Below are 288,358 nucleotides of genomic sequence, written 5' to 3'. Positions count from 1 at the left end.
CCATACCAAACAAAAAAGAATGGTAATTTCGTGAGGTGAGGTGATAGATATGGTAATTAGCTTGATGATGGTAATCATTTCACTATGTATACATATACCAAAACATACCTTAAACATACAATTTTTATTTGTCAATTATACCTCAGTAAAGGTGGAAAAAATGTATCATGCATTTCCACTTACCATTTGGCACCTCTGCCATTGCCATAAATAAAACATGGCTCAACTGGTAAAAGGAGGGTGCAAGATGTGGAAGAGAATCATTCTAGCTGACCCAGAGAACTGCAGTGTGAAGTATGATGAGCCCAGCATCTGCAGGGGGAAGCAGAGCCACCAGTACCCTCAACAGCAAGCCTACCCTCAATTAACCAAAACAGCCAACCTGCCGATTCATAAGAATAATCAATTTCATTTCAATCCTCTTAGGTTTGTATTGGTTTATTTTGCAGTATTTTAAGACAATAGCTAACAGAAACAAAAGATAACTTTATTTCTTTGTGAATGACTCAAAGCAACAGTTATACACAAATCACAGAGAACGTAACTATGTATGACACCCAAAACCAATGCAAGCAATTTTAATGTGATTGCTAATACCTAGTACTTAATTTATCTAGGTGTATTTGCATCATTTTTCTTAACATAATTTGTGTATATGCATTTATGTTCTAATTCACAACATGTTAGCAAAGGTATTATAATTCCTTTTACATGAATACAAATACATACAAATTGGAATAAGTGACATCCATCGTATGTCTTCTTTCTGTTCTTTTTGTTTTTCTGTACTTCTGAAATATCTCTTATCTTTTCATTAGGCTTTCTATAACCACTGTGGCAATTATATCTGTTTTGTTCTTTATACCATATGTAAATAAATTATCATCTTGGTGAATTGCTATAAAAATAGGAATTCCTAGGGAAGATGCTTTCATAGAATTGACTTAATTATTCAGAGGCCAATTATTGAGTTCTAGACGATTCATATTGTTTTTATTTCCTCTCTTCTTCTTCCTGCATTTGAATATTTCTCAGTCCATTAACAATTCATTTTGTTTCTCATTAACATCTCTGGTAAAAGGTATGGTGAAAGAGCTAATTGAGACTTTTAGAAATGATGAAACTTTTGAATTAACTAAACTCTGGATACTTTATCTTACTCCCTATCTTATTAAGACAAATAGTTGAGTTTATTGCATTTTATAGGTAAACTTAGACTGAGAAAACTTTAATTATTATGGTGTTCTTTTAGTTGCAGAGATATATAGGGAGGGCATTAAATATGTTGGAATTATAGCATTATTAGCCTCTAATAAATCCTTTTGATTTACCATGGCCCTCAGATTCAGGGTTATAGTTTGCAGTGACATTTGTTATTTTTTCTTATTAGTTTTAATTGACTCCCCCTCACCTCAGCCCCTGGTAACTACCATTCTATTCTTTGTTTTTATGAGTTCAAGATTTTTAGATTTCACATATAAGTGAGATCATGTATTATCTGCCTTTCTATGTCTGGCTTATCTCACTTAACATAATGTCTTCCAAGTTCATACATATTATTATAAATGAGTAGAATTTCCTTCTTTTTTAAGGATGAATAGTATTCTATTTTGTGTATACTGTAGTCCTCCCCTTATCGTTAGTCTTGCTTTTCTTGGTTTCAGTTACCTGTGATCAACCATGGTCCAAAAATATTAAATGGAAAATTCCAGAAATAAATGATTCATGAGTTAGTTGCATGCTGTTCTGAGCAGCCAGCCCAAGACATAAATCATCCCTTTGTCTAGTGTATCCATATTGTGTATGTTATCTTCCCATTAGCCACTTAGTAGCTACCAGTTTATCATATTAAAAAAACAGTATATATAAAGTTCAGTACTATTTGAGCTTTCAGGCATCCACTGGGAGCCTTGAATTGTATCCCTCTTGGATAAGAGGGGACTACTATATGCCACATTTTCTTTATCCATTCATCTGTTGTGGAAACTTAGAAGTTAGTTCTGTATCTTGGCTATTCTGAATAATGCTGCAATGAACATAGGGAGTGCATATATCTCTTTGAGATACTGATTCACTTCTTTTGTATATATTCACCCAGAAATTGGATTATTGATCATATAATAGTTCTATTTTTTATTTTTTGAGGAACCTCCATAATGTTTTCTATAATGGCTGTACTAATTTACATTCCCTGTGGTGACAATTATTAACTATACTGTATTGCAGTTTTGTGATGCTGGGAGCTCTGCAAACTCTGTTTCTCCTTTGCCAGCCATTTCCCTATTAGTTCTGCCAATAGAGGCCACTAGAGGAGGATAAAAGGTAGTTGGAGAGAGAAAGCACTTGCTTCTTCCAGGTGTCTACTGCTCCTGCCAGCCTAGTCGCAGCAAAGGCTCTTAACTCCTGAAGTAGCTGTTGGTTCTGGTTTCTTGCTTCCTTCCACATTTTTAGAACCAGCCTCATTACATTTTCTTTGGAGAAACCAGTAACAGTCTGGTAGCACCCTTTCCTCTAGTTTAGCAGAGTACCTCCTCTGAGCTCTTGAGATACCAGCGGTAATCAGGGTCTCTCACTCCTAAGAGAACTGAATCACAGCTTTTTAAGGCCTCTCCTCTAGTGTTCTGAAAACTTCAACCTCTGCCTTTGTTCCTTGCATTCTAAGGTTGCTGTCTCTGTATTAGTCCAGTGTTCCCTTTTTCATTGTTGTGTTGTTCAACACAATGCAATTCTTTAAGCAATTCTTTCATTAGATTCTCTCTGTTGAACTAACTAATGTAGTTTCCATTTGTTGGCTGTATGCTGTGATATGGTGAAAAGTTTAGGTGTCTGTCAGTCACCTTAAAGACAAAGCCTCTGGCTTGTTTATTTGCCTTTTCTCCCTAGCTCATAGCTTGCTGTAGACATGCTTGTTCTCTATATAGTCACAGGAGATTTCCTGGGTCCCATGCTCTGACTACGAGGCATCTATTTTACATCATTTGTACATTTGGGTGTGTATTGACTTAGCCATGTTAAGTGGTTCATTTGCCCTATTCCCCTCATCAGACACTGAGATCTAATTGTCATGCTTTCTGAATCCTTTTAATTGTCTCCCTCCCACATGTTGTCATTATTAGGTTCATTTCTGTCCTCAGGGAACAATGTAGCTTCCTCATCCTCATCAACTACTTGATGAGACTGAACAGTGTCAATGTCAGCCTGACTCTCACTTGGGTTTTTATTATCTGTCTCTGAGTTGGCAAAATTTCCTCCCACTAGAGTTGATGTGTAGCTTTTACACTAGGCCTATTAGTTTTAAGTAAGGAGTGGCCTTGGCCAGTTCCAGTCTAGTTCCTTAGTGCCTCCTTTCTTCACAGTATTCCAATAGTCATTATTAACTTATGACACAGTATTCTGTAATAAAGTCTGCAATTAGTGCTGAGAAAATGGCTCAGAAGCAGTATCTGTGTCTTAATTCGGCATTCTCTATGTTGCTTTACAAAATCTGATTACTTTCCTGGGTCAAGCCAGCCCTGAGGCTGACTGGCTTTTCTGTTGTATTGTTTCTTTATACCTCTATTATTGGTTCTGCCTTCAGTATTATCACTGAAGGAGTCCCTCACACATAATACTGGAGTTTGGCATTCGCTGCGATATTTGGAGATGAAGCGAGTTGCTCTTTCTGTTTTTTTTTTCCCCTCCAAATTAGCTACATGAATGATAATGTTTTGTATATGTTAAGAAATTTTCCACCAAAGCATCAGCTTCAGATTGCTATATACATCAAACGTCTATGCACTTTTACCATTTACATTCCATGTATAAAGCACATAGTAGCAGCCCCAGAAGAGGCTATTTTGTCATTGCCTACTATTTTCCATTTTGAGACATGATCTCCCTCCATCACCTGGGCTAGAGTGCAGTGGCCTCATCATAGCTCACTGCAACCTCGAACTCCTAGGCTGGAGTGATCCTCCTGCCTCAGTCTCCCAAATATCTGGGACTATAGGTACTGGATAATTTTTTTTAAATATTTTGTAGACACAGGATCTTGCTCTTGCTCAGACTGGTCTTGAACTCCTGGTCTTAAGTGATCCTCCTGCCTCCGCCTCCCAAAGTGCTAGGATTACAGGCCTGAGCCACCGTGCCCAGCCTGCCTACTATTTTTAAATGCTTACCCACCATCTCTTTGGAAGTACCAGGAAAACAAATCACCAAACTGAATCATGATCAAACTGAGTACAGCACTCAGGTAATTTTCAGAAGATTTCTAAACATGTATACCTTTACCCACAGTTATCTTTCTTCCCTCTCTCTCTTTTCTTTTATCACCCACACTTACTAGGGTCTGACTTTCACACTTGCTTCATGTATGATTGAACGTTAGCTGCCTGAGAAATAGCGTTGAAGAGGGGGAGGGGAGAGGAGAATGATCTTATTTTATAACAGAAAGTGTAAATTAAGAATTTTGAATTATTTATTTTAGTCATCTATAGCAGCTCTCCTTCCTTCTGCTTTCTCCAAAGTTGATCAGGGTGGTGACTAGACATAATTTATGAAATTTTTGATAGTATTTTAGGGAAAAGTCTACAAGAGTAGTGAGTAAGGGAAGAAGACAACTAAAAAGTGAAACTAAGAAGTTTCATCCCAGGGAATGTTGTAATGAAGAAGACTGGTTTAAAAAAAAAGAACTATTTGCGATGCTTTTTTTTCAGACTACTGGGAAGATACACTATCACAATTATCCCCTGGTATATCTTTGTTTTTCTTGCTCACAAGAAGGATCTTAACACGTGCAGTATCAAAGTAATAATGATGGCTAATGTATAGTATTTTTTATGGACTCCAAGAGTGGCAATATTACTGGAAGGAAATTGGGTCAGATAGCCAGGGCATGAATTCCAGGTGACCCACAAAGGGCAGTGCTGCACTCCTTTTTGTATCTGGAGGCTTTCTCTGGGTCAGAAGAATGCATTTTGCTTTTGCCTCATACAACTTGAAGATAATCCAGAAAGCGGGGACAAAGTCTACAGACTGTAATTCTTTTTGAATTGTGCCTGGTATAGAGTTACAAAATGTGTCCTTTGAAAGATAAAATAATAAGACTGTATTTATGGCAATTTTTATATTTTCATGTTTGTTTAGGAGAAGCACTCTGGAGATATTTTAATAAATGAACAAATTAGGGATTATCTCAATACCTTTACTACTCTTATGGACAAGCTTTGAATATTGCTATTGAGCAAAGCAAGGATGATAAGATGGGAATTATTTGCCCTGAGCCAGTTGTTGTCGATGAGCTTTGGGCTAAGAATCAGCAGTCCTATTGTTTAGTCTCTACTATGTCACAGATTCACTGTGTAGCTCTGGGCTTTATTTGAATCATCACTACTAAAAGTTTTGTGGGGACAGATGTCCCCCAAGGTCCTGTTCATTCTTACACTTTCATCTGTTCTCCAGAGCATACCATGCATCCCTTAACTCAGGGGTCTTATCAACCCTGAACTATATGGTCTTTCCTGCTTGGTGCTCTGTGCTGTAGACAAGCTTTGTGCTTTCCTCTGTGGGCACGGGCAGGTGTCCTCAGCCCTCTCCTATTGTGACTGGCTGGGAGCCTGGAACCAGAAACTGGCCCACACCTCTGTTCCTACAAAGCTGCTGGGCTGTTTCCGCTTTGCAGCTGCTTGACTTGAATGCCAAATTGTACCAGTGAGTGGTGACTGACCACCCGGCCAGGGCCATGCAGCCAGCTGCCACTTAAAGCTTGAGGCTCAAATATAAGCATTCTGATACCTCACCTCAGCCCCGTCTGAACTTGCTTCCTCTCCCAGTGATTTTTCTTTGTGAGAATTAATTCTGGGTTGATTCTTCCTCCCTTTCCTTGTTCATCATTTGCTTCCTTCTTCCTTTTCCTTCTGTATAACACAAATATTCATAAATTGCCTATGAAATGCTATGCCCTGTGTAAGGACAGGGACTATTATTTATGTCTATGCAGGTACATGAGAATCGAGGTTTTGCATGCAAGGGAAAGAATAAAGTCTCTCAAACATCAAAAAAGAGAGAGAGATAAAATTCCATTCTTTTTCTATTCCCATAGCTCACAGAATTCCATTTTCCCCATCTTTCTTGGAAGTCACCTGTTCCCAAATGCTGCTCTGTGGATTTAAATGCTGTTCAAAAATCCCAGCTGACGGTTGTTAGCGGATGCTGTTTCTGACATAGCTCAGATCTCTCCCAGGATGTTTTTGTTTTGGTATACAGGCAGTACCATGTATCCAACAGTTAACCTAATATATTTCTGTTATTCTCTTGGGTGCTTTTTTGCAGCTAAAAACTATTCCATGTTGTTTCCTAATGAGAATTTTGGTTGAACACTGAATGGCAATAGCAGGTCAATCCTTAGGTTTACTCTCCCCCCGTATTTCCTCTTTGCTTTTAAGAGCTCACAGGGCTAAAGCCAAGGTAACGGTTAGAATCCAGAGGAACCCAGGGGGAGAGGTTTATAAATGCATGGTGAGCTCATTTTATCAGTTCCTATTTTGGTGTTTCAAAATCTCCCCTGGTGTTTGAAAGCATCTTGATAATTAAAGGAAATATTGCCTCCTAAAAATTGAATCTTTATTACAAAGTAAAGAATGAAACAAAAAAATTTTAATTTTATGAAACTTGGATGAACTATGCTTACCCTCCCTCCTTCCCTTTCTTCTTTCTTTCCGTTTCTTTCCTTTTAAATTTCTCTTTTTCTGCACATAATAAAGATGCTTGGTAGAAAAAGAAATGATTAGATCACAAATGATTAGGAAATTGATTATTCCATCTGACCTATTTTTTCCATCATTAGGCAATAGACCTTTCATCTTAGCATCAAATGCTCTGCCCCAGACTGATCTTGGCTTTGTTATCACAGGTCACAGACTCACCTAAGCCTCCAAAGTGTTCATTGGGACTGAGGCCAGGAGCTTTGGCACATGTGAAATAAACACAATATTTTAACAGCTAAAAGTGCACCCTCAAATATTTATCACTAAAAATCTCTGATAAAAAGAAACAAATTTTCTAATACATGTGTTTGGTGCTTGTAACAATGACATTCATGTGCTTTAATGAGAAAATATATTCAAATGGTCTTTTTCAGAGTTTAAATCTTCATAGTGACATTGGCCCCACTGGGGAAGAGCAAAGGTCTTACCCAGTGTATGACAACATTGTTCCTTTCTAAAGGGAAGGATGCAAACATATATATTTAGACCCTGCGGTCTCATTTCTCTTAATAAAAGAGCATTACCAAAGCCAAATACACTGCGTGGTGACATAATGGGTATGGGCCTGACATGCCCACACAAACAGGGGCATCAGGGACTACTTCAGATTTTTGATTTCTTGCCAAATAGTGAATAATCTTATAATCAAATGTGCAGCAATAATAGGCCCAGCTGGGAGGATTAAGGAATAAGCATCTATTGGGCTGCCTGATCTCTTTGTTCTTTAGGTTTAGAGTAGGATAAATGAAAAGGGGGAGGCCCAGAGGGAGTGGTTTAATATAGAATAAATTGTCTAAAAGGGATCAGTGAATGCAGGATTATTGATGAGTTGGGGAGTGAGCTAGCTGACTTTTTATTTTAAAACTAAGACAGGATAGGAGTATGGGGATAAAGTAGGAAATCAGATAAGAAAAACAAAGGATGCAGGCATATTGGCCTTAAGTAGTCTTTTTCTGTTTCTGAGATTTCTTATGTTCTTGTGCTCTGAGCCAAGATCAATTGAGATTAATCAGTTGTATAGAAAGCATTGTGATCGCATTGCAGGCTTTTAAAGTTTAAATTTGTTTATTGAGCACAATTTGGTTAGCATCAGGTGCTGAAGTTGTAGACACCAACACTAGCATAGAAATTACTTTATTTAGCTCCCAGTTGTAAGTTTCTATAGCAACTGGGTCCTATACCAGAAAACTGAGATTCTCAGGCTCAAATGAATCAGTCAGAGATGGCAATATCATATTTTGGGGGCACTTGCTTCCTTTCTTCCATTTTTTTCCCTTCTGTCTTGTGAGAAGCGTCTTCAATGTGATGCTGTCTGCTTAGTCATACTTTTAATTACACCTTCTGCTTTGAACCTTTTCCTCTTGGCAGCAGTATAAAGTATCTATTTCGGTTATGTTTCGATTTCCATTGACTAGTTAGTATGTTGATGTGGAGGAGGTGGATGTGATCTGTTTTAAATATAGTTGAAAATTCTGAATAGTGAGGAAAATGTCCATAGTGACAAATTTAGTTAGCCATTCCAAGCATAAATAAGGATGCTAATTCAAAAAGGAAGCCTAATTTAATTTCTACGTTATGCTTTCATTCTGATCATAAATGCAGTGTCATGATCCTTTTACATATGTGAGATGTTCCTTATGAAGTTTTCTTTTTAAATTTTTAAGTAAATATACTTGGAAGAAGATTGATTTTATTTTTGTTTTATGAATGAATGTTTTTGTTGTAACAAATATGAATTTTCTGGAGAGCCTTGTTATGGTCAAAGAAATATTTTATGATGATAGTTTAGTCAATACTACAGAAAGGTTTAGGAAAAAATGATTACATCTGGGTTCTAGTTGTAAGAATAATCACTACATTAAAAAAAACCTAGTAGCTTTCCTACTGCCATGCTTTTGAATGGTTCTGATCCAAACATATGTACACATATATATGTTTATATGGTTCTGATCCAAACATACATATATATATGTGTGTTTTATATATATATATAAATATATATAAAAGTGTGTGTGTATATATATATATATATATATATATATATACAACTTGAAGAAAAATGAGCCTTAGATAAAATAAACAAATACTGGAAATACATGTTTTCAATAAACATGAAACTCCATGTTTTATAAGAACTGGTTTTTGAAATTTGAAATAATCACTAACAGAGAGGCTTAAAGACTTGTTAGCAGAAGAATGCTTATGGCATAATCTTGGAGAATGTTTGGAGAATGACAAGAATATACCATAAAAGCAAGGATTCTATGTATGCTTTGATAAAACAAAACAAAACAAAAGATTTCTATTTAATGTTCACATTATTGCTAACTTGAGGCCTGTTAACATTTGGAAAACACAAATTCTAAAGGCAACTGCTAGAGATTGGCCAATTATCATTTCATGAGTGAAAGAAAAAAATCTCATTTGACTCTAAAATTCTGTACTTATTTTCTCTTTTCATGACTTATCCCACAGCCAAAGCTTATTGTGTGTGAGAAGAAGAGAAAAATAGAGCCGCTTCCTGGTTGTCTGCAAAATGTATCACCTCAGATGACCTTGATTCTCTTTGTAATCAATAGGGAATTTTCTTTTTCTAATTTAACAACAGATTTAATTATAATAAAATTAATTCAGATTGTGATTATCTGTCTCCATTTGTCCTCAGTTTCTATGAGGAATTTTAAAATGTCATCAGTCCTGTAGTTCAGAGTCTGTCATTATACCAGTATGTCTATTATATCATGATATATCCAAAGTCATAGGAGACCAATTTTTGCTCTCTCTGGAAAGCAGTTTCCAGAGCTCTGTTAAAACTGAATAGATAATTGCTCCTTTAACAAAACATGCACAGACAAAACAGCTGATGAATAAAGAGCAGTTACTAACCTATACTTAACATTTGTGAATATCAGGGTTTAGAACTATTACAAAATTGATTCTGTCACGAATCATAGATTTTTTTTTCTTTCCAAATCTATCCATGATGAATTTTTTTCTTCAGCTAATTTATAATGATATTATTTAATTTAAAATGTCCTGGGTCACCAAATGTAACTTGACAAAGAGTTAAATGTTTACTCAAAATCACAGTTACATAGAATATATAACTTGGAAATAGCAAGTTGAATTTATCAGTATTTCGTTGTAGACATGAAAATAGCGATTATTGGAATAGATAAATGAATCATACAATTTGGTTTTGTTAGCTAAATCAAGGAATGCTTATTTAAATATATTTTAATAAATAATAGTTTTTATGATTAGAAATCAATTATAATTGATTCTTATTAATTCTTATTTGTAACATTAAGCAATCATTAAACAATCAATAGAGTGTCAAAAGCGTTTTTTGGTGGGGGGTGAGTTATGTGCAAAACATTAACATAGTAGACCGGAGGCTGCTCTCTTTAGAAGGCTTGTTTATAAGATTGGCTATTAGCTGGTGTCTGGGACTTTGGCTTCTGAAACATTCCCTAAGTGGTAAGGTAATTTTGCTGAGCCTAGACATTTGTACAGTGTAATTGATAGTAATATCTGCTTTCCTTCTGTAAGTCTGGAATTCTGGTAGTTGTTAGCCAAAAATGCCTATGTGTCCAGCCTTAAATAAAACTCCTAAACTCTGAGTTTTAAATGGGCTTCCCATGCCAGAAACGTTACACACATGTTGTTGCATTTTCTTTCTCTAGAGGGACTGTATGCTCTGTGTGACCTGTCAGATGAGGGAGACGGGACAGGAAGCCTTCTGTGGATTCTTTCTACCTTTACTTGATGGCATTTTCTCTTTCTGATCCAGCTGTAAATCTTTACTGTGTATTTATAACAAATATCAGATGTTGTAGAACTCTATGCCTGAGTCTCCTGAATTCTTTAGTGAATCCCCAAATATGTAGGTGGTCTTAGGGACCTCTGAGACAGATTACATCTATTCTGGCTGATTTCGTCAATGTAGGAGTTTAAAAGAAAACCAGAACTGAGCCATGGCATGGATTGAATATATAAGAAAAAACACCTGCAGAATAGATCAGCATTTCAGCAGATATGCCCTGAGGAATATACTGTTTACCAAATTTCCATTAAAGTACTCCCAAAGACTTATATTAATACAAAGCTGATGTTGGCTGTGAAAACAAAATGAAAAAGGAGATACTATGGCAAAGTTTGTCATACTTTCTTTCAACTGAATTATTGCCAGTTTTTGCTCTAAGTATATTTATCAAATCCTAGTGGAATGTAAGCTTCTATTGTGATGGCAGCTTATCCAAAGTAGGAAGCCATATAGGAGCCCCTAAAATAAGAGTGAGCTAGTAGTAAACTGATGTCCAAGATTGGTACTGGGTGAATGTAAGTCTAAAATCACCTTTGACAGTTTATAAACACAAGCCTACACATACTTTTGTGAAGACGGAATTCACACTACTGGCATGGTCTGAAATGCCTCATCAAGGAATTTAATTTAAAATGATTCTGGATTGGTAGAGGCCATGGTGATTGGCAGAAACAAACATGATTCCTTGTGGAGAACTGTGTTTCCAAACTAAGCCTCTAAAAAGTCCCATTTGTTACTTGAGTTCTAGAGTACATGAGATCATAGTCAAACTCACAAAACACATAAAAAGCAAGAAACCCTGAGCAAGGTCCAGCAGAACAAACAAACAAACAGTCAAACACACAACAAAAGCAATGAAAACCAGATGAATGAAACAGACCTGTAAAAATTACCTGTAAAATATTTCTGGACACCAGTTTTAAGACGCAAACTCTTTCAAATGATTAAAGGAATAGATAATTCTCAAACTACATGATCTGACCTAGATTTGAGAGAAACAAAAAGAACTTTTCCATTTTATCTTATGAAGCTAGCATAATCCTCGTACCAAAATTTGACAAAATACAAAAATAGAAATTGTAGACAAATACAAACTTAAATTCTGGATATAAACATCTTCAACCAAATTCTAAGAAAATGAATTAAAAGCTAGATTTATAAATCATATGGCATAGTAAAGTTAAAAATACAGACAATTTTTCATTTATATATTAGAAAATCTATTAATGCCAGTTTCCATTATGTATGTACTTCCAATAAGAAAACCCACATAGTCATCTAGTGGGCCTTGTAAAGGAATTTAATAAAGTCCAACTACAAGCCAGCCAAAATCTCTTACTAAATAGGAAGATAAGCATATTTCCTTGTCATTTTTCAGAATGGAGTTTCTCTTCAAACAACAAACAAACATTAAATTCCTGTTAGACCACATTAGTCAACAATATTTTAAAATGAGTAGTAATATTATCCCCATTATATCAAGAAAGAAACTAAGGCTCAAGAAGTTTGAGTCCCTTGCCAATTTCATGTGTCTTTTGAAAGCTGGAGTCACTATTTGAATAAGACAATGAGGTTCCAGAGTCTATCCTCATAATCTTATCTTACATCCTGTGGGAGATAAGTTTTAAAATTTTCAGTTTGAGTTGTCTATTAAGTGATGGTTCTACGAAGTTGAATATATGAGTCCAGAGAATTTGAGCTAGAGATATAATTTGGGAATCATTTGAGTATAGACAGAATTTAAAGGCATGCTCTACAATGAGACAACTAATAAAGTAAAAAAGAATCTAGGAAATTCATTGCTAAAAGATTAGGGAGATCAGAAAGAACCAGTAAGTAAGACTGAGAAGAAAGAACCTGGAAGGTTGAAAGAGAATGAGAGTCATAGAAACCAACTGAATAAAGTATTTCAAGAAAAAGTAAGTAACCTATTCTGTTCAATAATTTGAATGGGTTAAGTAAATGTGACCTGAGAATTAACTCATTAGCAACCTGAACTTCTTTGAGTTCTTGACAAAAACAGATTCAGTGTAGTACTGGGGCAGAATCTTAAATGCACTGGGTTTAAGAGATGGTCGGGTGAGAATTAAAGATAAAAAATTTTATTGAGATGTTTTACTGTAAAGGGAAGAAGAGAAATGAAGAAGTAGCAGGAGGGAAACTGATTAGAATAATTATTTTTTTAAAAGATGAGATAAAAACAATATGCATATTAGCTGGTGGGATAATCTGATGGAGAGGGATAAACTTAAGATGCAGGAGAAGGAGCATCTTGGGAGCAATGTGCTTGGGTGGACAAGTGGATGCAGTCTAGTGCACAAGTGAAATATTGGCCTGAAACAGCAACATTTAATTATTATAACATGAGAGAAGGCAGATAGATTTGGTGTCTTGTAGACATTATCTTCTTCTCACTTAAGTTTTCTCAGTGGTAAACAGTGCAGTGCTGAGAATGAAGATGGAGAAAAAGATGCTTAGAAGAGTCAAGAGTATCTAGTTGAATCAAGAATGTATGAGCTACGGAAATATGTTATGATTGCCAAGAAGCAATAGGAGATCTCTTGATGTTGGTAGTCATGAATTTAAAATGAGATCAGCCGGGATGTTTGTCCATTTTTCATGATACACAGTTAGTTGAACAAGTGTGGGTGTAGAACAGGCAAAGTATCTGGGTTTCAACAAATAAATATCACACATTGGGAGAGATCCAAGAGACCTGAGAGTGTAAACAGAGAATTGTTTATTATCCCCATTGTTTATTAGGATTTATTGGTGAAAATATCTGGGTAAAGTGGGAATTAACAGCTTGAGGTAAGTGAGAAACAGAGAAAATGAGGCAGGACTAGTGGATTGTAGGTCCTGGTGGGATTAAAGTATTGGGATACTAGAGATAATTAGTTGGAAATTTAGGAAGTAATGCTCAAAGAGTGGCATTCTTGAAATTGAGATTATAGAAGGATCTTAGTGATCAGAAATGGCAAAGGCAAAGGTATGACTGGGGGAATGCGTAGTTAAAAGAGTCAGAAGGCTAAGGAGGCATCACCTACATGGATATTGAAATCACCACAAATGAAGACAGTGATATAGGTAGAGAAAGTTAAAATTGTCCATGAGTGAGGGGATCAGTAGATAACTCCAACAAGGAGGTGAAGGTTACATAGCCTAATGGCATGAGATTCAAAGCTAGGAATTTTTAAGGACAGAAGAAGAATATGAACATGGCAATGAAGGGTAAGGATGAAACCTACCCTATCTTCAGGCCCTATGCTAGGAAGGCTATGGGCTTCAAAACAGCTACCCAGAGGAGACTTGTTGAGAAAGCAGTATGTTCAATGGAGATTTTGGTTCTTGTTGTAGAAGAAGGGGTAGAAAATGTGCAGAGAATATGTTGAGATTGTAGAAGATTTTGCTGTGGCTGAATGGTGAGTTTGAGAAGGTACAGTGGAGAAGTTTTAGAAATGGAAGAGGGGTGGTGGGAGTTGGGAAGAGAATAGGAGTTGTATAGAGCTACATGGAGAATAGAGGGTAGGAGATTGGGGTGACCTGGGAGTCTTCTTTGGTGGCATATAGAAACAAGAAAAAAATAGCATGATGAGATTAGTGCTGGTAGTCTCAAGGTAAACAGTGATGGCAAGGCCATGAAGGAGAAAGGAAGAGTAGAGGAGGATGACCCTGAATCCTTTTTTACTTCTGCAGAGGGTAGCATGGAAGCCAGGCTGGAGGTTGTCTTATTCTGAAGACCCAGAACTCTCTGTTGACCTGGGAGGTGGCAGCTGGTAGGTCTGATGAGTGTGGTAGGTCTTTGAGTGTTTTAATGTTAACAGTTTATTTATTTATTCATTTATTTTTGAGACAGAGTCTGACTCTGTCACCCAGGCTAGAGTGCAGTGGCTTCATCAGAGCTCACAGCAACCTCAAACTCCTGGGCTCAAGCAATCTTCCTGCCTCAGCTTCCTGAGTAGCTGGGACTACAGGTGTGCACCAGCCACCCAGCTAATTTTTTAATTTTTTTTGTAGAGACAGGGTCTTGCTCTTGTTCAGGCTGGTCTTGAACTCCTGACCTCAAACTATTCTCCCACCTTGGCCTCCCAGACTGCTAGTAAAGATTCATTCTTGGCATCCCCTGGTGGTTGGTAGTGATCTTACTCTAAGCATCCGAGGTTTGCTGTTGATTTCTCTACAATTTTAGGATGTGATATTAAGTGACAACAAAGCAGAATGTAAGACTATCATTTAAACCTAACTCCAATTTTACTTGTAAGATTGAATAGATATGCATTTGTGGAATGGGAACATAGGAAGCAAAATAGTAAAAATGATATTGCTGGCTTGACTTTATAGGTGTTGTGTACATTCTTGTCAAGTTCCTTAAATTTCCTAAGATAAGCACCTATAATCAGAAGAAAGCCTTTTATATCAGAAAAAAACATTATTTAAAAAGGAATATATTTTCTGTTTATAGGCCCCTGCATTTAATAAGTGTTTGTTGAACTGATAGTGATATTTGAATATTTATTATGGATGTTGCTTAATTCTGAGAAGCCAGACTTTATATTTCTTACTAGTAACAACAACTTCTAAACAATTTCTGAAAAATAAAGTGTTACATTTGTTTTTATTAGGAAAACAAAGGATGGGTAGAGTTCTCACAGCTGGTTTTCAGTTAAAATTTTAGAATATGTAATTTAACTAGAAGAGAGTAATTTTAAATTTACTTGAGTGGTTTAAATAATTACATGGAGACAAGGCAGGTATTTCTCTCTTAGATAAACACATACTATTAGAAAACAGTGAGGATGATTTAAGGTAAATTCACAAGTCCATGTTAGAGAATTTAAATCAGCATTTCAATAATTGAGGAGGATTTAATGCAAAACAGAGAGCCTTTCTGAAATAAGCAATCAAAATAATTCATAAAAGCAGTAATCACTAGTAAGCTTGGCTGTTGCTCCACTTGATATGTAAACAAAATTGGTAAATATTGTTGAAATAACACCTCAGGTACTTCAACTTTCTTTATTACTGAGGGAAAAAAGCAGTTCATTATCACTCTGAATTTTAATTTTTTTCCATTGAAATGCAAAAGGAAAGATTCAGCCAAATAAATAGTTGATAAGATCATAAATGTGAACTAAATAATTTTTCAGCCTATGATATAAGCTGCACCAACTAAACTTACTAAACAGGACCAACTTTTGAAAGTATGAAAGATTAGAAAGTATGAAATTCATAGTTGCTATAAGTTTACATGGTGTATCAGTGCATTTAAGAACACAATTTTTATGGAATACAGAGAATGAACACAGGATGTCATATTTCCTTCTCTATCCTTTCACTTCTGTGACTACCTCCCTCCCTCTCATGCCCCACATTGCCAGTTAGTATTCTCGTTGCAAAAATAAAATCTATATTTTAAGAAAGAAAACATTTGCCAGCTATGTATATTTTTGACCCTCCTTCCCTCGCTTCTTTGTGAACACTTGGATCCCTTTTGCCTGCATTGTTTTTTTTAAGATTCACTTTCTTCCTTTGTGAGGCTATACTTATCTAAGATGGATATTACTCTGAACTTTTTATGTACACTTACGTATGAATTCACATACTTTATAAACTTTTAAAGTATGTGTTGTGTATGTATATATCACCATCATCCAGTAGTTTGTTTTTTACCTTATGAGAATCTCAAATGCAAGAAGAGTCACTAACATGTATGATGTCTAGATATAGTGGGAGACTAGAAACAGGTTTGGAATAGCATTAGAAGCCTGTGAGAATCATCACTTTGATAATCTACTACTATTACTATCTAATAAGGAGATGAAATGAGAGCTAATTTTTGGATATCTGACTGTAGAAGTTCAGGTGTCTTAGAATCTAAGCGAACCCTTTGTTAGAAAAGGGAAACCCACTAAAATGGTATAGATGTATGATATGACACTTATTCCCATATCCATCCATTTATTTGTGCCCACTAGTTGGCAGTCTGACTGAATTATAGCTTGATATTCTGCTACCACGTAAGTGCCCCAGATATTAATTAATATTCACCATGTTTGGAAGTTCAGATATTATCCGTTTAGAATTTGAGTGAGATGCTATTAGGATGTCTCTTTTTGGTCTGAGACTGGTGATTGAAAACTTTCAGGTAAAATATATAACTGATTCTCAGTCATGCTTTCTAAAGTAATATCAGACTTATAAAGTGATAGGATGTGTTTGGCTGCATAGTACTTTGATTTAGGATTTAAGCAGGAAGCTGAAGGTCTAAGCAAGTATCTAAGTTGGGGGTTTCTTATCTAAGAACAGAAAGATGAATTATGTGAGCTTGAGACTTGGGGCAGAGGCAGAGAAATAGTTTTTAGTGGACAGAACAGATAGGAAAAGATTGGAAATAAGAGTGTAGATATTCAGAATCATGTAAGCCAAGCAACTCGCTTAGGATCAAGGACCAAGAATCAGGAATGGGTACATAAACTCAGGGATCTGGAGAAAGTGGGGATATATATCAGGTTTTTAATGGCAAAACACAACAACTGGGAAATCCTTAAGTTAAAAATAATAGATATTAAAGTGGGCACAACCCCCAGCTATGAAGTGACTGGATCCAAAGTTCAGGGATGAGTAGAGGATAGGGAAAATACCAAGAAGGGTTGGGAATTGTAGTATTAAGGGAATTGTGCCAACTAGTTTAATCTACTAGAAACAAAAGAAATAAGAATAATTTTGAACAAAGATCTGTATCAGCATAAGAATCACAACACAACAATTTATTTTTAATTTCAGATTTATGATCAGATGACGCCTGGGGCATTGCTTCCTCTAGCTATGATTTACATGGAAGATCTGTCAGTAATCACTATTTTCCCTTCCATAACCTGAATAGATTATTGAAAGATTCTCTAAATAGGCAGGCACCTTCAACTAAAAGATTTGATGCTGCAAGATCTTTCTTCCTTTCTGAGATGTTGGTGTTAATAGCATTATAAAAATCACATAGTGCCTTCCTTTAAATCCATTATTCCAGGACTTATACAAAAAAGTAGATTGGGAATAACAACAAAAACTATCACTTTGCCTCATATATCAATATGCGCTATGAGCTCTCTGGTTAACGCTATTCCTCCATCTCATTAAAACTGAATTTAAGTATTTTAATAATTCTTTCCTCTATCTCAGAGGAATGAGAAACACTTTATTTGCACTGATGATGTCATCAATTTATTTATTCATTTAACGAATAGTCATTGAGTTACTCTTGTAGGCATGGAGCGGGGTGCTGAGGATACAAGCACTGATAACACATGTTCCTTTTCTCAGGTTGCTTACAGGTTAGTGAGAGAACCACACATACAGAAGTAATTACAATCCAGGAGGCTAAGTATAGATGAAAAAAGTCATTCAGGTTCTATTAATATTGGTGCCCCAACAAAGGGCACAATTCCATTTCAAATGGAACTGGCAGGCTGGGCATGAAGAGAGTTTCTGAGATGAGTTTTAAATAATGAGGGGTTGATAATTAAATGAGAGAATGATGGCAGCATGAACAAAGGCAGTGAGGTAAGCCAGGCGGGTGTGTGCAGGGTAGTGCAAGCAGCTTGGTGTTGATGGAGCATCAAATTCAAGGCATTTGATGTGGAAAATGAGGCCATGAGAAGCCGGAGCACTAAGAGCAGCCAATCAATGTCCCAGCTCATGCAGTCAAGCAGGGAGTGAATTCAACCTTCCTCCACTCCCTTTTAGTTCTGTTCAGGCCTTCGATGGATTGAATGACTCTACTCACAAAGTGGAGGGCCGTCTGTTTACTCAATCCAACAATTCAAATGCTGATATCTTCTAGAAACACCCTCAGAGACACACCCAGAAGTAACGTATAAACAGCTATTTGGGCCTCCCTCAGCCCAGTCAAGTTGACACATAAAATTAACCATTGCACTAGTAATATGCATGGGTGTTTCCTCCAAGTCTGTTTCTGGCTTGATAACTTCTTTCTTTTTAGTGCTGAATAATATTCCATTGTCTGGATGTACCATATTTTATTTGTTGATTCATTTAGTTAAGGACATCTTCTTTGCTTCCAAGTTTTGGCAATTATGAATAAAGCTGCTATAAGCATCCACGTGCAGGTTTTTGTATAGACATAAGTTTTCATGAAATTCATTCAATTAGTTTTCAAGAAGTGCAATTGTTACATTACCTAGTAAGAGTATATTTAGTTTTGAAAGAAACTGCCAAAATGGATGTGGCATTTTGCATTCCCACTAGGAATGAAAGAGGGTTCCTGTTGCTCCACATCCTCACCAGTATTTGGTGTTGTCAGTCTTTTGGATTTTGGCACTCTAATAGGTGTGTAGTGATATCTTATTGTTTTAATGTGGAATTTTCTAATGACATATGATATTAAACATCTTTTCATGTCCTTGCTTGTCATCTATATATCGTCTTTGGTGAGAGATGTCTGTCTGTTCAGTTCTTTTGACCACTTTTTTTTTTCCAGCTCACCACATATTACTAATAACGTTTTATTGAAACACAGCCATGCCCATTGTTTACACATTGTCTATGGCTAAATTTGAGTTACAACTGCAGAGTGAGTAATTGTGACAGACTACGTGGTCCACAAAGCCTAAACATTTGTACTATCTGGCCCTTTGCAGAAAAGGTCTGCCCACCCCTGAACAAGTATATATATATTACATACAAGTGTAAAACACCAGCACAAACTAACCATAGATGCATCAAAGAATTGACGGAAACAATACAAATATATAAACTTAAGCTTTCACCTATTTATTCAACAAGTGTCTTTAGGAGTTTAAAAACAAACTAGACACCATTATTCTTTATAAATAATGCACATAACAATTTTTTTTAAAAAACCAACTTCAATGTATTGAAACACTTTAACAGCAACCTCCCATCAGTATTTATAACTGTAAACAATGGGGAGCTGAGATGTCAAAGGAAACACATTAGGGATCATATTTAATAGACAAAAACCTACATTTCCTTATTGCCTTTATACAATCAACACACAGTATTTAAGCAAAACTGAATCCTTATTATTAAGCAAGCATTTTTGCATATACTGCCTTCTCTTTATCTTTCTGTGCCTTTATCTTCTGTTTGAATTTCAGCAACTCTGCCTGGATAGCTTTATCTTCTGGTGCTATCTCCTGAGCTTTCTTAAGATTGTCCAGTGCTTGATCATATTCTTTTAATCCTTACCATCCTTGAGCTCTGTGATACAGAGCTTTGGTATTTGATGGGTCTATTTCAAGGGCCTCCAAACAACTGTCAATTGCTCCCTGCCAATTTGACATCTTCAGTTTACAAGCACCAATATTCAGTACACAGCTTAAAGCTACAGGTTGCAGCTTAGATCTATCTGCTTTCTCAATAACAGCCTTTGAACCATCCACATACCTTAAAACTTTTGTATATTTTTTAATGGCCATCTCCAACTTCTGGGACTTGAAAAAATTATTTCCAATGTTTTTTAAGTCTTCTGTTATTAATAAAATTTTATCTACATCTTTTAAATCAATATCCGCATCCTCAGGGAAATCTGGATGACTGTTGCCAGAACCATCTTTTGGGACTATTCCCCAATCATCCCCTTCCTTCAATTCTCCACATTCTGCAATAATGCACAATTTAGTAGGGTTTTCACCTTTCACTTCTACATTTTCCAGTATCCTTGCCACACCTATTCCTTTAATTACTTGGTCAAACACCACGTTTCCCATCCAAATGAGGAGTTGGAACTGTTGTGATAAAGAACTGAGAACCATTTGTATTTCGGCCTGTATTTGCCATGCTCAATAAACCCTCTCAATCATGCTTGTAATAGAAATTTTCATCTTCAAATTTTTTGCCATAAATACTTTCTCCACCTATTCCATTCTGATTTGAGAGTCTCCACCTTGAATCATAAATTTCTTAATAATTCGATGGAAAGGGCATCCTTTGAAATGGAGAGGTTTCCCAGTTGTGGGTCCAGTGACTTTTTCTCCTGTACATAGTACATGAAAATTTTCTGCAGTTTTGGGTACAATATCTGCAAACAATTCTAAGACAATTCGACCAACTCGCTTCCCTCCGATGTCCACGTCAAAGAACATTCGGGGGTTACTGCGGTTGGAAAGTTTAGCTTGGGGTGAAGGGTGTGACATTTTGACTTGCAGATGTGTTTGGAAGCAGGATCCGGACCTTGACCACTTTTTAATTAGGTTTTAATTTTCTTATTGTTGAATTTTAAGAATTTTTTGTATATTTGGGGTAACTGTCCTTTATCAGATGTATCTTTTGCAAATATTTCCTCCCAATCTATGGCTTGTCTTCTCTTTCTTAAATAATACATTTTTAAAAGAAATGAAGTACACTCTAAAGAGCACCTTCTTCTTATCCTCTTCTCTCTTCTATCCTTTTCCTTTTCCTTTTTCTTTTCTTCTTTCTCTTGTACCATGTATACCATTACTTGTATAGTTCTTCTAAAAAATAATGCAGTTAAATTCTATATACTATCATTGTTAATTAATAAATACATAAGATAATAAAAAAAGAATGTTGTGGAGGTACTTTTATATATTACTAATAGAAATTTAAATGACCAAATAGCTATAATAAAATGCAGTGTTGCCATCTTGTTTGCTAACATTATTTTTCGACCAGACAACAAGAATGACACATAACATAACTGAATGCTGAAAGGAATAGCATAATGTTGCAGCCTCAAAAGCTGTATCGTTAGGATGTAGTAAATTGAAGAAATCAAACAGAGATGTTTTGTGGGACTTCCTAAAAAGGTGAGAAAGTATTCCAGGAAAAGAAAACAGTTACAGAAATTTAGGTAAAGTGCTGTTATCTTCTTCAACCTATGTAAATACTCTGCTCAGTTATAAGTGAACAAAAAAGAAATTCTAGCCTGGAATGGGCTGCTCACATTGGTTGAAGGCATATGAAAATTGTGCTTATTTGATCTCTGTACTTATTTGATCCCCATTGGAAGAAACTAAATTATCATGAATCATGGAGAAGATTTGAAGCAAAGTACTCCAGAGAGTAGAATACAACTGCTGTAAATACTTGTATAACTTTGGTATTGGATGTGTTTGGGATTTGTAGTGAAAAACCATGGAAAACATAGCAAGAAATATTAATTTAAACAGTTGTTTGTAAACTGTATTCCACAGGGCAGCTTCACAGGAATGGAAGACTTCAATAGGTAGTCCTATGCTTCTCATTATTTCTTATTAATCAGAACTTAATTTAATTACATTAGTTTTAAAAATTGTGTTTTGATCTATAATTTTAATTTTTTTTGCAAAAAATGTTCTGTAACTAAAAGAACATTGGAAAAATTATTTAAAGAATTCTGAAGTTCCCAGGACTCTTTCACGTGATAAACCAGATATTTTGCCTATAATCATTATTAATTATTCTAAAATCAAATCCAACATTACTGAAGAGAATAAATTGGAACTACTATTTCATCACAATTTACCTCTATTTTTTCAGCTGCTTAAAAATATATTACATGTAATGAACATGTATAGTTAGAAAGTAATTGTTTTTTCAAAAGCAATTTAATAACATTTCAAGTAGGTATGGTATAATTTTTAGTCAGTCATGTTTAATCCCTTAGAGATTTCCTTACAACACATCCTTGGTGTCTTATTTGTATGAGTTTCCTTTTTACAAGAATTTTCACTTAGATATCATGACAATAAATATTAGACTCAGCCACCTGTTGAAATGTGATATCTTAAGCTATTAAACCATTTTTTGAGGGTTTGTTATTACAAGAGAATAATTTTTACAATTACAGTAAATGTTAAGTTATTGTGATCTGTGTGGATTAACTAGATTAGAGGCATTCCTTTGATCTTGAGTCTGCATTTTCCTTTTTCTGTGATTGAACATGTATTTTTACATGAAAAAAAGCAATGTTTTAAGAATTGGTTCACTCAAAAGTGATCAGTTTTAGCACACTGGTTCATGATAACTGAACCATGTATTACTCATTTGTAAATAAGATGGGGGTTTGCTTAAAGTGAGGATTATACTTCGCTAGTAAAAAGAGACCTAGTGTCTACTATCCAAGTCATTGTTTTCCTTATATAAGCTACCAGGAAAATTAAACTAGTAAGTGAAGTGATATGACTGTAGGGTATTCATGAAAATAGAGTAAAGATAGCTAGGTGATCTTGAGAAATATTTGGGTGGGTTATGTCCAGGAGGATCATCCACATAATATTGCAGAACATACCTCTTTAGTTACTTGAATATTTATGACAGCCATTCTCTCTTAGGTGATGCTGTTTAGCATTGACACATTTTTAATGTAGGGACTATCCTTCTTTTATGCTCCATTCAAGACCACAACTTTTCTGATTTGAAATAAGGATATCACCCCAGAGAGAAAACAAGAAAGCTGAGATTTATAGTTTTCCAGGAAACCTAAGTATGTTTGATTTCCTTTATTGGATTAGGTAGAATGCCTTGGTTCTTTGGATAGGTTACTACTATAGTTGGCCACATGCATTAATATCTTTCAAATTTATTAAATAATGATATGGCTGCTATTTACCAGAAGTAATTCATGGTAGCCACATGATGCCATATAATATTGCCTCCCAGGCGTTGGTGATTGGGTTGGATTAGACACCTGGCACATTTGACTCCACCTGAATTCTCTTTTTGTTGTGATTTTGAAATTGGAAATGAGATGGAAGTGACTCTTTGCTTGTGGGCAACATTTATCACGTAAAATCATAAGCTGTGATATGGCCATAATATCCTATATGGATAAAGCACCAGACAGAAGAATAATGAAGCTATACAAAGAGAAGCAGCAATGATATAAAAGAAAACTCTTAACAGTTTACATTTTTTCTGTTCTAGGAAATTTCTGAGCTCCATCTGCAACTCTGTTTAGGGTAAGACCTCCCTCCCTGCTATTTCTTTATTTCTTTTATTTTTGTTTAAGCAAGCTTGAATTGTTTCTGTCACTTGTATCTAACCTATTTCACTAAACAATAATATAATCAATTAATTAGAGAATCAATATGAGCATACATGTAAGTAGTATAGTGTGTACTCCATACATTTAATTAAATTTGATGTTGAAATATCATGATCTTTATATTTTTCAGATTCAAAGGATAACCTTTACCTGACTTTGTCCTAAACTCTGAGAATCCTTTTACTCTAGACACTTAAGTACTTTCTACAATGATATTTAAGGTTAACTTCAAATCTAAGATTACATGAAGTCATTCTTCTTATTTTATAAGACAAAATATTCAGGCTTTATTTTCTAAAAAACAAAGTAATAAGTCACAGTTGCATCTAATGAGTTGCTATTGGATTTGTACAAGCAAATCAAAGACCTTCTCTTATGCAGCTAGAAATGCTGATCTTAACTGTTATGCTAGCTTGCCATTGATATCTTAATCTTATTGACAAAAATGTAAAAGTTCAAAGCATTTTGTTAGTTCTGTGCTGAATCTACCAAATGTGTAAAATCTAAAAGGAGTAGACATTGTTTACTAGGAGTAATGTTTAATTCCTTTATACCTGTAAGTGGCTACTTAAACATTTTTAATTTGTATAAAACTTTGTTTATTTTTCAATTTTATCTTTATGGCCAATTTCTCTTAGGAAGTGTCATTTTTTGTGTCTGCAATATATTTACTTTGTTATTGTTTTGAATATATACTACATGGAGGACATAGGTTTGGATTTGTTTGATCAATTCCTTCAGGTGCTAGTTCCCTTTAATTGCAGTATTGATTGTAGCAGGTAGAGTGGGACCTGTGACTCCATGTGACACACAATGTCAGCCTTCAGAGGAAACAGAAGCTTTGGAAGCGAGTGGTTCAGGTTGCTATTTATCTCATGACCCTATGAAAGTTGACATGTGTCATCAATAGTGACAGGCCAAAGATTCGGATTTCTTTGGCATAGCTTCTGAAAGTTAAGACAATTCTCTGAATCTTTATAGCCTTGAAATCTCTCCATGAACTTTTCCCTTGAGAATGTCAATATTTCTCAAGTTCAGCAAGGTCAGATGAAAAGTATTTTTTTTTCTCTTCTCTGGTTCCTGGTTGGCCTTTTTGTTTTAGAAAACACCAGTAGAGGAATAATTTTGAAATTCTAGGATCTCATAATTTAGTAAGAGAAATAAGCCACAAATACAAGCAGTGGCAACCCAAGATGGTTACAGTAGCATATCTGAGACTGAGGTAACAGGGAAGAATGATTTTGGAAAATGAATAGGAGGTTTTTGGACCCTACTTGGCATATTTTAACTGTTCCCTTGCTGGTGACCTTGGGCAATAAATACAATCTGTATAACCTTCAGTGTCTTCACCTGAAAAATTTGAATAAAAATAATATTTATTTTGTTAGGCTGTTTGTTAGGAACAAGTGAGACAGTGCATGTCTGTAGAAAATTTTAAGTGCTTAAACATGTAAATTAAATATAATGCCTGCCCTAGAGGAAGAAACTACTTTTACTTAGTATAATCAGCGAAGATACCAAGAAAGATAGAGAACATAACTGAAGGATATGTAGGGTTTCAAAGACCAAGATAGTAGGACATGCTTCTTAAGTGGTGGATATCAGAGGTATGAAATTCTAACTTATGACCACAGGGAAGTGCGTAAACTAGTTTGAGAAATGAATGATATTTATGTGTGCCAGTGGTTCTTAAAGTTTTTGCCAAAAGCCCTGTAAGGGTAGAGAGAAATGTCTGACCCTAGGGAAGGGGACACCACCACTGTCACTTGTATCATTGCCACAATAATAATAAACATTTACCAAAGGCTTAGATAAAGGATATGGCAGTTTAGTTGCAGACAATTGTATTAATTTGTTTAATGAGTAGTTACTACTCACAAATTATCTCCTGTTTATACTTTAACAATGCCCAAAGAACCAGGCTCTGGTCTTTATATCTTTTGTCTCAGCTGAGCGCAACATACCTCGTGAAGATACTTCACTGCATGAGATAAAGAAAGTGAGTCTCACAGTGAATGAGTTAGTATGAGGTGGAGCTGGGAGTCTTAGGATTGTGACTGCAGAGCGCTCTCTTCAGGACTTTGTATACTGCTTCTGGGGATTTGGTCCTGGGTGTCATATTTTTTGGAGGTCTATTATTTTATTATTATTATTTTTTTAAGTCATAAAAATGTTGAATCCAACTCCATAGTATATGCATTTATTTTGATATATATTTTAAGATTTTTTGTGTGCAAATGCTTTCATTTACCTATTCAGTAGGTTAATAGCATAACACAGACTATCAATTCCAGAAGGTTTTATACTTTTCAAGTGTCTCCTTTCAAGGATATTAGGATATAACCTTGAAAAATCTTCATGCAATTTTTAATTTTCTTGTTTGATGATGCTTTTCACTATATACTTCCTAGCCAAGCCTTTGTCACTTTATTTGTGAAAAGAAATAGAAAATCTGATGCTCTTCAAAAATAAAAATCATTTGCATGATTTTAAAATTTGCTATAATAGTAACAGTTTATGCAGTTATTAATTAAGGTTTTGTGACAACAGAATATGTTTGTATATGGCTTTCTTCAAGTGTTATAGTTTTCCAATTTATGAATTATAGTTAATTACTTATTATGAGGATATATGATTTCTCCTAAAGAAAACTTATAAAAAGACTTCTGAATTTTAAGTTTAGAGTCACTTGAACTACATCTTCTAGGGTGATAACAAAGGACAATTTTCAAAGTAGTTATATCTATATCCTTCCCTAAAATCACACAGGATTAAACTCTAATGAGTATTATTGGCTGTTTTAAAGAAGAAGATTGCATTTTAGGCTCTAAAAATTGTATTGATTTACTTAATGTGTACATACTAGTCACAAATTATCTTGTTTACACTTTAATACCATGCTCAAATGCTAGCTTGAATTAGTTGTGTTTAATACTTTGATTAACAGCATTTCTCTGGGAAAGAATTAACAAAGTTTGCAAGATTTATGAAATTCCGACATACTTTAAAACTGCAAAAATCTTTCATTTACTGATAGCCAACAGTGGATAGAAATTAAGCACAATTTAGGAACATTAAAACAAAACACAACAAAACAAATTTCCCTCAAAGCAGATACATGAATAGCACTAATTTCTGGTTCTAGTCTTAAATAAGAACTTGAATAAATAGAACTTTAAAATCCTAATTTTTATGGTCCCTAGGGAAGTGAATTAAGATTACATTTACATGTAACATTTTATAGTATCAGTATAACCAACTGCCAGAAAAAAAGATACAAAAAATTTAAGAAACCATCATGTGTGGTACTGATTTCTTCTCTCTTGTGTGGCCAAACATTTGCCTTTGTTTGTTCAAGAGAAAATAACATTGCTATTTTGGGTAAGATTACTGTGAAAAGAGTAAACAACCTGATGGAGCAATAATTACTAGTTAGGTAGTTCCAGTTCCATGAAACCTGAAGTGATTTTTTTTAAGTGATCTCTACCTGTGATGAGGTTAAGTTTAGCAATATATGGAAGATAGGTAAATAATTAAAGTATGTCATTTCATTTATTACATTCTCTCTCTCTCTCTCTCTCTCTCTCTATATAGTACAGATGTAGTGAAGTTGATTTGAGATCAGGAAGGGATCACACACAAGGAGTTGATCTATGATTAGATGAATTATGAGGTGATATTCATCTACTCAGTACAAGTACAAAACATCAGGTGCAAAAACATGCAGAAATTAAAACAATATGATGTGTTCAGAGGAATGTGAATTTGGCATTTCTGGAAATTGAGTGAAGGGGACCTGGTGGGTGGATATTAGACTGCAGGGCAATCATTATCAAGAGAACAGTAATACATTTTGTTAAGATACTTAGAGTTTAATAAAACTCTTAGATGAGAGAGTACCTTAAAATAGTTTCTGGGTCAGCTTTTCAAAATAAGATAGCTCACACTAGTGTGGAAGACAAATTCACTAGTAGTGAGCATGGTGAAAGCCAGTTTCCCCACTGAGCAAACCTACCAGAGGAGGGCAGAGTATAGGGGAGCTCATTGATATATTCTCTATTAGTCAGCCTCTCAGGGCCCAGAGTAAGAAGTGGGGAGGGTCAGGAGTGGATCTGGAAGAGCAAGTGACAGATACCCATTATAGAAGCCTCAAGGGATGGCTGACTCAGGCAGAGCATGCCAACCAAGACAAGAGGCAGTCCCCGAGAGAAGAAAAATGGCAACATCAGCAATGACAAGAACATGGGAAGGAGTTACTACAGTGATTGTTGTGAAGAGCTTGATGCTGGTTAAAAGGTTATTTTCCAGTTTAAATAAGAAATGCAAAGTACTGAACCTGAGAGGTGGTAAAGTTAGAGAAGTAGGACAGATTGAGAGTCATTTCAGTAAGATTTAGTGATTAAATGAATATAACTAGTAAGAATGAAAGAGTCAAATTAATTTTTAGGAGTGTGGCTTTAGGGAGGAAAAAGGATAATATATTCAATTTGGGATGTATTCAGTTTCAAGTTCCTGTGAAGTAGACATGTTATATAAGTTTAGTTACATGTATATGTGTGTGCATATGTACATGTATGTAATATGTATGTACACACACACACACATATATACACACACACATTAGGCCAATCAAGGAAAGTCAAAATGGTTATCATATAAAATATCATGGAGAGGTCGAGAAACAAGAGGATAAGGCCAGTAGAGAATGGTTGAATTCTCTAGAATTCAGAGTTGGTTGAATACTGTAGATGGTGATCTTAATAAGAGCTGTCTTAGTGAGGTGGTATACTATGAAAGGGCCATATATGCAAAGCAGCCCCCAAATGCTGAAGGCACTGAGAAGCTAAAGAATGAGACAGAAAAATCCAGTTTGTCACACAGAGTGATGTATTAGGGAACTTACGGACAGAAGCATGATCTTGGGTGGCTGCAAGACAGGTAGAGCTCTGCCCCATCACCCCCCAGACCTAGGGCTTATGTACCTCGGGAAAGGGGCATACACATGCTCTATAGAGACAAAGGCAACCCTCCAGAACTCGCAAGAATGCTGTGCGCATAATAGCTAAAAATTTGTGTGATAACATTAAGGTTGCTTTGATCTAGAGGTAGGATTTATAGAGAGTACATGTTCTTACACTAAGAACAATAAATAAAATAGGAGTCAAGGGACATTCATGAAATCGGGGTTAATCTGAAGTCAACATAGTGGATTAGCATCCAAGATAGAGTTACTTTGGTCTCCACAGGTGATGTGAAAATAAATTATATTGCAAAGGGTCAAGTGGTAAAAGGAAGTGAGGAAGGGAAAGCAGTGAGTCTAAACTTTTCTTAGAAAAAGTTTGGTGAGATAATTTATAAAAGAGAGTGAGGGCTAGAGGGTCAGTTAGGATAAGAGTTCCCTGAGGGAATGCTCATAGGCTATGAGATTTATCTAATATTTTAATGCCATAAAATTTTAGCCTTGGAAATATAAGGAGCCTATTTACAGAGGCAATAATGTCAAGATTTAAAAGGATATTATAATCCTCAATAGGGAATAAACAACTAAAATGTGCATCTTTTTCTCTTGGGTCCCAAAGCATGTGTGCTAGCACCTGGGCAAAATAGCATGTGAAATGTTAATTGAAGGTGCTCTTAACCTTGTTTTCTGGACCACACGTTGTTCCTTACTGATCTTGAAGTTAAATGGAAGTGTATTTCTGTAGCGACAGTCCACTGCTGAGAAAAGAGAATTTCTGGATCTTTTTAAGTACTAGGTTTTAAATGACACCACGTCTGAGTGATGAGACAGTTCAGATGTGTAGACATTTTAATAGACAGAGAAGGGTCCCATCTTCCTTCCTCAACCCATTCCCCCCCTTCTTCTCTTTTTCTCTCTTTCTTTCTGTCTCTGTCTCTCTCTATATATATACACCCATAAGACCCCTTTATACTACCTTTATACTAGTGGAAGTCAGTGTTGAGCAGTGGTTCTCAATGGAAGGTGATTTTGACTTCTCCAGGGGACATGTGGTAATATCTAGAAACATGTTTGGTTTCCACAACTGGGGATGTGTGACTGTTATCTAGTGGGAAGAAGCCAAGAATTCTGCTAGGTGTCTTACAACACCCACACCTACAACAAAGAATCATCCAACCCACAATGTTAACAGTGGGGCTGCTGCGAAATTCTGCTGTAGAGTTCTGAGGAAGAAGACAAAAGTACAAGAGACATTTATCTTGCCCCCACTCATTGATTCATCAAAGTAAGGGGATAAATGTGCTTTGGCATCTGCCATTCCCAACATTCTTCATGAGATTATGGAGTTTCAGAACTAGAAGAAATCAAGGCTCCGTTTTACAGCTGAGTTTGAGAGTAGCAACCCATAAGGATGTCCTACGATGGTGAAGGATGGAACAAGAAAAATGGCAACATCATGTGGGGGTATGCACATAAGTGAGGTCTCAGATCATCCTCTGAGTTTCCTACTTCACTAGAGTGGTATGGAAGCTATCCAGACTTTCCTATAGACTCAGGTAGCCTGAGAGAGAAGAGCATGTGCTTGCCGGTAACTAAATGCAGCATGGATAGAGAATCTCATTGAAGGCTCCATCTGGTAGGTGGTACAAAGCCAACAGCTAAGCACATGGGAAATAGAGGGGCCTGTGTTCCTCTGCCCTAAATGGTCCCACCAGAGACTCTTTTGCCAGAAGCAGCTCAAGATAGAGAGGGGGAGTCAGGCCCAGGTCTAATTGAAGTTCCCCAGGCAGCTAAGTGAGCTCCTAGGAGTGTGTGGTCAGAGCCGAAGTGAGGCAATGAGGAGGTTGGGATGGAATTTAAACATGATGCTGTCTGTTTTAAACGACCCAGATCCAGAGAGAGAGAAAACCTCAGATGGACTCAGTAAAGATGTCTGTATGTAGTGGGGAGCGTTGGGGAAGTCAGGAGCTTGGATCGAGTTGAAAAAGTTCAGTTTCTGAACGTCTCAATTTTATTAGCTGATATTACTGATGTTTCAAATCTGCTACATGTTTAAAAATTAATATTGATTATTCAATTGCTATATTCACTTATTGAAGGACTGAATTTGGCCTCCCTTATTTTTTTTACAGGATTCAAAAATTATGTATGAAAGCTTTTACATTTAAATCGTGCCCATGCCAATTTTAGAGATATTTTTCTTATATATATCATAATAGTCTATCACAATAAATTTGATGACTAAACTATTCTATGATTATTTCTTGACATTCAGCTACCATAGAATTTTTTCACAATTTTTGTAATGCTCTAAAAGCGGTGCTCAATTTAAAAGAAAAAGTATCAGAAAACGAGGAACCCATAAAAGATAGTATCATGGGCCACCTAAATTTAAAAAGAATATCATGAGGAGCACAGCTCTATTAAATAACAAAATATAACTCTGTTTTATGGAGAATTGGTAAATAAAAGATTTTTGTTTTCTAAAATCTCTATAAATAAATCTTTTTGTTGACAGTAGTCATCTTAAAAGCTTTTAAGAAGAGTATGGTATTATTTAGATAAATTCAGAGAGAAAATTTACTGGTGAGAAAAAGTTTACCTTCTTCGGCTCCAGTTTTTTTTTTATTCCTTTTCAGGAAATCCCTCACTCCTGCATAATAATTTCCTGAATAAATATAAGTGGCCCTCTCAGCTATCTCCTGCTTTTCCTTGAAAATGGAGGTTTCAACCTTTCTTTTTGGTTCTGGTGCTGGTTGCTACATATGGCTCAGCTTCCAGAGACTTCCTCCCTGTGTTTCCCATTCTGCACGCTAATGCTTCTCCCCATTGCTGTTTTTCAATGATACACCTCATTTTCAGACTTCCCCTGTAGAGAGGGTAAGGGCTGGGAAGAAAGAAGGTAGAGTTTAGCAAGTGTGGGAAAGAGACCAATGACTATGATTTCAAATTGACACCATAGCTGCAATCTTAAATGTGCATTTGTCCCCCCAATGCTATCTCAGCTCTGCCACTAAAAAAGATGAATGATTCTTTAGCTTAATTGTAGAAATTTTCTGGGTTTCAGTTTGTTACTGGAGCCAAGAATTTAGAGATTTGGGCTGCTGCTCTTTTGCTTTTTTTAAAAAACTACCCAGTGCCATGAGAAGCATCTGCTCACCCTGCAGTCCTTGCACGCCTCATCCCTGGCATGCTGTTCTACAGCAGTCACTCAGTTTCTCCATGCCTTCAATGGGCTCTTTGTTCCAGATTACTGTAGGTGAAATATGAATCGTGGATGTGCTGCTTCACGCTAGTGATTGAGTTTTTCCTCCCAGAATACTAGATGTATTTGTGGTTTGTTTGTTTTCTGCCCTAATTAAGCAAGATGAGCAATTCCAGGTTCTTTCTTATTAACTAAGTTTGGTTAGGGTTAAACCACTCAGGGTACAACCTTGGACCCCTTGAGCATCATGGTAGCCCCTCAAATGTCACCTCTGCAACCCATTCACGATATCACTTTTTTCCCCATTAATCAGAATTCTTTACTCTAAAACTCACAATGGTCTCTGGTGAATTTAAGCAGCCAGGCAATTTATTTGAAACACACATGCACACATACAGACATCCCTGATATGACAGGAAGACTGGAAAACTAGGCTCAGAAAAACCCACAAAAACTAACTGGCTAGAAGCAGATGCAAGGTCATCTAAAAAGAAGACCCCCAGACAGAGGGTCAAAGCTGCCACCACTGGACACTGGATTCTGCCACTGGCTCTGCTGGTCCATGGAGGCTGCTGCTGGCACCACTGTGACTTCTTCCCCTAGACAGCCAGAATTAATTTAAAATCGCTCTATTTCCCTGGCATGAGGAAAATGATTGACGAAGCAGAGCTTCCAGGAATCAGAGAGAGAGAGCAAATGTCTAATTTTTTTTAGCTTCTTTATTGGAAGATGGTCCCTAAATTTCATCAAATTAGTACTATGGTAGATTCTCCCAAATACAAATGAGGGGTGGAAATATGCCAGTGCTTTTTCAGATCCACACCTCCATCCTTTTGCACCCTGCTCCGTGATCTGAGTTTCAGACTTGTGCAGAATCCAGCTACCCATCCCCTTATTGTCTGGCCCCAGCTGGGGTCAGCCAACAGAAAGCCCAGGTGGAAGATCAGTGGGGGAGGAGAGAGAGATCAGGGTATTAATTCTCCTGTCTCCTTTGCTGCAGGGCCTCCATGGGCTGGCTGTATCCCTTGACTGAAGTGTTCTGCAGGGGGTCCTTTCCATTTGGCTTTCTGGGTCACTGGGATCCCATAACTGCTCCTGCCCTTCACTCCTTCAAGCCTATGGGTGGTAATGGCATAAGATACAGCAACATCCCTTGTGGGTTTTTTTATACACTACCCTCATTTTTGTAAATTGCCCCTTAATTAAATTCTTCTCAAATTATTTTAATTTAAGTGTGCCATCTGTTTCTGTCTGGGACCCTAAATGATGCAGGCAGCCTCAAAAATGGCAAATGTCCTCTACAGAGACTTTTCTCCCCATGGTCTAGAGCAGAGCTTGCTATGCTGAGCACTGCATGCCTCCTTTCCCTCTTCCCTACTGTGGTCTTTTAGGCTTTCTGAAAGCAGACATCCTTCAAGAAAAAAAAAAAAAAAGTGGTAGTCTCAGGACTATTTTACTGTAATAGCTGCAAGAAAAGACTTAAGACAAAGAGATTCCCAAAGCAAAATGATGAAGCGCAGAAGAAACTGAAATGAAAAATCCAAAAAAAAAAAAAAACAAAACAAACAAAAAAAACCCCCACAATATATCACGTGACAGAAAATATTTTCACTCTTTAACTTCTCAAGAAAGATACAAATTGAACCTACTGAAGTCCAAATTATGTTCTTTACTAATACCACAGGACCTTACACTTGGCCATAGATTTGGACATTGGAAGGTAGGACGAGAGAAAAGCCCCTTAGAGAAGACAATATTAGTCATCACCTACTGCTGAGTATTAAATGAAATAGTGCATTATAAACTGCTTTATATGCGCTGTGGGCTATTATGTTGGAATGAGTCACAAAACCAATTAGTTAGCTTAACAGACTGATTAGCATCTATGTCTAAAATCAATGTATTTTTTCACTAAGGACTATTTTAAGAATTTCTCCAGATGTTTGGGTTTTAAAGAGATACTGTGATTTTTGTGTTGCAATCCCAAATTCTATTAATACCTTCAGTTTAGTAGTTACATCGGTACCATCGTTTTTCTATTTTATGCATTATATTTTATTGTTATGATGCATGATGCTTTCCAGGTATAATTTACCTTTTAACAAAGTCTATGAACAGTTTAGGCCAAAGGAATAAAAAAGAAAAAAACAGGGGCATTTCAAACACCAGAACAAGGAGAGAGTTGCATATGATATATTTAGAGAATATAATTCTAGGGCACTTTCCATCACACTGTGTATACAGTTCCATATTTTGCCTAGGCGCATGGCCAGAGGTATATTTCTCTATCTGGCATAACCATACCCTTCCCAGCCTTGTGAGAAAGGAAAGATGTTCCTTGTTGGAGCAGATGTAACCAGTGTCCCTCCATGTCCTTTCTCTATACACATCTGTACGCTGAAGACTGCTTACTGTGAACATAGTCACAACTGTGACTCTCTGCTTGAGAGCTTCAGCCCAGCTGTTGGAACAGGTTTGCCCTATGCACAAGGCAGGCTGAAAGGGCCAGAGAGTTAATGCTCCAACCAGTGACAGGGGGAGGCAGTGGGTAAGTAGCTCAGCTTTCTCACCCCTTGAATGGGATAATATCATCTCCCTCAAGTGCCCTAACAGGATTGAGCCCACTTGCCCAAAATGGTAACTGGCATGGCTTTTATTGGCTTCCTTCCCTTTTCTGTCATTTTGTCCTACTATGGTGGTGCTGGGATCATCTCTCAAATAAAGTACCTACACTTGAATCCTTGTCTCAGCGGCTGCTTCTGGTGGAATTCAAACAAAGAGAATTGGAGCCACAAATAGTCATAGGAGCAAGCCCTCAAACAAGATTCTGGAACTGGATTAGTCACCAGCCAGATAGCAACAAGGACCCTATTACTAGTGGTAAGCCATGTGTTTATAACTTCTCTTATGTTAAGACTCTCACCTGTGGTTCACTGGGAGAGGTTAGTGGGAGAAAAGGATGCCTGAGTTCAGGCCAAACCTCTAGCACTTGGGAAATAAGGGGTGATGGTAATTATGAGGCTATAGCATTGATTGATAGATGATGATTGTAATAAAAACCCTATAGTATAAAAGTGGCAGGCCCGAGGCAGGCTTTCAACTCAGATCTGGTTGTGATAGACAGAAAAACACATGACCACACTTACAAAGACCTTGTTCTCCATGGTAGGAGGGCAAACTGCTAACAGAAGGACAAAATAAGCTGAATTCACAGCCCTGGCAAGGCTCTGACACTAATGTCAGGGCCATATTAGAGAAGGAATGGGCACTGAAACTTGGAATGAAGATTTTCTGGTGGATATATTAGGAGGAAGGGGGTTATTTACCAAATGAGTTGTAGAATCTTTGTACAGTAGAAACTGGGAGAACATGTTTGAAACTTAATGTTAAAAGTGCTAGCAGGGAGGAGTGGAATATAAGGCACGGTAAGGGAGAGCTTATTGGTATAGGGCACTCTTCTGAGATTCAGGATTAAGGTGCTAGCAGAGACCTTGAAAAACGGTCCTAATATTCTTTTGGAATGGCTCTTGAGCATTTGGAAAAAAAAATGATCACCCACGGCAAATGAAGTAGATTTGCCAGAACTTCCTTGGAAAATATTAAAGAAGGGATTGGTTGTCTTGGCAATGTGAATACGTTAGAATGGCTTTACTATGTATGTAACACTTGAGAGTCACCAAGTTGATTATGTTCTCCGGTGGGACTTTCTCTCAAGAGAAAGGGAATGTGATAGCAAAGGAAACATCAATGTCGCTAAGAAGTAGGGGCTATTTAATTTTAGGGAATGTTGTAATAAGACTGCGCTACCTGGCATCAATGAGAATGAGGGTAATAGATAATTTTAGAAGCCATGTAGCAGCACTTCACTATCAGAAATATAGATGTAATTATCATAATAAGCAATAAAGTCAGATCGACAACCAGGAGTTCCTGATCTTCAGGGAAACCAGGAAATCCAATCCATCAGAGCCTAAAGTTACAGGGGTGGAAAGCATGAATTCCCAAGGATAAAACTGAAAGTGATAGAAAGCCCTCAATCGAACACCATCCATTAGTGATCAATCAGTCATTTGATGGCAAGGTGATTGCATTGGACTCTGTATATACTGAGTGAAGAGACAATTCATTCTTATTGGCTTTGTAAAGTACCCCCAGTATGGGCTCACTTTTCTGCCTGAAATACTTCGACCACCACCAATGTCCAGAGATTCACAGAATATTGGATTTACCTTGAGATGGTATATGGTGTTGCCTTTACTTTATGGTGGAGGAGTTACAACAACAGGCATTTGACTATCCATGAGATTTACTGATCCCACCTAAACTGTGCCCTGCAAAAGCTGCCAGTTAGTTAGAATTTTGTAATGCTTAACAGAGACAGAGTTAAGGTTCTGACTTGAGGATAAGTGCTCTGAGGATCTGGGACACTGTGCTTTAAAATAGGTAGAAGGCACAGAGCCAGGAACCCAGGGGTGGAAGTTGGAGTGATCTGTCTCTGTATCACTTCCAGTTACCCTTTTGGAAATCGCTGCTTCCCATGTCTGCAATTTCAGGCTCTGCTGAACAAGATGTTCCGTTTTGGAAATGGGGTATGTAGGCTTCTATCAAGCAGCATAGTAAAATTTCCACTAATCATAAATCTGTTACTGTCACCTGGTAATTTTAGTCTCCTCATGCTAGTAGATTAACAGGCAAGGAAGAAAGTTACTAGGTTGTCTTAGTAATTGTCCCTTATTAGCATTAGGAGTTAGGGTTACTCTTATGTAATAGGTATAGGAAAAAGTATGGCAGGAACTCTGAAAATTAGTGAGAACACTTCTTTGTGTGCTCATGCCCAGTCATAACTGGTAGATGGTCAATTTTAGGAACTAGATAGCTTCAAAAATGAAAAAATCTGAGTTGCTCCATGGACAAAAAACAGCAAGGATGAGTGGAATCTAGAGTAAATGGTAGAAGGATTTCATGAATGTCAACTACAGTCAGTGCCAACAGCAGCAGTGAAACCATAGCTTTTCTTTTAAGTTTTCCACTGTATACTTTTTTATTGGAAATTGGGATATGCTACGATCTTAAAAAATCAGAGTTAGGAATAAAGAGTATTTAGCTTAGGGCATGAGTCATTTGAGTAGTGTAAATGGTGGACTCCATCGCATGCTGTCAGTGCCTTGCCCATAGGTACTTGGTTAATATGCTCACTCTGAAGGCTGCTTACCATAACCAGCTACAGCCCTCTGCCGAAAATCTTTTTTTTTTTCCTGGCCATGGGAACATGCTAATTCAATGTATAAAGGAAGCAATTAGTGCTAGAGAGTAAATGTCCTGAAAATAGTGCTTAAAATAAAATTGATGGTGAGATGGTGAACAAATTCCCAGCTTCTGTGCCTCTCCATGTGGCTCACTTTGAGGCATATTCTATACTGTCTGTCAGAGTTCTTCAGTGGGTTTCAGCTCCAGATGTATACTGCCACTTTTTGGCTAATGGCCCTTGATGAACTTTCTTCTCTTCTCTGTCTCACTTCTTCACTCTCCATTGATGTTTATTGGCATCACATCAGAAATAAAATAGCTGCACTTAAATCCTCATTTCAGAGTCTGACTCTGTGGAACCCCAAACCAAGAAACATATCTGACTTAAAAAAATAGATAAAATGGGGCCAGATGTGGTGGCTCATGCCTGTAATCCTAGCACTCTGGGAGGTCTTTTAGCTCAGGAGTTCTAGACCAGCCTGAGCAAATGCGAGACCCCATCTCTACTAAAAAAATAAATAAATAAATAAATAAATAAATTAGCTGGACAACTAAAAATATATAAAAAAAAAAAAAAAATTAGCCAGGCATGGTGGCGCATGCCTGTAGTCCCAGCTACTCGGGAGGCTGAGGCAGAAGGATTGCTTGAGCCCAGGAGTTTGAGGTTGCTGTGAGCTAGGCTGACATCACGGCACTCTAGCCCAGGCAACGAACGTGAGACTCTGTCTCAAAAAAAAAAAAAAAGATAAAATGATATATAACCTAATCCCTATCATTTAGGTATGGGTTCAATTGCAAGTAAGAGAAGCCATCCAAATGTCAGCTTAAGTACACAATAATTCGTCTAATATAAGAACAGATTTGACAGTCTTCAACAGAAGGCTGGCACAGTCTCTCAATTATGCCAACAGGGACCCAGGATCTTTCTCAGGGCTACATATACACATCCTATTGCCTCATGTCACAAGAAGACCGCTATACTTTTAGGCCTCACATCATTTTCCAGGAAAGAGAAAGTAGAAAACACCAAAGAGAAAAGATGGACTCGGCAGACTTCTACTTCCATTTCTCCGTGAGAACAGGGAGAAAATGGGTACTCCTAGCAGCAAGGAAGTTTGGAAAGCTGGATTTTGGATGGTTGAATTTATAGCTTTATAGACTTTCTAGTAAAGACATGGAAGAGAACGGATGAAAATAGGGGTTCATTCAATCAACTCACAGTGTTATCATATAAATAGGCAAACTCAGAGTTTGCGTTTTTAAATCTGACTTTAGTTTTAATCTAAATATTTTTTCTGTTTTCCAAACAAAGAACAAATAAATAGAATGACTTTAATGTTAGACTATAATAACACCTTGAGGTGCTTTTAGAAGGAAAACATTTAAAATAATTCACTGCATTTAGTGGTAAGGTTTCACATGCCCTAAGTGTTAACTAAAAAAAAATATTAAGTACCTATTATGTACCTTTTATGAGCATGACAGACAAGACTTCTGTTTTCCTTGAGCATCCATTCTATATACTTATTCACTCAAACTGTCTGATCTGAAACACAAAACCTGATATCAATTTTATCTTCCTTTGGACCATAAAAATAAAATTGCATGATAAAATTTGCAATAATTTTTTTATTCTTATTGTAAGAATATTTTTCTCACTTAATAACTAGAAAAACATCAAAATTTATTTTTCTGATTCTTAACCCTTGTCAAGAAATTTCAAATAATTTCTTAAAATTATGTCTTTTCAAGTACAAAGACATCTAGAATCTTTAGCCTCAAAAATTATAAATTAACAAAATTTTTAAAAGCCCTAAATATGAACAAAATGTGAACCAGGATATACCTTTTTCTATTCATAGCCTCGAGTTATTGGCCATATCGCTCATATGCAATTGTTTACTGTCACTTACATCCTTGCTTGGAGACTCATGGTTTCAATTATATAGCCCCATATGAATGCTGACAACTAAAATCTGAAGGATTCAATTATTTTCTTTTGTGGCAGCAAATTATTTTTTCTGTGCCAGTTTTGTCTGTTAGGCTAACAGTCTTACATATTTTTTAATTGATATTTTTATTTGCTCTCATATATTTTCAAATTGCCTAGAAGTAATGTAACAGCAAGATTTTTATCGCCACAACTGGTGGACACCTGGGTCACTCCACTGCACATTTAGAACATTTAGGGAAATATTCCCAAGCTGTAACAAAGCTATTTATTTCTATGTGCTCACTGCAATTGATTCAATTTGCAGCTTCTCCGAAGACCTTATTTCTGTATTAAAAAGGAAAAAAACTCCCTGGGAGAGTTTTCATTTTGAAATACATAAAATTCTAAAACCAAAACAAGTATAAAATTATGAATAATATAAAATTTTACAATGACTTTTATTTTAGCAAGAACAGTCTTTTTTCTAATTGTATCAATAGACTAGTTTATTTAAATATATATTAAAATCACTTAACAATATTACTTCTGGCAGTTTAACTTCTTAATTATTTCTAGTACTTAAAATTGGAAGTGACTGCATTCTTGATTTTTTTTTTTAAGTTACTATTGTAGACGTTGGGAGGAAAACACATGGATTAGACAAAGATGGCATAACCTGGTAGATTCATCTGGGTTGGAATCTGGTTCTTATCTTCCTTTTCATATATGGGAACATAAATTTGTATATTCCCAGAATTCGCTCAGATTAGAAAAGAAACAATTTCATGGGCTAAACTGAGAGATCAGAATATATAAACCAAAAACTGGAATATATATCCTGGAATATATAAACCAATTAAATTTAAAATATGTGAACTGGTCTCTCATGTGGCCTAACCAGAACTTTGTACCCCTAGAGGAAGGCAACATAAAAAACAAGGCTATCTAAATCTTCTCGGAGGGCACAGAATCTGAATAGGGAATTTAATTATAACAGTGTTCTTCAAAAAATTCATGGAAAATGCATATTATGGAAACAACTATGCATGGATTTCAATATTTTTTTGCACCAAAAAAAACTGGTACTAACTTGTGATAACATGTCTGAACAAGATCTAATTTGAGGCACTAAGGAAGATAAGACACCAGTTTAAAAAGAGCCCCTATCAGACCAATATGAATTCTGCTACAATTGAAGCTAAAACAAATGTCAAATTTATGGTGATACTTGAATGGAAGAATGATGAAATCATTACTGCTTTATGAAAACTTTATGGGGAAAATTCCTCCCTCCCCAAATCAGCAGTTTACAAATGGATAACTTGTTTTAAGAAGAGGGGAGATGATGTTGAAGATGAAGCCTGCAGTGGCAGACCATCTACATCAATTTGCAAGAAGAATTCATCTTATTTGTGCTCTAATTGAAGAGAACCAACGATTAACAACAGAAATAATAGACAACACTATAGACATCTCAATTGGTTCAGCTTACACAATTGTGACTAAAAAATTGAAGTTGAGCAAACTTTCCACTTGATGGATGGCAAAACCAGTGCACTCAGATCAGCTGCAGACAGGAGCAGAGCTTTCAACAGAAATTTTAAACAAGTGGGATCAAGATCCTTAAGCATTCCTTCAAAGATTTGTAATAAGAGATGAAACTTAGCTTTACTAGTACAATTATGAAGACAAATCACAATCAAAGCAATGGCCACCAAGAGGCAGAAGTCTTCTAACCCAAGCACAAATGGATCAGTCCAGAGCAAAAGTCATAACAATAGTTTTTTAGAATGCTCAAGGCATTTTGTTGACTTTCTCAAAAATCAAGCAACAATAACGTACGCTTATTATGAGAGAGTTTTGAGAAAGATAGTCAAAACTTTAGCAGAAGAATACCCAGGATATCTTCTCTAGCAAGTCCTTCTTCACCACGACAATGCTTTTGCTCAGCCCTCTAGTAAACAACAACAAATTTTGAGAGTTTCAATGGGAAATCATTAAGCACCCCCCTTAGAGTCCCGATTTGGCTCCTCAGACTTCTTTTTGTTTTCTAATCTTAAAAAATCTGATAAGGGTTCCCATTTTTCTTCAGTTAACAATCCAAAAAGACTGCATTGACATGGTTAAATTCCAAGGACCCTTAGTTCTTTTAGGGATGGACTAAGTTATGACTTAGGTCTTTGTTTACAAAAGTTTCTTGAAATTGATGGAGCTTATGCTGAGAAATAAGTTTAAATTTTTAATTTGTATCTCTTAACTTTATTTTCCACAAACTTTTTGAAGTTCCCTCATAATCATGGAAAGATTTTACTTTGCTAAATTCATAACCTTACCAAACATTATTTAATATTTTAGAAAAACATGTTATTTATTATTGGCTATACTATGAGTCACCAACCTAAGTTACATATATTATGGAAAATGTAGCTGTCCCTTGAAAATATATTTAACATACAATATTTGAAACTCTTTTTAACAGCTGTGGAGCCATATTATATGCACAGAGTAGTTCTACTAGCTAAAAATTTCACTTCCAATTATCCTATAGGACAAAATTTAGCAACAAAAATCAATTTCTGGGTTGGCTAAAGATGAGAGCCACTGGCCTAAAGCACCTTGCTTCTCAACTAGTAAGTACTAACCTAGCACACTACACTTAGGGATCAATTCATTCAGATACCTTCTCTAATGAATACTGGAAATAGGCCACTGACAACATTTAAATTAAAAAAAAAATTTTTGATCTATAGAAACCAACCAGAAGAGAACAAAAATGAATATGTTTCTTCTTCTTTAGATACTTAAACTTTACTCATCTGTTTACAGTCATGTTTTAGAACCCTTAGCCTTTAAGAATCTAAGCTGATACTACCTATCTCTGATTTGCTAAGTAAAGCTATTTGTGTGCAACTTATTTATATTATTTCTGTGTTTAAAGCTGTATCATCTTCATTCACAAACAATAAATAAATTACATTTATTTCTCATGTATTTTGCTTAAACTTCATTTTAAATCTACTGTCCTCCCTCTCTCCCCAATGGAAAAAAAAAGGATTATTTCTTTCATAATTAAAAAAAATAACTATTAATTTGAAAAAAATTCTAACATTTTCATTTAAGAATATTTTGATATGCTCCTATGTTTTGTCTGAAAGTATAAGGATGAGGGTTGGTAGGCAAGCAAGGGATGATGATATAAATGGAAAAAGTTATATAATGAGAAATATATTATTACATTTGCATTTAAGGGCAACTGTATTTAAATTTAATTCTATATTTCATATGATCATCTGAATATCTAACTTCTTCTGTTTGATATATTCAAATCCTCTCATGTCACAAATTTTTATTGAGCATATATTGCAATTTTGAAAATAATTCTTAGGATCTTTTTGAGGTAAACAATTTTATAATTCCATGATATGGTGAATTATCTGCACTTTATAGTACACAAATTGACTTCTAGTAGGCTATAACAGTTTCACACAAATCATCCAAAGTCCAGCTACCATAACATATCTGGACTGAATTTTAAGGATTCTTCCTCTTAATAGTGTATACAGCATATATGTAAATAACATTAATGATGTAAGTAGCCATCCAATTGTACAGTAAAAAATACACGAAATTTGTATATAGGAAAATACAATTACAAAAATATGTTTTGGTCAAAATGGTGAGTGAAACAGCCTCCTTAATATGAATTAAATAATTTCAGAAATCACAACAGTTTTTTTAAGAAAAAAGATACTTTTTCAATTGTTTCAAAATGTGTTTTGAGGCTATGATGTACTTTCAGATGTGAAGCACACACAAAACACACAAATCAGTCAATTTTATTCATCAACGAACTTCCTAATGCCTGAGCTGCCCTAAAAATTAACCTATTGTCAATGTATACACATCAGCACAATCTAACTGAAATTTCCACCTGAGCTTGTTGATTAGTGCTTATTAAATTAGTGCATGCATTTCATTTGTGTTGGCAGGCACATTTTCCTATATGCTATGTGATTGACAGATTTGGTTGATGCATCTCTTTAGCCTGAGACATCCTCATTTCCCATCTCCATCCTCAAGCTGTTTTGTTGTTCTTGTTATTTATTTTTTTTATATTTTGGTCATTTACCCTGCTTCCCAAAATGCTCATGCTCTTCACTATACTGCGAGAAGCTCAGAGGCCTGCATGTACATTTTCTTCTCTTACAGGATGATTTGCATACCCTGTGCCTGGAAGGATTGGATGAGAGAGAGAATGGAGAATGTTTCAATCACCGTCAATAAGGTGATTTCCATTTTATAGTCCCTGCAACAGGCAGAATTTGAGAAAGGAGAAAGCTTAGTTGTAGTACAGCTCCTGAAGAAAAACAGGCACTCAACAAATATGTTGATAAATCGCAGATCTATTAGGTCAATTTCTAAAATATTGGTGTTCTTTTGGGAAAGACCATTAAACACGAAGAGTGTTTAAGTACTATGTTACATTAGATGACTCTAACAAAACGTCCAAAGCCCACAGTAAATATTCCTTCTGTATTAGTAAGGAGGGAAGCTGTAACAAGCAGCAGGCATCCAATCTCAATTAAGCTTCTGTGCTTGACTTGCCTTGTGATTGAGAGTTTGAAAACCTCAGTAGAGAAAGAAAAATGGTTTATGTAATTTCCATTGGCCTTCACCACAGCCACATAGGTTGCTGTCTAAATCAACTTGCAGCTGGCAGCCGCTGAGACCAGTAGTGGATTGGCTGAGTTCAGACTCATGTGTCACTATGACAATGAAATTAAGGAACAATACTCTGGTAATCATAATAGGCTGTTGCCTTAAAGTCAAGAACACACAATCCTCCATTACATCTTTGAAAGTATTTACAAATGACTGGAGTTGGAACAGATTATTCTTTCTACAAAACGCAGTGAATGCCATTTCATCATGTCTTGTAAGATTTTACAACCTTCAAAAGAGCTAATGTCCGATGGTTGATTGGTTTTATGCTTTTGCTGGCCATTTTTTAAGTCTAATAATTTTCAAGGGAAGTTGCTGAGATTTCAGAGCATAAAGTATTTTGAAATAGGAAAAGAAAGATAAAAATCAGAAAGGAACTTTGCCAAGGAATATATATTGTCTATTTGACCAGAGACTTCTAGCCAGTTTGACACAAAAGAAAAATGCCCCATATTAGTGTTTTGTTTCAAGACATATATAATCATAATGTCACATCTAACTCCTCTTTACCCAATCTTGACATGTTAGCAACGTTCCAGTCAATAAGTTATTGAAAGGACATTTCATTACCTGGCATTAGACCCAGAGATAGTGGATGATGCTATTCCTTTATTTTGAGAGAAACATGAGATAGATCCGAGCACATTAATTTGATGGAGAAACACTTACCCAAGTTCTTCCAACAAAATGGGCATTTTGTTGCCTGAAAAAGAGATAAAAAGTTCCAAAATGACCCTTCTTCCATTTCAACAAGCTAACTCCCAACAAATTATACTGCTATAAAAAGAATGACTAATTATGCTTCCACTAGGTGCTGTAAAGTGTCCAATTATGGGTCTAATTAGAAGGGAAGGGCATAAAGTAATGGGCCTTTATTTAGAAATGTTGTTATTCTCAGGACACCCTTTAAAGTGGTTTCTGTGTTTTGTTTAATGTATTACATTTATTCCACCTTTCTGCAACTTGCTCAGATTTATCTCAATAGGACAAACATCTGTCACATCTTGCATATTGCTTTAATTTGATTGTCCCTGACCCCTTAGGCAAATACAGACAGGTGGAAAACATACTGGCTATTTCACACAACATCTGTAGTCACTTTAGCCAGTCTTTTTTTATGGCTTGTCACAGCATGGGAGGGCTGCAGAAACTAAACTGCTTCTCTCTCATTGTAGCAGGGAGAGAGAACCAGGTGGAATTCCACCCTGTGTTTGCTTGAACAGCTCTGTACTGCTTAGCATTTACAAATGCAGGCTGGGGAGAACAGCTGCCTGGATGCTGGACCAGTCTCTTAGAGTTGGGGGAAAAAAAGAGAAATAGTCACAACGGACAGGGTTCAATTAAGTCATTGTCTTTATTCTGGAATTCCAAAGGAGTTTAGTAAATGACTGTACACAAACATACACACTTATGCAGACACTCTTACACACATACATTCATATACACAATGTCTTTAGCAGCAATTTGATGTGATTAATGAGGCTGCTCTGGCACATCTTGAGAATAGCTTATTAGTCACAGTTAATGACTCTTGCATATAGCCTCCTCAAAGAGCAATATATCCTTATTAAATGTTGCTATCATGGAGTTGGAAGAGACTTCAAAATATCCCATGGTCAATGACCCTATTTCCAATATTGGTGAACGGACACACCCCAAAACAGCCAGCATTGATAGATTTTTTAAAAGTTATTATTATTAAGCAAGACAAAACAAAAGAAGAATGTAGATTCTCCAAATGCCCTTCATGACAGTTCTAGAATATAATCATTATTTAAGTCAAGAAATCTTTCCTTGTAAATGAGTTTTTACTTTAATTCTAGTCAATTTCCTCTTGTGTAGACAACAATATAAATGGAGAAAAATTGCTCAGCTATCCTCCTTTATATATACACTTAATACACTTGGAGAGGCTTATTAAATCATCCTCTTGCCTTCTTTGCTATAAAGTTAACTTGTAATCTTTCTCATTGAAATTAGTTTCCATCTTTTAAAGTGAGTCTTTTATTATTGTTTTTAAATTTTTCTCTGAACTTTCTAGTTTACTTATTTCCAAAGTGTGAGAAGGAGACTGCCTCTATCACCTAGGGAATAATTACATAGGGTCCCCTTAAAAATGAAGATTCTTGTGCACCCTCATCTACTCAATCAGAATATCTGTGGTTGTGGCCCATAATCTGCATTTTAGTGAAAATCCTGAGAGATTCTTAAGTATATTGATGTTTGAGTACCAGTACACTAGTTTCTCTTTAGTCAACCCATCCAGAGACCTTTCTGCAAGTCACAGAAGATGCATGATCTCTAGTAAGATTTTCTATCTCATCATATCACCATTTCAAACACATCTCAGTTTAATCAAAGGTCAAACATGGTCCCTTCCAATCTCTTTATAACCTCTCCAGCTTTTCTTCAGTTGTTCATAATCCTTCCTTCTCAATCTTCTACATTTGCTTTTCTTCTTCCTTTCATTAGACTTTAACTGATGGTTTACTCAAAGTTTAATCAAGTCTTCCATTTTGTATGCTTTTCCCTCACTCCCTTGGAGAACAGGATACATTTCTCAAAGTACTTTATCTCTTTCTAGTATGTCCTCCTAATCTGATTGTAAGATGATTCCTGTTAGTCTTTTATTTCCACTAACAAGTATAACATCCCCCACCATTCCCCGTATTTTCTGTATTTCTTATTTTTTTGCCTTTACTCATAACTTTTGGGGATGACTTTTTTTTCCTCTCTCCTTTCCACATCTTAGCTACCTGGCCTGTCCAAGGTGAGATTCATTTTATACCATGAGGCCTTTTTAAACTGCACTAGCCAATTATGTTTGAGCAGTTACTGAGCTTGTCATCACATCTCTATTGGATTGTCACTATGCTATAACTGAAAAACCATTTCCTGCATTTTGGTTGTGTTTATATTTAATTGATTTAGAAATAAATTTACTTATGTTTTAATTAGCAAATAATTGTGTATATGTGTATATATATATATATATATATATATATATGGGGTACAATGTGGTATTTTGATCATATATTTATCTCATTCTTAAATGTATGCCTTCATACCATTATTTGATTGTCTAAGTGCTTTGCAAGTATTTGGGACCAGTATCCTATACAACTTTCTTTTCTTCAAAGATCCTGGCATAATTATTTGCACACATTTCCCATCCAGTATGTTTTCCCTTTCTCTATATAGACCTTCTAGGGTATATACAAGGACACCTATTGAGGAAACATCAACTAAATCAGTCCTACTTATTTATAGGTTAAGATACCATTTTTATGCTGACATTCCAAAGCTTGTTGTCTACAGCCATTCCTTCCAGTTTCTCCCTAGTCATTTCCTGCTCAACTACTGCTTGGTGGTTTTAGACTCCCCATTATCTCAAAACTAGTTTCCCCCCAAAACACCAATGTTATGTTAAATCTCAGACCTGATTCTTTGTTTTTATTTGTTCCTGATGGTTTTTTAATATTTTCTGTTGGTGATCATTTCCTCTTTAAATTTCTTTTTATTTAGCTTATGTTTTACTTCTCTATCTTCTACATTTGCTTTTCTTCTTCCTTTCATTAAACTTTAACTGATGGTTTACTCAGTTTAATCAAGTCTTCCATTTTGTATGCTTTTGCCTCACTCCCTTGGAGAACAGGATACATTTCTATGAAGCATGTGAACATTTGTAACCAAAAAACTCCAGGTGTTTTTCTTTGGTTGTAGACTTTCTCTAGCATTTCAATCTTGCAAGATATCTACATCTATAATTCTATTTTCCCTAAATTCTATTATTTCTTTATTTTCTGATGGACATGAATGTACTCGGAACCAAAATGGCTAAAAGCATAACTCGTAAACTCTGCTGCAAGTCAGTTCTCTTTCTGTTTTCTTTATGCTATAAAATCAACTCTCAATCACTATGTCTCAGGTTCTAAATTTGAAGTTATGATGGCTTTCCCTCATCACTTCAAGGATTATCAGACACTATTGCTTTCTTCTGTCGAAGTTTGAGTGGGTCATATGCACTCCCTGAGTTGGCTGGGAATTTGGCCATCTGCCCAAGAAGTACTCTTTAAGTATATGATCAACATTTATGCAGTGGGATTGGGGAGCATCTCATTTGAAATTATTAAAAAAAAGTGTATCCAGAAAGAGATTCTGTATACTAATTCCCTTTCATTACCTTTCATTGCCCAAAGCAGCATGAATATTGTGTAAAAAGAAATGGGCAGTATGTTACATGAATTTTCTCCTGTGACTTTGTAAAATGGACATTTTCTTGGAAATCTTTCTAAAGGATTTAAAATATAGAAAATGAAGTGAATTCTTTATTCCTGGCACATTTCACATTATTTGTTTGCAGAAATTTAGCCAATGGTGATCACCAAATTTAAGCAGCTATTAATATATCACAAAATTTCAATACATGTATGTCAAAGCACTACATCCCGTCCTTGTGCATTCCCAAATAAGTTTTTTTTTTTTGAATTTCCACAGAGTGCTATATATTTGATGGGCTGAATCAATTTACTTTCTGTGAATTCAATGGTGTTTTCATTGATTGACATCTTTGGAGGAGAAAATGTCCAAATTCTTTGCTTCTGCCTATTATAACTTTCTAGTAACCACTTTCTACTTAATCAGAGAGTCTCAGTGATCTTCTAATTTGTTTCTTTATCTGGCCTCTATGTACAACAAATCTCCTTTTTCATTTTATCACTAAAATTTAAATCTCTGTCTCATTTTTCCTCAAACACAGTTGTGTTAATTTCAGCACCTGGCCTTTATTTGTGTTTCTCTCTCTGTTGGAATATCTACAAATATTTATTAAGCAAATCATTAAGAAATGGCCTTTTGAATTCAGAAGCAACTAGTATGAGATCTCATTCTATCACTTCAGAACAGTTTGACCTTGCATTAATAATTCAATCACTCTAAAATTCACTTTTCTCAGCTATAGCTTAGAAATAATGGTGATTCTTATCTGATCATTACTACATAAGAGAATTAAATGATGTAATGGATTTTTTGAATTATTTGCAAAGTTCCAGGTACAAATAAATGCTAAATAATTGTTAGTTCTTTATAATTGTTAGTAATGGTTGGATAGTGGTAATAGAGTAATCATAGTAACGTGCAAGGTCTTATGCTATATACAGGAAACACAGTGGAAAAGATAGGAAAGATGTTACCCTTCCTCCCAAGGAAATTAAAGTTTACAAAATAAAAAAAAGGAAATTAATCCTCTACTTAGAATAAAGTTTGTATTGTACCATAACAAAGCAGGGGAGCCTAAACTAGTCTAGACATCTTAATAGGCCTTCTCTGTGAGATAAGAAAATATTAAAGGTAGTCATAATAATGTGGTGAGAGGGAGAAAGGATGGTGGCAGAGAGAGCAGCATGGATGAGGCCTGGAATCCAAGGCAAATTGGAGGAAAGTACACAGTCCTGTATCTCTAAAATGTGGCAGACTGGGAATGTGAAATTGTCAAGGGGTTAATCCAGAGTTGGGTAGAAGTCAGATCACATGGGGAATTTTTAGGCTTTATAAAAGAATTTTTACTCCATACTAAAATTGTTAAAGGAAGATGTTAAGCAACAGAGTACCTTGATTGATTTTTTGCTTTTGCATATTGTATTACTTTCCTAGGGCTGCCCTAACAGATAACTACAAACTGGGGGACTTAAGGCAACTGAACTGTCTTCTCACAATTCTGGAGATTAGAAGGCCAAAATCAAGATGTTGGCAGGCAGGGCCCTGCTCTCTCTGAAGGCTCTAGGTGAGGATCGTTCCTTGCCTCTTCTAGCTTCTGATGATTGCCAGCAACCCTTAGTGGTCCCTTGGCTCATCTGTGCAGCCAATTTCTGCCTCCATCATCACCTGGCATTTTCGCTGTTGATCTCTATGTCTTAAATTTCCCACTTATAATAACATCAGTCATTGAGTTAGGGCCTATTCTAATCTAGTATAGCCTCATGTTAACTTGGTTATTTTCAAATAAGATCACACTCACAGGTATTGGGAGTCAGGACTTAAACGTATCTTTTTGAGGGACATAATTTGACACACAACAATTATTAATGATTCGAATTTGGAGAGTTGAATCTATGAGAATAGTTAAAAGCAGAGGGAATAGTTAGAAGGATTTAGCAGAAGTGCAGATGAACAAGAATGTGTTACTGAGGAAAAGAGTACATAGATTCACAAAATTGAATTCTAGTAGCATCAGCAAGAGTCGTTTATTGATAAGTGTGTTTGGAGAGTGGATGAGGGAGAGTAAGTCAATGATAATTCATAGTTCTTGTCTGGCTAAGTGGATGAATGGGAAAATTCATCCACCAAAAAGTGAAATAGTGAAGAGATGGTATGGGATGTAAGTGAATGATTAATCATTTCTATTAATATTATTTCAGCTCGTTTTCTGTATGTGAGGTGCTAGACTGCAGATACAGTCAGTTGAAGGCCTGCCCTCATGGAGCTTATGGGCCTGGCTAGTCATACAAGAGTTGATTTCTGCTTCAATAGGAGTGCTATAAAATTTTAGAATATAAATCAAATATCTACTGTAATCATTCACATATTATAAAATTGCTGCTGCATCTGCTTTTATATTTGTTCGTTCCCTTGTCCTTAAAAGGATCCCTATCTCCTGAATACTTTCCTGAGCCAAGATTTGTGTAATATTTTGATGTGGTAGTTTTTTACTTCAAACTTAGTTATGTATAAAATCACCTTTTGCATCAACAGACCTTTACTATCTGTATTTTCCTTCTTTCTTACTGTCTACATAGGTTATAACTCTATTATGATCCATTCTTCTTAGCTGATTTTCTTAGCTTTCTTCCCAGTTGGTCTATTTGGATAAAAATCTACTTTGACCTGTGCAATATAGCCAGTCCTTTGTTTCCAGCCATGTAATCTTTTTACTGCTTTTGGGTTCCTGAACACACTTCAGTTTGTATCATTATTGGTTCCAGAGTTTCAGCACCACAGCAGTGGTTTTAGGGCTTTTTCACAGGTATGACATTTTTCTCTGCTTGTTTCTCATCATGTACTCCCAGGTTTTTCTACATTTCAGCATTTGTCAATTCATTCACTCATCCAATCATTCATGCACTCATTCATTCATCAAACACACATTAAGCTGCTGCTACATTTTGGTCATTGTGTTCACTCTGGGGAGTCAAAGACTAAAGTGATACAGTTCCTGTTCTCAAAGTTTTAGAATGGAGACACAGGCAAGTCAACTGACCATTACAAACAGGTGGGAAATGCTAAGGTTGGAGAAGAGCACACAGGTGGGGCATATAATCCAGGCTGTCCGGGTGAGTAGAAGACAAATCAGCAAAGGCTTATCAGGGCAAGAGGTAAGTAAGCTGAATTATTGACTTCTAGTAGAATTATCCATGAAAATGGTGTTAGTGTAGGGGGTAGAGGTGGAAAAGGAGGATTATATTAGAAAGAAAAAGGGCACAAAAGGGGAAAACAGAAATACAAATGGCAGGAGGTGAGAGGAAATGCCGTCATTCTAAAATTGCAGAAGTGTGTGTTGTGAGTGCTGTGAAAAAGTGAGAGGAGGAAGAGATTAAGATACCAGACAAATAAGTAGGGTCCAGGTCAAGATTTGTATGCGTGTCTGTCTTATCCTGACTTCATTGTCAGCTGTGTTTCCTGCACTGAAAATAAGTCCTGACATTTCTATAGTCCCTTATTGTTCTCTAACTTCACTCATGCAATTTCCTTTCTTTTAACGTCTATATACATATATAACTGGAAATGTGCCTTCAAATACGGGTTTATGCCAGGTTGTGGGGCCCTATGAATGGCATGTGCTATGCTGAACAGCCTGGAAGTCATGCTGTAGACAATGATAAAATAGTTGAGTTTTGAGTGAAGTTTGAATGAAGTTACCACAGCTGTGTTCTAGAAGGTTGACACAATGAGAGATTAATTGGCAAAGGGTAAAGTCAAAGGGGATAGACAGGTTGAAGACCACCTCCTGTAGTGATTGAGAATGTGAAATCTGGCTAGGCTTTGTGGATTTGAATTGATTCCCCCACTTACTAGGGGTATGATTTGGGAAAGTAGCCTTATTTCTCTGTGCCTCAAAGTAGGGATAATAATCGTCATAGTCACTATTTCAAAGCACAGTTGGGTGGATCAAGTTAATTAAGACAAGTAAAGCACTTATAATATCGGACACTAATATATTATTTTTATTGGACACACAGATATCCCCAATAAAGGTTTCCTTTATTATATTATCAAAATACACCATGATGATAAAGATTCATGGTGGTAAAGCAATGGTTCATTTAAAAAATAAATCCCTCAAAGCTGTACTTATGTAGTCAGAGTCCTTGCAATGTATATCTGGTGAATTATAATAGTTGCTAACCTTTCATTAGTCCTAGGGCTGCCATAATGAACGACCAAAAACTAAGTGCTTTAGAACAACAAAAATGTATTCTCATAGTTATTGAGGCTGTAAGTCCAAAATCAACATGTCAGCAGGGCCAGGCATGCTCTGCAACCTGTGAGGAAAGCGATTCTTCTTTGCCTCTTCCAGCTTTTGGTAGCCCCAGGTGGTCCTTGGTTTGTGGCAGTGTAACTCCAATATTCACATGGCATTCTCCCTGTATCTCTTTGCATAGATTCCCCTCTGCATAAGTTTATGTCCAAATTTTTCTTTCTTTTTATTTTAATAAAAACATGTCATATTGGATTAGAGCCCAATCTTATCTTCACTTGATTACATCTTCAAAGACCCTATTTCCAAATAAGGTCGCATTCTGTGTTATTGTGGGTTAGGACTTCAACATATCTTTTTCTGGGGGAGCACAATTCAACCCATAGCAAACATCACTATTTCTGAAATTTTACCAGTGAGGTTGAGTTTCAGTAAATAAATAGCATTGCCATTAAGATTAGTAACATGGACTTTATTTTCAATATTAGGTCAAGGACCTAGAATTAGTAAACAGTGAAAGACATTTTAAGAAAGAAAGGATAGTAAAGAATATTAATGAACTTATTTTATTTTCTCTTATTAAGAAAAAAAATTTGATTTGTAATCCATTATTCAAACATCAGTGAAACCAGAATATTGCTACTGGATTTTCAAGTGTCATTTGGTAGACACTTTAAAAAAAAACTCACTATAATAGAGAAAAATATTAGACTTGAAATGGATCTTAGAATTTTCAATAACAACTTATGCTTTCAGAGAATTAACATTCTGAGTCGTTTTTCCATGAGAAAAAAATTTATCTCTAATGTAACACATTAGAAAAGAATGAGTAGGTCATACATTCATCACATCTCACACACATAAAAATAATGTAGTGGTACTTGTATGTTAATATACACATTATTCACACTAAAACTCCATTGAAGAAAACAGTAATGAGAAATTGGAAAAAGAAATTTATAATAATATTTAACACTTGTGTGCCTAATAATAGATTAGGAAAAAATTCTCACTTTTGAATTTGGAAGGTTTATACAACAAGAACGGAAGTAATTGAGTTGTAGATATTTATTACGACATGCAAATAATGAATAATAGAGTCATTGGAAAATAATTTCAGAAATGGGAATGGAAAGTGCTAAGAGATTAAAGAACCTACATAAATAAGATACTTGTTCTTTTTGTACTGCTTTATATGTATACTACATTGATATTCTTTTTATATATGGTAAAAGGGTAGAGAAATTAAAAATGGAAATATTAGTGACAGTTTTGTCAGATAGGAATCCAGTGTTACTTCATATAAAATAAACAACTCCAAGGGATGGTCAATAAATAATTGGTCAAACAAAAAATGTTTGACAAGTTACTAAAACATATTGAGAATTATCTGAAGAAAGATGATAAAAAATAAAAAAATTATTTCATGAAAAGAATTAGACATAAGATGAAAGAGGAAGTATATAATACTACTAACTTTGCTCCTTCAAATGAAAAAAGATTATGAGCAAAATACACAATCCTCAGAGTATAGACTTTAGGAAAAATTTTCACCAAAGAATTAAATATTGACTGTCAGTAAATTGATTTGGTATTATCAGAGAATAGCATTACATATTAGGAACAAATACATATACACACCGGAGTATTATTCATCCATGAAAAGTGAAATACTATCATGTTAACTGAAAGAAACCAGGCACAGAAAGAGAAATCTTGCATGTTCTCACTCATAGGTGGGAGCTAAATATTAGAGCAATTGATCTGGTGGAGACAGAGAGTAGAATGATTGTTACCAGAGGCTGGGAAGAGTAGCAGGGAGGGGAAGATAAAGTGGGATGGTTAATGGGTACAAAAATATAGTTTGATAATTAGATAGACTGAACAATATTTGATAACAGAACAAAGTGACTGTAATCAACAATAAGTTAAGATATACTTTAAAATAACTAAAAGAGTGGAATTGGAATGTTCCTAACACAAAGAAAAGATCAATGCTTGAGGTGATGGATACCCACATTACCCTGATTTAATTATTACACATTGTATACCTGTATCAAAACATCACGTGTACCCCATAAATATACACAACTAATATGTGCCCATAATAATTAAAAATAAAAAGAGAGAGAAAGGAACAAAAATTTAATAGATATCTACTATATGAGGCACTTTATAACTGTTATTACATTGAATCTTTATAAAAAAGAATTCTGTGAAATAAGTATTATTCTCATTTGGTATATGAGGCAGTAAAGACAAAGAAAGCATAAGTAGCCAGCCCATGGTTATATAACTAGTGGGTAGGATATCACCATTCAAATATTTTCTCAGAGTCCAACCCAAAGGAATTTTTCCCTCAGACTGATAGATAATAATGTCACATTTTTCATCCAATTAAATTTCTGAAGTCCTAGTGGCTTTTGACAACAATTTCCCAAGACAGCACTTACTTGTTTTAGAAAATACTGGTCCATGTCTTTGGAAAAAAGTAAAGCAAATTAGCATTACAAATGACATAATATAATACACTTTATTTAATGGTACCCATGAAAAAGTATAACTGGCAATATGAGCATCTTCATTTCAACATGCTGTTGAAATGGCAAGTCCACAAATATGACCATAACTCTCAGAGACTGGTCTCAAAGCAGCACTGCGTTTGTGCCTGCTGAGCTGAACTGAAGGATGGGTCAGAAACTTTTCAGGGAAGCTGTCCAGCATTGAAGTGCTCAAACTACACCAGTTCCTCCCATGCATTCCAGCTTTCCTTCTTCTGCTCTTTCATTAAGCTCAGACCCTGAGAATTTAGAACTTTCCTCCAAGTCTCATTTCTGTGTTCTTTTTCTCTCCCCTGTGTTGCATTTGCTTTTTCTTTCTATGAAATAAAGTCCCTGAGCTTAGGATGCTCCTGCTCCATTCAAAAGGTTAAGTGGAAACAATTTGGGCAAAGCACTTTAAAGGGAAATGACCTTATTTATACTCAAATGATTCCAATAAGAATTTCTATGGTTTTATTATTTTGTATATGTCAAAAGCAGATTTATTAGAACCAAATCAATGAAAGAAATGAAAACAAAGAAACTGCAACTAACACATTAACTATGATTAAATTGTTATTCTAACACTACAGAATTAAAAGTTCACAAGAAACCTTTTAAGACTAACTGAAAACCCAAAATGTCAAGGTATGAGGGAATGCATACGAAAAAGCTTTCACTAGAATTAACGGTAAATGCTTTTTGGCATAGTTCAAACAATTTAAACACTTACATGATTTTGTGTTATATTTTTACATGTAAAATTGGTATACTGGCCAGTCTCCAAGTTGTCCCCTAAACATCTTTTTCTGTGAATAACCATAATGCAGCTTTTCATACCCATTGAATCAAGGGCTGACTTGAGTGATCAATGGACTACTGCAAAGTAATGGCGTATCACTTTCAAGACTAGGTTATAAGAGGTATTGTAGCTTCTTCCTTGGTTTCTTGCTTTGCTCACTCTGGGGAGAGCCATGAAACACATGTAGCCCATGTGCAGAGGAACAAACTTGGCAGTCTTGAGATTAAAACATCTTTGAAGTGGATCTGCCAGCCCTAGACAAGCCTTCAGATGACTGCAGCCGCAGCTAACATCAGAGTGCAGCCCCAGACACCCTGATATGTTTCTCAATTTCTGACTGGCAGAAATTTTGAGAGGCAATAAATAATTATTGTATTTCTAAGTCACTAAGTCTGTGGTGATTTGTTATGTAGCAATAGATAACTAATACAACTGGATAAAGTGATATACCAACCAAACAAAAAGAGAAAAACACTGAATTTGCTGCCTTTCCCAAAAGCAATGTTTTAAATAATCTACAATGATTTTCTCTGAGAAAAATATTTGAGAATAATTACTATATAGAGTGGCTAACAATTATCAGTGAAAAATTAGGAATGAAAAAGAAACATAGTGATATTCTAAAAACTCCTTTTTGGACTTTGATAGTTGGAATAGTATTTTAGGTTATTTTATAGAAATGTCATAAAACAATAAAATAAAGCTCATTTATTTGTTTATCTAATCAACAAATATTAATTGAATGCATACTAAGTGCTAGCCACTGTGTTTGGTATTGGAGATGAAGTAGCATATAATACAGCTTCCTCCATGAAGTTCACAGTCCATATACCAAAACATTTTAATGTTGAATTAAAATTAAATAAGGTCATTCATTTAAATTTTTAACTTCTTATGCATGACAGAAAAAACTATATTTTCTTTAGTTTTATATTAGTCAGTGAAAAGTTTCTTCTCAATTCTGTGGTTCTGTTGAGGGACCAACTGGTTTCTCAGTCGTACTGAAAGAAGAAAAAAAGAGAGTAACAATTGCAAAATTCCTTTGTTTGTCAGAGAAATTATGAAGTTATAATCAGGCCGGTTTTCTCATTCATTTCTTTATTCGTTCATTCCAGAAGCATTTATCAAATATCATCATGTATCTCCATGTCTTCTTAAGTATATCTTCATATTATAATATACAAAAATGGCACAATGCTGACGGCTTCTTAACAAAAAAGTTTAAACTTTGTTTATTATACTTTATTATATAAATCTGTGACAGGGAAAATAATTAAATATTTAAATTGAAAGAATATGAAACAATTTTAAAATTTCATCATTTAATGAGATCACAGAAAAAATAAGATGCTATTATTTCCTATATTTTAAAATGTATGTTTATTTGAGAGGGAATAAGGTGGATTAGAAGTATTTTGGGGGTCAGTATTTTATTTTTTGTAACAGGATAATTGAATGAAGGATACTAAGAAGCCTGGAATATGGTGATCAGTCAATAATGAATTTTATAATAACTGATTTTTGGCTTTACAGTTAGGTAGCCAATATTTATTAATTAAAAACCAATATATAAATTATATAAATTACTATTATAGATTTCTGGTTGTTGTTTAGAAAGTTTTATATATATATATTTATATTCCTTGTGAATTGTGTTCTGTGTTTGAATATAGATACATTTCAAACATGAATTATATTATCTGAAAAGAGTCTTGGTTAGAAGTAAAATTATTTCTAAAAGGTTTTTTTTTCCTCCCTTTAGTACTCATTCAACTTAATTTAAAACAATTCAAACCCAAACAAAAGAATTATTCAGAGTTCACTTTCAGGCTTATAATTAATTAACAATTTCAATAAAGAAGTGGTTTATTAGGTGTCTCACTCAAGTGCTTTAGGCTAATACCAGAAACAGAAAAGTTGAATCACAAAGTAAAACAAAATTTCAAGAAATTCTGTTAAAGGCATCTCTTTGCTTTCCCAAGAACTCTGAAATTGTTACTTTTCAGCAAAGTGAACCTAATGACATGCTTTTTCTTTCCCTGGTGACTTCTTATAGTTTAATTAGCTGATTCAGGTCAACTACCTGGTTCATCAGTTTTTGAACATCTGAGACTCAGTCTTAAATTCCCTTTTGAGAGATGAATTCCCAACACAGGGGCCTCGTGGGTGTGTATGTGTGGGAAAATAACTTTGAGCAGTTAGGAATTAATGATGACCTTGCAGGGACTAAAAGAGGACATAATCATAAAAGTTGAACATGCATCACTGGGAATGAGCAATGCACCACCGGTAGCCTAATTGACTAGCACTAAAATAGAGGTATCTACTATCATTAAGGTTTAGAAGCTTCTTGAGGAAATCAGGAGGTACTGGAAGGTGCAACCTGAGACATTACTCTTGAAATATCACCAGTGAGGATTTGGAATCATATATAAATAGAATTGTTAGAGTTGAAACCTGGCAAAAGATTCTTATGGAACAAAAAGAGCAAAAAAAAATACACTACAAATGGAAAAATGAGGTAATATTGCTGTATATTAGAGGCTTATTGTAAAGAATAGGAATCTAGGGCTATGTGTTTAGATAACACCTGAGTTTGACTCATTGTTCTCCCACCTCTTAACTGTGCTTTTAGAAAAATTGTTTCTAGAGATGAGTATAATATATAATATCATACTTCATAGGCTTATTAAAAGAATGCCTGAGTTAATGATAGTACCTACCTGTCTTCATTATCTATTGCTGGGTAAAAAGCCATGCCAAACTTAATGGCTTAAAACAACATTTTATTGTTTCTCATGGCTCTGGGCATTGACTGGTCTTGGCTGGGCAGTTCTCATTTGGACTCTCTCCCATAGTTGTAGTCAGATGTTTACTGGGACTGCTGTCATATCAATGCTCAACCTGGCTGAATGTCCAAGGTGGCTCACTGACATGGTTGGCAGGTAATGCTGGCTGTCATTTGGGCGTTCAGACTGTGGCTCAGGCAAAATCAGCTACATAATTTAAATGACTTACCCAGTGAGAAATGAAAGTATGGAGATCTTGTTAAAAATTACTAAGGAGTTCAAGTGGGTGACAGCACAGTTTGCATGCTTACGAATCTGGCTCTGGGCTTGGACTTCTCACAGTATATTAACTGGTTTCTGAGAAGAGGCATTGTAACACTAAACATTCTAAAAGGCCTAGATAGAAGTCCTAAGGCTTCTCATGACCTATTAGGTCATAATTCTTTTTGTCAAAAGGACACAAAGCCATCCCAAGTTCAAGGAGAGGGGAATTAGACTCTATCTCTTGATGGAGGAATAGCATGCTTGTACAGGGAGAGAAAGCATTGATGGCAGCCATAGTGAGAGATTATTTATGACTTGAGGTTTTAATATAATTATTATATGAGATAACCCATTGTAGTCAATAAAGCACCTGTCCTGTAAAAATGCTTATATAATAACTGTTATTATCCCACATTATAAACTTGGAAAAGAAACCAAGGTTCTATGACTTTTTAAAATCTGCTACCTATCTGACTAAGTTAAAAATGTGTGTGTTATCAGATTTTATCTTCACTTTGTATGAAATATCTTACAAAAATATTAAAAACTAACAGTTATTGCTGTTAGAATCTGTAATGACCAAAGCACATTCCTGAGAAAATTATTAATGAATTTAATGTTATTCTCAATAATAGTCCTCTTTTACCTAAAGGTATTTTGCAGAAGTGGATAGTTTAACTTTGACTTTTCTGCCTATTAAATAACCATCTGCCACCTGTAGTCTATTGTCTTGCTGCATTTTTCACAGATGACTGCAAAACAACACAAAAAGAAAATAAATTGCTTTAATATAATACCTTTTCTCACACTTTGCCATAAAGTGCCACATTCTTTGAATGCATCTTAGCTAGTGTGTAACTTGGGATTCCACGTTATAAAAGCTTTTTATAATCTTTAGTCATTTAACGCTACCTACATCTTATCTGATGGCTTTTCTTTTCAGTTTGTGCCAAAAGCAATATAATTTTTCAATTAGGAAGTAAACATGCTTTTTAAAATGAGATGCTGTTTCTGACATCCAAATTTTGTTTATAGGCACCGATGATATTCTGGAAAACTTTGTGAATAAAGATAATTTTAAATGAAAAGAACTGCTAAATGATCATCTAGCATACGACAGAACAGTTTATTCTGTTGTGATAAAGACAAAGGAATATGGTCTATTACACAACTCTGTTTATTGTATTGTGCAAGGCCCTCGGAATGCACTGAGTTTTTTTAAGTCAGTAGCACATAAATAATGTCAACCTGCCTGGGATGAAGGAGGCCATAGAGCTGAATCTAAGTAAATCTCTGAGTCAGTTTTGAATACTTTATTTTTTATGAGTTCCTACGCATGTGGAACTTCATATTTAATTAATAAGAGTTCATTGTTTCTGAACTTTGGCTCTTTCCTTATTTGCCCTGGACTTCTATTCAGTTATGTATTTATTTCTTCTAACATCTCATTTCAAAGATGCTTTATATACCATAGATATCAAATAAATTAACTTTTTTTGACTAAAGCATAATATACATATATATATATGTATACACACATATATATTGCATATCCTGTAAGTATACACACTGGTGATTTTTTGCACACATCTTTGTATCCAGCACCCCAGAGGTCATTCACCTGACTTTCAGTGATTAACCCAGCCTCCTCCCACCAAGGATAACCACTGTCCTGACTTCTACCAACATATATTAGATTTCTCTGTTTGTCTATTTTATATAAATGAAATTAAACAACATGGGCTCTTTCGTATGTGGCTTCTTTTGCTTAAATTTGTATCTTTGAGATTGATTCACATTGTTGCATTTTGTACTGTTATTTATTCTCATTGATCTATATTATTCCATTGTGTGGATAGTTTCAACTTATTTATCTATTCTGTTGGAAATCTAGATTGTTTCCAACTTAGGGCTTCTGTACATACTTCAGCTATAAACATTTTCATACATGTCTTTTAGTGAACATCAGGACATAATTTTCTAGCAGTTGAATTGCTGGGTCATGGAATATATGTTTACCTTTAATGGATACTAATAGTTTTTTAAGTAGCTGTGCCAATTAACACCCCCACTAGTAGCTCTACATCCTTGAAATCTTGATATGTTTCTCTCTTTAAACTCAGTCACTCCAGTCGTGTGTAGCCCTGAAGACTAATGAGTTTAAGCATCATTCCATATGTTTATTGGTCATTTGACTAACCTCTTTTGTGAAGTGTGTCCACATGTTCAAGTCGTTTGCCCATATCAATATAAAAAAATAATCACTAAGGAAGGTTATCTGTATATCTTCTCTCAATCTTTGGGTTGTCCTTTTATGCTCTTAATATTGTCTTTTCAATGAATAGACACTCTTCAATTTAATATAGTGCAATTAAACCTTTTTTGTCTTACAATTAGCTTTTTTGTGTTTCTTATTTAAGAAAATTTTGAAAATGTTCTATTTTCCTTTCAACACTTTTATCTTTTACTTAACAAATTTAGGTCTATAAAACATCTAGAATTAATTTTTGTACTTCATGTGTGGGAGGTCCAGTTGACTATGCATTACTTATTAAAGAGAGAATTCTTTCTCTGCTGTAACACAATGTTAACTTTATCATAAATCTGGTGACTATTACTTTAGGTCTATTTCTGTACCCTCTATTCTGTTTATCGATTCTTGCACCAAACACACTTTGTCTTTGATAACTAAATACAGTTTTCACTAAAATAACTTGAGGAACTTAGATTATTTAACAAGGAGCAAAAGAATAATGTTTTTTTCTTAGTAAAAATAATATGTTCTAGAGTAGTCACTATGAATTTAAACTTAACATATTGAATAATAATTTCCAATGCTTTTCATTTAAATACAAAACGTATATTCCCCTGCATAATAGAAGAATAATGTCACGATAAGATATCTATTTAACTCTACAGTTAACAACTACAGTATGCTAAACACCAGTAATAAAAACGATGACTAATACATCCTTTTGGTTCTCAGCATGTCTAGAGAGGAGAGAAATATATAAACAGACCAATCACAGTATGGAGTGATATGGAGTGTTATTTCTGTAAAATAAACATCTAAAATTCTTGAGTATTGTGGGGATAGGGACTTGTGAACAGGACTGACATTTGGAGAAAAGCCCAATGGTAGCTCTTAGAAGACTGGGTGGAGGCCTTGAAAAGATTGAGATGGATTTATCCAGTTTCCAGTTTTCTAGAGCAATAAAATTACAGAACTACCAGGGAAAAATTTGAGGATATTGAGGAAAGTTTAATTTTAATGGAATTTAAGCTACCTAGTCAAGGAAGTAAACAGAAGAAACCACTGGTAGAAATAAAATAGAGGGGGCAAGGAAATGGAAATCTCTGTGAGAACAACAACAACAAAAAGATACAATGAGATATAAGGAGTGAGAGAGTAGGAAAGATAGGAAGATGTGGTTGGAAAGATGGGTTGTTTGAATGCAAATTGTGTGTAATGACTTGTCTAAGATATACCCATAGGAGTGGGGGATCTCAGAGGAATGAAAGTCAAGTTACCAGAAATAAGGAAAAATAATTGAAATATTAGGGTACCACCTGGGTCTTTCCCATGGATGTGGACTTAATTCAGGACTGTGACAGAATGTGGAGTAGGTGGAAAATTAGTGATCCTGGTATTAAGGTTTTCAGTGAAAGAAAAGGAGAACAGGGAGTGTTCGCTGAGGAGATAAGGAGGGTGTTGTTCCCGGGCATAATCAAGCTCAATGTCTCAGGGATTGAGTGATAGTCTGGAAGTGCTGTTGAAAAGCAAGAATGGTGCTGTTCCCGCCTAACAGCCCTGGAATGAAGAAAGCACTCTGTGGTGATGAGAATGTGCTATATGGGCAATAGTATCCTCAGGGACAGGCAAATTCCTGTTGGGCAGAAATGTAATGGGAAGATATTGGGAGTGACTAGGTATTCCTGTGGGTATAGCTAAAAAGTTTGGAGGAAAAAGGGTAGGTAGGATCTGGAGTGACCTCAGGGATGGACCTGCAGTATAAAAGAGGGGGTTTAAAGGATAGGGGTGGATGGAAGAGGATAAAGATGTGTGTGAAGCACTGTGGAATTAGCAGATTTCAAGGATTTCAAAATAATTACACTCAGAAATCCCTTGGAAGATTGGTTGGAGTAGCTATCCTGGGGATTGGTTGTCTCTTCCGTAGATATTCCAAGCACAGTGAACAGAATCCTTGATAGAAGAATGCATGAGATACATTCAGATATTCAGATTTTATTTTGTATTTAAAAACCTATGATTTTAATCTGAGGATTAGACGGAACAGGAGAGGGAAATCCTTTGTAATAATCAGTAGCAATAATCTAAATAAAGAAAGACAAAGATAATAGTAATTGAGACAGAAAGAGGAGGCCAGATTTTATAGGCACTTCAGAGGTGGAAACAACAAGGTTTGTTCTTGGATGTGGATATGAGATTGGATATGGGAGTTAGAGAGAAGCAGTAGTTGAGGTTTACCTAGTTTCCAGATTAGCGGTCTGAGTGAATGAATGCCTAGCGAAATGACTAACTGAAGATCACACAGGGGGCAGTGCATATTCAGGCAGGATATTGTGGGCTATCTCTTTTCTATGCCTCCCCAACATTCATTATCTTTTATCTGAAAACAATTCCATATATTCCTTGGAGATGGATCCTGCCTCCTTTTTATAGTTCATGTTTTAAATGTGGCTGACTCCACTGCCAGTACCATAGATGGCCAACCGCAGTATGAGATATTCTTGGCATATATTGATACATTGGTAGGAGAGAATCTCTTTTTTGGTTTGTAGTGGCTGAGAAGAAATGATATAACTCTGAAGCTGCTGACCACACTAAATAATAGAGTCAGAATAGAAGACAGCTGAGATGGAAAAGCAGAAAATTATGATGACATTTTTTCTGAGCCCATAATGTAATCCTTCCTAAAATGATGACTTCCTTGGAATTTTCTGGACCATAGTTAAAACATTTTCTCTCTTCCCCTCTCCTTTCCTCTCCTCTTCTCTTAAAATTGTCATTGTTTTTTTTTTCTTTTTGCTATTTTAACAACATAAAAGTCTTGACTAATAGGATTGAGGAGGAAGTAGGGAGCAGATTTTTTTTTCAATAGAAATATTAAATTCTAGGTACCTGTACTAAAATCCAGTAAAGATGACTAGTGGGCAATTAAAAATAGAGTCTTAAGTTCAGAAAAGAAGTCAGGGTCAGAGATGAAAGAAAAATATACACAAAAGGTTTTTGAAATCATGGATACCAAACATTTATCTAGGATAAGAAGAGAGAGCAAAACTCAAGGATAGAGTCTCAGCTCAAGGACAAGGTCACAGCAAAGGCCAGCATTTAGAAGTCAGGCCATTGAGCAGGAAGAAGAGACAGACAAGGAATAGTTAGAGAGGCCAACAGTTCAGAAAGTTTTGATCATAACCGTAGGGGTGGGAAGCAAGTTTCCAAGGTCAAAGCACCTCTGGAATTTAGAAGAGTGCAATCAAAGTGCCCTAAAGAAACTGTTAGTTCTGGATAGTGGCAACATAAGGAGTTGTCCTAGAATGTAGACCAACTTAGCACATTATTTAGTTCGGCTAACCTTTGTTTTTTATTTTTGTTTTGTAATAAGATTTTCTCCACGTGAGGAAAACAATGTGTTGATTTGCATTTTGGCATGAGTGAGTTTCTTATCTCAGACCTGGTTAGTTTCCTGATCATACTTTGAGAAGCATTAATCTGCTCAAACTCCTCTGTTGGTCATTATTCTGCAGTATAATCAATGAGATCAGTTCATGTCACATATCATAGGGAGTACAGATAAATTTCAATTTAAATTAATGTATAGAATGAAAACAGGGAATGAGCTAGGCATACCCAAACTGAACAATAGCCTGAAAATGTTGTTGCAAAGCAAGAATGGGGCTCTCCTCATCTAACAAGCCTGGAAGGAGCGCACTCTGTAGTGGTGAACAGCTTCCAGTTGGGAGGGCTACGTGGGGAATGAGTTCTTTATAATGAAGGCATTTCCTGAGTAATCTTTCAAAATTTTGTTAACAGTTAAATTATTTTGTTTTAAAAAAGTCTCATTGGCAACTCTGACGTCTAAAACCCATCACAAGAGCTGTCTGTGGAAGCAGGGGAAGGGGTGAGGGTGGGTGGGGCGGAGTGTGGTCTGCTCAGGTACCTCCTTACCTTCGTGCTACTCCTTAAGGCACCAAAAAACCCAACGTTTTCTACATTTCACAGTTTGAAAACCAGCGGGGCTGACAATAAAAAGCAATTAGCTTTGAATTCTGTGTTGACACTTGACTCTTGCACTTTCTGGCTCTGTGACCTGAAGAAAGCCACTTAAGCTCCTTGAGGCTCAGCTTTCTAATCTGTAAAACTGGGATAACAATAGCGATTTTAAAGAGTGGTTCTGATGATCTAATCAGTTGGTATAAGCGAATGTGCCCAGTGCAGTTTTAAGGACTTGACTAGTACTACAGAGCAGGTTAATCTTTCATTCACAAAGGGCCTCTCCAATTCTCCCCACAGGCCTGTGTGCCGCAGGGAACTCTGGCGGCAGAAACTGTGTTGCCTCAAGTTAGTGCTTGAATATCTCAAGTTTCACAGCTACCCCAGACCTGGTTGTTGCCAGGAATGTGAATGAGCAGAATGGAAAATGAGCACCATTTTTTAGTGGTGTCTGGTAAGCATGAGCAGGGACTTGCTACAGTATGCAAAGGGTCGGAGTCAGTGCCATGTAAATCGCACTATCGAAGGTACAACCTAAGCCTTCAGTCTGAAAGGTCTAACATAAAAAGGAGGGAAAGATTTTTTTTTCTTTTTAGACGTTTTGTTCAGAATTCTTGACACTCTTTTGGAGACTCTCTTATGTTTGTTCTTTTCTTGAATTTCTATCCTTTTTTTCTTTCTTTTCTCAGCCTCCCTTCTTTATTTCTTCTTTTCCTCATCAATTTCTCCCTCACTCCACTTATTGATCTTGTGTTTGAAGAGACTCAAATGTGTATAGCATTTTTTCCTTAAAATTCAGAAATTGTACACACATATTTCCTTACTTGTCATGGGTCCCTTTGATTAAAAATGACATTACCAGGTTCCCTTGTGTCCTTCATACCCTTTGTTCCAATGAACATTGAGTTTAAAAAAAAAAATCAGTTCAAACTTCAAAAATTGAAGATGCTATACCCTGAAGAAAATGCAAAAGAATGTGGCTCCTCTTTCAAAGGCAATCTTCAAAGAAAGTTTGCAGAAATACTTCAAGTAACGACAATAATACTAAGGCAATAATTCCAAGAGACATTATTATATACTTAAGTACTTATGTATTAAGCACTTATTCAGGTCCTGTATATCTATTAACTTTTATAAATAATTCTCATAATACTCATATGAAGGAGATAGCACTATTATCCTTGGTTTACCGATGAAGACATGAAGGCACAGAAAGGTAGAGTTAATTTCTCAGAGTCACACAGCTAGAAAATAAGGAAGTAGGATTGAAACCTTGGCTGTTTGACTGCAAAGACCAGCTTTTAGCAATACACTATCATGAAGTAAGTTCATAGTTTCCAAGGTGACTGATTTGTCAGATGATTCATGCCTATTGCTCTCTTTTCCAGGGTAAAAGACAAAAAGATACAGTAAGAAGAAGAAAGCTTTTGCACTGGTCTGAACCCTTGGTACTTTTGTGAAACAGTATATAAAATAGAGGATATAATTTTCATTGATTCATGTACTCTTGGATCCTCCACAGCAGAAGGCCTTAGAGGACTCAACAGATTGTTTCTTAATCATCCAAATCCAGGCAGTTTCTCATGAATAAAAGTTTGTAATATTTTCAAACTATTTAGAGATTGGCAGCTGGATACACTATTAATTCCTTTTGGAGCATGCCACTTAAGATGGGCTTTAATGCATGCAGCATTTTATTTTTAATTAAAATACTTAGTTCAGGGAGTATTTATTAATAATTCTAACAGCAACAGATGGTCTGCTTATGTGTTGTAACAATCTTTACCGAAAATCAGTCAAAATAATTAACAAAATGTAAATTATTAAGCACTTAAATATGTATTATGTATCATTACCATTCCCATAACATATTTTAATCTTTTATAAGAAAAAATATGACACTTAAACAATAATATATAGAATACTGCATACCAAATGTTCAGAAAACTAGATTTTCTTGTTTTATTACATTAAAAATGTCATTTGGAACTCTTATGTCTAAAATGCATCATTACGGCTTGGTAGCATTTTCTAACATTCCTGCCTCCTAGAAATGGAGTTTAAAGATAAAGCTGAACAGAATTGATTTTGGTAAGAACATTATATAAAGTAGTTTGCAAAAGAATTGCATGAAATATCATACAGGAACCTGAAAGGCCTTGGGTGTCATTGTATTTTTTGTTTGTTTGTTTTTGGGATCCTGGGAACAGTTCCTATTCGGTCCACTCATCTGCAATTTGATAGGGCTGCTCTGAACCTTAGGGCTTTTAAATTTCTTGAGCCTCTTTGCCAGAAACAACCATCAGTGTATGAAGGTTATCTCCCTGCCTCCCTTGTCCCTGCCTCACCGTTCTACACTCTTTGTGCTGCCTTTAACTCTACTTCTTTGACTCCTTAAATGAATAGTATTGTTTTGTCTTCCTGATGTTCTTGGATCATCAAAGCGAGATGCATTTTTGGAATTCCATATCTTGGTGAGCTTTGAGCCCGTTATAGTTAAGGCTAGGTTTAACTAGACAATGACGTTTAAAATTACATAGACTTGAGAACTAGCAGACTAAAAATCAGTTCGTATTTGGGAGTGAGCATAGCTCTGTTATGGACCAGTCTGGTGCAGCATTTGGTATGATATGAGTCTGTCTTGGAATTATGGAAATCATGAGTTTTATAGCACAAAATCTGAAAACCAAGCATTGTCGTGGAAACAATGTTTGTGTATGTAGGGATTAAACAATCCCATTTTAATTCAAGTTGAATTTAAATTCAAATTTTTTAATTAATTAATTAATTGAGACAGGGTCTCACTCTGTCGCCGGGGCTACAGTGTAGTGGCATCATCATAGCTCACTGCAACCTGAAACTCCTGGACTCAAAGTGATCCTCCTGCCTCTGCCTCCTGAGTAGCTGGTACTATAGGTTCGCACCACCAGGTCAGGCTAATTTTTCTATTTCTTGTAGAGACCAGGCCTCCCTCTTGCTCAGGCTAGTCTAGAATTCCAGGCCTCAAGCCATCTTTCTGGGTTGGCCTCCCAAAATGCTAAGATTGCAAGCATAAACCACTGCTCTGACCAACTCATGTATATAAATTCAATATTTCAATTCAAGTTGTATTTAAATTGTAATTTTCATTTATAATGGCAGCGGTAGAAGAAACCTTAAAGGTCATTCCAAATGTGTGACTTTGAATTTTGTCATCATTGTCAATTTGTTTAAATTATTAAGCCTTAGTTTCCTCACATGTACAATGAGGATAGGAATAGTACCTACCTGATAGGTATTTGTGACTACTAAATAAGGTAATTCATGGAAAGCCCTACTGCAGTGCCTGGATTATGGTAGAATACTTTATCTAATCTTTATCTAATCTAAACTTTATCTAATCCATCGTCTTTCTTAAAAAGCTGAAAGAGAAACAAAGTTCCAAAAGATTATTTGATTTTTTTTTCCTCAATCACCAAATAGCTAGAGATACCAGAAATAGAAATGACATATCACAGATTCCAGGTCAGGATTCATTTAATTAGACTCTCCTGATATAGATGAAAAAGAGCATTTGTCTCTTAATTTTCAGGTTATAATTCATTATGAATAATCACATTTTATCTATAGGAAGAACAGCATCAGTAGATTAGTTTTGGAGAGTGTTTAGTAGTTGGATATTTAAGCTGTTTCCTTCATTTGTATCAAAAATTATTTTTTAAATCTAATTTATAGTCTATTTTCTGCTTAGCTTTAATATTTGCAAATGTTTTATGATAAATTATGTTTTCATGAATTTCACCCTTTACCTATTTAAATATTTTTGTACTTAAAACTATCAAATGATGTCAGTAAACAATTACTGGGTGGGTTTTAACCTGTTAATAATTTTAATAACCAAATCAAATAGATTTTCTTGCAGGTTAACAAAACATGTGAATCCAAGTGCTATACTTTATTATAAATGAATACTTTTATTGATTTTTTTTGATCATTGAAAATTTTTATTTCACCTTGCAGCAGCTGTCTTCTACTGGAACAGCTGCTAATATTTTGTTGTAACATTTGTCAGGTTCTTTCATAAGCCATATAAGCCACATACGCTGCTGTAAGGGCGGTTAAAACTTAACATATATTTATATGTCAAATGGGTAAATTGGTTTAAAATTTTTTTGGAAAGATTGGTAAGATAATTTACTGAATCATTTTTAAATACTTGACTACTTGTTATAAATGCCTCTGTAAAATTTTCTTTTATTTGTGGGCCAAAATAATTTTTTCTATGACATGATTTAGCCTAAATTGAGTTATTGATTTATGTTAACTTGTTTAAAGATAAGGCATTAACAGTTAGGTTTATTTTCAGTCTTTTTGACACTGAAGACTATGTACTTACCATTAGAGATGGCAATTTAGCCATGACAATGTATTGCAATATGCAATGTGTGTTCCACTGTTTTGTTCCCTTCCTTTCCCCCAAGTTGAAACACCTGTGGTCCATTCAAGGTAGATCTGCTGCTCTGGATCATAATCAGTCACTACTGTTCTAATGTCATCCATGGAGGTCTTGATTCTGGCTGGTCCCTGCAGCGTTTGATGCCAGCTCTTCATTCTGCATTTCTTTCTTAAGCTGCCTAGGATGGTTGCTAAGCTTTGCAAAGTGCACGTGCAGTTGCCTTGGGGTACCCAGGGCAGCATGTGTCTAGAGGGTTACAGACATTAATTATCAACCTCTTCTTCTGCACATGGTGTCAGAGAGGACAACTGGGGATTAAGCATACTAGGTAGAACTGGAAGGAAAAAAATGTGCTGTGCTCTTTCTGCATATTTAGCATTCTGTCAGCCTCCTGGTCAACAGATCCTGCATCGAGCCTCCTTAAACCCCCAAGTAAGGCAAAGACGCAGATGCTTAGGGCTTGGCAATCAAAAGCTGGGAATATCTCTAGGGTAGGAGTTTGGCTCCATTAACTACTGTCAAATGTCTACCTTCTTAAAACCTTTATACTGCTTGAAGTTTTACAGAAATAAGGCCATGGCTCTTAGGATCAGAAAAAAGAAAGGGAGAAAGGAAAGAAACTAAGATTAATTTAAAGAGTTTAATCTTTTGATGTGAAGGTCCCTCCAACAAATTGATCAATTATTTAAAAAACAGTTTATGAAGTTTTCAGTATTTTCTGTAAGCTAGTTTTACCAATTTAAAAATGTTTTCTAATGTGCCAAGTGCATTTTACTTGGTTCAAATTTATTTTGGTATTCTTGTTATAATAATACCTAAATAATTTATTCTCTCTCCCTTATCCATAAATTATTTAAAAATGAGTCCATATATTCCACTAACTCTTAACATGTAGATGATGATCTTTTAATTTTCTTTTTTATTAAATCATTTTACTACCATTTTGACCTTTGATAATTTTATTAACATTTTTTGAAAATAATTTTGTATTCAATTTTTGTTTCAACACATAAAGAAACTTATCTGTCTTAATTAAAATACTTTGTCTTCCATCCATTAAATGGTCATTTACCTAAGGACCTTGATATTTCCTAGCTACCCATTCCTCACATAAGCATTTACTTAATATTCCCAAACTTTCTGCATTGACTATATGCCTTGATAATATTTCAATCTTTTTTTGTTTTGTTTTGTTTTTAACTGACTCTTCTCTCTCTCAAAGTGTTTTTTACATTCTTCAGATTGGAATTGATCATTACACTGTGAAGGGAGAGACCCTATCTGTCTCGCTGCTGAGTAACGTCTCTGGCACATAATAGTTAATGCTCAGCACATGCTTGTTGGGTAAAGATAACAGAGGACATGAGTGAACAAGGCAGTCCAAATCCTATCCACTATTTTAATTCAAGTCAAGAGAGGTAGGTAGAGATATCAGAGCTCCTAATTTAGTAACTCACTGAGAAGAGAGAATAACAATTATTTTCCAGGAAAACTAAAATAGTAGAGGGCTTAAAAACCCTAGTTAAACATTTAAACCAGTAGAAAAACCTTACATTCTCAACCAGCATTTAAAATTTAGTAAAAGGGTGAACCAAGAGATGACATTTAGGTACATTTATCAAAGTTATACTTTGAATTTACTGAATAAGTCATTCTTTGAAAGTAACACAGAACTTTTAGCTTCAAAATCCACCTTGGTTGTCCCATGGTAACTAACTCACAGATGTCAGAATTGGCATTAGATTGACATATGACTTTGTAATTAGGTATGTGACTGTGTTGGCCAGTGATAATTATGAACTATTGGGGCCTTTCTGGTAGGTTCTACACAAACCAGAGAACTTGGATCCCAATTTCATATTTTAGGACGACGGGATTTCTATGGACATGAAGGCCAAAGGTTTGCCAGTCTTGAGTACCATGAATATTGTACTTGTGAATTACCCCTGTTTTCTAGCTTGCCTCTCCCATGGGGGGAATTAAATCCTTCTCAGAAACTATATGTAAATAGATTATAGAAGTCTGTCAAATAACTTGCTTCTTCTACAGGAAGGTTGGCAACTTCTAGCTTAGTAAAATAAAGAGGCATCACTCTGAGACAGCACTAACATAGGCTAGACTAGATTGTTTAGGGACTTACATGGAAGACCATGGTCTTTATTGGAAACAGTGATAAAATAATGTCATTTTATAATATAGATATACCCAAAACTCATTTTTTAGTTTCTGTAAAAGCCATTCTTTCATTTTTTTTCTTGCCAACAAAATCTCATTTAAGATATTGTATCAAGCAGAAGCCTCTTAAATTGAGTAAAAACATGGTCTGACCCTGGTTTGGGGTGGGCACATGTCCTAGTTTTGGCCTGTGAAATATAAAGGGATATCTACTAGAGTCTTCTGGGAAGGGTTATTTTCACTGATAAAAAAAAAATCTTTTTTGCTCATTTATTTCCCTTTGACATGGGATGTAGAATAAGACAAAGATGCCTGGTACAGTGAAAGCCATCTGGTGATTATGAAATGAGAAAACTAAGGAAGGAAAACCAACGTGTTGAAAGGACAGAGTAATAAGTTAAAAGAATCCACTGTTGGTAATAGTATCATTGCTTCCACTCTGAAACTACCTATCTTCAAACCTCTTTTTGTGAGAAATAATTACATGTTTGTATGTAAACCACTGATATTTGGCCATTATATTATTTGCAGCTAAATGCATTTTAATTGATACAGCTTGGTTATGTTTGAACATGTTCCTGTGTAAGTGACACGAGCTTGATTTGGATGACTATGCAATATAAATATATGCCTATTTTCTACCAATTTTTAGAGGGAGGGATTATGGTTTGAGACATTTCATATTGTAGAATATGTATCATAGATGGCTTTCCTGCTAAATTATGTCAAAGTGAATTCAGGTTGTTATAACCTAGAATATTTCAATCACATACAGGTCACAAATAAAGTATTTGTATATGTAACTCTCAGAAGGTCATGACTAATCATTGGGGATCATTAACTGGTACTTTAAATGTAAACTATACCAGTGGAAAAAATGAGTTGTCTGTCATTGGTAGCTATGATGGATTAAAAGGCCACATTTTTTAAAAATTTCAAAATATTATGGGGGTACAAATGTTTTTGGTTACATGGATCACTTTTTTAATACTCAAGTCAGGGTTAAAAGTGTGCCCGTCATCCAGATAGTGTTCACTGTACCTGTTAGGTAGATTTTTCCCCATTCCCTCCCCCCTCCTCCCCCCCTGCTTGATATTCACTGAGTTTTATTTCCCTCTGTGTACATTTGTGCTCATTGGTTAGTTCCAATTTAATAGAAAGTACCTATGGTGTTTGTTTTTCTATTCTTTAGATACTTCACTTAAGATAATGATCTCCAGTTCCATCCAAATTGTTGCAAAAGGCCTTAACTCATCCTTCTTCATGACTGAGTAGTATTCCATAGTATACATATACCACATTCTGTTAATCCACTCATGAATTGATGGCTATTTGGGCTGATTCCACATCTTTGCAATTGTGAATTTTGCTGCAATAAACATTTGAGTGCATCTGTCTTTTTGATAAAATGACATCTTTTCCTTTGAGTAAATATGCAGTAAGGGGATTTTGACATTCCTTTTACCAAGATGTAGAGATCTCTCCGCTTGAATATGGACAGACTTTGTGACTATTTTTACCAAGATGACATTGCATTAGTAATACTGTTTCTTTTTGTAGAACCAGGCCTCAAGGATTGTCAGCTTCACCTAACTTTCTCTAAGAAGACTCTCTCTCTCTTAGGCACTAGGTAAGAAGTCCAACTACCTTGAACATTTCATGTTATGAAGAAGCCTAAGTTAGCCATAAGGATAGGCCCAATGGAGGGAGAAGAAGAGGGAGTGAGAGAGAGAGAACAAAGAGGGACCCCCACCAATCTTCAGTTGTTCATCCCTCCCAGCCTAGGTGGACATATGAATGAAGAAATCTTCAAATGACTTTAGTTTCAGCCATCATTTGACTGTAATCATACGAGAGACCCTGAGCAGCTCAGTCTATTAACTCTCAGAAACGTGAGAAATAATAAATTAAATCACTAAGTATTGGGATGGTTTGTTATGTACCAACCTATAACTAGCATAGTGACCAATAACTAATAAAAGAATGTTATATCTGTGGCAAAATAGCTCTACACTTTTGAAAAAACTTGAAAATAGAGAGCATTTAAATTAATTTAAATTATCCAAATTGGAAAAGTCAAATTGTGCCTATCTTCTTCTCTTTATGTATGAATTCATTAAAAAGAAAAATACAACATATGCCTACTGCTACATGGATAAAAGCCTGTTCAACATGTGTGATAATGTTGTGTGCATAGCCCTACCTTATCTTTTGTCTCTGTCCAGTGGATTTAGATGGGTTCACTTCCTGGTTTTAGAATATCTAGTCTTCTTTCTGTAGTCCTCAACAGTGACGCAACTAGAAACTTGAACACTGGTATAAAGATTTCCTTTCCCTCCTCCAAAAAAGTTCCTGCCCTTGAGCAGGATTCCGTAGAAGCCTGCAATGTTTGAAGCAGTCACCTAGCAGTTGTTTAACGTGGATGACTACACCCTGCAGGCTTATGCAGAAGGAGATGGAGCAGGTTGTCAATTATTTCTGCACTCAGGGCTATGGACTAACAATATGCTTGAGTGAGGCAGAGGTTACACATCAGCTGCAAACCCACAGGGAATCCATATCTGCCATTAATGGTGAGGAACTAAGAGTTTCAACAAGGTTGGATTTCCTTGGTTGTGAGTTCCCAGTGATGCAGACTTGGACCAGGATATAACAGTTCTTGTTAAGATAAGTCAGTGCATCAGCTAGAAGATGAACAGGTAAGGTATGGCAGCAACATGTTATCAAATTATAGTTCAAACTCCAAGTCCTATGTGTTGTCAGTCCTTTATGACTCTGAGACCTGCATCTTACTGACAGCACACGCAATCGGAGAGTTCCTGCAGATGATGCTCCCTCTGGAATAAGAATGTAACATGAATTTCCCTTATTGTGCTCCCATGATACGACCATTTTGCAATGTTTCAACTATGGAAAATACCAAATGAAGTGATTAGGGCATCTAATTGGAAGCTTCAGGATCCAACTTTGACATGATTTAGAGTAGTCAGTGGTGAACATATTTATGAAGTTATAAAATAAGGAGGTGAAGACATCAGCCATAAATATTTCCTGTGAACTGTTGGTGGCAGGGTCACCTATCTAACAAATTCTGTGGTTAAATTAGTTCCAGGGCCACAAATACCAAAGCAGTCCCCAAGGCAAAGGCCTGTATGTGTTCTCATCAACATCATTAATTTATCTAACCAAATGAAGGCTCCTCTTCATTGAGAATGCGATGTTCCCTTACAGCATGCTATGGGGACAGTCTTAGTCCAGATGCCATGGGGTGGTTGTAGACCTGTTATTCATATGTTTCTTTTGATTCTTCGCATGTTAGATGCAAAGAAAATATATAAATGTTTCCTTTTTCACACATATATCCAGATATGTGGCTGGGTCTGATGAAGTGGAAACACAGGTTCTTCTACTTTTAGAGCAAATAAATGATTTATCATTTCACCCCTTCTTGACTTAGAACTCAGTGGAGTTGGCTGGGGTGTTCACCGTGGTCCTGCCAAGGCCCTAACCCTCTTTTCCCCTCCTTTCTCTCTCTTTCTTCTGTTCTCTTCCTCAGAATCATCAGAGCACATTTTAATTTTGGAGTGTAGGAGGTGAGTGGGAGGAAACCGTGCCTGGCAGATGTTTTCTTCTTCCCAATTTCTCATTATGGCTTGGCTTCTGATATTCACAGAACTGGGACTTTGTAACCCTCTGTGAGTCAATGGATGTCTCTGGGTTTATCTGAATGAGGGAGGGGTAAGGAAATAAAAAGGAATTAAAGGAAATGAAAATCACAAGGAACAAAAACACACCAATATATTAAAATGTAATTTTACTCCTATATCATCTACAGTGAATCCACTTTAAGTTCTGAGTCTTCTTTTGGCTACATCCCCAATTATTTTTATTTCTATTTAATATTTCTAAATAGAGACCACACACACTGATACTACATGGGATGGGACTTCATCTTCTCTCCTGGATGTTAGCTTTGTTCTTTACTATTACTTCAGAAATCTAAAGGTGTGAACTTTTTCAAATTTTTGTTAGAAATTGTGGTGGTTAGTTTTATATGACAGCTTGGCTAGGTTACAATCCGGTCCATGATTGTTTAACCAAACAGTAATCAAGATATTACTGTTATGTTGCAGATGTGATTAAAGCCCATAATCAGTTGACTTTAAATAAGATAGTCTGGGTGGGACTGATTCAATCAGGTGAAAGCTCTTAAAGCACAACTGTGTCTTCTCTGAAGAAGGAGAAATTTCACCTGTAGCTTCAGCTCATGTCTGAGAGTTTCCAGTCTGCCCTTCCTGATGGCTTGCAGATTTGCTTAGCCAGTCCCCACAATCACATAAGCCAATTCCCTGCAGTAACTCTCTTAATATCTATTTCTTGCTAAGTTCTGTTTCTGTTTCTCTGGTTGAATCCTGACTGATACAAGGACAAAGAGTTGGTGGGTGATAACGGCTTAATATGTTGTCTTCCTGTGAAAACAAGTTTGCTTTTTAAATGCCTTCAAGAGGGCTTCGAACATTGGCCTTATAGGTTCTGCCCTGTACAATTCTCAGAGGCACCTTTCATGAATCTTATGCTGTAAATGCCGCCTCCTGAGGATTTTCAGTGTGATAGTTTTGGTTTCAATGCTTGGCCTTGAAGTAGTGAAAATGTGGCAATTTAAGCCACTTTCGATGTCAGCTCTCTTGGGCTTTAGACACTGAATGCTCTTTGATTGCTTCACCACCTATTCATAAAAGCAGCCCCAAAGTCACCAGACCCAAGAGAGTATTATTGAATCCACCTATTGGCCAAACTGCGGAGAATGAAGGAAGGGCCTTGCTCATAAAGAATTGCAGTCATCAAGGTTAAATAGTTATGTTCCTAAAAGCGTAACATCCTCCAGATGGAGATCTTAGTGTTTGGAAAAGGGTCAGGTAAGGGAAATTGGACTTCAGTTCTGGTATAGGAAAATAGAATAAGTTATACTCTTCCATAGGGTTGCTGGTCTAACTATCAATCGAACCATTGTCAAAAGAGTTGTACTTTCTGGAGCCTCTCAGGATTACTATTCCCTCAGAGTTGGTAGACCACATTTACTAAATAGAATATGTGACTATTTTTCCAGTATTTCCTTGTGTTTCTGACTTTCTCACTTCCTGTATTTTTTCCTCACTTCCTCATTTCTGTTAGATTCACTTAAATGATTCAACAAGGAGCTCACAATTCTGAGGAATTATTCTTATAAAAATGAGATGGATTGGCTTATTATAAAATGACTGTACGTTTGTCAGGTTTTCAAGGGAAGTTTTAGTTAAGATGTTTAAATAATATGTCAGAGCACCCTAGTAAATTATCTGGAAGCACTAAACTAGCCAAAATAATTTTACAAAGTCCTCCAGCTTTTAAATCCTGTCTAACAACCGTCAGTATTGCAGCTTGCTCACCCAGCAGCATACGTGTGACCCCATGGTATGCTGTGTTTTTAAAAAGCACACACTGTTTTGCTTCCCCAGTCATTTTCTCCATCTGCCTGCTGACCCATGTGGCTGTTTTAACATCCACCTCCGTGGAAGCCTCATACCTGCCTGGCCAGCAGAAAGTAACACAATGACAGCAGTTTCTGTGGGACTGAAAAGGAGGGGATGGTAAACCTTGGATGTCCTGTCTTTTTCTGGACAGCTAAAATTAAGATAGAAGATAGCTCTAGGAAAAGTCATGCCCTGGAATTTTCAATCAGACTGCATTGCTTTAGAGAGTGGGTGAATAAATGGGCAATCTATTTCAGGGCAGTTTCCCTTCTGGAAGAAGGGGCAATTTGTTTTAGGGTCACATGCTGGGTAACTATCTGCATAAGAAACCCAAACTGTTTCTGAGCACAAGCGATTCACCAGAGAATCTTGTGAGGACAACTTTCTCAGGAAGGTTAGTATGTAATGAATCAGAGTCTGTCAACAAACTGATCACGATTGTGTTCACCCCAGTAGTCACCGAAAGTGTGTTCAGAGTGGTAATTGCTTCCTTGGAGAGTATACAAGATTATTTACAGGCTAATTTTCATCTGAATTTCTTCCACACTTTTTAACATGACATTTAACTGGTGTAATTTCTTCAAATGCTCATGTAGACAGTTAAGAGAACCAAAATGCCTGTTTACTGAATTATCACTTGAAACAAAATAACAAAAGTTTTGTTAACAAAATAACAAGAAATGTAACAAAAAGCTTAATTTTACCCCCTCAAAAATGACCCTTTTTTTTTCACATTAAGTGGAAAAAGAGAAATTTTTTTTTTCTCATCAATAAAAGGAAATCATCTTTTGGTAATCAACTGGTTTCAGTACACTGAAATTATTGAGTATGTAAAACTATAAAAAATCATATGGGGGTAACACTCGTATAATTAAAATGTATTGATAGTTTTTGAAAATACTTAAATAGCCATATACATTATCTGATGTCTGTGTTCAAGGCTAAATTATATTAATGCCAGCGGACACTTCCCCAAACATACATGTGTTTGCCAAATTGTATTTTGAGGTTTTAAATTCACATTAAAGATCTCATGTGTGGCAAAAACAAAGTTTACCTTAAACGTCTGTGAGCTGAAATTGCCATGTCTCACATGGCTTTACAGTTTTACACAAGCTCGCTGTGGTAAGACGAAAGCCGTGCTCTGTGACAGCCTCTGTGGTCTCATTGTGTCTCCAGCTCTCTACCCCCAAACAATCCTGTTTGGTGACTTCTGTGTCTCTGGAGGTAACTCAGGAAATCTGTCTGATGGAACATATCGGAAGGCACAACTTCAGGCTAACTGATCAGAAAACGCTTACGGAGCTTGCCCAGGCTATCAGTTAGCTTTCAAAACATTCACTCTGTGAAGATGGAAATTGTCGTAGTGGAAAAGAAGACAATTCATCCATATCCCTGCCTCAGAAAGTATGTTTGTTCACTGATGATCTGAAGACCATTCCTAAAAAGTGGAGCTGGTCAAAGGCAATCGAGGTTACCTCATTATTTTGGAGAGAATTCAAACTTTGAGGCGGCTGCCTACTCTGTTCAATAATAGCAATCTCTTTAATCACAGTTAGGTCGATAGTGAAATATTTACTGTGGATGCCTCCAGAATGATTTGAAGCCGGCTCTTTGGAGAGCATTGATAATCTCAGGGTAATCTGAGCCATCCTTACGTGAGGTGTCAATGTGCTGAACTGAACAATGCCTCTGATACAGATCTGTAGATCATAAATAATAAAAAGCTATTTTAAGAGATTCCGTAACCCCAAAATAAAATTACCTCTGAATAAAAACATGACAGAACAGATCTCAGTGGGGGAGAAGAGAAATGTGAGATTTTAGGATATCAGCAGTGAGGATCAGAACATGGTAAAAGTCCAATTATATCAAATTTGAAGGACCTTAAAAACATTTAAAAAAAAAAGTAATGTGAATTTTTTTTAAAAAAAATTACTATGTGTGCTATAACTTTAGCTTTCTTTTGTTAGCTATCAATATTTTACCTCTCCCTGCCATTACTAAATGTGCTTCAGCACTTCGGGGACAGAGATTATGGGATTTTCTATACTTAGTTGAACTCATCCTGTGAGTTTACTCAATAATTAAATTTCTAGGAAGACGTATTGCTGAAAACAAGAGATGGGTCAGTTTTGACTGCAATGCTGTATAAATTATTGATGTATATCTCCAGAAAACAAGCTTAATGGCCTATTATGAAGCTTATTTGAATGAAAAGACAAAAACAGTCACTCACAGAAATTGTCTAGCAGCATTTCACAGACAATTGCACAAATTATCCAAAGGCAACCATGGCATAAGCTCCATTCCATTTATAATATGACATAGTTGATATGGCCCACTGCTTGCAGGGCCATATCTCAATTAGTTAAAGTAGAAAATTTTAACAAATGCACTCAATTAGAGCTCAGTTTTAATCAATTGCAACCTGGCCTAGGCAACGTCACTTTTTAAAGAAGCAAAACCTTCCTTCAAACAATTATAGGACTTAAAAAGATTTCATGTATATGATGAAGCCATAATTCTAAAACACTAAAGGTGCTTCTACAGAAATGTTTAGTGACAAATCTGCCTGTACGGCATATAATGGTGAAGAAAATAGCTTGGGCAGACTGTGATATGCTACTATTTGGCCATTTAGAAGGGACTCCTAGTACATTATAAATTTCATATTTAAAATTCTAGGCTGTGACAAGTTATTATATATAAATATTTTGTTTTATACGTTCCTGATTAGTAAGATTAATGGTTTATAATTGGTAGAGCATCAAGATATAAAATAAATATCTCATGGAATTTCAAGGAATGAATTATGGCTTTGAATTAATTTACAAAGCAAAATATGTATAGATGGTAATATTGGCACAGTCATATAAACCTAAAGTAATTCTTATATTTACAATAACATTTGATTAAAAATATCTGATAGGCATTTAAAAGATCCCCGTTTCATATTACTAACCATATCAATTTAATTAATCATTTCCACATATGTAAAATCTTTAGAATGATATAAAGAATCTTCCTTTATTTGTACACAACACGGTGTTTTACAAATAAAGGTTACCACACATCTTTAGAAGGATGTTAATGGATACTTTAATAATTTAATATTCTTCTTGATTGGATTCTCATTTGTAATGCACACATTACAAAAATATGAGGGTCAGAGTGACATGATCATGAAAGAAGCATTCTACAATTTATCAAGATGTATGTGAATGTGTGCATGTATGTACATATTATGTATGCATATATATGTATAAATGTATATAAAATTTAATATTCAACTTCAGACATATTTAGCTTCCGCACACCCTGGTACTGGAGCCTGACTGAACTGGTGTCTGCTCTGATATAACTATTCAAATGGATGTCAAATCTTTTTAAATATCATTTTGTATAAAACTAGATGATCAAGTGTTGATAAGCAATATTGCTTATTCTATGCCTCTGACATATATGAGTAAATTTTATTGTCCACCTGAGTTCTGATCAGATTCTTTTTTGTTTTTTTGAGACAGAGTCTCACTTTGTTGCCTGGGCTAGAGTGAGTGCCGTGGGGTCAGCCTAGCTCACAGCAACCTCAAATTCCTGGGCTCAAGTGTTCCTTCTGCCTCAGCCTCCCGAGTAGCTGGGACTACAGGCATGCGCCACCATGCTCGGCTAATTTTTTCTATATATACTTTTAGTTGTCCAGATAATTTATTTCTATTTTTAGTAGAGATGGGGTCTCGCTCAGGCTGGTCTCCAGCTTCTGACCTCGAGTGATCCACCCGCCTTGGCCTCCCAGAGGGCTAGGATTACAGGCGTGAGCCACCGCGCCCGGCCCTGATCAGATTCTTTATGTACTACAGTGTCAATAAAATTGACACAAATAATTAAAATTTTGGAAAATAGGTTTATAAAAGCAAGACAAGAAGATCATTTAGCTTAGAGTTGAAAGTACTTAATGTCCAAAGTATGATAACCAGAGCTGGATATATAAACAAACTACAGATCAAAAAGAAATTGGTTTAACTGCCAATAGTAGTGAGGAACTATGCATAATACATCCCTGCTTAACGTTGGAGAAGCTTTCATCCTGGACAAATTTTATGGCTAGTAAAAACCACAATTGGAAATGCTAAGAACTCTGAGAAAATAGTGTTAAGAATCAAATTTCAAGATCTCTCTTTCTCTGTCTTTTAAAAAAAATTTGAGTTGGACATTTATAGCTTGAAATTTAATTACTTTATTACTTGTATTTTCCTTTGTTTAGTTTTACAAGAAGTAAAAAGCTTGAATAATGCCTATTCAAAATAAAAAAATCCTAGCCTTTTTTTTCCAGAGCCTAGTCATTCATCTATCTATCTATCAGATAAAGAAAAATTAATCTCTTCTCTGGCACCCATTGTTGCCCATTCTTCAAATATAGATCATTGATTGCTGTCATGATTTTATATTTAAGAGGATTGTATTGAACTTAGATTATATTAAAAAAATCACATTTAAAATTTTTAGTATACAAGTATAAGACTGTGTTATTTGTCAGTTCTAATCCCCTCCCTATCCTCATTTTTCTTTCAGTTATTCAAACTACAAATTTATAAGAAGAAGTGATTTAATTCTTTGCCTCTGGTGTGTACCATACAAAATTCTGGGTAACAGTAGTTACTCTATAATTATTTGAATTTGGTATTGGCTGCTGATAAAATTAATCTTAGAGCTGAATAATAGAGAAATGTTCTTAGGTCCTACTTATTCCTTTTTCTTATATTCTTCTAAAGTTTGATGTTCTAACCCAATTATTCCCTGTGTTCTTCCTAAATTTACTGTCTGGTACCATCTTGAAAAATATGAGCAGAAAAAAATAAACAAACATACAGTTAAGAAATAATTCTCTTGTGGGTGGATGGCTAAATGATGACTCTGTATGTACTAGAGGATCTTAACTCTCTCTCTTAGCTTTTTGATTATAGACTGCTGTGTCATTATATATGATTTTTTGTGGGATTAAACTAGCTAATATAAGCTAATCATTGCTTGAATACAGATATTGAAAGGCTAATTTTATTAAAGTTTATAAAATTACATGAAAATAAAGATGTTCAGATCCTCACAATTAATTATTAAAATGTTTTATAAAATTATTTTGTTTATATACATGTGTGTGCATGTATATATAAAGTATTTTTTATCTCATGTTACAAACTTCTTGTTCCTTAAGAAATTTATTCCAATACTTTTCCCCTCTAAATATAACCTAGTGGAACTTTTTCTCTTTTGTAGTCAGGCAGCTCAACTAAACAACTTTCTAGATTGACACTGAGCATTAGAAAATCAAAAAGAAGATGGTGAAGTTTCACAGTCAGTATTTGATTTGATATTCCTTTAAATTTAAATCATGACCCAGCTGGATCCCTAAAAGAGGAATGATTTTTTTAAAATCCCAAGTTGCATTCTATTGAGCTTCTCTGTGAACTACTTCAGAAGTATCTGGGAACAGAGAGACAGGTGCAGGAATGTTTCAGAGACTGAAGTAGAGATTGGGATCAAGTTTTTCTAAGGCTTCTATATGAGCAATGAGAAATAGTGTTTCCACAGTGGTTCTACTCTTCCACGTGTGGAAAGGAATATAATGAGTTGTCATTTCTACTCACTTTGTGGAATTTCTCTAATCAGGTAATTTCTTAGTGAGGAAATCTTGCCTTTTGATTTTAAATAGAAGATAAGATGTCAGTTTCTGAGCCACGAATAGGTCTCCAAATCTGTATCTTCTTTAAAAAGCCAATTTAGATTGTGACTACTATGTAATACATTTGAGTACACTGAGAGTCAGAATAATTAAAAAAAAACTCAAGAAATTAACTATAAATGATTTTGGAAGCAGTTGTACACCTAAACAACCACCATCTTTCTCCCTTTTAGTAAATGAGTGTTGTATTTTCCAAGAACCCTTTCCTGTTCTGTTCTCTCCAAAGATCTCTATAAAATTATCTCTTCCTGTAAAGCTCACTCCTGTAAAGTATACTTCCATTTCCAAGAGCCATGCAGTGATTTTATGTATTTTCAATTGTGTAAAATTCTCTTCTGTAAAGCACTTTGGTGTTTAAAATTTGGAGCTCAGGGAAGTTAAAATAACACCCATCAGCATTCTTGGGAACATAGAGGCTCTGAGGGGGTTAAAGACAATCACTAGGACCACAACTACTGCCAATAATCCTACACCTGAACATACTTAAATTGAATTTTAGCCATCCTGTGTACATGCTCAGCTCTTGAAAGGAAGAATATTTTCCCCCCACATGGGGGATATAGGCAGAGACAGGGGCTGAAAAACAATCTATTGCATCAAATGGCTGGTGTGCTGATTGAATTTAAAATTGGACTTATTCTCTGATTTTTGCTTCAGAGATGTGTGAAGGGGGAGGCAGGTGTCTTGTAAATAAAAAATGTGACACAACTGTAAAACATGGAATGGAGGGAATAAAGAGCTTCATTGTTCATTTTTAAAAAGGAAGAAGACTAGGGGTCTGTGTAACATAAACAGTCTTGGCAGTTACCAAAAATCAGCTTTTGTACAGTGAACCCAAATATCATGATGTTTCTCTGGTTCTAGCTTTCACTAAATTTTAATGAGAGAGTTGGAATAACTTCATCTGAAAAATATCACTGGCATCTCTAGAGAACCTTTCCTTTTATTTACCAAGACCTCTATAACAATGAAATTTTTAAAGAAATAGAAATAAAACAAAATTAATATCTTCCAGAAAATTCTTTGGCAAATAACATCTATTTGTTATGTGACAGAGAGATAAATGTTTACACGATGTCCTAACTATTATGCTCCACTTAAAATTTTGTAGCACAAGGTCCATCCAATAGGTTGAAAACATTTTAGTTTACTTAAATGATTTTCTCAAACTACATTATTTTAGAGGGAAAAAGATAAGGCAGATAACTTCAGTAGGAACAGACATCATTCCATTGCAATGTAGCCGATTCAAACACGCTATTTTCGGTATGTATTAGAGTTTTCTTACTTTGGTTTTTCCATCAAAATCATATAATAAAAATTCAATATTCTCCTTTCAAATAAAGCAAATTCCCTGTTGTCTTGAAGAAAGTTGTTCTTAGCCACCTTGAATTTAAAGAGGAAAACTCCAACAGCAGTCAATAAATAAGAAACACATTGGTTACTTAAAAATTCTCTCTTGGGCATTGTCCAAGAGACTCTAGGGACCTGAAGAAATAGAGTATTTTAAGAGAAACAAAAACATACTTCAAAGATAGAGGTATTGAATTTCTTCCTGAATGTTTTTATGTCTAGGCTCTGTTGAACCAGGGAATAAGGATTTTAAGAGCCTATATTTTCTTTTCATCGTGGATATTGGTTGCATAGCCATCAAATGATAAGAATTACAGAAACATTAGGTGTTCTATTTGATTCTAAACAAATAAGACTATGAAAAAAGTAAAAGTAGAAGACTTATGGAATCTTCTCTGGGAACTAAGTTCCTGGTCAGATGGAATCCAGCTCCAAAGACAGCCAGGTACTATAGGTGCTGTAATTTATTTTTTCTTGATCCACAATATAGATTCAAGTGATTGGTTATAGGGTGAGAAATGACCTTAAAAAAACCCCAGGTATTCTGAGGTACTAAGAACGATAATATCAGAAAGCGTGAGAAAAGGTATCTCCAGAATGGCCACACAGATAAGTAATTTAAGCATCTTTGCTAATAATTTTATCAGATCATACAAAAGACATCATTATAGAAATTTCCTCATAGAAAACCTAGAAAGAAAAATGAAATATAGACACAGATAACCACTGTAAATATTTTTAGAATATTTTCTTTCATTCTCATTTTTGTTTGTTCGCAAGAATGAAATATTAAAAGATTGCTTACCCCACTCCTTTCTTATCACCTTATCCCCCATCACCATTGAGGCAGCAGAGTTAGCATTAAATATCCCCTGCCCTGAATATGAGGTTATATACAGCCTAAAAAATACTATGTTAACTAAAGTGCAATGGATTTTGAAAGGTATTATAATCCTGAGGACAAATATTTATTTGCAAATATTGGGCTTTGGTGACACAGAATAAGATTTCCAGGTTTTAAAAAGTCAGACCCTGGAAGACTTAAAGTGAGAGTTTATAGCATGAACTGAAGAGTAATTCTCTTAAGAGCCCCTTTCCCTCCTAAAATGATGTAAGTACAACCAATTGGAAGAGGATGGGATATTAGAAAGCATTGCAATAGAGCAAACAATGTAGTTACTACCCACTTCCAGCATTAAAACTCTGGATGTAAGGATGGTGGAGCTCTGACCAGAGACTTCCCAGGGTCGAATTGTGCAGACCACAAAAGTTTTCACATACAACCCAATATCTAAGCACAACATGAGCCGTGGCAAGAAAATTGTCTACGTAGAAAGTTTCGAACACTGCAGAATGGTACAGGGAAAACAGCGGAGGCTTCCCCAGCCTCAGGTTAGAAAGCAAGTGAAACATACTAAGAGGATCAGCCAATCAACAGAGGACAGAAATTGTGACTAGGAAGACTCAGAGAGGAAGGATTTTGAGGTCAGAAGCCATGACGGAACCATGGACATAAGTAGTAGATGCAATGGATACAGCAGATACCAGAACATACTGAAAACCAGGTCAGGCAAGTGATAGGACAGAGGACAGTGACTCAAACATACGCTTATATTCTGAATCAGAGACATTAAGAAAGCCCACTGGCAACTTAGGTCTTCTGGGAAGAGAAAAATAGAGAATGAGGAGAAAGAGAATCTTAATTTAACTTAGTTGAAATAATAAATTGAATGCATCAATAACAGAGTTATTGTCCATTTTAATTTTAATTTTTTTCTTTGCTCCTGAATTGAAATGGAAAATTATGAACTAAGTGCTTTCTGTTTTAGTCAAATGAAAATTATCTATATAGCATCCCAATATTATCATTTTCAAAATCTATAGAAAAATAGAATTAAAGGATAAAAATAAAAAATATAAATTTTATTTCTCAATATGAGCTTCAAATTTAAGATACTTTAGTAAGTGATGATACCAGTCATTTATTCCATTACCAAATAACTGAGAATCCGTGGAATTTAATTATATAAATGCAGTTTTTTTTACATAATTAACTGAAGAATAATGGGTGCCCTTTAAAGATCTTTTTAAGATTAGGAAGCAAAAAGAAGTCAGAAGGAGTCAAATTAGGACTGTAAGGTAGATGGATGCCTACTGATTTCCAATCCAAGTTACTCATTTGTAAACTGCCAATTTTCTTAGAGCATGGTCCCCACAAACCTTTCATAAACTATCAGTGATTTCACCATTCTTCCACCCAAGACTCATTATAACTTTTTTTAAAAAAAATTTATTTATTTATTTATTTTTATGTCAGAATATTATAGGACACAAATATTTGGGTTACATGAATTGCTTTTGTACAGTTCGAGTCAAAATTATAAGTGTGCCCATCACCTAGATAGTGGCATTGTACTCATTAGGTGTGATTTTTATCCATCCCCTCCTCCCCCTTCCCAAAGCCATTTTATCAAAAAGTCACTTGCACTTTAATGTTTATTGCAGCACAATTCACAATTCCAAAGATGTGGAACCAATCCAAGTGCCCAGCAATTCATGAGTGGATTAATAAAATGGGGTACATGTATACCATAGAATACTAAGCCATAAAAAGATGAATTAATACCTTTTGTAACAAACTGGATGGAACTGGAGACCATTCTCCTAAGTGAAGTATCACAAGAATGGAAAAACAAACACGTGTACTCACTATTACATTGGAACTAACGGATCAGCCCTCATGTGCACATAGGGAAGTAAAACTCACTATGACTTTGATGTTTGTTCTTGCTTCAATTTTAGCAGAATTTATATTGCTCCCATAGGAGCACTTGTCAAACTGATGTGTTATCCTTCATAGTGCCTCAAACTAGATCCCATTCAAATATATTATAACAAGTTACTATGAGTTTAATTTGGTCCAAAAAAATTTTGAAATCCATGCATAATTTTTTCATAATATACATTTTTCATGAACTTTTTAAAGATCCCCTTGTATTAATATTTACTGATTCCTATTGTTTAACCTTTAGATTTTTTTTTCTATTTTAACTAATAAACACTTTCTACATATATATTAATATGTCTCACTGATGTTTTTAAAATGATAAATTCCTAGTAGTATAATTAGTGGATCAAGAAATCTGATTATTATTACACATTTTAAGTTTCCTTTCAGAATTAACATATCAATTTATTCTCCAATTAACATTGCCTAAGAGTTTCTGTTTCTCTTGTTCTAACACAGGATAATAGCATTTAAAATTATTTAACAATTTGAAAGGCCAAGACATGACAGTTTTAATTTCATTTCTTTGATAGCTAGAATATGTCGAAACCTCTAAAGTCACTGAGAATATGTTACAGACTTTTTGAAGTTTTCTTCTGTTTCTTGAAGTAAAATAAAATATTCCACAGGGAAACATTTGTTTTGCTTCTCAGATTGGTTCTGTTCATGTGTCTGGGTTTGTCTGTTTGCTCATTCTTAATAGGGCAAGGGAGGCCTGTGTTCAGAAATGAAGTTCAAATAAGTTGGTTTTAAGATTATGTGACTCCCTGTTCAAATGTGTCCATGATGAAGGAGAAAGAGAAAGTTAAGATTTGCTATATTCTTAATTTGACACATTAAAGCTCTAGTTGCCTGAGGGAAGCAAGGAGGGAGTTGTAGCTTTATGTGCCTCTCTAGAAGGCATCTTCATTGCTGTTCTGAAGATTTCCTTTTCCATTTTTGTTGCAGGAGAATGAAGTTAGTTAGAGTACTCCCCCTTGCCCTTTTCTAATTGGAATTTTGAGATGGAGGAAAGAGTTTAACACACGAACTCAAACTCCCACTTGAGTCACAAGTCAGTACACAGGTATTAAGTCTTTTTTCTTCATAGGATTTTATGATTGTGTTCCCATTAGCAATGCATGAAAATGTCCATTTATCCACACCTTCACACATTCCAATGTACAAGATGATAGACAAAAATTCTATGTCATTAGTGTAAATTTGGATTTAATTGAATGAAGGTGATCTGTCTCTCAAAAAATAAAATAAAATAAAATAACAATTAAATAAAAATTTCAGGCCAGGCACCGTGACTGACGCCTGTAATCCTAGCACTCTGGGAGGCCGAGGAGGGAGGATCGCTTGAGGTCCAGAGTTCAAGACCAGCCTGAGCAAGAGTGAGATCCTGTCTCTACTGAAACAAATAGGAAGACATTATCTGGACAGCTAAAACAAAATATATATATAGAAAAAATTAGCCGGGCATGGTGGCGCATGCCTGTAGTCCCAGTTACTCGAGAGGCTGAGGCAGTAGGACAGCTTGAGCCCAGAAGTTTGGGGTTGCTGTGAGCTAGGCTGATGCCACAGCACTCTAGCCCAGGCAACAGAGTGAGACTTTGTCTCCAAAAAAAAAAAAAAAAATTGAAAAAAAATTTCATGTGTTTTTTATTTTTTTTCTATTCTCGTTAATCTATTTGGAAGATGTATAATAGATTACTTCAAAATTTAGCAGCTAAAAACAATAAAGATTTACTATCTCAGAGAGTTTCTATATGCAATATAGTTTATTTGGGTTTTCTGGATCAGGTTCTCTCAAGAGGTGTAGGCAAAATGTTGCATGGGGCTATGGTCTTCTGAGGGCTTGTCTGGAACTGGTGGATCCACTTCCAAGATGGCTCACTCACATGACTGATGGCAGGTATCATCAATTTCTTTGTGGCTGTTGGCAGGAAGCTTTAGTTCCTTTCAATGTGGACTATAGGTCTGTTAAAATGTCCTTACAATCTTGGCTTGCTCCAAAACAAGTAATCCAAGATGACAATGCTGAAGCCCTGATGTATTTTGTGATCTAGCTTCAGATATTATACTCCATCATTTTACAATACCCTCTCGGTGACATAAGTCAGCCTTATTTTTTGTGGGAGAGGATTCTAGAAACATTTCAAAAGTCTGCATCTTAATTGCCTCCCACCTGGATGCCATTCTCACTCCACTTGGATTATGATAACACACACCTGGCTGTTCTCCTACACAAACACCTTCTTCAGCTCTACATGAGTTTCAACACTGTGCAAGGTTCTACCCTTTTGTGAAGATGTTCTGCTCACCTCTGCTGGGCTTTGAAACCAAATGTCACGCTTCCCCACTGTGGACACCCCTACCTCTTGTGACTGAGCTCTAACAGTGCATTTTGGGCCACAACTCCCCTGACATCTTGAGGGGACACCTGCCTTTTTCAGTCCCAACAAGAAAAGAAAAGAAAGGATGGAAAATGAAGAGACATTTATTAATGGGGGAAATGCTAGTAGCATTCCCTGAAATATCAGGAAAAAGACAAGGTGCCAAACATTTACTTTTCTATCTAACACTATGCTGAAATTTATAGTAAGAAAAAATGAATAAATCAATAGCATAAGGATTGGAAAGAACAAATCAGACTGTTATTATTTGGAAATAATATGACTCTACTTAGAGAAACCAAAAGAATTTGTAAACAAATTATTAGATATAATAAGGGAATTTAGCCAAATGGTTGGATATAATATCAGTACATCAGTGCATACAAATACATTACTGCATTTCTACTCACCATCAACTACAAAAAAATAGGGAAAATAATTAAATTAAAAATATAATTCACAATAGCAATAGCAACAAAAATATAAAGTACCTTGAAATAAAAAGTAAAAAAGTATGGGCAAGACCAAATAAAAATTTAAAAATTATGTTAAAAAACATTAAAAGATACTTATGTGAAATGATTGTCATGTGCATGGAGAGAAGACTCAGTAACGTGAAATTTTTATATCTTCCCTTTTTTTGCGGGTTTAATAATGTGTTCTTTTTCTTATTTTTATTTTTCATTTTTTTATTTTAGCATATTATGGGGGTACAAATGTTTGGGTTACATATATTGCCTTTGCCTCACCCAAGCCAGAGCTTCAAGCATGGCCCGTAATTTTAATGTGGCCCAATTAAAATGTCAAAAGAGTTTCCATAGATATTAACAAGATGTTAATTCTAAGATGTATACTAAAGAGAAAAATGCTAACAATAGCCTAGTCGCTCTTGAAGAAGAAGAAAGGGGTTGGCTTATCTGATATCAAGGCTTCTCATGAGGATAATGCAGTGTAGCAGTAGGTCCAATGGATAGATATATTGATGAACAAAATAGATTATAGAGCCAGAAACATATCAATTTAATTAAAAATAAAGTACAAAACTTTAAATTTTTTAGAAAGAATTAGGAGACTGTCTTTTTAAAAAAATGCATTATAAAAAGCAATAACCATACACAATTGATAAATTTGATTTCATTGAAATTAAGAATATGTTTCTTTATTATATAAAGAAGTAAAAAGACAAGTCACATACTAGGAGAAAATATATGTAACATAAATAATTGATAAAATAACATACAAAATACATGAATTGTTAAGAAAAATTTCAAATAAAATAATAGGCAAAAGATATAAACAGGTATGGCAGATAGAAGCTAGGGTGGCCCCCACTATGATCCCTGCCTCCTGGTATTCATGCATTTGAGTAATCCCCTCCTGTTGAGTGTAGGCAGGACCAGTGACTTGGTTTGAGCTAATAGAATATGGCAACGATGATGGAATGTCAGTCTCAGGATTATGTTACATTACATAAGACTGTCTTGCTAGCACACTTGTGCTAGAGACATTTCCTGCATGTGTGATGAAGTAAATTACCATTTTGAGAAAGTTCTCATGGCAAAGAACTGTTGGCAGCCCCTAGGAGCTAGGGCTAACCTATAGAAACTGAGGGTGTCTTCCAGATGGCAGTCATCAAGAAGTTGCAGCCCTCAGTCCTATAGTCATAAAAAACGAAGTCTGATTATGATCTGCAGAAGCTTAGAAATGTGGTCTTCCCCAGTTGAGTGTCCAGGTGAGAACTCAGCCTGGCTGTCAACTCAATTGTAGCCTGTGAAAGCACAGGATCTAGTTAAATCACACCTAGACTCTTGACCCATGGAAACTCTGAGATAATTGTGTTTTTGTTTTAGCTACTGAGTTTGTGGTAAATTGTTACACAGAAATAGATAACTAATACAACATATAGCGCACAGAACTGAAATGACATATGGCCAAGACAAATATATGTAATCTTGTTAGTCATCAGGAAAATGCAAATCAATACCATAGTTAGATGCCTTTTTCCTACCCAATATGTTGGAAAAAAAATTAAAATATGAAAATAACAAGACCTGGTATAGCAGTGGATAAAGTGAAATTCATTTTATGTTTATTTTTTTTTGAAATGTAAATTGATTCAACCGATTTGTAAAACAGGTTGGAATTATCTTGAAAATTTGAACAATGGACTTGCCCTAGGGTGTGAAGTCCAAGAGGCTGGAACAGGGAAAGAATAAATAGGTAAATGAAAATGCATGATAATGTTCTCATTCTTGTGTTGGGTGCCAATTGGCAAGTGTTTGTTTTTTCTATCATACTTTATAAATTACTTACATGTAATAAGTAGTTTTTGAATGTTTTGTATGCTATGTGATGAAAAAGTGAAGACAAAATAATAAAAAGGCTTTAAAGCTTTTAAAAAATTTTAAAGGATAAATGAAGAGACAAGCCTTGTTCTTGAAAACATCAAAAGAAAACACTGACTCCTGCTGTCGGTGTGTGTGTGTGAGTGTGTGTGTATGTGTGAGCAAGAATGAGAAAGTAATCAGCAAATTTCTGATGATACATAAATAATACCATTAAATATTCTACTACCACTTTTGTAAGAGAAAAGATGAAAGATTTACACAATAAAAATTAATTATTGAGAGTATTTTCATCTCTTTTCAGACATTGTTCATTCTCCTGTATCTGAAACTTCATTTCTGTTTGAGCTATTTCCACCTCAGCATCATATGTTAATAGTCTTTATTCGGGAATAAATATCATGGCCTTTATCCAGGGCCTGAAAAAATATTATAGCCCCAAATTCCTTTATTGTGTCATATAGATGGTGGAAAATACTACGTTAATCTGTTTTCCTTTTGCAGAAGGATGTTTAATGCTGTTAAGACGTGGGTGATATAAACCTTAATGTTATCACTGTTGGGTAATTACTAGAATAATATACAGTATGATCAGAAATGATGTATTAAATCTGTATCAAATTAATCTCTTTCTTTTAGTTTTATTTTATGTATATAATACATGATAAGGAGACCCCTCAAAATTCTGAAAGCCAATGTCACACATAGTGTCTCAGATATTAAGCCACACTAAAAATTGAGTCTTTGTTCCATTAGGAATGTCTAAATCACGTTTTTGTTACTTGAAGTCAACTCCACTGATCTAGCTGCTCTATTCCTCACCAACTTTTTCCCAACAATTAAAATATGGTAATATTTCAATGAAATATTTCATAAATGAGACTTTTTAGTTTGTTTATATTTTCCATATGTCCCCAAATTTATACACATACACACAAACATAATTTTTAATGTTAAAAATTTGTTACAGTTGCCTATCTTAGTGGTCAGGTCTTATTTAAAATCACCTTATAGGAAATTTGTGTATATACTGTATTTGTACACTTAGTCTAGTTGTTCATTTTTTCCTATAAGATGATTTAAAATAAGACCTGACCACTAAAGTAGGCAAATGTAACAAATTTTTTAACCTTAAAAAAACAACAAAAAACTAGATGTGTCCTTGTATAACTTCAAGATCTATTTGACTTTCAGGTAATATCAAAGACTTTTCTATAGTTTATTCCCATTTTTACATTGAGCTTATTTTAGCCTCAGTAGATCTATGATATACTGTTCTCAGTGGAATAAGAAACAAGTAACATGGATGGCTTAATAGGGAATTTGACTTTGAATTCATTTCCTATTTAAGCTCCAAGAAATTTTCACAAAGACTGAAATGTTTTCGACTATTTTTAAAAGAACAAACAGAATTTTCCCTGCTCATACACTATCTACAGGCTAAAAAGCACTCTGACAGCTAAAAAAAAATTCCCTTTGAGATAACAAAATGGAACCCCAAGTACAGTACTTCCTCTAGCATAATGTCATTGAACAATTCTAAGTTCTTTGTTCTTTCTAAGCCTACTTTGAAAATAGAAAAGTTAAAGATGTGCATATAATATAATGGAATTCTTTGTGCCCTCCTTTATGAGAACAGGATATTTCATGACTGAAGGAATCCATGAAACTTTGCTATTGTAGGTCCTTCCTTTTCTTTGAGTTTGGACATGGAACTAGGTTACTCTTTGTTCATCCATCTATTTACAAATCCATTATCAATTCTCTTTATGATGATTATATTCCTCTTTCATTTAATGGCCCCATCAAGATAGATCCACTTCTGAACATCAGATATCCAAGGTAGCCTTCTTTATAACAAAAGGAAATAGATTAAATAGGAAATGATTTGTTCTAAAACATGTTTTTCATGGTTTGGCAAGTAACAACAGAATAACTTGTATAAATGGTCCTTAACTCTTGAAATATATGATAATATCATTATTAAAGTATTCATTAAATAAATGTTTGTTTATGATGTGATTATTTATTGTAAAGGAAGAGATTTTTCACGTGTAAAGTCATGAAATAATACATTTTTGAACATTATCATATAACATTTCATAGATATTATGCAGAATGCAACACAGGCACCTTTCAAAGATGTTTTAAATGGCAGTTTAACCATGGTTGTATTCAATGTGTAAAATCTGACTGCGAATATAATGAGAAAAATGTTCTCTCAAACAAACCCTTACATTTCTCCAATCCAGTATGAAAAAATTTCACTTCATAAATTACTCAAAATAGTACAGCTAATTACATTAATTTTCTTATTCTTCTTTTAGCAGATTTTACTCTATTATTTAATATTTTAATTGTCTTGATTTTCAACACCATAATATCAAGCAAAAGAACACCTTACAGCCATTTCTAAGTTTGATTTTACACTTAAATCCCTGGAAAATGTACTGCTACGCAAGGGAATAGTTCAACTGAGGCTTGGCATCTGTAACTAAAAAAGTAATTTTTATTTGAGATTTACATATTATGTTGTCATTTTTATAGAAAGTAATTATACAAAAAAGTATATTCTATTCCAACAGGTTTTACAAACAAACTCTGTTGTGTTTTGCTTACCTAGTAGTCTAATACATTTAACAGTGGCTACAAAAATAAAACTCATGTCTTAAAGGGTGTTAGATATGTGTCCTTGGCTGGCGTTGCTTGGAAGACTTATGGTATTAATTTGAGCTAAAACTAGATGGGAAGCAACATGATTTGTTGGTAATGATTCAATATCACATTTCGTTTACCATTCTATATAGCAAATATTCTAATACTAAGGGTAGAGATACAATGTCCTCACAGGCTGAAGTTGTTTTTTTTTTAATAGTGTTAGCCACAGTTTGACATGATGTGAATTTATTTCATAAGTACAAATATGTCACTATTTTAATTTTCAATGGAATATTAACTAGACCAAGGAATAGCCCAGTATAATTTAAAATTCTGTCCTGGCAGGCGATAAACATAACTAAACAGAGATGAAAGATAAAATGTCCCCTGGATCAAGAGTAATTTAGAATGACAAAAAATAGTGAGAATCTGGTTTAGTTTAGAATTTGATAGCCTGATACTAATTTGTTTGTTTGTTTTATTTTTTGGTTTGTTAATCCCATTCCTTATGGACTGTATTACCTTTCAACTATGAGTTGTAGTTATAATTCTGAAACCTCAGTATGTATTAGTTTTGTTTAAGGTTACCTTCAAATGCTCCTTAATCACATGACCTTTTTAAAGCTTTTCTGGATGTGATCAGTCTCATTTCCCAAAAGGTTGTTAATCAAATTATCTGGAGTTTAAATGATAGCTGAATTATTTTGCTTCCACATTGCATATTAAACAAACATATATTTCTAATAATTGATCTGGAAAAGAAGATTTTAATAAATTATAATTCACATGTACATTGTTGTTGGTAAAGTTCTATGTAGCATGAATCATTACTAAATAGAAACTTCCTAGGATTATATGTATACCTCGATTAATACATTGAAAATACTAGCATCTATAATTCAATCCCTGAATGATAACATTAAATTACTTCTAATGAGTGATTTAAAAGTTAATTGACTACTTTTATAATAGTAACAAATGGAAAAAGATATTGCATTCCCCAAGCATTTTTCAAAAACTTAATGAGGCAATAAGAACTAAGTAAAGCAGGTAATCACTTGTTAATTGATCTGTTATTAGGATTATATTAACCCTGGAGTAATATATTTGCTTCCAGATTTCTATAAAATGGACAATGTGGTCACACCCTTCCTAAAAAATCTTTAGTCTGTTGCTTAGGTAACCACTTAGCCATTTATTACAATAGGGAGAGTGGTTGACAGATCATTAGTGAAATAAATATATTATCCCTATGAACTCCTATCTGTCTACATGCACTAAACTGTCTTGTGATGTGAGAATACATCACAGACCTCAATAGGCATTCCTCCAAAGTGTTTGATGGTAAGAGTGTTATGCTGGGGAAAATAAATGCAAAGAAAAATTACCACCCTGTGAGAATTAATTTGCTTTGATTTCATTTGAAAACTTCTAGATATATTCAGCAATATTCCTTAGTGAAGCCCACTTATGAATTTGCTAGCAGGATAAATGGATAATTCACCTTTCAAAATCACTTTTTTGGCATCCTTCAAACAGTAAAAACTATTAGGATCCGTTTTACTGCTTTTACCCCCTTGTCACCTCACCTTCATATTTTAGCCCTAATTATCTCTTTGAACAGGAATAAGTTTTCAGATATTTCAATTATGATAGATTCATCCTCATCTACACACCAATATCATGTTCTTTCCTTTCATCATATAACTTGGTGGGGGGCAAGTATAACTTAAATTCTTTCTTCTCAGTCCTACACTTGAAATCTGAAGTGCTTTTTTTTTGTGATTTGTCTCCTTTCCTTTCATAAACTTTTCAAAAATATTTTCTCCATGATTTTCAAATAAAACAAAAAATATTTTTATTGGTTTGTTTTAAAGCTTGAAAGACTCTTAAGATCTGACCTGTCCAAATCAGGCATGTTTTTTTTTTAATCCACCCTAACAAACAAGAGCATATTAATCATGTAGTGAACCAATAAAGATGAATGCCTGATTAACTCCTTGGTCAGAATTAATTACAACAGAAGCAGTTGTTCTTACAATTTAAATTAGAGCTTGTAAATGATAGGGGTAGTCAATAAATCACTCGGTTACTGATACGGTATTCAAAAATTTGCATTAGATAAATCTTATTTACACCAATAACCGTTTTGTTTCCCAGTGATGATGAGATTCAAACTTTTAACTCACATATTAATCTATAACTTATGCTAGCCATTTTTTATTAAAATTAAAATAAGTCACTCAAAGTTATGGATTCTTATTTTACTTCCTGTGGGCAAGTTAGCTATATTGTTAATTCTTATGGGGTTTTGTCCCTAATTATTTCATTAAAGCCTAGGATTATTAGTGTGTCAGGCTGAATGTGCAATATAGAAGTGTTTCTTAACAGGTATCATAAAATAACAGGAACCAGTCATTTGGCATAATTATTTTTCTGTGTTCCCATGCTGCTTATTCTTATTTTCTCTTCCAGCAGATTCTCTACTATATCTTTTCTCTTAAAAATATTTCTTAGTTCAAAATGAAGGAGCCATTTTTTATTGCTTTTCTGGACATTTGTCACTGCAATCCCTTGTGGAAAAAGTAAAGAAAATTTCTCACTAGTTCCGTTATTTACAAACCTTTTTTTTTTTTTTTTGTTCAGTTTATTGTGATTGATTTTGTGCTGCTGTACGATGTTCACAGCTGTCCCCAAGGTTAACAACAACTACCTATTTCCCATCTAACCTACTTCTGACAACCTATTATCAAAGCCTTTCATTTTATTTTATTTTTACAGTTCTCTTTTTGTGTTTTTATATCATTTATTTTTCCTTATGCTGATTAATGTATGGGTCATGAGGTTATTGTAGTGTAATATGACCATTGTGGGTTTTGGTAGTACCTAGTTTATTATATGATTTTTTTTCTCTTTTAAACTTTTTAAAGTAAATTTAAGAGATATTTTCTAACATTCTGACAATGATTGAAATTCAAAAGGAAATCATGAAATGAGTACTTTGTATATATATTTTTGTATAATATGTACATTAAAAGTTTTTTATTTAATGATTTGGAGCATTTGAGGGTAGCAGTCACTAATGTTTAAGAATTTATAGAGATTAGTGCAATTTGTTATGAATTACAATGTTCTGTATCTAGTAATACTGATTTTAGTTTTTAATCTTAAAAAATCCACTCCACTCAAAGATATTTTAAAGTTGCAAACTTGCAATTTTAAAATATTGATGTTTTTCAGGGATTCCCTCTTCTGGTGACAGAGAACTAAGTAACTAGAACCAAAACTCCACCAAGAATAATTAGAAAATTGGAAAAATCATATATTAAAAAACAATTTCTTTGAAGACATATTTAGTTATATCTTGCTGTACAGAAAACTAAACCAATACTTACTGGCTTAAAATAGCAAAAATGTATTTAACTCTGAATTCTGTAGGTTTGAGGTGTCACTCTGGTATGAGCCAGGTTTGGCCCATCAAGGCTGAACTCACAGATCTGTCAGCTCATGTGTTGGCTGGAGCTTCTTCGTTTGTAGTTACCTTATGTGGAACATCCAGGATGACTGGAGTCTCTCTCCACAGGGTCTTTGATTCTCCAGCAGGATATCTGAGCTTGCTCTTAAGGCAATAGCTTCTTTTCCTCAATGCATAATAACCATTTAATCCCACTGTTTCAAACTCAAGCACATTACTGAAATCTTTCTCATGAAAGCCATCGGTGTTTCTTCAAATACAAGAATTAATAATCTTTCCTCATTTTGTGTCCTGTTCAGTGTCTCTGCTACATTATCACTGGTGACACTTAGTTTGTTTCCTATGCTCATGTCTACCTATAACCTATTCATTTGTTCCCCTTGTTTTTGTCTATTTAATGGGCATTGTCTGCAATTTCCCAAATTTTTTAAAATTTCCTTTTACATTCATCTGTTTCTGAATCCCATCCTTTCCCTATCAACTAATATCTAAATCTGCATTCAGCTTTTCCCCAAACTCCGTATATATGGACTTATATTCTAATTATCTGATGGACATTTTCAATTGGATCTCTAGTATCAAAAACTTATAATATCAAAATATGAATTTATCATGTATTTGTATGGATGTGTTCTTTCTCCTGAAATTCATATTTCAATGAATAGCACAAAACTAAACTAATTACCTAGGACTGAAACCCTGGGATTATGCTTGATTTCTTCTCTCTCTTTTTCCATGAATCCAACTGAATGTCCCTTTAAAATGCTATTCTAATAATTTCTCTTGCTCTTTATACCATGCAGTAAAGTTTGGTTGTTTGTTGTTTGCTGCCTACGTTTCACTTTTCTTTATAGAAGTATATTCCTAATTTGCTTTGAGAAACTAAATGGTTTATGTTTAATTATGACAACATTTCTCTATTCATGGATATTAACTATAGGTCTGGAATTTAATCCCTTTGGCCACAATAACCAATTTAGTTAGGGATATGTGAGAATTTAGGCCATAGATAATCAATCCCAAAATTACAGATATGTTGGAAGTACAATTCAAATGTGTTTTTTCCCTCTGAACCATTTGAGAGTAAATAGTCGACCTTAATGCTCCATCACTCTCTGAATTTACAGTGTGTGACTCTAAGAAACTACGACATTCTCTTACATAGCAACAATACGACTATCAAAATCACCAGATTAACATCAATATACTAATACAACTTGTATTAATTTCCTATTGTTGCTGTACAAATTACACATATTTATTATGTTACAGTTTTGGAAATCAGAAATCCAAATAGGTCTCACTGGGCTAAAATCAAGGTATTGACAGGATACATTCTTTCTAGAGGCTCTAGGGGAAAATTTGTCATGTTATTTTTTCCAGCTTCTAGAGTGTACCTACATTCCTTTGTTCATTTTCCCCTTCCTCCATCTTCAAAGCTAGTGTACGAGAGTTCCAGTTGCTCCACATCCTCTCCAGCACTTAGTAATGTTGGTCTTTTTAGTTTAGCCATTCTCATGGGTATGTAGTGCTACTGTATTGTGGATTTACTTTGTATTCCTTTGATGGCTAGTAATGTTAAGCATCTTTTCATGCATTTATTGGCCATTTGAGTATCTTGATTAGTAAAGCATTTTTTAAATATTTTGCCACTTGTAAATTGTTTGTTTTAGTATTATTGAGTAATAGGACTTCTTGATATATTCTAGATACACGTCCATTTTCAGGTATGCTTTGCAAACACTTTCTCTCAGTCTGTAGTTTGTGTTTTTTTTTTTTTAAACTGTGTCTGTAAAACAGTAAAGGTTTTTAATTTTGAAGAAATACAATTTATCATATTTTTCTTTTATGGTTTATTTTCCTTGCTTCTTTATTTTTTTCTTTGCCTATATGTACTTTATTTTTTTTTCTTTTTTTTTTTTTAAATTTCAGCTCATCATGGGGGTACATAAGTTCAGGTTATATACATTGTCCATGTCCCGCCCATCCCCCTGAGTCAGAGCCTCAAGCGTGTCCATTCTCCAGACAGTGCGCCTGGCACTCACCATGTAGTCATACCTCCATCCCCTCCCCCCACACCTCCCCGAGTCAGCACCTTCAAGCATGACCATTCCCCAGAGGGTGTGCAATGCACTCATCATGTAGGCATACACCCCTCCCCTCCCCCCCACCCCCCATCTCAGTCTGATATCCAATTGGTATCCTTCCCCGGTGTGTCCTTGCTTCTTATTTAAGAAATCTTTCCCTAATTCAATGGCACAAACATTTTTCTTCTTTTTCCAGATGTTTTATTGTATTAGCTTTTGCACTGAGATATAGGATATATTTTGAGGTAATTTGTGTATATAGTATGAGGCAACAAATGAGGTTTATTATATTTCCCAGATAGATATTTGGAAAGATATTAAAAGATATCTTGGATTTGGAAGATATTGAAAAGATGCTTTCCACCACTGAATTATTGTGGAAATTTGACTATATAAGTGAGAGTTCATAGACTTTAATTCTATTCCATTAGTCTGCTATAGTTTTATTATAACAGTATAAGTTATTCAATCTTTTTCTTATTTTAACAATTTTTATTTCTGCCAACTCCTTTTCTTTTCTGTATAAATTTTGGAATAGACTTGGTCAATTTCTTGAAAAAAGATTAAGAATTTTTTCAACCTCTTACAGGTCATAAATCTGGTATAATATATGCCTAGACCTATTACTGACATCTTGTAATTATACAAATGTTAAGAAGAAAGTGGTGATTGAAGAGTGTACAGATATGGAGATAAATTGGATCCAGGTGACATCTTTTGATCCCCTGAGTCAAGCAGCTTTTTTTATTTTCAGTTGAATCATACAATAAATTATATTTTTTGAATACACAAATCTAATTTTATTTTTCGTTCCTTACAAATAACAGTCCTAAATTTTACACAATCATTCTAGTTCAGACATTTCTTTTTTAATATCTTCCAGGACTGTGGTTCCACACAACACTATTTTCACAGCTATGAGATTAAATAATTTTAAGCTTCTCATTATCTATAAAAAATGTCAAACTTTTGATTATGAGATTTAATTATTGTTAATTATTGGGCCTTGTTATGATTTTTTAAACTCATCTTTTCTCATCTTCTAACTCATCATACAATATTTGGTCCAGTCATACTGAGTTTCTCACTTTATCTCCCATACACTCTAAAAAAGCCCTCCTCTGAAATTTTTTTTTTCTCTGCTGCTTCTACATTTAGGAGCTTATTCCATCTGTCTTTGATAGTTGAAATCTCAGATATACTACATGTTCATTATCCCCATGAGTTTTACAATATCTCACAATTAAAGTTATCCCTTCATTGTCCATCCTAAAGGGCTTTCTGCTTCTATGATAACAGTTATCATAGCTATATTTTGTTATGTTTTATGTATCTCTCTCTCTCTCTCTCTCTCTCTCTCTATCTATCTCTCTCTCGGATGTGAACTCCTAAAAAACAGAAACCACTTCTATGGCTTCCCAAGTACCAGAAAGAATATCTTAACGAAGTATTTGTTAAATCAATTCTAAAATGCAACTAATGGCAGTACGTTCTTAATTTTTTTTAAATATTATAAATTGACCATTTATAATTGTGTGTATTTATGAGGTACAAAATGATGCTATGACTTGTGAATACAATGTAGAATAATTCAATTAAGTTAATTAACATATCCATCATCTCAACAAAGTCAGCAACAACTATAATAAGCTTCAAAATGACTGATGCTTATAGCCGTTTCTTTGGAGTTTCCATGAAGTTAGAAATTTGGGGGTCTATTTTAAACATTGCAAGACTGTTAGTTTTGGAGGGAAACTTTATTGCTCTTTCTGGTCTTTTAATTCTAAGGTATATTTGCTGTATAGGGTTTCTTTCTTTTAGGATCATAGAGACTGATGAGTGTACATTCTAATAAAACAAAAGATTTAAATTTCAAGTTATTTATATTGTTTATATATAAGTTTAGACAAATTAATACATTTCTATACATTCATTAACAAAATATGATTGCTGAGCAATATTGTACAAATAGAAAACACTGTTTGAAAATTTAGTGTGTATTATACCCAGACCAGACATTTGTAATCAATCTTGAAAGGTGTCTACTTTCTTCACCTATTCATTTTTATATAAGAGGTTGAGTTGGATGGTAGTTACCAACATGGATCTACTGAGTCCATATATAATTGTGAGTCTATTCCTGTAACTATAGAACTTCTTCAATTCAGGACTTTATAATGATGGCAAAGAAAGTAAAACTGAATGAATATGTGCTATGTATTGAGACTAAAGAAGATATGCTACATAGAGTTTACTTAAGTACTAATTTATAAATGCAACCTGTGTAAAACTCTGTAGTATAGTTATTCTATTTTGCTTCTAATACTTCTGTGTTAAAGAAAAGGTGAACGTTCTTAGCCTGCTGTGGCCAAGATAAGTCTCTCTGTGTCTTGCATCTTTTATTGTCATTAAAGTTGTACTAGTGGCATGCCAGAACTGGCTTGTATAGCTCCCAGGAGCCCAAATGTTAAATATTCAGGAATTTTGCATGTCTGCTATTAAAACATTGGTAGCTTGAAATTGTAAGTATATAGTGTAAGTATTCATACAAAGGATGTTGGCAAATGCTACAAATTAGGGATCGTGCCTATCCTCCCACCCAGGAAACTGGTTTATCAATATACCACTGATTGTAATAGTTATGAGTACTCTTATTTACTGCCTGCTGTTCTTGTCCAGTGTAGTCTGTCTTAAGAACCTGCTTCTTTATATAACGAGGATACCACTAAGCACTAGTTTATCTTAAGGGTCTTTTTCAGTGTAATTATCCCTTGGGTGTAGAGAGCAGGGAATTAATTCTCTCCTCCAACTGGTGGGTGTTCAAGAAGCCCCCTTTGAGCTTATGCTTGACCTTTAGGAAGTTGTGAATTGCTTTTCAAATAGTATCAAACAAAGTTTGGCAGATCTGATGTACTTTGTTACTGTAACTTAGTCAACCAATAAAGTGTTGTTGCAGACAGCATCAGTTAAGTGTAGCTGACTCAGACTAAGTTTTCTGATGCTCTGGGTGAAAAAGCAATTCTTCCAAAAGTGGTCTTTATCAGGGCCCTTGTTACCAATTGATGATTGATAACATTTTCTATTTTATCTACTTTACTTCTATTCTCATCCAAACTTCTTGCTGCTTTAAAACAAAAGCTGAAATAGTGTTTTCCTATATTTACATAAATTCATAAGAAAATGTGGTATATATACACCATGCAGTATGACTCAGCCATAGAAAGGGATGAAATAATGTCTTTTGCAGCAACTTGGCTAGAACTGGAGAACATTATCCTAAATGAAGTATATATCAGGAATGGGAAAACATGTTCTCACAAATAATTAAGAGGTAAACAATGGGTACACACAGTCATAACATGGTATAAAGGAGAATGGAAACTAAAAACGGGGCAGGGGGATACCTATCAGGTACAATGTCCACTACAAAAAAAGAGCAAGGGGCACTACATACTTCCTTCAGATGGAAGTGAGCAATAGACTCTGTCCTTGCCTCAATAGGAAACTACTAAAGTTCCTAGGAAAGCAAAGTCGAATTTCCTAAGAACATAATATACGAAGAGGAGAAAACCTATGGTGACTGTAAAAGCCCTGATGTCATGTATGTCAAATTGATATCTTCTAATGGTCATGTATTTATTGTAAAAAGAGAACATGTCCTAAGATTAGGAACACTAAAAGCCATGTTGAGTGGCCCAGGTCAGTTTGCTGACCAACGAAACCAATGAGGTCAATTTTAGAGAGATCCCTTTACACACCAATGAGGTCAATTTTAGAGAGATCCCTTCACACGTGCTATCAAAAGTATGCATGCATTTTACCCACAAGGTTTGCTACACTAACAGTTCCATGAAAATTCCTGAATTCCCATTTGCAAGTCTCTGGTGTAGTGGTATCATGCAAGATTCTCAATTGCACCTGAAATTGCATTGGAACTGCTGATGGCTGCAAACTTCCTAGATTGTTAAATGAATTATAAAAAGCTGTTAACTTTTTTCAGTATTTAATAACTATCGTTTAGTCTGTTAGTAATTTTTTCATATATAGAATATTGCCTGTATGCAATTGAACTATATACTCCATTGGAAAGCAGATTATCTTCTGTTTTTGGCATAGCAATCAGAGTTGAAATTTGTTTGATACATCAACAAATTAAGGATATTTTCACAAACAGAAATAAACAAATATGCATGCCAAAAACAAAAACAAAACACATGGGTACACTAATAGCCCTGACCTCAGCATTATGCAATTCATCCATGTAACAAAAACACTTGTACTCCCTTAATATTTTGAAATAAAAAATGTCCTTGAGTTTTCTTTCTAATATTTATCTCTTTCCCAAATGCAGTGTGCACAGTGTTACTTAGTTGAGAATTCTCCCTCTAAATCTTCAACAAAGACTGCAAGAACCAATATCCCCAATATCTTACCCATCAATGTTTAGCACCATTGCACTAAAATTTACTGACAATGAGATGCAGCACATGGGGAAACTGAAACTGGGTTCTGAATATAGCTAAGCTCTCTGGCCTTTACCATGGGCCAGGGTCATCCTGTCACCCCAGCCTCTATAGGCAAAAAGAAAAGTTGGAGAGGACATTTGTTCTGAGGTCAGGGAAAGAGAGAAGTAGAACCTACCCCTCAAAAGCACTCTGAATCCTCAATCCCAGCCACACTGTAGTAGAAAGCTTAGCTCACTCTGCTGCCTGAGTTGGGATGAAATAGTCTATTCAGCTGATGTTTATGTGCTACTCCTGCTTCTAGGGAATTGGGTCACCTGTGCTTTCATTCCTGCTCAGCATGGGGTCCGGGACAGGGAGGTTTTATTATTTGGAGGGCATTGGTTATCTCCCTTAGCAATATTGAGCTTAGGTTAGTCTTGTTACCACTCTTAAGGGGAGGGAGCGTCTTCGTCTACCTGCTTTTCAGAAGAAGATATATGTATTTAAGTGTGTGTGTGTGTGTGTGTGTGTGTGTGTGTGTGTGTGTATGAGAGAAGATTTTATGCAGAAACTTACTGTGAGACCATAACCGAGGATGAGCTCTGCCTAGGTTTGCCCATTGTTTCTTAGGCATTCTTTCTCCTCCTCCTTCATTATCATTTTGCATTTATTGGTATATATGGGAGCTTTTGTTTTAGAACTGGAAGAGGAGGAAGTTTGGGTGGAGATGGGGAAAGTACATAGAATGGATGAAAATGGAGAGGATGATACTGTGTCTATTCTTGTCTGACCCTTTGTAATGGGTTTGAAATTCTCTAGTTAACATATGAGGGCTGGAAATGGATCTCTTTTTCCATAAGAGCCTTAGACTAAATCTTGCAAAGGCAATTGCTGACAAAGACAAACTTTTTCTTACAGCCTTAGAGAGACTCTGGACTCTTAAGAAGGTAGTAAAACATAAGGACATAATAGAGATAATTTATCCGACTACATGATATTAAGGGGGTCACGTGAGAATGGTTTAACATGGTGTGGAGGGTATAACATATAACAGTAGATATGCATTCTGAGCCCATATATACTCATATTTTTACCTTGTAATTCAGAAAACTAAAGTTTATGAATGAGAAATCTGTACTTTCCTTTTTCTCGCCTTCGTATTTAGCTTTTGCCAGCCCTCAGGGTCCTCTTAAAAGGTTTAACGGCTACAAGTGGCTAATCCTAGAAAATATTTTTCATAAAAATAAAGGTGTTTAGGGAAAAAATCTATTATGCTATTTAAAACTTTATTATGCCCTGTAAAAATATATTTTAAAATCCCAATAAAGAGTGGGATTTCCCATTTTAAAGTGCTTGTATGTTTGGAGTATGGGTGAAAATATATGGACTAATAAAAGAGAATCTGGGATTCACATCTGTTTCTTGCAGAATTCATACTGACTTCTTGGGTAGAACTTTGTGCCTTGGTTCTTTGCTGCTGGAAAACAGAAAGGCATTTTAAAGAACATTATTATTATAGGGCATAAGCTTTTTTGTCCTATAATTTAGAGAGGATATTGTAAATTAAAAGAGAATTCTTTTTAGTTAGATTTGCATGCTTTTTAAAAGCATTTAAAGATAGATATATTATCCTTTAAAAAAATCCAGCACCTGAAGACAGATGTTCAAATATAATAAATCAGGAGATTATTTATCATTTTCATAAAAAGTTTCCACCAAGTTATTTATAGTGGATGCTGTAGTGTAGCACCTAGAACCCCCTTGAGGGATTATTTCCCCAATTGTGGAAGGATTTGTCAGGGGCTGCTCATAATTAATTTCATCCCCAAGGAATGTTCTCAGCCAAAGGGATTTGCCTCATCCACACTTAGGCTCTCTTCCCTGGGGTAGCTCATGTACATTGACTGATTCATGTTGACAATCAAACCCTTGGCTCCCTTGTGTTGTTTGGGGAAAACTATGAACCACTGCAGTCTCAGTGCTCTCCATGGAATTGACTGAGTCTTTAGTTACAACAGCATTGCAGTTTTGTTTCTTCCTCTGAACATTCCTGATTACCTCACTCCTCCACAGGTGTTGATCTCAAGCAAATTAAACTTCTTTCATTCAAATTTCTGTCCCAGATGCTGCTCACAGGAAATGAAACCTGACCTAAGATAATCACTATTAATACAAGGAGTTGGGTGGTCCAAGGAAAGAGATCCTAAAAGAAATATTGGAGCTTAATTACCTGCCAGCCAACTGGCAATGTTTACCTCATTATGGATGGTGGATGAAGAGCTGACATTATCTGGCATACTGCAGCAGTACAATTGCTAAATATTTTACCAAAGGTGAACTAGCATAACATACTAATAGAAGGGAATGTTCTGATGGTTACAATAACTCAGATGTTTGAGAGGCTCAGAAAAATCAGTAAATGTAGGACAATGGAATTGAATGGCTGCTGCTGAATGCTATCAATTTACTAAGAAAGACAAAGAAAGGCTAATGTGATAAATCACCAGTTTAAAACAAAACATGAAGGCCAGAGCATCTCCTTAGCAGAATATGAAACGATTCACATTTCTTACAGCCAGATATAAAAGCTGGCAATCAGATGCAGGACTTAATATAAAAGGTAGAGAAGACTCTACAGAAGATTGAATTATTGGCCTCAGCAAATCTGCTATGCCAGGGTCAGGTCCTGATTGGAAAGGAGTGGGACCCTAAGTCTTAAGATAAAGAAAATTGGGTCAATGCACTTGGAAAACATTATATATTCTTCTGTATTGTTTAAGTCTTCAGACATAGACAACTCTTTAACCTTAAAGTCAGTATTTCTCTCTTGCTTGAAGACATTGCAGGCCTCTGTCTTTCCAGACATATGTAACCCACTTCCTCAGAAGTCACTCTGCCTCCCAACCTGACCAAAGACTAAAAACTATGTTATACTGTAACTAACAGTATAATCTAGCTGGCTATGTGCTGGGCCTGCTAAAAGAAAAGGAAGAATATACTTGAGGAACTACGCAACTTAGCTAACAAGTACTGGCAGGAACCATGTATGTATGGGACTATGCTGAGGGAGCTAGACCAATGGCAGACACTCTCCCATGATATAGGTGATGCACCTGGCAAGGATGACAGAGGATAGTGCTAACGTACTGCTAGGTGGGCTCTCGAAAGTTGAGAATAAGTGATAGCTTTCTCTAAGTGAGATATAAACACCAAAACTAAGATGGCAGATGGTGGAAGAAAGGATCAAAACACTCAAGCAAAGACTACATTTAATTCTACTGGCTACTGGAATGGAAAATGTCAAGTAGAAGCCTCTGGCACTGTTTCTAAAGCTGGTCAATATAGTAAACCAAGAATGTTCTGCAAAAAATTTGCTTAAAGTCATAAAGGATGCAGAAATTGTGGTCTCCATCATATCTCCTATTTAATTCACTGGACTTAAGTAATAATAAGTAATACCAATCATATCATTATTAACAATTTTGATATTCTTGTTCATCATGGATTTTTTTGGATTAACTTTAAAAAATATTTTATTGAAATATTAATCTTTTTTTATTTCAGCTTATTATGGGGGTATAAAAGTTCAGGTTATATATATTTCCCATGCCCCTCCATCCCTCCGAGTCTTGATTCCTGAATTTTTGGTGCCTCTTAATTTTTTCATCTGATGCAAGTGTCTTATTCACCTTACCCTAGTCCTGGCTGTGTATAACATGGCTTCAGAAACTTGGTAAATGGCCAATATTCTGACGAATGCATTATTTTCCATCCATAATGGGAAGGAGAACCAGAATAAGTAAACATTCACATGCGATAAAGAAAAATGTGTGTTTACATTATGATCCCAGGGCTATGTTAATTTTTCTGCCTAAGTCATACATATTGCCTGAAGGGAACTAAACAATTTGGACATATAGTCCACATTGGTTCACTATTTCAATAGCATTATATTAAGAGGACTAGATGAAGCAGATGTATATATGTTGATGAATTTGTTAAGATACATGTAGTCCAGAAGGTGGGAAATAAATCCTATGAAGATTCAGAGACTTGCTACATTAGTGAAGTTTATTGTCTTGTAGATGCCAGGTCATTTCCACAGCAAAGGACAATTTTTATTGTATTTTTCATCTCTTGCTGCTAAGAAGGAAACACAATTTCTGAAAAATAAGTAATGTGGAAATCCAGCAGCTTTGAGTTGAACACAGAATAGTCAAGGACTCTTCAGAAGGTTTTCTCTGTGGTAACATGTAGCCTTGTCACATAGAACCTTTGCTTGAAGACAGCACAGCAGACAGTATGATAATAGATGTGTCTGTGGTAGGCAAAAATTGCTAGAGGGATTTATGGCATGATACACATGGAGAACTATAATGTGGACTCTTTAGTGTTCTGGAGCAAGGCTATGCCATCTGAAATGGGAAATTATGTTCTATTATATAAACAGCCATGGCATTCTAGGGGTTTTGATAGAGACAGAACATCTAAATGGACATCAAGTAACCATGCAGAGCTGGGTTCTGCCAAACTAATCTAGTCATAGGTTGAACAGGTCCAGTGGCAATTAATCATGCCAGCATCAGGCATAAACAGGGCCAGAGGGCACAAGTAAGCAACACAAGCAGGTGGCTCAGACTCCATGTCATCTACCACTGTCATATTGGCACACCTCACTTAACACTTAGCGTGCACCTGCTGTGTATGGGGAATTCATTATGAATGGCTGATGGAGGAAGGAAAAGGCCGAGCTGAAGTCATAGATGAGCTGACTTGGTATGACAGCCAAAAATGGATGTACTGTGTTACAGACTAACACAGGAGTGGACCTGAAAGACAGAGGCAAGGAGAAATCCTCCCAATGGCTATAACTTTGAGCAGGGCATACGAGGATGAAAAGTGGCCTGAGGTGAGAATATATGTGGGCTCATGAACAGTGATGGATGAATCAGAGGATTGATTAGGAGTTTGAAAAGAGTATGATTTTAGGGTTGGGCAAAAATATTTTTCAGGACAAGGTGTATAGGTAGACCTATAGGAATGGGCATGAAGTGAAAAAACAAAACAAAACAAACAAATGTGTAATGCATGATAATTCCCAATTCTTACCATAAGTCATCCATCACAGGAGAAGCACGAAGCAATCAAATATACAGACCGGTTGGCATCATCCAGGTCCTGTCATCAGTCACCCAGTTTGGCAAAATGGGAACATAAGTGGAATAGCCATTGACAGCAGGGATGTTGATCATGAATGGGCTCAATAGCACAGATGCCCATTCAGCAACTGATCTAGGTACTGTTGCTGCCAAATGAACAACATGACAGCAACAGAGCACTATGCAGAGCCCTTAATGAGGTGCCTTCTTGCAAGGAGGCCAACAAGCTATTTGGTGGTAAAGTGATTCCAGCAGACCCTACTATACTAGAAAGGGCAGCAATTAATCTCTACTTTCACTGACACATACTTGAGATAGATAGGTTTGCCTTGTCTACAAGGCCTCATCCAGCTCCACTGTCCAAGGGTTTACAGATTATTTGTTTCACCAACATAGAATTCTCTTTAACATTGTTTTGGATTAAGGGACCCCCTCTATAGCACACAAAGCGTGACAGTTGGCATACAGCCACTTAGTCATTGGTCTTATCAAAACCTGTATCACTCAAATTTTTGCAGCCTGACTAAGCAATGGAACAGTCATTTGAAAGTTTATCTGTTTTTGTGAGGCACCAGATTAGAGATGATGTCCTATGATATTGAGACTCCATCCTCCAAAATGCAATGTATACTCTAAGTCAACAAACATTACATAGTACTTATCCAATAAGGATTCATGCATTTGAGAATCAAGGAATGGTACCATATAACCTTACATACCCAGTAACCTACTTGGAGAATTTGTGTTTCCTATCCATACAACTTTTCACTGTCTGAGTTTAGAGGTCCTGATTCCGAAAGAAGGAATGCTTCCACTAGGGCACACAGCAAATATCCCTTTAAACTTGAAGCTATGGCTGCTACCTGGTGGTTTTTGAGTTCTTTTACCAAGAGAACAGCAAGTATAGAAAGATTTACTATCCTGGTAGGAAAGCTGATGTACATCACCAGCTGGAGGCAGAGCTGGTGCTCTACAATGGGTGCAGTAGGGAAGGATGTGTTTCATATCCAGGTGATACAATAAGTCATCACTTGGTACTCCCTTTTCCAATTTTGAGAGTAAATGGACAACTACCTCAGCCACTGTCTGAACAGCCATAGGACTAGGGACTCTTTCACATCGGGGAGGAGGGTCTAGGTAACCATGTAAGCCACTCTTATCAGCAGAAATGAATCTAGAATGGGTAGGAGAGGAGGGAAATATTATCTGCTGTGGCCTCCTGACCAGCTACAGCAGTAGGAGCTATATAGCTCCTTTCATTAACTATCATAAGTTTTTATAGAAAAAGAAATAAGTTTGAATCCTGGTGTACCTGTTCTCAGGTAAAGTGAGTTTATTATCTGCAGTAGGCAGATCTGAGGGGCACAAGGAGTGGACAGTAGTGAATACTATGATATATTGCTCAGATTCTTCTTTAGGAATGAAACTTTTATTATCTCAGCTGCCAGAAATTTTGGCTGCTGAAGACTCACAGACAAATCCCACCCCAAGAATTGCCCTCAGCTTGAATCCCGTGATTGGTTTTTTGTGGGCGTACGGAGCCTAGCTTCCTTACCTTAATTGAGGACAACTCTGAACGAGCATCAAAGTTTCCTAGCACTCCACTGGATGGGCTGAGTCTGTTGTTGCAACTGTGCTACAGTTCAACTGCTCCTTTTGCCCAATCTAACTCCCCTCAAACACTGACAGATGTCCTGAGATCACTCCCCAACACACTTCCTGCACATAAATCTCAGATGCTCAATACCTATTCTCTGGAGAAGATGACCTAGACAAAATTCCTTCAGATTGCCAGCATTCACTTAAAGTAAAGAATTGTCTTACTGTTTTGCATGTAAATGTTAAAAACTAAATCTAAGGAGATAATTTCTCTCCTTATTTACTTTTTATTCTGATTTATTCTCCATTAATTTTAATTTGTTTGTTTTCCTTTTGCCAACTTTAGTTAATATCATGGAAAAATAAAGTTTAGGAGGTTTTTTTTTTTCTTTTTTCCCTTGGCCTCACCACTAACCAGTCCTCTGAACTTGGAGGAATTAAGTTTCTCTGGGTAAGAGTAGGTTCATTTGTTAATTGAGCAGATTATATTAGGTGATTAATCTTTAAAATATTTTTCAGCTGTGAAGTTAAATGTTTTCCTTTACATCAGCTTTTATATTTTAAATCATATTGCAATTTGAGTTATAGAGTTATTGGATGCAAAGGAAAAATACTAAAGAAATGTTTAAATCTTATGGCTTAGGGTTCTAGTCATTCTAAAATAGGTACAAGTTGTATGAACACTGTTTAATAATGCTAATGAAACAGAGAAACTTCCCAATGGCAGATGACTTGCAACAGATCGTGTAACAATAATGCAAATAATTCATTATATTCTTCAAGCATCTGCAGTATTTGTGATATGAGAATTTGTAGACATGATTGAATTCATGATTTCTTCATTCAGCAATTACTCACTGAGTGCCTATTTTGTGCCCAGACTTTACTAGGCTCTGGGGATATAGAGATTAATAAGATAAAATCCCAATTCTTGAACAGCTCAGAGTCTAGTGGGAGAGACAGGCATATACACAAATATTACAATGCATAAGATCTGCTACAATAGAGGATAAGCAGAATGCTGCTGACGGATTTTGTAATGATCTTATGCGGACAGGATACATTTCTTCTACAAGGATTGACTGTCAATCAGTTTGAGTATGCCTGCATTTTAATAAAGGCGATCTGATCACTCTATCATAAGTCAGCAAGGCATCTTCTTGAAACCAACAATTGTAGATATTTGCATCAGCTCTGATGTTTTACTGGGGCATTATAAGCCCTTTCTTTTTACAGCAGAGCTTATCCAGCTTCTATTTTAACTTAAATATTACACAAATAATTCTTACTGAAGAAAAGCAGGGGAAAGACCGGTGATTGAAAACAGCATTTCTTAGACTACAATTATGATTCCAGGCTGGGTAGCTCCCATGCAGCTCAATGTGCAGAGAGGAAAGTTTGCTGAAGTAAAGGGAAAGAGCAATCTATGGGAAAAGAAAGACTACCAAAAAAATGAGGAATTATTTTATGGCTAGAGATAAGTAACATACTATATAAAATGTTAGCTTGCACAATGCCCTGCATTTTCTCCTTCCTCTTATAAACCAATGCACAATGTTGTGCTCACTGATAATTAAAAAGCAGAAGCCACCTGAAGTCAACAATTTTTTCTACCATCTTCTCAATTCTAACCTTGCTGGTGAGCTAATGCTAGTGACCTGAAGGGGTGGTAGCTGATGAGTCTGGATCCTTGAGGAAGAGAGAAGAGATTCTGACAAATTGGGGAGTGCTTTGAGATTAGTGAAGGAGAGAAGGGAGATTATCCTGGACTAGAGAGTAATAGAGGTCCGTGTGTCCTTGAGTAGCAAAAAACCATGATAGATCAGCCAAACTGAGACAAGAGTGAAAGCTGGTGCAAAAGATTAAAATTAATTCATGTTTTGAAATGTTTATTTATAGATTAATCACTGGCTTTATAATATTGGTTGGCCCTTCAAATAGTGTTATTCAAAATTTCTTTTCATATATAAAAGTCTTTCTGAAAAATTAAGAATAATATATACCATGTATATTAAAGTCAACTTAAAAATACTTCTTTATATTGATTATCTGGACATTAAATGCTCAGAATAGTTATTCTTGTTATATACTCATATTTTAATCCATTTTTGTGTTTGAGTAATTGAAATTTTTCTGAAAATACTTTTTAAAATTGACTTATTATTAATTATTTAATAAAAATCTCCCATAGTCATCCCTTCAAGTGACGTCTCTATAAACTATGTTTAATTGAGGAAATACTTCTTCTACAGGTACTAAGGTACATGCAAGTTCAAAAAGCATTCTGCTAAATAAAGGCTATTCTCCATTCTAATTCTTTCATATTAAAATTTATAATTACTTTAGAACAAATATTTTCACAATCTGTCTTTTTGCCTCCAATCGAAATCCCTTTCTCCAAAACATATTTTTAAAGATAAGATAAGGGAAAAAAGATAAGATACGTTGAATTAAGTTTTCACTATAATTCACCTAAATATTTTGTCAAATTCACATTTGTGACAACTTAGGCAATATCAATTTTATTTTACTTTGGATTAGCATATAAATTTTCAAATTAAAAAATAGATGTTCTATCAAAAAATCATTTTCATGAATTGATATGTTCCAAATCACAAAACAGAATCTTCAAAATTAAATTGTATGCACTATTTGTGTTTTTTATGTGTTGTTCATTTCCTCTCTTGCTTTTATAATAAATTTTAATATCTTTCTGCTTGCAATCTTTTGTTCATTAATTTTAGCTTGCTAAAAGCTTCAAATTGGAGATTATTGGTGATCCACTTATTAAATAATTAGAAGAAGATTTGCCAATTGACCTTGAAGAAAATACAACTAAAATTTAGAAGTTTCACTTTTTTAAGCACATTTAATGCCATTATAGGAAAATTAAAGTGAATTACAAAGTGGTTATTCAAATGCTCATTCTAAAATCTGACTAATGCTGGACAGCAGAGAGGAAGCACATAACCCTTTCTGAATTCATTTCTACTCCACAGGTTTCTTTATTTAGTGAGAAGATTTTCCCCCAATAAACTAGGCTTACCCAAAATTTAAATTCACATAATAACCACAAAAACCAATAACTGAATCTTCAATTTTGAACTTTTAAAAAATTATAACATTAAAATAATACAATATTTTAATTTTTAACTGAAATGCACTTCGAAGATCTCCCCAACTATCCTCCCCCCAACCAGGATCATGGTAGAATCTATGAGTCATAGGTGGTGGCAAGAGAAAAAGGAAGAACCTCTAATTTCCGGACTATAACAATCATTGATGGTATCCTTAGAATCAAGTCACACATGGCTCTGTCTGCATGACTTGTGTGTGTAAGTCCCAGAACTCTGTCTGGAGATAAGTAGTGATGTGTTAGAGTCAGCCCCTACCAGCTTGTTAGCACTGATTGTGTGCATCTTTTCCCAATTCCACATTCAGTGACTTCAGTTTCATACCTGAAATTGTTCATGGTGTACATTTCTATGTACACACAGAAATTGACAAATGCTACAAGTCATATATCTCCCCCTATGCCCCTACCCTTAGAACTGGTTGTTAACCATTCACCAGCACTCCACTGTAACAAAGCATGCAGCCCTCCCTAGGCACAGCATGCATCTGTTCCTTTCTCAGGATTCTCCATTAGAAAAGGGGTTTGCAATAGAGTGGTTCATGGTCAGAGCAAACCACATATTGAGGTTTGGCTGGGACAAACCTAGTGATCACCTGCTGTGGCAGAGACCTGTCTTGTTTAACATTTGAACCTGAAATGTACACTTTTCTAAAAAGGTACGGGAAACAAATAAATGCAATTAATGGTTACATTAAAATGAGTCAGGATGGCTTTGGTAGAACTTCACTGTCCACTTCCAGCCTCTGCCATAATCTTGCCCAGTAGTATATAAAACACATATGCTGTGATCAAAGTTCTTTCTTAACATATGGTTAAATCAAAAGGTTGACCTTGCAATAACGCAATACTCTTTTCCTGACTCCTGCCACACAAAACATAACTTACGTTTCTCTTTCAAGGACAGTATGCTAAGTGCTTGCCGATAATAAAATGAAATCACGCGCGACCAGGCTTAGGTTCAACCAACTTCATTCGGTTTGGGTGGTGGGAAAAGTATTGCACACCACTGCCCCTGCTGGACACTTCGTGTAATAGCGTCTCATGTTACCGGATAGTAATTCAGGGGGGAAAGGAAGCAGAGTGCAGTCAGTGTCATTGTATCTTATTGTTTTAGAAATTATCCTAGCAGAGAAAATATTTTGCAGCTTCACAGAAATGAAGTTTTTCAAAAGGCTGAAACTCAGTTTGTAAGTGATTGGGTTTTTACAATCATAGTTAAATGTTATGTGCATAATTTATAAGTGTTCTATTTTATGGCCAAATATTTTTATAGCCTACTCAGTTTTGGGGCAATGAGCTCAAAATAATATTTTCATAGACTACATGCTAGTCACTGTGATGTTAGCTTCAACAAAATAGACGGTAAATAGTTGAAGTTTATGTAGAATACCTAAAGAATAATCAGGTATTTAAAATAAAGTATCAACAAAAGTCTGTTCATCTTCTATATATGTTATAACAAATTACCACAGACCTAGTAGCTTAGAATAATATAAATTTGCTCTTTTGCGGTTTTGTAAATCAGAAGGTCTGACATGAGTCTCAATGAGCTAAAATCAAGTTGTCAGCAGGGCTGTGTTACTTCCCCAGAGGCTTTAGGAGAAAATCATGTCTGTGCCTTTTCCAGCTTCTAGAGGCCACCTGCATTCCTTGGCTTGTGATCTCCTTCCTCCAGCTTCAGTGTCGGCAAAGTTGCATCTCTCTGGCCATTCTTCCATAGCCACATATCCCTCTCTCTGACCATACCTTAGAAAGAGACTCTGAGTTTTAAGGATACATTTTAAGGGCACACTTGAATAATCCAGGATAATCTCTTTACCTCAGGTCCTTACTAATCACATATGCTAAAGTAATGTATTCACAGGGTCCTGTGATGAGGACGTGAACATCTTTGAGATGGGCTAATATTCTGCCTGCCACACAAGTGACATTTTCTCAGCAAAGAATATGCTATGTCCCTGAAAAAGGCCGTAGAGCTCAATCTTCTATAAATGCTCTGAAAAGACAGAAAAAAAAAATATCTAAATTTGGAATCATTTTTAGAACAAAAAGTTACAAATATTGGTGCCAAAATATTTTTCTTTTCCTTGCAGGTATTAGCTACTTCTTTCCCATGTAATATCAAATGAGGTGATAGCCAGATACAAGATCCAATGCTAGATAATTTCTTCATTACTGTAATTGCTTGAAACTTTTGTTCATGTTGGCCAGCTGTCTATTGTTTGGTTAGGAATTAATTCTGTAATTGTTTAAAAAAAAGAGTTTGCTGTCCAAGGCCACACATGTGGCTCAGGTGCATTTCAACAGCTCTGCTGTTAGTTTCTCTAATTAGAACCAGGATTCTGGATGCACACATATCTTTTTTTTTTTTTTTTCCAAAGGCTGTATGCCCACTCAATTAAATGAAAGAAATAATCACTGAATGGAACTCCCTTAGATCCTGGCCAAATGTTGTGTACATTTTAATCCAAAGTTTACTTCAAAGATAAATATAAAGGGAGACATATGAGGCACAATTTTGTTTTACTTTTAATAATAGAACATTGGTCAAATTTAAAGTTAAATAGATATGATTGACCGTTTACATACGAAAGTATATTTCTGTTAAATATTTGTATATAAATAAACACAAACCTCCATAAAATAAGGTACATGCAATTTTAGAAAAAGGTTTCTCAAGAGTGAAATTTCTTAAACTTGTATTATGTAATTATTACAAAGTAAAAAATATTTTGAAATAGAAGTTAGGCAACATAAGTGAACACAGGGGAATAATTCCTGATATGAATGAGAGAAATGTTGAAAATAGATGAATTTATGAAGGGAAAAGAATATATAAAAGCCTGAGATAAGTTCAGTTGAACGTATTAATCATCTTTGTTCTCCAAAAATGTAATTCTACTATCACCATTTTGAAAAATGTAGAATAAATTGCTTTTGAAATTATAAACTTCCAATGGAAAAAGATGACATTGAAATAGTCATTTAAAATTAAACTTAAAAATATTTGTCACTTATAAATAGCTTATGCTTTATTTTCAAAATTCTTTTTATCCTCACATTAGTTTCCTAGGGTTACTGCAAAAAGTCCTACAAACTGGTATGCTTAAAACAATAGAAATTTATTCTTTCACGATTCTGAGGACTAAAAGTGAGAAATCAAGATTTTGGCAAGGCCATGCCCCCTTTGAAGCTTCTAAGAGGAGCTCCTTCCTTGCCTCAGCTATCTTCTGGTGGCCCCAGGCGTTCCTTGGTTTGTGGGCAGCATAACTCCAATCTCTGCCTCTGGATCACGTAACATCCTCTCTCTATGTGTCTCTATTTCCTCCTCTAATAAGGACACCTGTCATGTTCAGTTAAGAGTTCACCCTACTCCAATGTGATCTGGTCTTAACTAATGACATCTGCAAAAAACTTATTTTATAGTTATTTATTCAGAATTTGGATTTGAGAATAGAAGATAAAGTGTATAATTTAGTAAATAAGATCACACTCTAAGGTACTGGAAGTTACAAACATACCTTTTTTAGTGGGACACAATTCAACCCCATAACTATTTTGTTATATAAGATACCAGTTCTCTTACAAAGCTTAGGGAAATGACCAACTTAAAATGGATGTGGACGTTTCTAATTTTTTAATAGAACAAAAATTAGTCTAAAATGCTAAATCTATGTTCACACTAGCTCACCAATTCATTTTTTATTACAATAAAATAGTTTGGATATGATGTTGATGTACTGATAAAATTGAATACATTTTATAGTCTGTTATTCGGATATAGTATATGTTCAATAAAGGAATTAAGGTGCTGATAACATGGGCCAAATTCTAAACTTTATTTCCTGTTCTCAAATCCCAATTCTGAATAAATAACTGTCATTTCTCTTACATAAGGAATTGAAGTGATAGGCATGTTTTTAGTGGTGTCCACCTTGCTCCAAGAACCTGATGATATACTAAATTCTATAAAAATTACATATGTACATGTGGTTGTCTCAAATACTTTGTGGAACAAGACAGGATATGAATGAATAAGTAAATAAAATACATGTACATGTTGAAGGGTAAACTTTCTTAATTTAAACATTGCATGAGTTATGATAGATTTCTATTAGAGCAAACTAGACCAAGATGTGATTGTTAAAATTGGCTATAGATTCTACTGCTTCAGAAACTCACACATATAGCAATCCAACTGAATTAAGAATTTGCCTGTGCAGAAATGTTCTTAATAGTCAAGAACCAAACTTTTTATAGAGAGTTTTAGAAAAAGAAAAATCCATCCATTTTTCTTATCTCATCCAGGGCATTTTGTATTACATTGGGAATATAGACTCAATATTTAAGTTGTATAATTTTCTGCTAAGTTATAAAATACATTTTTCTTTAACCTGCCACAAATAATTTTTGGAGTGTGATAGTCATTAGATACAGAAATAGGCTTTCTGCCATGCCCAGCATAGTTCCCGTGATTATATGCATGATAAGAACCCTAGCACCTAGTTTTCCTAGACATATTATGCAACTGTTTCTTTCTGAGGTCTTGCCATTCGCCAAGTGTACTGTCCATAGAGTGGTACGTGGTCAGGATGAAACATATATTCTGGTTTACCTGATACAATCTGATGAACATCTGTCGTGTTCATTTGTGTAGCATTTGTCCTGAATTGTTTATTTTATAATGAGGTATGGGGTGTGGGGTCCAGATGTCAGGTTGGTGTTCCCTGGTCCTTGGTTCCCAGTACCGAAGCATGGTTACTGGTACTGATTAGGAGCAAATGAGCAGACCAAGCAGATGCAAGCAGGCAAAGTGCCAAAGTTTATTTAAGCAAGCACAGTACATTCCGTAGAAGGAATGGGTCTATCTCCGTGAGTGGAAGAGATGACCCTGGGTTTAACAAGATTTCTCCCCTTCATGCTGACTCTCTAATTTTATGTTAAGTTGGGGGAGGAATAGTCATGGTTTTTCTTGGAAAGGGGTGGAGAATTCCCTGAATGGCAAATCCTCTACTTTTCTGAACTTCTAAGGCAATTTCCCGGGGTTGCCAGGGCATTTGCAAGCTGTCATGGTGCAGGTCAGTGTGATTTTTCACTATGTTAATGAGGATAGTTCATTTAAGGACAAGGTTACCTCAACTGTGTGCATGCTCAAAAGATCCTCTTTTGTAGCCTAGTTCATATCTCCAATTTGTGGCCTCTCTACCTCTTTCTGGTTGGTCAGTCTTTGGAGACCCCGTATCGTAGACTAAACATCTGTTTAGTCTTTGGAAGCCCCTTTGACACATCATCCATTCCTTCTTGGAAGCCCCTTCTGGTCAATTTGTTCCTCCCATTGTAGACAAAGCATCTCTTAGTGCCATCTGCTCTTCTTCCCCGGTCCTTATCCCTACCTAACAGTATGAATTACAAATAAATGCATGAAAATAAACCAGAATGGGTTTGGTAGATTTTAATTTTATACTTCCAGCTTCTTCCAAAGTCTTGAAAACTTGTACGTGATGCTCATATACAGCAATATACAGCAATCAAGGTTCTCTTTTAACATGTGGCTAAATTAAAAAAAGATGATTGGTAATAACTCATTACTCTTTTCTGATTCATCCCAGACATAGCACACTGTCTCTTTCAAGAAGGATATGCCAGGATTTTGCCAATGCTAAAACAAAACACATTAGACATGGTGGTCTTTGGTCAGTTGATGTCTTTGACCACAGATAGTAGTAGGAAAAGAATTCCACATCACTGCAGTCTTGGTAAATAGTCTCAGAATTTTTTTTTTTCTCCTAAAAGTATCCGGATGCCACATAGAAACTCATGTACATACTAAATTAACTTTGCATTTCAGCAAGAACATATTTTGAAAGTGTGTTTTTCCCCCATTAACAGGAAAGGGACATTTTTTAAGGTAAAAACTCACAGCATGACTGTCTTGGTTATGCCTAATTTTGTCAGCGAGTTTCAATCATCTAACAAAAAATTGAGAAAGAAACAAAGGAACTATATAAAATGGCATACAATGACATATCAGCAGAATTTGAAACAATCAGACAGAATGAGGGACCCCCAAGAGAGAAGAAAGCTATTTGGCTGCTTGACTAATTATATACACTAATAGATTTCCATTGGGCCCTCTGGTTTTTAAGAGTTCATTTAATTGCTGGATCAAATTAGATGTATTTCCAGGCTCTTCTCATGGTCAGGGCATATATACAGAAATAGAGCAAAATCAGGAATTAGAAAACTTGAGTTCAGACTCTTCTACTTTCCAATTTTATTTGAATATTCTGAGTCTCACTTTCATTACCAATAAAATGGAAATAATAATAATTTAACCGAAAAAACTGTTCTGAGGGTAACCCAAATATGATTATTAATCTGCCTTGACTTGAGCTGTATCTTTACAGTGATATTGGCATTTAATTTACTCCCCTAACATGTAAATAAGTTTCTTTCCCTTATGGATCACATAAAACTATTTCTTTTCCTTTGAAAAATGCAAAGATCTTCTCTTACTGATTTTTTAACCTAATGCATCAAGAAAGTTCTGTTTCATAGATGATGCTTAATAAATACAATTCTACTAAAAATGAATAAAGTGCACTGTTTGGGGATTCTGAAGCAGTAAACATACTGTGTTTCACTTCTACAACCAAACATTTTCAAGAATCACCATTACATGAAAACTTTCCCACTAACCTCATTTGGGTCCCATTATCTAAATCACCCTAGCAATTTAGCAGTGATGTGAAAAAGTGGTGTTTGATTGTGATTTATATAAAGATGCTAACCTGAATTTATGTAAAGATGGTAACGTGAATTTATTTGTGTTTGTTTTGTCCACTAGGAGAGAAATTTATCCAGGGCAGGATCATGGCTTCTATTGTCATTTTTTGTGATGTGACTAACCCTTAAATCTCAATATATTTTGAAAGCTTGATAATCATAACGAATCTGTATGAGACATCTCTTTGCAAATAGCATGCAATGATTGAATAACTTGCCTCATATAGTGTATAAGGCCTCTGGATATCGCTGCATAAACTTGAATCGGAGTGGATGACAAGGTGATAAATATAAAAATATACAAATGAAGAAAGAACTAAATATAGGCTTATGCTTATTAATATATTGAATTCCTGATGATATTCCAGATCTACTTTTATGTACATATTTTCCAGACTGATGGAAATTCACGATCAAGTGACACAGAATATAAAACTAACTTCTGATAATTTTCTTGAAGTACTGATATGTTCAAAATTTCACTAGCAAAGCGAAATGGATTTCAGGGACATCAATCTAAAGAGCAAATAAGTGTTGTGTATTTACCTACATAAAAGCTTCATGGACACTTAATTTTTTCCTCCATTGTACCTATGGCCTCTATTAAAATGCTATTGTTCCAAATGGAAAAAAACATGAATTATGAATTCCTCATGCAAATTTGTAACCTAGTATGGCTAGTGAACTCATAATGAACTACATTATTGGAAGTAGCATTTTGTTATGGAAGATGGTTTTTGCTTGCATACTTATTCCTGTTCATTAAAACAATGAGCACATCATAATGAATAAAACATTTGTGTGCCATTTATTACATCCACTACTAAGGTGTCAATACTGACCATAAATTGAATTCATGGTCTCCCACATTTATGCCAAAATCTACTGAATAGACATCAAAAATTACTGAAAAAACAAAAGGTTAGGTTTCTAAGAGACTATCGACATCTGTATATCTTTCAGAAACCTAAACACTATTCATTTTCTAAGGTACAGAACATGAACAGATGGAATATGACCTTTTGTGGCATATGGATAAAATAAATCTAATTTACTTTGTGCTAAATATCATTCTGTAATTATAAAAATGCACTGTTTTAAAGAATGAGAATAACTAGAAAGGATTTTAAAGGTATAGGGAATTCTGTTGCCTTGAAGTCATAGATTTGTGTGGAATAATAAGCACAAATACTAATATGTATGGTAATATCTTACTGACCTAATGCCATCAGGGACTAAGTAATTATATATTAATAATTTTTCAAGTCCTGAATCTTATCACTTTAAACACCAACATTTCAAAATGTTAACTATATTTGGGAATTCCTTCTAACATGTGTTATATGCTTTTCAGCCTAAAAAAAAAGACTTTATTACATTTTACACTGCCCAAAATTAAAAACAAGAAAATGAGTAACTTAAAATTTTGGATTAATGGGAATTTTCAATTAATCCAAAAATATATAAAAATATAAATATTACATTAAGAATAAATGAAGAATATTACAAAAATTACCATTGTTAACATGGGAACTAAGTGGAATTAACATGATCAAGATTCATAGAATTCTCCTCACTAGGTTTAGTTAGAAAATATTAGCTAATTAGGAATACTCACCTATTTCTATTATAAATTCATTTTAATGTTAATTATCTCCACTGATTTTACTCACTTTCAGTATGTAATGGAAAGATGGAGGTTGAGGGAAAAATTGGTATGAATGGCAATGTTGGAAGAGGAAGAATGGCAAGTAGCAATAGCAGATGCTTTCAAGTCTCTCAAATAGATTTGAGAGACTGCCCTCATAAGTGATCAGTAATTACTTCACAAAAGTTAATCTATAGTTCAAATCATCATCATCACCATCATCATCATCATGAACACTTAAAAGAGGAGATAATTCATGTTAAGTGCCAATTAAATGCACTAGAGTGGTTCTAGAAAAGCTTTTTGAATTAGGTAAGATTTAATTTGGCCCATAAGAAAGAAAAGTCTTAGAGAAATGGAAAGGGAGGCAGGCAGTATTCTTTCCTTGAACACTGGTGCAGCAATAATGCTGAAAGAAAACATGTATTTCTCTATTTGGGGTAATGTATACAGCTTATACATATGAATGGATGAGAGTATTCTGACTTAGAACTGAGGTGAGTAAAAACATCATATCTATATAGCTATTAATTCAGTGTCTCAATTTGCATATCGCTTGTTCTTTGTTACTGTAGCTGTCAGTCAGTTCTAGACACCAGCCAGTCAAGTGGCAAAGACTTAGTCTTTTTTTTGTCTGTGTGACAGAGTCTCACTCTGTTGCCCGGGCTAGAGTGCCATGGTATCAGCCTAGCTCACAGCAACCTCAAACTTCTGGGCTCAAGCAATCCTCCTGCCTCAGCCTCTCAAGTAGCTGGGACTACAGGCATGTCCACCATGCCCGGCTAATTTTTTCTATATATTTTTAGTTGTCTGGTTAATTTCGTTCTTTTTTTTTTTTTTTAGTAGAGACGGAATCTTGCTCTTGCTCAGGCTGGTCTCAAACTCTTGAGCTCAAACGATCTGCCCACCTCAGCCTCCCAGAGAGCTAGGATTACAGGCATGAGCCACCACGCTGGGCCAAAGACTTAGTCTTAAATTACAGGAAGGAAAAAACAAACAAACAAAACTGTTGCTTTAAACCATTACTTGTTTTTAGTAGTAGATTATATAATTTGGTTATAATTATGAATGAATCCTTTTGTCATTTTATGAGCAATAGAGTTATCAATCATATTATTTAAAATAAAACAACATGTTTCAATCTAATTTTAGATTGCAATATAATCATATATGTTTAAAAGTATGGGTTTTAGTAAGGAAAAATATTGAAGTGTAGGTAAGAAGTATTAATTTTTTTCTCTTTTTAAGGTGTTTTTGTGGAGTAATTTTTAAGAGTAAAGTATTATAGAGCTAAAATATATGACTACTCATTTATGATTAATAGGAAATTATTCATAGCATAGTGATAAAGAACTTAGCTTTGAAGTGAGATATACCTGGATTTAAATCTCTGTTCTTCTGTTTATTCTTATTTGAACTTGTTGAAGTATGTTTCCTCCTTAATAAAATGAGAGTAATGGTCAATGTATGCCCTTTAAGTTTTGTTTTTTGGTTTTTTTGAGTGTGTGTGCATATGTGTGTATGTATGTAAATTAATGTGATAATGCTTTTAATATACTTAGCACTGTGTTTGACTCAAAGTAAAAACTCAGTGAATATTGGGCACAGATATCATACCTTTTTTGCATCTTAATAACGTGTTTTCTGTTATATAGGTTTGCTCTCGGTATAGTTGAAAGCCTATAGCGTAGGAGAAATGGGGTACAATCTCAGGTATACTAATTAATTGAGTTAGTCACTACCCTCCCTATACTGTAAGTTCTAGCTCCCTCAAAAATCCCTTTCCAATACTTATGAGGTTACTCCTAGTTCTTTTTCAGAACTCTTCTTACACTAGCACTGTTAGTTACAAAATTAGTTAATTCCTTTGAACTCCTTTGCATTTTTCTACAAGATATTTTAAAGCAGAGACTATACTAGTTACTTAGGTCAGCTGTTTTTCCTTATCTCTTTCAGTGAGGTTTTATCAGACATTTGCCATACAATTAGATACACTTGGTCATAGCTGCACCAAATTTTTTAAAGATTTTTGAAATATATTGCTAAATGATCCCAAGAAATATTGCATATTTCCGTCAGTGGAATGTAAAAGTGAAAAATATTTTAAGTCTAATGGTTTTAGAAGCTTTTGCTCTTGGGAAAGAGCCCTGCACTGAGACACAATAGGCATTACTTAGGTAGTAGCTGTAAGACACTAAGTACATTGTGAAATGCTCTGGACATCTACTTCCTCATCTTCACTATTAAGTAGTTAAGTTACATTAATGGGCATATCCACCAAATAAAAATTCAATGATATGTGCAAAAAGCGTATCTATATCTATCTATACCTTTCAATCTCCATATATGGATGTGTATGTGTATACTTGATCAATAATTAGTTATATAAAAAAGTCAAAATATAAGCCTTACATCTGTAAAACAGCATATTTGTTTGCAGTAAAGTAAAGAAGGAGGTTATTTATTATGCAGTGATGCAGCACTTGATCTATCAGGGTCTGAGCTCTAGGCAGGTCAAAGTCATTACAAGAATCCTTTTTTTTTTCCCCCCTAAGTCTTTTGCAGTCTTGACAGGAATCCTAAAAAGAAAATTATGAGAGAAAGTGCACACGCTTGTGCGTACACAGTATTCTGATTCTATCTAGCTCAAGTCTTCAGAAACCAGGAGTAATTTAATATCTTTGCATTTAGTCCAGGGAAGTAGGCTTTACTTTCCTGTAAATATAGCAAAATATCTAGAATGAATGAGAATAACCTGTCTTCAACAGGAAGCAGAGCCATAAAAAATCACTATACATTTCTGAGCAGAGTTCAATCATACATGTCTGTGACCATGGGTATTAAAAATTGCTTCCACTTGTCCGGGTATTCTCTTCTATTTCAGTCTTGTCAGTATGCTTGCTTGTTCGCTTGTTTTCCTCTAGGTTGGGTGTCCAGTCTTTTACCAGTACAACCACACTACTTTCCTGCCCTGGCTACCTGTCTAACATTCAGTTGTCCTGGTCTGAGTGTGACTTAACTGATCATACTTAGCTTGAGTCCCAGAAAACCTTGATCCATATACCCATAATCTGTCTTAGATTTTAGGTATATTTTCTGGGATTCTGGCTATATCTCATGCATTTTGACAGGATAAACATAACCATTTTAAAACTGGGACAGAAGTAGCTAGGAGAAAACCTAGAGGAAACTATTTGCCTTTCATCACAAATAATTCTTGTAAACTGAAAAAATAATTACCAGTTTGGTGAAGAAAATGTAATGTGGTGGTTTGGCTTTCAATCAGGCAGTTGAAAATTTTTCAGTTAATAAATAAAACTGTGAAATTAAAACAAAAAATACCTCAAACTTGAGAAGGATTGGAAAATCTTAATAGTAGCGTTCAGATTTGTAATCAGTAGGAGGGTAAAAATCAAAGGGCCATTCAATCATTATTAAGGAAATGGTTTATGAATTCATTATAGACTGATCTCATTTTCATTTCTGATTGGTAGTTTAAGGGAACTTATACATAATAAATGTAAATGTGAGCTATGCATTTAACATAGTCATTTATGAGCATTTGAAAGATTGTCATCTTACTGGGTGTACACATAGCTTTGAAAGGAACACGCAGAGGGAAGGGAGGGAACAGGGAATATCTGTGGTGTCTACTAGAGCAATGAACCAATTCTGGCAACAGATAGGATGGTTACAGCTCCATAGCCCTGTCATGATATCTTTGTGGATAAAATGCAGAAACACACTGGATGCTAGAAAAGACAGTGAAGTGAGGGACAGATGATTGCTGATTGACGGATGGTCATCTGCAATGTTAAGGTCTCAAACAATATGTTTCAGAGCTCAGTTCCTTTAAAAATATCCCATTCAACAGTTTTATTCACAGCTGTTCTGAACATGAAATCACGATCATTTTATTTGTAGGTGACACAAATCTAGATTGGTAGTTAATACATTGGATGCAAGATCTGGATTCTAAAGATCTTGCCAAGTTTGAAGAATGGCCTGAATCAAAAAAGAAGAAATTTAGTGGATAACAAAAACCTCTGCATTTCGCCTAAAAGTTTCAAAAAGCAATACAAACAAAACTTCACACAGAATGAAATTAAAATCAATGAATCAATGTCATTTTACGTAAAAAATTGATTTTGAGGACCTGTATAGCTCTAAGATTGACACAAAGTAATATGATATGGCTACCACCAATGAATTTAGGGTTCATTGATGGAGACATAGTGTAGAGAACAAGGCTAGATTATACTGTGATCATCACTAATGAATTTCCTAGAAATACAGTATACAGAACAAAAATAAATTCAGTCTCTTCTACTTTGGGTTTAGCTCTATGAATCAATTTTAAGGGAATAGCAGACTGATTGATTTTGGGTGTCAACTTGACTGAATTAAGGGATACCCAGATAGCTGGAAAAGTATTATTTATTATCAGTGCTTCAATAGGCACTGAACCCATCCCTCTTCTGTTGAAAGGGAAGCCCATGCAGTTTAATATTGGAGTAGAATGATTTGGCTGCCCCAGATGTGTCTGTGAAGGACTAATTGGAGAAGACCTACCCTTAGCATAGGCAGGAACATGCAATCAGCTGGGGGCTCTGGATGGGACAGAAATGTGGAGGAAGGGTGAATTTGGGCTCTCTCTTCCACAGCCTGAATGCTCATTCTTTTGCCCTTGGATGTCAGAACTTCAGGTTCTTTTGCCTTTGGATTCCAGGACTTGTACCAGCGGCCCCCTAAGCTGCTCAGGCCTTTAGCCTCAGACTGAGAGTTACTCCATAAGCTTCCTTAGGTCTAAGGCTTTCAGACTTAGACTGAGCCATGTTACTGGTTTCCCTGTTCTACAGCTTGCAGATTGCCTTAGCTTCTCAGCTTCCACAAATGAGTGAGCCAATTCCTCTTATAAATCCTTCTCATGTGTCTTGCTTTCTACATATAGCCTATTGGTCCTGTCTCCCCAGAGAATGCTGGCTAAAACACTAAAAGTGTTGCTGAGATGATGACGGAACACCCAATGAAATATGTATTAAAGTACATGTTAATGGTTAGGTATGGGAGAACATAGCAAATATCAAAGGCGAGGCCTGAGGGATTCATGAGTAGGACACAGCCAGTGACTCCCTTGGACCCAAGTATAAGACGATGCCAGCAGGAAACAATGTATATTGGAAATCTATGCCTATCAAATGACAACTTTGCTCAAGAAATGCCTTTTAGTCACAGATGTTATCAGTTGAGACTAGACTACTCAGAGGGAGCAACATAATTAAAGTGAAGATAGGTTAGTTGCTGCAAGGAAGCCAGGAATTATCACTAACATATCTTCAATGTCGGAAATGATTTTTTTGACAATGTCTAACTGTGGTAGATTACATATTATTGTGAAATATGAGAAAAATCATCTCTGACATTTAAGGTACATCTTTTACAGGAAGGCACTGCAATCACATGGCAATCGACAGAAATATTACATCTTTTTCCAGGGAAAGCCAGAAGATTGTTTTTTTTTTTTTAGACTTGGCCATGTGACTTGCTTCAGCCAATGGAATTTAAGGAGTCATGCCATGTGATACACTGGAAAGAAATTTAAAGGGCTATTGGGAATTTCTGCCACTACACCTTTCCTTCTACCAGGAGAACAAGATAGGAACTGCACATCAGCCTGGATTCCAAGTGTCAAGACATATGGAACATAGCTGAAGACTTGCTACAGATGCCCAGCTGAGGTACCGTGTGAAGAGTAAATAAGTCTTTGTTGTTGTAGGCCACTAAAATTTGGGATTTGTTATTGAAAGCTTACCTGGATAAATCTGAGTGATGAAACAAGCGTAGAACCCAGTGAAAATAGCTGTGATAAGGCACTGAGGTGAGTCCCTTGCATAGGCTACATCAAGTTGCCATGCTACTATTTAGCTGGTTAAACTTAAATAAGAGGCTTGCAACACTATAACCTTGTCAAGAGAAGGCCTAAAGGAAACAGAATAAATGTTGTTGGCAAAGAAATCCTGAGGTTTATAAATTTGGAGAGGAGAGCTTCAGTTTTTATAAAGGGTTGCTGCCTGTAGGCTGGCCGTCCTGACAGGCTGGGAAGTACAGCCTCTGGCAGAGACTGAAAGCAGGCACCTTGAAGGAGGAAAGGTAAGACAGAAATTTATGCTGAGGGGGTTAGCTAGGTATAAATGTTCAGCAGGTTATAGGAGGAGCTATGAATATTCACTAAGAGGGGGACACCCGCGTGCATAGTAAACACATACGCATGTCACATACATCCCACGTTCATTCTGGGATGAGGACTTAACATTTAAATGTATTGCAAGCAGAGGACACGAAGGCACTCAGTGCATAGCTTCTGTACACTTGCCAGAACCAGCCCATGGCCGGTGGTCTCTTATCAGGAGAAATTACAACTGTAGACAGTTATTATCATCATTGTCTTCTTTATCATCATCAGCAGCATCTGCTATAGATAATTATACTCTAAAAATGATTACATCCCAATAACAATGTTAAATAGAAAGAAATGATTACTCAATGTGAAAATATAAATGGGGATTTTTTTTTTTCAACAGAGTAAAGATCTTGATGAGGTTATGTCAAACTTTAGTACCTAAGTAGCATCATTTTCTTCCTATATGTAAGATTGTCTTTAGGGAAAAGGCAACTACCTAGTCACTGAAACTAGGTAACTGGATTTGTTCAAAATATTATCCTTAGTAATTTACTACAGAGTACACTAACGACATAAAAGACTTAATGCATGTTTGCTACCCAATCATATATACTTGGGATCGTCATTCTCATTAATGATTTGTGGGGAAAAAAAGAACCACAGTGAATTGATCAATAGCACAAAATTTTATTACAATATAGAAGAAAGAAAAAGTGCAAAGAAACTTGTGAAATTGGAATCAGGCTTCATAGAAATGCAAGTTGGTATTAATCAAAGATTTCAAAAAAACAATTCAAAGGCACACATATAGAGGAAGCTAATGCTGAACATAATGTATTTATTTGGCACTGTCCACTCTCATCTTTTGCTGCTTTCCAACTTGCTAGAATTGTCATCTTATAATATCTTAACCTGTTCAGGCTACTATAACAAAATACCATAAATTGTGTGGCTTATAAACAACCAGAAATTTGTTTCTCATAATCTGGAGGCCAGAAGGTCCAAAATTAAGCTGCCAGCAGATTTGGTTCCTGGTGAGGGTCTGCTTCCTGGTTCACAGAGGGCACCTTGTCTCTGTGTCCTCACGTCGTGGAAGAGGTGAACAAGCTCAGTTGCCCCTATTTTATATAGGTGATAATTCATGAGAATTTACCCTCATGAACTAATTAACTCCCAAAGGCCCTCACTTCCTAACACCATCACCTTGGGGTTTACATTTCAACATATGTTTCGGGTGGACACAAATATTCATACCATAGCACATAATCACAGGTAACATGTACACTCATTCTTCTACCCTGGTATGTGTTTGCATGCCTTGTTCAACTTTTTCCCAGCCTTCATCCTCATTCCCATCTTCATACACTCCCAAGCTACTAAATTGCCTTGTCCTCCCCTCCTCAAATTCCTCCCTCTCTCAATATAATACATAACTGATTACCAGGAGTTATGACATTGTGAAATAGGCTGTTTACAAATGAATTTATGTTAAAATTTTAGATAGTATGACAAAGTGAAATGAATTATTAACAATAGTAGAGATATGGTATCTGAGGCCAGGTAAGTCTTATTTAGAGTGTTATTTGAATATTTGACTACAGCAAGGCCAGAAAAAGGTATAAACTATCAGACCAACCCCAAGAAAGGGATAAATTAAGCATTACAATTAGAAAGGCTCTTTAAATTGTTTTCTTCTTTTTCATTTCAGTACTTACAATATGGGAAATAAAATTTCACTGTTATTGTTATTGCTCTATAATTTATGTAATTCTTTCTGACATTTTTTAAGTGCTATCTCTTTTCATGTAGAAAGTTAGCAGCAGTTGATGCATTGTTGGTATGGAACATATACTTTTCATGGGCAATATGCCTTTTGAGGACAAGAGAGTTTTATAAGCACATTTTAAGAAAGATCTTTTAAATGCATGCTGTATTCTCTTTATAATGTGTTTGAGATACTGAAAATTTACTCATGTTGTGATAGAAGGAAATGCAAGTTTAAAAACAGTTAATGGTTTTATTTATTTTCTCCTCTCTGTTTACCGTATATTGTCAAAATGGATGTGTGGTAGCGTAATAAATGTAACCAATTTCTTGCAGCTAATAACTAATCCTGAGTGAATCTGAACCAATGCTATAGTCCATTAAGTTTCGAACTATGGTTATAATTTTCTTTAACAGATCCAGATACAGGCTATATTTTATCATTATCATAAACCTGAAGAGGAAACTGAAAGTAGAAAGAGATAGAGGTTTACATAGTTCACACAAAGGCTCTTTCTTGTTAAAGGAAAGAAGTAGTGGATTAGAAAATCTAAACCTGCTTTACGGTTCTGGATCCTCCTTGACTATTAAATATGTAGGACTCTCAAGCACAAGGCACTTATGGAAATAAGTCAGGAAGGAACCAGGACTCAACAACAGTACAAGCAACAGAAAATAAATGGTCTTTAAAGTCTTAGTAAATGCATATGTCGCTGCTCCTAACTAGATTATGTGAAACAGAGCAGAAGGTACCCCTACTCAAGCAAAATATTTTGATTTAATACCAAAGCACAAAAAGGCACATCTCTAATGTTAGCAATACCTTGAGCTTTACTATTTAAAAAGAATTATTTGGATTGTAGCCACATTCAAAGGAGAAAACCAATATAAATCAAATGCCCTTTCTTTTTTGGTGCACAGCTTATAGAAATATGTTTATTTTGCATCCCTGTATTTGCATACATACCACTCTCCTTGTTTCTTTGATAAAAGTTTTATGGGCAATAAATTATAAATCATGCTTATGTATAATTTATCCCTTTAAATACATATTTTATTTTTTGGCTTTTTAAATGAAAACCGTCTTTAGCTTTGTATTTTTAAGAGATTCAAATTCAATACTTTAAGAAATTCATGAATAAAGCATGTTTCAACCTTAATTTGCATTTTTATAGTGTCTGCTGTAGAACAGTATAGATTTTGCTTTCTGAGTGTACTCTTTCAAGCAGACACGATTCCCTTAAGAATAAGCCTTGAGAAAATTCACTTGCCCTTCATAAAACATACATTTCATTATCTCCCTATAAATTGGACACTTCCCTAACACGGTTGTGCATTTGTGTCTACTCCCTGAATATTGTAATACCCCCTAGTTCACATACACACACTAATACAAACAGAAAATGACCATTTTATTGTGTTGAATTGAATGGCAAGTGACTTGACATGAATCCAAAATGCAATTCTACCTCCAAAAAGATAATCTTGAAATTATACAATCCTTTAAGTAAGAAAACCATGTGGAGATTAGTTTTCCTTAGCTATAATCACATTTTAGACTTGATTTAATATGTTTAATGTTATTAATAGCTATTATAATACTTTAAAGTATATTTAGAATACTGAACCAAAGAACTTTTGTTGGTAAGCTACAAGGAAGTAGAGTTCTGATACAGTTAAAAAATAAAGCTAAGGACCACAGTTCATCTAGATTGGCTCATCTAGACTCAGACACTAGCATGGCATAGATAACAGCCTCTTTTCTCTTCTCTTCCTTTCCCATAGGCCTATTTTTTAGCAATCAATGCTATTAAGGAGCTTTTGTTTTGTAATTAGGGTTGCATTTCCTCTGTGGGTAGGGCTTTGAATGAGAAGGAAAACATAGATAGCACCTGGGAGGCAACATCCTATTGTATAAGGACTAAGGTTAGTAACCTCTAACATCCTCTTTCATGCATTTTTTCTTTCTTTTAATGTCAGAATTCCCTATTGTCACAATGATCTTTTAATAATTATTTCTCTCATTCTTATGTAAATATCTTTAATTGTTTCTGTTTTGCATTGAATTGTGTCTCACCAAAAAGATATGTTGAAGTGCTAAGCCTTGGTATCTCATGATGTGACCAGATTGGTAAATAAATTCTTTACAGAGATAGTCAAGTTAAAATGAGGTCATTACAGTGGTTCTTAATCCAATATGACTGTTGTTCTTACAAAAAATGAGAAAGATAAACAAAGAGACTCATACACATAAACATACAATATGTATGTGAAAGACAATGTGAAGATACATGGGGAGAACTCCAGTGTGAAGAGAGGATTGGAGCAAGACATTACAAGCCAAGGGACACCTGCGGGTAGCAGAAGCTAGGAGAGATGCATGGAATAATTCCTTTCTTAGCACCTTGAGAGGGAGCTTTGCCACACCTTGTTTTCCAAATTCTGGCCTCCAAAACTGTGTCACCATAATTTCTTTTTAAAAGTCATCCAACTGTTTGTGGCACTTTTTTTATGGCAACCCTAAGAAACTAATACCATTTCCCATTGCTGTCAAGATAAATCTTGTGTTCTTTAGGGCAGGTGGCAAGGCCTTTCAGGATCTGGGCTCTGTGTACCTTTCAAGTTTCTGCATCACTGACACCTTCCTTCCCACTCTGTAGTGCGAAGCAAACACCTTTGAGTTCCTCAAAATGTCACATTTTCTCTCACCTACAGCCTTCTCCATTCTCCTCCCTGCAAATTTAGCACTACCCTTTTCCCTGACATACTGCCACCTCAAATCTTCATCTCACTACTTCTAATTTAGGCCTGAATGTGAATATCATTCATTCTTTCACAAGGACTTTCTTGTTTTTCTAGTCTCCCACAATACCCTACTTCTCTGTCATAATCTCATCTCATTTCACTAATTTAATGCCTACCTTCCTTGCAAGACTGAGCATTTCTAGAGGGAAAGGACTATATCCACCTTGTTCATGCTTTGGCTCTAGTACTTATTAGCTCCCTCAAAAATATTTATTTAATAAATAAACAACTGAATGGCAGCAGGTTGTCATCTGCTTCTTTCCCTGCTCCTTAGTCTAGCTCTGTGCTCTTTCAGTGTAAGGGGTGTGTATGAAATTCTAATCATGACCGCACAAAATTACCTCAAACTTGGTGGCTAAAAATAATACAAAGTTATCGTATTATGGTTCTGGAGGCCAGAGGGTCTAAAACCAGGCCTTGGCAGGGCAATGCTCCTTTTGGAGGCTCAGGGAAGAATCCTTTCTTGCCTTTCTCAGCTTTCTGGTGGCTCCTGGCATGTCTTAGTTTGAGGCAGCACAACTCCAGTCTTTGCCTTTGTCTTGACTTGGGTTTCTTTCTTGTGTGTCTGTGTCTCAAGTCTCCCTCTTCCTTTCTCTTAAAAGATCAATGGTCATTGCATTTAGGGTCCACCTTTAATCCGGAATGATCTCATTTTGAGATCCTTAGCTTGATTACATCTGCAAAGACCCTATTTCCCAAGAGGTTCACATTCACAGATGAGAGGTTAGGACTTGAACATATCTTTTGGGGGATTACTATTTAACCTACTATAGAGCAAGGCTGATTAAAGTAATTTTATGAGATTTGTGGGACTATAGGCATAAACTAAGCTGCTTTGGAGTCTAAATAAAGAGTGTTATGTGGAGTGGAGTGAGGATTATTTTTTTCTACTGTTGCATGGAATCTATAAGTCTTCTGGAGACTGGTGGCTTTGCTGACATGAGGACATAATGGCCTTTCATATGAACACTGGTGTTCTTTCAGCAGCAGAAGCTGAAAATTTCTGATGCTCCTTCCAGCAGCTTTGCAGGCAGAGAACATGGGCAAACAAAAGTTTGAGTAGAGGAAGAAGTTAGATAGCAGACACCTAATGAGACTGTAACTGAGAGGGGTTCGTGGGGACTCCCTGAAACGACAGGGTGACAGCTTGAAGGTGGAAATTGGTGAGCTCAGATCCACTGGGAATGGGGAATAAATGTCAAGGTGAGCCCATTTTTATCCACAGCTGTTAAGGCCAGGTGACATTTAGGTTATAGCTATAATTCACATAAAAATGAGATATTTCATGATTATATGAAATAAAATACAGGGAATTTTCAATTAATCACATTAATGTGAGAAGGATGAGATGAATAGTTGAAGATCACAGAATCTTCCATTTAATTTTAGCCTTAAATTCACCATTTTTTTCTCATTAACATTACTATAAAACAAAATCAATGAGTGATTTGGGTCTCTATTTTATTGCAATCTCCTGTTAGTGAGGCTAATTAGAAATAGCAATATTAAGAAGCATAATCAACCTTATATTTAGGTAGACTAACTCCTTTGACTTGACTAACAGCCCACTAGGTGTCCTAAATTACCCAAGGTTAACATAGAAAGCATCACAGGAAAGTATCATATTTCCACCCGCCATAAATGAATTCTTTTTCTGATATGAATATACACAAGAGCCAATGGTCTTGTGTGCAAAAAACTTTAGTATGGTAGGCAGGGGGGGAACCCCACAAAGAACAAAGAACATGGAATCAGAATTCCTGGTTCGATTACAAAATAGTCATATAAACTTGAATAAATCACTTAATCTTTCTGATAAATTCAAAGAGCTCTCCTAGCTCTACTACTTTGTGATTCTAAAGAGGAAATATATATCAAGATCTGTCAGACTTTTGCAGCGGACTCTTTAGAGGGAAGATCTTTATGTAGCGCACTGGATGAGGGTTTCTATGTACTAAAGGATCAGCTGAAAGGTTTGGCAAGGTTCCTGGAATGTGCAAGAGATGATTTCACAAGGAGTCCCAAAGTTAAATCAGCCCACTTTGCCTGGGGCAAACCATACTAGACAGTGAAGCAGAAAGAGAGAATAAAAGGAATATAGTTAGATCTCAGACACAGAAGGAAATAAGTCTATGGGGTAATTTTTTTAACCCAAAATTTACTAATTAAATATTGGAAACTAGTATTTAATATTACTCTTATGAAGAGTCTACCATTTGTCAGTCTTTTCATTATCTCTTGAAAGTCAAGTCCAGATTTCGAATGTGTATGCTACGTTAAGAGTTGGCAGTTGGTTCTCCCTCTCTCCCATCTGTCTTTCCTTCCTTTCTTTTTTACTTCCCTCCTTCATTCCCTCCTTGCCTCCTCCTTTCCTCTTTCCTTCCTTCCCTTTCTTTTATCTTTTTCTATCTTAAAGTTATTGCATAAGAAACAAGAACTTTCCCCAATATTAAAGGTGATTTAGTTGGGGCTTTTCTCTTCATCAGAGGTGAACATTTCTTATCACTCATTTAAAACATGTATTTCAAATTTACATTAATAACTTGGAATTCATCCTAGATGAAAAAGAAATGAAAATGGCAAATATTGGTAGCAACTTCTTTAAGAGAAATATGTAAAAACTGGAAAGATTACTACTGTCTTTTGTGACCAGACCAAGAGAGTTAGCAAAATACGGAAAGTTGTTATTAATATTTAAAACCAAAACAAGTTCTCTGATTTAATATATAATTTTGGATAAGTTACATTCTCTTTTATTTTTTTTTTGCTGAACCAGCAAATGATTACCTGGTCCATTTTGATAAGTCATTGCACAATTATTAGGTTATGAAATGTAAAAACATTTTTGAAATAGCCATTGAAATAAGAAAAGAGAAGTATTAAAGGTAATTAACAGAGGAAATTAGAAGAAGACATCTGCCTTACAAACACACATGGCATGGCAGCAATGATACTTGTATATTTGAATCATCAATCAAATACATGTAATTCAGCTTTTTGCAGGAAATAAATTTGAAATGAGTAATAACATTTTACCACAATAACCAGACTAAAAGACTATAATATATACTTAACAATTATAACTCTGGAATTTTATTCTACAATAATTAGAGATATTCAATACAGAGATAATAAATAACAAAATTATTTAATAATTTCTCACATTTCCTAAGAATGACATGTTGCCAGATGTTGGCTAGCCACTTTGTCTAAATCATTTCCTTCAATCTTTACAATCTTTACAACCTCCACACTCTCTTCTGGTTTCCAGTTTGGCAGTCGTCTGTCACTCTATCCTAATAGGGTGTAAGAATCTGAACAAACTGAAAATCAGCAACTCTTTTTAGATCTGTCAGAGAATTGGGATTACACAGCAAATGGTTGCCCACAAAATGAAAGAGGCACACAAGCAGATACAGAATATCACAACTTTCCAGAGTGAAAACCCACAAGCAGAAACCCCTGTGGGAACCAGTGCCAGGGTAGAAAACCTGAACTGTAATTGACCCATTGCTGGAGGCTCGGTGTGTACAAGTAGCCATTCTGAAATACATGCAAAGCATTCTGTTCTTAACAAGGCCTGTCCTCAAGAGAAACTATTTTATCAGTGACTAACCTGCTGGGATTTTATCAGCGCCTAACTGAGATGTGGAAAGGAAACTACCCAGCTCCATCCCTTTCTAGCCATTCTATGCCACCTAATGGTGGGGAAAAAAATCTGAGAAGCACTTGTGGAGGTCACTTGTTGAGGTCACAGCCCAGGGACACCAGCTGACAAAAGGACGGAGACTTAATTGTAGGATCATAGGAAGTTTCCTCTCCCCTCACACCTTAATGCCACCTCACCACAGGCCTATTTACCACAGTACCTTTTACCCAGTACACCATATCCAGCTTTTAACAAAAAATTACAAGGCATAGTAAAAGGCAAAAAACGCAGTTTGAAGAGACAAAGCAAGGATCAGAACAAGACTCAGATATGACAGGGATATTGGAATTATCAGATTGGGAATTAAAAATAACTATGATGAATATGCTAAATGTTCTAATGGAAAAAGTAGACAACATTCAAGAGCAGATGGGTAAAGTAATCAGAGAGAGATTTTCTAAGGAAGAATCAAAAAAAAAATGCTGGAAATAAAAACAAACAAACAAACAAAAAACAACACTGTAACAAAAATGGAGAAAGCCTTTGATGAAGTCATTAGTAGATTGGGTACAGCTGAGGAAAGAATCACTGTGCCTGGGGATCCGTCAGTCTGCCTGGTCTGAAGCTGAGACCTGGAGAGGCTGAGATCACACAGCTCTAAAATAGCAGAAACTAATTCAAATCCAAATTTGTTTGATTCCAAAGTAACTGCTAAGTCACTCTACTGTCTTCATTTTCTTGGTTCTTTATTTTTAACAGAACTTAATGGAATTAGTAATTAATAGATTGTAGAGGAATATATGTTGACAAGGGAAGATATCTTCTATATATTTTTTTAAAGGAAGCTTTAAAAATATGTTCAGTTTGATCCATGCTTGTCAATATGTATTTTCTGTATATGTTGAAAAAAATAAAAGAATAATACCCACAAGCCTAAATACCCAGATGTGTATTTCTGAACAGTGGAATTATATTTGATTTTTTTTTTCTTGTTTTGTTGGGGCTTTTCTGCATTTGTGAATATTTCAACAATGCATATATGGTTTATGTGCTAACAGTTAAAAACCATGTTAAAAGCAGCCATAATTAAAAGAAAATCAAAGGAGAACAATATCTTAGAAATTAGAATGTAAACTATATGAGCAAGCAATCCCAGAAGAAAAGGTTGATAAATCTGTATTAAAATTTTACCATTTTATTAAAGATCAAATATAACATTTCACCATTTAAACTATTTACATTATTTTTTACAATTTCATACTTCAATATTAATAAAAAAGAATCATAAGAAAATTTGTCCTTATTCTCTACATTTAAACTACTTTTTGTCCCTCATTACCATATGATTATAACAATGATTAATAATATTTGAGGGGAGTTCTGTTCATGTAGGAGCAGATGATGCAACATGCCCAGCTTCTACAGTACCTCCTTTTCTTCAGAGTTTCTATGGTTCATATGTTTCAAAAGTGTATGTCATCCAGGTAGAACATATAATAGATATGGAGAGATGAAGGTTTTTATTTTTTTCGAACTTGTCACCTTGGAAGAGAAAATGACTCTTTATTTTGTAACTCAGACAGGACGCAAACAGCACATGGCATTGCTGACCAAGCGCAAAATCAAAATTGACAAATCCTGGAGGAGAAGAAACTTACCATTGCAAAGTCAGGCATCGCTGGGCACACTGCCTGGGCATCCCTGGTGTCCTCCTCCTGCTGCTGGACAGCCTAAGGTCCAGGTGACATTAGCCTAGGTTTTCAGACAAGTCAAAGAGGGAGAAATATTTTCATCATAAGGAAATAAAAGGGATTTCACAGAAGACCAGCGCTCTTGCTATGATGAAGTGTCAGAGAGAAAGGCTGATGCTTCAACTCAGCATGGGGGTGTGGAAAAAGGAGGAAGAATCGAATTTCTTTGTACCACCAGTCTTCTCAAAACTAAACATAATTCAAGAGTTAATAGCAAAGACTTACTGATGACAAGAGTGCTGTTAAAATGTTACACTCATACATCATTGGTGACAGTGACATTCAGCACAACCCTTTTGGAAAGTGTTTTGACAAAAGCTATTATGAACCATATTTATGCTCATACATTTTGATGCATGCACAATGTTATTTACACATATCCAGATATTCATGTTGGTATTATATACTGGGGAAACTGAAGCTAGCTAAACATATATTGATATAGGAACATTCATTTAATGGTTAATAAAATGGCATATCAACTTGATGCAACCATCAATAAGGCCAGTTAGGTAGAATATAAACGAACATAGAAAATGTGTTTAGCAATATTGTTTTGGCAAAAGTAATGTGTAAATGTGTATGTATGCAATGTTGAAATTTTATGAAAAACATATATATTAAAAAAAGACTAATAGTCAAATAAAAATAATTTTGCTGTAGAATTGAATTAATGCAGATTTTAATGCAATTCTATCTTTAAAACTTCTATAATATCATACTTTTCTTATAAAAATAAAAAAGCATAAAAGTGATTGGATAGCTAATATTTAATTTTTAATTTTTGTATGCCTGAAAACTAGTATTCAGGTTAATCTCCAGAAAGAATTGACAAATGACTCATTTTAGAATTTATTTTATAAATTATGTGATAATCAACATTAAGGAAATATGCATATAATTACTTCTGACTTGTATTACATTTCATCCTACTGATGTGACATGCACAAATTTAAGGTAAAAGGAAAAACCAAACACTAAAGCAAATAGGTTTGATAATTAAGTTTATGCTTTCCAGTGTTTCTCAACATTTTTCAAATTAACATATAATGTAAATGCAAAATGGAAAAGTTTGTACAGTATGCTGTGGTGTATGGACGAAGATGTACTCATGGAACAGACTGGGGAGACAGGGTTGGGGAGAAGCTCTGTTTGCCAGGGATGCCCCAGCTCCACCCAGGGCTCTAAGTGCTTTGGGGATTAGTAGTTCAGCACAGTGAAACCTATTGAGAAGCTCTGCTTTGAAACACGAGTCAGGAAATAAGTAGCATAAAACCATTATGGTAAATTGAGTTGGAAAATATGTAAGACTGTGTGTGTGTGTGTGTGTGTGTGTGTGTATGTGTGCGTGAGAGAGAGGGGGTGAGAGAGAGAGATGGAAAAGAGAGAGCACACATGCACTGGAATTGGGTAAATTGGGGCTCACAGGAATTCATCTTTCTACTGTGTCCTCCTATTACTTTTTAAATTTGGTTTCCATGTAGAGTACACGCTCCTCCATCTGCAAATCTCTGCAGGGTGCACTGATTTACCCTATGAAGTTGAAAAAGAAGAAAAAGGCAGCCCGTAGTTACTTATGTAACACACTAACAGGCTTATAATCTCTTTTTTTCTGTTTCTATGCATTTCTTAATAAAGTTGTCTGCAGTTAAGAAACAGCTGTTGAGATTCATTTCTTGCATAGTCATAGATGAATTTATGACCCTTTGCCTATTAGTAAACAGAGGGATTTGTTGGGAGAGAAAGTGCTCTAGGAAACCTGCAAATGTAGAAAATGATAATTGGAAAAAACAACTGACCCTACTAGAAACAATGTAAAGCGGAAAAACAAAACAGTATCACAGTGTTCTATAAATCTATAAAAGCATCAGACCAAAAATTTATTCCATGTTTTTGCTATTTATTGTACAAAATTAAAAGGGAATAATTATAGGTGTCTGAGAACCAGGTATTAATTTTAAATTGTTTAAGTGTAAACATAATGTACTTTCTCTTTCTCTCTTTTTAAATTTGATTGCTAAATTAAAAACAATACTTAAAAAGATCTTGTGCAGCATAACAGAAGCTGGGAAATTTATTGACCACTCATTTCATCAATTTTCTCCAGCATATAAATTGCTATGCAAGAGTATTCAAGCCTTTTTAGCAGTAGTAAGTGAGAAAAGTTATTGCTATGGATCTGCTATTATAGTTCAGAATAGTAATTTTCAAACTATTTTCTCCAGAGTCGTGTGCTTCAGACTCTGCATGTTTTTAATCTAGTTTTCCTTTTTATATATACTTGTTATTAAAAATTATAATAAAATTACTCTGAAAAGCATTTACCAAATATTAACAATTTAGAAACTACTGATACATTGTTTCATCTGCACAAACATTGTCTTGTGCCATCATTACCTTATTGAGCAGTGTCCTGTGATTATTAAGTAGTAAAAACAGTTACCTGTTGCTATTAATCATCAGATTTCTTAGGTTCTGTGCATTAGAAAATAACTCTCAAATTACATTGGATATTGAAGTGGTTTGAATGTGTCCCTTTAAAAATTCAGTTGTTGCTAATGTGATGATATTAAGAGATGGGGCCTTTAAGAGGTGATTAAGCCTGAGGGCTCCTCCCTGGTTAATGGGATTAAGGCCCACAGAGAAGGGGTTTCAAACGCCTTTGTCTAGCCTGCCCTTCTGCCTTCTGCCATGTGAGATTGCAAGAAGGACCTCACAAGATCAAATGCCAATGCCTTGATCTTGGTCTTCCTAGCTTCTAGAACTGTGAGAAATAAGTTTATTTTCTTTATAAGTTATTCAGTCTGTGGTATTTTGTTGTAGCAGCAAAAATAGACTAAGATAGGTGGTTATATTCTTATATAACTGTCATCCATAAACCTCCAATTCCAAATGTCCATGTTCACTAAAATAGCCTCATTGTTCTTATTAATAAGATTTGTAATAAATATCTACTATAAATTTGAATGTATAGAATAAATTTATACTGTATCAATACAATACTGTTCTTAGAATGTTTTTTTTTAATGAGAGTTTGTTTTAAGATTTCATTTGTATAAATGATTTCTGTAACTAACATCACTCTACAAGTGATGTAGATGTTTTGGGAAATACATTTGTATTCCAGATCTTCTAATTGTGATGCAAACTTCCTTTCTAAAAGTTTGTACCAGATAGGTATAATAAAATTTCCAAAATAAACTTTACTAATGCAGATTTTAAGAAAATTTTTTGGTATAACAAAAAAGCACTTACCTTTCACCTATGAGGAGTATAATTGGTTGACACCTTCCAGCCACAGTATCCTGGTTGCCTGCGTATTTGTGCAAAGGCCAACCTATTCTCAGAAGGCTCCAGCCAATGACTGAGCCTGGGGTGGCCCATGGCGAGACTCAGAAGACCCCACTGGGTTGGTTGATAGTTTGTCAGATCTGCTGCAAACCTGCTTCCTTCCTCTTCATTTTCGCAGCCATTAGTCCCTCTTTCCCAACCTCAAAACTACTGGATCTGTCTCTGCATCTGCCTCCTATGGGACCTGATGTGCTCCATTTATATAATTCTTTATATATACATTTTTATTATATTAGTAAATAAAAAGATATTGAACATATTAATACATAAGCAAGATTTGGGGGGGCATGAATTTTTCCTTTAAGTTTCTGTTCTTGAGACAGCTATTTTAAGACTTTTCAACACTTTAGTTATGACAGTTTACATTTTGTCCACCAGAATAAGAAAAAACCTATCAAGAATATCAATTTATCTTAGTCAACTCTGTAAGCTAGTTATAGTCTCTGCACTTGGAAATATAAGCATGTTAAAATGTGACTTTTATTTTTTTGTTATATTTTAATAAAATATGATTCAATAAACACATGCTTTTCTTTACAAAGAAAAATATGTAAAGTTAAGAAGAAATGAACAAAAATTATCATAACCAATTATTTAATGGAGAATTCAGATAATAGAATTAAATTAATAGCAGGCTTTTAATTTCATTTTTTTATCCTTATTTATTTATTTTACATATTTTGGACTTCAAATAGCTTGAAATATCTCATGGATAGTTCCTGTACTCAAGTGTTCTTCAATCCCAAAGCTACATTGCTTAGAAAACACCTCTTCTTGGCCGGGCGCGGTGGCTCACGCCTGTAATCCTAGCCCTCTGGGAGGCCGAGGTGGGTGGATTGCTCAAGGTCCAGAGTTCGAGACCAGCCTGAGCAAGACCCCGTCTCTACTAAAAATAGAAATAAAAATTATCTGGACAGCTAAAAATATACATAGAAAAAATTAGCCGGGCATGGCGGCACATGCCTGTAGTCCCAGCTGCTTGGGAGGCTGAGGCAGTAGGATTGCTTAAGCCCAGGAGTTTGAGGTTGAGGTTGCTGTGAGCTAGGCTGATGCCACGGCACTCACTCTAGCCGGGGCAACAAAGTTGAGACTCTGTCTCAAAAAAAAAAAAAAAAAAAGAAATACCTTTTCTTATACACTCTATTTCTCATGGTTTTAGATTGAACAACTGAGTACAATTGGTGTGTCAGGGATCTTAGCCACATTATAGTCATGTACCTATAGTCATGTGGTTTGGAGAGTAAACTCAACAACTTCTTAATGCTGATTAAGTCTGTTTAGGTGGGTGAGGCTTGTTCTCTCCTGTTTTTCAGGCTTAAACTAGGATATATTTTACATGCAAGTTACCTGCTTTGGTCTTGCCATTTTGTGGCTCCCACTTTAAAGTAATCTGAATGAAGTTAATCAGGAAAAGTTCCTTGCCCTTACCCTTTTCTTTACTGTGAGAATATAATCAAAAGGATTACTTACATAGTGACTTACTTACCACGGTATCCAATTTCCTAAACTCCAATCCATCTCAGTGGTTATAAGCATAAATATCACTTCCTTACATGAGTTTTATTAATCTTCACCTTTCTATTTGGTGAAACTCAGGTACTAAAATAACAAAAACAAAGCACAAAACAATGCTTATTATGGGCATGTTATGAAGAAAATCCTCAATGCATCAAGTGGATAAAATTTTATGATCTTAAGCCATTTTCCCTGTTTTCATGTAGATGTCTTCATAAACATTTTACCACTATCTTATGTAGAATTTGAGAAAAATGTTTTACAGGCATAAAAAACATTACTATATTTAAGAAAAAATTATGCCACATAGGCTATCAATAATCCAGTGTGTATTTTGTTTTGTTTTGTCTAATTCATTATTCTTCATTCACTGAAGAAAAACCCTATAAAGGCTGCAATCTCATTTTTGCTAAGTGGAGTACTGAAAACTACATATCCACATTCTTTGTTATGGCACAAAAAGATCTTACTTTTTCCTGTCTGCATGATGTAATTCTTTAGGTAGCTGGCAAAACACACTGCCCATTCAGCAATTATGCAATTCCCTTCTGGTGTAACAAATGCATTCTTTGTGTCTTTATTCTTAGGCTTATTATACCGAGTTAAGAGGATTAATCTACTGGTGGAACTCTATTATTCTCTACATTAGGTCAGAAAAAAAGATTAGTTTTGCAGAGAAAAATTACAAGGCAATAGTCACATTTGATACTTTTTCCCTGTTGTTTTAATTAAGCTATATTCTGGATTTGAAGGAATAAATATATTAATAATGAAAGTATTTTAGAATTTGAAGTAAGTCCTGGTATCTGGCCGTAATTTAGTATGCGACCTTGTTCAATTTAATATATATTTTTTTAATTTCAGAATATTACGTGGGTACAAATGTTTAGGTTACATATTTGCCTTGGTTTCCTCATTCATGTCTCTTGTATTATAAACTTTCACATGACATTGACTATCTTCTACTAGATATATGTACAGTCAAATCTCTTCCATCAGAAAACCTGCTATGTTTTTCAGTATAGGATCCTGTTTAAGATTATTTTAAAAAGATAAATAAAGTAAAATTAGCAAACACACATATTTATGATTTACAAATTCTACTCATTCATGTGATCATTTGATAAGTATTGATCACCTTCATGTGTACTCTTAAAATTTTAATATGAACATATGACTTGGCAGAATCATAAATTAACTGTTATCTCTTTGTCTGAAATACATGACCTCAATCTCTTTTAGACTCTTTCCTTTGCTGATTTCCTTTTCCTTCATGACTTCCATTATCATCAGTATGTCGATAACATTCAAATTTGGATCTCTAACTTAGATCCCTCCCACATCTATGTATTCAATTTGCTATGAGAAATTTTATATTTTGCCTTACTAAAAGAATTTTATACTCAATAAATATATTAGTGAATTAATTCTGTCTCTCTAAACCATTGTTTCTATCTACACACTCAATTCTACTAAAGACACTACTACAACCCAAATGTCCTCCCTAATTCTGGCAATCACCCTAGACTTTTCTCTCATACTTCCACATCCAAACATTTCCTAATTTATGCTTCACCCATCCTTACACCCTAAATTCTTCCTTTTCACTCTCTGTTACATGCTATTTTTATAGTCTTCTATGTGGCCTTTCAACTTCTAGGCTTTTTCCCTCTGGTCTCTTCTTCACACAGGCACCAAATTGTTCTTTCTAAAATGTATATTTGTCCATGTTTGCCCTATGAATGAAAATGTCAACAATGTTTCACTGCTGCCACCTTTACTTGTTTTTGTTATGACCTCCTGCTTCCCTATATACACTTTATGTTCAGCCACACACAACTAGAGTTGACCCTTGACCAATGAATGCAGAAGTTAGGGCTGCTGACCCCCTGTACAGTCAAAAATCTGTATATAAGGTTTTTTTAAATTAATTTTTTTTATTTCAGCATCTTATGGGGGTGCAAATGTTTAGGTTACATATATTGCCTTTGCCCCACCTGAGTCAGAGCTTCAAGCATGTACATCCCCCAGACGGTGCGCACTGCACCCATTAGGTGTGAATATACCCATCCCCTCTTCCCCTCTCCCACCTGCCCAACACCCAATGGATATTAGTGCCATATGTGCACATAAGTGTTGATTAATTAGTTCCAATTTGATGGTGAGTACAAGGATTTTAGGTTTTTCCATTCTTGTGATACTTCACTTAGGAGAATGCGTTCCAGCTCTATCCAGGATAATGTAAGAGGAAATAGTTCACCATTGTTTTTGTGGCTGAATAGTACTCCATGGTATACATATAGCACATTTTATTAATCCACTCATGTATTGATGGATACTTGGGTTGTTTCCACATGTTTGCAATTGTGAATTGTGTGACTGTAAACATTCTAGTGCAAATGTCTTTTTTATAGAATGTCTTTTGTTCCTTGGGGTACATGCCCAGTAATGGGATTGCTGGATCAAATTGTAGTTCTACTTTTAGCTCTTTGAGGTATCTCCATATTACTTTCCACAGAGGTTTTACTAGTTTGCAGTCCCACCAGCAGTGTATGGGTGTATATAAATTTTGATTCTCCAAAAAGTTAACTACTAATAACCTACTATTGATTGGAAGACTTACCAATAACATAGTCAATTAACACATATTATGTATGCTATATGTATTATGTACTTCATCCTTACAATAAAGTAAAATGGAGAAAATGTTATTAACAAAATCATAAGGAAAATAAAATATATTTACTATTCATTAAATGGAAGTGGATCATCATAACAATCTTCATCTTCATCATCTTGGTGTTGCTTGGCTGAAGAGGAGAAGGCAGAAGAGGATGGGTCTTGCTGTCTCAAGGGTGACAGAAACAGAAGAGGTGAAAAAGGTGGAAGGGGAGGCTGGAGAGGAAGGCATGCTTGGTATAACTTTTATTGAAAAAAATCTGGATATAAGTGGACTCACGCAGTTCAAACCCATGGTGTTCAAGGGTGACTGTACTTGTTTGATGATTTGTGTCATTTCATGGCTCCACAGTATTGCATAGACTTATCTATATCCCTTAATTAATTTTTTGTCTTGAGTCCTTAGAAATTTTTTGTGTGTTCAGTAGCTCCCAGATTAGCAATCCCTTAACAAATATTCCCTAAATTACAGAAATTGTTCTTTTCCTTTATCCTGTCCCTCTTATTTTGAATAAAATCCATAGTCACATCTCTCATTATCCATGTAGACTATGAACAGCACACATATCTTATTGCAGATTCTTTGTAACACGTGGAAAGAACATTGTCTACAGAGATAGGATGGATTGCATTCCTCAGTACTCTTTCTTTGATTTGGGGCAAGTTACTTAACCATCTCAGAAATGGGATAATTCCTTAGTTGTAAATAACAAATGTAAAAGTTAAAAACATATATGTGTGCCATTCTCTAGTTCTTGTAACAAGTTCAAGTAAGTGTTTATAGGCTTTTCAGTTACAATAGATTTTGTATTTATATTATCATTGCCTTGCAGTAGAGTTACAATGATAGGGACTTTTTTCTTGATATAAACATGTGCAGCTATGTTTATTATTAATACTTAAAGTCTAACTTTTATTTCTAGTTGCCTTTTATCTTCAAAACTATTTCCACTGAACTGCTATTTTTCCCAAAATAAATCATGTCAGAGAAGAAAACTTTAAAATTTACAAGGGCTCCTTCTATGAGGAGTGTTACCCCTTGTCACCCATGGCTCAGGTATTTCCATCTTTGGTATTGCATGAAACTTTTCTTTGGTGTTAAAGAATTAATGTACCTTTCTAAAGTTATGTAACATAACTGTATCAATTTTTGTTTTATATAACTTCTAGAATTGAATAATAAATATTTTTTAAAAACTCCTTTCTACTGGTTGTGTTATTATATCAAATAAACCTCTAAAAACATGTACATTGTCCTCAGAATAGTAACTGGCATATATTAGGCACTAAATAAATGTTAGATAAAATGACAACAATAATGCCAATTATAACTTCAGTATACCTGATATTTAGCTCAGAGTCTGAAAAATTGCAGGTGTTCCAATAAACAATCAAGAGATTAAGTAAATAAGAGATTGAGTTAAATGAAAAAATTAAATCAGATTGGTGGCTATAAACAGTGGTTGTTCATCAGAGTCACCTATAGAACAATTTTTAAGATGGCAAAAATATGTAAATTGTTTCCACATAGTCTGTAAATTGAGCCTTTAACTAAAAGTAGTTTTAAAATGGTCCAAAAACTTTAATCAGTTTTTATGAAATGATATTATTATTAATACCTTCAATGATATCTGTGATATGCTTTCTATTTTAACAAATGAGTAACCAACCGACCATGGCACTATCTTAAATTACCAAAAAATCTACCTTAGCTTGCCCATAAAATTATTCCTCCAATCTTTTTCTCCTTTTCCTAAATATTCTACTTCTCATCAAGAAATTCTTTCCTCCACAATTTTCAAAACAGCCAGTTTTCCTGCTTTCCTGCCCCTCTAATGTTTTCATCACTTTCTTCAAGATCGTTTTCATTCTTTCTCCCACCATAACCTCCCTTTGATTCTCTGCCTATATTCTTCATCTTGATTCACTTTTTCATAACTCATCTGCTGCTACAATTTTAACTAACATTTCTATATTGACAAATCCCCAAAGAACATGTTTATGTTTAATCTTCAACCAATTTCTGATCCTATATTTACATTTGCCTTCACGATATGTCTAAGTGAATGACTTGATATCCTATTAGAGCTCAAATATTTAGTTTCTCTACATACTTTCATACTCTTAATTTCCCTGTACTTAAACTCACACTTGAGGATACCTAATTCTCCTGTGTAATCCTAACAATCTAAAATTCTCAACATCTTGGCAGCCCTCAGGTTCAGAATAAATTAGGTTGCCTGCTTTATTTCACAACAGGATGCTAAAATGTTGCTGAAAATGGCCACTAAAAATGTGACAATCATTTTTTTTTTTTTTTTTTTGAGACAGAGTCTCGCTCTGTTGCCTGGGCTAGAGTGCCCTGGCATCAGCCTAGCTCACAGTAACCTCAAACTCCTGGGCTCAAGCGATCCTCCTGCCTCGCCTCCCGAGAAGCTGGGACTACAGGCTTGTGCCACCATGCCCGGCTAATTTTTTCTATATATACATTTGTTTAGCTGTCCACATAATTTCTTTCTATTTTTTTTAGTAGAGATGTGGTCTCCCTCTTGCTCAAGCTGGTCTCGGAACTCCTGACCTTAAGCGATCCTTCCACCTTGGTCTCCCAACATGTGCTAGGATTACAGGCATGAGCCACCACGCCCAGCCGTGACAACCATTCTTAATACAAACTAATGACTTCATAATATTTTATGAGTAAATATATTAAAAAGTTCACTCTAAAACAAACAAACATAAAAGGTAGATGCCTGGTTCTAAATAAAAATCCAGTATCAGAAATTCTGGATGTGAGGCCAAGACATCTATAATTTTAAAAGTTTATGACATTGAGTTCAAAAATAAATGCACACATTTATGGTCAATTCACTTTTGACAAAGGTGTCAAGAATATACAATGGGAAAGGGACAGTCCTTTCAAAATGGTGTTGTGACAACTGGATATCTATGTGCAGAAGAATGAAATTAGACCCTTATCTCACACCATATACAAAAATCAACCCAAATGTATTGAAGACTTAAACATTATAAGGCCCCAAACTGTAAAACTACTGGAAGAAAACACAGGGAAAAGCTCCACATTATTGGGCTGGGAGATAATTTTTTTTTTTAATATGAAACCAAAAGCACAAGCAATAAAATTTAAAATAGACAAATGCGCTTATATAAAACAAACAGGCTTATGAACAAACTATAACCAACAAAGTAAAGAGACAACTCACAGGATGGGAGAATATATTTGCAAACCTTACATTAGATAAGCAGTTAATATCCAAAATATATAAGGAACTCAAATAATTTAATAGTAAGAAAACAAGTAACCTGATTAAAAAATGGGTAAGGGATCTGAACAGATATTTCTCATAAGATGACATACAAATGGCCAACAGGTACATGAAGAAATGCTTAATGTCATTAATCATCAGGAAAATGCAATTAAAACCACAATGAAATATTACCTCATGCCTGTTGGACTGGCTATTGTCAAAAGACAAAAGATAATAAGTGTTGGAGAGAATGTGGAATTAAGAGGACCCTTTGCACAGTGTTGGGAGAACAGTAAATTAGTGCAGCCATTATAGAAAACAATATGGAGATTCCTCAAAAACTTAAAATTAGAACTACCAAATGATCCAGAAATCTCACTACTGGATATACATCCAAAGGAAATGAGATCAATATCTTGAAGAGATATCTGCATGTCCATGTTAATTGAAGCATTATTCACCATAGAAAAGATATAGGAGGAACATAACTGCCCATGAATGACTTAGTAAAGAAAATGTGGTATATATACACAATGGAATACCATTCTACTTTAAATAAAAAAGAAAAAAAAAAGAAATCCTGTCATTTTTGACAACATGAATGAACCTGGAAGACATTATGTTAAGTGAAATAAGCCAGACACAGAAAGACAAATACCAAATGACCTCACTTATATGTAGAGTTTTAAAAAGTTCAACTTGTAGAAGAGGAGAATAGAATGCCTGTTACCAGGGTTTAGGCGTGGGGGACAGTTGGAGATATTGGTCAAAAGATACAACATTTCAGTTAGATAGGTGGAATAAGTTCCAGAGATCCAATGTACCAGATGGTGACTACAGTTAATAATGTATTCTTAAAAATTGCTAAGAGAGTAGATTTTAAGTGTTCTCATCCCCCTAAAATGATGTTTATGAGGTAATACGTGTTAATTAGCTTGATTCAGCCATTCTAAATGTACACATATTGAAAACAACATGTTGTATGTAATAAATATATATAATTTGTATCCTTCAATTAAAAAATAAATAAATAATGTGGGGAGAGAAAAGCTAATAGAGAGTATCTCTAAGACCTGAAAGCAACAAGCACTCAATGAATACTTGTGCCATGGATTTATGAATTAACTCACTTATCAGGAAGGGATATTTTACACTTTAACCCAGTAATCGAGGGACTAATATTTTTTAGCTTTCTGTTATTTGTTAAGTAATGAATTAATTAATTACATCTAAGCAATGACAAGGGCAAAACAGCTTCTTGCAGTCAGAAGAGGGGCTTTGGAGTATTTCAGACTTGGACTCATAGCCTGTTTCTGACCCTAATTTTTATATGACCTCGGGTAAGCTGCTTACTTTCCTAAGCCTCAATTTCCTTATTTGTAAGTGGGTTTATTACTCTCGTCCTGCATATCCTAATACTATATCATCTTCGAAAATTTCAGAAGATATAAACTGCAACACCAATATAGCACTCAGAAATGAAGAACATAGATTTCAAAGTAGAAGACACTTTAAAACAGGATGTTTCAAAACCTTCTGTCTGTCATGGCTCACCTGCATTAGAGTCTGAATCTCTGGCAGTGAGTCAAGAATCTGAATTGTTATCAAGCTCTAGGGTTAATCTGATGTACACAAACCAAACATACAACGGCCACTGCCTAAAATGAGGACAATAATATACACTTTAGTCATTATTTAAAATGTTTTCAAATACATTCATTTTATTCAATTCCTACAAGGCAGGTAGTCATCGATCCATTCACTTATTTATTAATCCAGCCATAATTGAGCATTAAGCATTGTGTTGGGTACTGAGGGGTAGAATGGGAAATAGGACTAGACATCCCTTCGTCATGGAATACACAATAAAAAAAGTTAATGATGTTTTGCACAATATGACTGTACTTACTGCCACTAAATTGTACACTTAGAAATGGTTAAAATGGTAAGGTGTATGTTATGTATATTATACCACAATAAAAATATAAAGAAAACAGTTCATGATGTCTATTGTTTATGGCAGTGATTCTTTATGGCAGAATATTCTGAAGGAAACATAGGAAAATATCAGTTTTAAGGATTGGGAGATCACATATATACGTTGAAAAAGTCATGTAGTCTCCATAAATTCCCATTTGTTTCCAAAGTATATTGTATTCTTTCAGCCATGAGGTAATAATATGGAATGCACCAGTTGTTTCACTGACTTGGTTAACTTCTAAGTCAAATTATTTTCTCTCTCTGTTGTTTATCTTTCTTCATATAGATCAAGTTAACACACTCAGCCTTAGGTTAAGGAAAGTCCAAGAGGGCAGGGGACAATCCCCATGTCAAAGCGAGGCATAGTGGAGATAAATGTCCACACAAAACCGATTAATAGTACTTCTTATGTACTTCTGGATGAAATGTTGCTAGTGGTCACTTCAGATATCTTAGTTTGGCTATTCTTTAAGTAGGCAATGCTTTCCAGAGGAATTCATTATCTCTGAAATGTGTTGTCTCAGAAAAATAAACAAAATATTTGAAATGTAACCTAATTGATTTTAGGCATTTTTTATATAGATTACTTCACACACTTAGTTTTTTTGTGGTGAGAGTACTTAAAATCTACTCTCAGCAATTTTGAAGTATGCACTAGATTATTAACTATAGTCACTGTGATGTTCAATAGATCTCTTGAGCTTATTCCTCCTATCTAACTGAAATTTTGTGTCCTTTGACCAACATCTCCACAACTCACCCCCACCTCCCCCAACTCCTGGAAATTGCCATTCTGTTTTCTATTTCTATGAGTTCAACTTTTTTAGATTTCACATTTAAGTGAAGTCATGTGGTATTTGTCTTTCTGTATCTGTCTTATTTCACTTAATATAATGTCCTTCAGGTTCATCCACGTTGCAAATGACAAGATTTCCTTCTTTTTTAAAGGCTGAATGGTATTTTATTGTGTGTGTGTGTGTGTATATATATAATAATATATATACAGCATATTTTCTTTAGCCTTTAATTTGTTGGTGAACACTTAGACATTTTTTAATTAGTAGTATTAGTTTGAATAAGATGTGACTTCTATAATAAATCTATTTATTTGGCATTTCTTTCTGCTGTTCCAAAACTTGTTCATCAGTGACATACCTAATTGCTGTAGTAGTAGTAGTGTTTCTGAATCTAGTTACATTTAAATGAAGCTATGCGGCCGGGCGTGGTAGCTCATGCCTGTAATCCTAGCACTCTGGGAGGCCGAGGCGGGCGGATTGTTTGAGCTCAGGAGTTCAAGACCAGCCTGAGCAAGAGTGAGACCCTGTCTCTACTAAAAATAGAAAGAAATTATCTGGACAGCTAAAAATATATAGAGAAAAAATTAGCCGGGCATGATGGCGCATGCCTGTAGTCCCAGCTACTTGGGAGGCTGAGGCAGGAGGATCGCTTGAGCCCAGGAGTTTGAGGTTGCTGTGAGCTAGGCTGATGCCACAGCACTCTAGCCTGGGCAACAAAGTGAGACTCTGTCTCAAAAAAAAAAATATATATATATAAAAATAAAAATAAATGAAGCTATGCAAAGCTTTCATTAAAAGAGATGGTAACATAGAGAAAAATCATTCTCCAACTTTGGTGTGCATAAGAAACATTTGAGTTGCTTTGAAAAATGCAAATTTCTAAGCCCAACTCCAAAAGATAATTTTGTAATTCTGGGGTGGAGATAAGGATATCCATTTTTAGTAAAGTTGTTAGGTAAGTAGTTCAAACACTAAAACATAGGGAAATTCCACCCCTACTCCCTTTCCTCCATATAATGAATATTAGATGTTGGCAGGTGCATGGAAGAAGAAATGTTACATTTTTTTTTTTTTGCTCACTTTACACACTTTTCTTGGTTACATATAAGTAGAAGATGAATAGATGATAATTTAAAGAGTAAAATACTACATTCATTGTTTCTATTCTTTCTCATGCTTCTCTTATTTACACTAATGACAAGTGTTTACATACCAAGTATTGGCTTTACTTCCTGATTAGTGGTTTTACTTTCTTTATTTTTTAACTTTCTTCAAGTTTTTTGTTTCTGTTTTACAATTGTATTCATGAGATTACATATAGAATAACAAATGACCACAAAATTTAGTGTTTGTGATGGAAGAACAAGAAAAAACCCTACCTGTTACGCTAATATGCATGTAGCTATGTGTATGCATTATTAGTATGCATACATATGTATGTAATTACATCTAAATTATTGATTATAAGGAAAAAACTTCAGTGTTTTTGAACTTTTCTGATGATGCTAATGATTTGTTAAAAAATTATTTATAGCCTATGATAAAATGTTAGTTTTGAAGTGTGGTATTTTTCTGCTTTTATACACTTACAAGAAAGCTGTTAAAGCCAAACCGTGTTAGTTATAAATATTTATAAAGCAAAATCACATCCTGATTTTAAAACCGTATGTCACTTTTTCGCTACTCTGTTACAGTGATTAATATGAACTAAGTGGAAGCTGCCATTTTACTGATTCTTCAATTTAATTATTTATGATTAGAAGTGAATAGAGATCGAGATGTGCTCTTAAAAGTAATTCCTCTCTCTCATAGGATACTCATGTCTGTGACTTAGATTATTTTTAATTCACCTCAACCATGCCTAATGCTTCCTTCACTGTTTTTCTTCAGATTATGAAATTATTTCTAAAGTAGCTCTTCTTCAAAAGAACTAGGAACAATCAAGAGTATTCACTGTTATTCATTCAAAATGTCAGAGTCAAGCGATAACAAAGGCAAATTTAGGATACCTATTTGTAAATCAACAGGCAAAGTTCCTTACACTTAGAAATCAGTTGGGAATTTAGGGGGAAAGAGGCAATATCAAATTAGACTGCAAGATTGGCAGCAAGAGATGGTTCTACTTTAGTTGCTCTTTCTTGAATTCTGTCAGAAATGCCCTTGCCTTTGAAAAGCAGGAAACTGAATTAAACCCTCAGGCTGTTTCTTAAATTAATGGAGAAATTCCCCCTTCCTATTTCTCCCACCATTTTGAACTTTCCTTAGAGGCCCACTCTGAGGTTTGCCCTGATTTAGTGGAACTAAACTATGAATTAAAAACGCATAGTCACCTAAGCTCTCCTTCTAGCATGAAAATTAATTAGCAAGGCCTTGGTGTAGCACAAACAGAAATCTTGTTTTAGCAGTATTTGGGAAAATTGCAGTCATTTACTACGATTGACCTTTACTCAGTGTTTCAATTAGCAATTGCCTGCTCTTCCTTATTGATAATTCCTCAATTTTCTTCACTTTGCTCATTGGCTAACTGTGGATTCTCTGATGGACATCCCTTTATCAAAGAGTTTTTTCCTAAGTTTTGAGTCTGTAACAATACCTCTTAAGGGAGCATGGTTTGATTGTATACTATTTATACGGACACAGAAAAAAGAATTGCATTGTCCTTGAGGTTGAGGCTCCATAAGCACTGTGGACTGTGATTGTTGATCTCTTGTCAGAGTGCCCCCCCAATCCCTACCCAAATAAATGCTTTGGCACAGTCGAAGGTCCCAGAACAGTGGAATGATTCTGGTGTAGGTTGCGGGGGTGGGGGGGTCTGTTAATCTTACGATAAGATTAAATTTTTCCATCAGACACCCAGAATGGATGTACAGAGTCAGAAATTAATTTCCATTATAGAAAAATACAGAAAACATTATTTCTTAACACCTGATTTTGTGGTCTGAGCTGCATTTTGCAATAAATGTCACAAGATAATGTGAACCTTTTATGGTTTAGTGCTTTTCTTCGTCTACAATTCAGCAGTATTAACTACCGAACTAAACCAGTGCAACTTCTGAAAAGATCACACAAAACAGTAATCAAAAAGATGTAAAAATCTGCAAGAAAAGGATAAATTGAGGTACATAATAAATACCTCTTTATCATACTATATTTGAAGAAGTTTTGCAATAGAGTGACTGGTCATTAGTTTTGTTTCATTTCTAGGTTCTAGAGAATGGGGAGTTAATTTTAAACAGGGCTTTGATTATAACCAAATCAGGTATTACAAATATATTTTGACTTTCCTTTTTGAATATACTAATACTATGTATGGCCTATGAGGGATGGCATTAGGAAAGAAAATGAGGTCCCTAAGGTGAAAATTTTAAGGAAATACTTACTTTTCGGGTCATGCAAATACTGACCTTGCATCTGTATGACCCTGAGAGTGACCAGCCTCCTTAAATTTTGCCTCCTAGGCTTCTCATACCTTCACTCAGGTCTGAGCCCTTTGATTTTTATTAGAATTGTTGTTAGACTACCAGGTAACATAGGAGCAGATTTGCTTTTGAAATCAGGCTAATACACCAAATAGAATACATTGCTCAGGCTGGCAGCGGTGGCTCACGATTGTAATCCTAGCACTCTGGGAGGCCGGGATGGGAGGATCGCTTGAAGTCAGATGTTCGAGATAAGCCTGAGTAAGAGTGAAACCCCATCTCTACTAAAAATAGAAAGAAATTATATGGACAGCTAAAAATATATATAGAAAAAATTAACCGGGCATGGTGGCTCATGCCTGTAGTCCCAGCTACATGGGAGGCTGAGGCAGAAGGAGTGGTTAAGCCCAGGAGTTTGAGGTTGTTGTGAGCTAGGCTGATGCCACAGCACTCTAGCCTGGGCAACAGAGTGAGACTCTGTCTCAAAAACAAACAAACAAACAAAACAAACAAACAAACAAACAACAACAAAAAAAAACCCACATTGCTCATATAAACAAATTGTTGTGGCACTGTCTGTTCTTTCACTATTAGTATTTGTGTTTCTCATGATTTGCAGTATTTGGATGCTGTGTTATCTTGACTTACGATGTGATTAGTTCAGTGTAGATCTTTCAGAAAAATAAGTATTTAAAAATCTGCTTTCCTTTTTTGTTTTTTTATTTCAGTATATTACGGGGGTAGACACATTTTGGTTACATAATTTGCTTTTTTACAGTTTGACAGTTTGAGTCAAAGTTGTAAGTGTACCCTTCACCCGGTTAGGGTCATGGTACCTGTAGGTGTGAATTTGCCCACTCCCTCCTCCCCCTCCCACCTACTTGATGTCCCTTGAGATTTACTGCTATATGTGCACATAAGTGTTGATCAATTAGTTCCAATTTAGTATTGAGTACATGTGGTGTTTGTTTTTCCATTATTGTGATACTTTACTTAGAAAGATGGTCTCCAGTTCCACCTAGGCTGTTATAAAAGATACTAGATCATCATTTTTTTTTTTATGGCTGAGTAGTGCTGAATGGTATACATATACCACATTTTATTAATCCACCTATGCATTGATTGGCATCTTGGGTTGATTCCACATCTTTGCGATTGTGAATTGTGCTGCTATAAACATTCAAGTGCAGATGTCTTTCTGATAAAATGGCCCTTTTTTCCTTTGGGTAAATACCTAGTACTGGAATTGCTGGATCAAATGGTGGGTCTACTTTTAGTTCTTTGTGGTATCTGCATACTACTTTCCATAGTGGTTGTACTAGTTTGCAGTCCCACCAACAGTGTATAAGTGTTCCTTTCTCTCTGCATCCTTGCCAGCATCTGTTGTTTTGGGATTTTTTGATAAAACCCATTTTCACTGAAGTTAAGTGATATCTCATAGTGGTTTTGGTTTGCATTTCCCTGAAGCTTAGAAACGCTGAATATTTTTCATGTATTTATTGGCCGTGATTGTAGATAGACTAAATATCTATCTTCATTTGAAAAGCTTCTGTTCATAACTTTTGCCCACTTTTTAATGGGGTTGTTTGATTTTTTTCTTGCTGATTTGCTTGAGTTCTTTGTAGATTCTGGTTATTGGCCCTTTATTGGATGTATAGTGTGTAAATGTTTTCTCCCATTCTGTAGGTTGTCTATTTGCTCTATTGATTGTGTCCTTGGCTGTTCAGAAAGCTTTTTTAATTTTGATCAGGTCCCATTTATTTATTTTTATTGTTGTGATTTATTTTGGGGTCTTCTTCATAAATTCTTTGGCTAGGTCGATATCTATAAGCATTTTTCCAACATTTTCTTCCAGAATTGTTATACTTTTATGCCTTAGATTTAAGTCTGTTGTCCACCGTGAGTTGATTTTTGTGAGAGGTGAAAGGTACGGATTCTGTTTCAGTCTTCTACATGTGGCTATCCAGTTTTCCCAGCACCATTTATTGAATATGGATTTAAAAATCTGCTTTTCCTTTGATTTTTTTTTTCTGAATCTCAAGAGAACACTTGATAATAATAAAAAAAATATTTTAAAAAGCAAGCTGAGAATTCACTTACTTGGTGTGTGGTTTGTAAGTCATACAGACTCCCCAGAAACCTGGAACATTTCTGCTGCTGAACATCACTGATTTGTGCCATCCAGAAAGAAGAGTTCTGTGACAGCAAACTTGTTTTAGAATGCATATATTTTGAAGACTTAATTCTATCTTTAAAAAACAAAATAGGGTAGTACGACCACATTATTCTGGGTTGAAGTGTTATTAAAAAGAAACAAAAATCTAAGGCTAAAAACAGGAACTCTGGTAAAGGTCAACACAAAGAAATTGGCCAGAGCACTGCATTTCAGCAAAATGAGTGAAATCCTTTCATGTCCATACTTCTTAGGGCTGAGTTGTCCACTAGGCATAGGAAGCACCATGCCAAGAGCCCACAAAACAAGAGCTCTCTTGTTAGAGGCTAACAAAAAATGTTTTATTTTAAAATCAGAAGATAAAAATGAATATAAGCCACTTACATATACGTATAATAAAACACTTGTAAGATATAATTACTAATTTTTTTAAGAAAAGAAGAATATTGTAAAAGCAAAAGTTCCTAGAGCCAATGAAAGTTATAATGTGGCTGCGCTCATTGTCCCTAGAAGAGATTCATAGTCTTGGTAAGATGCACGGATAGCCTAGTTTAGGTCACTTGCCCATCTGCTTGGCTAAGTGCTGCTAAAGTTTGAATCGAGGCACAAATATAAGAAATATGGTGGGTGGGGCATGGTGGCTCACGCCTATAATCCTAACATTTTGGGAGGCCAAGGTAGGAGGATCGTTTGAGGCCAGTAGTTTGAGACCAACTTGGGCGACATAATAAGTCATCTTCTGTCTCTACAAAAAATAGAAAAATTAGCCCAACATGGTGGCCTGAGCCTGTAGTCCCAGCTACTCAAGAGGCTGATGCAGGAGGATCACTGTGAGCCCAGGCATTGGAAGCTGCAGTGGGCTATGACAGAGTAGGATCCTGTCTCAAAAGAAACAAAAATAAGGTGAATGTCAATTGGTAATAAAACCGCAAAATAACAAATGTCTGTTTTGTATGGGTGGTTAGGTATTACGAATCCTGATAATGGGCCTCCATTTACATTGAAGTTTAAGGAATCATTGTATGGAAACTGCCAACTCCTCTCAATATCAGGCTCCTGGTGAAAATATTCAAAAAGATATGTTGAATATGTATGCTTGAGCTAGATTGTGAAAATGCTGACAGACCAGTTTTCCGTCCCCTGATTTGCCTTCTGTATTTAATGCCAAATTTAGTTGTAATGATTTTCTCCCATCCCAGCACTAACCAGGCCTGATCCTGCTTAGCTTTTGAGATGGTATGGCCATAGACAATTTTTTAATAGTATATAATCCTCCCTATAATTCTCCCTAAACATCTTCTCCTCTGTGTAGGATCAAGTTTTGTGAGGTCTATTAGTTGGTAGGTAGGGCTACTGTGGCAAAATACCACAGACTGGGTGACTTAAATAAAAAATTATTATCTGACAGTGTTAGAGGCTGGAAGTACAAGATCAAGGTAATGGGAGGGGAGTTTGCTTTCCTCTAAGGGCTCTTTTCATGCTTGTAGATGTCCATCTTCTCCCTGTGTCTCTTCATGGTCTTCCCTCTGTACATGTTTGTATCCAAATTTCCTTTTTATAAGGACACTAGTCATATTAGGTCACCCTAATGACCTCTCAATTTAATTGCCTCTACCTCCAAATACAGCCACATTCTGGGGTTAGGATTTCAACATATGAATTTTTTTTGTGGGGGCAGATTATTCATCCTACAACAATCAAAATAGATTAAATATACTGCTCTAGGTACATATATGTTTCAGTTATTATTACTATGTGTTTTACTATTTAATATGAGGCATGCCTTAATATGAACTATGTGTCTAAAACAATCGAAGGTTTTAAGGACATAATTTTGTATCATTTAAGGCCAGAGAGCATTTGGGTCACAGTGAAATATATACTTTGAAAAATACAATTCTTTTTTAGTGGTAAAACCAGTGAAAACATTTCCTATAATTTAGTATTTCTAATATTGTAATCCATGTATCACTTACATCAGAATAATCTGGGGTGTTGTTTGTTGGCTCTAACTCAGATCCACCAAAGCAGAAACTCTGAAGGTAGGGGCCTAATAATCCAAATTTTTATAAGGAATTTCTGGTGATGCTGGTATACACTGAAGTTTGAGAACTGCTCTGAAGTCTTCTTTTCTTTTACTTTTTAATTTAATTTCTTTCAGATTCACAGAATTAGAATAATGACAATTAGTCACCATATTTTCTTATCATTGCTCCATGGGCTCTATCTATCTATCTATCTATTTATCTAATCTAATCTATCCACTATCCACTCAAATATACTGAAATGTCCTTGAACTCACCAATCAAACTAAGAACTAACACATTGGCTGTAACTTACATCTACTCACATGTTCTCCCCTATCCCATCCCTTCACTCTCTATAATTTGAATTTGTATATATCTTTTCCTTGCTTAAAAATACACGCATGTTTATATAAGTATATATGCATGCATACACATATGTATTTCTGTATATACATATGTAAATATAGACATATATGTCTATATCTATATAAATATATTTCTATTATCTATCTACTTATCCATCTATATTTTTAAATATTTTCAACTCTAAAAAGAAGAGTATTAGGCTGTTCATAGTCTTCTAAGATTTACTCAGCTTCTCCTCCCCTCTGACATTGTACATTAAATTTCATCTAGTCTAAATTGTTGCAAGTAACTTCATTATTTGTGCATTTTCACTGTTATATGTGTTCATTTTCACTGTTATAGAATTATATTGAATAAATATATCATAATTGAATCATTCATCTCCTCTTAAATTGGTTTAACTTCCAGTATTTCCCCCTTATAAATAATCTTGCTAGTAATATTCATGTAGGTGAATTCAAGTACACAAATGTGAGGCATATTCTTTTATATATATATGTATATATACACATATGCCTAATAGTATAAATGTTGAACAGTAGGATATGAGAGTAACTTTGATAGTACCAAATTATTTTCCAGATTCATTTTAGCTATTTATATTCTGATCAATAATGTTGAACTTATCTTCTCTAGCATGTGGTATTGTCAGAGCTCTTATTTTTGTCAATGGGATGGATGTGAAATTGTATCTCATTGTGGTCTTGATTTGCATTTCCTTAACCACAAAGAGGTTGGGCCTATCTTCGTATCTTTACTGGTAATTATATGTTTTCTCTTCTCTGAAATGCCTGTTTATGTCTTTTGCTTATATTTTTATTAGGTTCCTTGTTTTCTTTTCTTGTTGATTTTTCAGAAGGATTTCTTTACTTTTAATATATCCTTAATCCTATTCCCTTTTCAGTTATATTATTGCAAATATCTCTTACCAGTTTCACTTATTTTCTTTTACCTTAAGGGCCTTTTGAAAACCTGAAATTCTTAATTTAAATAGAATAAGCTTTATCAATCATGTCATATAGCTAGCACTTTTCCTGTTTTGTTTTGGAAAATGTTCTTTATCCCAAAGTCAGAAAGGTATTAATCTACATTTTTGACTAAATGTTTGAAGCTTTGGTTTTGATATTTAAGTTCATAATCTATCTGAATTTGCTTGAGTATAAGGTATTAGGTAAGAATCTAATTTTTTCCAATTTTTTTTACATATAGATGATCATTTTTCTTTATTAATTGAATTTTTTGTAATTTTGAACTGATCTTGCATTCCACCCTTGCTGTATATCAAGTTTCTTTATATGTATGTGTCTGTCTAAACTCATTGTTATATTTTATGTTTGTGAAACTCCAATATGACACTAGTCCTATTATATTTATTATAGCTTCATAATATGTCCTCATATCTGGTAGGGCAAGTCTCCACTCTTTACTCTTCATATAAAAATATTTTGACTATTCTTAGCTCTTTAATCTTTCATATAAAATTTAAAATCAGCCTTCAAGTTTTATAAGAAACATTGTTGTTATCAAGTGACTTTAAAATAATAAAATCCATTCATCCTGTGGGCTCACTAGAGTCACAGTAAAAGGAAACAAAAATAGTACTCTGGCCTCTCAAGCTATTCCATGGAATCACTTAATATTTATACATATTTAATTTAAAAATATTTTTTAAATGTAATATTTACTTTGAGAATTAAAGAATTATATTTTCTTAGAACATTAAAGGAAAAGATTGTAATTTAAAGTCTGTATTTTTATCCCTATCATAATGGTTTGCACAGTGTGAGGATTTAGAGTGATGTTACTTCAGCTTCACCTGTATAGTCGTAATGTACTATTTTGTTGAATGTTTCTTCATCCCTTTTTGTTTTGTAGATATTCAATTGGCAATGACTGCTTTTCATTATAAGGTGGTTTATTTATTATTAATTAAAAGTAAATAAATCCTGTTCTATGAATTTTAACATTTTGTTATTGGGATAAATTCAGATAGATTTAGCATTCCTCTACTTAATAACAGAATGGTACTCATCACCCAACCCCTATTCCTATAAGAGAAATAGTTTCAAACTTATGTATAACTTGGGTAAGCACACGTAGTACAGCAATCACAATATGACTACACTTACTCATTACCTCATATATTCACTGGTTGAGAGTTAGATCACATGTAAATTTGCAGCAGCAATTTACTGAATAGAAATCTAGTGGTCAAAGGAGGTTTGTGTAGTTTCTTAAAGTATTAATATGTTATTTATTCACAACACATGGCTTAGGTAGTGATAGAATGAGCATAGTGCATATATCTGTTACTTCATTTTATTTGTGTTAGTAAAGAGTTTTTTTTTTTTTTTTTTGGTTCTCCCACTCCCCCAGTTCATATTTGCTCAAGGACATAGCATGTGAAGACATTTAGTATTCAGATGTAGTGCACTCTGTTCTGTTAATTCTTTTTATGCCAAGAAGGTGGAATATGAAAAAGTTGTAAAACAAGGAAACAAACTCAAATGGTTATTTCTTGTTTTAGTCTAAGCCCATTATAATACATCACCAATAAACATGGTAGCTAAGATAATAAGAGTGTGAACCACTCTGTTTGTGTCTGAAATTCACTAACACATCAATTCTAATTTACAATAAGTGAAAAGGTATTTACAAAGCACAAAACAAAACATAGAATATAAAAATGTGTGTCTATTCTTCTGTGCTGACCACATTCTTTGCAGTGAGCTTTGCTTGGGTTTAAGCTGTTACCTTGGACAGAAATCAGTTAGAAGAAATTGGATTCTAGGACTTGAGATCTCCTCATTGAAAAATCAGTAAACTGAAGGGAGAAAGACAAACTTCATGATTGAGAAAAATTAAAATCTTCCCTGTAAATGAGGTTATGTACAAGATTAGACTACAGGCAAACAAAAACTGAAATGAAAGCATGAGTCAACAGCACACAAGACATACTGCAGGACAAATTATGTCTCCAATATAGATGAAATCAATTTCATGCACAATTTATTAGTGCTGTCACGGATGGTCTGTCCTAAGACAGAATCTAGGTGAATTGAGTTATTTACCTAGAGCAGTACCAAGTGGTCTTTTAGAGCAATGTTCCTTAAACTTTCTTGCTCCCTAGGGTGCTTGTTAAAAAATACAGATGACTTTGCCCTACCTGAGATCTACTGATTCAGAATTTACCATGCAGGAACTTGGAAATCTGTATTCATTATTAGTTAAGTTTCAAAAGTATCCCTTTACAGGAAGGTAATACATGAATCAGGAGAACTCCAGTCAAGTGTGTTTGTGTGTGTGTGTAGGGGGGCTACTACGCTATAGAAAGTAACATTATAATTTTTAAAATTGTATTCCCTAAAAGTGCACAATTCAGGATAGAATGATCTAGTTAACATTTAATTGATTTCCGTTATTTTCCTAATAAGTGTAATGATTATTCTGGCTTTTATTTTATTTTTTAGTTAGGGAAACTATCCATGTTGGAGTGAAACCAGGGCCTTCTCATGAGGTAAACAGAATGTGTTAGAGCCTCTAGACTAAGTGAGCTCTAAGTTTTATTTTTCAACAGTAAATTGAGAAGGATAATATAAAATATGCTTTTCCTTTTCTCCATTAAGCCAACATGAAGGGAATTTTACATCAGATTTTTTTTGTTAGTAAGTATAATAGAAAATTGCTTAAAGCAACAAAAAACAATCCAAATTTCACTCAATAATTTCAGAATGTATTCTTACAGATAAAACTTTATAAAGAGAATTTCAATTTAATTAGATATTTTGCAATTACATCAACACATTTTCCTTTGAAATTAGAGCATTTTGCATATGTAGCTTGTCAGTTTGTGGACTTTTGCTCTCTGGAAGGAGTTCTATGGTTTACAGCAAGATATTCATTTTTCCAGTAGGAAGATAGGTTCAACGAGATTTACCAACTTGCTTGGAGGCACACATCAGTCAATGGAAAAGTCAGAAGTAAGTGAAAAATTCCTCAGTGACCACCCAGCCTCTTGTGGAAATGTTTGTTCCCATTGCTCTTTCTGAGACAACTTAGCCAGAGAGAAATCCACATTTCTTGCTTTGTTGTCCAGAGTAGCCCTTTCCTTTCAGCATTGCAAGTGTCAAAATTGCTTTCGAGGATGATTAGTCAAAGTAACTGCGTTTTCTTGTACATTTTGGTCTTTGTGGAACCTTTCACAGGAGTCAACGAGAGGGGCAGATGCTTCGGAGCACAAGCCTCGTCCTTTCCTCCCCCCGTGGCCGCCTGCCTCCTGCCTCAGCACTCAGATCCCCTCCCGGTCCAGCTGCTGCTTCCGTGCCAGGCCCGGGGCCTCCTCAGCCACGGCGCAGTGCCGTGCGAGCAGGGGCCCTGGTGGCTTCCCTGTCATCGTCCAGCTGCCTTCAGCCTGAGCGCTGACTTTAACAGATTCCCCTCACATTTCCGCTGTCAGCCTGGCACCAGACTTCGCAACTTCCCTGGCCCATTTCACCAGCCTCCTGCCTCTGCGAGGATTGGAGGGTCTGACACGCCTCGTCTGCCCGGGAGGCCTCGGCCTGGAGCCGTGGGAGGCGGCGCCGTCCTCCGCCTTGGACTCCGCCGCGCGCGTCTCCGAGCGGAATTACAATTCTCCTCCTGAGAGGAGGAACTGAGGCATGGTATGGAGGGCTTCTCCGAGATGCAGTTACAATCTTGTGCAACTAAGCTTCAAATTAACTTGAATTTTGTGAAAATAAGCATTAAAAAATATGCCTACATCATACTTAAGTCAGATGCAAAGGCATCGCTCAGCAGGCTTAGAAGACAAGCATAGTAAGAGACAGGTAGCATGATTGCAGTAGAAAAAAACACTGCAATAATAACTAAAGTATGTCAGGGTACTGGATCTCTAATTTTTCCCTAACTTTACCAAGATTTTGGGGCTCAGGAAGACTCTTTGCTCATCTGGGTCTTAAACGCCTTATTAAAAAATGTAAATTGTAAAGTTTCATCTGCCTAAGGACTATGGCTTTGGCCAGGTAGAGGTTTAAATTAAATTCATGTCATCAAAAAAGTAAGTTAAAAAATATAACATTTAACAAAATTTGACAACATATAATTCTGTTAAAAAGATAACATTTTATGTTTGGTAGTAATATAACAATATTTTGAAAATATATAAAATGAAAAGCAAATATCTTTTAATAAGATTGTTGGTATCCTTAAGTATTTCTTTTTGTGGATACACATAGACATATTTCTTCTTTCTTACCCTTTCTCTTTCCCTCTCTCTCTTTTTCACATACACAAAATTGTGGGCTTTTAATTTCTCCCTGCTTTTCATACTTAAATTATATAATTTAAATTAAATTTTGTCATAAATATAATTTGATTTCAGTCTTTATCTTAGTTTTAAATGGTTATATTGTATTCACAATTCTCTTATCATTTGATTCAATTTTGGGTTTTTATAAATAAGATTACAATTATAGACATTTATATTTTGTTATGGTTTAAATAATGTCAAAATTATTTTCCACATACAGATAGATGCTCCTTAACTTATGATGGGGATATGTCCTGATAAACCCATAGTAAAGTCAAAAAATCTTAAGTAGAATCATCATCAGACAGAGACTAGTAAGTCATAAGTCAGAGACTTGTGTCTCATTTAATGGACATCTAATTTATTTATATTTTGTTTTATTCTCATAACTTTCTAAATGAAATAGCTTTCAAACAATATAAAATAACAACATGAAAATAGCACCTGAGAAAATCAGAGTAATGGAAAAATAAGCATAAAAATAAACTAAAGCAAGAGGTATGAAATGCATGCTATAAAGTTTTATATATTCACTACAGAAGCATGTCAAATTACATTTTGGATTTTTAGCAGCCAAATTCAGGAAAAGGGTGTTGGTTAGCATGGAGGTATAATTATTTACTCATACCAGTCTTATAAAATAAAATCAAACCAATTCCCTGAAAATTCAGAGTTTTTCTTGGTATAGAAATCTCAAACAATGAAGATGTTCAGTCATATGCTTTTAGTATAGTTTTTGAACTTAAAGAATATGCACATATTTATAACTTTTGATACATATTACCAAATTTCTTTCCCAAATCTGGCATTGGGCATTGTACGCATAATTTTTTCAGTGCACTAGCTGGAAACAGCTTGTCTTTTATTTATTTCTTTCATTAATTTCTATTTCTTTGATTGTAGCAAAAAATATTTTTATCATTGTATTTTCCTCTAGTTGCATTTGCTAGTTTATGAATTACCCAATCCCTTCTATCTGTAAGATTTTTGATTAAAGATCTTATATGGTGAAGTTTTTCTCATGGAGCTCTGGCATAAACCATATGGTAAACAAAGTAAATATTTTGTTAAGGTCCAGTTTACTAGATTGGGTTTTTCACAGCTAAGGCATTTATATCTAATTGCAATGTTTTTGATTATGGCATGATCTAGTCTACCTTTGTATGTATATTTTTAACAGAATTCTGAATTCTCTTACTACTAGTTTTAATATATTATTTAAAGTTCAAGAGAAAGAGCAGATAACAGGGTGGCAATGAATGTATTTTGTCATTTTGTTGAGATAGGCCAGATGGGCCTACTGTCAGTTTGGAATCTGGAACTACTTTGCCCTTTAGACTAGATTGAAAATTTTATTAATTATATTTTCAATCAAAGAGATATAAGTTTTCAGTCATCCTATGACAATCAATCTTTGCTGTAGCCTACTAGTGAAAAAGCTATTATCTAATTCTCTAGATACTTTTTCCTCTTGCCAAACCTTTCAGGAACATTATTAGATCTGTGATTTAAGGACTCATTATGTTAACACACTATTCTTATCACCTGCTTTTATGTGTTGTGCTGATTCCAAAAGAGTTTAAATCATCTGCAAAAAAGGGGTATTTTTTTTTAAATTTAAATTTTTATGTTACATGAATTATGCTAACATTTATTTTAAAAACAAAACAGCATGTTTTCTAGCACTGCTTTTAATCAGATGGCTCTCTTAGCATGAGGCCTGTCTAACCTAGAGCCTTTCTTAGGATGCATTTTTGAATGTTTTAAAGAAGTGTTGGGCACAGTTCTCTCAGAAAGGCAACCTGCTCATATTCCATCACGTTGAATGCATCTGCTTCAGCCACATGCTGTGTGAACTCGGATTGCCGGAGTCAGGGGAAAATCGCCACTGCCACGTGTTATGATGCTTTCCTTGTGTTTGAAACACGTTTGTAAAAATTTTTCAAGAGCCAAGCACACAGGGGTAGTGGTAAAGAAAAACAAGCACATGAATCTAAATCCAGTCTAGGCCTTTAGAAGACTAATACCTGTTTTTTTTTTTTTTTTTTGCTATAGAATTTGATGAATATGAAGAATGTCCACAAGCCTGAGGGATAGAACAAAACAACAAAGAAAAGAATTTGAATTCTTTAGTCTGAAGAGAAGGTTAGAAGGTTAAAGACTGTCTTATTAATAGAATTCAAGTTATATAGAAGCTTTGTAATTGAGTCAAAATGAATTAACCTTTTTCAAAGGCAATTTTGATTTCTGTTCCAATGTCTTTAAATAAGAGTAAATGGGAGGGTAGTGGCAGGGGGATGATAGTGTCTGAATGAGGGAGACTTTTCCTGGGATTTCCGTTATATCACTGCATGGCAGTGCACTCAGGACTTCTCAATCTCAGTTTAGTTTCCCTGTTCTTTCTATCTGCCCTTTAACCATTTCTTTTCAAAATGAAACATTGTCCTAACAAAACTGTTCCGTGTACTCCACTGCAAAGACATATTCAGAGATTGGTACAACTGCCTTCTGATATTAGAATGAGAGAAAATCAGTTTCTCAGAAGTTACCAAGTATGATTTTAATCTAGTATAAAGCAGGCATTTCTGATAGTGATGGTCGTTAAACAAAGAGAGCCCCATTGGAGAAGAGCGCTATGCATCTCTCTCCCTGAATCACAGTAGCTAGCTTCACCACTCTAGAGATGTCTTGAAAAGCAAGAAATGCCCTAAATGGCTTGCTAAGATTTTCACTCCAGTTTATATATAGTACAGGCTAAATATCCATTATTTGAGATGCTTGGCACCAGAAATGTTTCATATTTCACATTTTTTTTTGATTTTGTAATATTTACATGTACATAATGAGTTATTTTGGGGATGGGATGCAAATCTAAACATAAAATTTATGTTTCTTATACACCTTTTACACATACCCTGAAGGTGATTTTATGCAATATTTTAAATACATTCCCTACAAAAATAAACTGTGTGTTATGCTCTTGAGTTTTGATTGCAACTGATCACATGAGGTCAGGTATGGAATTTTCCACTTGTGGCATCATGGTGGGTGCTCAAAAAATTTGGAATTTTGGAACATTTTGGAATTCAAATTTTGGGGTTAGGGATGCTCATCTGTATCCATACAATATAACTGTGTCTCTAAATTCTAGACTATTTGTAGTGCTCTGTTTGTTCTGGAAAATATTGTGCTGTATGATATTTAACAAGTTTGGTCTTTAGCTTGCCACTTTTAGTTTGAAATCTAATCTGAGGACCATTATTATTATTGATCAAGATTATTTTCTGAATGACCAAAATATGCTTTAAATGTAGTAGTTTTGTTTGTTTGATTTTGGAAAACAAAAGCAAAGCTACTCTTTTTAATTTTCTTAGTTGTCAAATTAGATCAAAATTAACTTCACCTGGAATATTTTTATTGGTAGTCAGTACTAAGTGATTACTAAATAATACAGATTTAAAGTAGGGAAATTTATGTCTAATACATACAATATTAAATTATTTTCATGCTTTGGATGTCAACTCATAAAACTATCCAATGTTTACTATTGCCCCTTTTTCCCCCATCCAAACCATTGTGATGGTGAATTTTATTTGTCACCTTGACTGGGCCATGGGATACCCAGATATGTGATTAAACATTATTTCTGGATGTGTCTGTGAGGGTGTCTCCAGAAGAGGTTAGTATTTGAATTGGTGGACTGGAAAAACAAGTTGATAATTGGTAAAGCGGATTGTCCTCTCTAATGTGGGTGGGCATCCTCCAACCCAGTGAGGGCCCAAATAGAACAAAAAGGTTGGATTTTTCTCTGTCTGCCTAATAGCTTAAGTTGAGACATTGGCCTTCTACCCTTGGACTGGGACTTATACTGTTGGTACTACTGGTTCTCAGGCCTTGAAAACTGAACTGGAATTTACACCATCATCTTTCTTAGTCTACAGATTATAGATAGCAGATCATGTGACTTCTCAGTCTTCATAATCATGTGACCAATTCCTTATAATAAATCTCTATATCTATCTATCCATGTATCTATGCATCTATATCTCCTCTTGTCTCTGATTCTTATAAGAATTCTAATACTATCATCATAAAAAATCTGTTGATTGTGCAACACTTAATGGATATATGGCAGTGAGTGAGAACAGCTCTTGATAAAGTCTTAGCAGTGTCTCAGAGTGAGAAATAAGGGAAAGATACTTAGAAAGTTTGAGAGCCTGGGGTGGGTGATTTTGAGGCCTTGCAAGGTTGAGAACCTGTAGGGATTTGTCAAAGTTTAGGGCATAATAGCTTTGAATTTGTGGATACAGCAAGGTATGGTCTTCAAGAGAATCTGGAAAGGCAAGTTGTTAATCTGGATGAGTAAACACTTTAGTGAATACAGGCTTATCTCATGGAAGCAGATTATTTTAGGGAGTAACAAACTATTTTGCTCAGTCCCAGCATTGTTTAACACAGGGACAGGAAAGTATGCCTGGATCCAGCACTAACACAGTGCAGAGAATTATGTCAGTTTTAATTTCTTGATTTTATGTTTAATCTCTCAAATCAGTAGTTATAAAATAGAGGAATAAAATTCTTAATTGTCATTTATTAAAAAGAATTGGAAGCTCAATTTCAAGATCTCTCATTTTCCTTGATAATGAAAGGACAGATTAGCTCTTATTTTCATATATCCTTCATCTAATATTAGTGATTCTACTGAGGTTTCCAGCTAATAAAATATTTTAAATCATAGCATAAATTTTTAATATATGAATTCCACATTTAATTGTGCTTAAACCAAATGCCAAACCATTTTGAAGTTTGCACATCCCAAGTTGATTTTGAAAAGTATTCATTAAGACCACGATTTAAAATATCATAAGTGCTAAGCATAAAACTAGGCAAGGAAATGTGTTTATAGAAACTTTACTGAAAAATTATCTCTTATTAAAATAATGTATTTTTCATATGTTACTAGGAAGACAACTGAATATAAAAACCTATAAGTCTTAAATACTGACCTGCTAATTGAAATAATACTTTGTATAAAAATCACTAATCACAAATATCTAGAATTAATATTAAAATATTTTAATGTTAATAAAAAAAGAAAAAAATTAAATGCCTGTTCAACAGTGGAATAAGTAAATGAATGACTAAATAAACATATAGTCATTACAGTCATGTCCATGAAAACTTTTCAAAGTATGGAAATTGCATATGGGATAATTCAAGTGTAATAAAATGAGTAAATTATATCTGCAGTATGTGTCATCTTGTGCAGACATTTTCAGTTGCCTATGAAATATTTGCTTTATTCCATTTTATTTATATTGATTTTTATTGTCTGACAGGGCAAATGCCCAGCTAAACACTATCTTGCCCCAAATTTCATTATTTGGCCAGATGATATTCTGCTGTAGATTTCAGGGAGATTTTTGTTTTACTGACATAAGCACAGTCCCATCTTCTGTGATGCTTCTTTCTTCTTTCTGTGTGGAATGCAGGGAACAGCTGTCTTGCCAGTATGAGGATGCCATGAAGATAAAGCTGTAATGTAAGGATGGAGGAGTAAAAAGAAGGATACGGCCCGGTCCCTGGAGGCCCTATAGCAGTCATGGACTGCTTCTCTCTGTACTACCTTTTATGCCAAATAAAACATAGCAGTAACAAAAAAAATTGGAAAAATTAAGTAAAACACCTTCCCTTTTGTTAAGCCACTATAATCAGCTTTTACCGCATGCTGTTGAACACAGTTCTCAAATGACACAGATCTCAATTCTGCAAAAAAAAAAAAAATATGTAAATGGAAGAAAATATTAATTGTAGTATTTTTTGCATGTAGTTTTTGATAATTACAAAAATGTTATTCTCTTTGTGCTACACATTTTAAGTGCATGCAATGAACGCATATTTATTTTGCTCACACAGTAGTGATATTCTCCAGGGATTGGGGGTTGGGGAGATAAATTCACAATTAATGGACACAGTGTGCATTGTAGAGGGGAAGGGCAAACCTCTAAACCTCACTTGGGTGAGGCAAAGGCATAAAATGTAACCAAAACGTTTGTACCCTCATAGTATCTTGAAATAAATAAAAAATAAAAAGAAAGAAGAAATAATTATATTGATGTATATTCAAAGTGAATATCCTTTTATATAAAGAGTCAATTTATAATGAGTGACAAGGTTAATAAGTGTACATGTTTTCATGACACATGGAACTGACATGCACATAAGAAAGAAATAAAGAATTATGATGTCGTATATGTAGAATAAAAGTCTATTAGGAAACTAATATGCCTTTGGGATATGCTAGGAGTCTTCCCAAACAAGTCTAACAAGAGTATGGATAAAGTAAATTCAATCAATTTAAGCAAAGAAGCTATGATGTTTCTGTTTCTTTCATAGGTTGTTTACAAATTTTAATTCAATAGAGATGCTTGAGCACATTGTGCTCAGCAACACCCACGGAAAATTAATAACTGCTCCTAAGTGTATGTGAATATGTTGGCAAGGTGAACAGAAAGGGAAGCTGTTATGTTGATCAGCCCTATGTGATCAGAAATGATTCACAGAATAGTCTAAAGCACCACAGGTGGTTCTTTTAAAAGTGTTCTTTATTTGGTTCATGAGTCAGTCTCTTGTAGTATTAATATTTATGAAATGAAACATGCTTTCGTTTCTGTTATGAACTGTCAATTTAAATGAGAAGCTCTTCTAGTTATCCCAACCATTCTGGTGAAAATTTCTTTGTTTTTATTTCTATCTCCCTAACCCGCCCCCATGATAATTTGGGAGCAAGACATATAAGTGTATTTTATTGTTCTAATGAAATGGTTTTTAATGTCAAATTTTTTGAGGAGCATACATAGTTCTAAAGTGTAAGATATTAAAAATTAAGGTAAGTGAAAGTCATATAATAAACTTTGTTAATGAAGATTTATATTCTTTTGTCCCCCAAATCATTCAACAACACTGGCTGGGTTTCTGTGGATATCACATCACCTCACGAGCTTTGTAGGAGGTTAAAACAATCAAATACAAGATTTCTCTCCGTAAGTGTTACTGTGCCTCTAGAGACCAGACCTGTAGGAACCAATATTTTATATAAATGTCAGAGCTCACTTATTCTGCTACCTTTATTTTATGGATGAGGAAACTAAATGACTCTGAGCTCCAAACAAACGGAAGTGCTCTCATTTCTCCCAACATTTCAACCTCTCTCTCAGCTCAGAACGTGAACATATTTTGTTTTCTTTGCTAGGACACATCACAACTTGCTTGAATAACTCTAAACTTAGCAACTTCTGCCAAGAAGCCTTCCATGAACCTCCCAAATGTGGATTAGGCCTGTTTCTTTGTTCTCCCAGAGACACCGGTACATCATTTCTTTTGTCAGTTACCGTCTTGAGTCGTAATTGTTATTTTACATTTGTTTGTTGCCCTCCCAGTGTAAACCAGTTGAGAGTGGGCAAAGACCAGGTTCACAGGGAAGCCTTCCACTTTTTCTCCTTTTGCTTATCAATGTGTATAAGCATCATGTTTGAAAGCTACAGTACTATAATGCTAGAGCTGCCCTAATAAAGTATCATACACTGGTTGGCTTAAAGAGCAGAAAATCATTTGCTTACAGTTCTGGAGGATAGAATTCTAAGATCAAGGTGTCAGCAGGTTTGTTTTTTTTCTGAGGCCTCTTTCCTTGGCTTCTGTTGTGTCCTCACACGGCCCTTCGTCTGTGCACACGTTTCTGGTGTCCCTCTGTTTATCCTAATACCCACTTATTTTAAGGACACCAGTCAGGTTGCATTAGGGGATACCCTAATGACCTCATTCTAACTTTATCAGCTCTTTAAAGGCCCTGTTTCAGAACAGAGTAACATTCTTCAACATCAGAATTTGGAAGAGACAAAATTCATTCCATAATAGCCACTTTGGGTCTAAAAATGCAAAGGTAGAATCCATGGAAAAGAAGCAAAGAGGATAGCTGGACATTGCTACAGCTGAGCAGACAGAAATGAAATAGAAGGATCTGACCAGGCTAAAAACAGGTAGAGATGAGGTGAGTGATGCAAAGCAGGAGCCCTCATTGGCAACAAAGGGTGAGATTTTTCTGGAATTAGATGCCACCTATGCTGTCTTGATTTTGGTTGCCAGAAATTGTAGCAATCTAGCCTAGAAAGGGCATTGTCCTCCACATTACAAAATCACTCATTAATTTTTCAGATTGGTATTGCCGAGTCTATAGAGACATACTCTGCTGGAATTTTTAGTTTTATCTCTATCACCAACTAGCTCTGATATTGTGCCTGTGAACTGAGGATAACATTTCTCTTAAAGGATTCATGTGAAGTATAAATGAGACAAGGCATGTAAATTACCAAGCACACAGTAGATCTTAATATATGCTCAATCAACTTCTATCTCTATGTTCACATTATCTCTATATTCTTGAGAAAATACTTCATAAGCCATGTAAGTTTTGAAATGGTAAGGAAAGCTGAAGCAAGGAAAACTGGGTTGCTAGGGACATGAAAATACTTAAGATCTCGATTAAAGGAAATGTTTAGAAACCTAAGGGTAGATAGGCAGAGGTTAAACAGAAATTTTCATTTTCTTTTATCCTGTTCTTGGGTAATGTGTTGGATGTGTGAAGGGCATCAGTAGAAATGACACTGTTTATAGAATCTAATAATACCAACTAATCAGGCTTCAGAAGATTAATCAAAGGAATTCTTGTTCATCTTCAGAGAACACTAGTTTGTTCATTGTTCTGTATGCCCCCCCCAGTATTGTATGGTAAACTGGAAGGTCAAAATGAGCATCTTTTATATGGGGCTCTGCATTTGTTTGTTGATGCTTCTAGTTGCTTACTTTCTGTACTTTTCTAGGCATTTGCCTAATGGATTTGGGATATTGACAGTTGTAGAGCCATGGATTTGAGCTGTGCAGTGTAAATACCTAAATATTTGTTTGTTCTGTGCACACACTAAGAAAGTAAACGTGGATGTCTTTTAAAATCATGAACAACTACAATAGAGAAACTCAGGTTAAAGCAGAGTCTAAATCATCCTCTAAAATAGCAGAACAAATAGGCACAGAGCTTACTGGTGCCATTTTCACATTGACTACAGCCATATAATTCCCCAAATATTGCTCCTTTGGTTTTGTGTGTGCTCTAAACATGCCACCTTTTCCTATCCTAGAAATACTTCAAACAATGTAATTTAAGTCAATGACTAAACCTTTCAAAATTTATATTTTTAAACAAGTTTTATTGTTAATTGCCCAATACCTGCCAATTTAGGGCATGCTAAATAGTGCTCAAAAGCTGAATGATTTCCTTTCTATTTCTTTTTGCTTGTGCCTCATTAAATTATAGTGTAGGAGAAACTAACAAAATCAGGGCATACAAAAATGTATCGGAAAATCGTAAGGGAGAAAGACGAGATGACAGCTATAAAAGGCTGGGAAAGATGATAACAAAGACAATATAGATAGGAAAACAAGTGAAAAGAGAGATTATCACACTAATAGGCCTCCTTTGTCATCACTGCCGGCTTTGGAGTAGTATATATACCTTTGAGGATACATTTATGCATCACTCTGCCCTGAATGTCTGCTGGTTCATTTAAACAGGTACATTTTTGTTTAGATCATGTTCATGCTTTGCTAACTTAAAAAAGAAAAAAAGACTTTTACATGTACCCAGAAACTCATGGCGCATAACACTAATGACTTTAAGGAAAAAAAAAGCTCTATCCACCTCACCATGATAATCACTATTCTGGTTAATAAAGTGGGGATAAGAAGAAATCTTCAAATTAATAATAAATTTTTTTATTTAGGAAAGTCTCTTTGACTTTTCATTTTACATGAATAGTTTTTGGCCAAAGGAATTAATTATTTAACAAACCAATAGTACTTATAAATATCACTAATAGCAACATCACATCCTTCTTCCAAAAAAAAAAATACAAATATCTTCTGGAATTTAACATTTTTGTGTTTCAGAGTGCATAAATTTGACTTTGTAAAGTCCAAAAATATCCTTGAGATCCACCCTTTGAAGATGAATAAATAGTATACATTTAACATATAGTGTACTTATTCAAAAGCATACTTTAGTTCAACAAAATGATTTTATAGATCAGGCTTAGATACATCCCATTATCTATTAATTTCTACTTTCTATCTATCATCTATCTGTCATCTACCTAATCTATCTTATCTGTTTGCCTGTCATTTATATATTCATAAAGTGCATACTCTTACTGTCATCAAAATCTGATTTGAATATTGGCACGCCTTTCCAATTTTTTTCGTTTTGGGCTATACATTCAAAAACATGCATTAAGGTGTTAACGTATATTTTTCTATTTTTAAATTTTCCTTACCCATTAGTGGTAGTGTTTTTTAACTACAGAAAACACATCCCCAAGGAATGCTGCAAAGATTGGTGATGGAATGCTTGACAGCTGTTAGAGTTGAGCAGACCATATTTTTCCTTTCAAAAAGAAACCTGAACACCAGGGATTCTTCCCCTACTGCTAAGTGTCTTTTGGTGATTTAAGTAGCCTGCCATCACAAGAGAAAGCTGACATTGTTGGAGTGGTGGACCTTTCATGCACTTTCATTTAATTTTTTTTTTTTATTTTTTGACAAGTAATGTTCAGAGCTCCTTTTGTTGTTGTTGTTGTTTAGGTGAAGCTCTATAAACAGCAGAAGAAAAACTGGAGATATGAGGAAAGTTTTGATTTATTCTATCTGTTTGCTTCCTCTCAAAAAAGGGTATTTGGTTGAGAAAGATTAAAATTTAAAATAATAAAAAATCTTCTATGTTTTCTTTTAAAATAAGATTATTTATAGTTCATTTGGATGGTGTTAGATCACATAAGAAGCTAGACATGAATGCATTCTATCAATATTTAAATAAATCTTTATCATAAAAATGAGATTGTCAGATTATCCTAATCATCATAAGAAAATCAAGAATAAAGACAAGTAAAGCAGTATTTTATTCAATTATTTTTGTTCTCCTCCCTGGCACAAATATGTAACTGAAAAATAATCACGCAAAATTTACAGTTTGTATTTTCTGTTTTTTTTTTTTTAAACATCGCATTAGTAAGGATTCTCAACATAGAACATAGCTTCCTTAGAGTCAAGCAGTTCTATTGTGAGCTAAGGGGTTACCTTAAGCCATCAAATAGTCTATTTAAATATACAATTAATAAATATACTTTACCTTTTTCTACCTCCCTAATGTATGAATTGTTTACGTATCTGCTCATAAGCCCTTGTCTATTTTCTCTACACTCTCTCTCTTTGCAATCCAATCCACTCACACATATTTGTAAGTAATGTGAGCTATCATAATTCCAGGACCTTCTGATGCCACTCACAGGTTGCCTCCACGGCAAGCAGGCAGCATCTCTGAAACAGCTGAGCAGAATACTGACACATTGACTGGACTTCTCATCCCAAACAAGGTTTTTCTGTATAGAGCACACCAGAAATTTATCATTGCCACCTCCACAAAATGTCCTGTTATCTACTTATCTCTGGTGTGATATATGTACAAATCCCGAAATATCTCCATAATGCTTATGCTTCAAAGAAGGTGCTGTGTAAATGTAAACATCAAGAAAGTGAGAACTTCCATGAATAGAAAGGGAAATAACAATTTACAGATTATCCCAGGGCAGATCAGAAAATCATGGCCTCATAATATTACAAAAAATAATCAAAGCTGTACTTCAGCCCAAGGCTACTTATGTTCTCTGTTCCCTCTCACAAAATGGTGCTTATTCTGACAAACTGACATTCTACAGTCTTTCACTCTAAATAAAATATCTAAAATCTCAAAAATTGAATGCCATTATAAAGTACATGATTTGACCATAGTCCTACTGCTGTCATACAACAGTTCTGACTGACTTATTCATAACTATTGCATAACATAAAGTCAAAAACTAGAACTTAACCTTCTTTTAGTTGGTTAAAAATACACTTCTTCGAATAACACGGAGGTGACCAGGAATGTAATTAAGATATGTAAATGAATCATTTTGCTGTTTGAAAAGTGTAGTGAACGGGAAGAAAAAAATATAAGCTTGAGTTTGGGGAGACTCACTAAAGAAAGAGGATAAGTTCTGGTTTTAGTCTACATTTTGCCTCTTGCCTGTTGTGGCATATTTTGTCTAAATATCTGAAACACCATTTCCCACCCCAAATACTCTTCTTAAAATGTGATTCACTACTTCTTCCATTGAGAATTGTGGTCTATATTTTCTTTCCTTGCATCTGGGTGGAGGCTTATGGTTACTCTGGTCAGTAGAGTACAGCAGGAGTGAAGCTATATAACTTGTAAAGCAAAGTGATAAAAAAAAAAATGACATCCATATGCTTCTTTCCTGGGAAACATGCCTTGGGAAGCAAGCCGCCATGCTCTGAGGAAGCCCAAGCTAGGCCATGAGGAGAGACTACAGAGAGGAAGAGACTCTCAGCCAATAGCCACTGTCTTTCACCAAACATGTGAGTGAACAAACCCTAAGATTATTCCAGGCCCCAGTTTTGAGTTTTCCAACTGAGGCCCCAGACAATGTGAAATAAAGGTGAGCCATCTGTGCTATGCTGTGTCTGAGTTCCTGGCCCTAAGAATCCCTGAGTACAATAAGTTGTTATTCTGTGCCATGGAATTTTGGGGTAATTTATTACATAGCCTATAATAACAAGAACACTTATCTTCTCTTCAGTAAAGCATGAGGATCAATAATGACAATGAAGTCATTGGTTGATTTTATATTTAGATTGACTAAAAATGCATTTAGAACCATGTGTCAGATATTTTTATGTGATGATCTGTACATTTATTATTAGTTATATTTTTAAAACATAAAGCAAAATAAAAATCAATGAAAATCTGACTCTTGGATTTACATTTCTCCACGTGTGTATATGTATGTGGTTATTTCCATACATTCTCTGGCCCCTGACCGACACTGTGTCTAAACTTGGATCTCTTTTTCAGAACACAGGATTCCGTATGCCCTGGCTCACACTGTCACAGTAAGCCACTCTTGGTGAAATGGAAAAACATTCAGCTGCTCCCTGAACTTGCTGAAGGCGTGTGGGTACTCTCTGAGAAGCTATTCCTACAGAGTATCTGCCTTGAGACTCTCTGAAGCTCTCTAAATGCAATTTTGTATTAATCTCCTCTGCAGTAGTGAAAAAAAAATATGTAGAGTTGACTAGGCTTTTAATTTTTAATATGCCATCTGATTTTCTGCCTACAAGAGATTATAGGAAAAAAGTATTTGAAATGTTTGATTAACTCAAATCCAATGTTGGGAAAGGATAGAATGCCTACTCTTAGGATAAATCAGGAGGAAATACAGATAAATCACACTTTTAGTAGAATCTAATTTTAGAATAGAGTTCAGAGAGAAATGCTACAACTATTGACATGTATTCCGAACAAATTATAGATAATTTGAACTTCCTTAATTACAAATAGGAAATTCCAAATGGTTTCCTAAAGTGGTTTATTTTTCTTTTCCTACAAATGGGTTTCCCTTTAGAGCAATGTCAATGGGAATCTTTCCCTTAATGATGAGTCAAGTAGAAATAATAACAAACTTTTTTTTTTGATTAATAAGAGGTAGTGTGCTATCATTTTTCCCTAACTGTCTTAATATTGTTATGTTATAGCTGCTGAAATATCATATCATCAAAGGGACAATAATCCAAATAAGCACTAAGTTTAAAGATATATTTTAGATATTATTAGAACATGGATCTTAATGTTAATGATCTAAAGATAACTTATTGAAAGAATAATGTCTTAACTAAGAATAGGCAAAAATTATCCATAATTACCAATTTTCTAAAAACAGAATTCTTTCGAAATGATAAGTTTTAAAATTCCTTTACTCAGAGAAATAATAGGACATTTCAATTAAGTTTCAAAACTTTGACCTACGGTAAAATTATATTGAAATTTTTAATAGCACCTATTATACACACACACATACAATATTTTAAAAGGTGATTTTGGTGTTTTTATTAATTTAAACAATGTACCAAAGGATAGAATTCATAACTTCATAGTTGTTTGACTATTTCTGGAGTTTGCAATAAATGCAGAGGCATTTATTTGGATGATTAGATATTTACATAAGTACACACAGGTAATTATTTGAATTTCTGATTACACATTCAAACTGTATAAAACAATACTGTATGAAATGCATATCCAATCTTATATTACATCATATATTTTTCATTCAACAAACACAATCTCTGAATAGAGATTTTTATTCTGAGAATCTAAGTTTTGCCTCTGAGACAGACTCTCATTTTTTCCTCCATGTAAGATTGATTATTCATAGAGATAAGAAAATACTTTCTATTCCTTGTTTACCTCTTCTGGTCTTATGCCTTACTTTTAAAAAGCTTCCTAGGAAATGTCTGTTCCTTTTTATTTCTTCTTCATTATTATTATTGTTTTCATTCATTTTTATTATGGTTGTATTGTAAAAATTAAGCCTCCTTGAAGATCCTGAATGATTTAAGGAAACAGTTAAATACTATAATAAATGATTGTGTCATTCAAATGTTGTGCCCAAAAGTCTAAGGCAAGAAAACCAATCAAAAAAGAAGTTATGTTACTATTCAATGAAAAGTAATAAACATTTAAATCCATTTAATTTAAAATACTTTTATGTAAAAGATAAAGTGAGAGAAGAAAGTGTAATTTTACAAACGCTGATGACAAATTGTACTGTAATTAGAAAGAACATGTGTATTAAAGAATGTTACTTTTTTCTGGATCATTTTGAATGTGTAAATGACATTGGAACAATGCATTAAATACTGAAAGAAATAAGAAATGATAGCATGAAGAAAAGAGGGGCTGTGTATATACAAGGATTTTCTATTTTCTCCCCATTTATTTATTTTTTGTTTATTTTTTGGTAATTTAATTTTAAAGGAGAGGGCAGGTGATGAAAAAAATGAGAACATACATTTATGTTTGTATCAACATATTTTAGCCTAAATTATAAAATAATTACCACATATTTATCAATAGGGTTCTATTAGAGAAAAAAAACTATGTAATTCGTACTAAGAAATTTATTACAGGTATTTCACCTTACCGAATTGTGGAAACTGATTAAACAAATAAATTCAGACAGTTATTCCTGTTTCTCGTATTGAGCCTGAAGTTGGTAGGGCCAGTAGTAAGAAAGGTGAGATGGAATGTGAAGTGGAGGAAAGCAATGGCAAATTGGAATTTGGGAGAATGGGCTGAAATCCAAAAGGATGGACTGGAACCTCTGTGCCTCTCCCTCACCTCCAGCAACTTTCATGATGTGGATAATGTGCAGAGAATGCTCGTGCCCTTCCTCAACAGAACTGTTGTGTACACATGCCTGGTCCAAGATCTATAGCAGGTGATGGAGAAAATGTAGGAGGAGCTGAAGAGCTGCAGGTCCAACTGCTGCCCCAGGGCAACAGGATGAACCAGCATCAGTGATAATGTTCATTTTACCATATATTTAATATTAATGGCATCATTGATCCTATATCAGGAAGGGTGATATCACCTCCGAAGGGACAAAAATTGGTTTTCGGGGGATGGACAAAAGTATCTTATTATATTCAATGATTCTCAGCCCTACACAGCTTAACTCTACTGCATAAAATCTTGTTTGTTAATATTTAATTTCAAGAGATGGGAAGAGAAATTAGGAAAAAAAATTTGAAAAGACTCCTTTGAAAGTCAATAATGAAAAAAATGCCAAGAAACAGTGCCTACACTAACTCTTCAATGTAAACATGGAGATTACTTCCAAATCTCATGCAAATATTTACAATGGCTGATCCTAAACTGACATGGCACAAAGGCACCATACGTATGTCATGTACTATGAAGTTCAATATTTCTAATGTTTCTATATCATTGTGAAAATATCTTATACTTTGGGGTTAAGTTCAAATGCATGTATATACTCTGAGCTAGTTGTCTGACATTGGGCAAGTTATATTATATAACATTCCTGATCAGAAAATGGGAATTATATTGTTGCTTCCCACTGCTGCTATGAAGTTTAAATGAATTGCCACAAGGGAAAGCACAGAGTGCTAGCTAGGTGAATAGTTGCTTACAGCTAAAACAGTTACTATGTACTGTATAATACCAAACATAGTCATTAAATAACATTTAAGTGTTAGAAAGGATTCTGGACATTTTTGTTTTCATCATTTAACATAATTCTTTTACTTTACAGTTGTGGAAACTTATTATCCAGACAGGTTACATAATTCACCATAGTTGGTCAATGGCTAAATTCTAGTTTTCTCTCAGACATTAGAACTCTCAATTCAAATTTTTTTTTTCAATTATATAATCTGCCCCCCATTAGAGTATGAATCGCTATTTTTTAATTAAATTATTTTTTTTCTTCTTTAGTATTTTGACAGAATATGTTCATTGGCTGTTGGACAAATAAACAAAAATTGAGGGCAGCAGGTGGTCTGGCGTTGTGGATACTAGTTTGAAATCGGAACTAAATTCCCCTGATCCAGGATTCACAGCTCACTTATCCATGGCCTCTTCCAAATTACTTCTCTTTTTTACTCCAACTCAATTTATGTAAAATGTGTTTGAAGTAGTGAGATAAGGAAGGTCTACATTTAAGACAGTGCCTGGCACACAATAAACTCTGAGTAAATGTAGCTATTATTCTTGTTTGTACTACTGTGGAGTTTTAACGTCCAAAGTGCTAAAGGCAGCAAAACATATTTGCTTGATGAGATCCTAGGGAGCAAACTTTTGTTTGACTTGGTTTAAAGTAAAAGTAATAATATGCAAAAAGTCATGTCCTCTGTGAATTTACCTAACTCTAGAGATACAACAGCTAAATTCAGAGAGCCAGTAGTGCAAGACATTTGAAAGCCAATAAGAGCATGTGGTTGGACAAAAGATGCATTGTTATGTGAAAGGCTGGTTGTAGAGGAGACCAGTTGAGAAATTATTATTCCCATTGAGTGATCCATAAGATACAGCATTTCATTATCATGAGAAAGTCTCACCAAAGTAGATTTTGTTACAGGACTGAGAAAAATTATTACTACACATTAGAAAATGTGGAATCTTTATAAAGATAGAATTGTTAGAATTCTTTCATAGTGAAGAATTTCAAGTGGTTTTAGACTTTCACTGAAAGGGACTTAATGGAGGAAAGACATTTGTCTATTGGTATTGCTTTCGATTTCACAGAGGCAATCATATATTATTTGGTCTTACTGTACTCTTTAATGATGCTAATAACTTCATTTGCCTGCATTAGCACTTTTATTAGAGAAAGAAAAGTGAAAGATATTCTATGTTTTAGCAGTGTCTAAATCTAAACATGTCTCAAATTCCCTAAATGCCAAACTTCTAATTCCATTCAACAGCTGCCGATACTATGGGCTCATAAAACTGTATTTATACATTCTAATATTTTCTAGAGCTACAAATTAGTGTCAGGGAAGTTATTTACTTATATTGTTTAATATTCAAAACAACCTTGCTATTGTCATTATTATCTCATTTTACCTATTAATACACTGAAGGGAGGGGGAGTAAAGTCATCTTCCCCAGTGTCATATAAAAAGGAGGCAGAATTCAAACCCAGGAATGTTTGACTCCAAACTGCATGCATCTGCCATTCTTAACACACCACTCATTTTTAAAACTCTTTCAAATTTACCACTCATTTTTAAAACTCTTTCAAATTTATGTATCATTTTCTGATTGACTTTCCCTTTTCTTTTCAGAGTAAAAGTCTTAGTTCAAAACTTGCCAGCATTGTTTTGTTCTGTTTTTGTTTTGCTTAACTCCTCCTTTTCTGTAGGCAGTATTAAAAATTATCCTTAATTACTAATGAGTATGTGAATTTCATGTCAAGAAAACATTAGTGGCTTTCAGAGGATCAATTTGACAAAGAAGGTCTTGGTTTATGCCTGTTATCTTAGTGTACTGACTTTAAAAATTTTTCTTGAATTGTTTATTGACTTAGGACTTTTCCTAAATTGTTCTTTTAACCACACTTTATTATTATTAATGGTTGCATTAGAAGAAGCTGAGATGAGTTTGTGAGACATTCACCATGTACTTCCAGCCTTTGCCATATTATCAATTGGACAGATTGCGGGGTCATGTTATGATTTTAAAAGAATAATCTGACTGTTCTCACTATACATTATGAAGTTATGACTCTACAACTATTAATTTTAATGTTTAGTAATGCTTTTTATTTTGTAATAAGCTCATTTACCATCAAAAAGTGATAAGAAAAATGAAAGTAAATTTTTACAATGCAAGAGTAAGAATGCTTTGATCAGAAAGGATTAACTTGTACAAAGTGCACCAAACATCTATAATCCAACATAAGGATCATAGTATGCACATGAGAACCAGAAGATACAAATCTGTTAAAGAAGTATAAGATTCTACTTCAAAAATTAGTTATTTTAGAAGAATGTGCTTGGAGATGATAATTTAACACATGCAACTGTATAAGTTGTGTATACTTATCACTTTGTGAGGCATAATATTTCATTTAGTCAAGACTGCTCTTCTATATAATTTTGTTACTTGTTGATGCCAAGATTTCCTGGTTCAGATAAAAAGTGAAGCTAACCACATGTACTCTCTAATAATTGGGGACTAATCAATGGACACACGTGGGTCAGAGAGATGTAAAGGTCATGGGAAATCAAGAAAGGGGGAGTGAGAAGTGGGGAGGCTTAAAAACCTACCTATTGGGTACAATGAACACTATTCGGATGAAGGGCACACTAGAAGCCCTAACTTAAGCATTATATTAGGTTACTAAGTATGAAATGTCCAATTTCCTTAAGGCCTAAGTTTGACAGTTGATATCTCTGACATTTCACTTTGACACTGCTCGTTTTTTGATTATTTTTATTGTGAAGGTACCTCTTCAGTCTTTCAAATGCACATTTTGGCTTATGATCTTTCAAATTTTTCAATTTTTGTGAAACCATGGATAAGTCAAAAATTTGTGTTATTTTTGAATATTAGTTCTGTCATGGAACCAGTGCAGTATAGACAGCCTGAAATACCAATGAAGTGTTTGGGAAGGATGTGGCTAATGAACTCACAGTATGCAATGGTTTGAGAGGTTGTATTCTGGTGATTTTAATCTTGAAAATGAACCATGTGGGTGATCTGAGACCAAGGTAGATAATGATGAGCTGAAAGCTGTAGTGGAAGCAAATCCATCTCAACCTACAGGTGAAGTAGCAGCAGGGTATAACATTACTATTCCAACAATATTTGACCATTTGAAACAATTAGGCAAGGTAAAGAAGCTGGATAGATGGGTAATGTATTAATTAAATGAGTGTCAGAGAAGAAATCATCTTGGAGCTCACCTTTCTTTGCTGACATGACATAAAGGTGAACCACTTCTACACCATATTGTTACATATGATGAAAAAGGGTTGGATAAACATAAAGTGCCAAAACACATTCCAAAACTGAACATTCATTAAAAAAAAGCTAACAGTGTGTGGTTGGTGGTCCAGTGCTGGTATTATCCATTACAACTTCATGAAACTTGGTCAATCAATTACAGTGGATATCTACTGCACCCTGTAGGATGAAATGATGAGGATGCTTCCAATTAAGCAGCCAAGATGGGTCAATAAAGACAGGCCAATCCTCTTTTAAGACCACATGTCACAAAAAACAACACTGCTCAAACTACAGCAGCTGAACTTGGAAACTCTCTGTCATCCACCATATTCACCAGATTTTGCATCAATTGACTACTACTTCTTCCAGGCTTTGGACCACTTCTTGCAAGGAAAAATATTCAACTCTTAACAAGCTGTGTAAAATGCTTTTTGTGATTTCATCACTACTTGCTCTCCAGGCTTCTTTGCTACTGGCATAAACAAGCTACTGTTAAGATGGCAAAACTGTGTCGATAGTTTAGGCACATGCTTTGATTAATGGTACTGCTTCTTCTTTGAGATACGATGAACTACACTTTTGATTTGAAATCAGACATTTCATATTTAATGACCTAATAAAAGTTAACCATGTAAAAAACATTTGTGCCCCCTTAATATTTTGAAATGAAAAAAAAAGTAAAGCTATATCTCTTACAGGGCTGACTTTATTAGCAGAAAAAAAACTTTGAAAAGAGTTAAATAATGGAGCCTCTATCTCAATGTTATCTGATATTTCAAAAAGGTTAATTCCTCTCTGAGGCTGTGGCAGTCATAGGGAACATCACTCAGCTTTCCCTTCAAGAGAATCTGCCATGGGAGCATAGTTTCAACTATGCTTCCTCGGATCCACCATGACATTCATGCCAAAGCCATGCTTGTTCCCAACAGCTTCTACCCAATGTCTACGTATAGCAGCAGTACTAGTGCTAGACAATTCCTGTACACTGCAGAACAATTCTCTGCATCCTTTGCTGAAGTACTCCTCCTTGGCTCAGATGAGACTGTCTCAGAACTGCACTATAGACTGAAGTGCTTTCTACTCAATCCTTCTTCCTTAACACTTGACGTTTACTGGTGTCAGATGTACATTATGGTCTGAAGACTCTCTCTACCTTCCCTTAATCTCTGCCCCTTATCTTTCACTGGTATTTTCTAATAATTCTCTTGCACATCTCCCCTATATTGGTTTTTGCTTCTCAGAGCACCTGAACTGACACAGAGGTGATATCTACCAATCAAAACAGAAACTGTAGCTGTCAGATAAATATTTTTATGCATTCACAGAATAACTGAGTTACATGTTTATGGAAAGCCATTTTTATATTTTTTTTACAAAAACCTATTTTAGTGTAGCAGTCTGCGCTTCCTCTGCTAGGTACTCATTATAATTTTAGAATTATTTGATCCCTTGAAATTCTATAATTTTGCTTTAGAATATCTCAGCTTGTGGGGAAAATATTTTGATAGTTTCTATTTCACTAAGATAAACCTCTCTCCTGTACAAAACTGAGATTAAGAAGAAGGCCTATAATTTTTCAGTTTCTGAAATCAGTAAAATAATCAAAGAATTATAAATAAAAGTAACTTATTTGACAAATTTTGTCTTGCAAAAATATTTGTCAAAGAATATTAGTTATAATGGAACCAAAAAGATGATATTTGTAAAAATACTTGAGCTTGAATATTTAAACATTTCGACATAAAATTAGAATCAAGAACATCCCACATTTAACATTTAATATTAAATGAGCTTTAATAAAGCTCATTTGCTCTGAGCTTTCTAGGTACTTTGATGATCACAGCCAATTTAATTAAAAATATCAAACATGATGAGATAACATTGAAAAAATATATTCTTCAGAAAAATATAGTGGCACAGTATCAGAATATGTAGTGTGATTATGTAGCATCTTTCTGACTGGTTGCTCCTGCTTATACTTGACTAGACTAGAAATCTTGAAATCAAGCTGACTTCCTTTTTCTGTTCTCCCATCCAGAAAATCTTGTCAGTTGAATGTTCAATACATATTTTAAATCTGGACACACTGCACATACCCTAGTCCAAACCACCATCATGTCTCACCTGGATTCTTGCAGTCAACTCCTGACTGGTTTTTTAGCTTCTATTCCTCTCACCATCTAACCTAGATCTAACACAATCATTTAAATATTTATGTCTGATTGCTTTCAATCTTCTGCCCAAAACATTCCAATGGCTTCTCATGTCAGGATAAAACCCATGGGCCTCTAATCCCACCCCCAGCCCCCTGACATTACCTTTTGCTGCCCTCCCAATCCCCACACTCACTATGGTGTAGCTGTGCTGGCCTCCTCAATATTCCTCAAATTTGCCAAACATGCTCTCTTTCTGGGCCTCAAAATCTAGTACCTGTGGAAAAAATGCTTTTCCCTCAGATAGTTACATAGCTCCATATTAACTATATTAGATCTTTGTTAGACAGTTCACCACTAGCCATCCAATCTAGATAAGCATCTATTTGTTATTTTGTATGCCTTTACCCTGTTTTTATTTTCATAAATTTTATCGTCGCTTAACACAAATAAATAAATAAATAAATATATATATATACATATATATATATTTAATGTGTTGATTTTTTAGTTTCCTCTTTGTAAAATGTAAAGTTTCAAGAAGGCAGGAATGTTGTTTTGTTCATTGCTGTGTCACCAGAACTTAGATCAGCATCTGGTCCAGAGTAGGGATTCGATCAATATTAATTGAACTGAGTGACTGAATAATAGTTGTAATATTGTAGTTAAAGGACTTCCTTCAGTTTTCCTCCATAGTAATTGTCCCTTACGTATGCATCAGGATGTTACGGGTATAAATACTTTAAGACAATTTTCATGTGTTTCTTGCTTTACTGCACATCTTGTGAGCAGAGCCACTGGTTCATTACCTTTGTTCTGCAGTAACTTTTCAAGAATATTTATAAACAACATTGGAAGATAGAAGTCATATATCCATGTGATAGAGCAGATTTCTTTCTTGACAGAATAATAAAGATGTTTTCTTTGGGGGAACATTCAGGTGGTTTCTTCTGTTCATTATAAATAATTGGGGTTCCCTAAACTCAGACTTTCTCTCCTTTAACACAAACCACTGAAGGTGCAACATCACTTGGCCCTTTTTGTGTTGCTCTGTGGATATTGAGGTTTGGCAAACTGGTGCTAATACTGATGTTCTGATTACTGTTCTTTATGTGAGTAATAAAGTCCTTTGTCTATGATCCAGGAGTCTTCTCCCAACATCCATTAAACAGTGGTAGGTCAACTTGTTAGCTTGAGTATACAGTCATGCACAGCATAACAACATTTTAGTCAACAATGGACAGTGTATATGACAGTGGTTCCCTAAGACTATAATGGAGCTGAAAAATTCCTAACACCTAGTCATACCATAGCTGTCGTAACATCATAAAGCAGTATATTACTCACATGTTTGTGGTGATACTGGTACGAACAAAGAAACTTATTGTGCTACCAATCATATAAAATATAGCACATACAATTATTTACAGTACATAATACTTGATAATGACAATAACTGTGTTACTGGTTTATGTATTTATTATACATACTTTTTATCGTTATTTTAGAGTGTATTCCTTCCACTTTTACACAAAAAAGTTAATTGTAAAACAGTCTTAGCTTTTAATAAAAAGTTTGAAAAGTAAAAAAAGAAAAATAGAAAAAAGCTTATAGAATAATGATATAAAGGAAGAAAATTTTTATACAGCTGCATGATGTGTTTGTAGCCAAGTGCTATTACAAAAGATTCACAAGCTTAAAACAATTAAAAATATTATAAAGTAAAATAAAAAAGTTACAAGGAGCTAAGTTTCATATATTATTTTTATTATTTTTTTATTTCAGCTTATTATGGGGGTACAAAAGCTCAGGTTATATATATTGCCCATGTCCTGTCCATCCCCCTGAGTCAGAGCCTCAAGCGTGAGAAGAAAGAAAAAAAATTTAAATAAATTTAGTGTAGGCTAAGTATACAGTGTTTATAAGGTCTACAGTAGTGTGCAATGATGTTTTAGGGTTTCATATTCACTCACTACTCACCCAGAGCAACTTCTTATTCTGCAATCTCCATCCATGGTACATGTCCTATATAAATGTACCATTTTTTAAATTTTTATGCCATATTTTTACTTTACCTTTTCTATGTTTAGGTATACCTAGATATACAAATATTTACCCTTATGTTACAATTGCCTATACTATTCAGTATAGTAACATGCTATACAGATTTGTAGCCTAGGAACAATGGGCTATATACCATATTACCCTAGGTGTGTAGTACGCTGTACCATCCAGGTTTGTGTAATTACACTCTGTGATATTGGTATGATCTCCTGTGGACACATTTCTCTGAATATATCCTCATTGTTAAGTGACACATGACTGCAGATTAAAATTTCAGAACCTTCACAGTTTTTGACAATAGGCTGGAGTTATTATCAACTGTAATTGTTTTATATTTTAGAACTAATAAGATTATACCCTTAACTGTTTGCAGCCAGCTAGAACAAAGACATTCTGAGAACTAACAATTATGATCCAAGTACTTGGGCAAGATCCCTCAGGAGATACAACTATGCCTTCTCAGAGAAATACATATATATTATTAATACAAACAGATGTATGTATACAAACACATGTTACAATGTGGTTACAAACAATAGCAAGATTGTGGTTGATGAATGGACAAAGGGAATTCTTGAGGACCTGAAACTGAACTGGGCTTCAAGAATGAATTCAATGTTACCAAAAGGAGATAGGGAAAGACAGAGGTATTCTACTATGCTGACAACAGAATTAGAGAATAGCCAGCAGTCTTGTTTTACTAGAGGTTAATGTTCATGCCAAGAACCCTGGTAGAATCAATGAATCATATACATTTTTTTTTCCCTGAGACAAGGTCTCACTTTGTCACCTTGACTAAAGTACAGCGACATCATCACAGTTTACTGCAATCTCTAAGTCCTGGCTCAAGCAATCCTCCTGCCTCCCAAGTGGCTGGGACTGCAGGTGAACGCCACCACGCCTGGTTAACTTTTCTATTTTTTGTAGAGATGAAATCTTGCACTTAATCAGGCTGGTCTTGAGCTCCTGGCTTCATACAATCCTCCTGCCTTGGCCTCCCAAAGTACTAGGATTACAGGTGTGAGCCAACACTCCTGGCCTCATACGCTTTTTGTTGTTGTTGTTGTTGTTGTTAGAGGCATCTTTTATACTTTAATTTCATTATTGTACAGATTTGCTGTGATTTGGTGTGGCCTAATTTTTTTTCCCCAAAATATTGTGAGGGTACAAATGTTTTTGGTTACATGGATCACTTTTGTAATGCTTGAGTCAGGACTATAAGTGTTACCATCACCCAGATAGTGTTCATTGTACCTATTAGGTAGGTTTTCACCCATCTCCTCCTCCCCCATTCTCCCTGCTTGACTTCCACTGAGTTTTATTTCCCTCTACGTACATGTGTGCTCATCTGTTGGATTCAATTTAATAATGAGTCCATGTGGTATTTGTTTTTCCATTCCTTAGATACTTCACTTAGGATAATGGTCTCTAGTTCCATCCATATAGTTGCAAAGGCATTAATTCATACTTTTTATGGCTAAGTAGTATTCCATGGCATATGTATGCCACATGTTGTTAATCCACTTGTGAATTGATGGGCACTTGGGTTGATTTCACATCTTTGTAATTTTGAATTGTGCTGCAATAAACATTCATGTGCAAATATCTTTTTGATAAAATGACTTCTTTTCCTTTGGGTAATCCCATTACTAGATCAAATGGTATGTCTACTTTTAGTTCTTTGAGGAATCTCCATACTAATTTCTATAGAGGTGGTACTAATTTGCATCCCACCAACACTGTATAAGCATTCCTTTCTCTCTGCATCCACACCAGCATCTATTGTTTTTGAACTTTTAAATAAAAGCCCTTCTACCTGGGGTAAATTGATGCCCCATTTTGGCTTTAATTTGCATTTCCCTGATGATTAGTGGCATTGAGCAATTTTTCTTTTTTTTTTTTTTTTTGCCATTTGTATGTCATTTTTTGAGAAGCTTCTGATTTAAACCAAATTTTACCAGACCTACAAAGAAGATCTGGTACCCATACTGCAGAAATTATTACATAACACAGAGAAGGAGGGAATCCTCCCTGACTCATTCTACAAAGCCAGTATCACCTTGATACCAAAGCCAGGAAAGGACACAACAAAAAAAGAAAACTACAGACCAATATCCCTTATGAATATAAATGCAAAAATCCTCAGTAAAATACTAGCAAACTAAATTCAACAGCACATCAAAAAAATAATTCACCATGACATTGTCAGCATTTGGTGTTGTCAATGTTCTGGATTTTAGCCATTCTAATAGGCATGTAGTGGTTTATCATTGCTGTGTTAATTCATAATTCCCTGATGACATGATGCTGCAGATATTTTAGTACATTTGTTTGTATATTTTCTTTGATGAGGTGTCCCTTCAGATATTTTATCCATTTTTAAATTTAATTCAAAATGTACTAGAAATCTTTGAACTATTTCAAGCAGAGATGTTATATGAGTAGATTTTGATTTTAAAAGAATCACTTTATATACTGAAATATTGAATGGATACAAGGTAAAGGCAGGTAAGAGTAAAAGCAAGGAGATCAGTTAATAGGCTATTGTAATAATTTGGGTGAAAAACAAATGGTGTCTTGGACTGTTGTGGGATTAGAAGAGGGAGATGTCTGGATTTGGGATATAGTTGCTGTTGGGTTAGATACGAAGTGCATTGGTTATTATATTGCTATCAATGGCTTAGAAATTAAAGTTTTATTTTGCCACCAAAAAGTCCAATGTAGATGTTTTTGGTGTGTGTGTCTGTGTGTGTGTGTGTGTGTGTGTGTGTGTGTGTGTGTGTGGTGCAGGGTGCTTTCTACACAATCATTCAGGGAATCAGTCTAATTGCCCTACCAACATCATGTTGCTTCCATGATTTCCTAGGCATTAATTTACAGCACACTAATGGAGAAAAAAGAATGGAGAAGGTATATTCACTTCTTAATCACATTGCCCAAGAAAGCAAATATATCACTTCTGTTCACTTTTCACTGATCAAAACCAGCCACTGTGTCCCAAATTTTATACCAGGGGAATAGGAAATATGATTATTCCTTGGGCAGCACTTTCCTATAAGAACTCTGCTATGCAAAGTGAAAAATAAATCATTGGTGGAAATTTAGTCTCTCTGCCATGTGAGATATGAGGAAAAAGGAAAAGTTAAGTGTGGTGTTAAAAGTTGAGGTCTGTCTACTGGATGATAGTCAATATACTGGATGAGTGAGGAACACTAAATTTGGAGGCACAAATTTGTTTTTACATGTTAATCTGAGACATCTGTTAGGCATTCAAGTTGATAGTCAAATTAGACATTCAAGTTGATAGCCAAATATGGAGTTAAGAGGAAGGGTGTTACTTGAGATGTATATTTGGGAGTAATTAGAATAGAAGATATATAAAGTCACAAGACAGTATAAACTAATTTAGAAAGTACATATGAATAAGGAAAAAAGTCCAAGGATTTTGCCATTGCCAACAGTTAGCTTGGAAAGCCAATTTTACATGTAGTGAAATTATGGCAAGAAGTTAAAGGAAATAATCAGAACTGGAAAAAAAAAAAGCCATATCAATCATTGTCCAATATCCTTTCTTCATTCTATCTAGACATGGTAGGAGACTCAAATGGCTATAAGCAAAAATTAATTTCCTCAAGTGGCTTGATAGAGGTGGAAATTTTAAACTTTTTATTTTCTAGCAAGGGTTTCCATATCCTAATTTTGATTCTTTGGGTAGTTTATTTCTTTGTTGATGTTTAAGCTCAATAATGGACATTTCTTAGCCCTAGGGAACTGCTCTGTTTTATTTTTAATTGAATCTGGCTGGGACTTTGAAAGTTTGAAAATCATTTATTTTTTCATTCCAGTGGTTTAAGAAGAGATTGCAAAATATGTTTGTCAGAATTTTTTGCCTTGCTTTGGAGGGATGTCATATAATCCACAAGTGAAGTCACAGAGGCTGCCTCTGAGACACACTTTCTTTGCTTCTTATATCAAGTACTTCAAAATGGGATATACTGCTTTCCATGTCACATCATAGCTTTCTAAACATGCCATATATACATTTGTCTCTCTTTTCAAATTTAATAATCAAGTAACATTAAAATTTAAAATACTGGATATTTTTTATATTTTGTACTTCTGTAATTTATAAAATAGTTCTTAGATTAATCTGCAGAATGAAAGTAGTGTTTTTTAAAAATATACTTCTTTATTCAAATTGCAAGATACTATATAATCATGCATTATTTTATATAAAAATTCCTCAAATATGGTATACTTATTCACTGCAAGTTTCCCTACACTCGATGCTTAGGTAGTTGTGTTACTCACTCATACTTGCACTCATAATACAGCCAGTTACCAAAGTCATCCAAAAATTAGATATAAGAAGGTAAAAAAAATCTTTCTGAATTACTAGCTAAAATTATCAATATCTAATGTTATGAGGGGACTTCAAAAAGTTCATGAAAATGCATATAGTGAAAAAACAACACATGGTTTCAAATTTTTTCAAAATAAACTCATATCAACTTGTGATAACATGTCTGAACAAGACCTAGTTTGAGGCACTAGAAGGGATAAAACATCAGTTTGAAAAGGTCCCCCATCAGAGCAACATGAATTCTGCTAAAATTGAAACAAGAAAAAACACTAAATTAATGGTGAAGCTTGGCTGAAAGAATGGTGAAATCAGTCATGCTTTATGAAAACTTTATGTAGACAATGTCCCCCCAAAATTAGCAGTTTACAAATGGGACAAGATGATGTTGAAAATGAATTACTCAGTAGCAGACCATCCATATTAATTTGTAGGGAGAAAATGACAGACAATTAGCAGCAGAAACAATATCCAACACCAGAGATAACTCAATTGGTTCAGCTTACACAATGCTGAGTGAAAAACTGAAGTTGAACAAACTTACTATTCAATGGGTACCAAAATTATTGTACCCAGATCAGCTGCAGACAAGAGCAGAGCTTTCAATGGAAATTTTAAACAACTGGGATCAAGATCCTGAAGCAGTTCTTTGAAGAATTGTAACAGATGAAAAGTAGCTTTACTAGTATGTTCCTGAAGACTAGGCACAATCAAAGCAATGGCTATGAAGCGATAAAAGTGGTTTAGTCAAAGCAATGACTACCAAGAGGTAGAAGTCAAGAGCAAAGGTAAGGGCAACTATTTTGGAGGATGCTCAAGGCATTTCACTTGTTGACTTTCTGGAAGGGCAAAGAATGATAACATCTTCTTATTATGAGTGTTTTGAGAAAGTTAGCCAAAGCTTTATGGAAAAGCACCCAGGAAACCTTTGCCAGAGGCTCTGTTTCTACCATGACAATGCTCTTGTTAATTCCTTTCTCCAAACAAGGGCAACTTTGTGAGAGTTTTGATGGGAAATCATTAGGCATCCATATTATAGTCCTAATTTGGCTCCTCTTACTTCTTAAAAAAATCTGCTAAGAACATCCATTTTTCTTCATTTAATAATGCAAAAAGACTGCATTCCTAGAACCCTCAGCTCTTTAGGTATACATTGAGTAGTATCATCACTTATAAAAGTGTCTTGACCTCGATGGAGTACATGTTGAGAAATAAAAGTTATACTTTTTATTTTTATTTTTTAATTATATTTTTCCACAAACCTTTTGTGGTTCCCTCCTACTTGTATTGATTGACCCCATTTAAAATATCAGTTGTCAGCTTCTTTTTACAGGTAACCACTGATGTATGAGATATTCATAAAAAAAAGATAGTATAATAGAGCTGGTATTGTACAAATAAATACACAGATTTGCTTTCTGAATGTAAAGATTTATGAATAAATTTCAACATATTTAAGTGACATGAAATATCAATAAATAGGGTACTATGTATCAAAATTAAAGTCAAATAAATAAAATAAGTAGAAAAAAATCAAATTTTAAAATAGAGGTATATGAAATTCATTCTGTAATTTCAGAAAAAAAGTTGTCCTTTACCAAAATTCATGAAACAATCTCAAATTTTATTCCAGAGTAACATAGCATATATTTGGACAAATTTTCTAAAAGCTAAAATAATATATAGGGTGCCCTGGGTATATTTTATTTTATAAAATGAAAGGATTGTCAAATGCAAATTTTTCATTATAATTAACTATAATTCATAGAATATAGTTATATATGATATAACATCAAGGATTAGTAATGAAAGATATTTTAAAGTCCCAGAAAACAGTACTGTGTGACTTGTGTGCTTATTGAGAGAAAGGAATGCATTGGGTTAGTAATAATACAAAAATTTGAGCATGATTTTTTGATTGAGTGATGTTGCTTTTGGTAAAACAGAAATATTAGCAGTTTTATAATGCTTTAAAAATCCCTACATTATTGTCTTAAGTTGTCCAGATGATATTAGAAGCTATAAGATCTAGTTACTAAGCAAGCATGCTTATATTGAACTTGGGTACCAATCATAAATATTACATTCAGGTCTACCTAATCAAGAAGGCTTTCATTTGTCCATGTATAGGAAGAGAAAAAATTTTAATAATCTTAGTTATACTAGTTAAAAGGAAGAATAAAGTTGAGAGATGAATAGTAGTTCATGTGGGCAAAGAGCTTAGAAAAGGAGCACTAAACAATATTTTCCTTGAAAAAGTTCCACATTTGTAGTTTATTCAACATAAGAATGCTAGAATAATATTTTAATGCTTGCCTGTTCACCACAAGTTTGACTCCTCAGTACAGTGTAGATATGAATCTGACTCAAATATTTGTGTAGTTTTCCTGGCTCATGTAGGAAACTGAATTTGCTTCTTCTTATTTTGAACTTTATATGCCTATTATAAATTTGAACTTGGGGATCATGAGTGTTGTTCAAAGTCAGTCAGGTTGATTACGTGTGTGTGTATGTGTACACACACACATACACACACATATACGTATGGGTTTAATGATTCAAGGCAGAGTAGCATGATAATTCCAAAAATTTAGTTCTGTGGGGAAATTCTCATGATATAGTAAATGGTAAGAGTACAAAAGTCCTAAGTATAGAGTATGACATTTTGATTTTAAAGTATATGTACATAAACCACATATAAAACAACATAACTTAAATATACTTAAATAAAAATAAATATATTTGTTATTTAATATTTTTAAATTTTCTAAATATTTTAAAATTTCTAAACATCTTATATCATCAAAGAAACCAGACTCATATAGCTATTGAACCTACAGAATAAATTACATAGAAAGCCAGGTAAACAAAGATAAGAGATGAAAATGTTGTCATAGGGTGATATATATCACCTGGGTTGATAAGAGAAATTAGATGTTGCATATCTAATTTAGACCATAAAATGGTTTAGAAAAGGGTAATCAAGTTTGTCTGTAAGAGGCCAGATGGTAAATACTTCAGGCTGTTCATATCATAAGGTCTCTAGTAACTACTCAGCTCTGCTGTAATAGTACAAAAGCAGCCAGAGACAATAAACACTTTTCAAAAATTATTTTTAACAAAAACAGGCAGCAGGCTGGATTTGGCCTGTGGGCCACAGTTTGACAAGCTCTGATCTAAGACATTCCTATGCACTGACAACTATTGGTCTGGAATCTCTCCAGTGAAATTCACTAGACAGTAATTTTCTTGAAGGCAGGGTATTTGTCTTGTGTGTTTACATCACTCATGATACCTAACGCTAACCAGCACATAGAAGACACTTGATGGAATATTTATTGAAAGTATGAATGGATTGGTCAATGAAAACTTCCTTAATATCCACCACACTTCACCACTGATGGCAGCTTCTCTTGTGAGCAGGGCTGGCACTTAAACAAAGCAGCTTGACATAATAGGGAAAGCATGGACTTCAGCGTCTGATAGAATTTCCTGGGTTTAAATCCTTGATCTGCTACTTATAATCAATACACCGTGAACGAGTTTTTAAGCTGCTCTGAGCTGTAAATTTTACATTTGCCAAAGGAAACTGATGATAGTGATCTGTTGATAAGATTAATTTACTAAATAAGGATTTTTTTTTTTGTAAAGGCCATAATAAAGAGATTGGTACTTAGGAAATATTAGCTTTCACCCTCTTTTGATGGGTGTCACAATTTGATTACCTTTACAGGATCATAAAATGAAAGAATAGAAGGAGTCTTGACAGTAATTCGGTTTTATCCCGCTTTCGGATCCTCCCTTCTTAAAATCAAGGCGAAGACTAGAAAGATTAAGGCAGTGCAAAAATCCTCAGATTTGGGAATTAGGAGGCTGAAAGTTACTTTTTATTTTACCATTGACTAATTATAATACGTATGTATATGAAGGATATTTACCTATTTCAGCCTGTGTCCTTGACTAGTAGAACTGAGTCTTTAAGCTTCTCTCCATTGTTAATATTCTGCATATATATTGCCAAATTGGCTAACCTGTTTTTCTCCAACCCTGCTTTCTCCTTGGCCACATCACACACAACTACTCCTACTCACCCATGCTGGCAAATTATAAACATATCTAAATTTATCTACCCTGAAAATGAATTAAAATTTAAAACAAACTTTTTAAAAATATAATAAAAGAATGTATGAGACTGAGAGCATGTCAAAGAAGTAAAATAAAACACAGAACCAAAATAGGTTTCAAATGAGAATGGCTTTTGTGATTGCTATGAAAGAAATACAGTCCATGATGATAAGATAAAGCTCTGCTGTGTCAGTTTTTTCTACATTGCTAGCATCACTTGAGCAGGCTTGGATCAGGCAATTCTTTCTGCCGCCTCATAAAGAGGCCTAACATAGATGGAGAATGAGGCTCAGTTTCAAAAGTAGTCTATTTACCCTCATTTTCATAGTAGTTCCACCCACTCCTTCCTTTTTTCTCTTAAGCACAGCTGCAAGTTTAAGTAGGAAGGCAAACTGTAATCAGCCACTTAGAGCGATTGCCGAGTCACAGTTGTGCCCAATTTGCCTGTTTAACTTTTTTTCTTGCTTGATTGACCTTGGTTCTCTCCTTCCAGAATGTTCATAATGAGAACACGACATACCGGGTCTTTTCAATGTTGTGAGAGCATCAGAGACTATCCACACAACACACTCACTCACATAAAGCAAAGTGGCAAAAGAATTATAATGTTAGCACATTTCATTTTGCCCTGTTTTAGTTGTGTTAAAATTAACTAAAGATATATCACTTTGCTGCATTTTGGATCTAAGTTTCAATTTTAAATATAGTTGGTTTACTGATAATAATTTTATGTAGGAGATATATATGTGTGTGTATATATATTTTCAGTGTGTGTATGTATCTATAGAGAGAACATTTATAAAACGGAAAAGTGATATTATTTTATTATTTTATTTTCATTATAAAACAAGAAAAGATCCTCAAAGGAAAAAGCAAGTACTCTTATGATGAGATATTTGACTTTCTAGGAAAATGACAAAGAATGTTCATTCATTCTTAGTATAAATAGTAACTCTAACCCATTTTCACCTCCCTCCTCATTTTGCAGAGCTGAAAAATGTTCAGTATATTAACTTATAATGTGTCAGTCCTGAAAGGGGAAAAGAAAAAGTGCTATGATAAATATAGCTACAGAAGCTATGTAACATTTTTAAGTTTATAACATTTTTTAAAGAGATCAAATTTTAATGTCATAGAAGGATAGAGGCCAAATGGTATAAGGGGGAGGATAGGACCATTGCAAATGTTTAGCATATTGATCAGAAATTTCCTTGTGTGTAGGGGGGGTGTGGGTGTATGTGTGTGTGTGTCTGTGGGGGAGAGAGAGAGGAAGAGAGAGAGAAAATTTCTGCTTTCCTTCATTTTAGCAAATAAACTTTGTTTTATATTTTACAGTATTAGCATATGGTATTATATATTTAAATTAGATTACAAAGCAGTGTTTGATTAGATGCTTGCGATAAATTCAACCTAAATGGATATCTCACTCCTTTTTGTTTTAATTTCACATTTAAATTATTTTTTTCTTAAAAGTCTTCCTATTATGTTCCACATTTAAATGTTAAGGTATCTATAACAAAAATGTGAGGACTACATATTGAAGACCAAGACTAAATTCTTTCATTGAGTACTTCACAAACATGAAGGTGCAGACTAAGCTCTTGGGAACCTTGTTAAAATGAAGATTCTAATTTAGATAATCTAAGTTGGTACCTGTAAGTGTGAGTTTCTAACCAGCTCCCTGTGAGGTTGATGCTTGCAGTCCAAGAAAAAACTTTGAGTAGAAAGGTTTTATTTCAAATCAACAATGATTTAATAATAACAATAATAATAATTTTATATAAATCTTATCTCCAGGAAAAATAATAGTCAACATGAAAATAAACAATCAGGCACATAAGAAACCCAAATTTATTGAATCTTGTCTATGTAGAGCATTCTGTTCCAATAACATATTAATTCTGAAATTCTGTAACTGTATTGCAGGGCATTTGTCCAACATTAACTTCTTATTGGTTAGTTCTATACCTGCTGACATGTGTGGAAAATTGTAAGGCTTGCAGATAGTAGAATATATCTGAAAGCTTTTTAGGAAGAAGAATATTAGGAAACAGCTGAACTGTTTTTAAACTGTTATAAAGGCTTTTGGAATGCCAATGAATTAAACTAAAAAACTCATTTGCATCTTAAAGCCACAATTCATAATCTATGAATGAAAAACCAACCATGAAGGAAAAGGATTGGTATATCATGTTGTAAATTAGCATGAAAATCTGCATTTTGCCTCTTGATAAACAACACTCACCATAGATACTATGGATTAGACCATATCTGATCTGAAAGCTAAGAAGATTGTACTGTAATGAGGGATTCTGGGAAGATGATTAGTTATAAGGACATACATGTATCTTAGCTGTCATAAACTCTGTGCAGAGAAAATAAAAGAGAATTTATGTAGGACTGGACCATCTCTTATGATAACTTCTAAAATAATACAGATTAATTGGTGCCAGAACTCAGGATGCCAAATAGCCCAAATGTCTTAGTCCTAAAGCAAGTGTTAAATAAACCAAATCACATATTCTTTTGCTGTATGTTTGACTTTCTGCTTTAGACATTTTCAGTAACAAACAAATTTTTTCTTACACATTTTTATAGTCATTTGTCTGTATTTGGGTTATACTTGCCATAAGGAAGAAGAAAAGTATTTGTGATTAACTAAGTGGTGCGTAATACTTTGTTGTTGTTATAAAGTGTTTTATTGGGGAACTTACAGACAGAAGTATGGTCTTGGGCGGCCACAAGACAGGTAGATCGCGTCACTGTTTCCTCCATACTCAGGGCTTATATACTATAGGGAGAAGGTATTTGTGCTTCACAGGGAATGTGTTGGAACTTTCTTAAGGGCAGGGTTTACAGTAAGTATGTGCTCTTATACTAGGAACAACAGCTAAACTGGAAATCTTAGAGGCATTCCCAGAACTGTGGTTAATCAGAAGACATGATTAGCAACAGTAACTCCATTAGTTAGCATTAGTAGCTTGAAGATGAGCTACTGTAGCCTCTACAGAATGCTATAGGGAAAAAGAATGTTTTTGTCTCTTTGATAAAATGGTATTTGAAACAAGCGCTGCGAAACTAGAGAGCAGTAAGTAAAACTTCTTCTTTCATGAGGATGGTCTGCTTGAATAGTTGAATGGACCCAGGAATGTCTGCGGCTCTCCTCCCACAGATGCAAACGGAACCCTTCTTGGAGGCAGAGAAAGCAAATATGCCATTTTGGGGATCTTAGAGCTAGAGCTCTAATAAATTGATTGGGAAATGTAATAAAACTCTTGCTAGTTTTATTTTTATTTTATTTTATTTTATTTTATTTTATTTTATTTTACTAGCAGATTGATTTAGGTTATGGTGGAAAGATAGGATACCCACTCACTGTACTCTGTTCCCTAACTCATGGCCAATAAAATAACTGATATTTAATTAGAAGCCTTATGACTACCAAGTTTCATCTATTCTTGTAGCTGTGGTCTATAAGTTTTATAAAGAAGGATGCATGAGACAGAAATTCTTTTCCTGGAAGAAATTCTTTTCCTGGGGGCCCCTTTGCCTTCTCCATATCATAAGACTTTTGTAGAGTTTTGTGCCAAGTGTAAAACAGTGATAGAAGCTTTCAAAAAGATTTCCTACCTTCAAAAACTCTACCAATTTGTCAAGTCCAATTCTACCAGTTGTTCCTACTCTAACAAAACATCTTAACCTCCCATGCTCATATTTCTTGGTAAGGCATAAGGTGCTAATATCCTCAGAAGCAACTAGGTACTTCATGCTTTCTTCCAAGTCCTGATTATATAGGCCAGACATCTTGGTATTCTTGGCAAACACTGGAAACTATAAACTCTGGATTTTATTTATCTGAAAAGAGAAAGTGGCTATTTTAATTTTCTTTTCGGTATTTGAAGATATCCTTTTAGCACAAGTTCACTAACTCAATTAACAGGAAATAAAAAGTCATTGTTCACAGGTATGGACAACGAAAGGTATTCTGAACTTAAAGAGGGATTAAGTAGAGAGGTTAGAAGAATTAATATTTTCTGCCTGAGTTAATTTCCAATTCTATTTCAAAATTAGATACCTGTATTATTTTCAACAAAACTCTGCTTAAATATTTCTAGTTGTCAGAGAACATGTTATTCTGAAGTCTGACTCTTTAATTTGTAGAGCTCTAATTATTTGGCAATATTTACATAGAATTGAAATCTGTCTGCCTGTAATTATGAGCCATTATTTCTGGTTGTCCTGTACAAAAAGACAAAGGACATTCTTTTTGTCACTTAATTATTCCTTCGTCCATTCATTCAGCAATACTTATTGGGTGCACTCCGTATGCTAGTTATTGGTCTAGGCAATAAGGACATGAGAATGGATAAAAGAAAATTCCTGTCCCCAGGAACCTTATAGTACTTTGTGTCAGACAGACAAAAGCTATGTTAACAGAGTGAGATACAGGATTCTAGGTGCCTGTCTTCCTATTTTCATATCATTCATTTAAATCACTATTTATTCAGATGCTCATGCTGGAAAACTGAAAGTCATTCTAGAATCTACATTTTCCCTCACTCTCTTATTCAGTCTATCACTTAGCCCTATTGAGTATAACTACCTCTACCCCCAAAATTTATCTTGGTATGTCCATTTCTCTCATTCTCACCTACAAGTCCCACCTATCAAGCCCTAACCATCTCTCAATTAGACTATTACAATAATTTTCTACTTTTGTTTTTCTGTTTCCACTGTTAATGGTCCACAATTCATTCTTTTCAAAAACTGTAGAGCAAGCTTTAAAAAATATAAGTCAATTTGTATGACAAATCTGCTGAAAAAAACCTTTTAAAGATTTTTTTGTTGCCTGAGAATAAAATCTAAATTCCTTACCTTGATCTACAGAGCTTTGCTTGATCTAGCTATGGCTTTCCCTTTGCAATTTCCCTCATGTTTCTCTCTCACTGAGTTTGCACCACGTAGGCATCTTTTGTCAGGGTCATTGTTTGTTTATTTTATCTGTGTTGATTTCCCTACCTCTACCCTTAACTTACCACCTACCCACATCTAAATGATACTTAGATAAAAGAGACTTTCCCTAACCACTCTAGAAAAGGTAGGTAAGAAAAGACTTCCCTGTCTATCACTGCCTATTTATTTTTTTACAATTATACCACTTTTCATATTTTTTTCATTTTTTCATATTTTGTTTTTAACTTATTATGTTTTTTTTCCATCAGGCTATAAGTTCTAGGCTATAAATGGCTTGTGGTTGAATCCCTCATATCCAGCTCATTGTAGACATAACTTAGTCACTCAGCAAATATTGTTGAAAGCAAAATCAAATGGATTAATCAATCCATAGAATAAAAACCTACGGTACTTTTGGAGTATTTATCGACTATGCTTAATGTCTGATCAAGTTAGCAAGTTAGCAGGTGAATACACACACACATACACACCCACAAACATGCACTTCTTATTTTACCTTTCTTCTGTTTTTGGTTTTTAACATTTTTTGTCTCTCAGGTCTGTTATTATCCTAGTTACGCTTTTCATGATAATTTTCTTCAGTGTTTATCTTAAAATGTGAAACCCAAATATTGTAATATAAGTTGCATTGCCCCTTATGGAATAAATTTGATAATACATATTAAAATGTAATATTTACTGTTTTGACCCAGTAATCCCAAGGATAGTATTTTTTCTAAAAAACTAATTAAATCTATGAAAAAGTTTCTAAATATAAACATTTTTGTTACATTGCTATTTAGTAAAAGAGAACTACTAAATCAAATCAAAATGTCTCTCCTGTAATACAATTTAAACAGAGGTATAATAGGTTTTCCCTGAATAATTTGTAAAGAAACATAAATTTATAATAAAAAATTACTAAACCCAAAAAGTACACTGCTGACACGAGCAAGAGTCATCAGAAATAGCAATGACATAGATCCACAAAGACTTAAAATATTTGAAGTATTAGGCACAGAATATAAAATAAATATTTTAATTTGTATGAAAATATAAAAGTGTAAAGTTAAAGAGGAAAATAAATTATTTAAATTAAATAAACAAATTTTATTAATAACTATATACCAAATCTAGAAATAAAAATTAAATAATTGAAATGAAAAATTGAAAGTAGGCTTTCAGTAATAACCAACTAAATAATTTGAGCTAACTTTGTCACTGAGGTAAAAATACACATGTTTATAGAAAGCCTTCTTAAATGCCAGGGTCTGTAATAAAATGGAAATTCAAAGATAAATCTGATATTTGGAATCACTTTTCACCTAGGGGTGGCTGCTGATGTGTAAGTGATGGTTAGAGTCTAAGAGCCTGTACAGTACTTTTGTCAGCCTCCTAAGCCTAGAGCACTCAGGCTGAATACTGGTACCTTCTAAAGATTCTAAATAAGTATTTAATAGAAATAACAGTGCATCATAAGTAGACCAGTCTACATAGAGACTACAAGCCAAAGAATCATCTCAATTTCAAACTGAATTTGGGTAATAGGACATTACTATTTCCATAGAAGGCTGTGAGAAGCAAATGAACAATTCTCTCTAAAGATATCATCAAACTAAGTATTGTATTATTTTTGTAATTTTTCAAATACAGTGTTTTGCAAGCAAAAATAATAAAAATAAAAAAATAACTAGGCATATGATGAGATCAGAAAAAGTGAATACAATCTAGAAAAAATAATAAGCAATATAAACAAAAACAGAGAAGCTGCTGCTATTTGGGATTATCAGACATAGATTTTTTTTTTTAAATTAAGTTTAATATATACAATGAGACAAAAGATAAAATTAAGGATTTTCCAAAGAAATTTAAACTTTTTGAAAGAAAACATGGAAAAGTATAGGTATTCTAGAACCAGAAAGTAAAATAATTGAATTAGAAATTCAACAGCAGATTAAAACTTGAATAAGTCAGAAAAAAATATCCAGGAGAAAACAGATAGAAAAGGAAGAAAAACAAAGAGACAATAAGTAACATAGCCAATACTGTTAAACCTATGAAATTGATTCTTGTTATTTGCATTAGCTATATTCTATATAGTTGCTATAGGAAATTAGTGACTGAACAATTTTTCCAAGGAGAAATATAGAATTGGGTTCCTATAAGCACTTAGTCTCAACATTTTCATCAACTGATTAGTATGTAACTTTATTTTATGTGTGTTTCTGTTTAAATATATACATACATACATATATAATTGATTCGTTAATATTCAGGCCACAGCCAACAGCACTATAGCTCATACTTACGTAAAGCTTATCTAACACTCACATTTTCTCTGTAAGGAACATCACAGTCTTGTGCTTAGGAACAATAGACAGCACTTCAGCACTATACTTGGAGGTCATTTTAAACAGCAGAAAGACCAATAAAAGGCACAAAAATGTGTAAAATATAGCAATTAAATGTATTATGACAAGGGCATTTATTTATAGTATGAGAGCTGAAACAAGAAGACAGTGTCACCTTGCTTGACCTCAACTGGGAGAGCGTTCATTAACTCCTCAAATATTCCATCTCTGTGTAGACCTGCAAATGACTGCACAATCGTGATTATTGATTTTGAGGTCGTAAATAAACTTGATCAACAAGGAAAATTCATAAATACTGAATCTTTAAATAATGAGAATTGACTGTAATTGGAGTAGCAAAAAGAAAGTAGAAAATAAGAAAGAAACAACATTTGAAGAAATGATAGTCAGAAATGATCAAACACTGAAGAAAGACATCAATCCTCATATTTACAGATCCTTAGTGTCTCAAGCAGGATAGATATAAATCCACACACAATCATGTCAAAGAATAGGGTTGCAAACCAAAGACAAATAGAACAACTTAAATTCAGCCATAGGAAATAAAGACTAATTAGGTTAAAAAGAGCAAAAATGTTTAAGGGAGCAGCAACTTAGATGGAACTGCTTATCATTATCTTACTTAAAGTATCTCAGGAATGGAAACAAATGCCACATGTTTTCACTTATAAGTGGGAGCTAACAATGAGTATATATGGTCATAAAGTGATATAATGGACATTGGAAACTAAGAAGGGGAGAGGATTGGATGGGGGTGAGGAATAAAAACCTACCTGTTGGGTACAATGTACACTGTTCTAGTGCTTGGAACACTGGAAGCCTTGACTTCAGCATTATACAATTCATCCATGTAACAAAACCACTTGGATCTCCCCACCCCCCAAAAAACCAAAAGAAATAATAATAATAATAATAATAAAATTGGCAATGAGAAAAGAAAGAAAACAAAGAACCTCAAACAAGAAATAAAATAATCATTGTAAACCTTGTATAGTATTACTAGAGATTATACTGATATCAAATAAAATAAGATGTTATATACTTTATGTGAATTAAATTGTAATTAATAGATAAAATGCCTATATTCCTTAAAAATAATGTATCCTATTTGTTACCAAGGAAAAAAATAGAAGAATGATTCATTTTCTGTTAATTTTGTGTATAAAATTTTATAGATAAAGATTAAAGAAAACATAAGGCATATTCATAGAAAGAGGATTCAACAATGAAAGGATGTCATGTATGATAGTTTTATAATTAAAACCTTAGATAATAAATGAATAACCAATAAAACTGCAATTATAAAGCTGTAGAACATGTAAGGTCTTATGCACACACACCTACATACATATAGATATCCTGAATGAAACTTAACCATGAAGTATTTCTTTCAAATCTTAAGAAAAGGAAATATTCTCACTTAAAAACTATAGCAACTTTTTGTCTACTAGAAGTTATAGAACTGAATTTTCCTCCAGACACTATCTATTCTGTAACAAGTGCCCTTGAATACATCATTTTGGATTATTGTAAAGCAAATACCCACCTAATAGTCCCAAGTGCAAGGAAGAAAGTGACTGAAGAATAATTTGAATGATTTAATATTTTTTAATATATATATATTTTTTGACATGAATGTCTTGCTATGTTCCCCAGGCTGTCTTCCAACTTTTGGGCTCTAGTAGTCCTCCTTCCTTGGCCTCCCAAATGGCTGGGATTGAAGGTGTGTGTCACCTTCCCCAGCTTTAATGATTTAATCATTAATATATTTTAGTAATTAGGCCCAAATTTTATGTCAAATTTAAATTTTCTAAATTTATCTCTATATTATTGTGTCCATAAAGAAAAGAATGGAAGAAATATTCTGCATTGTTAACAGTCATCATCTAAAGTTGGTGGGATTGCACTAGATTTTTATCATTTTTGTATTTTTATTCATTTTCCAAACTTTTTACAAGAAGCGTATTACTAGAATCATAAGAAAAAAAACTTGAGTAAATTGCAGAGCCCAACACCAAACATATCTTTCAGTTGTGTTCTGAATGATATTAAGTTCAGTGAGATGACTACCTTCTTTTTCTGGAGTCTTGATTTGAACTATGGTACTCAATGATCTATTAGGTGCCATGTCAACATTGTGGCTCATATTGATCTTGCAGTCAACCAGAACGCAAAGATTTTTTTTTTTCAAATAGATTGCAGTTAAGGCAGATTAGTAAAAGAGATTTTGTTAACCAAAATGCAAAACATTTTCCCTGTTAATGTAATCATGCTCCTAACTTCATATTCTTAGCTTCTCAGGACTCCATACAGAGCTGGATGACCTTGACGTCTTTTTAACTAATAAAGTTAAAGACGATCAAAATGAATCATTGCAATTCCCTTTAACTTTATCTCAAAATTTTTCTGTAATATCATCTATGTCTTTTTACTGCTCTATACTGAGGAAGAATTTTTTTCCTTCAATTACCGTATCTCTCATATATTTTCAATAGCTTTCTCTCCCATACTTCCTATCGCTTTATTCATGTGTGCATTCCTAGATATCCCATATCCTTAAAATGACAACCTCCCCAAATCCCATTCACAACTTGATAACAGCTCTCAAACTCTTTCACTTAATTCTTTCTTTAAGTTTATTGAAATATCAGTCTCCGTTAGTGTTTTAGGCCTTTGTAACTTAGATTCTGATGATAACATTATGTTTGGCTACTTACATCAAAGTATTCAAAAAATTACATTGATAAAAGTGAAAATTAATTTCTCTGATCTGCCATCTTTTAGGAACAATCCATTTCTCATGACAGAAATCCAGCTCATAGTCTGGATCTTTATGTGGGTAAGGTTTCCCAGGCTAACATAGGCACTTAACTTAGTAAAAGATAAATCCTGGGAACTTAGACATACAAGGACAGGAAAATGTATGACTTTTAAGGAAATAATTGAAACTTGTCACCATTTCATAAATGTGGCATAAAAATGATATATTTATTTTTTTATAAATAGCATCTTTTTTCATCATTCTTACAAGACATAAAACTTAGAATCACCATATATCGTTCCTTTTCACTCTTTCCTGCATTTTATAATCCTTTCCAGACAAAAATTTCCAAAGCCTCAATTTTCCTTTGGAAAATACTATCTTTTCCCTTAATAATGGCTCAATGGCCTAATATCCATTATCGTGGCTCTTATTACTGCTCATCTTAATTATTACCAGAGTCTTGTAGGGATTCTCCATGTTGACACTGTGAAGCTCCTCCAATCTATCTTCCTTGCCATTGTCAGAAAAGACTTTCTATAATGCAACATTAACTGTATCTTTTCCCTCTATTTTTAAAATATTTTTTTAACTCAAAGATGGAGTCTCAATCCCTTTTGCCTTAGAAGGTCTCTGCTGAGAAGACTGCCGTTAGCCTGATGGGTTTTTCTTGGTAAAGTATTTGATGTTTTCACTTCATGGCTAGCAGTAGTTCATCCTTCGTGTTGACTATGTGTCAGCATGATTGCCTCTTCACAATGAATCTCCCAGGTGTTTGTTGAGCTTCTTGTACCTGGATGTCTAAATCTTTTGTAGGACCAGGGAAATTTTCCTCAATTATTCACTCAAATAGGTTTTCCAGAGCTTGTGTTTCTTCTTTACCCTCAGGAATGCCTATGAGTCTTACATTTGGCTGTTTTACATAATCCTGTATTTCTTGTAAGCTTTGTTCATTTCTGTCTTTAATACCTTGGTATGTCCACAATATTTTCTGCATAAGATCAAACTTCTTAGCTTAGTACACAATATCCTTGTTGATATGCTCTCCATCTACCTACCTAGCCTTTTTATTCTGTGTTTCCACACTCCATTATTCTCTGCAGTCAGTGCCCTTAATGTGCCAAGATTTTTTTCTATTTCCATGTCTCTTTTCCTGTAGATCTCTCTTTATTAATGTTATTATTTGTCCCACTTGTGTAATCCTGTTTCATTTGACTAACTCCTGCTCCTTCCAAATTTGGTTCAAGCAATATCAACCCAAACTCCTAAATGGATATTGAAGCCCTTCCTCTGGGATCCTATGACTCCTTGCGAACTTTTCTTGTATCACTCAACAAACTTGCTTATATCTTAGATAAAGCTATAAACTGATTAAGGACAGAAACCATATTTTGTTAGATTTAGAATTTTTAGTGCCTAGCAAAATGATTAGATCTCAATGGACATCCAGTAAATAATTTTGAGGTAATATTTGTCAGAGAACACTGAAAACACTGAGACAAGTAAATCCCACAGATAACCATCTCTGAAACAACAAATATCTTTTCATGTGAGCTCATCATACAATTTTTAAGCTGCTTTTATTTTTCCTTTAGTTTCTTTGTCAGTTATATTTCATTTAACTTTCCCTGCTAACATTACCCAAATTTCCCTTTGTGCCTTCACTTTCTCATTCAACCTCATGGTGACTATATGATGTGTATGCAAATCAGAAAATCAGGACATTTCATTCTCCTGGCCTGAATAATTAATTAATGGACTTGTGGCCTAATCAAAACTACAGAGAATCAAGGCCGGGCGCGGTGGCTCACGCCTGTAATCCTAGCACTCTGGGAGGCCGAGATGGATGGATCGCTCGAGGTCAGGAGTTCGAGACCAGCCTGAGCAAGAGTGAGATCCTGTCTCTACCAAAAATAGAAAGAAATGATTTGGACAGCTAAAAACCTATATAGAAAAAATTAGCTGGGCATGGTGGTGCATGCCTGTAGTCCCAGCTACTCGGGAGGCTGAGGCAGTAGGATCGCTTAAGCCCAGGAGTTAGAGGTTGTTGTGAGCTAGGCTGACGCCACGGCACTCACTCTAGCCCGGGGAACAAAGCAAGACTCTATCTCAAAAAAAAAAAAAAAAACTACAGAGAATCAATGTCTGCTAGGACTGATGGAAAGGAAGCATAGGCCTTTTTCTACTAGGTTTTTGTCTTGGAAGATACAGAATGGGAACTTCTGGTAGATCATCTCAATATTAAATGGAGACTAAGAAGGAAGTCAGCTTAGAGGACATAAGAGAAAAATAATGTAGAGAAATAGTATCTAGAAACATTGTTTGAGTCTCTAGATCAAGCAACAATTTAGCTGAACAACTTCACTTAAGTGTGTGAGCCCATAAATGTATTTGTTTGTTCATTTATTTATTTACATAAGAAAACTTGAGTTGAATTTGCAGCAACCAAAAAAAGGGTCTGAACTCCATTAATCCTCCCATTTGTGTCTTGATATACACCCTCATCTTCCTCTCCTATAAACACTCTGTATGATTTCTTAATATCAATAGCCTGTCCTGATAAAAAAAAATTGCTCATGATTTGTTTCCTATTCATCCATATAGGCTTGTATTTTTCTATGCTGTCCTCTTCTCCTTCATGTCAGCTATTCTAAGCTACTTACTTCTTATTGAGCCATTCACTTTTAGAAACTATTTGCTGAGTTCATGCTGTTGAGACTATTGCTGTGATATATTACACTATACACAATGAAAGAGATGGAATTTTTATACTCTTAAGGTTATTTGAGAGTCTCTATTAGTAAAAGTTTAATCAGTAAAACAGAAGAAAAAGTTTTTTAGTCAAGAGACATATTTTTTCAATTTTATGGTGCTGTAAAGTGTGCACTCTTTGCAATCTTCATGCTTGTTTTTCCCTTTTGCCTTAGTACAAAGCATAGAACCTCCATAATAATCTTAAAAAGACATAGTAAGAGCAGACATCTGTGTCTTTTTGCTCTCCTCATTATGGCTCATGGATACTACATTATTGCTTTTACTTTGTTTTTGCATGCATGGTAAATTATATTTTTGGTTTAAATTTATTTATTTGTTTATTTAGCTCAGTTTAGTCTTATTGAGGTACAATTTGATATACAAAAGCTGCTCATATTTACTGTCTACAATTTGTTGAGTTTGGACATATGCAAATATCTATGATACCATCCCTACAATCAGGGTAATAGATATATTCAACACTTTCCAAAGTTTCCTTGTGTCCTCCTCTTATTGTGGAAAAAAGACCTAACAAAACATTTACCTTCTAAACAAATTTTGAAGTGTACAATACTGTATTGTTAACTATAGTTCCTATGTTACACAGTAGATGTTTAGAACTTATTCATTTAGCACAACTAAAAATTTATTCACATTGAAAACTCTACATTTCCCCCATCTGCTAGTTCCTAGCAACCACTATTATATTATCTGGCACTGTGAGACTATGATAGATTCATCATAAATGTTGGAATCAAACAATATTTGCCCTTCTCTGGCTTATTCTAATTAGCACAATGTCCTCCAGGTTCATCCATATTTTGCTAATGGCAGGTTATTTTTTAAATATTCCATTGGAAATATATGCTACATTCTATTTGTCCATTCATCTGTCAGTCAACACTTAAATTATTTCCATATCTTGGCCATTATGGATAATGCTGCAGTAAAAATGGGAGTGCAGATGTCTCTTTGAGATCCTGATTTCAATTTTTTTGGATATATACACAAAAGTGAGACATTATATGGTAGTTCTGTTTCTATTTTTTGAGGAATTTACATACTGTTTTTTTTGAAAAACTGCTGCACTAGTTTTTATTTCCACCAACAGTGTTCAAGGGTTCCTTCCCGTTTCTGCACATCCTACCCAACCCTTTTTATCTTTTGTCTCTTTAGTAATCACCATCCTAATGGGTGAGACCTGATATCTTATTGTGGTTTTAATTTCCATTTACCTGATAATTAGTGATGTCAATGTTCACTTGTTGGCCATTTTTATAGCTTCTTTGAAGAAACATCTGTCCAAGTCCTTAATCCATTTTAATTAAATTATTTATTTATTTATTTTTTATTGATTTGAAAGAGTTCCTTATGTATTTTGGAGATTAATGCCTTATCAAATATATAGTTTGCAAATATTTTCTCCCATCTCATAGGTTACCATTTCACTCTATTTGTTGTTTCCTTTGCTGAATAGAAACTTTTTAGTTTGATGCAATCCCACTTGTCTATTTTTGCTTTTTTATTTTGCACTTTTGGTGTCATTTGTTGCCTATGACCTTGGTATCATGTCTAAAAAATCATTACAATAACCATTGTCAAGAAGGTTTTCCCCTATTTTTCTTCTAGAAGTTTTATGATTTGAGATCTTACATTTAAGTCTTTAACCCACTGTAAGTTGATTTTTGTGTATGGTGTACAGCAAGAGTTCAATTTCATTATTTTACATGTGGTTATCCAGTTTTCTTAACGGCGTTTGTTGAAGAGACTTCCTTTCCTCATTATGTATAGTAGGCACTCTCATTGAAGATCAGCTAATTGCTGCATAATGACATTTTGGTCAAGGATGGACCAGGTATATTATGATGGTCCCATAAGACTATAATACCATAATTTTAGCATATCTTTTTTATATTTAGATATGTTTAAATACAAAAATACTTACAATTGTGCCACAATTGCCTACCATATTCAGTACAGTAATATGCTACATAGGTTTGTTGCCTAGGAGCAAGAGATTATACCATATGTTCTGCATATGTAGTAGGTTTGTACAAGTACACTAAATGATGTTTGCACAATAAGGAAATTGCCTAATCATGCATTTATTAGAATGTATCCCCATCATTAAGAGATGTATGACAGGATATAGGTGGTTTTATTTCTGGGCTCTCTTTTCTGTTTCATTGGTCTAAATGTCTGACTTTATATTAGTACTATATTGTTCTGTTTACTGTAACTGTATAATATATTCTGAAAATAGGAAGTTGTGAGATCTTCAACTTTATATTTCTTTCTCATTTGTTTTGCCATTTCAATGCTTTTTATTGTTCCATATGAATTTTAGGATTATTTTTTCTATTTCTGTAAGAAATGCATTGGAATTCTAATGGGAATATCATTGAATCTGCAGATTGCTTTGGATAGTACAGATGTTTTAACAATATCAGTTTCTTCAATCCATGAACACAGATGTCTTTCCATTTATTTGAATCTCCTTCATTTCCTTTCATTAATGTTTTATAATTTTCAGCATATGAGTCTTTGTTTCACATTCTTGGTTAATTTTATGATGTGTTGTATTCAATATCAGACATTGCAAATTTTGCCTTGTATGTGTTGGGTATTTTTGTATTTCTATAAATATTTTGGGCTTTGTCCTATGGTACTATTAAGTGATTTGAAAACAGTGTCACCCTTTTGTTAATTGTTTTTAAACTTTGTTGGATGGGACTAGAGTAGCCTTTATTCTAAGGCTTTACTTTCTAAGGTCTCCCTGTTGAGGAAATGCCATTCTGAGTAATTTATACAAGTCCTGTGAGTTACAAGATTTTTCCACTCAGGCTGGTGGAAATGTAAACTACTCCCACTTCTCTGTAAGTTTTGAAGATAGCTTTGCATGCTCCTTTCAGGTAGTTCTTAGGTAGTTTTCTCACAACATACTAATCTGAAGATTCAAAACAGATCTACAAATGTCTGGAGCAGCCTCTCCTTGCAGTTCTCTCCTCTTTGGTAAGCTATCTTACAAACTCAAGTCATCAAGGCCTTTGTGGACACTTAACTACCTATTCTCACCTCAGGGAGATCACAAGGCTCCAACTGTGCTCCCTTTCCTGCAGTGTGGCTTGGAAATTCTCTCCCCAGAAAGTAAGATAAGGCAAACATAGAACCAGGTTTGTTTGTTTTCAGTCTCCTCAATAAAGGATTATTGCTTTAGATTGTCTGATACTCTATCCTTGAAAAACATGTTTTATATTGTATACAGTGTTTTTTTAATTGGTTTCAGGTGAGGGGGCAAATTCATTTTAGATTGATCCGTCTTGGCTAAAAGCAGAAGTAGAAAAATTATTTAAACTAGCGATAATAAACTTATACCATCACTGAAAGGTTTAGGGCATGAGATTAGAAAGACCATTTCCAATATATTCTCAAGTATAAGAATTGCTGGCAAGTTTCTTCCAGTGCTGCTAGCCACCTACACCACCATGGTGGGTGATTTTTCTGGAAGACCTCACCTTTCCCAGCTTGGAATCTAAGGGAGGTCTCTACTGGTTATGTTAGCTGTCTGCTCACAATAAGGATTTCCAGAAGGACCTCTGAAAGCCAGGAGAAGCCACTGTAGATGATCTTTACTGCTCAAACACAGGTGCAGCTGTAGAAAAATAGCTTATTTTTCTCCTAAAGATATCATTAGAGAACCCCTCTTTGGTAGCTCTAACTCAGAATAATAGTGTAATAATAGTGTAGAAGAATTGTGACAAATGTAGTTTTCAGCATTTCCTTTGCAGGAGAGAATATAGAATTCTGGGTAATGTCAAATTGACAGTGGAAAATCTGGAACAATTCATATTTATGTTAATGAAACATAACATAATATTTGACATGTGGTAGGTATTTGACAAGTATTAAATGAATGAATGGAGAGTGAATTCTGGTAAAGGGTTAGATGTACAATTGGTTTTGCTGCTCAAGAATTATAGAAACAAGTAAACTAATATGCCATTATATTATCCATTATGTTATTCATTAAACCTTTTGATCTGTAAGTGGAATGCCTCCTTTATTCTTTTTTTTTTGTTGTTTTTTTTCGAGACAGAGTCTCACTCTGTTGCCCGGGCTACAGTGCTGTGGCATCAGCCTAGCTCACAGCAACCTCAAACTCCTGGGCTCGAGCAATCCTCCTGTCTCAGCCTCCCGAGTAGCTGGGACTACAGGCATGTACCACCATGCCCGGCTAATTTTATATATATATATATGTATGTTTTTAGTTGTCCGTATAATTTCTTTTCTATTTTTTTTTTTTTTTTTTTTAGTAGAAACGGGGTCTCGCTCTTGCTCAGGCTGGTCTCGAACTCCTGAGCTCAAACAATCCGCCTGCCTTGGCCTCCCAGAGTGCTAGGATTACAGGCGTGCGCCACCACACCCGGCCCCTTTATTCTTCTTATACAAACTTAAAGACACTAGAATGAAGCATCACACTGTTTAGATAGATAAATTGCTGGATGTGCAAGTAAATATCTTTGAAGAGATGGATAGAAATAAATACTAACTCTAAAAATACACTGTTTTTAAATGTTTATGATTGCTTTCAGAAATTGCTAGCTGTTCTGTAACCCTGTAGTACTTTGTCTAGAAGGAGCTTAAAGTTGATAACAATAATACTTTACAGTTTAAAAAGTGTTTTATTCATGAAATGTAATGTTAAATGAGAGTTTCTCATATTTCAATTTTGGTCCTTAACAAAACAAATTTAAAAAGAACTATGACCTATTACTAGAAGGATCTATATTTAACTTTCTAGTAAAGGGTATAATGAGTATACATTGTTAACTATAATTTCTTGTACATAGTTAAGTGATGATGATATCACTGCATCTTGGGTGCTTATTTTCTTCTTTTTTAAACCAGAAATCAGAATTCATAATAGAATCTCTCAAATCAGTGACTGTTAATAACTCTGAAGTGGTAAAATCCCAACAGCTTAGGCAAATGGTTAATGTAAAAAAATGTCCCTGTTATCAAGCTGTACTTATTAGCCATTATTATTATTTTGGATTACATCAAGTGGCCAAGATAAAATATGTTCACTGAAAGTGTCTAATTTAACTAGATTGTCTTTATTAACAAGGCACTATTAAGTGGCTTCAGCTGTAATAGCATTTGAGTTCCATTAGGTTTTGAAGTGATTTAGAAATTCAAATTATTTTTTAAAATTACATGTCAGGGTAGTGGATAATTAGTAAATACTAGGTTGAAGTTGCAAATTTATACTCAGTAGTGGAATTAAACAGAAACATTGGATGTTGTTGAACTACAAACATAGAGTTGAGAAAGCACTTTTAAAGCCACTTGTTTTTTGGCATGTGCAATAGAAAATAAGCATTTAAAAATATTATGTCTCTTTTAGTAAGATGTAAATACAAAATTTAAACTAGAAGTCTCATGTTATTTATCTTCTTTTTTGTATCAGGCATAGTTTTAAAAATTAAGTGATGTTATTATTTGTTGGAAGTAGTTAACAGCTTCCATATATGAGCATACAAGTTTTTTTTATCCATCTTGAATTAATTTTTCTATATGGCAAGAAATAGGGGTTCATTTTTCTCTATGTAGCTATCCAGTTTTTCTAGTAGCATTTATTGAATAGGGTTTCCTTTCCCCAGTGTAGATTGTTGCCTGCTTTGTTGAAGATCAGTTGGTTTTAAGTAGATGATTTTGTATCTGAGTTCTCTATTCTGTTCCATTGGTCTATGTCTGTACATAGTACCGTGCTGTTTTGGTTGCTACAGCCTTGTAGTACACTTTGCACAGCAAAACAAATAAATAAATAAATAATAATAATAATCATTCTCAGAGTAAATTGACAACCTACAGATTAGGAGATAATATTTGCAACTATACATCCAATAAAGGGCTAATATCCAGAATATACAAAGAACTCAAAGAAATCAGCAAGAAAGAAACAAACAACCTCATTAAAAAGTGGACAAAAGATATGAACAGAAGTTTTTCACAAGAAGATACAAAAATGGCCAACAAACATATGAAAAAATGCTCAACATCACTAATCACCAGGGAAATGCAAATTAAAACCACAGTGAGATATTACCTTACCCCTGTCAGAATGGCCTTTATTAAAAAGTCCCAAAACAATAGACGTTGGTGTAGAAGCAGGGAGAAAAGAGCACTTAGACACTGATGGTCAGACTGCAATTGGTACAATTTCTACCACTATGGAAAACAATATGGAGATTCCTCAAAGAAACAAATGCAGACATCACTCAACCCAGCAATCCTACTACTGGGTATCTACCCAAAGGAAAAGAAGTCATTTTATCAAAAAGACACCTGCACACTAATGTTTACTGAAGCACGATTCACAATTGCAAAGCTGTTGAATAAACTTAAGTGCCATCAACTTAGAAGTGTATTAAGAAAATGCGTCTTATACACACACACCCACACACACACCCACACCCACACCATGGAGTACTACTCAGCCATAAAAAGGATTGAAATAATGTCTTTTATAGCAACTTGAATGGCATTGGAGACCATTATCCTAAGTGAAGTATCTCAAGAATGGGAAAACAAACACTACACGTACTCTCTAATAGCTGGGAACTAATTGATGGGAATTCATGGGCACAAAGATTTGTAAAGGTCATTGGAAATCAAGGGGAAGGAAGGGAGAAGGGAGGAGCAGTGAAAACTTACCCACTGGATACAATGAACACTATTCAGGTGATGGGCACACTAAAAACCTGACTAAAGCATTATAAAATGTATTCATGTAACAAAACCATTTGTACCACCTTAATATTTTGAAGTTAAAAAAGAGCAAAAAATAAATAAATAAAAGAGCTAAGGAGAGTAATAAAAAAAATGATAGACAATAGATCAATGGAAGTGAACACAATGTCCAGATATCGACCACACACGGATGAGTATTGAAAAAGTAAGGAAGTTAATTCATTGGAAAAAGATGACATATTTTAGCAAGTGTATTAAAACAGCTGTATATTCATGTGTAAAGAAAAAGAGACCTTTCATCCATACCTTGTGCCATATGCAGAAGTTGACTCAAAATGGATCATGAACCTAAATGCAAAACCTAAAACTGTAAAACATTTAGGAAAAAAACTAGGAGAAAAATCTTTGTGACATCATGGTACAAAGATTTTTTAGCTATAAGACAAAGTATAACCCACAGTAAACAACATTTAAGTTAATAACTCCTGTACTTCAAAAGAACACTATTAGATGAATAATACACTACACATAGACTAAGAGAACTTGTCTGCATATGACATATCTAATGAGGACAAATCCAGAACTCTAAAATATAATCATGATAAACAAACATCCCCCCCACAAAATGGGAGAAAGATATGAACAGACATTTTACCAAATGAGATATCCAGAGGCAAATACAGAGAGAAAATTATGCTTAACACTATTAGTCATTAGGGAAATGCAAATTAAATCCTTAATGAAATACCCAAACATGCTCATTAGTATTGCCAAACTTAAAAAGACTGATAACAAGTTTTGTCAAGAATTTAGAGCAACTGGACTCTTATATGTTTCTAGTAGGGATATAAAATAGAACAAGTACTACAGAATATATTTTACCAGTTTTGTACAAAGATAAACATACATGTAAAATATGAACCAATTCTTCCACTTATAGATATTTACTCAAGAAATGACAGCAGTGTCCATAAAAACACTTATACACAGATGGACATAGTAGCTTATTTATAATAATAACAAACTGAAAACAACTAAAATGCTCATTAACAGGTGAATAATAAAAATAGTATGGCATATACATACAACAAAAGAAATGAACTAGTGTTACATACAACAACATGGATGGATCTCAAAATATTTATTATGAATGTGAAATGTCAGATAAAAATTAAATACTGTATAATTCCATTTATATAAAATTCTAGAAAATGAAAACTAACACTCATGAGAAAACAAATCAGTTGTTTAGCCTTAAGGTTGTTAGAGAGAAATGGTAAGGAGAGAATATGTAGAGTCACAGTAAACTTTGGGGGTTATTGATATGCTTATTATCTTCATTTTATTGATGATTTCATGGATCTATACCTGTGCCAAAACTTTCAAATTGTATGATTTCAATATTTGCCAGTTTATCGAATGTCATTGTAACTCAATAAATCTTTTGAAAATAAATGAATGAATAAATCAGCAATCAGCTGATGAGATTATCATAGAATTTATTTGCTTTTCAGGAACATGAGGAAAACTGCTGATACAGTTATTTCATTTCTGTATAGAAATGAGTCCAGATGAATCAGTATCTACCTATCAAATCAACAATATATCCAGCTAGTTTAAAATACACCATTCTAGGTGTCCTCCAGCACTTAAATCACTTTTTAAAATGGTGATTAATGATCCAAAATTTACATACTGTAAAGACGGTCAGTTTTGCTGGGACCATGAAAGTTATCGAAGCAAGTTTTACCAGTATATTACATAGTCACAGAAAATATCAAATATATTCTCTTAAATATTTAGTTTGATAACTATGCTTCCATTACCTAATCACGTGGACTGTCCCTTTGGATTTTTCTTCTGTATAGACAGAGAGTCCCGGAACTGCTCCATTTAACTTTTAGACTTCTAGTAATGACTACATGCCCTCTTTTCTTCTGACTCATTTCTTCTTACAAATAGTCAAACAACTTCACTCTAATCTTCATTTTTTTAATGCTGGATTCCTGCTACCACAGAACTTGAACTCTTCCCACAAGTGTTGCATCTCATTAGAGTTTAAAACATCCCATCTCCCACCTCAGTCTAGTTGATACTGTAGAGCATATTAGAAAAGGCATAAAGAGTTGGGTAAAGGGACTGTGAGAAAGGTGGATATCTGACAGTCCTGCAAACAGGACTTGGGATATGATTGTTATCAGCTGAGTGCATACAGCAGGCTTTGGAATGTATGGAAGCATGACTAGTGTTGGGTCCCTGCCCTTTTCTTTATGACCTTAAGGAAAAACAAGGAAATAACAAGATAATTATGAGTTTAATATATATCACTAAATACACTTGTTTGGAACAATATGCTTACTATGTGACACCAAAGATTTTACCTACATGTTCTTTACTGTAAACACATATACCTTTCCCTATAATAAATATGGAGATTTGAAGAGATTTGAGAGTGCTTTGAAATGAAAAAAGTCTCTTCTCCTTCAGCCTGACATTGTGGTCTGGAGCATTCTTCATTGTGCTGTGACGCTGGTAGAGATGCTGGACGATCTCCACAGTTACAATGTCTGCATAAATTATTTTAGCATAAGCATGTAATACCATATATGTGTATATATATATATATATCATTTAGTTTTAGACAAATCTTAGGTACGGGCAGTTACTTAAATATGTATTGCAATTCAGAAATAGATTTCAAGCATTCTATTTAACTCAAAAGTGGCTATAAAAATTGCTTTCGTAATCCACATCTCAATTAAAAGCCAAGGCTGTGCCAATTAGTACAACAAATGTTAGAAATGGACTTTCATTTGTGAAATCAATAGTATCTTATACATGTGGATGGCTGCAATACCTTAGAGACACAACCCACTATTACATGAAAGAGACAAATCATTCTGCTAGGCATAAAGCATATATCCTTAAGGGCTACACTCCAAACTAAATCCCCAAACAATTTTATGATTAGCAGCAAATGTGGAAGATGCTGGATGCCTGATGTTAAATATAACTATAAAAAAATGCCTCCTCTAAAGCATCAGCTACTTTACCTTTAACGAATCTTTCATACATGGTAGTGGTCAGAACTACTAAAATAATCAAAATGTTACTCTTAGTCTGGTATAAAGAACAAGGTATATGATTGTTTTGGTACTTGCTTGCTAATATTGTCTAATAAACTTCTGCATGGTAAAAATAAATGTGTGGCAAACTTTGGTTTGGGTTGTGTTTTTATTATAATTTGGCAGCAAAACTTTGGTAGAGTGTAGCCTTTATCTGCCTTAAATCTCTCATTGATCACAGAATACTCAACGAACCTAAGAATTGTGTTTAACTCAATTGGTTCTCAAGTGATACAAGAGAGTGAATATCACTTTTAAAATATTCTAATATATTGAAATCCCTAGCACTCTTCATTGAAATTATATAGCTTTTATCACTTCTAGTAAATGTTCCCAGATAGCTATTCATTTGGAAACTTCAAATTTTTTAAATATCTGCATTCAAGAGCACCAGTCTAGCAGAGTATCTTTATTATTGTTGTGATATTTGAAACATTCTCAAGAATAGCAGTCAAAAATATAAAAGCAAACTTTCAAAATAAAGTTGAAAGCAGTTTTTGCTTTTCTACAAGTAGGGTTTTAAATTTAACTTTGGAGTCTATTTGTTCTTGGAAAGTCTTTGAGTGATCATTTCAATTAAGGGCATCTAAAATTTAAACAATGAGGAATCTTCCTAAGAAGTGGAGTTCTTTTCAGTAATTTATTTTTTTTTAAGCAAGTCTCCCTCCACAGACTATGTCACTGGTACAGTACATACACATGTTCTTAAATACTGAATCACACCTCCATACACAGCTGCCATGATTGTGTATGATCATATACCTATTCAGTGTTTTTGGGGGTGGTATTTGAACAATTACATGGAGAGGCTGGCAGACGTATAACGACTTGTAGAGTCACACTTTCTTCTCACCTCATGGCTGAAGAATATGAAATAGAAGCAGAACAAAGCTTGATGCAATACAAGATGGATTGCACTGTTAAGTTTCATATATGGAGTTATTAATATTTCACATCCAGTAATCCAGACCTTTGAGAATGTCTTGAAATTTAAATTTGCATTCTTTCTTTCTTTTTGGAATCATACTCCTAAGACTGAAAGGGATGTTTACTATCTCCTGACGATTACCCTGGAATCCAAAGCCATCTATTGGCAGCAGAATAGTACATGGAGGATAGGACCACATTAGTGTAAAAGATAAATGGTTGACTCTCTCTAGACCTTGGAGAGATAGGCCCCTGAATTATAACAGAAGGAGGTGATGCCCAAACCCTTCCTCACTGAGAATAGGAAGCTGATAAGATGTGATTGTCTTTCCTTTACCAAAATGAACCGAACTGGAGTTTAGTAACAAATTGCATAGCCTTTATAAACGCAATAGAAGAAATTGGGTCTTTGGATTCTCAAAGAAGCCATATTTAATGTGATAGTTTAAAATATCTGTGTTGTAATTCACTTATGATTGTTTTCTAAGCTTTTAGAGAAGCACGTAGCATTGAAGTAAGCCGTGGGTCTTTTACGTGCTCATCATTGGAAGCCAAGTGCCGTAGGGAAGAGCAACATCAGGCTGAGGGAAGCTTGTTCTGAGACAGCAAGAGGCAAACTACAGAAGAGAGGAGCATAGTTTGCAGCCAGACTGACGGCAGGCAACATTTGAGCATGCGCGACAGTATCTCTGACCTGCTTTCACCTGAAAAGGAAATGCGACCTGAAGTTAGAAACCTTAATTTACATACGGTTTTTCTCCTCCAGTTCACTGTCAAGTTTGAAGAGGCTCTTTATTTTGTTTAGTAATATCTTATTAGACTTTGATACTAAGTGGAAAGCTGTGTGTGTATGTATTAAAATTGTGAATTTGGGAAAACTGTTCTTAGTAGAATGTTAGGAAAATAATAATAAATTTACTTGGTGGAATACTTGCAACCATTAAAAAAATGGGCATGAAGCCTTTGCAAATAAACAAGTAAATGCTTATTATAAGGTGTTGAGTGAATAAAAGAAGAATACAGATGTCATGCAGTGACAAACACAATTGCACTGGAGAAGAAAATGACCAGAAAATAATATACTGATATGAATGGAAGGATATGAATGGAATTATAGTAGGACGGTTGGTTACAATTATTTTAATCATTTTCTTCTAGAATCCTAATTATGTTTAATAGTTTTTATAATTAAAAATAAAAAATAAATTTAAAAAGAAGAAAGGCAGACTTATATATCTGGGTAGATTAAAATTTGGGACAAGAGGCAAACACACAAAAAATGAATGGAGTAATACAGTTGCTCAGAAAGATGGTGAACAGAATGAAGACTTTTCTCTGAGGCTGCTCTATTCTGCTAGACTAGCTAAATTCCATTACTTACCTAAGTGGAACACCGAAGCACCATAGTCCAAGATCAAAATATTTTGCAAGTTAGGAATTTTTGGTTTTGAAAAGAGAGTTTGTTAAGGCAAATTTGACTTCCTTTGGCCAGAAATTGTGCTTTTGCCCTCATTATAGGCAACACATGTCTTTAGGAAGTGCCCATCCTTCAACAGGATGGAGTTCTCCTCTGGGTCCTTGGCTTGGTGGGAGAAATCAATGCTGGATCCTTGATTTCTCAGGTAGTGAATAGGGAGTAGAGGAGGAAAAGGGCTATTAATACTTTTCTGTTTATTTTTTCTTCATTTTCTTATAATATTTCGCTGGCTGTTTTCCAAATAGCCAACAGATAGGGAGATAAGCATATTATGAATGAATTGTATTACTGTACTATATAATGTTATTATCCTTTTGCCTGTCAATATTAAGGAAGGGCATACTCATATTCAAAAATTTATGTTGACACTGTGATGAAGATAGAAGGCGTGTATCTTTGGAATTTTTAAACTTTTGCATTCTTTTTTTTTTTCCCTCAGTTTCTAGCTCTCCACTGTATTGTTCCTCATTTCTTTTATCTTTGCTCTCTTTCCATCAATGTTTATCCTCAGGAAAAGCTCTCAAAAAATAAAGTTTCATTCATCTTTTAAACTGTATAAAGAATTGACTTTTCCTGGAAGAAGCACATTTAAAAAGGACCAAAGTTTAACTTTCAGCAAAATTTTAACAACTACATATTCATTCAGTGTCAATTTGGCCTGAAGGGTGGATAAAGGTTAGGGGGTAATAAATAACATTATTTCATCCAGGCCAGACCTTAAAAATCAAAGTACATTTCTAAAATTTATACCTTCTAAAGAGCGAAGAAAGAAGAGATTTATTTTGCCATTCAGGGCACTTCTGGCCCTCTCCTGCCATGTGGATGGTGCTGGTTGATAGTAAGTACAAATGAGGTAATCACACAAATCTAACTAAAAAAATGTGACTGTTTATAGAAATATATATAAATAGAGAGAGCAAAACAGTGACAGAAGGCAGTGACATCATTTGGAATCCTGAATCCAAACCATATTTCTGCATCCTAATTTCTTTTTCCCAGTTATCCCAATCATGATCACCACAGGTAAAATTTATAGACTATTTACTATATGTAACTCACCAGATTGAGTATATTCTGTGAATATTGTCAGTGAAATTACATAACAGTGAGAATTGTTAAAAGAAAGCATTATTTTCTTTTTGTAGATGAGAAAACAGAAGCTCAGAGAGTGTAAATGTCACAGATTATATTTCCTAGGAAGGAGATTCTAATATGGAGTTTAGCATATAGGGTGGTTTTAAAAAAATATATGTATATTTCAGAATATTATGGAGGTATGCATGTTTTGGTTACATAATTTGCTTTTGTACAGTTTGAGTCAAAGTTATAAGTGTGCCCTTCACCCAGATAGTGCGCATTGTACCCATTAGGTGTGAATTTATCCATCCTCTCCTCCCCCTTCACCTACTTGATTTCCATTGAGTTTTACTTCTACATGTGGAAACAACCCAAGTGCCCATCCATACATGAGTGGATTAATAAAATGTGGTATATGTATACCATGGAGTACTCCATGGTATAAAAAATAATGATCTACTATCTTTTGTAACAACATGGATGGAACTAGAGACTGTTCTTCTAAGTGAAGTATCACAAGAATGGAAAAACAAACACCACATGTACTCATACAGGGTGTTTTTTAAGGAGTTCCCTTGAGACCAACACCTATGGAAAGGATAAAAAGGAAGGAGTGGGAAGAGAGAGAAGTTGAACTGCAGTGCAGGCCTAAAGACACCATTGGAAGAACCTCTGAGAGCCCTTGGGCTATAATGGTACTTCAGAGATGCCCTGTTGGAATACAAGATCGGTTCTGTATATCCACCTTGATCAGTTCTTAGATGTGGGCCATTTTGGGAAGAGGGTATGACTTTAGATGAGGTAGATCTCTTCAGTTGAGGCAAGCCTGGAAGGTACTGATAATTTAAGGCTAGGACTGTGGCACTCTCCACAGTTGGAACATCAAGTCTTTCATTGATGAAGAATCTGGGTAACACATCACAGTGTATGCCACAGTAAGTTACTAAGTCAAGATATCACAAGAGGAGCCAAGACATTAATTTTGGCACTCTGATTCTACGGCCTGATCTCTACCATTAACATTTCATTGTGTCTATTCACCCCAATATGAATTGTGTTCTCATGCTCACAGCTGAAAGAGTCCTGGGTAATATGATATGATCCTACTCTTTTTTAACCTTTCTTACTGGTACTTGTGTTACAGATTTTTAAAATAATTATAAATATGCTTTTTGTGAAAGGAAATGTAATTGGGATAGCTTTGCTAGGGTAATAAGCTCACTTCCTAAATCTAGTTCCATCACTGATTTTTAGAGATGGCTTTCCTATCTTCCTCTTTAAGAATGAATCAAGATTTTTAAGAAAAAAGTCTCATAGAACCAGCATCATTTCATACAGACCCCTTTTCTCAGCATGTGATTGCACGTCTTTTTGTTAGAATATCTGGAAATGCTTAATAATGTTTTACTGAATGGGAAAATGAATGAATTAACTTTTAAGAATAGATGCTATTTTCATACATTATTTACTTTTATAATTCATCTAGGAGAGTAAAATGTTCGGGACTTTTGGTAGAAGGGTTAAATATGGCAATTTTACTTTTAGCTATTATTTCTCAAATCACTTCTGTAAAGTTAAGGTCACAAAGAAGGATGATGCATTACTTGCAGAGAAGTTGAGTACTTTTTTTTATTTGAATCAATACATTTTTTATGAAGCAAAAGAAAATTTATTCCATAACAAATAGCATTTGAAAGTAATAAAATAACTTCATGGCAGCTGAAGGAAACATTGATAAAATAAGGATGTATAGATCATTATTACATAATTTCAAGCTAATATTACCATATTAGCTCAAAAACAAAATTAAAATCTTCTTTCTGGTTACACAGACATTGTATTCTTAGTTATCAAGTTTTAATAAAAGTACTTAATTGCTTATGCCATCTAAAGTTTAAATCAAGAATTACTCACAGTGCATGGAATACACAGGGCAGGTTTATATACCTTTTAAGAATAGCAACAGAATCTTGCTATAATCATCATATGTCAGTGAGAAAAAACAATGATTTCAAACTATTAAATTTTAGATATAGCTATCACAATCTTTGGATGTGTTAAATATTAGAAAAATAATAGAAAATATTAAATAGGAGAGTAATTACTAAAGCAGAGCTGGTACTAGTAGAATTTTTTTTTTAAAGTAGATGCGTTGCAAACTGAAACTCTAGTTGACAGATCTGATCTCCAAAGAAACAGCGGTATGCAGAAAGCTTTATAAAGTCAATGCAGTAAGATAGTTATAAACTTGGAAAGGTTGATCCCATTGAGGCAAAACCAAAAGTTTAGAAAGTGTGAACTGATGTAAAAGTGAACAAGTAGGAGCTCAAAGGTTAACACTGTAAGAGCAAGGATTTTAAAAAAGAAGAAGAAAAAATTACAAGACGATATTTTTAAAAGTAAAAATAAAAGTTTTTGTTTGATGTAAATATAGCTCTCCATGTTCTCTTTTGGCTTCCATTGGCATGGAATATCCTTTCCCATCCTTTCACTTTCAGTCTATGTATTTCCTTACCAGTAAAGTGAATCTTCTGTAGGCAGCATATAGTTAGGTCTTTTTTTTTTTTTTTCCCCTCAATTTAGCCACTGTATGTCTTTTGACCAGAGAATTTTTTTTTTTAATTTCAGCTTATTATGGGGCTACAAAAGTTCAGGTTATATATATTGCCCATGTCCCCCCTTCCCCCCAAGTCTGAGCTTCAAGCGTGTCCATTCCCTAGACAGTGTACATCGCACTCATCAAGTAGGTATACACCCATCCCCTCCCCCCAGCTCCCACCTCTGTCCGATACCCAATTGGTGTTATTCCTAAATGTGCACTTAGGTGATGATCAGGGAAACCAGTTTGCTGGTGAGTACATGTGGTGCTTATTTTTCCATTCTTGGAATACTTCACTTAATAGAATGGGTTCCAACTCTCTCCAGGAGAACCAAAGAGATGCCATATCACTGTTATTTCTTACAGCTGAGTAATATTCCGCGGTATACATATACCACATTTTGCTAATCCATTCATGAATTGATGGACATTTGGGTTGTTTCCACATCTTTGCAATTGTGGATTGTGCTGCTATAAACATTTGGGTGCAGGTGTCTTTTTATAGAATGACTTTTGTTCTTCTGGGTAGATGTCCAATAATGGGATTGCTGGATCGAATGGTAGGTCTACTTGAATCTGTTTAAGGTATCTCCATATTGCTTTCCACAGGGGTTGCACTAGTTTACAGTCCCACCAGCTGTGTATGAGTGTTCCTGTCTCTCCGCATCCATGCCAACATGGATTGTTTTGGGACTTTTTGATAAAGGCCATTCTCACTGGAGTTAAGTGATATCTCATTGTGGTTTTGATTTGCATTCCCCTGATGATTAGAGATGTTGAACATTTTTTCATATGTTTGGTAGCCATTCTTATATCTTCTTTTGAAAAATTTCTATTCATGTCCTTTGCCCACTTTTTGATAGGGTTGTTCGATTTTTTCTTACTGATTTTCCTGAGTTCTAAATATATTCTTGTTATCAGTCCTTTATCTGATGAGTAGTATGTGAAAATTTTTTCCCATTCTGTAGGTTTGACCGGAGAATTTAATACATTTACATTCAAGGCAGTTATTGATAGGTAAGGACTTGCTACTGCCATTTTGTATTTTGTTTTCTGGTTGTTTTGTAGATTCTTTCTTTCTCTCTTTCTGTCTTTCTTTGTGGTTTGGTAGTTTTCTGTAGTGGTATGCTTTGAATCCTTTCTTTTTATGTTTTGTGCAACTACAATAGGCTTTTGCTTTGTGGTTACCGTGAGGCTTACATAAAGCACCTTATACTTATAACCGGCTATGTTATAATAATTAGCTTGACCTAATCATTCTATATTGTGTACACATAACACATCATACCCCCTAAATGTATACAATTACGATTTTCTGATTAAAACAATATTAATTTCAAAAAGAGTAAATAAGCTATGAGAATGTACCATGTAACCATTTTAGCTATAAATACATCATTTACTCACAAAAGTTAACTTTTTATAAATGCAAATAACACAGTACACAAGGCAATAAAAAGAAATGTAATTGTTTTTTAACATAAACAAGAGTCATTTATAGAACATGCTTAAATTTTCTGATCCAGAGTAGTGAACTTTTCACTTTCTAATTTGGCCAGTCCGTTTATTTGCTAAAGGTAAATATTTTTGAGTCAACTGGTTATTTTAATGTTACCTGGATTAAGCTTAAAATTTAACTAAGTTAAATGGAAAGTAGATAGAGAAAAAGTGAGAAAAAGAGTTTTCTGTAGTAGCTTCCCAAGCTGCAGAGTCTTTATTACCCTCCCTCCTTATCTTGTCTCATAATTTGCCTTGGTGTAGTAAAGGAAATTTAACAAATGTTAATTTTTATTCCTTAAATGTTAGATACCTGATGACAGTTGCTCAGTTATATTTATTTTCTGAAAGTACATCTGACAACCTTAAGGGGTCACTGGTTTAACAAGCTGGAGAAGTGATATTTTTAGAAAAAAAAATTACTTTGTTGCTTATGTGGAATGTTCCATAAATTGGAATAAATACAAAATTATATATTAAATAGCACAATGTTTTATCAATTTCTAGTACTCGTTAATTCACATTAAAGAACAATAGGGAAAAGGGGAAAAACTTAAAGACAATTGATAATCTTTGTCAATTATTCTTTCTTGATGTAACATGTAATGCTGAATTGATTATGTTTATTCATCTTTGGTTACGTTCAAAAGAGAAAAGTGATTCCTATCTCTCCTTCATTCCTTTCTAGGAAATATTTACTAAGATATATTTTAGTCAAAGCAATAGTCCCTCGTGTTGTTCCCTATGCAAACTTACTTCGGAGTAATTTTGCAGCCTCCATTCTTTAATACACCATCTTAATTTTAAAAAAACAAAACAAAACAAAGCATACAAGCAAGCACACAAGAAAACTCCCCAAGTACATTAATAGAGTATGTATATTCCTATACCGTAATTTTTGTTTTAGTTTTAGTAAGTAGTTTATATTCTAGGACCAGAACAACTTTCTAATACTATTTCTTACATGTTTCAAAGGAAGTTTAACCCTTAGCACATAAATAACCTCCCTGTATAAAAATCAAACAGGTCTTCACTTCACTGAATTTCTTGATCTCTTTGTGATATGTTATTTCCTTTTTCTTTTCCTTTTTTTTTTTTTTTTTGAGACAGAGTGTCACTTTGTTGCCCTGGCTAGAGTGAGTGCCGTGGCGTCAGCCTAGCTCACAGCAACCTCAAACTCCTGGGCTTAAGCGATCCTCCTGCCTCAGCCTCCCCAGTAGCTGGGACTACAGGCATGCGCCACCATGCCTGGCTGATTTTTTCTATATAAATATTAGTTGGCCAGCTAATTTCTTTCTATTTTTAGTAGAGACGGGGTCTCGCTCTTCCTCAGGCTGGTCTCGAACTCCTGACCTTGAGCGATCCACCCGTCTCGGCCTCCCAGAGTGCTAGGATTACAGGCGTGAGCCACCGCACCTGGCCGATATGTCATTTCCTAATCTCCTTTATTATCTGACACACAATTATTCAGAGGCATCTTTTTTTCTTGCCATCTGTAAACCTGGATCTTTCTCCTTATCTTATCCACTTAATAGAGTTGTTTCCCAGAAATTTACCCTAAGACTTGATTCCCCAGCAGCAAAACTCTCACCCTTTGCAATGTCATACAAATTGTGATGTCAGTAGTACTCCTCTGTCCTTAAAAGTTTAAATATTTTACCTCTACCATGGCCTTTCTCTGAAGTTTCTATCCAACATTTGAAGGTCTTCACTGGAAATATCCATTTTGAATCTTATGAACGAACAACTCATGTTAATGCATCTGGCACTAAGTGAATTGTCTTTCTCCCAACCTATTTCCACACCCCAGTGTTCTCTATTTATATTAGTAGATGATTTTCTTATGTTATTTTCCATATTGTATTTTCTTTATTTTTTACATGAGATAGTAAATATGTGTAAATATCTATAGCTTTACCACTGATCTCTAATTATTAGGAATATCTTCCTTGTCAGCTTAAATCTTAGCTCTTTGTTATGCAAAACTGAAGTACTGGTTAAGAGAGAGAGAAATAGGAGGCACAATCTTAATAGATTTAAATAGGCATCTACAACCAGTCTCTGTTAGAAAAATAAATTAATAGATCTAAAGATGAGATGAACAGTAATGGAAGATTGCAAACAGTATGTGTTTGGTGCAGGGGAAGGTTATGGAAATTTCATTAAAAGGAAGAAGTGAAATTTGACCATTAGAATGTTCACTGGAGCAAAGAAAGAAGAGAGAAATTTTATATATTTTTATCACTTATAATGAACTGCATAATGTATTTTATAATAAATTATTTTTGTATTTTTCAAAAGATAGCAAAAAATCAAAATGCTTGTTGGATGTTGGACTGAGTGGTGTTCCCTTGAATGCTGTATCAGCTCAGACTAGACTATAGGTAGCTGGACTTCATTGGTATTATATACACTTGGTTTATATTTTATAGCATTTCTACAAAAAAATTCTTAAAGTTAGAATCTCTATCTTTTTATGCTCCCCAGGGATTCTCATATTTAGACTTTAATATTTGTTGAATAAAAAGTAAATGTGTGATTGCAACCTCCAGTAACTATTACATTTTCCTCAAATCTTAGGTGTAGCTTTTATTTTGGAATGTGATTTGGTATCTATGTAATACCCTAAATTATGAGTTTATCCAAATTTATTAACTTCTCTTATAAACTGCTTTCCATATACTTCATGTGCTATTTTTTATTATTGACTTTGATTTGCCCATCTCTTATACTCTAATTATTCTTTCCAAATACGTGAGACCCTTCCTGTTCTTCAATTCTGTATCTTTACAATAAAAGACACATTGAATCAGCTGAAGTATTCTAGAACCCTAGGCTAGGAGCTGAGATAAACTTGCTTCCCTCTGCTTTCCTCTTGGGCTCTGGGGATTTTCCTAGTGTTAGACTTTAATCTTGGCAGTGGTGAAAATATTTGAAGCATGATTACACTTCCAAGATTTTTATAACTAGTCTAAAGATTACTGTATTGAAGTTGTAACTTGCTTAATTTCAAAGCAGCACTGAAAATAGTCTCTTTAAATATCTGAGGTACATAAATAGCTTGGTTGGACTAAATCATGCTTAAGAATAAGAGGTGATAGCAATCTTTTCTAAGAACAAAAACCTTGAGAATGAACATTAGTTTATTTCCGTTTCATGAACTCTTGGCTTTGGTACAGTAGTCTAATTCTAAGTGGACAGAATATCTAATTCAACATGCTATCACTCTTTGATGCAACGGCTTTTAAATTTTCTTAATTGTTACCCACAAAAGTATTTTCATTGATAGTACATATGAAATGGGCCCTCCCCATACACATACACACAAACATACACATGGGAAGCAAAAGTGTCATGAAGCTATATTTACATACTTACATAGTTCTTGCAATTACTATGATTCGCTTTATTAATTATTCTACATTTAAAGTGTTATTATCAGTTGTATAAGTAGCATGGCCACTAAATTTATTTCACATGTTATAAAAGTGTTATGAACTACACTTTGAAAATGTGTAGAGAACTTTCAATTAACTGGTTTTAGGATTATTTGGGATAGAGGACAGGCACAAAAGTAGGACTAGCATAGTTTTAAGCAGTATCTATAGGATATCTTTTCTTGAGATACTACATGTCTATGTGAAAACACTCTGTACTTTCCAGTTTTAGAAACCATTTTTAAAATAACCAAATTTTAAGATAAGAAATACTTTACTTCAATAGTCATAGTCACCAGTATACATTTGGAAAATATTTTACATTTTGGAGTGTTAAAGATTTTCCAATTATATTTTGTTTTTACATTTTCTAGTAACATCTGACTTTAGGAAGTACCTCTATAGCTATGAAAAAAGATAAGACAAGAAAAAACCTAGTTTTTAACTTTTTAAAGTCTATAAAATGTATAAAACAAAGTCCTGTATCAGACTGAAAAATGTAATGCCTGGTAATCAAACATCAGTTTTGGAATTATAAACTTATATTAATAAAGATCATTATGCTGGAGAAAATAGTAGATTTACTAAACCACTTAAATAATTACAGGTCATTATGTATTGTTAAATTCTGTTTAAAACATCTTATACGAAGAGTGTAGGGAGTGCTAGATGCACAGCTTGATTAATATCCTAGACACATAAAGTGCAATAAAGATTTTTTTGACAGTTATAGTCTAGAAGCTAGATCCAGGTTGTTAATTGGTTTCCACCAAAGTAGGACCTCTGATTGACTGAGGAGAAGACTGTCACCAAATAATGAGGCATGGGGTGGGGTTCAAGGTGGTGCTCAAGAGAGTACTCAAGAATGGGGAAACCCCAACAAATATCTCAGTCAGATGACTTACCCACATTCCTTGTAAATAAAAATAGTTTTGTTGTGTTTTGTGTTTTTAACATTTTAATGTGTCCAAATAGCCATACCATCAAAATGGCCAGGTCATAGTGGCTGTGCCATATAAAAATGATGTGTACCCCATGTCTGAGACTGTCTTAGAATGTGGGAAACTCATGTTGAGATATAAAATAATTGAAAACTCACATCTTATTTTATAGAATCTATTCATCAGTAAACTATGTTTTTGAGAATAACATTGCATTTACTCATTCATTCATTCATTCATTCATTAATTCAACAAATATCCATTGAATATTTTCTACGTGTCATTGTTTTAGGTGCTGAGGATTCAATAATAAACAGGCCATGCAAGATTTCTGTCTTCTGTTTATTTTTTTTTATTTTTATTTTTACTTCCTTTGACTAATACAAGAATCTCTTTCACAGACCTCATTCATTTTCTGTGGCAAACAATTTTCTTTTCATTGATTTTCATTAATTTCTGACTCCTACATGCTTTTTGCTTTGCTGTTTCCTTTAATTTTAGTCAATGCCTAGTATGTGCTTAGGATTTTCCCAGTGAGTAAATCAACTCTCAGTTCTGAGAAAGTTGGGACATCAATCTGTTGGATCGTAGCATGCATTATTTTGGAAATCTATTGCTGTGTTACAACCAATCTTAAAGTTTAGAGAGTTATTTAACAATATTCACTTATTTTGTTCTCAAATCAATCTGCAATTCTGACAGGGCAGAGAGGGCAAGCTTGTTCCTGTGTGATGTAAAATAGGCTAGAGTAGTTCATGTGAGCTGGTATTTCCAAGTATGCTTACTGATATGCCTGTCAAGTTGATGCTGGATGTTAAGTTCAGTGCTCAGCTGGAGCTGTTACTTGGAAGCTTTAGTTTCTCTCTATGCACAGCCCTCCATGGACGTGCACAGATTTAGATTCCAAACATTCCAGCTGGGTTCCAATAGTAAGTGTACTATGAAAGCCAGGAAGAGCCTGCAATGCTTTTCATGACCTTGTATTAGCATTCCAAGAATGCCATGTCTGCCAAATTCTATTGGTAAGGCAACTCATCAGTTGGAGAAGAATTAGACCTCACCTAATGATGAGAGAAAGAGAAAATAATTGTTTTTCACCTTTAATTTAATATATATAGCAAATATGTTCAACACCTAATTCTTAGCCTGGACTTAGATGTCATTTTGAATCTAGAGTTTGTCTTTCTCCTTTTTATATCCTTTTTTTTATCTTTGTCTTTCTATATCTGCAATATGTTTAGAAATCTTATATTGATTTATGGCACCCCTGAATCCTCTTTTTGTTTTTGCTCTAAATTCTTCCTTTTTAGACTAAGACCTTGGCTTCAGAATCATGTCTTTCTTCTTCCACATATTTGTTGTTGTTGCTGTTGTTGTTGTGGAATCAGGGTTTTATAAGTTTTAAAAAAAATTTAATTAATGTGGGTACTAATAGGTGTATATATTTATGGCATGCCTGTGATATTTTGCTATAGACATACAATGTGTAATAATCAAATCAGAGTAATTGGGGTATCTATTGCCTCAAACATTTATCATTTTAAAATATCCAATAATTTACCATTGGCTATATCCCCATGTTGTGCTATCAAACATTAGATATTGTTCATTCTAGCTAACTATAGTTTTACACCCATTAACCATACCCATATTATACCTCTCCCCCTACTATTCTTCCCAGCCTCGATTAACCATCATTATAATCTATATCTCCATGAGATATCACTGCTTCCTTACATTTCAAAAAAAATTTATTTGTTTGTACACTCTGGAGAAGAATAAGGGCTACCACTACACCTTGGCCCAAAGCCAAAGTCATTTGATGTAGACCAAACATTGTTTTCTCGCTACTGGATCATCTTCAGTTGTTTTGTTCTTGTAGGTTATTTTCTTTTTTTTCTGTAACTTATGTGGTGTCTTAAATGAAGAGGATTTTAAACTGGAGATCTTGCCTTAAAATTATAAATGGAATTCAATGACCCATGCAAACTTGGGAGAAGCTATGATAATATCAACAATTCTAGTGAAAATACAAAAAGATTCAGAGAAATGGGATGGAGAGGAGTGTACTCAGTTTGGATCAATGATCCTCTGCTTTCCTTAATCAGATATTTTTTCCTAAGTACTTCTCTATCAAATTATACAAGAATTTTTTTCTTTATTTTTAACAGGGGAAGCTAGCTCCCTTTCAATTTCTTGTAATTATTCTCTGTTGTGTGAAGTTATTGTCACCGTAGGTTTTATATGGTCTCCTCAGGTTTGATGCTAAATTTAGATGCATTAAATCCTGTTTACCCAGTCTATTTCTATTGGTATGGGAAGGAAGCTTTAGATTTTATGTTAACATTAACATTTGACTTAAAATGTATAATTATTTCTTTTTAATACATTATATACGAATTGATGTTGATGCATTTATTACATAAAGCATCAAAGGCATCCTGAGAGATGAGTGAGGTTTCTACAATAAAGAAGGACTGACAGGAATACCTTCACACATTCATTTGATGTGTGTTTCTGTGTATTGTGATTTACCTGTGTCAAACTGAGTGGCTTTTAAGTTTATATTATCCAGTTTTAATGAAATTATCATTATAAAATTTTGCTGACATTTAAAATGATTGCTGTAGAAAAGCAGCAGGTTGAATCTGCAGTTAACAAAGCTAACGTTTTGCCTCACACTGTTTATGACCTCAGCCTGTATGTTGTTAATATATGTTTTAAAAAGACAATATGATCTTACAAAAATCAGCCAAAAATTGCAATTGTCAAGACTTATTAAATATAGTTTATAACCACAAACATTTCTCCAAATATATTCCTTGTCATGGGATTCTAGCTAATAGTAGCATCATGCATAGCTTCATATTTTAAAGTACTACCTAGCTCATCTATATGTAATCATTTTTAATTTTATAATTTGTGTATATTTTATAATACATATGATATAGTCATTAATATTACTCATATTAATTAATATAATATTTATATAACGTATATGTAAACATTTTACACTAAGATAGTGGAAAAGTTAAATGTTTCAATAATGGACCTCTAGTTCTTTGAAATATTTTTCATGGCTTTTTTTAATCTGGTTCAATCTAACCAATACAATCCTAGCAGATACTGCTTCATAGGGCAAACCATTGGCTCCAGATAAACTAAAAGTAATTTTTTCTTTATTTATTGGTATTCTTTTAGCTATATTATTCAATATTTTATATATTTGTCTGCATCACAAAACTTCAGTGATTCACAAATTCCACTTTCTAATTATTCTTACTTTTACACACTTTGATTTATTAATTTCTATGCTTTCTGTAAATATGTTAATTTCTATAAGTATGTTTTCTAGAGCCCTTTGCCTTATATTGTTGTTAATGTCCCCTGATATTCTCAACTAGAATGTAAACTGTGAAGTTAGAAAACAATTTTTTTTTTAAATGTAAAACTGTTATAGAAAGAATCAGAACAGAGAGGAAGCTAAGAGAAGAGAAAAAGGGTTCAAAATTAAAGAGTGGGAGATACAAAACTGTCCTTATAGTTTAATGACACATCTCTAAGTTAGGGTCCAAAAATGTGACATCTACTTGAATATTAGCCTTATTGGACCTTGCATACATTTAAATCCCATTTCAGAATCTATAAAGGAAAACATTCACCTTATTCAGACTATATGCCAAAAAAACTATTTTCTATGCTTAGCTATACTAAGATATTCTGGGTAATTTATCCTGACACAGTTGTATAAATAAATAGAATAAAATCTCTGTGGTGTAGTCTTTTTTTCTTTTTCAAAACAACTTCATTCGAAGTCAAGTTCACTGTAACACAATATGATGCAAATAACTTCAGACTTTCAGATTTTTCTTGTAGTGTTTTGGTAATTATGATTATCAGGATTCATGAGAACAGAAGTAAATTTCCTTGCATATCAGAGTGCTTCACTCTTTTCATTCATTTACAGTCATCATCTCTTTGGTTCACAAGCTTCCTCTCCTTAAGGAAAATTATTCTAAAAACTTGAAACAAAGATTTCAAAAGCCCTAAAATTTCAGGGTAGATTATTAATAGTATCATTATTTGATCATGACTGAGAACTTTCTGTAGACTATTAACCTAACTGAGCACTTTACCTGGATTATCTCCTTTAATCCTTGCCTCTCATTCCAAAAACTGAAACAGTGCCAGAGACACAATATTGTTTGCAGATAGTTTATTTCAGAGGCTATAGATAGGAAAAAATAAACGTAAAGGAGAAAGGAAAGTGCAATGGAGAGGAAAGAAAGGTCAATAACAGTGGGTATTGAGCTGTTTACTATGGTGGATAATTGAGGTTCAATCCCATTAGAGAAGTTTTGAGGATCTCTGTACAATGTACCTCAGAATATTCTGTCCAAAAAGATAAGAAACTGAAGCAAGTTATTGGTGGAGAGCTCCTCTGTGCCTCCAAACTGGGCCTGTGTGCTCATGTTTAGAGACTGCTTCCTGTAGAGAAAGATTTAAAATAGAAAAGAAGAGATTCCTAATGCTGCCAAAGTGAGATGGCAGTTGTGCCCAGGGAGAGAGCTGTCCACCGTTATCATGCTGAAATCGAGTTGTCTAAGAAGGTATTTTATAAGCTATAATTTAGAGTTGAGAAAACTGTTTACTAGAGCTAAAAGAAGAGAAGTAAATAATGTAGTGTGATGCAAGTAGGAACTGGTGAATTCAGGATTCAAAAACCACCTCATTTCGCTTCCAAATCAAAGCCCTTTAGCAACACAGACTCTAAGATAAGGAGGTACTTGTTGGGAAGGACATTAAACAAGTTATAGCAAGTAATAGTTCTCCAAAGTGCTTTAAAGGTATTGTATAGGACAAAGCACAGTGTATAGTATAATATAAAAGTGTTTTTATAATATAATCATTAAGGGCACACACACTGGAACCAGATTGGTGGCTTCATATCCCAGGATCTACTTTCTGGGTCTCCATGGGCAATTACTCAGGTCTCTGTCTCTGTCTCTCTCTCTCTCTCTCCCCAGTTGTTATAAAATAGCTTTACAATAATTCCTAGATTTGTTGTAATAATCAAATGAGCTTACATAGGTAAAATACTTCAACCTGAACCTAGGGCATAAGAAGTATTATAAAGTGCTAGCTGTTTTTAATACGATTACTATTTTAATTTTTTCCAAATTATAATGCTACTTTCAACTGAGAAATCGGTAACGTAGAAGGCTCAAAGCCATATTTTGAATTTCTCCTTGCAAGGGAATGTGTCTTGTTAATCTTTTTTTTTTTTCCTACCACTGGCTAGTAGTTGATTTATGTAACATGTGACACCACATACACAGAAACAAACAAACAAACAAACAAAGCAGCCTTTGTCAGATAATATTTCCTAAGGTGTGCTCTTTATAATTGTTGTCAGGTAGAGTCCAACTGGTATAGATATCTATAATTTACTTAGAGGGTTTAGTTGACCTGGATTTTACGAAAACAATAAAAGTTTAAAAAAACACCAAAACAATCATGCAATATTCTGAAATCAGGTTTGTGTAGTATATAACAGAATATCACTACCATGGTAATTTAAGAATAGCTACAACAAATGACAGATTCAATGCAGTAAGATGCTAATATAACTTTCCCATAGTCTCATCAATAGTATTATTTTCTATTAATAATATGTTCTTTGGAGTTCCTTAAGTTAGTATGGATGTAACAGTAATATTCTTGTATAATAAATAATATCTTTCTCTGAAAGTCTCCAAGTTCTTTCAATTGAGTTTTATAAGTTTTGCACTGGAGTTATATTTTTATAACTTTTCAAATATACTTGCTTTAGGTTTAATTTAAATATTGGGTATTAATAAACACTAGTATTAAAGAGAATTCTGTTCTTTACATTGTACACTTTAAACTGCTAAGTTCTTACTTTGCTTTTCTATCCTACGAAAAGCTTTTGGAGCTGTGGCAGTGTCCATCTTTTTTGATCTGCCTATTATGTCCTGAAGAAGTGTGCTCTGTCATAGCCTGGTGTGTACTTCCACAGGATAGTATGGAAAATGGACATGTTGTTAGTCCATTCTTTCAGTATGTGTGTGGGAAATGGAACATCCTGATTGGAATCTGAAAAAAAAACAAAAAAAAAACCAAATGATATTCCCATTTGCCAAAAGCATGGACAGCATACACTTCCTTGGTGTCCTAACTAAATTGCTTTATTGACAAAATATATCAAGACAGTTAATATTTGACCCCTCCATTCCTTATATACAGTAAGCTTCATTTACCCTGATCAACTAATCAATACATATCTTTTGAATAAATTACTATTAATGCTAAGACATTTATTTTCCTATTCAATGTGAAATGACTACTGAAATAGTATAAAATATAATAAAGAACAGTAGAATGCAGTTTAAATTATAATAAAGAATCAGGGAACACTATTCAGCCATAAAAAGGAATGAAATAATGTCATTTGCACCCACTTGAATGGAACTAGGGACCATTATCCTAAGTGAAATATATGAGGAATGCAAAAAAAAATCCCACATGTTCTCACTTATAAGTGGGAGTTAACTGAGGGGTATATATAGTTCTAAAGTGGTGTAATGGACATTGAAAACTAAGAAGTTGGGGAAAAGGAGTAGGGGTTGAGGGATAAAAATCTATCTATTGAGTACAATGTACATGACTCTGGTGACGGGTACACTGAAAGCCCTGACTTCAGCATTATACAATTCATCCATGTAACAAAAAATGCCTGTACCCCCAAATATAGTGAAATAACAAAAAAGAGTCAATGCCAAATATACATAGAACTAAAATATTTAAAATCGATATGTATAAGTAAATATATATATAATTTATTTTCACATCTTTCTCTTTCCTTAATATTTTGAATATTGTTATACTATCTGGCTTAATATTAATAAAATGAATATAGAGTTAAATAGTTGACACCCCCAAATGCAACAGCTTATAACAATATTTATTTATTACTGCACATAAGTTTATGAATTGCCTGGTTTGCTCTTCTCATCTTGGCTGAGCTCACTCATGCATTTGTGACCCTGCTAATTTTGGAAGGGCTCTGTCCTATGTTTGGGTGTCAAATATCCTTAGGTTAGTCTATGATTTCCTTAATTTGACAGCTAGATTCTTCTTCACATCAACTCTCATTCTCCAGCAAACTCTCTTGGACTTTCGTTCAATTTACAGTGGTCAAATTCCCACCAGAACTATGCAAGACCTTTGAGGCCTATCCTTGGAATTCTACACAAACATTCTACTGGCCAAAGAAAGCAAAGGAACTCAGGAAACTTCACCCCAAAATATGACTCTTTGGTATAAAGAGTATTTTGAATTAAAAGCCCTTAGAGATCAATAGGCCTTGTAAAGGGCATTCCTTCTTTCTTCATAAAAAAACAGAGCCATCAAAAGAACAATTGATTACCCTTCACCTCTCTGTTATCTCAATATATTACAGGAAAGAAGAACAAGAATGCAACCAGACCTGTCTCAAATCATTTTAAATATAATACCTGTCTCTCAGGTTAATTTAATTGGCAAGAGAATCATTTAAAAGTCAATCTGTTTTCCCGCATCCATTCACTCTCCCAAGAAGCTATTCATCCTCCCTAGTAACAATTTATTGCCCCCACACAGAATTACCTATATTTCTCATCTCTCTCTCTCCTCTAAAATGAAAGTATATAAATTTCTGTACATCACTGGGATATTGGTAATCACTTTGTGATTCTCCTCATGCACACCGTAAATAAACCTCTTTCTCTTATTAATCGGCTTTACTGTGAGTTGATCTTTTAGTGAACCTTCTGAGGCAAAGTGGAAGTTTGCCCTCACCTCCACACAAGTCACAAAATTAGCCCATATTCAAGAAAATTTACTTGCAAGGAAATATACTCTGTTTGCTGATGGAAGAATTTAAAAATTAGGCTTGGATATAAAAAGAGAGTAAAATATTGAGGTAGTTTTTATAATCAATTTATTACCATAGTTTTAAGAAAATGTGCTAAAATGTCTACCTTATAATTTAAGTTTTGCCTTTCTTCTGTGGAGAAAACTAGTAATAAAATATTCTAATTGCTTAACCTTACATCTGTTTTTTCGTAAGCCTACTGCATAGTCATTTGACATTTTAAAATTGTTGTTCTCGAATTAAATTGAGCTCAATTGCCAATGAAGAGAATACTACTGGCTTTTTTTGGCTTGCTTTTTCCAATTGGACTAAGGGTACCCTGAAAATACATGAAGATATTGCAAGGAATAAGTGGGAAGGAAAGCTTTAAAGACATAACTTTCTAGACAATTGGCTAAGGTGAGAAGTTCTAAATTCAGACATACTTTGAGTGGCAAAATACAGTCTGTTCTTACAAAAATTTTATAGATAATTTTTTTAAAATACTATTTCGTGTAGCTGCAGAGCCTTATCCATTTTTATAGCATCAGGTGCATTTTAGAGGCAGAGTGGTAAGAAATAATTTTGGAAAGGTAGACATATCATGTAAAGTTTGTGTGGTTTAGCAATTTTGGAGTTTACCATGTAGGAAATGGAAAGACACCAACAAGTAAACTTGTATAGTTTTTTGCCCTAGGAAGGAAAAGGAAGAGAATTAACATTAATTTAGCACTTGCTATGTTCCATCTCTGATGCTTCTTGTCAAATTTTACCTGATTTTTTTCACTGTCACCCCAGAGCTGATATCATCTCCAATTTATAGATGAGCATACTGAATCAGAGAGGTTAATTGATTTATCCAAGATTATGCTGTTAGAAAAAGTTTCTAAGGTTTAACATAGTCTTTTAGATACATTATTTCATTTTCCTCTGTTGTGGAGACTTGTCTTGCAGTGTATTGAGTAGCATTTGAATTGAGTTGAAATTGTTGCTAGTAAGACAGGTTGGGAGACCATTAAAAAATCCAGATGAAATGTGATAAATATTTGAGCCAAGGAAGTAACCATGAAAGAACGAAAAATGAATGTTTTGGCCTAAAAAGTCTGGTGAATATTTTTTAATCTACATTGTGTAACCTAGAATGTTGAACCCCCATAAAATTAACTGAAGTGATACTTGAGAAATTGATTACAACTTATATGGGAAAATAATCTATTAAAAGAAAGTTTAAAAATTGAAGTAATTATGCCAATAATATGCTGTTTTGATTATTATCACCTTGTAATATAGTTTGAAGTCTGGTATGTATAGAACAAAACAGAGATCCCAGATATAAAACCATCCACATACAAACAACTGATCTTTGACAAAGTAATCAACAATATACACTGGGGAAAAGAAGCCCTATTCAATAAATGGTGCTGGGAAAATTGGATAGTCAGATGTGGAAGAATGAAACAGGATCCATATCTCTCACTACTCACAAATGTTGAATCAACATGGATAAAACACTCAGATATAAGGCATGAAAACATAAGAATTCTAGAAGAAAATGTTGGAAAAACTCTTCTAGATATCAGCCTAGGCAAAGAATTTATGAAAAAGACCCCAAAGGTAATCATGGCAACAACAAAAATAAATAAATAGGACTTTATTAAATTAAATAGCTTCTGCACAGCTCAGGAAATAATTGACAGAGCAAATAGACAATCAACAGAATGGGAGTAAATATTTGCAAGCTATACATCCAATAAAGGGTTAACAATCACAATCTACGGAGTACTTAAGCAAATCAGCAAGGAAAAAACAAATACTCCCATTAAAATATGGGCAATAAACATGAACATAAGGCCAGGTATGGTGGCTCATGCCTGTAATCCTAGCACTCTGGGAGGCCGAGGCAGGCAGATCGTTGGAGCTCAGGAGTTCGAGACCAGCCTAAGGAAGAGTGAGACCCCGTCTCTACTAAAAAAATAGAAAGAAATTATCTGGACAACTAAAAATATATAGAAACAATTAGCTGGGCATGGTGTCACATGCCTATATGTAGTCCCAGTTACTCGGGATGCTGAGGCAGGAGGATTGCTTGAGCCCAGGAGTCTGAGGTTGCTGTGAGTTAGGCTGATGCCACCACACTCACTCTAGTCCGGGCAACAGAGTGAGACTGTGTCTCAAAAAAAAAAAAAATACATGAACATAAGCTTTTCAAAAGAAGATAGACAAATGGCCAATAAGCATATGAAAAAATGCTCAATGTCACTAATCATCAGGGAAATGCAAATTATAATCACATTGAGGTATTACCTTACCCCAGTTATAATGGCTTTTATTAAAAAGTCCAAAAACAGTAGATGTCGGCATGGATATAGAGAGAAAGGAATGCTTATACACTGTTCGTGGGACTGCAAATTAATACAACCCCTACTGGAACACAGTATAGAGATTCCTCAAAGAACTAAAATTAGACCTACCATTTGATCCAGCAATCCCCCTAGTGGGTATTTATCCAAAGGAAAAGAAGCCATTTTATCAAAAAGAGATCTGCACTCAAATGTTTATTCCAGCGTAATTCACAATTGCAAAGATGTGAAATCAACCCATGTGCTCATTAATTCATGAGTGGATTAACAAATGTGGTATATGTATATTCTGGAATACTACTCAGCCATCAAGAAGAATGAATTAAGGCCTTTTTAAAACAATTTGGTTGGAATTGAAGACCATTCTCCTAAGTGAACCATATCAAGAATGGAAAAGCAAACACCCCATGTACTCAGTATTAACTTTGAGCTAACAATGAGCACACATGTGCACAGAGGAAGGTAAAACTCAGTGGAAATCAAGCAGGGGGGAGGAGAAAGGAGGGGATGGGCAAAAACATACCTAACGGGTACAATGGACACTATCTGGGTAATAGGCACACTTATAACCCTGACTCAAGCATAAAAAAATTGATACATATAACCAAAAACATTTATACCCCCATAATATTTTGAAATAAAAAATTAGAAGTAATTAAAATTATTTTATGAGTGTTCCACAATCATGGGTGAATTATATTTTATCTTCTGTAATTCAATATTTTACCTATGCTGGAAAATGGCTGTTACTATTTTCATCCTATAGTATATAGAAGGCAGAGATATATTTCAGTATAATTTTGGAATTCTTTCATAGAAAACTGTATATAAGAGAAAAGGCATTGTTTGACTTCATTTGTCAGTAAGCTATAAAATATTCATGCACAACAATATTTCATTTATTTCGATAATGTGAGAATGGTTTTCATAATTATTGCAAGTGCTTATTCTGAAATAAAATATTTTCTTCCGTCTACATACGTATTATACAACAAAAATATTTTAAGTGGATACAACAGTACTAGCTGAAAATGATTCAAATCAGACACATGCCGTGATACAAGCTAAATACTTTCTTTTTTTAATTTAAAAATGTTTTCTCATAGAATAAGTAATATTTTACCCTTGAAGGATTTTCTTTCCTTCATTTGCGGAAAGACCAGATGGGTCTCCCAGGTCATTCACAGTTATGAAAGAAACAAAAAAAAATCTCGTCAGAGGTGAGATATCCTTTATTTTTCACTAGAAAACAAATTATTTGCTTGGATGAAAACCTTTTGTATAGCAGTGTAATTGCTGATATCTGCGGGGTGTCTTGGAAAATGAGATGCTCTATCTCAAGGAGTTATAACTTATCCTTGTGCATAAAATCTGAATAAATAAATGGGAGCAGACCTTGAAGTTTCTTGCAGAGAAGAAATATATGAAACACAACTGAGAAATCAGGACTAAAACCTCAAATGATAACAAGTGAGCACGATAAAATGATTTAGAAGTGGGATTAGGTGGGTCTTTTTATCTGTTATGTGTTTTAAAGAATTTTTCTATATTTTTATAAAGAATTTTATCCTCGCTGATCCACCAAAATAGCAAATACTATGTATATAAAGTCAAATATTTCATATATTAAAATTTAATCTTTAGCAGTTTTACTTTTATTTAATTTGCATCATTATACAAAATAATCTAAACAACAACAAATATTTATTGAGTCAAGTATTATTCTTTACACTATGGGTAAAGCAATGAACAAAATAACCAAAATCTTTTTTTTCTTAGAGTTATAAATTATAAAATAGAAAGAATATAAACAAATATATAATAGGTCAGTTTGTGATAAGTGCAATGAAGACATAGAAGTTTGTCTGAGGAAAAGATAACATTTGAACAGATAATTTAGGGAAAGGATGGAGCAAGCTATGCAGGCAGGTAACAGAAAGAAGGATGCCTACGCTAGTAGGAAAGTGCAAAGGCCTCGAGAGCAAAAGCATTTAATGAGATCATGGGCCATCAGGGAATTAAGTGAGGCTATATTTAGAGTAAAAGATAAGAGAGAATTGTCCTTATATCATTTATCTTAGTTATTAAATTTCAAGTATCAGATTCAGATGCTCCCTGATATTGTGATTTAATTCTTAACTAATGCATCAGTTGATGTTCATGAATTTTGTTTAATTAAAGTGGATTAGTAAAATGTAGTATATGTATACCATGGAGTATTACTCAGCTATAAGAAATAACAGTGATATAGAATCTCTTTTGTTCTCCTGGAAAGAGTTGGAACCCATTCTACTAAGTGAAGTATCCCAAGAATGGAAAAATAATCACCACATGTACTCGCCAGCAAATTGGTTTCCCCGATCATCACCTAAGTGCACATTTGGGAATAACACCAATTGGGTATTGGACAGAGGTGGGGGCTGGGGGGAAGGGATGGGTGTATACCTACGTGATGAGTGTGATGCGCACTGTCTGGAGAATGGACACGCTTGAAGCTCTGACTTGGGACGGGGGTGCAGGGGGGCGCAAATATACATAACCTAAACCTTTTTACCTCCATAATAAGCTGAAATTAAAAAAAAGAATCACCTGGGGAGTTTTAAAAGTACATAAATAGTTATACTCCTGATTCAGACACCCGTTCCAATAAAAAAAAAATAGCAATTTGAGGTAAAACAAAAGCTTAAGGTTTTCCTTACTTCACTTCCTATTCCAGCCATTCCTCAATATAAAAGCAGGATTGGAGATTGAAATGTCCCACAGAACAAACAATAAGGGGGGAAGGGCATGACCAGTTCTAGAAACTAAGTTCAAATGCCATGCCTGTGTCTAAGACATCAAGAGTTTTGAACAAAAATAGCTAAAGTGGGACCATATTGAAAACTAGAGAAAAGTTTAATATAGTTTTGTCTTACTCAGAAAGGAGCACAATATCACAAGAAGTGAGTAGAGGACAACTTAACCATGTAGTTTGAGAGACTAAGGGGAATACAGGGACAGGCTGTGTGACTGATCGAGAATATTCCTCATGGGTTGTCTTTACCCTTAAAGATAAGTAATGCTGAAAAAAGTAACAGGAGGATGACCAGTGGTGCATCTGTTCAGAAAACGTAAGCTCAGAGAGTCTTAAATAAATGCAGACACTGTGTTCTGCCCTGGAAGCCAAGTCAACAAACACTCACAAACATCTTCCTGGCATAGAATCTTTTCCAAACAGAGATGACAAACACAGAGAAGAAATTTTCTTACTGACAGTACGATTTCCCCGGTCCTCAATTGTTGCAGTAGTTAAACTATTATAATATCAAGAAGCCCTCTAGGAAGATCTGAGAGAAGGAATCTAGCTAAATCTAAAAAGAGAGTGAAGACATCTTAGGAGTATATAGTCATTCTGTTTTTGAGAAAATATCAGATTTAAATACACTTCACATTGTTCAATGAGTAAAAATGAAAGGCTTTGCGAAAAATATTACTGTATAGTTTTTTTTTTTTAGTTTTTTTTTTAAATTTCAAAAGAAAGTTTACATGGATTGCTTTTGTAATGCTTAAGACATGGCTATATGTGTACCCATCACCGAAATAGTGTTCACTGTACCTGTTAGGTAGGTTTTCGCCTGTCCCTTCCTTCCTCATCTCTCCTGCTTAATTTCCACTGAGTTTTTTTTTGTTTTTGTTTTTTTTTTTTTTGAGACAGAGTCTCACTTTGTTGCCCGGGCTACAGTGAGTGCCGTGGCGTCAGCCTAGCTCACAGCAACCTCAAACTCCTGGGCCCAAGCGATCCTACTGCCTCAGCCTCCCGAGTAGCTGGGACTACAGGCATGCACCACCATGCCTAGCTAATTTTTTCTATATATATTTTTAGTTGTCCAGATAATTTTTATTTCTACTTTTAGTAGAGACGGGATCTTGCTCAGGCTGGTCTCGAACTCCTGACCTCGAACAATCCACCCGCCTCAGCCTCCCAGAGTGCTAGGATTACAGGCGTGAGCCACCTGCCCGGCCTCCACTGAGTTTTTGAAAACTTAAATGTCAACCACTGGTTTCTTCTCAAAGCACTGTGTTACCTTCCTTGATTTTCATAAGCCAATAATTAAAGGTAGAGACCTTTGACTATTTTGCTAACTGATATTTTTCAGACACTTAAAACAATGCCTGTCTTACAAATGTTCAAAAAATATATAGAAAATAAGTGAATGAATCTCTCTGACTTTTCTTTTTAGCATTACCACTTGTAATCTCTTTTTATTCTGCCCAGTACTACATGTAGTTACTTTATGTCCTAGACCTTGTTTTTTACTCATTCTTCCGGAGTAATCCCAATAACAAAGCTGATAGTGATGACAGCGATGTTCAGAGTCTCTGAGTATCAGAGCCATATTTCCAACTGTCTGCTTGACAGTTCTACCTGAGTGTTATTGGCCAAATTGTGTTCACACTGCCCCCTCACCCCAAATTTATGTGGTAAACTCCTACTCCCAGTACTTCATGTGACTGGAGATAAGATCTTCAAAGAGATAACTGAGGTCAAGCAAGGTCATCAAAGTACCCTCAATCCAATGTGGTTTGTGTCCTTATGGGAAGAAGAGATTAGGACACAGACACACACAAAGGGAAGACCATGTAAAGAAGAAACAGGGAGAAGATGGCCATCTACAAGTTAAGAATAGAGGCCTCCTGAAGAAGCCAACACTGCCAACACCTTGACCTTAGACTTCTAGACTCCAGAATTGTGTGAAAAAATAAATTTCTGTTTTGTAAGCTATTGCATGTGTGGTACTTTGTTATGGGAGCCCTAGCAAATAGATACACTGAGGATCACAAATGCTTCAAATGTAATATATCTAAAATGGAATTTATCATATTTTTCATCAAATGTAATCTTTCTCCTAGGTCACCTATCTCAGCCAATGCTGACCTTATTTACCTGGTCACTCAAACCAAATACCATGCATGCCTTCATTCCTACTTATTTTTCTCTCTCCCTATATTTCAACAGTAGGTTCTCTCTAAACCACAAAGAAAGCTCTCCAGTCTATTGACTTCTTTCTATCCTTATTATTATTGGCTCAGATCAGGTCATTATGGCTTCTCAGTTAAATTACTGCTTCTGCTTTCTGAAGGGTCTGACTGCCACTGTTTTATGTCCTCCAACACAATCTCTCCAAAATGCAAATCTACTCACCATTACATGCCTACTCATTCTTGATACCCATTGCTTTAAGGATGAAACACAAAGTTATTATCATGGCTTTTTAATTTATCACTAGAGTATGATTTCTCTCCACTTCATTTTTAGAAACCTTTGTTACAGAAAATGAACTTTTTTTTTTCACTTTTTTGAACATGAAAAAAAGTTCTGTTTGCTCTCTCATCTCTAAACCTCTGCACACCTTTTTTTCCTTTTTGTCTGAGAAACAGTTCTCTTCATTCTTCTGTCTCCATTTTTAACCCTTTTCTGAGCTTGCATCTCCCAGATATTAGTACTGTCATCACTTGATCTGGAAAGCTTCTTATGATCAGAAAACTCTGGGTTAGGATCCCATCCTATGTGCACCCACGTCTTGCTGCAGCTTCATCCAAACACTCATCAAACCATATGGTCTTGCTTGTGATTGTTCCTGGGTGTCTCATTAGGCTATAATATTCCTGAGAGCAGGAATACAATATATTCCTGTTAACTAGTATATACATTGCAAGTGTTCCATAAATATTTTTGGATGCATGAATGAATGATTGAAGACATACAGCACAATGTTAATTGAGATTACCCTTGTGTAATCTGATTAAAGATTTTATAATATCCTTTCTTATGCTTTTCTATTTTAACTCAATATTTTCAATTAACATGTATTGTATCTCTTAACCATAATTACACAAATATAGCATTTCTGCAAGATTTATGTTTTTAAGGTATATACTGAGATGAAGCAGACTACAGTGTTTGTTTTCATACATATGTAAACTAATTATATATTTAAAATATCATTTGCTATTCTTACTTTCACTCTAATTTTAAAATATTTATGACTGTTCTTATTTTCAGCAGGAAGGGAGAAGTTCTGCATGTGCGAGAAAAACAGCATATTATTCTTTTAATAATTTAATGTTGGAATGCTACATATAATGAAAGCAAAATTTAAATATACTCATTCTTTGAATGCCATCATGGAAATATGCACCATGAATTTACTAGTCTAAAAATCATATTACCCTATTTTCTTCTCCAAAGCCCCATGTAACAAACATACAATCATTGACAACTTAGCTCTCCTGTAATTTTGTTCTTTTCAGACTACTTTTTTTAGTTTTATATGATCATAAAATTTACCTTAATTTTCAACCTCCTCGAGTTGTCTATCAACAAATTTAATGTTGCCCAATGCATGCTTGATAACTGAATAAAGTGTCGATAAAACATCACTAGCTGACAAGTATATTCTTATTCAAATAACTGAATGAATTTATTTAGCATCATCATCCATATGTTCACCATCATTTTGCCTTGAAATAGTGTAATGATTAAGAACACTGACAATAGCTGTGATCTATCTTAGATTACTTAGCCTCTCTGCAAATCAATTTACTTACCTATAAAATGAGGACAATAATAATTTCTTACCTTATTTTATTTCTTGTGAGAAGTAAATGAAGTGATGCATTTGAAACAATACATATATAGCACATAAAAAGCATTCAATAAATGTCATTTCAAAGTTATTAGAAACATCTTTTCCATTATTCCCAACAAGAACATATGTGTGTTTTGTTACTTTTTGTTGCAGGGAATAATCTGCATTGTGTAAAGTTATGGCAGTTTCTTTTTTGCCAAGACTATGGAGGTGTAAAATTTCCCTGTTTTGTACTTTCTGTGGTCTTAGAAGAAGTGAATACATACATGTCATCATGGCCTTACAAAAAATTTGATCAAGTTTTTTAGATTTTTAGTTGTCAATTTAGATTTAGTTTTCAATGGTTACTGCTTTAAATCATTTTGTGTAGACAATATTCAAAATCTTCCTACCAGAGTGTTGATTCCAGAGGTTATTAACCATATTAACTCTTTCAGTTCACAAGAGTGCTATTTGGGAAATTACCTCTGTAGTGAGCTAATTAGTTTCCTAGATAGTGAACATAAATGTATCTTCAAAGATACCTTATTTTATTTCTGGGAAAAACTCATAAAAATAAATTTGACACCAAATGATGATGTGGGGTCAATATCTTTGCATACTTAAAATAACTTACTTTCTCAAAATAAGTGCAATTATCCTAACTCTAGTCAGAATTGAAAGACCGTTGTTAAGATTACTTCAACATTTCCTGAATGCCAGCAGTGCACCAGGCAAGGCAGTGACACAGTTCTGCAGTGATACCAGTAATTATGCAAGTTAAACTAGCCTTGTTACATATATGCTAACATCCAATTTTTAAGCATGGATAACTTCATTTTACTTATTTTGAAATCAAAGGCAAAGAGGACATCATGCACATACAATAAAAAGCTTTAAAAAGTTCAGTTGTTTCCCAGCTATCTATGACAAGCTTCAAAAACTTAAAAAGGAGGACTGCTGACAAAGCAGAGAATATGGGTACACTTCTTTTTGAACAATAACCCACAAATGAAAGAAGAAACTAAAATTCAACCAGAAATAAACCCCCGATTGTTCTCCTGTCAGCCTGTCACCTACGTGAAACAGCTGCTAAACCAAAGACAGACATAGCAGCTGTTGCTGCTAAAAGTACTAATGCAAAAGCTTTTCACAAAGACTTGTATTTTCATTAATATAAAACTTTGCTGACATAGTTCATCAATCCAGCGACACTGCCCATCTCAGTTAGGAGCTCCACAAAGCCTTGCCAGGGTCACGATTTGGTCCAGCTGACTATTCATAACATTTTGTTAATGTATTGGAAAAATTCAAGGTAACCCCTTCCCATTTCGCATATGCTATTGGTGAAGACCATTCCTTTTATTATATCTTTAAAATAAACTATTTTTACTGAGACAAAACTAAAATTATTTCACTTCCTCCATGTGTTAATACATAGGTGAAAGTGGGAAAGATATTCTTGTCTGTATTTTCCAATTTTTTCAAAACAGTTAATCCTGCAAGTACTTTCCAAAGAAAGCGATACAACAAAGAGAAATATCTAAAAACAAACAAACAAGAAAAAAAAAACAGAAGATACAAATATGAGATGTATAAGAAGATGAATTCAGACCTCAATTTGTATAACTCCTTAAATTACCATACCTCAATTTCTTTGTCTATGCAGTTTCCTTGCCCTGGAATGCCCTTGCATCCCTTCTCATGTTGTTTATTTCAAATTATTCCTATATGTTCTCCAGATGAAATATCCGATCCTCTTTCAGGTTTACTAAAGCAGAGTCAAATAATCCCTTATCTATTTATTACTACCTGTATATATACTTCTTTATATGACTTATTTTATTATAAAGGCCACTATTTTGGGAACCTCTAAGGGCATGAACTTTGTTTTCTTCATTTTATAATTCTGGTACCCAGCTCAGAATCTGTTGAACATAAGTGCAATTCATATTTCATGAATAAATGAGATTTAAAAAAATCACTTTAATAGAAATTAGCCAAAGGAGAAATTATCATTTTCTGTAACTTGACATGTGTAGGCTAGTATAGTGACAATTTTTCTATGGAAAGCAGCTGTTACGGAGAAAAGCTATTACAAAACAGGTACAAGTCAAATTTCTAGTCTATTTTAAAGAACTAGTGCTTCTTTACTTTCCATATGTAAAATTGGAATGATTAATTCTTCTTGAAGCAGTGGGATTTGCTACCAAAAATGCAAAAGTCATCTTAATCCGGCTATCAAAGCAGAGTGTTTAGGCACTGATGAAAGGACTCCTGGACAGTTAGTTTTGCATATCTCACTTTTACCGAGGATTTATAAAAGTTGGATTATGTTCAAAGGAAAGAGATCAGGATAGAGAGAGCATGAAGTTATTTTTTGATGTCACTTATAATGTTTAATATTGACAAAAGAGATTGCAGAGAAGGGAAGTACTAGAATAAAGACCCATGGGTAGAAAATACTGAGAGAATTCAACTGAAGACTTGACAATAGTTGTACAAACAATTAGTAAAATCTAAAGGTGAAATGGCTATTTCAGAAAATAATGAATTATTTGTCAATGAAGATATTCAACCATTTGATAGAAGGAATTTCAAACATTAAATGGGCTATGAGACAGCTTAATTTTAAGGACTCTTTCTTCATCTAAATTCCATAATTCTAACATTGTAGTTTGTAAGGTTAGAGTAAGACATTAGAGCTTCAATTTTACAGCATATTTTACCTTTTTATTTTTTTATTTTAATATTTTAAAAAGACAACATTCACATTAATTTTCATTAAAATCAGTTCAACTGTGGAACTCTGAGGTTTATATACAATTCTCTAGTATTGGAAGTTAAAATATAATTGCTATAGATTTTAACTTAGTGTTTTTAATGATGTGAGATTGATCACTTTTATAGTAGTTCATAATACTAGCTAATATCCCAAACTCTTCCTCTACAAATGGCAAAGTATTTTTTGGCATTTTCCAACATAGAAATGTCTCCTCTCATCACTTCATTGTACTGAAGGTCTTCAACATCAACCTGGCAAGAAAAATTAATGAAAATGAATCCAGATTGAAAGCTTTTTTATAGATTTCATCAGATTTGTACATGGACAACGACATCATCTGAGACAGAAGATAGTTTTAATACTAAGGCAAATATAGATACAGAATTTTCCCAAAACAATTTTTGGCAAAAAGTCAAATTTGGCAAATAAATTGCTGCTGTCTGATTAGCCTAGTATTTTATATCCATGACAATGTTTGCTATTGATATCTGAAGAAAAAGAATGCTAATATTTTGAAGTATTCTTTTCCCATGAATGGATTTGTTTTAAAAATGTTTGAATATCAAGTATAAACTGTATTCCATACTTTTTTCAACTCTTGTAACATTTTTCCATTATGCAAAATTTCACATTCTTAAAATGTCATTATTAATATTACTGTCTAATGGATATTATTTATTAGCTATTTCTCCATTCAATTTGTCCTTTTCCTTTTCTTGTTGTACATAAATCTATATTTGAAATTTTTCCTGTATTTAAGATAATTTCCTCAGCATGTATTTCCAGAGATATAATTTTAATTGCTGGAACAAAGTATATGGATATTTGATGTATATGTGTAATTTTAATATATATTAATATATTGATATCTTTAAATAAATTCAGTTGTAAGTTTAAAGACATATAATAATCAAAAAATATGTTCATTCAGTTTTATAATATATATCAATCATATCTATCTATTGTTTTCTAAAAGGGTTTTCCTAATTTACCTTGCTTCTATTGATTTTATATTATTTTTTAATTTTAATTTTATTTTTTTTTATTTTAAAAGATATTAATAAGTTATTTATCCCATGTTTGTCAGATTCAGGTTTCAGGATTTTTCAAGCTTTGTTAAAATGCTATGTGTGAGGAAAAATGGTGTATATTTTATTTTTCACTTGTCTGGTTACTATAGTTAACTTTTAAACTATATTTGTTTACTATTTATTATGAGAAGTGTCTATTTCAGTCTTAGCCCTATTTATCTATTTGACCTATTAATATTTTTCTCATACATCCATATTACTGCCATTTATATTCTAAGCCTTTTTCTGTAACTGGTAACAAATATGAGCTGTTTAACCTTAATGTTAACAAATAAATGTTAAAATTGTTCATAGTGAAACAATATTTCTTTATGATTTTGTCAATAATGTTTGAGTTTAGAATTCCTTACCTAGAGTGCAATAAATATTCACTTTCATCTGGTTTTTCTTTCATTTTTTTATAATTTACCTATTCACTTTTAATTTTCTACTTATTTTCTTTGGGGTATGTTGTGCAGTGATGATACAATCTGCACTACATCTGTTTTGCTTTTTTTCCAATTAGTATGGAACTGCCCCACGATATTTGATGCATAATCTCCTTCACAAATGATCTGAAATACTTAATTAGAGCTTGACTATTTATGGACACTATTTTGTCACCCATTGGTGTCTTCCACCTGGGTCAAGGCTTCTCAGATTACTTTTCATTTCCAAATATTTGCTTTTAATTTTATACTGTATATTATTCCAATGAGTTGTTTAGTTAAGTTTCAAAATATCATCAAAATTAAAATTTAAATGGATGCTAATAATTAAATGGATGAATGGCTCTACTTAGCAATTTATTTTCTAAGCCAAGACAAGTGTTATACAAGTATTTATTTATCTTTTTCTATTTCATATGTAATTTTTATATAAGTTACTTATGAATATATACTTTTAAAACAGTTATTAGTCATGTACAGATAATTCTTCATGGGATCATTTTGAGAAGCAAGGTATCAATACACACATTCTTTATACTTGTTTAAATGCTAGGTACAAGCATGAGTAATCATAAATAAAAGGAATATTCACTTATCCTATAGCAGTCAAGGATTATACTGCTTAAAGGGTTTTAAAGTTTAAGATACATTAAGGAGCTTAGACTTTGTCTTGAAAGAAAAGTAGTTTCTGAGCTGAGTTATGGTATAAAAGTGGAGGTTTTGAAAAAATTTATTGTGATCATGTGATTTGTAATGTCAGGAAGAAATTGGGAGCTGAGAAAGCACAAAAAAGAAAGGGCAATGAAAAGTATATGGCAACAATACAAAGAGGTGATCAAAAAGCTTGGTAAGGATGGTGGCAGTGAAGTGAAAGGAAAACAATTAGTATGGACAACAATTTCAAATGCAGAATTAAATGGAATTAATTATTCAATAGATAATTATTAAGCTTATTACACCTCAGGTACTGGGTACAGTGAGATGAGCACAAATATGAAGAGGTAAAATATTTTTCTTTTGAGTGCTCTCTATCTAAAAAATGACTGAGAAATAGGCAAATAACTCATATTAGCACTAGAGATACACATTGTGTAACAAAATCATGAAGACATGTTATAAGTGAATTTTATGGTACTATATAAATGCATCCACAAAAGTGATGGATCTAATACTTCCTTGGCCTTCAACGGAACATTTGTTCTGAATTGATTGAAACAAAAAATAATGATGGCATTTGGAAATTGTTGGACACTGAGGGTACAAGAGTGAATAAGACTCTTGTATTGTTCAATATTGTTTCAATATTGCTTCAAATTATGTAGAATTCAAAATTTAGTGAAGGCAGCAAATGAGTCACAAGGCAATTGTAATATGATACGATGAACACTAGAAGAGATGATATATTGGTATGCTAGAACACAAAAAAAGGAACTTGTTCAGACATTGTGTCTCAAGTAAGTTATCTGAGATTTTACATAAGCAATATTTGAAAAATAAATATTTGTTTTAGTCATAAAGGTAACATTACAGAAATTTTCTGTGTGGTGGGCCAAAAACAAGAATCAATTTTATATAGGCTAAGTTCCTTATGAATCAAAATGTTCAGAATGAATAGGTAAATTCAATAATCACATATATATTTAGAAAGTAATAAAACAATGTGCAGGCTCAAGAAGAGATCATAATTTAATTACACACTATTTAAAACTAATGAAAGTAAAAACTCTACATAGCAAAATTTCTGATATATAAAGAAATAGTTTAAAAGAAAATTTATAATCTTTAATGAATATATTAACATAAAGAAAGCTCAAAGGCAAATAAATAGTAAGCTGAGCAGGATGGTATTTGCCAGCTATTTTGGAGGCTGAAGTGAAAGGAATGCTTGAGCCCAAGAGTTCAAGGTCAATCTGGCCAACATAGCAAGATACTGTCTCTAAAAATAAAAATAAATCAAAATTTGAACAAGTAGCATTCAAGTTTATTATAGTAAAAATGATAGGTTAAACTTGAAAGCAGATGAAATTAAAATAATAAAAATCAGAGGAGAAATAAATAAGATAAAATGAGAATAAAAGAAATAAAGGCAAAAATTAACAATAAAAAGTAATACCTAGTGGAAAAGGTTTAAAAAAAAACTGACCTGGAAGTTTGATTTGAAGAAAAGAAGAAAATTAACAAGATCAAGTAATACTTTGTGGGAAAGCAATTTTTTTTTTTTTTTTTTTGAAGACAGGGTCTCACTGTGTTGCCAAGGCTAGAGTGAGTGCCATGGTGTCAGCCTAGCTCACAGCAACCTCAAACTCCTGGGCTCAAGCGATCCTATTGCCTCAGCCTCCCAAGTAAGTGGGACTACAGGCATACACCACCATGCCCGGCTAATTTTTTCTATATATATATTCTAGTTGGCCAGATAATTTCTTTCTATTTTTAGTAGAGACAGGGTCTCGTTCTTGCTCAGGCTTGTCTCGAACTCCTGAGCTCAAACGATCCACCCGCCTTGGCCTCCCAGAGTGCTAGGATTACAGGCGTGAGCCACCCTGCCCGGCCCGGGAAAGCAATTTTTAAAGTGAAAAACTAACCTTGTAGTAATATGTGATAGAAGGCATATATATGCAATATTATGTACAAAACAAGCAAAGTAAATTCGAATAAATATTTAAAATATATAAGTAAATATTCTAAAATATGTTGCATCAATATAATTGAAAATGTAGAAAAAAACTGAACAATTTTAAACAAAAGGTGTAGATTTCAAAATTGATAAAGTTTCTGAATAGATCTATAATAAGTATAGAAACTGAATCATTGAAAAAATTAGCACACTTCTGCCTTTGGTAAATAAATAAATAAGTAAATCAGTCTTAGGGTATTTTATGAGCCAATTTTATAAAATTGGGGAGAATTTATCATGTCTAGGATTTCTAGGAAAAATATTCCCTATGTTATATAATATTTTCTGAATAATGGGAAAAGTGGTAAATCTACCTAGTTCATTTTATGAAGCTAGTATATGATCAATATAAACCCTTTCACCAACACTCCAATAGGAGCTGATGCCAGGTTTCAGTGCCCCCACAGAAGTTTAACAACTAACCACAATAAAATCTTTTTGAAAACCCCAGTACTTGGAAAAAAGCCTAAGACACCTTCATGGGCTGCAGAACTGAATAAACACCTTACCAGAAAAATAAGAATGATGTTATTACAACTATACTGCCCTCTACCTCCCTGAAGTCTGCACAATTCTACATGGAGAGGATTTCCCCAGGCTCATGCTTTTTATAGGGAGAAAAGAGAACTGGAGGCACTCAACTAGCTTTCCTAGCTTTGCAAGACACTTCCCAGGAAACCCACTCTGATCTCACCTCATGAGGAACATTGGGTTTAATGGCACAGCTAGACTGCCTGGGGTCAAACAGAAACAAAGAAAGTAGGCAGAGGTCATAGTAACCAGTGTGCAGACTTGGCGGTGTCTCTATAATCCTGCCAGTTTGGGCACCTGATTGGAGATACTAACCAACTTTATAGTCCGCTCACACAGCTGACCACCTTCAGAAGCACAGTGGGGAGTTTAACCTAGTTTGAGTCCTCAGACTAATTTCTATGCCCAGCCTCACAACCCCAATGATTCAATCCAGTCTGGGAGATACTTATCTATGATAATTTTAGAGAAATATGGAGGCTAGACTTGTTTGACTCAGGAGGTCAAAGAGTTGATCGATTCACCCCAAATCCTAACCCATAGCTACATCCTGAGAGAAAAGCAATCCTCCATCACGCATTTCTGAGCGGCATAGCCTCTGATCCTGCCCTTTTCAAGCGGTGATTCTGCCTATCTTTGGAGCCCATATGATTTTAATAGTGGAAAAAGCTAGTAGATTTTTCTCATGATTCATTGAGAATCAGTAAGATATCTGAAGTCCTTTATGATTAAAATAAAAAATGATAAAAAAGGTTATACTGAAAATTATAAATTTACTTATGTTTTGTGCTGGCACCTTAATTTAAAAAAACCTGATATATTTCCTAATAGAGAAATTTGGATTTTAGGATTTTTTTCAAAAATTAAAAATAAATCTGTCATACTAAATAATGGCATGAGAGATACAAGAAAAATAATAAATATGGTAACTCTTCAAATTAACAAGACTTTTGATTTTGCTCCACATGACATGTTCATCAATATATTGGGAAAATGTAAACTGTTCAACTAAGCCATGAGACTCACATCTAATTGTAGAATGACTGCGTATGTGGCTTATCTAAAACATCATTATCAATAGTTCAGGGTGAGAATGGAAGACATAATAAGAAATGCTCTATAGAGACTTGGCCCAGTTCTATTTAACATTTTCATTCATGACCTAGATAACAACATGGAAAAATGCATTTTTTAACTAAGAAAAGGGTTAGCATACTAAACCATTGTAAAATATTAGAAGAAATAATCAGAAAAAAGTAGGAAAATGTTTGTTACAATATTAGTCAATATTTAGCAGGTAAGAATTGAAAAATAGTTTACACTAATATGGCAGTAAAATATAGGCATGCACTTCTTCAGTGGGGCATGAGTTTAAAATATATTAACCTTCTATAATGTTTATAAAACTCAGAAAATGTGCTTGCTGGAATGCAAGCTTATATATTAAACTCTCTTAGCTCATCTTATATGCAGCTGAAGATTCAACTTAGTTAAAACACATTTTGAAAACTGGAAGTACCTTAGAAAAGGCCACCAACAATACAAAAGAATGAATAGCTTTATATACAAGATAACTATAATCCATTAGTGATACTAAAATATTTGTAGCCATCAATAAACAACAGATATTTTAAAAAGATGTTGATTATCTTATGCTTCTATGAAAATCAGAATATAATAAAATAGACTTAAATTGAAAGTATTAGTAGGAGAAGAGTTCTGTAATTTAGTTATTATAGGTAGGAAGCTCTATACTCTTCAGGCTAAAAATTTTCAAGACTACCATTATTTGAATTTGTGTCTGAGCTAGACTATGTCTTGCAGTTGCTTCCAGCTTTACTACCCAAGATAGTCATGCTCCTTGTAATAAAACACCCAGAGCTGAAACTTCTCTGTGTTGATTTCCTAGTCTTCCTCTGGTGTTAGATGTAGGTAGAAACAATTTTAGAATGACCTCCAGTAATCCATACCCTTATATAATCTCCTCCCCTTGAGTGTAGGCAGGACTAGTTATTCCTTCTAACCAATAAAATATAACAATGGTGTAGGGAGTATACAGATGCACTAAAGTCCTAAATCAATTGGCTTTACATTAATAACAAGGGATACTAATCAGAGATTAATTAATCAAAATGTGAGCCCTTCAGAAAAGGGTATAGAAATCAGCTGCAAGGAAATAAACTCTACCAACAACCTGAGGGAACTTTACGTTAATTTTCCCCCAGTCAACTTTCTGGTGAAAACAGAGCCTGCCTACCCTTAATTTCAGTCTCGTGAAACCCTAAGAACTGAACCCATCTATGCCATGCTAGGACTACTGACACAAGGAAATGTGGAAAAATAAATGTGTGTTGCTTTTACCACTAAATTTGAAGTAATTTTTTATACAACATAAAAAACTAATACAGTAGATTTGGTCTAGTGACAATGTCAAGATGTAAGACAATTAGCCTGGCATTTCACAAAATATTTAGTCTCATCTCATCAGGTTTACCTGGCCAAGGGAAATGGGATAGCATTTTGTCTTCAACTACTGCATCAAGTCAAAACAGAAGTAATTCATACAAAAAGGTTCTATAAATTTGCAAGCTCTTAATAAAAGTCTTCTTTGCGTGTACAGCTGTGACTCTGTAAATCTTTCTTCAGGTTTTCTCTTTACTCTGTCCAGCTACATTTACTTCAATTCCCATCTTTGCTCTCTGATTGCTCCTGTGAATTTATACTTTAGATCTTTCCTTATTTCTATTAATGTTTTTGCCATTGTATTTCCCAGGGATCTATCTCCCAGCTCTACCGCATTCTCATTTTTGTCACTTCCACTCCATATTTATTCAGAAAATAAAGCCAGAAAAAAATCCTTCATATAATTCAACAAATCAATTTCATAGTGGAAATTTCATAAGCATCACTGTCTGTTCTCTCTCTGTCTACCATTTTCTTCTTGTCCCTGGTCAAATAACTCAATGTCATGTAATGCTCTCAGCAGGTCATTATAAAAATGGGTTTGTCTATGTCATTGTACTTTAAGGTACAATTCTTATTAAAGCATTTTAATAAGAATGAATTGCCACAAGTTGAAACTACTTGCAGGCTACTCAACTGGAGCTCCTATATATATATATATCTCGAATATTTATATATATATATATCTAGGCAGTAGGGGGAAAGCAGGTGTAAGGAAGGGTTTTCTTTTCTTTAAATAACAAATTTCCATTTGAGGAATAAAATTTAAGAAATTTAAATGATTTGAAATAATGCAGATCAACATAGGAAAATGGAGGAGTCAGAGAATTGTTTTTATATTTAAGTACCCTTTGGCATACTTTGCTCATTGTCAATGATAACTCTAACATTTTAATCTCTGTTTTCTGAAGTTTTCAATGATAGAAACAAGTAGCTATTATGAGTCATTAATTCTTGTGGCTTGAAAAACTGATTATATTTTATTCTGATAAGATATATTCAAAATGTGCTTCTCTCATACTTGCCCATTTTAATCTTTGTGTGTATGTGTGTAATTGTCGGCATTCTCCAGATAAACAAAACTAATAGGGTGGTATATATATATATACACACACACCCCCATACATGCTCGTATAGATATATCTATATACACATAGATTATATATATGCACATATAGGCACATATATAGATCTATCTATATCTATATACATCTACATCTATCTATCTCTATGTGGAAGGAGAGAGAGAGAGAGAGAGAAAGAGAGATATTGATTTATTATCTGGTATTGGATCATACTATTTTGAAGGCTGAAAAGTCCTAAAATCTGAAGTTAGCAAGCTGTGGACCCAGGAGAGTCCATGGTATAGTTCCAGACTAAAGGCCTGCAGGCTCAAGACCCAGGAAGAGCCTATCTTTCAGTCCAAGTAGGAAGGCAGGAAAAATCCTATGTTCCAACTCTAGATATTCAGTGAAGAGGAAATTCTTTATTACTTAAAAGAGGGTCAAACTTTTTGTTCTATCTAGGCCTTCAACTGTCAGGATGGGGTCTGCCCATATTAGAAAAGGCAATCTGTCTTACTCAGTCTACTCATCAAATGTTAATCACATATAGAAACACCCTTGCAGGCACACCTAGAAAAATGTTTGACCAAATATCTGGGCACCTTGTGTCTCAGACAAGTTTTCACAGAAAATTTACCACCACAATGTGTGTATACAATATAAAATAATATCAGATATTTATAAGTTAGTAGATTTGAAGAGTGCTGAGAGGAATCCTGAAATTAGAATTAATAGTAAATCCACTTTGTTCTTATTTCTCCTTCTCTCTATTATACTTTCCCTTCTTTCCTTCTACATAATTTACTGAGATTACTACTAAGCACATGGAGGAATAGAACATAAACTTTTACTATAAACTCTCATGAATGCAATAAATATCATGAAAGGCCATAATTAAGCTGCTACAGAATCTCAGAGGAGAAAGAATCTAATTCTGTCTAGAGATGCCAGAGTATTTTCCTTGGGCTGGACAGAAAAGGTCATTAAAGAGAGAAGAAATAGTCAGAAGACATTATATAGTCTACATAGGAAAGCTCAATGCTCTGTATGGCTGTGGTAAAGAGCTTTTGGACTTTGCCCTATACAAAAGTGGAGTGTTAAAGTAATTTAAAGTACAGAAATATCATAATTATGAATTTTTAAAACACATTCCTGGCTGTGGGGTGAAAGAGTGGAGAATAAACTAAAGAGCATATTGAAACTAAAGGTATAAGAAACCTAAACTTCATTCTGGTTTAGGTTTTAAAGGTAAAACACCTAAAGCAAAGACAATAATGACAAAGAAGAGACAAAACTGGAATAGACTGACATAGAAGCATAGTAACTAGTTTGTTGAGGATTTTTATCATGAATGGGTGCTAGATTCTTTCAAATGTTTTTTTGCATCTATTGAGATAATCATATGGTTTTTTGTTTTTAATTCTGTTTATCTGGTGAAACACATTTATTCACTTGTGTATGTTGAACCATTCTTGCATCCCTGGGAAGTAAGATCATGTTGAATTGTCTTTTTGATGTGCTCTTGGATTTGGTTTACTTGTATTCTACTGATGATTTTTGTTTCTATGTTCATGAAGGATATTCATCTGTAATTTTCTTTGTTTATAGTGTCTTTTCCTGGCCTTGGTATCAGGGTGACACTGGCTTCATAGAATGAGTTAGGGAGGATTTTCTCCTTCTCTGTGTTATGGAAAAGTGTCAGTGGTATGGGTATCAGTTCTTTGTAAGTCTGGTAGAATTGAATTTGGCTGTGAATTCACCTGGTCCTGGGATTATCTATTTGTTAGGAGATTTTTTATTACTATTTCAATCTCACCACTCATAATTGGTCTGTTCAGGATTTCTATTTCTTCCTGATTCAAGCTTGGGAGGGTGTGTCTTTCAAAAAATTATCAACTTCCTCTGGATTTTCTAGTTTGTGTGCATAGAGGTTTTCATAACAGTCTCACATATTTGTGTGGTATCAGTTGTAATGTCTCCATTTCATTTCTGATTGACCTTATTTGAATACTTTCTCCTTTATTTCTGATTAATCTAACTAGTGGTTTATTGATTTAGTTTATATGTTCAAAGAACCAACTTTTTATTCCATTGATCCTTTGTTTTATTTTCTGGTTTCCATTTCATTTAGTTCTACTCTGATGTTTGTTATTTCTTTTCTTCTGCTAGTTTTGGGTTTGGTGTCTTCTTTTTCTAATTCCTTGAGTGTGACATTAGGTTGCTAAATTGCGATTTTTCTGTCTTTTTTATGCAGACATTTAGTGCTATGAAATTCTCTGTTAGCACTGATTTTGCTGTATCTCAGAAATTTAGGAACCTTATGCTGCCTTTGTCATTGAATTTGAAATTTTTTTGATTTCTATCTTGTGGTCGTCATTGACCCAAGGATTGCTTAGGAACATACCTCAAAATAACGAAAGCCATATATGGCAAACCCACAGCCAACATCATACTGAATGGGAAAAAGTTAAAAGCATTCCCCTAAGAACTAGAACAAGACAAGGATGCCCACTGTCAGCACTTCTATTTAATGTAGTACTAGAATTCCTACCCAGGGCAATCAGGTAAGAGAAAGAAATGAAGGACATCCAAATCAGAAAAGAAGAGGTCAAACTATCCCTGTTTGTCAATGATATGATTTTATATCTAGAAAATCCTGAATATTTCTCAAAAACAATTCTAGAATTAATAAAAGAAATATAAAATTAATGTACACAAATCAATAGCATTTCTATACACTAATAACAGTCAAGCTGAGAGTCAAATCAAGAACTCAAAACCATTTATTATAGCTGCAAAGAAAATAAAACAGCTAGGATTATACTTAACCAAGGAGGTGAAAGATAACTACAAGAGGACGTGCAAAACACAGATGAAAAATATCATAGATAACACAAACAAATGGAAAAACATCCCATACTCATGGCTTGGATGAATTAACAAATGTTAAAATGTCCATACTGAAAACTGTGACTTACGGATTCAATGCAATTTCCATCAAAATACCACCATCACCTTTCACAGAATTAGAAAAAGTTACCCTAAATTTCATATGGAATCAAAAATGAACCCCAAAACAATGCTAATCAATAAGAACAAATGTGGAGGCATCACATTACCCTACTTTAAATTATACTACAAGACCATAGTAACCAAAAGAGTATAGTACTGATGTAAACGTATGCACATATATCAATGGAACAGAATAGAGAACTCAGAAATAAAACTGTATAGCCACAACTAACTGTTTTTTCATAAGCAGACTAAAACGTACACTGGGAAAAGGAATCCCTATTCAGTAATTAATGGTTGGAAAATTAGATAGCCACATGCAGGAGAATGAAATTAGATTCCTATCTCTCACCACATATAAAAATTTACTCAGGATGGATTAAAGACTTAAATGTTAAGACCTGAAAGCATAAAAATTCTAAAAGAAAATATTGAAAAACTTCTTGATATTGGGTTTGGCAAATAATTTATGACTGAGACCCCAAAAGCAAATACAGCAACAACAAAAATAAATAAATGGGACTTAATTAAACTAAAAAAGTTTCTGCACAGCAAAGGAAATAATCAACAGAGTAAATAGACAACCTACAGAATGGGAGTAAATATTCACACTACATATCTGACAAAAGGATATTAATTATTTCCTAGATATTAGGAAAGAGTTTGACTTTTACAAAGAACTCAAACAAATCAGCAAGAAAAAAATATCATCCCATTATAAAGTGGGCAAAAGACATGAACAGACTCTTCTCAAAAGAAGATATCCAGTGGTCAACAAATATATGCTAAAACTCTCAACTTCATTAATCATCAGGGAAATGCAAATTAAAACCACAGTGAGATATCATCATATCCCTCTCAGGATGGCCATTATTAAAAAGTAAAAAAAAACAATACATGCTGGCCTGGATACAGTAAAAATAGAACACTTATACACTATTGGTGGGACTGTAAATTAATACAACTTCTATGGAAAACAATATGGAGATTCCTCAAAGAACTAAAAGTAGACTACTATTCAATCCAGTAATCTTACTATTGGATATGTACCCAAACGAAAAGAAATCATTACATCAAAAAGACACCTGCACACAAATATAGCACAATTCACAATTGCAAAGATAGGAAATTAAACTCAGTGCCTAACAACTGATAAATCAATAAAGAAAATGTGGTGCATATATAACATAGGATATTACTCAGCTATTAAATAGAATAAAATGTTTTTTGCAGCAACTTATATGGAACTAGAGACCATTATCCTAAGTGAAATATCTCAGGAAAGGAAAAACAATGACCACATGTTCTCACTTATAAATGGGACCTAAATAATGGGTATATATGATCATAAAGTGCTACAATGGACATTGTAAAATAAGAAAAGGGGAAGGTAGAAGAGGATGAGGGATCAGAAATTGTTTGTTGGGTACAATGTAGACTATTCTGGTAATGAGTACACTAAAAGAACTTCAGCATTAAAGAATTCATCCATGTAACCTAAAACAATTTTACCCACTAAATCTATTGAAATAAAAAAAAGAAGCAATATGACTCAGATGTAAATGCTAAAGGAAATGAATGAATCTCTGACACCCATATTTCTGGACTGAGAAATCAGTTTAAGCATGGAGTTTTGTTTCAAAGTCAATCATTCAGGGAGAAAAGGTTTTGAAAAGGCTAGATAACTACTTCAAAGATGGGCACTTGAATTAAATAACTTGTAAGTCAGTAGAGTGAAGATACTCTGTACGAAATCGCCACAGAATTAGTGATTGTGACCATGGATAAGGTTGATGAAGGAGAGCATATAAAGTGCTGAGAGGAAGGCCAATAGTAGAAACCCAGGGAACAACAACGTTTATGGGACAGATTACAGAACTGAAGCCTATGAAGAATACTGAAAAAAATAGTTTACAGCAGTAAAAAATGCACACACACATGCACAAAAACAACCAAAAAAGTGATGAAAAGAGAAGAAAAGAAAGTATTTCAAGTTTAAGGGTGTAGATATCATGGAAATTTCAAGAAATGAATTGTCTAAAGTCATGCTTTGATATTGCTTTAGATGGCCATTTGCCATCTTAGTAAAATATTTACATAGAGATGTAAAAGATAATGCTAATGGGTAGGTAATCAAGAATGGGAGATGAGGAATACAGAAGCTTCACTTAATGGGAATGAATAAGATAGTCAGAGAGTGATATAAAGTTGAAGAGTGTTCGTTAAAAATGGAAAAAAGATCAATGGACTCTATTTCCAGCATATCTCTTTCCTCTCCCCTTTCATTATTGTGTGGGTTTCATGAATCTACTGTCTGGTTAATTCTTTCTCTGGACTCGTAAGTTAATTTTTCACATTTTCTGGCACATTTAAATTATTTACTCAATACTTAGTGACATATTGGTACCAACACTCTTTATGGTAAAATTTTTAATAACAAGGCACATCATGGCAATGAATTCTCTTTGTTAGTAATATTGATATTTTAATTCTTTTTTGTAAATAAAAAATATCATTCAAACAAAGATGAAATTTAAAGTTCTTGGCTGCTTGACTGCTTGATTATCAGAGATTGTGTCACCCTACATCATTCTCAAAGTGATATAGCAGATGTCTCTTGAGTTCCTAGAGAGTCAGAAAAGGAGAATTAAAACTATGTCTGTTTTTTTTTTTTTTAAATTACTTGAGACATATTGGAAATGGGGCTGTTTTCCTTGCTTCTAAACAGCTATGGCCATCTTCAGTTTGTTAACTTCATTTTGCAATGGTCTCATTCCTTTTATATATTTATTCCTCCATGCCTCCTTCTTTTGGCTGCCCGTGTGTTTAAACTCATTTTCTAAAAGAAGGTTTAGTTTGTTAAGCATGGTTTACAAAATAAAATGAACAAGCTATAGTCCTAAAATGAATAGAGTAAACCATTTTAACTCCAGTTGCCACTTTTCCCTTTATATATCCTTTTGGCAATTATACGCACTGTTAAATGAATTGAGGTTTCTGGGTTTTTCTTTTCATGACCTTGTTTATTTTTTTCCTCATTAGAAAAGTAAGTTGTATCTAGCAATTAAAAATACAGTAGTTGTTTTGACATATCTGTATCAAATAGATCCTTCCATTCTAAATTAGACCAGTGTTAGACAGACATAAACTTTCAGGTTTACATTATCCACAATTGTAGAATGCAAAAGTGGGATTATTTGAAATCCAGAGAAGGAAAATTTCCTTTTCATGCAGAATATCTGCATTGAGTAGGAACTGAGAAAGTTATGTGGTAAATGGTCATTGTCATGCTCATTTGTTCTGATATACTTGCCTGGATTACATCATTTTCCCATTTTGGTTGCTTTAGTTTAGAACATTAGTTGCCATGTTATTATTATACAAGGCAATGCATCTTTTAATCGTATTTAGTGACCAGAATTTTCATTAAAAATAAACATCTACTAATGTGCACAATAGCTCAATATATACTGTTTGAAAGAAAAAGGACTAATTTAGAAGAAAAGAAATATGCTGTTATTCTGCAAGAAGCAAAAGATATTTCTGACAAATCTATTTCAACAAAGGACTTGGGAAGCTCACCAGCTTATATCTATTGCTAAATTCAGTGGACAACCTGTTTTCCATCATAATATTCTGGAGACAATAGAAAAGGATGTTCTTACATCTGTTTTTTTTTTTAAAGGATAGTTAAGACATCTCACTCAAAGAATGAATCAATCATGCAGACAGGTATTGTTGAGGCATTGAAGCTTATCTCCATAGAATATTCCATCGAAAGGAAACAGAGGCTAGGTGCAGTGGCTCACACCTATAATCCCAGCACTTTGGGAGGCTGAACAGGCGGGATTGGTTGAGGCCAGAAGTTTGAGATCAGTCTAGGCAACATGGGAGGTTGTCTCTACAAAAGAAATTTTTTTTTAATTATTCAGGAGTGATGGTGCGCCCCTGTGATCCAAGCTACTTGGGAGGCCGAGGCAGGGAGATTGCCTGAGTCCAGGCGTTTGAGGCTGTAGTGAGCTGTGATTGTGCCAGTGCACATCAGCATGGGTGACAGAGCTAGACTCTGTCTCTAAAAAAGAAAAAAAAAGAAGGAAACAGAAATAGATATCATGAGAAAAATATCTAAAATGAAAACCATTGGTAAACAATTACAGAAATAAATAGAAGACTCTCACAGTTGATTTATTATAGAATTCTGGCAAAATAAATAAATAAATAAAATCATTATGAATTTACTTACAATTAAAAATATCTTTATACTAATATAATTTTAATTAAAATGGAAACAATAAAACTTGCTTGATTCTGTCATCTTATTAAGGGAAATAGCTAGAGAAAAAGTCTCAAAAGCACTAACTGGTCACATAAACTCTCATTTTCATAAAAAAGGTATCATTTTTATGTCATATAATCAGTTAAGAAATTTAATTGTAGAGTAGTTAAAACAATAACCAATGCCAAAATAAATCATGTGATAAAGAATGAGAACAGAATGCTACAATTTTTCCTGAACCACATTTACATTTGAATCTGACTTTCAAATAAAGACTTTTAAATGAAAGGGAAGAATGCTTAAGCTTTATTCTAGCCTACACACTAATATTTATAAGTGTGGACAAAAACTAGAGTAAATAAAATAGAAGAGCTAAATTGAGCTGACAAAATTCTTAATGTTTATTTTAGTATAAAATAATATGAAACACTCATATTCACTTTGTTTTGAAATAGCAATTACAAGCTGTGGTGAAAATAGCATATTTTAATATACTATAGTACTCATATTTTATTTAGGAAAATCATAAGTAATCGTTAATGGGAAAATCAGAACATTCAGGTTGAAATATATGTTTCAGTATCAGAATTACTTTATATAAATGAAAGTAACTGTATGAAAATATGAGCTGCACTTAAAAAGAAAAATAAGACACTTAATTTTAAAATAGCTAACAGGAATTTTTAATGTAACATATTATATTTGAAAGACTAATTTACCCAAATGATTTACGTAGGTGCTATAGAATTTATGATTATGTTTATTGTTTACCAGAGAAATGTGATGGTTTTTTTTTATCTCAAAGACATGAAAGTTTTTCCCATCTGTTCTGCAAAGTGATTAATGAGTAATTTGCAACCCAGAGCAATAGCACATGTATATTGTTAGCTTTTGTTAAAAAAAAAATCTAATAAAGACTTCTAAACATATTTTCTAAAGATTTTTTTTTTCTACTCTATGTCTGATAGTCTTCTGGGAAAACAGGGAAATATTAAAGTTTGAAATTTGAAATTATAAAAAATACAGAAATCTAAAATTATAAATCCATATTATAAAGTAATATAGTTGCCTTATGCTAGTTTTTTAATTAAAAGTATATTATCAGTGTTTATAAATTCTTTTGAATGTGAATCTGTCCTACCAAAACATCATTCATCAATTAGTCTACTTTTCTTGTCAAATTAATATTAAATTGTTTTCATATTCTTATTTCTTATTTGTACATAACCCCCAATGTCCAAAGAAAGTATTTAAGCACCCTAAGAACTAGTCATACCCCATGATTATAAAATTTGATTTTGGAGACTGTATAGTATATCCTATTGCTCCTAGGCTACAAACCTGCATAGCATATTGCAGTACTGAATACTCTAGGCAATAGTAACATGATAGTGAGTATTTGTGTATCTAAAGATATCTAAACATAAAATAGGTACGGGAAATATACACTATTATAGTCTTATGGAACCACTGCTTTGTATACTATTTGTCATTGACCAAAACATTATTATTCAGTGCATGATTATATAAGCAAAGGAATTCAATTGTTTTTCAAAATTAAACAAACACATTTAAATAGCCTAAAAGACATCAGTTTTGAAGAATATCCATACATATCAGCACAGTTAATTAAAATTTTTTCTAGATATGCATAAAATGATGTTGGTATTTTAGTAGAGATTGCATTAAATCTATAGATCACTTTGAGTAGTATACACATTTTAAAACTATTGATTCTGCCAATCCACGAGCATGGTATGGTTTTCCATCTGTTTATATCCTCTGCAATTTCCTTCCTCAGTGTTTCATAGTTATCCCTCTAGAGGTCTCTCACCTCCTTAGTTAAATATATTCCTATGTATTTTAATTTCTTTGATGCTATTGTGAAAGGTATTGCATTTTTTATTTGATTCTCAGCTTGGCTGTCATTGGTGTAAATGAAAGCTACTGATTTGTGTGCATTGATTTTGTAACCTGAGACTTTGCTGAATTCATTTATCAATTCCAGGAGTCTCTTGGTTGAATCTTTGAGGTTTTCTAGGTATAAGATCACATTGACAGCAAAGAGCAATAGTTTGACCTCTTCTTTCCCCATTTGGATACTCTCCTGTCTGATTGCTCTGGCAAGGACTTCCAGCACTATGTTGAACAGAAGTGGTAATAGTGGGCAACCTTGTCTGGTTCCAGTTCTAAGAGGAAATGCTTTCGATTTTTCCTCATATCACTTAACTCCAGTGAGAATGGCTTGTATCAAAAAGTTCCACATGTTGGCATGCATGTGGCAAGATAGGAACACTCATAAACTGCTAGTGGGACTGCAAATTAATACAATCTCTATGGAAAGTAATATGGAGACACCTTAAAGAATCAAAAGTAGAACCACCATTTGATCCAGCAATCCCACTACTGGGTATTTACCCAACTGAAAAAAAACCCAAAAACATTCTATAAAAAAGACGTCTGCACTTCAATGTCCATTATAGCACAATTCACAATTGCAAAGATGTGGAAACAACCCAAGTGCCCATCAATACATGAGTAGATTAATAAAACGTGGGGTATATATATATGTATATGTATGTGTATATATATATATATATATATATATATATATATATACCATGGAGTACTACTCAGCCATGACAAATATGGTGAACTAATACCTCTTATATTATCCTGGATGGAGCCGGAGCCCATTATTCTAAGCGAAGTATCACAAGAATAGAAAAACAAGAACTACATGTACTCACTGTTAAACCGGTGCTAAATTGATCAACATTTATGTGCACATATGGAAGCAACATTCATTGGGTGTCGGGCAGGTGGGAGTAGGGAGGAGAGGATGGGTAAGTTCACACGTAATGTGGTTGGTGCACACTGTCTGGGGGTTGGACACTCTTGTAGCTCTGACACAGGAGGTACAAAGGCAATATATGTAACCAAAGCATTTGTACCCCCCTAATAACCGATATTTTAAAAAAATATATCTCATTTTTTGGTTTGGATTCACATATTAAGAGTCCTGGTTAAACATTTCAGTAAATTTGTCTGCCCAAGGATCTTACTTTGCTACTAAAAATGATTATCAGTTTTTATACTTGGTAAAAATGTTTCTCATCTTTCTTGCAATCTATAGAGTGTAATGTGGAGATCTGGGTTCATGGTCTTGGCAGTGAGAAAAAATGGGAGGGAACACTCCAGAATCATTAGCTTAATCTCTGAGGAGATGTAGTGGCTGCAAGCCTACAAGGTAAACCATAATAGTGTACTTATACTGACCTCTTAATGGACTGTCCCTGACCTAATGTGGAGATGAATCTTATTTACATGATGTCACATTTTTCTTAAGAAAGAGAGCTTTGGAAATTAAGGAGAAAAAAGCATGATGTTCTAATTCTTATCTATTGTATTTTGTTACTTTATTTTAGAACTTGAACAATTTTTCCAGTATGTAATTTTAATGTCTAATGAACATGTTATAAATAACTTTATTCCTTCTCTCTCCAGGTGTTTAATTATCAAACAGCACAGGGGTCTTTTGTACTACTATTTTCCTTTTATATTTCATAATGGTATTAACCTGCTAGGACAATTATCTTAGATATTATCCCCAAAATATATGTAGCTTATTTTAACATAAAATTAGTTCTTCCTTACAATTATATGCCTCTCCAACACAATCTGTCTTTAATAATTTAGGGTAGGTGAAATCCACTGACATTTAAATTGTGATTCATGCTACTTGCATTCCGAGTAAGGGTATTGTCTGTCTGCCTATCAAATATGCTCTTATCGTTGAACTCAGCTGGATAACTGCACTTTACTATATATAATTTTATTATAAAACAGTCGCTTACTATATATAATTTTATTATAAAACAATCCATGTAGCAGTACAGATCTCTGAAATAGTCCTACTGTATTCATTTCATAGAAAGTTGATGTGTTCTCATAGTTCTTCATGGCTATTCTTCCTCTGCAATAGGGATTTTTCAAAGTAGAAAGAAAAAGACTTCAGCATTTAGATTTAGTCACTTAACATAAGAAAAACTTTTCATGTCAATAATTTTTTTTTCTTTCAAGATTAAAAAGGCCTGGAAGTGAAAGCTGTCATTCTTTCTTATCTAAGCTAGGGATAAAACTTGGAGTTGAGCTAGTACAATCTGAGTCCTAAAAAATGTATTCATTCTTCATTCATTCAATTGTTCAACTGAAAAAAAAATTCCTCTAGTTGCCAGGAACTGGGATAGTCATTGGAATTTTCAGCAAATCACTTGAACTTGAACTCTCTAACTCTCAGTAACTAAATTTGTAGAATTGAGATTATATGAATTAAAAAAATAAAAAAGTACATAACCAAGACAAACGGACACATTGTACGTACTAAATAAATGCTGGCTATAAGTGTAAGCTTTTTAGACTAATGGTTAAGAATGCCTAGATTTTGCAGCCAGATGGCCTAGGTTTAGTTATATTCACTGGCTATATAAACTTAGACAAAATACTTTATAAAATAAAAATACAGCATTTTCTTTCTCATAGTGCTATTTCAATAAGTTAATATATATATGGTAATCTCCTCAATCTCAATCTGTGGTTAAAAGCTTTCTGAGGTTTCAGTTACCCATGGCAAACTCTGGTCCAAAAATATTAAATAGAAAATTCCAGAAATAAACAGCCCATAAATTTTAAATTATGCATTGCTCTGAGTAGCATGATGATGTGAATTTTCTCTGTCTAGTGTCTTCATGCTGGAGATGCTACCTGTTCAATAGTCACCGAGTAGCTATCACAGTTACAAGATGGACTGTGGTGGTAATGCTGTATTGGTACTCAAATAACCATTATTTTAGTTAATAATGGCCCCAAAGCACAAGAGTACTGTGTCTAATTTATAAATTAAACTTTATCATAAATATGTATGTTTAAGAAAAAACATGGCAGATAAAGGGTATGATCCTATCTACAGTTTGAAGCATCCACTGGGGGTCTTGGCATGTATCCCCCCATGGATAAGGAGAGTCTACAGTAGAATATGTAGAATGTTCTGTAGCTCATGTGTACAAAGATCTCAATAAATATAACTAGTAGAGATATTTCTAACATTTTGTCAAATTTAGAGCTACAAGAAAAATATTTGTTGAAAATTTAGGAACAGAAGTGGATAGTCATGACATTTATTAAATTACTCTTTGTGATTATATTAAATATTAGTACTATGAAATTCCATGTAAAGTACAAAGAAGAAGAAAGAAAATATGTCCATATATTCAAAAAATCAAGGAAACATTTTGAAGATCTTGTGAAAATATGCATCCATAATAAGGAATTTCTACCTCTGTGTCTTATCATATGGTCTGCTCTTATATAACTTCATTGTGTGATCTAATATTCTTAGTTGTCATATAAAAAACACTGTTTTATAAAGAATTTAAAATCAAAGTAACTCACTGCAGAAAGAGATGTTGAAATCTTTCTCTCTCTTTGTTTCTCTCTTTGATAATTTAAAAATCATTTTTTATTCAATTCAAATATTTAAGAAATTAACAGCATTGACAAAAATCCATTTTTGTTTTAGAGTCAAAATATTGACATTTTGTTGTTTTCTTATAGCATTTATCAAAAACAGTATCCTAATACAGTACCAGTGTACTATCCTCTATCCAAAATTGATAAATTGCATACACTGTTGAGATTAAATTGTTTTTTTCTGTAGTGATGGAACATGTAAATTCTTTTTTCTTTAATTTCAGCTTACTATGGGGGTACAAAAGTTTAGGTTATGTATATTGCCCATGCCTCCCCCATCCCCCCGAGTCAGAACTTCAAGCATGTCCATTCCCCAGACAGTGCTCATCGCACTCATTATGTAGGTATGCACCCATCCTCTCACCCCACCTCCCACATCTGTCCGACCTCCAATTGGTGTTATTCCCAAATGTGCACTTAGGCGATGATCAGGGAAACCAGTTTGCTGGTGAGTACATGTGGTGCTTATTTTTCCATTCTTGGGATACTTCACTTAGTAGAATGGGTTCCAACTCTCTCCTAAAAGTTTTTCTATTGTTTCAGAATACCTGCCCATGCTCCTTAATGAAGTACGACATAATAATAGCTGTCCTACTCCAGTGGTCTATTATATATGTGTATGTTTATGAAATTCAGCTAATGTGAGAAGTAAGAACACTTTGGAAATCTATGTACCTGTGTTATTTTCTTGATCGTTCCTTTCAAACTAATACAATGGTCCCATCTATCTCAGTAAGCCCTCTTTGGAAGTAAACTTAGGGTCAATTTGTGTGAGAATAAGAAAGCTACCACAAACAGTGTTGACCTGTAGCTCACTAATCTCTTTATAATGTTAGATTCTGGATTCATTGGTAAGAATGTAAAATGAGAGGTTCAGTAAGCAGACTATTTCTAATTTATTTTGCAAAGCATTTTATAATTTACTTGAGTAAATTTGTTCTCTAAATGATTAAACTTACTTTGAATTACTTTAATACCTACAAAATAGGTAGGGTACAAGACAGCCAACCAAAGAAAGTGCCAGGTCACAATGCAAAACTAAGATAAGTACACTGATGATCTTGCATAAATCATAGAATCTGATTATAGGTTACAAAGGGTTGACTGTTTACACTTACGTGTGTGTGTGTAATTCCATTGATTATAAATTTATGGACAGCATAATGATTCTTCAGTCAATGATGGACCACATATAACACTGTGGTCCTGTGAGATTATAATGAATGTGAAAAATTTCTATAGTCTAGTGATGCCGTAGCCATTGTAAGGTCGTAGCTCAAAGCATTACCTTCTCTATGTTTACATATGTTTAGATAGACAAATTCTTGCCATTGTATTACAACTGCCTACATTATTCGGTGCAGTAACATGTTGTACAGGTTTGTGGTCTAGGAACAATAGGCTATACCATATATCCTAGGTATGTAGAAGGCTATGCCCTCTAGGTCTGTGTAAGTACATTCTATGATATTCACATGACAAAATCACCTAACAATGCATTTCTCAGAATGTATCCTAGTTGTTAAGAGACACATGACTTTATGTCCTTTAATTCTCATCATGAAATGTAATTTGATATCATTCTTTTTTCTATGTGATTCACAATGTAATGATATAAAAAGTGATTCTGCAAATCTCATAGCTCTTTAGTATCCTTGGTATTATGTACTTAAGTTGCATTTTAATACATAATACATGATTAGATATAGTAGATTTTTTTCATGAAGATAATAATTCACTACTCTCTGAATTGAGCTTCCTTTTGAGCTCATGATAATACAACTCTTATTCCAGTCTGCAGGGAAAGAATCTTTCCTCTGCCTACCTTTGATTATTTCTCAGGAAATGATTCTAATATTTTTAATATGAAATTTTCCTTCAGCAGCTACGATGGAAATGACTAATATGATGTACTAGACACAAAGTTCAACAACATTCAAAATTCATCGGTAAAATTTAAACCTCTAGTCTATTGTTTACATATATATGTGGTCACAACTACTAATCTCTTATGTTATTTTGATAATGAAATATTTACAGAGTTACCAGTGAAGTCTGCTTATAACTTTCCTTTACACAGATTACCAAATTGTTGAAATAAAACAGTATAATGGCACATGCCCTATATCTGGAAGATCTTTAATACTAAGAAAATCATAAATCTATGTTGCTTTACTTACTAAATATTTTAGTTTTCACGTGGTTGACTTTTTTCCATTAAGTGATTCATTGCTATCATTTCATCATTTTGTCTAAAATAACTGAAGATGAATCAAATTTATTGCTTTGTGTTTAACCTACCAATGGTTAACCTTGAAAATAAAATAATGATGACTTATTATTCTCATTGCAATGTAATACAATATAATGTAATGTGATGTAACATAATAACAGAATATATTTTATAGTAATTCCACTCTGTTCCACAAGATTTATATAGTGCCTATTTAATGCCACACACTATAGTGAGCAGCAAGAATAAAAATTTAGAGCACAACTTTTGGAAACATATAGATTATTTGATCTGTTATGGTGCTTACTAGCTGTCTTAGTCTCTTTGGGCTGCTCTAACAAAATGCTATAGACTGAGCAGCTGACAAACAACAGACATTTATTTCTCAAAGTTCTGGAGGCTGAGAAGTCCAAGATGAAGGTGCCTGCAGATTTGGTGTCTGGTGAGAGCTTGCTCTTCTGATTCATCGATATTACCTTCTTCTCACTGTGTCCTCACATAGTGGAAGGGGCCAACAAGATCCCTCAGACCTCTTTCACAAAAGCACTAACACATATATGAGGGCTCTGATCTCATGATTTAATTACCTCCCAAAGGTCCCACCTCTTAATACCGTTGCATTGGGGATTGTGGGGCAGAAACATGCATAACAGTATTATCTTTGTGGATTTTGATAATTTTATAACTTTTCTGGACCTCAATTTTTAATATATAAAATGAAACTAACAATACCTACATCATAGTTGTGTGTATGTGTGTGAAGTTTAAAGAACAAAATGCAAGCAAAGCTCTTATCCACAGCCTGTAGACCCTTCATGGAAGTGAACTATTACTAGAAGAATTTGGAAAATGTTTAGATATAGACTCCACATTCAGTTATCTCCACAGAAGAGACAGGAACTTAAACAAACAATAAGTGCAACAGTAAAAGTGCAAAATATTTAAGTAGCATAAGAAAGGGAGGAGATTTAGGAACTCTTCATGGAGGAGATTCAGTTTAATCAGATTTTGAGGAATGACAAGGAGTTTCATGGAGAGATAAACGCAAAACAGATCATTTCATATTGATGAAATGTGAAAAAAGACAAGGAGAGAGGATACAACATGGATTGGAGTGGTATCAAGAAGTTCAGAATGATGGAAAAGTATATTGCAAGGGAGTTAGTCATATTCCATAAAGGTGGACATAATGACAGCTTCTTTTTCCCTTTGGGGACAGATGATTTCCTTTTCTGATAGCTCTCAGAAATTTCACATGGTCTTTAAAAGCTCATTATCTATCCAAACATCATTTATTGATGCCAGATACTAAGTTCTGGGAATAAAAAATGAAATAAAATATGTACTGATTCCCTGTTCTTAAGTCCAATTGGAGAAAAAGGTATATAAATAATTAAAGCATGCAGTAGTAGTGCTTTAATAGAGCTACATTCAAGATGCTTATGGAGAGAATTCGTATCTGCCTTTAATAGACATCTTGATACCACATTAACCCCCCAGCTATAACAAAGTATAGAATCTGGATAAAGTAGTTTTAAAAACTGAATACTTGAAGTCATCATAAAGGGGAAAAAAGGCAAGAATTTGCGGTTTGATATTTCAAAGATAATGAAATGTGTTGTGGTGAGCTGAATTTTTCTGTAGACTGTTACTGTCAGGGAATTTGTTTATTCACTGTAAGAGATAGAAAGGCTATAGAGGAAGCAGCCAAACACTTGTGGCATCTCATGAAGCTGACTAGAAAAATACTGGATTAAGGCTAGCAAGGCAGTCAGGACTGGAAGGGTCAATAATGTGAATAGCAGTGTTATATATTTGGGGTTAAGATTCTAAGAAACCAGCACAAAAGCAGCCATTAGAAGGCTCAAAAGCTAAGCAGAGATCTCAGCAGTCCCTGATTGTTGGGACAATAATGGAAATATCTGGTGTGCAATGGAGGAAGAGACTTTTAAAGTCCCCAAGCTTTTATCTGAGATCTTTTGTTTATTTCTGATCTTAAATATTGATACTTAATTTTAGCTATTTTTAATTGCTGCCAACATGCCAATGATGCCAAAAGCACTAGCAGCAAGATAAAACAATTTTGTCAAATGCAGATGTATATTTGCAACTGAAACTGAATATCTCCATCTGTGCATTCATAGCTTTGTCCAGAACACTAAATTCAACTCTGAGGGCATTCTCTTTTGTTCACTCTCACTAGTTCCTTTTCCTGGATTTCTTATTTCAGTTAATGTAACATATCTTCATCTACCCAGAAACCCAAAAGATATACACTCATGATTTCTGATTCCTTTTCTTCACTCTCTAGGAGAACTTATACCCTAAACTCTGCAAATTAATGCTTAAAACTCCTCCAAGGATTCATTTTCACTCTAATTGTCATAATGAAATTGTCTAATTTCATTCTAATCCAATTGATATCATCTCTTGCTCACTTTGTTTCACTGCACTCCTAACAGGATCCTTCCTTTCAGCCTCTCTCTTTCCCAAATATGCACAGTGATTATCACTTGTCATAACATATTTCTTATGTGCCTAATAATTGCCCAAATGAATTCCTGGCTATTCACAATGTGACTTCATCTTACAACTTCTCCTAATGGGACCTGTGTCTCAGATGCTCTATATACACCTAGATATGTTTATTCAAATTCTTCCTTTTGCTGAGAATACCCTTCCTACACTTTGTACAGCTGAAAAAATGCTGGTCACCCTTCAAAGCCCAGTGCAAGTAGCATAAGCCTTAACAACCTTATTGTTTTCACTCAGATATTAATTTCTTTCCCAGTGACTGTATAACTACTTCAGTCATAGCGCTAGTTTAACACTTACATTGTATTTTCATGAATTGCATATAAATCTGTCTCTTTTTATATGGCATGGTCTATTAAAACTGGGCTCATATTAATTGCATTGTTTCTTTACAACTTAGCATAGGACTCCTGGGACATAAGTCGTTGACTGAATTATATTTTCACACACAAGAGACTTTTTTGCCTAACAACACCCCAAGTATGATAGGTATGGACCTTTAAAATGAATACTCATATCCTTATATCCAGTTAAAAGTTTTGGGGTAAAAGCAGCATTAAAAAAGCATGTCAAAAAATTATACTTCTTTTAGGAAACCTGTTTAAATATTATGCAAATAACTCTTAAGGAGGTAAAGTGTGAAGCAGTTTGACTAAAATGAAATTATGATAGTGTCACTTTGAAATTGGATTTGTTGTCTTTCAATCTTTTTTTTTTGTGAACTACATACCTCTAGGCTTATTAACATTTAATTGTTACCACCTTTCTGAATTGAAATAAAAGACATAATTATGAATTATATAATTTTCACTAATCCTTATAATTTCAGCAGAAATATAAGTCAAATAAATATTTGTTTCTTTGTGAATATTTTGTATTTCTAGTTTATCATACTCACTAGGTCCTATATGAAATAAGCAAAAAAAAAAATGTATTTTGGCACCACCAACATCACACTTAAACATCCAGCAAGGAAAACATCTGAAAAATAGTATACATGTTTATTTCTGAATAACACAAATGATTTTGATAAACAGGTTAGTTTCTAGTATACAACTTTCTCCACATTCTCTCTAACTCTTGCAAAAATAAAATAAAATAAATTTTAAGGAGCTTAATTTGAAAAGTTTAGGAGCAACCTGAAAAAAGAAAACATAGCCATCATCATCAGTGGACAATGTCATATGCTTTAAAAAATGTTTATATAGGGAGTGGTAATGGTGTTATTTTTATTCTCTTTTCAAGAATGTCCTACATGAGAACTAAATTTATGAAAAGAAGAATTAACATATACCAGGAAATGTTGCTTCCATTGTCTAAAAAACTGAAGTAACTATACATCCTCAACCAGATATCTTTATGTGATAATATCTTATCTTCTAAAGTCTTATTGTCCAATAATGCTTGTCTCAAGAATTCATGAATCATTCACTATACCTGAATGTGAAGCATTTTTTCCAGAAAGCAAGGCTTCTCAGTGAAGGATGATCACTAGTGATAATTTAGTATAGTATGTTTTTAGGCCATCTATAAATGCTTACTGGTAGCAAAAAATAAAGACATCATTGTGTTTTTGTAATTTTTCTCTAATAATTTGATATTAATTTATGGTACAAGTGAAGGTTTAATTTTCTCACTGGTATTAACTTTCTGTTTAATTAAGTCAAACTAAAGGATAATCAATTAATTCATTACTGTATTTTCCACACCAAATTAAAAATCTATTTATTTGTGTAACTTCTGTATAGCTGTACTGTGAGCTCATGACATGGTAAAAAATGTTTCAAACAGATGTATTATTGAGGATTAGACAAAATATATAGAGGGGGAGGCATAACTTATGTTGCTTTCACAAATCTACCCAATAATTTTTCTGAAAATCCATAAAGAAATCAACTTGATATTATTGACCCATAAAGTGGTATTTTAATTTATGTTGTTTAAAACAGTTCTAAAATAGTGAATTTCTTTGGAAATCACTCTGAACAGTCAGATGCTTATTATAAAAAATGGTCGCATAATTGATAAAACATTTCAAACAGATTACCGTATTACCATTCATTCTAATAATCAGAAATCTTACAAAATGGATAGTGTGAAAATAATACAACAGAGCTGGGAGGAGTTAGGAGAATAACCTATACCCTAAAACTCTCTGCAAAATACTTCTTTCAAAAAGAAAAAAACCACATTTATAATCATAGTACCTAACTGGATAATACAAATCAATAGATCAGGAGACAATGACTAGAAAACTACACAGCAGTTGCTGAAAGTGGACATTTTTGTGTTGAATAATAAAAGAATTGGGCTTTTTTTTTTTTTTAGAAAGCAATATTGTTTAGAAAAGGAATAGGAACTAGAGACACATGAAACCTTATGAAAAATTTCTAATTAAGCCTTAAATTTAAATTTCTATTACACCAATTGAAAAGACATTTCAGTAATTGTAGTGTCTCTTTTGTGAAATATTTTAAGAAAATTCAAAGACAAAATGCCTTAAGAAAATGTTAGTGTAAAGTATGTTAGAATGTACCTGAAATGCATATTTTTTAAAAATCTAAATTTTCAAAAAAGACAAAATTGTTATTCAGAATTTTAGGGGAAAAATTAAAGAGGAGCATGTTTTTAAAAATTTTTTTTCCCCTAAGGTATATTTCCTTGTATTTGTTTTCACGTCTCTTTAATATAAGGAGGGGTGCATTTGCTTTTGCTTGACTCCCAAATTATTTCTGCATTGACTAATTTTTGTACATCCTTAGTACAATAATTTAAAACAACATGAGTAAATATTTGCTTATTTTGCAAATGAAGATAATGATAACTAGAGAGGTTAAACTATTTGTTTAAGTAATAGAAGAAAAATTAGAATTAAGTAAGACTCTAAATACTTAAATAGTTCACATCTAATTTTCTATAGCCATATTTTGATACTGCTGCATTACTGAGGAAATGATATTTGTTGACAACTGTTGGTGAGCATTTTTTGGGGGAGTTATTGCCTTTATGATATCCAAATAAAAAATTTCTATTTTGTTTGAAAAATAGAACTTCCAAACCTGTCATTTGCTATTTAGGATTTAGGAAAAAATTATTTTTTGTGCTTCTGAATATAAAGTAGAAAAGTTAAAAAGAAAAGAAAATGCTGGTGATTTCTTCCCATAATTTCCTTTGGGAGGTTGTATACTTTTTATAATAAATATATGAATCTATGCAAGTACTTATTTATTAAATTTTAGCAGCAATTCACAATAATTTTTTGTAGCTCACCTTTAAAATACTAGATTGTTTTGGCATGAAATAGACTTGAAAGATTAAAAGTGTCACAATACCAAGCAAGTTGGAAACCATTATTAATTACTGATGCTGTGTAGCAATGATTATAAGTATCTGTGAAATCATTTCTGGGCTAAAAATGCGAGCAGGAAATTCATACAGGAAATTCCATTCACTTAATGTAATGATGAGACAGTTTTTAACCTTGCAAGTAACCAGAGAATTGCTAATTAAAGCATTAATGGGATATTTATTTCATCCGTCAGGTTAGCAAACCATTAAAATATGTTAATATCAAATGTTGACAAGGAAATCAGTAAACAAAAACAGGTCTCCTCATCTGCTGGAAGATGCACTGTAAGGACAATTTGGCAATGTATATTAAAGTTTTACATGTACGTTCTCTGTGACTTAGTAATTCAACTTCAAACTCTAGAATTTAGGCCAGGAGAAATACTCCTATATTAGCACAAGAAAAATTCATAATGACATTCACCATAGCATTGTTAGTAATTTTGAAAACATAGGCAAATGAACACCAAACAATATGACTAGGTTAAAAATAGTAAGTTGGAATTATACGTATTTCTTTGCTAAAGTAATGCTAACTGAAAAAATAATTTATTTCTATGATTTTTCTTTTCCCTCCTAATTAATGCTCTGTATGTCCCATGACGTGTTTGTATGTGTGTGTACATATGCACACTCCTGCTTGTGTTTGTAAATGTATAGAAAACAATTCTGGAAGATGCCCAGCATTCAGTAGCCAATAAGGAAGACCAAGATTGACGGTGATTAACAGCAGTAGTTGTAGTGAGTGACTTCATTCTTATGTACAGTACCTTAATATTTTTTCCAGGAAAAATTTGCTTCTGTGTTATTTATATAATTAAAATTTTAGTTTAAAAATTAACTTAAAATAAATCCAATAATAGCTCTGAGGAAAAAAATGTATAATGCCAGGCCTAATGTTCTTCATTTAGTTACCATTTAGCTTTGTGTCACCTTAGAATATAACTGTTTTAGCTCAAGATCATCTTTGAGAAAATTATAATTCTTACTTCTTTTTTGAAATAAGTTATATCTCACTCCAAGCCATATCTTCTAATGCATGAATCACAGTGTTAAGTGTGAATGACATTGCTTTAACAATATATGTTAAAAAATGATCTTAACTATTTTGGTCCTGCACAATACTTACATTCTTTTTGTTCAATGATTGTAACCCTTGAAGAATTTAGAGATAAGTAAAGATTAGCTCTACCCCTAAAGTCTTGCTACAAACTTGAAAGAAAAACAACTTTTAGACTTAATCCTAATGTGTGTGTGTGTGCGTGTGTGTGTGTGTACACAGAGAAATTTATTAAGCAAACATTAACAAGTAGACATAAAATAGTTAATGCTACTTATTTTGTAAGCTGAATAAAACCCTAGCTCTCTGATCTTTTGATGTTTCAACCTCACCTTGAACGAAATATTTATATAAGGCAGGCATGCAAATAATAACATAGAGATAGTATTCCATGTCCCTTTTAGCTGATATCAGACAATTAGAAATTTTTGAACCCAATAAACTGACACAAGATCATTTAATGATCAAGCTTTTCAATAATTTTATGCTCTGATTATGCAAAGATGAGGAGTGATTCTTAAATATTTTAGTCAATTTACCTGTTTTGAATACTACTAATTTTACTAAAAGCCTATTGCTAATATTCATTATAATTATTAACAAGCCATTAATTTCACGATTAGAAACATTTCATTACACTATTTGGAGAAGTCCTTGGTATTGCTTGAAATACAGATAGTAAAAGTGCTTTTAGCAGTTACTACCAAGTTTATATTTCTTAAATTTAAGTATAACTGAACAGCCTTTGAGTTCAATTTCCTGATTAAGACAACTGACTAGGCCTAGGTGTTTATAATATAATCTGTCTAGTACCATACTAGCATTTTGAGTGTTAATCAAAGCAATGAGAATACTTAGTTTTACCAAAAATACATGATTTGTATTACCTTAAATTCATTGACATGACTGTGGAGGGCTTGAAGTTCATCCCTGTGCTTTAGTGTTTTGGTTCAGAATTGGTGCATCATAGATTATTTCTTAAATTTCATTTCTTTTTTGGCTTAAAAATGTTTTGTTAATCTCAGAGGTGATTTATTTCCATATTTCTTTATTTTCCCCTTCTATTAGTATATAATCAAGATTCTTGGTTGGAAGAACATAAGAGACTTCAAACTGCTTTAAACAAGACTTCACATTAAGAAAAAAGTCCAGAAAAATAGTGAGGTCCTGGATTTGCTGCATCCTGGCTCCATCTCTGTTTCCCCATGTGTCCCCAAAACTTGCCCACTCCGTGCATAATTTCACCCTCAGGCTGGCCTTGATCTTATAGTAAAATGGCTGTAGTTAATCTTTCCAATATATAATCCTGACTGAAGACAGTAATATGTTAGAATTTTGAATTTTTCCCTTTTTAAATTTTTAACTTAATTTTAATTGACATATTATACATAATTATGGGATGCAAAGTGATATTTTGAAACATGTATCCAAGTATAATGATCAAGTCAGAGTAATTAGCACACCCATCATCTCAAACATTTGTCATTTCTTTGTGTTGGGAACATTCAAAATCCTCTCTTCTAGCTATTTAATATTTGGAAATACACAATAAATTGTTGTTAGCTATAGTCATCCTACATATCTCCTAGCTAGTTGTAATTTTGTATTTGTTAACCAATCTCTCCTTATCCTTTTCTCATCCTCTACACTTCTCAGCCTGTAGTAACTGCAATTCTACTCTCAACTTGTATGAACATGACTTATTGAGCTCTCATGTATGAGTGAGAATATTTGGTATTTGTCTTTCTGTGCCAGGCATTTCACTTAACATAATGTCCTTCAGGCTTATCTGTGTTGCCTTCAATGAGAGGATTTCATTCTTTTCTATTTCTGAATAGCACTCCACTGTGTAAAAACACCACATTTTCTCCATCCATTCCTCTGCTGGTGGAAACTTAGGTTGATTCCATATCCCTGCCACAGTGAATAGTGCTGTAATAAACATGGGGGAGGTGCAGATATCTTCAGAAATTTTACGCTTTACTTTGATTGGATCAGCTTAATTACATTTTCATCTCTGAAGCAATTATTGTTGCCAGAGCATGGATTATGATGATTGGTGTAGTCAAAAATACATGCTTAATTTCCTAGATGGAAGTTCGGTTAATCTCCCTAGAATAACATAGAAACTAGGGTCAACGGTAAAGACTAAGGAGTAACAGTGATTGCTAAGGAGAAATCAAACATGTATCAACCGCAATTATTACTACTGTCAATTTACAAGAATATCATGGTAAGCCCATTAATTTAAAATAGTTTAAAGACAGGAGGGAATATATTAAATAATTTTCTCATGTTCCTCTGTCCTGGACTTACGGATGTCACAGGAAGAAACAACCACTTTGTAGATAATAATTTAATATAAAACTATCATGAAAAAATATACAGAAATCTTAATCTGTTCTTTAGTCAATCTTTTGCTAAGATAGTAATAGCTGGAGAATATTTTTAAGTACATGGGCATTAGTCAAAACGACATAAAAACCTATGAAGCAAAGGGAAGAGACTTATCATCCTTTTGCTCCAGAATCCAATTTTCCAAATTAAGGTAGAGGCAACTTAGAAAAGAGTATCTAGTACTGTTTGTCTCTGAGCTCCTGCTATTTCCAATAGTAGTTCTAACTTAAAAAAATATTTGAGCGAGGAAATGATATTTCATCATTTTAGTGTTCTTTGATTTGGTCACACAACTTTACTTTCATTATGAAATGCCCTCTGCCACTCAAAACAAAAATTTTCAATTTTTCCAAGTTGTTCAAATAGAATACACTTATATGTCCTTTTATTTGATTTAAATGATTCATGCCCAGCTGGGAATAAACTCTTATGTTGATCTCCATTGCCTTTAGTAATGCAGAAAAGAACAGAGGCTAATAATAATAGGTGCAGTCACATTTAATTACTAGAATTAATGCAAATACTTTGTAATTACTTTCTATAAAGCTTTTTTAAAAATTCAATGAAAACAGGCCAGAAAAGCAGCTAATTTCAGAAATGCCGTGGCTCCTTTCCAAAGGTATAAGCAACCAATGATAGTCAGGGTCATTGGCTCTCTGAAAAACTAAGGGTGCCTGCTAGTTGTAGGTTTCAATAACACCAATAGGAGCTTTCAATTTAACTTGATACTTAAAAATGGCCAGTGGGAGTTTTCAATATACTCAATCAACGCTGAAAGTAAAGTGCTGTTAAAAACATGTGTAAACATTGATTTTAGGCTTTAGGTCCATTAGGGAACCATTCTTGGTCAGGTCTCTAACACTTCATTTCTACAGTAAGAAGAGACTGCTATGGTAACATAAAACTGCACACAATAGTTGTCAAGAACAGGTTCTTGCCTATGTTCTTGAATGATCACATTTTTGATATCATGTAGCATTTTCTTAGTAGCCATTTTAGGATTAAAAAAAACTCTTTAGGCTTTGTGGCCTTGTGCAGCATGCATGCATACCTAATTTTCAATGTGGCTGTAATTTTGGGCTATGCAACAAGCAGCAAATCTTACATTTTGAGCATTTCCATTAGTGTCACCTCAGAATCCATCACCATTCAACTATGTCTACTGAAATATGTTTTGCTGATGCAGCCATAAATGGGCTGTGAATTGTAGCTACAGATGGCTCAGAAACATAATTTATGGTGAGAAAACTTTGGATGACTAAAAGAAAATTGACAGAAATACTACAAAGGAGAAATTGTATATCATTTCAATAACTGCGGGAATAAACTAAAATCAAAACAGCAAGAACAATAATAAACTACTCTCCAACGAAAATTTGTCACATTTACTGGATGGATCCTAAAAATGAGGTTGGTCATTTTAAGCAAAAAGCATAAGACTTTCCCATTCTCTCTGTTGTGGAGGATTTTCTGGTTGGTTATAGGGCTGGCAGGATTTAAGAGGCCATGTGCTCTCAGAAGTGATCCACAGTGGGGAAGGTCAGTGTGTGAAATTGAGCCAAAGACCTTGAGGGGAGCCAGGAGCCTGCTGAATAACCCTATATAAATGCCAAGTCCAGAGGGATGGAGCTAGATGGTGAGCAAAAGGCAACATTCTAGTCAGGAACCAGATTGTAACTGAGGCAGATTGTGAAGAAGTGAAGAGAGTCAGGGCCAAGTGTTACAGAGAGATATTTAGCTGTACAATATTAACAATTCCTTAGTACAGTGTTTAACTTATTTAAATACTGATTTAACTGATTTCAGCTTTACTAAAAGCTATTTCCAACTGTAAGTTCCTAATTTTTAGTAAATAACCATTTAAAAATTTCTGTGGTTCTGTAAGTGAACTACAGAAAGAATTTGTTACCAGTTCGAATCATCCTTTTTGCCGCTGTTGTTGATCTAGTAGTTTTTAGATTCTGTTTGTTTGGTTTTCTCATAGTTCACGAGGCTGTATTCAGGTGTAAGTCTTTTTTATTTACCTCTCCAGGCACTTGGTGGTCCTATTCAATCTGGAAGATTCTTCCAATATTCGGGGGATTTTCTCATTTCTATTTTCTATTTCAGTCTTTGTGTTTATTTAATATCACCCCCATATCAGTTTTCTTTTTTAAAAACAATCTTTTCACATTCTTTTTCTCTTTGCTTTCACTCTGAGAGTACTGTATTTAATCATTATAATAGTAAATCGTGTTTTTAAAATTTGCAAATTTCTTTTGTGTTCCTTGCCAATTTCTTTTATATTTTTACAGAAAACTTTTCTTGTTTTTGATTTATGGCCTTAATAACTTACCGAACAACTCTGAGGATACAAATTTAAGTAATCGTTTCTCCAGTTTTCTCCTTGTTATCTGTAGTAGTATTTTCTCAAAGATGTAGTGACCTTGGTTTTCTGGTACTATTTAAGAATGAAGGGTTACTTTGGATTGCAGCTTCTTCTATCTGCATTAATTTCTCAATATGTATACCTTGAGATTCAATCTGTCAGAAATATTTTAATAGTGTTTGCATGTTGATCAATATATGTAGGTGTCTTGGGTTTCCTCTGTCATTATGTACAGAGGCTTAGTTTCCCAAATGACCTGTTCTCTTGATAATAAGGCTGGCAGGGAGCTAAAGGCATGTGGGAGAGCTCTGAACTTGCAGGCAAGCTTTGTAAATGTATGCAGAGAACAGAAATAGGCTCCCTGCTGCCCCACCCCTCCCCTGCACATCTAAAATGAGATGAAATCATTCTGAAGTGCTAACATCACCTGAGAAACCTTCATTTCTCCTAGGCATGAAATTTCTAGAAACAGAGTTTGAATTTTTGCCTTGAGAGAAACACCAGGGGCTGATATACTATATAAGCTGTATTGGGGGATGGAAAGTAAGTAGAGCCATTGACCAAGCAACTTAAACCGCAGAAAACTCTAATTAATCAACCTGCTTTCTGTTCTACTTTTCACTCCCACTCTCAAAACTTATCTCCCCAAATTTTGTGGGTTTTGAAAAATGTCGTCTTATGTCTCCTCTTGCCTTTCTGGTCTTTGTGTGCTGGATTGCAACTTCTTCTATTCTGATTATTTTCTTGATATGTATATCCTGATTTTTCAACCTGTCAGAAATATTTTAATCATGTTTGCATGTTGATAATCCATCCCGCTATGCACACTGTGCTCCTTGTTATTACAGATTTTAACATTCTGTGCATCAACAGAAGGCTGGTATGGTTACTCCTTCTGGCAATTTTAACTAAAATCTTTTGGCATTTTTTTAAACTCAAAGATTGTATTAGTTCCTGTTGTAACAAATTACCAAAAGCTTAGTGTTCACAAGGCACAAATATTATCATTTAGTTCGGAGATCAGAAGTCTGAAAATCGGTCGTAAGGAGCTAAAATCAAGGTATCTACACTGCTGTGTCCTTCTGGAGATCTAAGGAGAAACCAATTCCTGCCTTTCACCTTCTAGAGGTTACTCATGTTCCTCACTCGTGACTGCATCACACCACTGTCCGCTTACTTGTGTTGCATCTCCTCCTCTGTCTCTCCCGCATCCTCTCTCCCTTAATAGGATCCTTGTGGTTACATGGGGCCTGTGTGGATAATCCAGGATCAATATTCTGTCACAATATCTTTAACCTAATCACATCTGGGA

The 288,358-nt window shown here is 34.3% G+C and overlaps 1 protein-coding gene and 1 pseudogene across 1 annotated transcript; one reads left to right on the top strand and one right to left on the bottom strand.

Moving 5' to 3' along the window:
- Positions 1–19,604: 19,604 nt before the first annotated feature.
- On the bottom strand, positions 19,605–20,741 carry LOC123642562 (annotated as a pseudogene).
- Positions 20,742–103,264: 82,523 nt separating this feature from the next.
- On the top strand, positions 103,265–103,678 carry LOC123642555 (elongin-C-like). Its single transcript, XM_045557738.1, has 3 exons — positions 103,265–103,417; positions 103,455–103,578; positions 103,620–103,678. The coding sequence occupies exons 1-3, from the start codon at positions 103,310–103,312 to the stop codon at positions 103,676–103,678; spliced, it is 291 nt and encodes a 96-aa protein (XP_045413694.1). The 5' UTR covers positions 103,265–103,309.
- The last annotated feature ends 184,680 nt before the right edge of the window (positions 103,679–288,358 follow it).

The sequence above is a fragment of the Lemur catta genome, chromosome 1 (genome assembly GCF_020740605.2).
Source record: "Lemur catta isolate mLemCat1 chromosome 1, mLemCat1.pri, whole genome shotgun sequence".
Classification (NCBI taxonomy): domain Eukaryota; kingdom Metazoa; phylum Chordata; class Mammalia; order Primates; family Lemuridae; genus Lemur; species Lemur catta.
This window is presented reverse-complemented; position numbering and strand designations above follow the sequence as displayed.

Excerpts from the sequence above, each read along its gene's own strand:
- LOC123642555 (XM_045557738.1), top strand. The coding sequence starts at position 103,310 with ATGTATGTCAAATTGATATCTTCTAATGGTCATGTATTTATTGTAAAA. Across the intron at positions 103,418-103,454 it reads TGAGTGGCCCAGGTCAGTTT|ATCCCTTTACACACCAATGA; the intron begins GCTGACCAACGA and ends AATTTTAGAGAG. Across the intron at positions 103,579-103,619 it reads CATGAAAATTCCTGAATTCC|CAATTGCACCTGAAATTGCA; the intron begins CATTTGCAAGTC and ends ATGCAAGATTCT.